Source organism: Saccopteryx bilineata, chromosome 4 (assembly GCF_036850765.1).
Source record: "Saccopteryx bilineata isolate mSacBil1 chromosome 4, mSacBil1_pri_phased_curated, whole genome shotgun sequence".
Classification (NCBI taxonomy): Eukaryota; Metazoa; Chordata; class Mammalia; order Chiroptera; family Emballonuridae; genus Saccopteryx; species Saccopteryx bilineata.
Window position 1 is genome coordinate 83,490,096 of NC_089493.1, and position 288,358 is coordinate 83,778,453.

At 38.6% G+C, this 288,358-nt stretch overlaps 1 protein-coding gene and 1 pseudogene across 2 annotated transcripts; one reads left to right on the forward strand and one right to left on the reverse strand.

Moving 5' to 3' along the window:
• Positions 1-38,930: 38,930 nt before the first annotated feature.
• SPRED1 (sprouty related EVH1 domain containing 1) lies at positions 38,931-165,600 on the reverse strand. Of its 2 annotated transcripts, XM_066277157.1 has the most exons (7): positions 165,468-165,600; positions 109,101-109,275; positions 79,332-79,500; positions 75,999-76,048; positions 63,152-63,304; positions 45,504-45,605; positions 38,931-41,353 (listed from the first exon to the last, which is right to left on the reverse strand). In XM_066277157.1, exons 1-7 carry the CDS (start codon positions 165,497-165,499, stop codon positions 40,703-40,705), a joined length of 1,332 nt encoding a protein of 443 aa, XP_066133254.1. In that variant the 5' UTR covers positions 165,500-165,600; the 3' UTR covers positions 38,931-40,702. The 2 variants fall into 2 exon arrangements, with proteins under 2 accessions (XP_066133254.1, XP_066133253.1); XM_066277156.1 differs by lacking the exon at positions 165,468-165,600 and having other exon boundaries at positions 109,101-109,313.
• Positions 136,550-136,866, forward strand: LOC136335063 (large ribosomal subunit protein eL42-like; annotated as a pseudogene).
• Positions 165,601-288,358: the final 122,758 nt, after the last annotated feature.

The following is a 288,358-nucleotide window of genomic DNA, read 5'->3' on the forward strand; positions in this document are numbered from 1 at the left end:
GCCATGGTGCCATCCTCAGCACCTGGGCCAACTTACTCCAATAAAGCCATGGCTGTGGTAGGGGAAGAAAAAGAGAAAGAAAGGAGGGGAGGTGGAGAAGCAGACAGTCGCTTCTCCTGTGTGCCCTGACCAAGAATCAAACTCAGAACATTCACACGCCGAGCCGATGCTCTACCACTGAGCCAACTGGCGAGGGCCTCATCTCTGTTTTTAAAGTTTCAATCTTCTTGGTGAGGTATTTGTTTTATTCATTAAATTGTTTTTTGAGCTCAAGTTGCCTATTAGTGTTTTCTTGCATCTTGTTGAGTATTTTCAGAACTTCAATTTTGAATTCCCTATCATTTAACTCCAAGGTTTCCATGTAATTTGAGTTTTTTTCTGAAGGTTTTTTATTTTCTTTCTAAACTACGTGTCTGTCTTGCACAGCCATGGTACTCGATTTCTGCTTCCTTGATGGCATTTGAGAGTGGTATTGTTACAAATCCTAACCAAAAAAACCCCCAAAACTAGAAAAACTAAAATTCAAAAAATACAATAAAAATATAGAAATTTAAAAAATGACAAGAACTAAAACCACAGAAAAAAAGATAGAAAATAAAAACACAAAAAACACAACACCCACAAAAAAGAGAATAAAAAGGCTCTGGCCGGTTGGCTCAGTGGTAAAACGTTGGCCTGGTGTGCAGGGGTCCTGGGTTTGATTCCTGGCCAGGGCACACAGGAGAAGCGCCCATCTGCTTCTCCACCCCTCCCTCTCTCCTTCCTCTCTGTCTCTCTCTTCCTCTACCGCAGCCAAGGCTCCATTGGAGGAAGGATGGCCTGGGCGCTGGGGATAGCTCCTTGGCCTCTGCCCCAGGTGCTAGAGTGGCTCTGGTCGCAGCAGAGCGACGTCCCGGAGGGGCAGAGCATCGCCCCCTGGTGGGCAGAGCATCGCCCCCTGGTGGGCATGCCGGGTGTATCCTGGTCGGGCGCATGCGGGAGTCTGTCTGACTGTCTCTCTCCATTTCCAGCTTCAGAAAGATAAAAAAAAAAGAGAGAGAATAAAAAATATAAAAATTAAATAAAATGAAATTCAAAAAAGAAAAAATAATAATAAAAAAGGGGAAAAAATAAAGAAAAAGAAATTTTGGTTTTGAGAGGTTTCTTCCAGTAGGTGTCACTGTACTATAAGTTTTAACTTTATGAAATTCCTGAACTGACCTCAGCTGAGACACTGCTGTCACAATGATATAGGGAGGGTTGCAGTCACTTTGGTGGGTGGAGTGTGTTGTGAGGGCTTTACAATTTTGGCTTTCTGGCTTTACATCTCTAGAAATGGCGATCTCAGGCTTCCAGGTACTCTTCCCTATGTCTCAACAGACCTTTAGTTCATTTGATGAGTGGATCTTTCAGGCATGCCTATGAGCCCAGCTGGGGGGGTTCCTTTGCTGCATTATAATTGTTCAATTTGTTGAAATTTTCAGGGGCGAGATCAGGAGTATCTTTCATGCTGCCATTACTCTGACATCATATCCCTCAAATATCTGATCTTAAATTCAGTTTTTATACTTGATTTTACTGAAAGCTATTCTTAGAAAAAATTTACAAATATATAGAAATCCAAATGAAAGAAGTGTATCATTAGTAAGTTTACTAAACTGTGGTGCTTACTATTTAAACCTCATAGACCAAATATACAAAAGAGTTTGTAGGGGAGCAGGGTTGTGAAGGGAAGAATCTGGTTAGTAAATTTCCATTTCTGTTGCTGTTGAGCAAACAATTGGAAGATGTTGCTTTCTGTTTTTTTATTCTTTTTTGCATTTTCAAAAAATGGCTTCAAGGCTCACTAAAAATTTTTAGCTAAAAAGGTTTAAGTAGCTGAGAAAATTCCTAATTTTTAACTAGGAATTAAAAATGATTTCTAGTTTTTAACTGCTGTGCAGATGAGAGATTTGATAAGTGCCAACCCGACAGCATTTGCAAAAACAAAATCTTGAAACAATGAAAATGTTTTTCAAGCATTTCTTTTACGAATTCTCCATGACACAAAATTTTTTTGAAAATCGGTTCATTGTTAACTGTTAAACATCACCTTTACCTTGCAGGACTAGATCAAGAATGTTCATTGTTCTCGTTTGTTTGTTTGTTTAAAAAAAGCCTTCTATGGAGCATACAACAATAACTACATGGCATCAGAGGAAATATCAGCAAATCTGGTATACTTTATTTTTCACAAAACAAACCTCATACTTCATCTTTCCCTTTCAGGGGGATTCTACTTCCAGCTTGGGTTGTTTCTAAATTACATTCTCATTTAAGCCTGACTAGGTGGTGGTGCAGTGGATAGAGCATCGACCTGGGACACTGAGGACCCAAGTTTGAAACCCTGAGGTCACCTGCTTGAGCACAGGCTCTTCAGGCTTGAGTGAGGTGTTGCCAGCTTGAGTGTGGGCTCATCGACATGATCCCATGGTTTCTGGCTTGAGTCTAAGGTTGCTAGCTTGAGCAAGGGGGTCAGTAGCTTGGCTGGACCTCCTCACCCCCATCAAAGCATTGTGAGAAGCAATCAATGAACAACTAAAGTGATGCAACTACGAGTTGATGTCTCTCGTCTCTTTCCCCTTTTATTCTCTCTCTTAAAACAAAAAAGAAAAAGAAAGTACATTCTCATGTAAGACAACTGGAAAAATTAAACAAAAAAATTAAAAGCTGTTTGAAGGTATTTGAGAGCTACTAAGGTGGTGAGGAATTATAGACAAGGATCCAAGACAGAGGTGAGCCCAGAGCAGTGAGCCCAGCATGGAGAGCGGCTTTTGCCTTTTGAGCAATTGACAGTCTAAAAAATGATGACTGAAAGGCCAAAACAAAGTTTCAACAGATTCATAAGACTAGGGGAAACAAAAATCAGAGGAGAAGCCCTGGTAAATATTTCAGGGGCTAAAGCTAGAAGTAAAGTAAACTAGAAGTAAATCATCTCTCTCAAGGTGAAGCCTAACTTCAAAGCATGTCAATTCTTGTTTGAATTAAGATGATCTGCAATTGCTAGTTTAAACAAAGGCAAATCTTTTTGGAGGAAGATAATCCAGAGCTTTAGAATATTTCTTCAAAGTCAAGATCTGAATAAACACAATACATACAAGAAAACAAAGCATAATTGAAAATTAAAAGAAAAATCATATGACAGATATAAATGCACAAGGGATTCAAATAATGAAATGACCAGATATCACCTTAAAACAAACATGATTACTATGTTCAGGTAATTAAAAGACAAGTCTGAGAATGTTGGTAGAGACAGAGCATGAAGAAATAAAAAGATAGACTAACTACTAGGTGGTGGAGCAGTGGATAGAGTGTCGACCTGGGACACTGAGGACCCAGGTTCAAAACCCCGACTTGCCAGCTAGAGCATGGGCTCACCAGCTTGAGCACAGGGTCAATAACTTAAGTGTGGGATCATAGACATGGTAACTGGCTTGAGTTCAAAAGTCAATAGCTTGAAGCCCTAGATCTCTAGCTTGAGCAAGGGGTCACTTGCTCTGCTGGAGCCCCCCAGTCAAGGCATATATGAGAAAGCAATCAATGAACAACTAAGGTGCCGCAATGAAAAATTTATGCTTCTCATCTCTCTCCCTTCCTGTTTGTTCCTATCTGTCCGTCTCTCTGTCTCTGTCACACACACAGAAAAAGAGAGAGATAATGACTGAGAATTTTCTATAACTGATGATAGACATTAAACTACAGATTTAAGTATGTTGACACAGGTAACAAGCAAATTTCTGCAAGGTACAAAAGATTTTTAAACAGTTTTGTTTGTATAAAATTAATCTCATTGACCTAGCCAGTAGCTCAGTTGGTTAGAATGTTGTCTCAATACGCCAAGGTTGCAGGTTCCATCCCAGGTCAGGTCACATACAGTTAACCTATGGTGGCGCAGTGGATAAAGCATCGACCTGAAATGCTGACCTGTGCTTGCCAGAAGTCCAAAATCAGAAGTCCAAATGAAACCTTGTGCTTGCCTGGGCAAGGCACATATGAGAATTGATGCTTCCTCTCCTCCCCCCACTTCTCTCTCTCTCTCTCTCTCTCTCTCTCTCTCTCTCTCTGTGTGTGTGCTCTTAAAAAAAAGAATAGAATCCAGGTCAGGGCACATACAAAACTCAATCATAGAATGGCATAAATAAGTGGAACTACAAATCAATTTCTCTCTCTTTCTCTCTTTCTCTCAAATGAATAAATAAAAATATTAACCTCATTAGTGATATCTTATAGCTTTTTTGTAAATTTCTGGCTTTATCCGTTTTTGGAGCAATAGCTTGCCTATGAATCCTGTGGTTGGAGAGTGAATTTCATATATAGTGTTATATTTGTAGTTGCAGAATCCTTTATTTGTTTATTCAGGTCAAGTCAGCCATTCGATTTAGTGTTTACAAGTATACAAACTTTCTATAGATACTGGTGTTTGTTAGCTTTAAAATGGCATTAATTATTAAATAAAAATGTGGCTTTTGTATTGAAACATTCTAAAAAGCACAATATACTTTGATATATTAGGTCCGCCTTATTTTTTTGTTTGACTCTGGTATCAGCAAACTTTTTCTCTAAAGGGCCAAATAGTAAATACCTATTTGGTGCCTGAGGGCCACTTAAAGTCTTTGTTATAGTTGCTCAACTCTGCCATTGAGGCATGGAAGTAAGTAGGCACAGACAATATATAAAGAAATGAGTGGGCCTATGTTCTAGTGACACTGTGTTTACAGAAACAAGCAAAGGCCCAGTTTGACAACGGGGCCACAATTTGCCTATTCCCTGACTTGACTGGATAGCAACCCTCCCATTCTACATGTTTTCTCATTTTTATGTCTTCATAGTATCGGCAATGCTTTCTGTCTTCCAACAGTATCTCCGGAATGTAGTGTATGTCTTTGCCATGTTGACTTATATGCCACTTTTAACAGCAAGGGTTGCCCAAAGACATTTTAAAAATATCTTCTACTAATAGTAAAGAAAATAGTCTTCTAAATATTTTTTATAGAGTTTAGAAAAACTGTATAGGTAGTAGATTGACTAATAACTGTAAACATTGCTGAAAGCTATAGAGATTTGTATTCATATTTGGAAACACAGTTTTTATCTTCCTAATCATGATGACTTTATACTATCATTCACTAATATCCTTTTTTCCCCCATTTTTTTCTAGTGGCAAAATGCACAAATAACATTGACCATCATGACCATTTTTAAGTTTACATTTCAGTGTTGGTAAATACAGTCATAAGGTTGTCAGCCATCATCCACCTCCATAACTCTTCTCATCTTGTAAAGCTGAAACTCTATAGCCATTAAACAGTAACTCCTTATTCCTTCCCTCTCCTCAGCCCCCAGCAACCACAATTCTACTTTCTGTCTCTATGATTTGGAGTACTCCAAGTTTCTCAGATAAGAGGAATCATACACGCATGAAGCCAGAGACTGGAGTGGAAGCCACAGAACATCCAGGAATGTCAACCACCAGAAGCTAAGAGGAGAGGAACAGATTCCCTCTCAGAGCCTCCAGAAGAACCAACCTTACTGACATACTGATTTTGGACTTCTGGACCCTAGAACTCTGGCAGCAGGAAATAGAAGAAAAACTCATCGAGGAAGAAATAGCACAAAGAGTAGAAAAATTGGTAGCAAAAAGGGGAGAGGAAGAATTGGTGAAAAGGAAAAATGAAATTGAGCAAGAAGTTCTCCAAAGGGTGGTGAGAGCCAAGTGTTTCATGGAAAAGCAGTTGCTCAAAGAACTCGAGAGACAGAGCCTGCAGCACAGAAAGCCAAAGAGGAGGCAGTACGTACAAACCTGAGGAGCTAGAGTGAGTACTGGAAGAGAGCAACTGGGAAGTTGCAGAAGTACAAGCCAGACTGGCTGAAGAACTGTTGAGAATTGTTGAAGAACAAGGAAAGATTCAAGAGGAAAGGATGAAACTAGAACAAGAGTGGCAATACTGGCCCTGGCTGGTTGGCTCAGCAGTAGAGCGTCGACCTGGCGTGCAGGGGACCCGGGTTCGATTCCTGGCTAGGGCACATAGAAGAAGCGCCCATTTGCTTCTCCACCCCCCCTCCTTCCTCTCTGTCTCTCTCTTCCCCTCCCGCAGCCAAGGCTCCATTGGAGCAAAGATGGCCCAGACGCTGGGGATGGCTCCTTGGCCTCTGCCCCAGGCACTAGAGTGGCTCTGGTTGCGGCAGAGCGACGCCCCGGAGGGGCAGAGCATCGCCCCTGGTGGGCCTGCCGGGTGGATCCCGGTCGGGCGCATGCTGGAGTCTGTCTGACTGTCTCTCCCCATTTCCAGCTTCAGAAAAATACAAAAAAAAAAAGTGGCAATACCAACAAAAAAGAACAAAAATTTATCTTGGGCAAGGGGAAGTCCAGGCCCAAACTGTCCTTCGCATTTTCGCATTACTAACCCAGCCTTTGTGGGACTGGCTATTTCACTTAGCGTAGTTTCTCAGGGTTAATTCATGTTATAACACATGTCAGGATTACTTCCCTTTATAAGGCTGAATAACATTCCATTGTGTATATAGACCACATTTTGCTTTTCCATTCATCTATCGATGGACACGAGTTGACTCCATGGGTTAACTATTGTGAATAAAGCTGCTATGAACTCTGGTATACACAGTATCTTAAATAACCATACAGGGAGAGGATCATTATTGAGGATAGTGGATAGAAATTCATACTTTAAAGGGCTTCTTGCCTGACCAGGCAGTGGCACAGCGGATAGAGCATTGGCCTGGGCTACTGAGGACCCAGGTCAAAACCCAGAGGTCACCGGTTTGATTGCTGGCTCACCAGCTTAAGTGCAGGGTTGCCGGCTTGAGCACAAGAACATAGACATAACCCCATTGTCGTCGCTGGCTTTAGCAAGGGATCACTTGCTCTGCTGTAGCCCCCTGGTCAAAGCACATATGAGAAAGCAATCAATGAACAACTAAGGTGCCGCAACAAAGAATTGATGCTTCTCATCTCTCTCCCTTCCTGTCTGTCTGTGCCTGTCTGTCCCTCTCTCTGTCTCTGTCTGTCACAAAAATAAAAATAAATAAAAATAATAAATAATAAATGTTTCCCTTATAGAAACCATTTACAGTAAGATGTCATCCTTTAAAATTTTGCATAAAGGTGACTATCAGGGGGCTTAGACAAGGCTAGCATTCAAGAGCAGGTATCACTGAGGACCTCTTCTCCAATTTGGAGAACTGCCATGGAGCCAGCAGGGGAAGCCAATTAAGAGTCTAGGAAAGTGAACAGCACTGTCACATTTTTCCAAGAAGCAGCCCAGCACAAGGGGACTCAGTTCACACAAAGTCGTGGCCACTAGGAGGTGCATTAGACTCACTGTAGTCTCGGTGGTAGGCGGGGATAAAAGGCATTTCTAGTTTTAGTAAGTGCTTTGGATAAGATTCAAGCATCCACCTTGCAATTATACTCAAGCCCGCCCATCCCTAAGGTGGGGATAGCCTCAGGAAACACGTGCTTACCTAACACATGCACGCATACCACCCTGTCCCAGAGCACTCATAAATTCTTGATACCCCCAGCATGCTGGCTAATATCTCACAGATGGCTATCTGCTGATTCCAGCCAGCTGTGTTAACCTGTATAGTCCCAGCCTAAATCCACATTTATTAGGTAACTAAACATTAGCAGCCTAGCTATCAATAGGTGCATTTCAAATTGATGATTGACTTTGCCTCAGGTTGCCATTATTTCAGATGTATTGAAATTGCAGGTGGTCAGTTGATTGCAAGTCAGCCTCATCAAGATGCAGCACACTCAGCATCATTCTCAAAGCCTCAACTTGCACTCAAACACAGCTGTATGGTCTCTCACACGTTCCCAGGCTGTGTGTGTACAGACAAGAGAAAATGTGGGTTCTCAGACTTGCTGCCTGGGGAGGCTGACTCTTCGGTTTCCTCCCTGGTGATTTCCCGACTTGGCTTCTGCAGGAAGCAGATCTGCTTTTCTCCCAGAGGAGGCCAAATGTCATAATAGAGGAAGAGGCTGCTAGCAACAAAGGGGCCCTGAATGAGAGAGCAGGGGAAAGGTTGGACCGAAGATCCTGAACAGATCCTTTTACCGGAATGGAGAGAGGAGAAAATAGAAGCTTTTTTTTTTTTAAAGCTGATTCATTTACTCCAGACAATTCTTGTCCCGATGTATTGCAGCAGAGCATTCCTTCCTGGAATATGTCCTCCGCCCCCATATATCCCCTTCATTGCTAGCTCTGGAAATCAGTGAGTGATCGGTTAGCATGGTGCTCATCCCATGGTGTCACCTAGCAACGTGGTGTTCATAAATAGCCACAATCGTCTCTCCAAAAATGGCTAAAACTTATTTTAAAGACATTGGGAAAAAAGCTTAGCCATTTCAGCACAAGTGTGAAATATTCTCATGTATCCTATTCCCAGGTCTCCTATTCCCAGCCTTCCTCTTACCCTTCTCAATTTGACCTCCCAGCATGTTTATTGTTTATACTCTGCCTTTTAAAAAAATGCACATTTCCTTCTACAGGGTCAAATAACAGCTGTCCATGTAAAGTTTCCCAGTAGTTTTGTGAACTTCATTCAGCTCAAAAATAACTCAAAGCTCAAAAACATTACTACTTCATTCTCATTCCTTGCACAGTAGAAGAACTCAAACTTCAAGTTGTAGACTACTAAGGCTGAGAAAAAATCACTGGGTAAGTTAAGAATGTACTAATCAGATAAAAGTCTTATACTGTTAAGAGTTCTAATAGGTGGTCCTGGCTGATTGGCTCAGTGGTAGAGCATCCACTCTTGTGTGTGGATGTCCTGGGTTCAATTCCCAGTCAGAGCACATAGGAGAAGTGACCATCTGCTTCTCCACCCTTCCTCCTCTCCCTTCTCTCTCTTTCTCCTCCCCTTCTGCAGCCAATGCTCCATAGGTTTAAGCAAGTTGGTTTTGGGTGCTGAAAATGGCACTAAAAAAAAATGGTTCAGTTGCTGAGCAATGGCCCTAGATGGGCAGAGCATCACCCCCTTTTGGGCTTGCTGGGTGGATCCTGGTTGGGGTGAATGCAGGAGTCTATATCTGTGCTTCCTCTCCTCTCACTAAAAAAAAGTATTTTAAAATGCAAGAACAACAAAAAAAGTGCTTTTAACTAGACCAATATTTAGCAAACCTTAATTAACTCAAATTCAACACATAAATTTTTGGCATCTATTATATTTAAAATACTGTGCTAGGGAATGATACAAAAATGAATAAGTTTATGCCACTGAAGAGTTCATAGTCTAGTGAGAAATGTTAGGAAAGTCTCATTGCAGGTGGACTAAACAGCATTCGGGAAAAACCTGTCTTCTAATTCTGTACTTGTTATATATTAGAGTCCCCGATGAATAACTTTTATGTAAAAAACATGAAGACTAAGCAATATGTCAATATTTTATAATAGAATCAAGCCTTACATTCTTGGCTTGAGCAAGGAGAATCATGCTGGTGTCATGCACTGTGATAGGAGGACTGGGAGGTTTAGGACAAACAAGAGACCTAGTTGGGCCATGTTAAAGCCACAGCACAGAATGGTGGTGACTGGCTCTAGGCCTAAAGGGGGAAGAGGAGGAAAGGTGGTTTTCCCAAAAGCCAGAGAGAAGAGCTGTGGCCAATGAGAAGGGCTGACAGCAGCAGAGGGGAACATCTAAGCCATGGCGAGCAGGCAAAGGGGAAGACAAGAAGACACACGACCTGACCTCGCTCTCCTCCCACCTTCTCATTGATGGCCAATGTGTCCAATTGGGCAAAGCCAACTGGAGGCCAGAGTGAAGACAGCTTGGTGATGGAGCATGTAATAGTCGGCCTCACAGGGCATAGAGCAAGGAGGAGACAGGAGGTGAGGGATCGGGGAGGAAAATGGAAACTATACAACACCACATCCAACTGGAGTTGTTAAGAAGGTTTTTTGGGGACCCTGGCAGGTTGGCTCAGTGGATCAGTGCATCGGGCTGGTGTGCAGACATCCTGGGTTTGATCCCCAGTCAGGCACACAGGAGAAGCGACCATCTAATCTCTTTCCATCCCTCTCCCCCTTCTCTCTCTCTTCCTCTCTTGCAGCCAGTGGCTCAACTGGTTCAAGCTTCATTCAGCTGGGACACTGAGGTTGGCTTCATTGGTCTGAGTGGCAGCCTCAGGCGCAAAGGATGGCTCAGTTGACTTGAGCATCAGCCCCAGATGGGGGAGGTGCTGTAGGTTGAATTCCAGTTGGTGCACATGTGGAAGTCTGTCTATCTCCCTTCCTCTCACTTTAAAAAAAAAAAAAAAGGATTTTGGTTGTGCAAGTCTGGGAGTCAAGGGGAGAGGTCAAAATCACAGAGATAAATTTGGGAGTTCTTTTGTTAATAGACTGTAATTAAAGCTATGTTTCCGGATGGGCTCACTGGGAGAAGATAAAAGGGCTGAGGCCTGGAGCACAATTAGCCTGTGAGCAAAGGAGGAGGAGCCAGCAAAGCGGCCTAAGAAGGAACTGCCCCAGAGCTAAAGGAAGAACAGTTCAAGAAAGGAGGAAGGGTTGGCCCAATGTCCTGAAAGAAGCTGATCAGTTGAGTAGGAGTGTCTTGCATTTAGACATACCGTGTAAGGAGAAGAAATGCCGCGCACAAATGAACATTAAATAAGCAGTACAACAAAACATCACGTGAATCCCTTTCTCACAACTGCCTTCATAATCCTGTCGAGTGGGTTAATTTTGCCTCACCCACGCAGATAAAATTTAGGCTAGGCCCATGACTTTTTTGATCACTCTCCAGTCTAATGACTTTAATTATTAATCGCTACCTGATTTTTTTCTTCCTTTTGGTTTTCAGGACTGGAGCTGTCCTTTGAGCTCAGGGACCAGTGGGTGGATACCTCTGTCCATGCAGGACCTCCAAGCAGACAAATCGACATGTAGCGTGGATCCTAGGTGCCAGGGCCAGCAGATGAGCCTTACCTGACTTCCAGCTCTTCTCCTCGCCCCACTCAGTGTTCCTGCTGCAGTCCGAGGTACCTGCAACATTAAGTATGTAACAATCAGAGTGCTCTTCAAGGAAACACATCTGACAACTTGGAATGTTCTGGTCCCAGGGTACCTGTGCCTCAAAAGAGGACCAGGGGACAAGGTTAATTCTTAACATTATTCATTTATTTAAAAAATAGTTATTGAGCTCTTTCTCTGCTAGATGCTAGGGACTCAAATGGACAAAAATAAACAGGGTCGCTGGTCTCACTGGAGAGGGTGGGTCCAGAGCCACTCTGGGTTTCTAGCTTGCAGGCTGGTCAGATGAGATGACAATCACTGACGCATGGAGCAAGGAAAAGACACAAGACCATCAATATGCAAATATACTTTTCTTTATACCATCTCTCTATAGGACCTGCTTTCAGCCACTTCTTGCCTCTTCAGGTCACCGTTACTACAGAACAATCACAGACTGGGATGCAGACAGCAAGCTACCAAGCACAGCATTTCAGTCTTCCATATGAGCAGGACTTCGCACAAAACACAGACCTTTTCATATCAGCCCTTCACAGAGCATGTTCACATCCAGCATTTTATTTTATCCTCACCAAAATTTCATCAGTTCCCTAGCTCATCCTTATTTACAGATGGGTGTGTTCGCAATCTTGATTGAATTGTGGTGTGTATTTCTGGGCACATCATCAAAAGCCTGCAGCTGCTAAATCCATTATGAAATCTTAGAATCTCTGAGGTTTAAGGGAACATTAGCTCTCACTTAAACTTCCAAATCATTCATTTTGCTGAGGCCCAGCAAGCTAGCTAGAGGCAGAGCCAGGATTATAGTCAAATAAAACGAGTACATATCCAATTAATACAGTCTCTGATAGTTACTATATTACTTTCACAGTGGGTCTTTAAAGAAATGCAGGAATAATTTAAGACTCGCCTAAGCATGTCCCCATCATGCTAACATGACAACCCAGTTCTGCTGACAAGCGGTCCTCATCAATCAGCAAATGGTGTGTGGCTCCATGCAATGAGCTGTGTGTACTAGAAGACAGAAAAGGCTCATCAGTGCCCTGGCCTCTGGCACTTCAGGATGGGGATGGAGCCACATTCGGCACTCAACTGCCCCCTCTCAGAACGCTGCATCTCAGACTTGGACAGAGACCCCTGAAAAGCTAGGCAGGGAATCTAAACAGTCTGCTCTGGCAGGGACCCAGGGCGGTTCTTTGAAGGTGTGCTAGGGTACTGTAAATTACACAATTGCCTTGAACTTATTGTTTAGGGAATTTGAGAACAAATTGCAAAAGGGAGAGAAGGAAATGATGGCTGGTGTGCTGATACTAAAATAAACTATCACAGCAAGCTTTATAAATATGAAATCAACCCCCAAAACTCCTAAGACCACAGTAGTCTTCTGGATGAATTTTTGTGGCTCCTTTACTCTTCAAACTTACCCTTAGTGTTTATTTGAATCAGACTTGTTCTACAGAAAAATGATGGAAGAAAGGAACAAGAGAATGCCAAACAGACTTGGCCTCAAATGTAAAACCTAGCCCTTGCCTCTGGACCCCCTCTGCCTTGGGTCACTGGTTCAACAATTCCTTGAATACTCATCAGTGTGAGGCTTTGTTCTAAGGCAGGGGTCGGGAACCTATGGCTCGCGAGCCAGATGTGGCTCTTTTGATGGTTGCATCTGGCTCACAGACAAATCTTTAATAAAAAAAAATAACGTTAAAAATACAAAACATTCTCATGTATTACAATCCATTCATTTCCTACCGCTCATGTTCATGGTTGCGGGTGGCTGGAGTCAATCACAGCTGTCCTCCAGGACAACACCAAATTTTTATTGGATAATGCGTAACATAAACGGGTCGTTGTATGGCTCTCATGGAATTACATTTTAAAATATGTGGCGTTCATGGCTCTCTCAGTCAAAAAGGTTCCCGATCCCTGCACTAAGGTCTGGGGACCTGACACTAACATGGAAGAGTCACTCTCCCTGTCTTCAACGGGGACCGCAGTCGAGCAGGGGGCTCAGACTAGTACACATGTATCATCACAGAAAGACAAGAGTTCGCTGGCAGGCAAACAAGTGCTGGTGAAAGTCCTAGGAGAGATTTGGGGGGGACTTCATAAAAGAGATAGTGTTTCAGTGAGTTTTGAGGAGTCCATATAATTTAATAGGCAGCCAATGGCAGAGGGTGCAAAGGGTACAGAAACATGGAACCACTGGGAAGCAATTGGGAGGCAGTGACAGGAGACTAGAGGGCAGATCACGAAGAGCTCCCAGGCCACGCTGAAGAAGTGAAGCCATCCACTGTATTTGTGTTCTTTTTACACACAATGTCCTGGCAGAGAGTAGACGCTCACTTTGCCACAGTTACGCCGAGGAACAAGTAACCAGAATCTCAGTGGTAGGCAACAACAAAAGGTATCTGTCATTCATGTTCCAGCTGAGGGTCAGCAGCTCTGTGCTTCTGAGGTTCTGTTTTAGGTTGCAGATGAATTGCTTGCCAGCCCCACGTCTTCCCATTAGGCTGACTGAGAAGCCCCTACTGGGGCCGCTTTCGTGCTACAATGGCAGAATAATTGTGAGTAGTCGTGACAGAGTCTGAATGACCCACAAAGCCTAAATCTTTTACTATCTGGGCCTTAAGAGAAAAGTTTTTCTGTACCCACTCTAAGGTACAACCGAGGTGGTTATGTAACTCCCCAGGTTAGCTCATAAAAGGTGATGCAGCTTCTGCCTTGTTGACAGTAATACCCAAGGTTAAAGCCCTCGGCCGCACATTAGCTGTCTCAGTGCTCTGGAGTCTCCATGTCGTAAGTGCACAGACCAGCCGACATGGAGAGTCCCTGAGGCTACCTGAGAGAATTACTTTAGTCCCAGCAACCCAAAACCTCCACTCCAAGTGCACTATAAATCCCCAAACCGGAGCTGCCCAGCTGAACTCTTCCTGAATTTTGCCCCACAGAAACCCTGAGCAAAGAATAAGATTGCTCTGAAGCCACTCCACTTGGGGGTGATCAGTTGTGCAGCAGGAGGTAAGAACACTGCCATTTCTTCTTCATCAAAACGACAGGATCTTCCTTGGATACCTCTCAGTCTTCTGGTAGCACGATGTGTTATTCTTAAGTAGTTGAAATCACAAGAATAATATTTCATGACAGTGAAGTTTCATTGTCCATAAATTAAGTGTTCTTGGAACAGAGTTACACTTAAAATGTAAAATCCATTCTTAGCTTGCATATTGTGTAAGAACTGACGTCGGGCCTGACAGTGGACCACAGGCTATAGTCTGCTGATCTGACTCCAATGGTAAGATTGCCAGTAGGGGATCTCTGCCGGCAATTGGAAATGGTGTACGCACAAACAGTATCTGGGCCAGAATACAGATTGGGTGTCTCCTACATATGGGCAGCAGCTGAAGTCCCCCAACCAATGAGATTTCTCAGAAAGTGTGCATTGAGCAGGAAGCAAAGATATCCTGGGATGGAAACTTTGGGACTCTTGCATTCAATGGGTGATTAGAGATGAGGAGCCCATGGAGAAAAGCCAGAGGACCACAGGCCAGCCCCTCCTCATCTCACCTTTTATTCAACTCTAAATTTCAATCTTCTCATCTCACCTTCCTTTCCTGTGCCCAACCAACCTCAACCTCCCATGCGAGGCACTATTTTCAAAGTTACGGGCAGAGAGCAAGGCAGATGACACTTGGAATTTGGAGGAGGCATTTTTCATGTCCCTTTCTTCCCCACTCATCTAATTCCTTTATTTATGAAACCATGTTATCTAAATACAAGGTGGCATTATTGCATGTTAAGGATTTTCTTAAAGAAAGCTGGCATAATATTTATAAATCATAATGATTTGTCAAATGGAGAAACAGACCCACAAATGTAACAGTATGAATTAGTATTTGAAAACATTATTATTTGCACCTTACAGAGAGGGAAAATAAATTTCTCTAGAGAAGGCATTAAATGGAAGCCTTCTGGTGAGAGAATGAAAGTTGTTTATATTTTCTCCACTTCTTTAGTCCTTCAAAAATGTGTTCTGAACTCCTTCACAGAAGGGACCTCAACATTGAATAAATAATTGAAGTATTGAATGTACTTTTTTATTCAGTGTTGAGGGTGGGGAATGATAGGCTTTAAATAACATGTAGCCAATCATCCGTGCATTCGGCAAGTATTTGGTGAACCCCTAAGTTGAGATACAAATCAAAATGAAGAGTACGCTGTAGGGCTGGAGGAGAAACAACATTTAAATAACATTCAGTTTCTGCCCAAGTGAAATTACACTTTGTTAGGGAAGATTTGTACATATAAGAGAGGTTTGCTCTGGACCGGGAATATAAAATTTTCTATTGACCTCTATCCAATGACTGAAATCAGTGGAGGTAGAAGCCCTGGCTAAGGAAACTGTAGTCTCAAAACCCTGCTTGTTCATGGTGCTGAGAGACAAGGACCAGGAGGTTGGCACCTTTAAGGAAACACCTTAATGAGTGTTTGTGTTATGCAAGTTGGTGCTGGAGCCAAGCAGGAGAACTCAAGTTTTCCACTCTAACAATGTAAGAGGCCATCTCCTTTATGGACAGCAGAAATCTTCCTGTAACTAACTGTCTGCTATTTTAGAGATTACTTTAGAATTTGTGCTGAAAATAATTACCAGTCTGCCTTCAAGTTGTAACATTTCACTTATAGTTGAAGAACCTTATAATTCCATGTCTCCCCTCTCAGCTTTTGTGCTATTGTCATAAAGCTAATTTCTACAACTACTTTAAACCACCTACCTCATTGCTTTCATTTTTGGTTAAACAGTCAATATCCTTTTAAAAATAACTGACTATAGTAAAGCATTGATTTAATCATGCAGTCACTACTTCTGGTGCTCTTCATTCCTTTATTCAGATCCAGATTTCCATCTGGTATCATTTTCATTCTGGTTGAAAGACTTCCTTTTACATTTATTGCAGTGTGCGTCTGCTAGTAATGAATTCTTCCAGCTTTCATATATCTCAACAAGTCTTTATTTCACTTTTGTTTCTGAAATATATTGTTGTTGGCTATAGAACTCCAGTCTTCTTTATTTGTCCATTGTTTACTTGATCCAATCTTGCCAGAAGTTTATTAATTTTGTTAGTTTTTTTCAAAACCAATTGTTGGCTCTGTCAATCTTCTATTTGTATGTTCTCTAGTTTATTAAATTTCAACCTTTTTTTACTTTATTCCTTTATAAATTTTCTTCAACTTTATTCTTCTAACTTTTCATATTGGCTCTTTAGTAGCTCATTAGTTTTACGACTTTTCTTTCCTAAGGTTAGAATTTAAAGCAATAAAACTTTCTCTAGGTACTGCTCTAGCTGTATCCTACATGTTTTTGATATTTGATATGTTATTTTTATTACTGTCCTGGTCTAAAGAATCTTAGATATTATTAAGTCCCTCTTTGAATGAGTTATTTAGCATTGTGAGTCTAATGTTTCTTATATATATTTTTTCTAATTATGTTTTTGTTTCTTAATTCTTTGAGATTAGAGATATGGCTATAACCAACCTTTGAAATGCATTAAAATTGTTTTATGGCCCAATATATAGTCAATTTTTCTAAAACTCCAAAGTGTGTTTGAAAATAAAATATATTATACAATTTTATGGTACAATATATGTTCATAGATCAAGCTTATTAATTATGTAATTAATAGTCTTATGAGTCCCACAAAATGAAAGCCTAAAGTCAAGGAAACTCATTTATATACCAATTTTACATCTTGAAATTAAACTTGGTTGCTACTCAAAATCATATTTATGTATTTAAGTCCCTATTTAACTTCTCCATTTGGATGTCTAATAGTCATCTCAAGTGTGATTGTCTTTCTTCACATCCCTACCAAGACTTGTTCCTTCCCCAAGCTTGCCCACATCAGTGTCTCTCCAGACTTAAGCCCAAAGCTTATTCTCTTTCATTGATTCCCTCCTCCTGTCCATCCCATTTCATCCATTAGGAAGTCCCCCCTCCTTTATTTAGCAGGAGAGAGAGAGAGAGAGAGAGAGAGAGAGAGAGAGAAAGAGAGAGGATGGAATGGAGAGAGATGAGAAGCATTAACTCACAGTTGTGACACCTTAGTTGTTCTTTTCTTTTTCATATGTGCTTTGACCTGGGGGAGAGAGTGGTCCAGCTGAGCCAGTGACCTTGGGGTCATTACTATGATCTTCCACTCAAGCTGGTAAGCCTGCACTCAAGCCGGATGAGCCTGCACTCAAGCTGGTGACCTCAGGGTCAAACCTGGGTCCTCAGCATCCCCAGGTCAACACTCTACCCACTGCACCATCACCTGGTCAGGCAGGAAGTCCTTTGATACCTCCTCCAAAACTTATGTAAAACCTGTCCACTGCTCTTCATCCTCATTACCGCCATTCTGATCTAAACAATAATTCACTAAGACTACTATGAAAGCTTCCTAACTAGCCTTCTTGATTTCCGTTTTGCCTCCTTCCTCCCTGTCCAGTTTTCCATATAGTTGCAAGAATCATCTTTTAGAATTATAAATTGCAAAATGTCATACTGCACTGAAAACCCTCCTATTATTTCCTCTCAGAATAAAATACAAACTCTTTACCTTTTTTACAAAGCCAGTATGGTCTGACTTCTGTCTCCCTGTGCTCTCTCCGCTCCAGTTCTGGTCTTCCAGCTCTCCCTGTGACCACAAAACATGTTTGTACCGAAGGACCTGCAAGATGTTGGGGAAGTACAGTCTTCCTATGTGCCAAGAAGCAGCAAATCCAATACAAGCACCAAAGGTCTACCACAGAACTGTCCCCTATTTCTGGAATCTACTCTCCTTTAATTTTCACATGGCTGGCTTCGTATTGAAACTTGGGTTTTATCACAAAAGTCATTTTCTTAGGCTGTCATTGGCCACTCAGGTACTCTGTACTACAACAACATACTAATTCTCTGTATATAACGTTCAACTCACTGATTTAGTTGTTTATTGAACACACCCTCCCCTATAAGACCCATGAGAGTAGGTAACTGTTCTGTCTTGATCACCTTGGAATCCCCAAAATATTTGTTCAATAATAAAATAATCACTGAACAATGCAAATCTGACTATGGCATCTTCCACACCCCTCCCCTCTTAATGAATCTTTATAATCTTCAGGATAAAGTTTAAACTCTCTGGTATGACAGGAGGAGAACTCAGGAACGTAGAGAAACACATGATGACTAGATAAGCAGTAAAATCTCTGCCTTAATCAGGCCATCAGTGATTCCTTTAGTCCTTTCTATCTGCACCAAGAACACAATCAATCCATTCCAAAGGGAGGCATCCTGAAGCACCAGCCTATTGCTGCACCCAGGGTAATGTCCTACATCTCCAATGATCTATGTATTTCTCTCAGACATGTTTGTTCTCTGTAGAACTGTGAGGCAAGAAGCAACTTATCTGTCCCTCTTTCAACCATCCAATATGCAGTGCTGAAGGAATAACAAGATAACTACAATAAAATCTATCATTTGAAACTAGGAGTAAAAAAGTAAATATAGAGCAATCAATAGTGCACAGCAATTCTCCCACTTGGGAGAAACTAGGGAGATCTCCTACCTTAAAAGTGGAAAACTTGGAGATGACGTAAGAGTAATGGCGGGGTAGGAAGCGATACTGATAAATCCCCCCCAAAACTCAACAAGATCTTCAACCAGAAACAGAAAAACCTATCCTTGGAGCCTCCAGATGTTTTGCAATACACCCGAAGGTATGGTCGAGCGAAAAATTGGCTAAATATATAACCAAACCCCGAAGGAATTAGGGAGTAAGAAATGCTCCGCCTTCCTCACTAACCTAAACAGGGTGGCTTTCTCTGGGATCTGTGAATATAGAAACTGAGGTGGGCAAAGGGGGTGAATAGATCCAGGCCGCGGCACAAATGGCCTAACCAGGCTGTGGCACGGAGATCCAAGCTGAGGAAAAACTGTTCCTGTGGCAACCCAGGCAATACAAGCTAACACTCGCGCCAAACCCAGACAAAGAAAGACAAGCGGGGCAGCCATTTTACCCGATCTCCTGGTCGGCGCGCGCAGATAGTGGGTTAGAGATTTCTTCCAAAGCCCCGGGAGTGGGTGCCCGTGTTACCCCACAGAAAGGCAGAGTCAGAGGCCTTTGTGTGGGCCGAAAGCAGAATCTCTGGGCAGCCCCAGCGCCTTGGGAAAGCCGCGCACAGAAGGGAGCGAGAACTAATTCCAACAGTGGAACTTTTCCGTGCTGGTGGGGGTTTCACTCAGAGGGAAACGCGGCCGGTCTGATATCCTGGTCTGCATGCGCTGATAGCGAGAGATTCCTCCAAGTGCCTCGGCAGTGCACGACCGTGTTATTGCACAGAGGGGCAGAGCCAGGGGCCTTTGGGTGGGTCAAAGCGGAATCTCGGGCCGCCCCAGCGCCTTGCAAAAGCCGCGCACGGGGACGGAGCGAGAGCCAATTCCAACGCTGGAACTTTTCCATGCGGTTGGGGGTTTCACTCAGAGCGTGAGACTGCCGGCTGGATATCCTGGTCTGCGCGCGCAGATAGTGAGCGAGAGTTTCTTCCAAGCGCCCCAGGAGTGGGCGCCCGCCTGTGTTACCGGACAGAGTGGCAGAGCCAGAGGTCTTTGAGTGGGCAGAAACCCCGCCTGATTATGCCAGCAGCTCTGACTGACTGAGCCTTACCCAGAGCCCTGTGCTGAGTGGGAATAGAGTGGGGAGTTGCCAGCTCTTTGAGCCTCTTACTATCCAGGCAGAGGCAGCAGCAACTCCATAGCTGGATTATCAGGCTACTAATTGAGGAAGGAAAGACTAGGAGAAAGGCTCCAGGAACACGAACTCTCTCACTGGCAGAGCCTATAAATGCTAATGAGCCTCGACTGCCAACGAGACTAAAGCACAATACATGACATTGCCATAGAGACTTATCAACTGCAAACCTCTACCTGAGCGTGCCAAAGGGGCAGAACCCGGGGTACAGAGTCACCGACCAGGAAGAGGGAGAGAAAAGAAAAAGCAAGAAGATAACCTCTCAAAATCAAGAATAATCTGCAGACTTTATAACCTATCACATTTTATTATATTTGTTCGTTTGTTTCTCTTATCTTTATTCTTGATATTTTTTTCCTCCTCCAATTTGGCCGATTAACTCTCTGCCGGTCTTACTCTCTCCTCTCCTTGAACTACACTACCCATAAGTGTTACATCTCCCATTATCTTTTCTTTCCTCTTCCTTTCTCTCTATGAGGGTTGCACTCCAAAACCCTTAACTCTCTCTCCTCTTTTTTTTTTCTTTTTTTAGTGGTTCCCTCTTTTTTTCTCTCTCTCTCTCTCTTTCTTTTCTCCCTCTATATTAGTTTCTTCCTTTCTCCTTTACATCTCCTCTCATTCAAACCTCAATAACAAACAAATTATCTTATCTGGGACTCAAACTTATGTTTGTGGCATTTTGGGGGGTTTTTACTTCACCTTTTTAACTCACTAGCAATGCTCCCATCCCTGGCTCTCCATTTTATCTAGTTCTTGTTCCACTAAATACAATAGTAATTTTTTAATTTGTCCCCCCATTTTTCTGTTTCCCTCTTATTCCTCTCATCATAACTCTTAGTCAACCAACACCTAAAAGCAAATCATTTTATTCTTGACGCAAAATTTTTCTTTATTTGCTTTTTGTGGGTCCATACCCCCTTCTTTTTTCTTTTTTCTTTTTCTTTTTTTTTTTTTGCCCCTTTATTACTTTTCCCCAATTCAGGCCCTCCATTACAGGCATTGTTTGTTATAATTCACAGTTCACCACAAGATTTTCTCAAGAAAGAGGGGAGAGGAGAGGAGAGGAAAAAAGGAGGGGGGAGGAAATTTCCTTTTTTTAAATTTTTATTTTATTTTATTTTTCTTTATTTCATTATTAAGTTTTTTTAAAAAACCAACTATTTTCGATTTTTATTTATCTTTTTATTCTTTATTAAATCTCATTAATACTATCAACAAAACCATCCTCAGATGCCATTAAGGAAGAGAAAATCAAATATCATGGATACAAAAGAAAGAGAGGTAACACAGCTAGATGAGGAAAAATCTATGGAGAAAAAATTTAATATATTGGAAACCTTGGAGCTAAATGACAGAGAATTCAAGATAGAAATCCTAAAAATCCTCCGAGATATACAAGAAAACACAGAAAGGCAATTTAGAGAGCTCAGAAAACAACTCAATGAACACAAAGAATATATGTCCAAGGAAATTGAAACTATAAAAACAAATCAAACAGAGATGAAAAACTCAATTCATGAGCTGAAAAACGAAGTAACAAGCTTAGTTAATAGAACAGGTCAGATAGAAGAGAGGATTAGTGATATAGAAGACAAGTAACTTGAGGCACAACAGAGAGAAGAAGAAAGAGACTCAAAAATTTAAAAAATGAGATAGGCCTACAAGAATTATCTGTATATCTTATGTTATCTGAATAACATAAGAATAATAGGTATATCAGAGGGAGAAGAGAGAGAAAATGGAATGGAGAACATACTCAAACAAATAATAGATGAGAACTTCCCAAGCCTGTGGAAAGAATTAAAGCCTCAAATTCAAGAAGCAAACAGAACTCCAAGTTTTCTGAACCCCAACAAACCTACTCCAGGCATATCATAATGAAATTGGCACAAACCAACGGCAAAGAAAAAATTCTCAAGGCAGCCAGGGAAAAGAAGAATACAACATATAAAGGAAGGCCCATTAGATTATCATCAGATTTCTCAGCAGAAACTCTACAAGCTAGAAGAGAGTGGACCCCAATATTTAAAGTCCTGAAAGAGAGGAACTTTCAGCCATGAATACTATACCCATCAAAGCTATCCTTCAAATATGAAGGAGAAATAAAAACATTCACGGATACAGAAAAGATGAGGGAATTTATCATCAGAAAACCCCCACTCCAGGAATTACTAAAGGGGGTTCTCCAATCAGATACAAAGAACAAAAAAAAAAAAATAAAGCCACAAGTAAAAGCTCCAAGAAGAATACAATAAAACCAAATTTAAACTGTGACAACAATAAAAAGAAAGGGGGGGGGGGGAGAAGATGGAGATTAACAGTAGCAAAGGAGGATGGAGTGCAAAAGTACTCACAAAATAGTTCGCTAGAATGAACAGGGTAGGAACCCTTTTCATTACTTAAAGGTAACCACTATTGAAAAAACCACCACAGAAGCACATGAAATAAAAAAGATAGCAACAGAGGAAAGATGTATGGAATACAACCAAATAAAAACAAAAGATAGAAAAACGAAAGAGAAGGATCAAACAAGACACAAAACTAACAGAAAGCAAGATAAAAAATGGCAATAGGGAACTCACAAGTGTCAATACTTACACTAAATGTAAACGGATTAAACTCACCAATAAAAAGGCACAGAGTAGCAGAATGGATTAAAAAAGAAAATCCAACTGTATGCTGCCTACAGGAAACTCATCTAAGTAACAAGGATAAAAACAAATTCAAAGTGAAAGGCTGGAAAACAGTACTCCAAGCAAATATCATCCAAAAAAAAAAGCAGGCATAGCAATACTCATATCTGATAATGCTGACTACAAGACAGCAAAAGTACTCAGAGACAAAAATGGCCATTTCATAATGGCTAAGGGGACACTGAATCAAGAAGACATAACAATTCTTAATATATATGTACCAAACCAAGGAGCACCAAAATATATAAGACAGCTACTTATTGACCTTAAAACAAAAACTGACAAAAATACAATCATACTTGGAGACCTCAATACACCGCTGACGGCTCTAGATCAGTCATCCAAACAGAGAATCAACAAAGACATAATGGCCTTAAACAAAACACTAGAGCACCTGTATATGATAAACATCTACAGGACATTTCATCCCAAAGTGACTGAGTATACATTTTCTCCAGTGTACATGGATCATTCTCAAGAATTGACCATATGTTGGGCCACAAAAACAACATTAGCAAATTCAGAAAAATCGAAGTTGTACCAAGCATATTTTCTGATCATAAAGCCTTGAAACTAGAATTCAACTGCAAAAAAGAGGAAAAAAATCCCACAAAAATGTGGAAACTAAACAACATACTTCTAAAAAATGAATGGGTCAAAGAAGAAATAAGTGCAGAGATCAAAAGATATATACAGACTAATGAAAATGACAATACGACATATCAGAATCTATGGGATGCAGCAAAAGTAGTGATAAGAGGGAAGTTCATATCACTTCAGGCCTATATGAACAAACAAGAGAGAGCCCAAGTGAACCACTTAACTTCACACCTTAAGGAACTAGAAAAAGAAGAACAAAAAAAACCCAAAACCAGCCGAAGAAAGGAGATAATAAAAATCAGAGCAGAAATAAATGAAATAGAGAACAGAAAAACTATAGAAAAAATTAATAGAACAAGGAGCTGGTTCTTTGAAAAGATCAACAAAATTGACAAACCCTTGGCAAGACTTACCAAGGAAAAAAGAGAAAGAACTCATATAAACAAAATCCAAAATGAAAGAGGAGAAATCACCACGGACACCGTAGATATACAAAGAATTATTGTAGAATACTATGAAAAACTTTATGCCACTAAATTCAACAACCTAGAAGAAATGGATAAATTCCTAGAACAATACAACCTTCCTAGACTGAGTCAAGAAGAAGCAGAAAGCCTAAACAGACCTATTAGTAGAGAAGAAATGGAAAAAACCATTAAAAACCTCCCCAAAAATAAAAGTCCAGGCCCTGACGGCTATACCAGCAAATTTTATCAAACATTGAAAGAAGACTTGGTTCCTCTTCTACTGAGAGTCTTCCAAAAAATTGAAGAAGAAGCTCCAAACACATTTTATGAGGCCAACATAACCCTCATACCAAAACCAGGCAAGGATGGCACAAAAAAAAGAAAACTACAGACCAATATCTCTAATGAATACAGATGCTAAAATACTAAACAAAATACTAGCAAATCGAATACAACAACATATTAAAAAAAATAATACATCATTATCAAGTGGGATTCATCCCAGAATCTCAAGGATGGTTCAACATACGTAAAACGGTTAACGTAATACACCATATCAACAAAACAAAGAACAAAAACCACATGATCTTATCAATAGATGTTGAAAAGGCTTTCGATAAAATACAACACAATTTTATGTTTAAGACTCTCAACAAAATGGCTATAGAAGGAAAATATCTCAACATGATAAAGGCCATATATGATAAACCATCAGCTAACATCATATTAAATGGCACTAAACTGAAGGCTTTTCCCCTTAAATCAGGAACAAGACAGGGTTGTCCACTCTCTCCACTCTTATTTAATGTGGTACTAGAGGTTCTAGCCAGAGCAATCAAACAAGACAAAGAAATAAAAGGCATCCATATCGGAAAAGAAGAAGTAAAGGTATCACTTTTTGCAGATGATATGATCCTATATATCGAAAACCCCAAAGAATCCACAAAAAGACTACTAGAAACAATAAGCCAATACAGTAAGGTCGCAGGATACAAAATTAACATACAAAAGTCCATAGCCTTTCTATATGCCAACAATGAAACAACTGAGAATGAACTTAAAAGAATAATCCCCTTCACGATTGCAACAAAAAAAATAAAATACTTAGGAATAAACATAACAAAGAATGTAAAGGACTTACATAATGAAAACTATAAACCATTGTTAAGGGAAATCGAAAAAGATATAATGAGATGGAAGAATATTCCTTGTTTTTGGTTAGGAAGAATAAATATAATCAAGATGGCTATATTACCCAAAGAAATATACAAATTTAATGCAATTCCCATCAAACTTCCAATGACATTTTTTAAAGAAATAGAGCAAAAAATCATCAGGTTTATATGGAACTATAAAAAACCCCGAATAGCCAAAGCAATCCTAAAGAAAAAGAACGAAGCTGGGGGCATTACAATACCTGACTTCAAACTCTATTATAGGGCCACGACAATCAAAACAGCATGGTATTGGCAGAAAAGTAGACACTCAGACCAATGGAACAGAATAGAAAATCCAGAAATAAAACCACATATATATAGTCAAATAATTTTTGATAAAGGGGCCAAGAACACACAATGGAGAAAAGAAAGCCTCTTCAATAAATGGTGCTGGGAAAACTGGAAAGCCACATGCAAAAGCATGAAACTGGACTACCGTTTGTCCCCCTGTACTAAAATGAACTCAAAATGGATCAAAGATCTAAACATAAGACCTGAAACAATTAAGTACATAGAAGAAGACATAGGTACTCAACTCATGGACCTGGGTTTTAAAGAGCATTTTATGAGTTTGACTCCACAGGCAAGAGAAGTGAAGGCAAAAATTAATGAATGGGACTACATCAGACTAAGAAGTTTTTGCTCAGCAAGAGAAACTGATAACAAAATAAACAGAAAGCCAACTAAATGGGAAATGATATTTTCAAACAACAGCTCAGATAAGGGCCTAATATCCAAAATATACAAAGAACTCATAAAACTCAACAACAAACAAACAATCCAATAAAAAAATGGGAAGAGGATATGAACAGACACTTCTCCCAGGAAGAAATACAAATGGCCAACAGATATATGAAAAGATGCTCATCTTCTTTAGCTATTAGAGAAATGCAAATCAAAACTGCAATGAGATACCACCTCACACCTGTTCGAATAGCTATTATTAGCAAGACAGGTAATAAATAGCATATGTTGGAGAGGCTGTGGAGAAAAAGGAACCCTCATCCACTGTTGGTGGGAATGTAAAGAAGTACAACCATTATGGAAGAAAGTATGGTGGTTCCTCAAAAAACTGAAAATAGAACTACCTTATGACCCAGCAATCCCTCTACTGGGTATATATCCCCAAAACTCAGAAACATTGATACGTAAAGACACATGCAGCCCCATGTTCATTGCAGCATTGTTCACAGTGACCAAGACATGGAAACAACCAAAAAGCCCGTCAATAGATAACTGGATAAAGAAGATGTGGCACATATACACTATGGAATACTACTCAGCCATAAGAAATGATGACATCGGATCATTTACAGCAAAATGGTGGGATCTTGATAACATGATACGAAGCGAAATAAGTAAATCAGAAAAAACCAGGAACTGCATTATTCCATACGTAGGTGGGACATAAAAGTGAATCTAAGAGACATTGATAAGAGTGTGGTGGTTACGGGGCAGGGGGAGGGGGGAAAAGGAGAGGGAAAGGGGGAGGGGGAGGGGCACAAAGAAAACTAGATAGAAGGTGACAGAGGACAATCTGACTTTGGGTGATGGGTATGCAACATAATTGAACGACAAGATAACCTGGACTTGTTATCTTTGAATATATGTATACTGATTTATTGATGTCGCCCCATTAAAAAAATAAAATTATATATATATAAAAAAGAAAAAACAAAACCAAAAGTGGAAAACTTTCATTAGCCTGATTTTGCTGAGAAAAATAATTTTTCTGCCACTGTCAACAAATTACCATAAGCTTGGCAGCTTATGACAACATAAATGTATTTCCTCAGTCTTGGAGGCCCAGAGTTTGTGATTAGAATCGCTGAGCTCTAATCAGGGGTGCAGGGCTGTGCTCCCTCTGGAGGTTCTAGGTAGGAGGGAATCTTATCCTTTCACTTGTTAGCTTCTGGTGGCCACTGGCATTCCTTGGCTTGGGTTACATTATTATAATCTTCAAATAGCTTCCTGCTCCTGGTCTTTTCCTGTGTCAATTTTCTTCCTCTTTTTTTCTTATAAAAGCACTGTAATTTTAGTTAGAGTCCACTTGCATAATCAAGGACAATGAACCTCAAGATCCTTAAAATAGTCATACCCAGAGACAGCATTTTAAAAAATATATAAAATAATATTTACAGGTTCCAGGAATTAGGATCTGTTATCTTTGGGGCTATTATTTCACCTAACACAAGAAGTTAATCTGTTTTTTATTGAACTCCATCTGATGTGGGACTTTGGAGGCTGCAGTTTTCTCAGCCCACTTCTTGTCAGTGAAAGTTCAGTGGTCCAAGGATTGTTTATTCATATCCACCACTCCTCTAGAGTTCTTATTATCTATTTATTTTTTTGTTTATCTTTTTAGTGGGAGGAGGGGAGATAGTGAGACAACTCCTGCATCTGCCTGGACTGGGATCCGGCAGCCCCTGTCTGGAGTTGATGCTAGAATTAACAGAGTTATCCTCTGTGCCCAGGGCGAATACTTGCACAAACTGAACCACTGGCTGCAAGAGGGGAAGAGAAAAAGGAGCAGAGGGAGGGGAAGAGAAGCAGATGGTTGCTTTTCATGTGTGCCTTGACCAGAGATCAAATGTGGGACATCTGCACCCTGGGCCAATGCTCTATCCCAGGGGTCGGGAACCTATGGTTCGCAAGCCAGATGTGGCTCTTTAGATGGCTGCATCTGGCTCGCAGATGAATCTTTAATAAAAAAAAATGTTAAAAATATAAAACATTCTCATGTATTACAATTCATTCATTTCCTACTGCTCATGTTCATGTTTGCGGGTGGCTGGAGCCAATCACAGCTGTCCTCCGGGACAACACCAAATTTTTATTGGGTAATGCATAATGTACACGGGTTATTGTATGACTCTCACGGAATTACATTTTAAAATATGTGGCGTTCATGGCTCTCTCAACCAAAAAGTTTCCCAACCCCTGCTCTATCCACTGAGCCAATTGCCAGGGCTCAGAGTTCATGTTCTTAACTCAGTTTTCTTTTATAATTTTATGAATCACATGACTTCTTCAGGAGCAAAGGGGAGTTAGCGAATTAGATACTAATAATTAATTTAATTCCAGTTAAAAAGCACTACTATCAGGCATTCTTATGTTTACCCATACTAAAAATTAAGTGAGCCTGACCAGGCAGTGGTACAGTGGAAAGAGTGTCAGACTGGGACGCAGAGGTTTAAAACCCCGAGGTCGCCGGGTTGAGCACGAGCTCACCAGCTTGAGTGTGGGGGCACTGGCTTCAGTGTGGGATCGTAGACATGACCACATGGTCACTGACTTGAGCCTAAAGTTCGCTGGCTTGAGCCCAAGGTCGCCGGCTTGAGCAAGGGGTCACTGCTATGCTGTAGCTCCTTGGTCAAAACACATATAAAAAAAGCAATCAATGAACAACAAAGCAGCCACAATGAAAGAAAGATTGATGCTTCTCATCTCTCTCCCTTCTTGCCTGTCTGTCCCTATCTGTCCTCTCTCCCTCTGTCACAAAAAAAAAAAAAAAAAAAAAAAAAAGACAACTATCATTAATTTTGAAGAAAATGTTTTTTTTAAATGCAGAAAAGGAGAATTTCTCTATTAAGATACAGACTAAACCTACATTGTTATCAGAAGTAGAGATTTTAATCTATTGAAGATCAAACTACAGAAAGTAATAGATGGGCACTAGCATTTACTAAGCACAATAGACTTAATGCTGTCTCATTACCAGGAAGCAAATAAAGGTCTCTTTGTCAGAATGCAAGACATTACAGAAACATGTTACTCACCTGACTAGGCGGTGCGCAGTGGATAGTGTCGGACTGGGATGCAGAAGACCCAGGTTCGAGACCCCAAGGTCGCCAGCTTGAGTGAGGGCTCATCTGCTTTGAGCAAAAGCTCACCAGCTTGAGCCCAGGGTCGCTGGCTCCAGCAAGGGGTTGCTTGATCTGCTGAAGGCCCGCAGTCAAGGCACATATGAGAAAGCAATCAATGAACAACTAAGGTGTTGCAACGCGCAATGAAAAACTAATGATTGATGCTTCTCATCTCTCTCCGTTCCTGTCTGTCTGTCCCTGTCTATCCCTCTCTCTGACTCTGTAAAAAAAAAAAAAAAAAAAAAAAAAAAAAGAAACATGTTACAAGGGCCTGATCATCCCATTAGTCATTTTCTTTGTAAGTCTTCAAACACAGACTTAACATATTTAAGTGATTTTGATATTGAAGGTAGTCATGAAGCTAATTCTACAGATTGCCCTTGGAAAACCATTATGTGTCATTGGTAGGTTAAGAATAGGTCAGTGATTACAAGAGAAAATGCAAAATAGAGACAAAATACAAAAGCAGGAATTTGAGGCAGGGAAAAGATTGTGCAAAAGCAATAAAACAGTAGAAAGCAGAGGACTGGCCAGAGATTTAAGGAGGACACAATGGAGGGAATCTCCACAAAGCTGGAATGGTAGCAGGAGAGAGTGGGAGTCAGAAAGAGCAGAGAACGTAGATAAATTTCTTAATTTCTGTGCTCCTTCAGTTTCCTCATCTGTGAAACAGAACTAACCACCCCACTTCACAAAGTCACTGAGCAATGAAGCGATGGATGTAAAATATGTTCAACGCAGTGCCTGGAAATGATAGGCATGTAAATAGTGAGCTCTCCTTTTTCATTACCTGTTCAGAAGTGTACGTGGGAAGGAAAGGAACAGAGTAAGATAAATAACTATAAAAAATGTGGTAACAATTCTGAAACTGTAATAACTGAAAAGACAGATATTCAATAAACACAAGGTAATCAATCAATTCTAAAAATATAAGACCTCAGAGGGGAAGCAGGAAGCTGTCAGCACAGTGCAGTACAAGATAATTGAGGCTTGGGTTGAGATGGTATGATGCACATGGTGAGAAGTGCTTAGATTTGCAATCAATATTAGAGTCTCTTGATGAGGAAAAAGTTAATTCTTCCAGCAATTTTGTAATTGTGATCATTCCTTAAAGAGACATGACGAGGTAGAACAGGTTTGGAGGGGGAAACTGAGTTCTGTTTGGCCTTATTACAATTGGAATGTGAGACTTCCAAGAGGAGGTTAAGTATAAATATATAGATCTAAATGAGGTTACTGCCAGTGTCTTTACGACAGGTAACTCCCCTAAGAGGGGAGTACTGCTAGAAAAGAGAATGGATTACTGTACCCCGAGGAAAGAGAAGGATTTAGCAGAGAGGAGAGACCAGTGAAATACGAGGAAACCAGGGAAGTGTAGTACCAAGGACGTAGAGAATGTGTCCAAAGCTGTTCAGGGACATATCTAAAAAACATCCACCAGATTTAGAAACATAAGGGAAGTGAGGGAGAGCATTTCAGTATAAGAGCCAGGACAGGCCCTGGCCGGTTGGCTCAGTGGTAGAGCGTCGGCCTGGCGTGCAGAAGTCCCGGGTTCGATTCCCGGCCAGGGCACACAGAAGAAGCGCCCATCTGCTTCTCCACCCCTCCCCCTCTCCTTCCTCTGTCTCTCTTCACCTCCCGCAGCCAAGGCTCCATTGGAGCAAAGATGGCCGGGGCACTGGGGATGGCTCCTTGGCCTCTGCCCCAGGCGCTAGAGTGGCTCTGGTTGCAACAGAGCGACGCCCAGATGGGCAGAGCCTCGCCCCTGGTGGTCGTGCCGGGTGGATCCGGTCGGGCGCATGGTCGGGCGCATGCGGGAGTCTGTCTGACTGTCTCTCCCGGTTTCCAGCTTCAGAAAAAAAAAAAAAAAAGAGTCAAGACAAAGCTTGAGGTAATACAATACCAGCCCCAACATCTAAAACCAGAATTGTAGTTCTCTATTAAAAAAAAAGGCCATGTAGCAACTAAAGCATGAAATGTCCCTGTTTAACCCTTTTGAGTAGTGAGTTTTTTTCATGCTCACTGACCCCTGGGAGTGTTTTTCGTTTTTTTTCTCCAAAAGATGAAATTAGTTCCAGTTCCAGTATTATTAACTTAAAATTGTATTTGTTTGATAACCAATTGATGAACACAAGAACATACATTTGTCTTTTTTTAATGTTGCCTTACACAACTTTAAAATAAAAATTCTTGTTACGATCGTACTCTAGATGGTCAGGAGGCACGAAGACATACATGAATGTTGGTACTACTCAAGGGGTTAAAACCTTTCAGTAGATTTCTATTGTTACCCTCAATAAAATTCGACCTCTGGCGACTAAGTCCCCACAAGACCTGACACTTGCTGTCTCTGTGACCTTTCAGGAGCTGCCTTACTCTACCTTCCAGTCACACTGGTCTTCTTGCTATTTCTTAAAACAAATGAGCTTCTTTTTATTCACAGTCTTTGCATTTTTTGTTCTTCCTTTAACCTGAATGATTCTTTTCCCACTTATGTGCATGGCTTTCCTTGACTACTGTTTCTAAAATAATGCCTGCCCAACATCTCTGAAGTATATATAGTCAGCCTTGCTTGGAGATGTGACCTTCAAAAGGGGAAATCTATACTAAGTAATCAATTTTTGATGTTGCTTTAGGGGAAAATGATTTGTAAAAGGAAAGAAAATCTCTTAAATATGGGTTCACCTGCTTATGGAGCTATAGATTGACTTAAAATGCTATCAGCAATTAGATTTCAAAGATTTCCAGTAAGGGACTCTTTCCTTTCACCCAAGCTGTCAGAAAACCACCACCACAAACAATAGACAATAAGCTTTTATCACGTAAAAAAGGGAATGGGTTTGAGGAAAGGTGTACATACAATATGAAATCTATCATTTCCGTAAGTTTGTATTTCATAGTTCAAGTAACTCTTTAAATCTCTAGGTGGTTGTAGGTGCCGAACTAGTCCTCAAAGTCACATCACTTGATTCCTCAATCTTACCACATATCATTTTTGTCTACTTTAGAAAAGCTCATCTGAAAGTCTCAACCTCTTTTGACAGAGACAGCGTCAGAGAGAGGGACAGATAGGGACAAACAGGAAGGGAGAGATGAGAAACATCAATTCTTCGTTGTAGTTCCTTAGTTGTTCAGTAATTGCTTTCTCGTAGGTGCCTTGACCGGGAGGCTACAGCAGAGTGAGTGACCTCTTGCTTATGCCAGCAACCTTTGGACTCAAGCCAGGTCATGTCTATGACCTCATGCTCAAGCCAGCGACCCCTCACTCAAGCTGGTGAGCTCGTGCTCAAGCCAGAGAGACCTCAGGGTTTTGAACCTGGGTTCTCTGTGTCCCAGTCCGATGCTCTATTCATGGCATCACCACCAGTTCAGGTTGAAAGTCTAAACTTTATTATTTTGCTGCAGTCTTAAGTTATTTCATCTTCCAATTGTTTAAAATATAAAATTTAGACCACCTACTTTAAATAAGTCCAAGTGATTCCACGCCAAATCCCCAATGTCAGTAGTGAGCGAATTTCTATCGGGATAGTGGCAATGAGGTGAGACAAGAGGAACATGGACAGATCTGAGGGACATTTAGGAAATAGAACTGTAGAAAATTGAGAATTGATAGTGAAAAGTGAGGGAAAATGAGAAATTAAGGATGATGATCAGGCTTCTGGCTTGAACTACTAGATGTGCAGTGGTGTCATGCATCAAGGCAGAAGGAAAAAATGGTTGAAAATAGGGACGATCTGGCCAGTTGGCTCAGTGGTAGTGTTAGCCTGGTGTGTGGATGTCCTGGGTTCAATTCCCAGCCAGGGCACACAGAAATATCCATTTGCTTCTCCACCCCTCTCACTCACGCTCCTCTCTTTTCCTCTCCTGCAGCCATAAGGATGGCTCCATGGCCTCTGCCTCAGGTGCTAAGAGCTTGTTTGCTGAGCAATGGAGCAACGCCCCAGATGGGCAGAGCATCACCCCCTAGTGGGCCTGCTAGGTGGATCCCAGTTGGGGGGCATGCAAGAGTCTGTCTATGCCTCACCCCTCTCATCAAATTTAAAAAAAAAATAGGGAAAATCAGTTTGGGGTAAACTGAATTTGAGATGCCTGAAAGAGATGCACTTTAGGTTCTTGGATGTATTGCTTTAAAGCGCAGGCTGTATTACTAAATGTGAATGACCTTGCACTAATATCTTAGCCTCCTTGGGCCTGTTTCTGCAGTTGAAAAATAAGTGTTGTACTTATGATTGCTATGGTGTTTCCCAGCCCTAAAACATCAATGAATTCAACCTTAGCAACAGCCTTAAGTAATCTGGGTTGCATTACTATTTCTTAAAATTTTGGAGTTTTCATGCTGTATATGCATTTTACTTTGACAGTTTAACAAGAACTATTAAACTATCTGGAAGCTAATAAATTCATAAAACTTTGTTTACTCTTAGGTTTAAAGATAGTAAAACACTGCCTTTTCCCACTGATGAAAGACAAATTTAAGCTTGCTGGCCTTTCTTGAGAATACAGTAATTTTTTCCCCTTAAGTTAGAAGCAGGGAGGCAGTCAGACTCTAGCATGTGCCCGACTGGAATCCATGCCGGCATGCCCACTAGGAGGCGATGCTCTGCCCATCTGGGCCATTGCTCCAATGCAACTGGAGTCATTCTAGCACCTGAGGCGGAGGCCATGGAGCCATCCTCAGCGCCTGGGCCAACTTTGCTCCAATGCAGCCTTGGCTGCAGGAGGGGAAGAGAGAGATAGAGAGAACAAGGAGAGGGGAAATGGTGAAGCAGATGGGCACTTCTCCTGTGTGCCCTGACTGGGGATAGAACCGGGGACTTCCACACGTCGGGTTGACACTCTACCACTGAGCCAACTGGCCAGGGCTGAGAATAATTTTTTTTTTGTTTGTATTTTTCGGAAGTTGGAAACGAGGAGGCAGTCAGGCAGACTCCTGCATGTGCCCGACCAGGATCCACATGGCACGCCTACCAGGGGGTGATGCTCTGCCCATCTAGGGCGTCACTCTGTTGCAACCAGAGCCATTCTAGTGCCTGAGGCAGATGCCACAGAGCCATCCTCAGCACCTGGGCCAACTTTGCTCCAATGGAGCCTTGGCTGCGGGAGGGGAAGAGAGAGACAGAGAGGAAGGAGAGGGGAAGAGGTGGAAAGATGAGCGCTTCTCCTGTGTGCCCTGGCCAGGAATCAAACCCAGGACTCCTGCATGCCAGGCCGATGCTCTACCACTGAGCCAACTGGCCAGGGCTTAAAAATAATTATAATAAATTGTTGAAACTTCTCCATGAATTCTTCCCTTTATAGTTTTGAAAAAGCTGGAGACATTATTCCTGTAACATGGGAAAGGAGGGTGGAAAATATAGAAAGCACAAAAAGGGGTTCATGTTTGACATGTAATATCTGTAAGGTCTTCTGTACCACATTTCAAAATGAAAAACCATTTAAGTAAAGTATCTTGCAATTTTGAAATGCAAAATTAAGCAGCAATGGAAACAAGTCACACAGATCTCCTTAAGCTTACTGTCCAAAATTTCTATATTAGAAATTCTGGAATTCTTTCTGTACAACTGCTTTCCTAATTGCACACAGTCTCTAGGTTATTACAAATTATTTCTGGGTTAAAATTAAGTATGAAGGAAGAAGGAACATTCTGACAAATGTGCAAGTAGCCCCAATACTAGGTACAAGTCTAGTTCAAGCAGGCTTTGTGGAGTAACTGACACATAAATGGCTGGCCATTTGAAAAGAGAGCAGAGAATATGGAAGAGCTCTGAGAGCACGGTTCTGTGCTGCCTCAAGAGGAAGTATCATTGCTTGGGTAAAAAAGAACCCCTCTGACTCAGTACCTTTAGGAAAATACCAATTGGGCAAAATAAACAATATCACACACAGACTGTATTTGTCTTTAGTGCTTGCTATTGATTGGCTCAACACACGCTGATACATATTGAAGTATTACCCCAGTTTTAAGGATCTCCATATGCTACAAGGTAGACAGTGCACCACCTTGTAAGAGATAAAAAGAGGGCCCAGAATTAAACAAATGTAGTGGAAATAAATTATTCCCTTATAAATTTATTCATTTTTAAAAATTGAATTTTAACAAAACAATGTTTATTAAGTACATCAGTAACCTTTAAAATAAAAGGCAAAAACTGCACTGTGACTAAAAACACAATCTTTGGAGTAAGCAGACTAGGGCTCAAATCCTAGTAGTACCTTTTATATGATCTTGGGAATATTTTTTAACGTCTTGAAGCCTAAACCTCCTCTTTAGTAAAAGGAGAGTAATATATTATAGATTCAGTTGAGGACTGAAAAGTGATCACTTAAAATACATTAATGAAAATAAAGACTGCTAGACAAAACACCATTTCAACCATAATTTTGCAGCTAGACTTTTATTATGAAGTGTGTTTTTGAGCATAATTTCAAGGACCTCAAACTGTAAATCTTAGAGCAATTTATTTTTACATATTTCTTTTTTTTTTTTTTTCCATTTTTCTGAAGCTGGAAACAGGGAGAGACAGTCTGACAGACTCCCGCATGCGCCCGACCGGGATCCACCCGGCACGCCCACCAGGGGGCGACGCTCTGCCCACCAGGGGGCGACGCTCTGCCCATCCTGGGCGTCGCCATGTTGCGACCAGAGCCACTCTAGCGCCTGAGGCAGAGGCCACAGAGCCATCCCCAGAGCCCGGGCCATCTTTGCTCCAATGGAGCCTTGGCTGCGGGAGGGGAAGAGAGAGACAGAGAGGAAAGCGCGGCGGAGGGGTGGAGAAGCAAATGGGCGCTTCTCCTGTGTGCCCTGGCCGGGAATCAAACCCGGGTCCTCCGCACGCTAGGCCGACGCTCTACCGCTGAGCCAATCGGCCAGGGCCTACATATTTCTTTAATTTGGATTTATTGGGGTGATACTGGTAGAGCAGTTAATTTTAAATGAGTTAACTCCAGCTCTCATAGTATTCACACTGCTTTTGTAAGGACCACTGTGTGCATGATCCCGAACTGATGACTGAGCAGGAACCCTTATCTCCATTTCTCTGATGTAACTGTCCTACTTACTTGTGCAAAGTATTAACTTGTTATGAAGAATATAAAGCAAATTTCTGAAAACCTGTAAATAAGCACGAGATGACATTTCACAATTTATGGTAAAGGTATAAACACTTAATCCTTAATTTTTCATACAAATGCAACTGTAATATAGTAACCCCAGGGTCATTCTAGTGTTCAAACAGTATGGTTTTGTATTATCCCAATAATTTTTCATTTAGATCATTGGCTTTCTTTGCTTATATTACAAGTTAGGCCACTCTGAAACTTATTAGGAGTCATAAAAAAAATTAATAGCAGTCTTGTGTTAAAAATTTCCCACATACCAGTTATGGTGGTTAATCTAAACTCAGCGTTAACATATTCCCAAACTGATAAATATAATTATTAGGTAACTAACTATAAACACAAACAAAACCCCACAAAACCTGGATACAGTCAAGGATAAATATGTAAGTCTTTAAGATGAACTACATACATGAACTTTCAATTAAAAGTATACCTTAAAAAATTATGATCAAAAGCTTCCATTTTTACTATTGCTTTCTCCTGTGGTAATTGTTATCTCTTATGTGATTGTCGTCCTCTAGAAGAGTAAGAAAAAGTCCTTTTATATTTCATGATAGGTTTAATCAGGTAATTAAAACAAATTATTTGATATCATCTGATGTCCAATTACATGGGTATGATGTAACAAAAACAGTTACAAACTTATATATGCATATTTACATTATATACCCAAAACTATCAAGCTAGTCAACTATATCTAAGGAGATACATTATGACATGAGTTAAACAATACTTCATTGCTCATTAGAAAGAATGCAGTCAAGCTTTTAATGGAAATAATATACAAGTGAGGCACTTTTGAGGTCAAGAATAGAAAGCAAGTAACACTACATACTGGCAATGTTCACAAAAATCTATGTGTATTTTTAATACAAAAGCTTTTCGACTAGGTTATTTTTTGAAAACTTATGCAATTTAAGCTTTCAGAAACAATGGCTAACATCAGTGAATCAAAGCATATGACAGTTTTATAACCACCTGGCCACTAGGCAAACAGTGCCTTAATACCCTAAAGCCCTTTTTTGGTTTATATAAATCACTTCAGTCTGTGATTTCTTTTTTATGTTGTGACTGCAAAACATCTTATGGTGTCATTATTATCGTGGTTTATAGATGGAAAAATTTTAAGTGTAACAAAATGGAAGTTTCTAGTGCTTTCCCTTGTACTTAGAAATGTGATTCTGGAGGTCAAATTAAGAATGAGACTATGTGGTGAACAATTTTTCAGATAACCAAGGTTTCTGAGTTTTGTGTAGAAAAATGTTACACTTTTGGCTAAAATTAAAAACCCAACTTTAAGCACATATTCTAAAGTGTAATCACAAGACTGAAAACAAATTTCAACATAAGAAAAACCCTAAGATTCTTTAAATCTGGAGGAATGTATGTTTGGTGTACTTTGGAGACTTATATGGGCAGAAAGAAACATCTGTGTGGTGTTCAATTAAATGGAGGTGAGAATTAGGGGGCGGGGAGAGAAAAATAAAAGAAAAAGCAAGACTTACCTAAGATATCGGATGGCACTATAACAAGAATTGAAAGTGCATTTGTATAACTTCAAAAGTTTGTATTAGGCACTGTTGAATAATCAATGAAATAGGTAGTTTCAAGTTTTCCCCTGTTTTAACCCCTGCCCCAGCATCCCAGAGACATCAACACATACTCCCTCTGAAGTTGTCTCCATGTAACACAGATGATGTTTATTTTTAAAAATTCTCCCTAACTAGCAATGGGAGAAAAAGTAAGGATACCATTTTGGTAATGGCTTTAGCAAGTCAAAAGAACTGGTTCAATAAATGCTTCGGCACATCCATTAATTGTTTGATAGCCAGTTCCAATTATCAGTAAATATTTTAATACAGGATATGTAAGAAAAAAGTGCTTTAAATCCTTCAGCAACCAACAAGACACATTAGGGAAAGGATTAGTTTGACATATTCTTTGATCTATCCCTTACTCCTGCTTTCTCCTTTTAGAGACGGTCACCACTTAAATAGCCCTTTACTGGTAATAGCAATGAACCCTGGCAGACCCCAAGTGCCACCACGCGTCTCTGGCCTCTAAATATTCCAGTAGGTGGTGACCAAGTTCCATACCTCATTATTTCCTCTAAAACCAAATACCCTCCCCCCCCAGTCCCCACCTTCAAGGCAGAAGAAAATCATTTATGAATTATTAGGCCCAAACACAAGCCATCAGACCCAAGTCTTGCCACACCATCTAGATCAGGGGTCTCAAACTCGCGGCCCATGGGCCGCATGCGGCCCGCGAGTTTGAGACCCCTGATCTAGATGATTTCATTTTCAGTATTTACTATGATTTAAGCAGTTTTGTTTAGCCATTTGCTTATACTACCCGATCAAAAACAGAGAAAGGTTTCAGAGGAAAAGCCAACTGGCAGTGCTGCATTTGTATGCAGACAAGAAATGTCCCTGAACATACTTATACATTTTTAAGAACAGGAAATTTAAAGCGCCCATTAATTTTCACGTAAGAATTCTAATTTGCTCAAGAGAAACTTTCTACATAGGGATTCAGATAGCATTATATTACTAGTTAGTCTGGAAACTGGGTGTGCTAACTATAAAGATCCAAGGTAAAATAAAAACCATTTTATCACCATAGTTTTTAATGAAGAAACTTGTTTAAAACTGTAAAGGAAAAAATGGGGATGGGATGGCAAAATCTTAGCAGCAAAGTGGTTAAAACAATTTGAAAATATTAATGCACAAACATTAAAATATTAAAGCATATATGTTGCATATAAAATACAGTACAGAACCAGGGGTTGCACTATACTGATTAGTGCTTAACAGAAGAAATGATTATATTTGTTCTTCCCAGAAGTATATACACAGTTCATTTCCACAGCATTTTCCTCTAGAGCCAGCAAGTTATTTTCTTCAGTTTATTCACACCTTGCTCAAACCTGAATTATAAACTCTGTATTTACGAATAGAAAAATTTATTCACAAGGAAAACCAGTATTTCCATTCCACCAATAAAAGGAATTTTGTAAGGTAACAGTCTATTCTAGGTAACCAAGTTTAGCTGAAAACCTCAGGGATGAAATTCATCTGGTGTAGCAGCATCCAAATATATAAACAGCAAAAATAAGACTTAAAACTGCTGCTACAAGTGTCAGGTTTGGATTTTGTTCATCCAATTGATTTTTAGTATAAAACTAGAAATAACCTCTTCTTCATAACATCTATAGTTATCAATATATTTTTCTTCTTTTCAATGTGAAATAATACTTCAAGATGATCTATATACACAATGTTGTCAGTTCAAGCTGTCATATAAATATAAATGCTTTCTTAAAAAAAGTATTTTACAGACAGATAGTGTTATATACATTGTTCAGTTTGATCTGGGGCAAAAGAAGATGGCTAACAGAAGCTTATGTGTGAATGTAAAAAAAATGACATTTAAAAACCTGCATAGAAAATGAGCTTCAAATGGTAGTGTGATTTTAATGTGTATCACTTATGAAACATCAAGCCATTAAAAAAAAAAAAGGCACTCTTCTCAACTTGATCCCTCTAAGGGAATGTTCTTAAAGAACCCCTTACTTGGCCAGAGTTTAAATATAACACTTAAAAAAAAAAAGATAATTTGATCCCAAAGTACTTTAAATAATTTCTTGGAACATTTTATCCAACTACTTTGCAAATAAAACATCCAGTAATACAATGCCTGCAAAAGAAATAAATTTATATGTACAGGATATTTCACTCACAATGTTGGATTAAATACTTTCCTGGGATAGTTCAGCACATACTTTTACATAAAATAATTTTGCTTTTGGCCAGTTTAAATAAAATGCAACTGAGAAAAGCCATTACTATTATGTGAATAGTAAGCACTGAGGATTAAGCTAAAACATTAGTACCACAGCTGAACAGATCCTGGTTTAGCAGAATGACAAACGAAGGTCTCAGGAAGAAACTTTTACATTAACGATCCAGTTACACTTTTTTGCCTTGTAGACTATTTGTAAATGCAATAGAAGTTTTTGAAGGAGGAAACTCTGAAAGAAAACAACTTGCTGGTTGAATACCACAAAAAAACAAAACAAAACCCCCCAAACCTCATTTTTTCTATGTTTACTCAGTCTTTTATATAAAAAATAAGTGTTACGTTCCCATCATAACATTAGACAATTACATCTGTGCTTTAAAAAAAAGTTGGTCACTCAAGGCTATTAGAATATTTTTAAGAATTTTAGATTACCAGAATGTACAGATAAAACTCAATATAAACCATAGCCAAAGGGAAATGAGGATGAAAATATCAAATCATTCACATGGAAAAAAAACACGTTATATCAACCAGGTGAGTAAAATATTCAAAATATAATGGAATGTGACAGTAGATATATGTACATCTACTTCAGAACTAGGAAGGGGAAGAAAAGTTTAATATGTTGTAATTCGTACCTTATATTTAGTTAAATATAAACATTTGTTATTTATACATAAAAACTGCTTTCAAAAAACAATAAATGATTTAGTTGCACTTGTTTAACTTCTTATAATTTCCAAGTGTTAACTTTTCTTAGATTGAAATCAGCTGTTTCCTAGTGCACTTTTAGTTTATATCCTAATGAATTCAAACCTTTAAAAGTCCCATCACCTAATGCATAAATATACAAAAATGCCAAAAATTAATCCCTTTTAGTTTTATGCACACTTTTTATAGCCAATAACCAGAAATGGTTTCCTTTCACAAATACTCTTTACAACCTGTAACAAAACACGCCATGCACTCAAGGGAAAAGTTAGGCATGGCTAGCATTTGTGAAATGCCAAGAACTGACGAGTTCTGCTTCCTCCACGTGTGGCCCCTATGACACCAGGCAAGATTTCATAGAGCTTGCCAAAAGCTTCCACAAATCCAAGTTAGCTAATTCCTGGAAACAAAGATTTTAAACTCATTTTGGCACTGGACCCTTTCATCCAGCAGCTTTATGTTTCCCACCACAACACCCACAAGCCTCACCACAACGATGGCACATTCTCAAAGGGACGTAGCAGCACATACAAGGTACAATGAAAGACAAAGCTACTAGGGCTAACCATCGTAGGCAGAACTTGTCATCGCTAGTGTCACATGAACAGGGATCAGAAAAATCTCCCTCTGAGTCTGACATACAATGATACAACATGCTCTCAGCACAGAGCATGCAACTAACTTGATATATGCATCTTTTAATAGGGTCCGGAGCATCCTGACATTTTCCTCTGCCATTTTCTTCATGATTAAACCTTTCCTGGCAGTATACACAGCGAGAACGTTCACCATCTTCTTTTCTTCGTTTTGTCTTCTTAAATTTTAATGAGGAAGGCTGTGACTTAAATACCACAGAGTCTTTGAGTGAACTTAACTTAGTCTCATCCCCACAAGAGTACAGATAGTCTGACTTTTTATTGTCTGGTTTAGAAAACTGAACACTGGAGTCAGTATCATCTCTCTCCAAGTCATTTTTCCACATGTCAGGATGCCTGTAGTCTGCATAGCGACGTATTAAGATATCTCGAGGGTTTATTCTGACAATCTCATCCTCATCTTGAAAGCTGACATGTCGGATTGATTTCAAAGGGACCTAAAAAAGGAAAGAGATGAAAACTGCAATAAGGATCGTAAATGCAAATCTTACTTGTGAACTTGGCTGGGCCACATGCCTAGATATTTGGTCAAACATTATTCTGAATGTTCATGTAAAACTGTTTCTTGAATGAGATTAATATTGAAACTAGTGAAGAACGGTGAGAGCAGATTATCCTCCATGATATACAGTAGGTGAACTTCATCCAATCAGCTAAAGGTCTTGACAGAACAGACTGAATACAATTTTTCCCTGCATCTCAATCCTGACAGCTTACCCTGCAGATTTTGGATACATACCTCTACTATCACAAAAGCCAATGACTTATAGAAATCTACATATACACACATCTTATTGGTTCTGTCTCTCTAGAGAACCGGGGCTCATATTTTGTATTGAGAAGCAGGATGCTGTAACAAATATCTCAAAATGTGGAACTGGCTTTAGAACTGGGTAATGGGTAAAAGCCGAAAGAGTTTTGACATGCATGTTAGAGATATAGATGCTAAGAGTGCTTCTGGGTGAGATCCCAAACGGAAAAGAGGAACATAATACTGGACAGCGGAGGAAAGGTGATCTTTGTTATAAAGTGGTGAAAAATGTGAACAAATTGTATTCTAGGGTTTTGTGTAAGGTAGAACTTGTAAGCAAGCATGTTCTGAAGAGACTACCAAAGGTGTAGCCAGACGGTCATAAGATAACGAGGTTACAGGTGTGACTCATGGATCCTATCAACCATCTCAGGTGAGATGCTGCCAGATTGGACCGAGGGGACAGAACTGAGAGGAAATGTCTCAAGGCTGTTGAAATTATTATAGTCGTTAGAGGATTGGCACATAGAGCTATCTGGCTGAGAATATAAATTATCTTCTAAGGAAAGAACTGAGAATGTTGGGGCTGACTCCTTAGTTTAATAGGATGGGGCCAATTCCTCAGATTTAGCGCGCCAAGAAGTCCAAGGGCATGGGGTCACCCCCCTGGAGGACAAAACATTAAGCCAAAGAGGATTATTTTCAAGCCTTACAATCTAATGAAATTTGCTCTGGACTTACTTGAGACACCCATGACTCCTTTCTTCTACCCAGTTTCTCCCTTTTGGAATGGGAATGTCTATTCTGTGTCTTTCCTGCCACTATATTCTGGAAGCAGGTAACTTCTCTGGTTTCACAGGTCCCCAGGCAGAGAAATATTTTGTCTCAGGATGAATCATATTTGAGTCTCACCCACTCTTAATTTAGATAAAATTTAGATGAAACTTGGGACTGTGTGTTGAAGCTGAAATGGAATAAATTTAGGGGCTGCTGTGATGGAGTAAATTTTTTGCATGTGAGAAGGGCATGAATTTAGGGGGAGGTAGAATGTTATGGGCCGAATTGTGTCTTCCCAAATACACAGGTTGAGACTCTAAATGCCTCTACTTCAAAGTGACTACATTTAGACATAGGACCTTTACAAAGGTGATTAAGTTCCAATAAGGCCCTTAGGTGAACCCTAATCCAATTTGACTGACGTAGTTTTTTCCCCCTCTCCAAAGTGAGAAGCTGGCGGGGGGGTGGGGTGGGGGGGAGGAGCAGCAGATTTCAATATGCATCCGACCAGGATCCACCTGGCATGCCCACCAGGGGGGATTGCTCTTCTGCAATCTGAGCCATTCTAGCTCCTGAGGAGGAGGCCATGGAGCCATCCTTAGCGCCCAGGCCAACTGTGCTCCAATGTAGCCTTGGCTGCAGGAGGGGAAGAGAGAGACAGAGAAAGAAGAGGGGAGGAGGGTGGAGAAGCAGATGGGCGCTTCTCCTGTGTGCCCTGGCTTGGAATTGAACCCAGGACTTCCACACGTTGGGCTGATGCTCTTCCACTCAGCCAACCTGCCAGGGCCTGACTGATGTACTTTCAAGAGAAAATTGGATACCAAGAGAGACACTGGGAAAGTCCATGGAAAAGCAAAGGCCATGTGAGGACACAAGAAGGTGGCCACTTGCAGGCGAGCCAGGAGGCCTCAGAAGAAAACAAATTGCTAATGCTTTTAACCTTGAAATTCCAGTTTCCAGAATCATAAGAAAATAAATTTTTGTTGTTCTAGGCACCTCGTCTATTGTGCTTTGTTATGACAGCGCCAGCAAACTAATATAAAGACAGATTTTTTTTTTTTTTGGTATTTCTCTGAAGCTGGAAATGGGGAGAGACAGTCAGATAGACTCCCGTATGCGCCCGACAGGGATCCACCCGGCACGCCCACCAGGGGGCGATGCTCTGCCCCTCCGGGGCGTCGCTCTGTTGCGACCAGAGCCACTCTAGCGCCTGGGGCAGAGGCCAAGGAGCCATCCCCAGCGCCCGGGCCATCTTTGCTCCAATGGAGCCTTGGCTGCAGGAGGGGAAGAGAGAGACAGAGAGGAAGGAGAGGGGGAGGGGGTGGAGAAGCAGAAGGGTGCTTCTCCTGTGTGCCCTGGCCGGGAATCGAACCCGGGACTTCTGCACGCCAGGCCGATGCTCTACCACTGAGCCACTGGCCAGGGCCAAGACAGATATTTTTAAAGCTTGGCTACATAGGTCTCCAATATGACTTAAAATGCACCATACCACATACACATACATATACATGAACACATACACACAACACCCTTCTCCCCACCTTCTGGGTAGACTGCGTTCTTGAGGCCAAGAAGCAAAGTAAGTCTTTGGAGATAAATCACATGGGGTCTAAACTGAAATGACCCTTGTATTTACCCATACAGATAGACCTAGAAGTCACATTTGCATCTCCTAGCCCCAGCCCCTGGACACAGTGACTCCTATACAAGTAAGCACCTGACCCAGGTTGGGGCAAACTTCTATTCTCCAGATATTCGGTATTGGAGCTAAAAAAAAAAAATACAATCCATTTAATAAGAGGTTAATATCCAAAACATATAAAGAACTCACAAAGTTCAGCAACAAACAAGCAAACAATCCAATTAAAAAATAGCAAGAAGACCTGAACAGACACTTCTCCCAAAAGGACATACAACAGATATCTGACCAACAGATATATGAAAAGATGTTCATTTTCACTAGCTATTCAAGAAATACAAATCAAAACTACAATGAGATACCACCTCACACCAGGTTAGATTAGCTATTATCAACAAGACAGGTAACAACAAGTGTTGGAGAGGCTGTGGAGAAAAAGGAATTCTCATTCATTGCTGGTGGGAATGCAAATTAGTACAACCACTATGAAAGAAAGTATAGTTGTTTCTCAAAATTTAAGAATAGAACTACCATATAACCCAGCAATCCCTCTACTGGGTATCTATCCCCAAAACTCAAAAACATTGGTAAAGACACATGCAGCCCCATGTTCATTGCAACATTATTCACAGTGGCCAAGACATGGAAACAACCAAAGTGTCCTTTGATAGAGGATTGGATAAAGAAGATGTGGTACATATATACAATGGAATATACTATTCAGCCACAAGAAATGACAACACAGTGACATTTATGACAACATGGATGGACTTTGAGAACATTATACTGAAATAAGTAAACCAGAAATGGTTAAGAACTGTATGATTTCACACATAGGTAGGATATAAAACTGAGACCCATGGACATAGATAAAAGTGAAGTGGTTACCAAGGGGAAAGGACTGTGAGGGAGAGAGATGGAGGAGAGAGTACAGGGGAAGGTGTAAAGAGGGACAAACAGAAGGTGACAGAAAATGATCTAACTTTGGGTGATGGGTATGCAATGTAATTAATAGTTCAAATAATCTGGAACTGTTTACCTGAAACCTATGTACTCTTATTGATCAATGTCAGAGTGTTAAAGTTAATTTTCTAAATAAAAATTAAAAATTATAAAGAAAAAAAATCTCAGATCTGGGCTAAAGAGGAAGTGATAAATGTACATTAAATTAACAACATATCATTCTTATTGGTTCAGCTGGTGATAAATATACTGTCAAAATCCCCCAGACTCACACCAGAAATTTAGATAGAATTTATGTACTATATTAGGTTTATATATGGGTAGCAAATTTATATACTAAATTTTTTTCTCTAGTACAATTCAACTATATAGAGAATGAGAAGCACTAGAAAATGTGTCTGTCACTTTATGTTCATTAGTTACAGTCCCCATCAGACAATGAACTGAGACTACTCACCTTGTTCTGGGACTTCAGGCTCCCACCTTCCTTGGACATTTGCCGCTGCATATATTCCATACTTCTCCCCTGAATGTCTAGACTTGGATGACTGAATGGTATCTAAAATACAAATAATTCCTACTTAAGTGACAAAAAATTCATTTATGTTTAATAATACTCTTAGAGTATATATTCCAGAATTTCATAACCTATTTATTAGTAGTGAAGATTTTCAAAGAGTGGAGTCATCCTATTTATTATATAAACTTAGGTCTTTCCTTATACATTTAAAATTTAATTTAAAAAGTAATTCAAAATTCTAGTTTCTGGTCCTGCATGTAAGGAGCTTGAGAGTTGCCACTCTGTCTTAACAAGTAAAACACTGAATGGGGGGGGGGGAATTCATAAACTCCTCTTGGGCCCATAAGAGACAGAAGGACACAGGACAAACCACTGCCTCCAGGATTGAAACGGCTGAACAGAGCAGACTTGCGAGCGAGAAACGCCATGGAAATTAGGACTGAAGCAGGAAAGGCAGAACTATAACTGGTGAATTGCTGGAGGCCCAGTGTACATAACACTGAGGATTAAATAGTTCAGGGAAATCCTGTCACAGTGTCACCCAACTTTTATATGTTCACCTACAAGAGCTCAACCTGGCTCCACAGTAAATATCAGAAAAATTCCAAATACTTCTATCAAGGGCAGGGAGAAAAGAAACATTTTGAAATTATAGAGAACTCTGTTTTTAACAAAGTCTGCCCTCAGGAGAAACTAGTTAACCAGAACCTGACCTGCTGGAGTACCATCAGAATCTATCTGACCTAGGGAGAGAGCAATACACAACTCCAGTCAACTCTAACCATCTCATCCACCTAAGCAGAGAAGAAAAACTGAGAAATACCTGTTAAATTTACAGCCCACAAACATGGCTCAGACTGAAAGACCTGAGCACAGCGCTGTAAGAATGCTTCCTCTCCCTACACACTATCTACTGCATTACTAAAGGCCTATTTACAAGAGCCTCTTTTACTCTGTACATCATGTGGAGCTATTAAAAAAACAAACAAAACCAAAACATACCAAAAGTCAAAAAACAATTTGAAGAGACAGAAAAAGCATTAGAATCAGACATGACCAGGATGCTGGAATTGGCAGACCAGGAATTTAAAAAAACTACCATTGGCCCTGGCCGGTTGGCTCAGCGGTAGAGCATCGGCCTGGCGTGCGGGGGACCCGGGTTCGATTCCCGGCCAGGGCACATAGGAGAAGCGCCCATTTGCTTCTCCAACCCCTCCCCCTCCTTCCTCTCTGTCTCTCTCTTCCCCTCCCGCAGCCAAGGCTCCATTGGAGCAAGGATGGCCCAGGCGCTGGGGATGGCTCCTTGGCCTCTGCCCCAGGCTCTAGAGTGGCTCTGGTCGTGGCAGAGCGACCCCCCCCCCAGGAGGGGCAGAGCATCGCCCCCTGGTGGGCAGAGCTTCGCCCCTGGTGGGCGTGCCGAGTGGATCCCGGTTGGGCGCATGCGGGAGTCTGTCTGACTGTCTCTCCCTGTTTCCAGCTTCAGAAAAATACAAAACACAAACAAACAAACAAAAAACTACCATTAATATGCTAAAGGCTCTAATGGATAAAGTCAACAGCATGTAAGAACAAATGAGCAATGAAAGCAGAGATGGAAATCCTAAGAAAGAACCTAAGAGAAATGCTACAGAGATCAAGAACACTAAGAGAAATAAAGCATACCTTTGGTGAGCTCGGCAGAGTGGACGTGACTGAGGAAAGAATCTCTGAGGTGGAGAATATATCAATACATACCTCCAAAACGGAAAGCAAAGAATCCAAAGATCCAAAGAAATGAGCAAGATATTCCAGAAACGTCAGACAACTACTATAAGAGGCATAACATATGTGAAACAGGAATACAAGAAGAAAGAAATAGAAGAAACATTTGAAATAATAATGCCTGAAAATTTACCCACGTTAATGTCAAGCACAGAGGAAGCTCAGAGAAGACCAAACAAGATAAATGCCTCAAAAGGTGAATCTAAGCATAATATTTTCAAACTATATTAAAAAGATAAAGAAAAAGAAAAATTCTGAAAGACGCTGAATGGAAAAAAATACTTATTTATAAAGATGAGAATTACATTTGACTTCTCAGAAACCATCAAAGGAAGATGACTGTGAAGTATAACATTTTTACAGTGTTGAAAGGAAAAGCCCACCAACCTACAATTCTGTACGCTGTGAAGTTTCATTCAAAAGTAAAGGAGATAGACAGAAAGAACGTCTCAGGTGATGAAAAATTGAGAAATCTGCTGTCAGTAGATCTGCCATAAAAGAATTGTTAACAGAAGTTCTAAATTTAAAGAGCAGGACAATAATAAAGATTAGAAACTTGAATCTATATAAGAACTGAACAGCATCATAGAAAAAAAAAACACTAGTGAAAATATAATTTTTAAATTTTAATTAATATAACAAAAGTGTTAAAGCAACAATTGTGTCTGGTAAGATATGTGTATATATGTGTATATGAATGTATACATATATATGTATGCATGCTGATATATATAGTAAAATGAATGGCAACAATCATACAAGGGAAAGGAGGGAGGAATTAGGGTTATTTTATTATAAGATCCTTGCACTAGCTGTAAAGTGGTTTAGTGTTACTTGAAAGTGAACTTGAATTAATTGTAAACTGTCCAGCAACCACTAACAAAAGTTTTAAAAATGTATAACTGACATGCAAAAAAGGAGAGAAAATGAAATAATATAAAATGTTTAATAAATCCACAAAAGGCTTTGAAAAACATGAAATACAAAAATAGTAACAAACAGAACACTGTAACAAATATAATCGAGATTAACCACTATTATCAATAATCACGTTGAACATTAATGGCCTAAACATACTATGAGAGAGCTTGCCAGTGTGAATAAAAATATAAGACCCAACTATATGTCCTCTGTAAGAAACACACCCCAGTTCACCACTGCTTTTCAATACCCTGGAAATGTGATACTATTGCTATAGGTTTTTATAAGAATTTTTTTTTTTTTTTTTTTACAGAGACAGAGAGAGTCAGAGAAAGGGATAGATAGGGACAGACAGGAATGGAGAGAGATGAGAAGCATCAATCATCAGTTTTTTGTTGAGACACCTTAAGTAGTTGTTCATTGACTGCTTTCTCATATATGCCTTGACCACGGGCCTTCAGCAGACTGAGTAACCCCTTGCTCAAGCTAGCGACCTTAGGTCCAAGCTGGTGAGCTTTTGCTCAAGCCAGATAAGCCCACGCTCAAGCTGGCGACCTCAGGGTCTCGAACCTGGGTCCTCCGCATCCCAATCTGACGCTCTATCCACTGCGCCACCGCCTGGTCAGGCGGTTTTTATAAGAATTTATTAGCTGAAAAAGCCATGGGAGATACTTTTCCAAAGTTGGTTACAAATGGGATTACATGTACAATGGTAACAACAAAATGGTATAAAGACTAAATCTTATAATATATAGTGTGTCCGTAAAGTCATGGTGTACTTTTGACTGGTCACAGGAAAGCAACAAAAGACATAGAAATGTGAAATCTGCACCAAATGAAAGGAAAACCCTCCCAGTTTCTGTAGGATGATGTGGCAGCATGTGTGCATGCGCAGATGATGACATAATACCGTGTATACAGCGGAGCAGCCCACGGCCATGCCAGTCGAGATGTGGTCGGTATAGAGGAAAGTTCAGTGTGTTCTGTGGTTTGCTAAATTCAAATCTGTGACCAAAGTGCAACGTGAATATCGGAGCGCTTATAACAAAGTGCCACCACATAGGAATAACATTACTCGGTGGGATAAGCTGTTGAAGGAAACTGGCAGTTTGGTGGAGAAACCCCGTTCTGGTAGGCCATCAGTCAGTGATGGGTCTGTAGAGGCTATACGGGATAGCTACCTAAGGAGCCCTAAAAAAATCTGTGCGTGAGCCCACATCAAACTGCACTGAATAGGTATGAAACTGGGAGAGTTTTCCTTTTATTTGGTGCAGATTTCACATTTCTATAGTCTTTTGTTGCTTTCCTGTGACTGGTCAAAAGTGCACCATGACTTTATGGACACACTGTATGTATATCTCTTATGAAGAAAATGCAAAGCTTTACTGAGAGCTATAGAAGCACTAAACAGAGGGATATGGTCATGATTAATAAGGCTACAGATTTCCTCAAACTAACAGAGATTCAGTGAAATTAAAATACAAACTACAAGTGAATTTTCCACCAAATCTGATAAGCTGACTCTAAATTTTTTTGCAAGAGTTGACAGCCAAAATTATTTTTGAAATCTAAAAGGAACAAGAACCAAGGGGCACTTATTCTATAGATATTAAGGCTTCTTATAGAGAGCTAAAGTAATTCTATAGTAAAGAAACCAATATGGCACCAATGGTAGAAAAAACAGACCAACAGAGCAGAGAAACCAGAAATGGATCTCAACAAATATGGAAACTTGGTATCTGACAGATATGGCACTCCCTATTAGTGGTGGGAAAACAACAATAAATGGTGCTAAAGCAATTAATTTATACACATGGTAAAAATAAAATTGGTTAACTGGGTATAGACAAAAACTAAAACTTTTAGTACAAAATAGGGAGAAAATCTTTGAAATTAGGAGGGAGGCATTTATAAAACACCACCAAGAAAAGAAGGATGAATTTAACTGCATTAAAATTTAGAATATCTGTCACCAAACCTACACAGAAAGAAAACAACCACAAACTAGGAGATATTGGCCACAAATAAAACTGAAAAAGGAGAAGTAACACAGAAATGTTTACTGCTCAGTAACCATATTATATAAGAACATGCAGGTAAAATTAATTTGTAAAGGAGCAACCATAGTTATTTCTATAATCTTTCAAATGCTCAATATGTATCGCTTTTACTCGTAGGAAATATGAATCATATAGACTAATTTATCCCAGAGCCTCAAAAGCCTATTCCTATTCTACCTAAAGAAATTATTGTGCATGAATAACTGGGGACAATAAAGTTTGTACTAGCAATAAATAACTGAAATATCCACTGGCAGAAGAAAAATAAAGTGGTAGAACTATCAAAAAAAGAAGAAGAAATCTAAGCAAACAAAATGCAAGGTCAAGATAACCTCTAGGATGAAAACAAGTGGATAGGAATGGGGTGTTCCTTTCTATAAGTTGGTGTTTTCTCAGGTGCTCATTACATGTATTGTTTTCTATATAGTAAACATGTCATAAATCTTTGATCTTAAGGTTACTGATGCATGTGGTCTTAATTCTCTATAATGAAATAAGACTTATTTCTCTATAACTCCAAGTTGAAAGTAAGCTAAATTGAGTAAAGGAGCCATAATGGCTTCTAGGACTATTAAACTTAACTAAAACATGAATGACAGTATTAGCATTTTGAAAGAATGTACCTATTCACCAAAAAGATTTAAATTGCCCATGAAATCATAGAAAATGAATCAAAAACAAACACTATGGGGAAAAACGTAAGCCAGTCTTAAGTGATAATTATCCATGGGTCTCAATTCTGCAGATCTAGTGAGTGGAGTCACCGTCTGCCTTTTTTTCAGACTGTCTTTTCAAAGGTGCATTTAGTGAAACCCTTGGAAGATACCGTGTCTCCCTTTGAAGCTAGTTTGTTGAGTACCCAGTATAACAAAAACAGTCTTCCACCATGGCAAAAGCCATGTAGGCTACTGCCCGTTAGAAAAAACTTGGGTCCCCTAAGCTCGAGTTCCCTGTGTGTGTGTAACATCCACCTGAGCAGCTCAGCACCATCTCCATAGGACTTGGGAGGCAAGCAGAACCAACACAACATGAAGCTCATGCTACTTTAGTATACTCTGAGTAATTAAGTCCTTTGTTCCTGATCGAATAGTCTTATGTCTTTTGACGGCATCCATACAACTGTCAAGTTAACCTGTTAGTTTTCAAGTAGTGTAAAATCTTAGACTCTTCATATTTCTTATCAGCAAGAAAGTAGTCTAGTCCTTCTGACAAGGGTCTATTGGGCCATCCCAGTTGAATGCAATAAAGCATTTCATTACTCTGTCTAGCATATACACACACAAAGTTACCTTTTGGCAGTGATGTAGTATCTCATGAAGATCTACCTTATGCAGACAACGTACCAACCAAGCTGCTACTAGTACTACAATCCACATAATTGCTTACATTTTACATTATGATTTTTTTACACATTATTTTCTTGAACTTGATTATTTTAGTATTTGAAAGATTGACAAAATAAGGTTTCCGATCTGCAAGCTGATGGTCAGATTCTGTACTGTAGAAAATTCACCCTGTGAGATCTTTTGGGTGACATCCAAATGGACAATGGTACACACCTTAACAGAACTGTGCTAGATGCAAACATGTACTATTCTTGTTAAAAAAACTTCTGCAATATTTATTAAATGTATAGCTAATATCTCTTGAAGCTTTAAAAGAGAAAATCTATTCCGTTCTAATTTCTAATAAACTAAGTTCAATGATTTCAACTCCAGCAAATATTTAAATATGTAGTTACACAATCTCATACAACTATAGTTTCCCTTTGTCACATCCATCTTGGAGATAATAAAAAGTATCACTAATAAAGAAACTGGAATTCAGATCCATATAGTCTGGATGGCTAAGAGCTATCTGCCTCACACTGTTCACTTATCACTCTGCAGTTATCTAGCATTATTTTGTATTTCTTTACAGGGTGACAACTCCAACCACCGCTATGCTGTCATCATTGCCATTTTGGGAGAAGAGGTAAGTTCTTTCCCCTCCCATCAATAATAAAATAAAATAAAATAAAATAAAATAAAATAGCCTGACCAGATGGTGGCGCAGTGGATAGAGCGTCGGACTGGGACGCAGAAGACCGAGGTTTAAAACCTCAAGGTTGCTGGCTTGAGCGTTGGATCATAGATATGATCCCATGGTAACTGGCTCTGCTGTAGTCCTCCTACCCCACCTTCCTGTCAAAGCACATACGAGAAAGCAATCAATGAACAACTAAGGAGACTAAGGAGCCACAACAAAGAATTGATGCTTTTCATCTCTCTCCCTTTCTGTCTGTCTGTCCCTCTGTTCTTCTGTCTGTCACCAAAAAATAATAATAATAAATAAATAAATAAAACAAAAAGCTGTAAGTTTATAGTTCCCTCAGCCAAAGGAGGTAGGCCAAGCAAATTCCCAGGATCTGGGAGATATTCACCAGGCTTTCTTTCCCTGCTCAACTATACAAATCAGTGACCTAGCCTGACCAGGCAGTGGTGCAATGGAGAACGTTGGCCTGGGATGCAGAGGATCCAGGTTAAAAACCCCGAGGCTGCTAGCTTCAGCACGGGGTCGTTTGCTGGCTTGAGCAAGGAGGGATCACTGGCTCGGCTGGAGCCCCCTGGTCAAGGCACATATGAGAAAGCTACCAATAAACTAAGATGCCACAATGAAGAACTGATGCTTCTCATTCCTCTGTCTGTGCACCAGCCTCAAAAAAAGAAATAAAAGAAAAAAATCAATCAGTGACCTAGTTCAGGATGTGCAATCTCCACTTGCTCCTCTCAAGAGATGAGTTTTACTGCCCATTACTCAATATGTTAAAAAATATTTTGTATTTAAAAGTGTTAAAGTGTGTACCTCTAGACTTAACTGCCTTATTTTCTAAGATATCTGGAAGTTTATGAGCAAATATGACTACACATAATGTTCTGATATCCCAAAATCCCTGAAAAGGATATGCAGATTACGTTTTACTTTTATTCTTGATATTATTTGGCTCAAAGCAAACTGGTTTAGAATTACTTTTTTCCTTCTGGTACCAATATTCTAATATAATTTTTCTTGTGTTTCTTATAAAATTTTATAATAAACATAGAAAAAAATGTATAAACTACAGACAATTTCTATTCCCAAAATATCATAGTGGTTGTTGTGAGGATTAAACTAAATTATATAAGCAAAGAGCTTTAAACAGTACCCAGCACATAGTAGTCACCAACTATGATAAAGATTAAAACACTCTAAATATCAGATTTAATTAAATATAAAGCTGCCTATTTGCCATAAGGGGAAACATTTTAATATGAACTAGAAGAAAAAGGATAAAGAGGAAAGAGGAAAAAGAAGAAATTTATCATTTCTAAATAACACAATTACAATAATTCAGCATTTACTAAGCTAGTGACTTTGTTCAGGTATTTAATGATTCTATACATGAATTTCTCCACTGATAAAAACTAAAGATATTGGCCTACTCAAATAAAATATTGGACTCCAAAAGCACTTAGTGAAACACCAAAGGACTATAAAATTTCATTCTTATTTTTAGCAGTCATCTCAATTTCCTAAGACCATTATTGAGGTGAAATAAATAAATTATTAAAGTGTTCTATGTGTTTTTATGTTTAACAGCTATACTTTATTTTCCCCAAAGTTAAAGTTGAATGATTATAAGAAATTTGAGTGTTGTTTTTAGTAATTAAAAAAAAATTTTCTGTAGAAATTAATGAAAAAACACCAGGCAGAAACATTAACAAGTTTCATTATGCAATTTCACATGCCATTTCTTCTATAACATATTACAGGGTAAAAATGTTAAGAAGATCAGTATAAATGGCAGTTCCAATGTACTGGGAAACAGAGATACTCACATGTTTGATACAATAACAAATAATACAATCAAACACTATCAAAGAAACAGGAGTTTGCTTTTGCTTTTGAGAAGAAAAAAATTTACTTAAGAATGGATGACAAAGCTAAGGTGTTTCAAAAATGGCCAGCATGAAAGTGATAATGGGCTACAAGTCTGATGTGAGTAGGAAAAGTAAAAATCCAGTTAAGTAAATAATTAAAAAATATCTGATGACAAGAAACAAAATTTTTAGGTAACAGGATCCATGTTATAACTGTGACTCTTGGTGGGACCAATTTTCACTGAGTGACCAAAGTTCCCAGAGGGTTAAAAATTTATTGGGAAAGAATGGTGGGGGATGTGGGGATCCTATAGCCAATCCCATATCCTACCTTCCTTTCCCACTGGGACCATAATCAGCCTTCAAGTTTGCTAGTATTTAACCTACGACTTACTGAGTCTTTAATCCAGTAAGATCATAAATAAAGCAAATGTTTAGATTTCTTAATTCACTCAGAAGCAGTGCTATATCTGGAATGAGAAGGTTTGTTTTTATGCCAGATCAACACATCAGCACACCAGTCATACCAATTACCATGCCCTTTCACCAAAACACACATGTTCATGAGCATGTACCATCTGAGAGTCATTCAACTACTGGTCCTAATCTGAGGCAAAGGCTGATACATCAAGTGTTCTGATCTAACCTGCTGGGTTCCTTTAGCTCTCTACTTGAGAAAAATTCACTATGTCATCCTTTTCAAGGAATCCTAAAGATGTAAGAGGTCAAATTCCACACCAATTTATAACTTCTTTTATATAAATAAATGGCAACAATTAAATGTATTCATTATTTGCTCTGTCCTACATATTTTACATTAAAAACAAGCAGCAGCAGCACAACAAAATTGGAAACAATATCTTAGATGTACATATTTCTTCAACTTATATTATCAGACTATTTCAAATCATAATGTTTAGAAAACCTTTTCTTTTCATTCTTCTTCACTTAAATTTATCTTATTTCTCTTACTGCTACTGCTCTGCTTTTTAATATTTTCAAAAAATTATTTTGTTTTTGATTTTAGAGAGACAGGAAGGGAAGAGAGAGAGAAAGGAGAGGAAAGAGAGAAAGAGAGACAGAGAGTGACAGGAACACTGATCTGATCCTGTATATATCCTGACCGTGGATCGAATCAGCAACATTTGTGCTTGGCCCACCATTCCATCAACTGCTTTTTTTTTTTTTTTTTTTTTTTTTTTGTACTTTTCTGAAGTTGCAAACAGGGAGGCAGTCAGATAGACTCCCGCATGTGCCCGACTGGGATCCACCTGGCATGCCCACCAGGGGGTGATGCTCTGCCCATCTGGGGCGTTGCTCTGTTGCAACCAGAGCCATTCTAGCACCTGAGGCAGAGGCCACAGAGCCATCCTCAGCGCCCGGGGCCAACTTTGCTCCAATGGAGCCTTGGCTGCGGGAGGGGAAGAGAGAGACAGAGAGGAAGGAGAGGGGGAGGGGTGGAGAAGCAGATGGGCGCTTCTCCTGTGTGCCCTGGCCAGGAATCGAACCCGGGACTCCTTGTATGCCAGGCTCTACCTGGCATGCTCTACCATTGAGCCAACCGGCCAGGGCCCCATCAATTGCCTTTTAAAGAACTGTTTTACTTACTGGCTCTGGCTTTAGCTCAGCTGGTTAGAGGAACATCCTGAAACACCAAGGTTGCGGGTTTGACACCTGGTCAGGACACATACGGGAAGGAACTAATGAACAGCTGAGTGCAACAACAATGCTTCCCTCTGTCTCTCTCCCTTCCTTTCTTTGTCTCTTTAAAATAAATAAATCAATAAAAACATTTTAAAAAATTGTTTACTATTTTCCTTTTTATGCTGGTTTTCTTTAAATTTTTAAAGTTTAATTTCGTAATCCACCCAAATTTAGGAATTTTGTCTTTATACTAATTCTGTTTTTATTTTTATTTAAAAATATTTTTTTGTCCTTCTTTTACAAGTGAGAGGAGGAGAGATAGACTCCTGTGTGCTTGACTGGGATCCACCTGGCAACCCCTGCCTGGGGCTGATGCTCTGCCCATCTGGGGCCATACTTGCAACTGAGCTATTTTTAGCACCTGAGGCAGAGGCTCAATGGAGCCACCCTCAGCACCCAGGGCCGATGCACTTGAATCAATTGAGCCATGACTGTAGGAGGGGAAGAGAGGTGATGAGGGAAGAGTAGGGGAAGAGGGAACAGATGGTCACATCTGTGTGCCTTAACTGGGAATTGAACCCGGGACATCCACACGCAAGGCCAATGCTCTAGCACTAAGACAACTGTCTAAGGCCTATCTATTCTCCATTAAGAAAGACTTATGATAGTTTTACCTTCAATTTCTGTTTCTGGTTCAAATATAGTTTTAAAATTTTAATTTTAATTATTTTTTTAAAGTATTGCTTTTGTTTACTTGTTCTTGACTTTACAAATTTTATGCCTCATTTATGCTGGCTGTCAGGACAAGTCATGTCTTTTACAGCCACTCAATAATCATGACATAATAATTCAGAATATAAGTGGCCACATGTTCTAAAATGTCTTTTCTCTAAGATACAACCCTTTACTATTAGGCAAATCACTTACTCAATTGCTCCGACAAGGGCGGGAAGTGGCAGCCGTGTTGTATTGGTGGTGACAGAGATAGTGTTCTCCATCTCAGGTAATAGCAATATCAGCCACTAAGCTCTTTAGACTTCAAACTCAGAAGTCATCATTGACTCCTCTTTCCTTCATATTCCACGTCTAATCTTTTACCAAGTGTTCTTTGGCTCTTCCTCCAGAATTTATCCCCAATCCAACTATTTCTCATCATCTCTACCTAATCCAAATTATCAATATCATTGTTTTGTTTAAAAAAATTTAGTTATTAATTTTAGAGAGAGGAAAGAGGGAGGGGGAGAGACAAAGGATCATTGATCTGTTCCTATATACCAATATCATTTACCAGGAAAAAAACAATAGCCTTCTAAATTGGCCTTAATTCTACTCATGACCATACACTGTGTCTATTCTCCACATAGCAGCTGTTTTTTAAAAGTGTAAATGAGACTTTTATTGAAAATTAAAGTCTTCCAATAGCTTCCTATTAAATCCAGAACAATCTAAAAAATAACTAAAAACAAGAGAAAAGAAAAAATAAAAATAAAACAAATACAAAACAAACAAAAAAGAAAAAAAATATTCAGAACATTCCAACTCCTTCCAATAATCTAGCTATACTATTTAAACAGTACCAGGTTCTCTAACTGTAATTTATATGTAGTATTACCACTTAATTCATTAAATTACAGCCACCTAGGCCTTTCTGTTCTCCTACTATTCTTTTTCCAGTTACTCTGTTTCATAGCAGTTATTACTACTGAAATATTATTAGTTATTAAAATGTTTTTTGTCTATCTCCCTCACTAGTGTTTTTACCCTTTATGAGGCTCATACCTGTCTTGTTCACAGTGATTCTCAGGGCTTAGAATAGATGCCTGTCACACAGGTGTTCTAACATTCATCACATGCATATGTATTACATACATATCAATGTATGTGTGAATATGAATGATCTTTTATTCCCCTAAAATTACACCGTGAAAGTTAAGTATTATTATAATTGCTACTTACATATGAGGGAACAGGAAAACCAGAGCATTAGTAGCTTACTGTAATTCAAAGTAAATTAAAAAGCCAGGAATTAAAGTTATATTTGTCTATGACTAAAGCCCAAGATCTTACTCATTGTTGCAAAAGTTTCTATCCAAGGAATATTGCAACTTCTTTAATGCTGAATGTAAGTCTAACAAGTAAACAGACCTTCAGGAAAAATGGCAGAATAACAAGTCTGCAGGAAATGTAAAACTCACAGGCCCAGCTTACACAAAGCAGCAAGAAGCATCTCCTTACTCAAAGGATGTGATGATTAGCCCAGTAACCCTCCCTTTAAAACAGCTATAACTATGATTAAACTAGAACCTGGCACTGGAAACAAAGGGGAGACATAGCTTATAAGACAGACTGGAACAAGAGCTCTGTCTAAAAGCAGCAATGTTGGATAAAATGAACATTTTATCTCCTCTGTGCCTAAAGCTATATATGCCAAAATAACCTGCCCTAAGCTGAGCCAATCAGCTTTCTTCTTGTAAGAATATGGCACAGGTTTAGAGAACAGTTAGGGATATAATAATACATCTGCAGAACCAGCTGAAAATGGTCCTATCCGGTTTAACAAGATCTAGAAACAATGTTTGAAGAAACAGTAGTATAGAGAAATTTCTAAATCTGTGCAAAGACACAAAGGCAAAGATTCAAGAAGCTCTGAAACTAAAATAAAATAAATAAAATAATACAGTACCTAGGTATAGCATAATAAACAGCTGACAGCCAAAGGTAAAGACAGTATTTCTAAACAGCAACAATGAAAAAACTGTAAGACAATGGTATGACATATTCTGAGGTGCTGAATAAAAATAAATAAATTAGAAGTGACAATCAGCAAAACAGCCTTCAAAATTGGAGGAATAAGTAAAAGATGTTTCTAGAAAAACAAAACCAGTGATTCACTGACAACAATAAATAGCAAAAAATCCTAGATGAAAGTATGGTAATAAACAAGGGATTAAAGAACATAAGAGTCATAAATGGTAAATAAATCTAAATAAACATTGTTTAAAATAATATTTTGTGAGGTTTTTTGGTGTAAATGTGTATATATACACACATATATGCATATAGAGACAGAGGAGAGCGACAAAGGGAATGAGAATAAATTAAAATTTGTGACGCCACCACAAAAAGGAAATAAGAGAGATAAATGGCATTAAGGTATTATAGAATCCCTGCACTTTGCAGGAAATGGTTAAAAAATCACTTTAGGATATATTCTAAGGAGTCAACAATACAGACTGTAATTCTAGAATAACTACTAAAATATTAAACAACTATTACTAATTAGGGGGAAAATATACTTGAATAAGCAAAGTGAAGGGAAGAGGAAATACAGAGATTGAATGGGACAAATAGAAAACAAATAAGATGGTAGATTTATACTTAAATATATCAGTAATTGTAGTAAATATAAATGAACAAAAATCTCAAAGGTATCCTGAGAAAAAACAAAAACCAACTTACTATGCTTTAAAAGAGACATCTTATATATAAGATATAGAAATGTTCCAAACAAAAGAGTGGGAAAATATATTCTGTGCTAACAAAACAACAACAACAAACAAACAAACCCCCAAACCCAAAACCCAAAAACAGAAAAAAAACCTGATATAGCCATACTGGTATCAGACAAAGTCGACTTTCAGGCAAGAAGTATTACTAGAGATAAAGAAGGATAGCTCAAATGACAAAATAATTAATTCAACAAAAAGGTATAACAATTGTAAAATTACATTCAATGTGTAACAGCTTCAAAATATACAGAGTTTATGGAATTAAAAGATGATTCCACAATCACAGTTGGAGATTTTCAAACATAACTTGCTTAGTTACTGTCAAACTAATTTTTAAAAAATGTGTAAGAACATGTAAGTTCAAATAGATGTTCAACAACAAACCTGATCTAATATTTTAGGACATTGCATCTAACAACTAAGAATATACATTCTTTTCAAGTGCACAGAGCAATGGGTCATGTTAAATCATTATCTCCCAGATCCCAGAATAATTATAAAGCTACAGTATTTAAAAAGTGTGGTATTGGTGTAAAAATAGACAAATAGGCAAAGAGAATAGGACAAAGATTAGAAACATTCACATACACAGTTACATGATAAAGCTAACACTGCAAGGCAGTAGTTTTGGAAAACATGGACTTTTCACAAGATGGTGCTGGATCAAACTGGCCACTCAGGTGGGGAAAAAAAAACCCCACCTTGACCTAATCTCACACAATGTATAAAAATCAAATGAAAGAAAAAAATAATAAAGCTCTTGAAATACATATAACATAAAATATCTTCAAGATTTGGTGAGTATGCTCAAAGATTTCTTAAACAAAACATAAAAACCACTACTCACAGGGAAAAAGATTACTAAATTGCTTTTATTATAAATAAGAATTGTTATTCAGCAAGAGAAATTATTAAAAGAATGAAAAGGCAAACTGCACGGTAAAAGAAGATATACCTACAATACATATATAAAACAAAAACACTTATTTCTAAAATAAATAAAATAGTGCCTATAAATAAGGAAAAGACAGACAATTCATTTTAAGATATGCAAAAATCTTGGACACTTTGCAAAACTTCTAAATGGTCAGGAGGCATATGAGGAAAGTTGCTCAACATCAGTAGTAATCAGAAAGTATAAATTAAAATCACAATAAAATATTACTTTACTTGCACCAAGTGACTAAATTAGGGGTGGTGGTGAAGGGGAATACCAAGTGTTCAGAAAAATTCTGACCACTAGTACACCGCTTGGCAATTTTTTGTCTTTGAGTAAAATTGACACAACATAAAAATGTACTATGTTTAACCTGTGCTTCCTTGTGTCTTCCGGCACATGACTGTGTACCCAGGTTTGTGAAGAAACAAACAAGATAAAGTCCAAGGTGTCTTGTAGAACATAAAAACACAACAATTGGGCCTTTGCCCTATCTGCTTCTCTTTTTTACCCTCTATGTCATTTTCCCCCTAGATCATGCATTCTTTTGTATATGGAGCTTCCTGTTATGAATTAAATGTCTATATCTTGCCAAAATTCACATGAAACCCTAACCCCCAAGGTTATGGTATTTGGAAATAAGATATTTGGGAAATAGTTAGGTCATAAAGGGTGTGGTTGTGGTCTGATGAGATTAGTGCCCTTATAGAAGAGACACCAGAGAGTTTGTTCACTTTAAGCTCCTTCTTTCTCTCAGCCAGGTGAGGATTCAGAGAGAAAGCAGGTCTGTAATCCAGTAAGAGTGCCCTCACTAGGAATCACCATGCTGGCACCCTAATCCTGGCCTTCCAGCTTTCAGAACTCTCAGATATTTCTATTATGACACCTAGTTTATGGTATTTTGTTATGGCAGAACACCTCACTTAATACACTTGCCCTGTCCAAAACATTATTGATCCCAATCATGTGTTCGTTTTCCCCAACCCGCAACACTAGACCCACCCTCTTTAATTGGTAATTGGTTCACTGTTCCCATCCCTGAAAAGTTTAGGCATGCCTAGGAAAAATTATTCATCTTCCACATTGAGTTCAATGCCTCTACCCTGTGCTCCCATAACATTTTGAGCATGTATCTATTACCTCACCAGAAACACACAGAACAGAAACCATTTTTTTTATCCTTCAACTCTAAAGCACCAGGTCTTACACACAGTATAGGACAATTAATTATAATAAATGCCTTATGTTGTTCATTTGATCTATCTCACTTTGTATAGTATATGTAAATTTCTTCCCTAATAAATTGCACATTTGCTGTCCTAGGGCAAATGAGAATCAGTCAGCAAGAATCAGCTAGGCTTTAGGCATAGCTTCTATGTCACTGGACACTAATATATCTTATCGATATCATCTCTCAAGAAGAACAGATTTTTTTAATTTTTTTTTTTTTTTAATTTTTCTGAAGTTGGAAACGGGGAGGCAGTCAGACTCCTGCATGTGCCTGACAGGGATCCACCTGGCACGCCCACCAGGGGGCGATGCTCTGCCCATCCGGGGCATCGCTCTGTTGGGACCAGAGCCACTCTAGCGTCTGAGGCAGAGGACATGGAGCCATCCCCAGAGCTGGGGCCATCCTTGCTCCAATGGAGCCTTGGCTGTGGGAGTGGAAGAGAGAGACAGAGAGGAAGGAGAGGGGGAGGGGTGGAGAAGCAGATGGGTGCCTCTCCTGTGTGCCCTGGCCGGGAATCAAACCTAGGACTTTCGCACGCCAGGCCGACGCTCTACCACTGAGCCAACCGGCCAGGGCCAAGAATAGATACCACTTTGACAGGTCTTTGATTCTGTGGACACAGTGGGTATAATTATACGAGTTCACATAATGTGTAAGAAATGTAACTAATATATTATATTTATTCTTCTCACCTTTGTCATTGAAACTTTTTGTTCTTTTTGTGACAGACAGAGAGAGAGAGAGAGAGAGAGACAGATAGGGATTGACAGGAGGGGAGAGAGTTAAGAAGCATCAATTTTTTTTTGTTGTGGCACCTTAGTTGTTCATTGATTGCCCTCTCATATGTGCCTTGACTGGGGGGCTACAGCAGATTGAGTGACCCCTTGCTCAAACCAGATGAGCCCATGCTCAAGTTGGCAAACTTGGGGTTTCAAACCTGGGTCCTCCACATGCCAGTCCGACGCTCTATCCACTGTGCTACCACCTGGTCAGGCTATTATTAAAACTTTTTTTTTTTTTGTATTTTTCTGAAGCTGGAAACGGGGAGAGACAGTCAGACAGACTCCCGCATGCGCCCGACCGGGATTCACCCGGCACGCCAACCAGGGGCGACGCTCTGCCCACCAGGGGGCGATGCTCTGCCCATCCTGGGCGTCGCCATATTGCGACCAGAGCCACTCTAGCGCCTGAGGCAGAGGCCACAGAGCCATCCCCAGCGCCCGGGCCATCTTTGCTCCAATGGAGCCTTGGCTGCGGGAGGGGAAGAGAGAGACAGAGAGGAAAGCGTGGCGGAGGGGTGGAGAAGCAAATGGGCGCTTCTCCTGTGTGCCCTGGCCGGGAATCAAACCCGGGTCCTCTGCACGCTAGGCCGACGCTCTACCGCTGAAACAACTGGCCAGGGCAAAACTTTTAAAGTCATATTTATGGCTCAATTATTATACCAGTAGAGGACTTGATGACTTATATATTTATTGTCTCATTCTGGGTTTGATTCATTAAATCATATTTTCTCGGGTTCCTATTGTTTATTTTGTCTGGTAAAGTGCAGATGGCTTTAATATCCTTGTCTAACATATCCAACTTCTATACATAAAAATAAAAAACTGGAAAATATCTTCTTACCTGGTTGGCTTGGCTTTGCAAGTAGACTCTTCTGGCACTCAGATCTTCAAAGGGAGAAGGTCTTGAGCTTCTGTAAGGCTCACTGGTAACAACTGTCTCTTGCTGGAAAAAATGATCTTTCACTAGAGAACTGGGTGTATTCTCTTCAGCTGCCTAATAAGAACAATCCCCAACTAATTAGTTGCCAGATATAAAAAATAACAATAAAAATTAGATACTTTCTAATACATATTTAAGCAAATAAGTAAGTATGTACCACTATCATCACTATGAATTACAATTCCCAAACCGCTAATGTACATCCATCAGGGCCACGTCAAATTAAAATTTAAAAAATTTTTATTCAAATTTATGAGCAAACTGGGCTCTCTTTCCATGCAATGTAAAAGAGATATCTAATTACAATGAAGCTTTTAATTGTAACTAAAAGTGGTGCTGTACACAGAAAATAAAAGTATTAGGAAGAAAATACAAATAAAATCAACAAAAGTGTTCTTTTGCAAGTTCAATGAAAGTTATGTACCAAGAACTATGCAACACAGAAAATCAAAAGATAGCAGTCATGACCTTGTTGCATAGTTGACTGAATTAAGTAGCCTGAGCTTGTGGATTATTTCAAAGGATTAAAAATCACATGAGACTTAGGTAAGGAATATGCTCCATCAGTAAGTCACTAAAAACAGGCTTTTAATTTTTATAAACAATATCTGTGAGATAAACGTTAAATAAGTGAAACTTAGCACACTACAAAATACAAGGTCCTAAAAGAGTTTTGACTGTTTCCTTTCTTAAGAAATGTAACTATATTTGCTATAACTTTTTCCATTACCAGATGATTATTTGGGAAGAAAGAGTGACAAGACAAGCGAAAATGACAAAAAAATATTTTCTGGCTCATTCTAAAATAATTTAGAATTAGGTGTTAACAATTTTAAAGGTATATATAACCCACGATAAGGTTTCTTTTTAGCTTTAAATTTTTATTTACTTGCTTTTTTTGTGTGTGACAGGTACAGATACAGACAGACAGGAAGGGAGAGAGATGAGAAGCATCAATTGTCTGTTGCAGCACCTTAGTTAGTTGTTCATTGATTGCTGTCTCATACGTGTCTTGCCCAGGGGGCTCCAGCAGAGCGAGTGACGCCTCACTCAAGCCTCACTCACTTAAAACTCTTGGGTTTTAAGCCAGTGAACATTACATTAACAGTTTTTTGCCTGACCAGGCGGTGGTGCAGTGGATAGAGCCTCGGTCTAGGACACTGAGGACCCAGATTCGAAACCTCAAGGTCATGGGCTTGACCACAGTTTACCAGCTTGAGCACAGGGTCACCAACTTGAGCGAGGGGTCACTGGCCTGAGTGTGGGCTCATAGACATGTCCCCATGGTCTCTGGCTTTTGCAAGGAGTCATTGGCTCATCTGGAGCCCCTCAGTCGGTGCACATATGAGAAAGCAATCAAGTCTATGGCCATACCATCCTGAATACACCCATTTCACCAGATCTTGGAAGCTAAGCAGGGTTGGGTCTGGTTAGGATTTGGATGAAAAAAACAACAACTAAAGTGCCACACTATAGTTGATACTTCTCATCTCTCTCTTTTTTGTCTGTTTTTCTCACTTAAAAAAATTAAGTGTTTGATGTTACTTCTAAAATTAAGCAATAAAATTTATAAAATGGCTAATATATATAAAATTTACAAATACAAGTTCTAGTCTTTATTCTAGAACAAAGTAGAATTGTGACATTTAATTTCTTTAGAACCCTGTTCTCTCAATTACCGATTATAATTTCTATACTGTTTTATGACATGGATTGTCATAAGAATTTAGATAATATATGTGAAAATGTTCTGAAAACTAAAAGCTGTTATTTTGTCAGGAAATAAGCAATTAAACTTAAAAAATAAATGAGAATCTACTGTTATTTAAAACTAAATATGCCAAATCCAATTAATTGCTATTTAGCTAATTTTCATAAGTTATCCAAATGTGTTATAATAGTTAATGACAAATTATTGGAAAGCAGTTGTCTAAATAATGATATCCAGCAAACATTTCAAAATGCATATTAGCTGAAAGAGTAAAAATATATTTACTTGTTTCAGACAGTTCACAAAACAAATAACTCAAGTAATTGTCCAAAATTAAGCAAACTGAATAGAAGAAAACACTGGGGTGTGTGGGGGGAGGGGAGAGGGTTGGGAGTAAAGCTTAGGTTGTCATCTTTTCTCATCCAATTAGGGTATGAAATTGAAGTAATTCACTTCTCTGAATCACAAATTCTTTTTATTATAAACTGGGTATAATATTTATACTAAAAATCTCAGGTTAGTTAAGATACTCAAAAGATTAAGCCTGAGCAGGCAGTGGCGCAGTGGATAGTGTTGGTCTGGAATGCTGAGGACCCAGGTTCAAAACCCCGAGGTAGCCAACTTGAGCGCAGGCTCATCTGGCTTGAGTGCAGGCTTTCCAGCTTGAACGTGGGATCACGGACACGACCCCACAGTCACTGGCTCTGCTGGAGCGCCCTGGTCAAGCCACGAATGAATAAACAATCAATAAACTAAAATGATTTTCAGAGATTTGGCATGGTGTTGGGGCCAATTTGGACTTGGTGAACATGTTAAGGACACTACTCTTTTATGGATTCTTGCTGTATTGGCCAAGAGTTTGCTTAAAGGCTTTAATCACTGTAAAAAAAAAAAGAAGACTGGATAAAGAAGATGTGGCACATATACACCATGGTATACTATTCAGCCATAAGAAATGATGACATCAGATCACTTACAACAAAATGGTGGGATCTTGATAACATTATACAGAGTGAAATAAGTAAATCAGAAAAAAAACAAGAACTGCAGGATTCCATACATTGGTGGGACATAAAAACGAGACCGAGACCAAGAGACAGGGACAAGAATGTGATGGTTACGGGGGGGGGGGGGGGGAGGGAGGGGGGACACAAAGAAAACTAGATAGAAGGTGATGGAGGACAATCTGACTTTGGGTGATGGGTATGCAACAGAATTGAACGACAAGATAACCTGGACAATTTTTTCTTTGAATATATGTACCCTGATTTATTGGTGTCACCCCATTAAAATAAAAATTTATTTATAAAATAAATAAATAAACTAAAATGCCACCACTATGAGTTGCTTCTCATCTGTATCTTTTCCTATCTGTCCCTCCCTGTCTCCTTCTCACTTAAAAAAAAAAAAAGATAAAAAACTTCAAAAAAAAAAAAAAAGGCCTGACCAGGCAATGGCACAGTGGATAGAGTGTTGGAATGGGACACAGAGGACCTAGGTTTGAAACCGCGAGGTCACTGGCTTGAGCACGGGGACGCTGGCTTGAGGAAGGGGTCATTTGCTCTGCTGTAGCGCCCCCCCCCAGTCATGGCACATATGAGAAAGCAATCAATGAACAACTAAGGTGCTGCAACAAAGAGTTGATGCTTTTCATTTCTCTCCTGTCCCTATCTGTCCTTCTGTCTCTGCCACTTAAAAAACAACAACCATGTGGCACATATACACTATGGAATACTACTCAACCATAAGAAATAATGACATCGGATCATTTACAGCAAAATGGTGGGATCTTGATAACATTATATGAAGTGAAATCAGTAAATCAGAAAAAACCAGCGTTATTCCATACGTAGGTGGGACATAAAAGTGAAACTAAGAGACATTGATAAGAGTGTGGTGGTTACGGGGGAAGGGGGAAAGGGAAAATGAAAGGGGGAGGGGGAGGGGCACAAAGAAAACTAGATAGAAGGTGACAAGAGGACAATCAGACTCTGGGTGATGGGTATGCAACAGAATTGAACGACAAGATAACCTGGACTTGTTATCTTTGAATATATGTATCCTGATTTATTGTTGTCCCATTAAAAAAATAAAATTATTTAATAATTAAAAAAAAACTACAAAAAGAAATGAGTTATAATACTTGTATCAAAGTAATTAAAAAGCAACTATGCTTTTAATGGTGACAACTATATATTTGGATCAGGTTATCTTGACTGAATTCTAATCTAATTTGAGTCAATTAAAAATTGTAAAATAAAATACAACTTATTTAAAACAAACAAAATGGTTATATGATTGTTTTACTGCAGTGATGTAATTCTACTTATATCCCATACAGGGGGTCCTCAGGTTAAGACAGTCTTGACATATGATGTTTCAAATTTATGACACTCATTCCCATAAAAACTTAAAGAAATTGAAACATGAGTGTTTCAGCTTATGTCATTAGCGTAGTACTTACGGGCCATGTGGGTGAACTAGTTTTATTGTGTACGGTAGGAGAATACGCAGTACCGTGTACAGTACATTATATTTATTCATTTTCCTTTTTCTGTGGCCTAGTTGTGTTTTTATATTCTAGATTATGATTTTATAACTGTGTTAGGATAAATGAGTGACTTAGACTATGGTGTATTTTAATTTACACCAAATTCAGGTTTTGTCACTGTCGTAGGAGGAAAACTGTGTCATAACCTGAGGACTCCTGTCCATGTTTATAATACATTTCATTTTCATTCAGACCAAAAACATTTATTTTTTAAAAAAGAAATATCCCAAAGTGTTAGTAGCCCTGGAAAGGTAGTTCAGTTGGTTAGAGCGTCTTTGTGACATGATGAGATTGCGGGCTGGATCCCTTGGTCAGGGCACATACAAAGAATCAACCAATGACAGCATGAAAAAGTGGAGCAACAAATCAATGTTTTTCCCTCTTTCTAAGAATCAATAAATTAAAAAAAAATTTTTTAACTTAAAAAAAGAGACATACTCCAAGCATTTGTTTCATTCTTAAACAAAAATATATGTATTTAGGTAACAAAAGATTTAGTTCCACTTAAAAAATTTTTTCCAGAACAGCTAAAATTTACCTATAAACTAAATTACTACACAGTGAATTCCACTACACATCTAAATGAGTCTCAGCTAATTAAATAACTAAAACATCTTTCAGGTATCTGATATGGTAAAAAAAAAAACAAAAACAAAAAAAACCCTTCACTGTTTAAAAATACAGTCTACAATTTATAATAAGGTACATATTATGCATAAATTATGAGAAACAAATTAACATTTGCAAAGAAACTAGACTTCAGTATTTTCCTAATACTTACCTATTTCATTACATTATAAATTTAGATGCATATTAAATTGACAAAGTTAAAAAAATTGGTGATATGGCCATTCTTGACTCTGGCTGATTGGCTTAGTGGAAGAGCATCTATCTGCCCAGCTTGTGGATGTCCTGGGTTCAATTGCCAGACAGGGCACACAGGAGAAGTGACCATTGTTTCTCCACTCCTCCCCTTCTTTTTATTTCTCTCTCTCTCTTTCTTTCTCTAACCCTCCTGTAGCCATGGCTCTATTGATTCAAGAAAGTTGGCCCTGGGTGCTAAGGATGGCTCCATGGCCTCACCTAAGTTGCTAAAGTTGCTAAAAGAGCTCCATTGCCAACCAACGGAGCAAAGACACCAGATGGACAGAGCACCTCCCAGCAGGGGGTTTGCCAGGTGGATCCCAGTTGGTTGGGGTATATGTAGGAGTCTGTCTCTCTGCCCCTGCCTCTCACTTAATAATAACAATAAATAATAATAATAATAATAAAGGATTATAGCCATTTTCCTTCATTGCTAATTCTATAGACAGGCACAAAATCTCCAACAACCATTTCTGAAAAACTATTTTGGTAACATATACAAAAAGTTTTTAAAACATTCACACAAATTGACCATTTGTTGAATTTAGTAAAGAAAAATAAGGTACTATATTTAAAAAAGATTTAAGCAAATATATTTTTTCTCACAATTTTTTTTTTTTTGTGTGTGTGACAGAAACAGAGACAAAGAGAGGGACTGATAGGGACAGACAGGAAGGGATACAGATGAGAAGCATCAATTCTTTGTTGTGGCACCTTAGTTGTTCATTGATTGTTTTCTCCTATGTGCCTTGACTGGGGGGCTACAGCAGACTGAGTGACCCCTTGGTCAAGCCAGCGACCCTCGGGGGTTTCAAATCTGGATCCTCTGTGTCACGGGCAAACAATCTACCCACTGCACCACTACCTAGTCAGGCACTCAGAATTATTTTTAATAGTTAGAATAAAGAAATAACCCTAATGTCCCAAAATAAGAGTTGGTAAAGTAAATTATTAGTATGCCTATTTAAGAGAATATTGAGTGGTCATTTAAAGTTAGATTAATGAATAGTAGCTATTATGCAATGAAATGTTTAGTGTTAAATAGTATCTAAAATTTAATTTTATCATAAGTATAAAAATATAAAAGATTGGTTTTTCTACTTAAAACCCTTCTACGGTTTCCAAATATAAAGCTGTTATCAGAAGACCTCACACATACTGAAGAAGAAAGACAATCAGTATTGTCTAGAAACACTTCTATAAAATATATTCAAGGTCTACAGACACAATTTTTCTCCTTCTGGAAAAATAATGAACAGGATATAAAGTCCAATTTTATTTCATAGGGAAAAATATACAATAAGTACATAAAAAAGCAGAATTTCATGCAATTAAAGACAAAAATATAATGCCAATTTTTTAAATACAGAATAGAAAGATGGAAAAGAGAAATAATATTCAACGTTGGCGAGAGTATGGAGAAATAGGAAAACTTTTGAACTGTTGGTAGAAGCGCAGTTCTATTTTTAAGTGAATATAGGAATACATATACAAATAATCATGGTAGCACTATTTTTAACTAAACAAACGGGGAGGGGGACCCTGGGGCTATATCAGATTAGTTTTAAAAAATTATAATATAAATATGATAAAGTTCTATGCAGACATTAAAATATCTGTATGCAGTACTCACAAGATATTGTTAAAAATACAAAAAAAAGCTAGGTATAGAACTGTCAATATGACATGATCCTATCTAATTGATAGGGATGGGTGAATAGATACTTTTAAATTTATCAATACCAGGAAGGATATACACCGAACCACTGAGATTTCTTCACCTAAATATCTCATATATAGGACTATATAGATAGGTAATAGTATAAAAATAATAAAATATGTGTATATTTGTCGTACAACTTAAGAGAACATAACCAATACAACAAATATGCCTATGTGTTTCTCCATATTAGAAACCCCCAACCTCTACCACTAAGACTGCCAACAGGTCAACATCTTGAAGTTGGTTTTATTTCATTTTCTTACTCTTCCTTATGCAAGTATTACCTTAAAGAATATTTACTTGTAGATGCTTTTGAATTTTATTTGACTGATATCATGCTATTTGGGACATTATGGGACTTGTTTTTTGCTCAACTTTTTTAGTTGAGCAAACTTGTTGGTTTTGACATGTAGCATATTTTTTGTAGCAATGAAAACAAATATTAAGTATTTTCTATGTATCAGATGATGTCCCAAGTACTTTAACTCACTTAAACCTTACAACACTTATAGATAGATAGTATTATTATGTCTCTGTTCTAGCTAAAGAAACTAAAGCTCAGAGATTAAGTAATATGCCTAAACTAAAAGTTACTTTTTTGCTATTTCAAACAATGTTGCTAAGAACACTCTTGTACACACCTCACAGTACATAACCACAAGAGTTTTATGGTAACATATCTAAGAGTGGAAATGCTGGGTTATAGAATGCATTATATTCCAGTTTACATAATAAAAATTATTTGCCAAGGTGGTTTTACACATATCCAAAAGCCACATTCCATCTTCTTAACCGAAACTAGACATTTTCACAACTTTCACTATTATATACTTATTTATTCATATACTATTTTAATTTCTACAATAAGGGATTAGTCTCACTAAAAATTACTGTTTTCTTGACACGAACAAGAAATTTTAAGAATGAACAGAAGAACTATGGTAATTGTTCACACAAATAAATGCTTTTTATCATGGCTCCTACTACTGTTTCCTCTTCACTTTTTGTCTCAGAAGCACAGATGCTCTTGCTTCTCTCCAGTGCCATCTGACATTTCACACTTCTGATCCGTACATGGCATTTCTTCTGCCCACACTATCTTCAACTTTCCACTAAAAAAATTCCTTTATAACTTCAGCCATGAACTCCTCAAAAAGTCTTTGTTAATCCACTCCAAAATTAATTACTTCCTCCTCTGGACTTTCTGAAAAATACTTGTATCTGTCATCCTATATTCTAAGTGTTCTTTTATTTATATTTCTCCGATGAGCCAGTAATTACTGGCTTATGTTTTATACCTACAGCTTAAACTATGACTGACACATAGTAAATACCCAATTATTAATCTGAGATGTGAAAAATCCTCAAGTTAGATCACATTATGTTAATATAGATCAGTGGTTCGCAACCTTTCTGATGCCGTGACCCGGCAATACAGTTCCTCATGTTGCGGTGACCCCAAACCAAAAAATAATTTTGGTGGCTACTTCATAACTGTAATTTTGCTACAGTTATGATTTGAATGTAAATACCTGATATGCATTATGTATTTTCTGATGGCTTTAGGCGACCCCACTGGGGTTGCGACCCACAGGTTGAGAACCGCTGATATAGATCCTTAAGAGCAAATTTGGTATAATAGAAAAAATACAGGAAAAAACCTCCTTAACAAAAATATCTTCACTCAAAGAATTTTAGTAACCATTAAAAGTTCAAATTACACAAAAATAAAGTCTTCCCATAATCCAATGTTCTTGGATAGCACCTATTTTTATCTGACATGTATCCTCTAAACCTCTTAATGTAGGTAATATGTTTATTCTTCATGTATAATTTGATTCCATTTATACAGTGCCTTTATTTTTTGCTTCTGATTTATCATGGACCTTTTCTCATGTCAATATACAAAGATGGGCCCTGGTCGGTTGGCTCAGTGGTAGAGCACTGGCCTGAGCCTGTGGAGGTCCCGGGTTTAATTCCTGTCAGGGCACACAGGAGAAGTGCCCATCTGCTTCTCTACCCTTCTCCCTCTCACTTCTCTTTCTCTCCTCCCCTCCTGCAGCCATGGCTCAACTGGAGCAAGCTGGCCCAGGATGCTGATGATGGCTCATGGCCTCTGTGCCTCACATGCTAAGAACTCAATTGCTGAGTAATGCCACAAATGGGCAGAACATCGCCCCCTAGTGGATTTGCTGGGTGTGCCCCAGTCAGGGCATATGCAGGAGTCTGTCTCTCTGCCTCTCCTCCTCTCAATAAAAAAAAATAAAAAAAATATATATATATGTGTGTGTAAAGATGTACAAGTGCTTTGAAATGGTTGCAAAGAAGTTCAGTTGTATATGTAATATATTCCATAGGTAATACTCTACATATAGGCATTAGATTGCTTCCAACATTTTGTTACATACCTAACAATGCACACCTTCTTACACGTAATGGTACACTGGTAACAGTATTTCTTTTTCTTTTTTCTTTTAGAAAGAGGAGTGAGAATGTGGGGTTGGGGGGGATAGCAGGAAGCATCAACTCCTAGTATATAGTTGAATCTCCTATGTGCCTTGACCAGGTTCTGAAACAGTGACCTTAGCATTCCAGATCAACAGTCTTATCTACTGAGCCAACACAGGTCAGGCAGTAATATTATTTCTTTAGGATTACTTCTTATAATAGAATTACCAAATAAAGGATATGCATATATTCCAAAGCCACCTAGCAAGCTTATGCATCATTTGAAAATCCAGCAATAGTATATAACAGAAAAGCCATTTCCTCACATCTCTGCCTACATTAGGCATTATCACTTACCAATCTTGCCAGTCTAATTAAGAAAAAGTCTTATTGTTATTTTTTAAAAAGAGTATCTGTACCATTTCCATAAGTAAACTTAAGAAGCAAAACATTTTCTTAGTTTGGATACAAACGAATAAAAAGTGTTCAATAGTCAAATTTAAATAATTTTTACTGGATTATAACCCTTTAAAAAAACAAATTCTATGAAAACTGGATATAATCTAAAGTTAGATGGTGGAAAATTCCAAAAATTTTCTCTTCCACAAGAGCAGAAAATTTAATGCATGATATGCATAAAAACTGTACATATACTGGCATGATCTTCAGCTTTTAAAAATTATATATGTTATATATACTCACATTCAATGTTTTATTAATACTGTGCTAGCATATGCTTATTTGTATTATCTAGAAAGTAACCCATGCCAATTTTAATGTACAATAGAAATCTGTTTAACTTTCAAAAGCTGGTATAATAATTATTCTCCTATGTTGGCTAAGAGACTGGTTAGCTTTTTCTTTTTCCAAGGCTCCTATAGTCATTTTGTGTGTAGAGGCTAAAGGATGCCGGGTAAAGAAATAAAATTCAAGCTGTTGCTCCCTACCGAACATAAGGCTAGATGACAGCTGTCAAGAAAAATAAAAAGAGAATTTGCTCCTCTCCTCCCTCTGTTCTTTCTTCCGGTATTAATTCTGAAGCAGAGAAAACTTGTTCTGTAAACGTTTATGAATGTATGTTTTCCAATTAAAAAATCAAGTGTGAAAGAGTAGTATCAAAGTCTACTTATTGCTCAAAAACTTCAGTCTTGCAGTTAGTTGTATATCACAAATGACAGGTTTCAAAACATGTGTCTGAGTCATATCCAACAACATAATTTTTTAATAATTATATTATTATTTTAGCATGATCAAAGAATTTAAAAATGTTCTTTGATAAAGAGATTTTATATTTTAGCACTACATATGCTGGAAATACTACCAAAGCTATTTTTGGCATTTAAAATTATATACTCAAGTTATACAAACATAATACAGAGAAGGAAAAAGAGAGAGAGAGAGAAAGACACTAACAATTCTCTGAACCTAGCAAAACCACTATTAACATCTTGGAGTAGCGTCCAGTAGCAATTCGTTTTAGATTTGACCATAATTGTCTCCTATTCATTCATTAGATTTGTTTAGTTACTTTTGATTAGTTTAAGATAAGAATAACCCTTGAGTTTTTAATTCTGCATTTGTCTATAAACTTTGTCTGAAAACATTAACATCGTATATAGTATTTTAAGCAATTTAAATACTATAGTCAATGATAAAATGATATGAAAGGAATATGAGAAATGTACCAAGATATAATAACGCCCAACAAAAACAGAAAAGGAAAACAAGTCCTCAACACTAGATTAATCAACAGAAAAACTAATTTAAGTTCCTAATGAAACTTCAGTTTAACTTAAAGTGGTATTAGATTTTCAGATTGTTTATTGTCTGTAAATCTGAATTAACAAGCAGTAGTTATAGACGTAGTCCCTCATAATTATAAATCATTATACAATCCTTTAACAGGCAAATTTACTACTAGAATTTTATTCTAGGTTCACACTAAAAAATAACAAAAATTAATGTAAAAGGCTGTGAAAAGAAATGTTGAATGAAATGTGAATTGTTAAATAATCTGCAGAACAATTATATGACAATTGCTAAATTCAATGACTGAGAAGACAAACCGTATGGGTTCAAATTTTACTATTCATGCTACTTAAATTCTAACCAACACTAACACTATCATCAGCAATACAAACACTAACATAAACACAATCAAAATGGGAGATTGATCCTGATGATGCTTTTAAAAAGAAATATGTATTTAAATAAAATACAACATGCAAGAAGAATAATCACCACCACCACCCTGGCAGAAGTACCTAAGATATTAATAGCAGTTTTGAACAATTACTGATTTCTTCTTTATTAATTTTCTAACTATCCAGATATTGTACATGAAAATGTATTAGTCTAAAAGTCAAGACTGACTGGTAGTAACACAGTTGATAAATCAGCAACCCAGTATGCTAGGGTCAGTGGTTCAAAACCCTTGGGTCAATGGCTCTGAGTGTGGGATCATCAGTGTGGGGTCGCTGGCTTGAGCAAGGGGTCACTCACTCTGCTGGAGCCCCCTGGTCAAGGCACATATGAGAAAGCAATCAATGAACAACTAAGGAGCTGCAACGAAGGATTGATGCTTCTCATCTCTCTCCCTTCCTGACTGTCAATCCCTATCTGTCCCTCTCTCTGTCATAAAAAGAAAAAAATAATAAAGAAAAAACTGAGGTTCCCCCAAAGAGGGAAGAAGTCTGCCTTAAGACAGCCTGTCTACTCAAGATTGAAATATCAACTGGTGCTAGAAATTCCGGCATTCCTGCCTACCTTGTAGATTTTGGACTTGGCAATCACATGAACCAATTCCTTCAAAAGAAAACAAAAATGAATACGTGCACATGTGCATGCGTAAACACACACACACACACACAGGAGCAAAAGTAGTTTTATAGTTGTGAGAACATAAAACAGCTTATCTTTGTATTATCTATTTTTAATCATTTTTTATTCTTCAATTCCAGTTGACATATGCTGTTTCTTTAATTTACTGATTTTTAGCAAGAGATAGGATGGGAGAGAAAGAAACATCAATTTGTTGTTCTACTTATTTATGCATTCATTGGTTGATTCCTGTATGTGCACTGACCAGCAATCCAACCCACACCCTTGGCATATTGGGATGACATTCTAACCAACTGTCATACTCATCCAGGGCAGAATTTATTAATCATTGTATTATTTTCCATATGACCAACTGTAAACCTACTTTTACCGTGTGTGTGTGTGTGTGTGTGTGTGTGTACAGATCTATAGCCAATCCAAAGCAAAACAATCTTCTCTCTATATATATGTACATACAATACATACTATTGGTCTGTTTCTCTATATTTACTAACAAATACACTGGCTTAGAAATTTTCTTAAAAATGTGTATGAGTTGCTTAATTATTAAGGCTCGTCATTTCCTCTGTATCCTTTATGTTTAAAAATTTCTTTCAAGCCTACTACTTACTTGTAAATCATCTTCTGATCCTTCAGTTTCATTTTTTAATACTGGGCACCCTAAGAAAACAGAAACAGGTAAACATTTAATTAAACACAGATTTTTTTTCTTAGATTTTAGTATTATTGACTAATTGATTTTATCACTACAATACTTCTGGGCTTCCTGGCAACCAGTCAGGTGCTGGCCCCTTTATTAGAATAGAGAATAAAGTGAGTATTTTTCCTTTTCTGTAAGTAAATTCCAAGTTATTTAGTAAAGAGATTCATTTTTTAATGTGAAAGTGTACTATTTCTAGAAAGTCCTACTCCTGTAATCTCCACAATACTCAAACTGTTAGGTAGAATATATACACCACGCTACTTTGGTGTTTAGGTGATACTCATGTATGATTTCTTCAATTCTTCTAAATACCCTGACCCAGAAAACATTATTTAGTACCAAGAAGCAGGATTTTAGTTGCTATACTAAGAAAAATAAATTAATCTTAAATCACTACTGATCATCAATGGTTAATTGTTACTATTGATCTTTGCTCATCAACGTCTCTGTATATATTTTCATTATGTTCAAGAGTACTTTTAGTTCCAACAAATTAATGAAGAAGGATTTATCCTATCAATGAATCCCAAGCTTACGCTACTCTTGAGAGACATAGGTAGCATGGAGAAGAGATATCTGTCCTTTGAAAAAGGCTGCAGTTTCTCCTTATTGTCACAAAAGGCTAAGTAAGAGAAATCTAATGGGATTTTCAAAAAGTCTATTACCATGATGGACAATAATGCTAACCAATATGTTTAAAATAATGTTTAAAAATAACAAGACATTGAATACAGCAGCAGTCTATTTTACCTGCCTAGATGTTTGTAAACTTCTTATAAACTGTCTTTTTAAACATTAAACTCAATCTATTTAATCCTAGTGAAAGAAATGTGCTTTTATGGAGATGTAAGTATAGGCTTAAAAGTAATTCAAAACTTATCACAAATCATATAAACTCTAACAGCCATGGAAAGTAATTTTCTTTAAAACATTGGTTCTTCAACACTAGCTAAATAGCAGAATCAAAAGGGAAACCTTAAAAAACAAAATCTCTATGAGTTGAGGCACCAGGTGCCATGCATCTTTATTTTTAAGTTTCTTGCAGGGATTTGAGAACTACAACCCATTAGAGAATCTAAGGATTTATTTTCTAAAATTGTAATATAATCATTTAAGTAGAATAACAATTCCTCATCACATTTAAAATGTCCAGGAACTTAAAAATATATATATTATATATAATATATAAATATTTTTATTTTAATAATTATATTTATAATTTATATATTATATATAATGTATAAATAATTAATATATAAAATATATATACACATACACACACATTTCTCCATGTATAAGACACTCCCACGTATAAGACACACCTTAATTTTGGGGCCCAAAATTTGAAAACAATGTATTACAAAAAGTTATTGAACTCAAGTTTTATTCATCACATAATTCATACAACTCATCACTGTCAAAACTCCGATCTATTAGCTTGTCCACCTCTGACTGATGACAAATTACTGTCTTCATATATTTCCACGTCCTCAGTTACATCTATGGCATTTGAAATGCCATAACCACTGTATAAGATGCACCCAGTTTTTAGATCCCAAATTTTTTGAAAAAAGGTGCATCTTATACACGAGGAAATACGGCATATATAAATAAAATATCTCAGCTCCAGTCCCCAAATACATTGATTCAAGTGATCTGTAAAGGGAACTAGTTATTCTCTTTCTCAAGTCTCCCTGGTCATTCAAAAATGCAAACAACATGGAGAACACAAACATAAAACAAATTTATGGGTTCTGGTAATAAAAATGACTACTACCATTTCACCGAACTTTTTTTGGAACTGGAAATCAAACATTATTTGTCTAGCAAACTCTAATCTTTTAAAGTACCTAAATAAATTATTTAACCACAGTTTCATGCACTATCAATAAAAATCTTACTAAGCATTTCCACGTTCTTGCCTATGGTGTGTCTCATTAGTTCATTTCTTTCCATTTTCCTTCTAAAGCAGCGGTTCTCAACCTGTGGGTTGCGACCCCGGCTGGGGTCGAAGGACCAAAACACAGGGGTCGCCTAAAGCCATCGGAACCGCTGTCCTAAAGTATCATTGTCAAAACACACAAATCACAATGTTGTCTAACACTGATTCAGTTACTTCACATAGAAGTTATTGCTATTCCTTCTTAATTAGGAATACAAATCAAGTTTAGACTTGTTTTAATATATTATTTATTTATTCATTTTAGAGAGGAGAGAGAGAGAGAGAGAAAAGAGCAGGAAGCATCAACTCCCATCTGTGCCTCGACCAGACAAGTGCAGGGTTTTGAACCGGTGACCTCAGTGTTTCAGGTCAATGCTTTATCCACTGTGCCACCACAGGTCAGGCAATTTTTTTAATGTGATTTCTTTTTGTTGAATTAAGCAGAGGCTAATCTTACATGTAAATACATTCTTCCTCTTTTTAAAACCTGCAAGCTCTAGAGTTGATAATCTTAAGAGGTTAAAAAGATATACAAAGGGATAGAGGGGGTTGTGGTATTGGCCAATGCTGAATAATAAAATCAGGTAAAAAGGAAAGGATTCTGCCATAGAATAACTGGAGTCTACCAACATTTGATTAATAGAAATTTCATCTCTATCAAACCAAAACAAGAATATGGCTGAATAACATACACACAAGGATTTTGACAGTTGTACCTGACTGCTTCTTTCTTCTTCAAGTTCTTTTTTGAAAAAAATGTGAGTTATCTGTAGGGTGCTGTTGATGGGCTCTTCAAGGTAATAACTGTAACTGCTATCTACTGTGATGTAACAAATATAAAACTTTTTTATATTTGTCATGATGAGGAGGCAAGTCCCTCCTCATCATGAAGTCCTTCCTCAGAATGAAGTGACTTACAGGGTACTAAAAGAGCCGGCACCCATTTTTATCTGTCATTTTACACTTTTTCCCATTTTGAGAGCCAGATGTTAAAGAAAAACAACATATATGAGGAAAATTAGAAAGTAACTATGCATACCCAGGGAAAGAAACAAACAAAAATCATGAGATGTTAACTTTATATCTCATCTGATCCTTGGCACAGAGACTGCTACTATTACTACTACTACTAATATGAAAAAAAAACACCCCAGCAAAATCTGGTGAAAGAAGACAGTATCTTCTTCACCTACAGTTAGCTTTCAAAGCCTGACCACATATCACAAAAGCTGACTTGCTTAAATTAACTCTACTATATATAACCGATGAACAAATTAATAATCAAGAAAAGGACTTACCTTGAGAAATATCCTCTATAGCTCTTCGTATTCCTCTATCAAAAGCCCTAGCATCAGCAGGACTTTGAAAGGTAAGGCCAAATTTCTTGTCATCAATCTTCCAATGGTGAAAGGTTGGAGTGACCTTGTTGTATATGAGATCCTTCTTAAGCATACATTCCAAAACCACCTGTCAAAAGTTAAATGCCAAAAATTACTATACATATGTCATCTAACATACAAACTAGGGTGAGAAAAGAGGTATTATATTTTAACGAGTATTTCATCCCTATATTAGTTAATCTACTTCACAAAGATCCACAATACAGAAATTAAGATGGAACTAAAGAGGATTCTGGGAAGATAGCAAAGAACCACTGGGAATCTGTCTTCCTGCCCAGACAACTGCACTGGCAGAATCTGTCTGATCTAACTATACTGGAAGTCTTAGAGTCTGCTGAAGGCTTGCAACGTCCAGGGGAAGACATGGACAGTAAAATGTGGTTAATTTCCATCAATTCCAACTGTGAGCACAGTTGTAGCAACTCATCTAGTTCACACAACTGGGAGTTGTGCACATATTCCTGTGCAGCACACATACCAATCATGGGAGTCAGGGTGGATAAAAAAGATCCTGTCCTCCAAATACCAGGTATCTGTGCTCTGATCACAGAGGTAAATACAAAGAAGAGGGCAGCTATTGCTATTATACCTTCCCCTTACTGTGGCAAGTCCCTCCTCATCATGAAGTCCTTCCTCAGAATGAAGTGACTTACAGGGTACTAAAAGAGCCGGCACCCATTTTTATCTGTCATTTTACACTTTTTCCCATTTTGAGAGCCAGATGTTAAAGAAAAACAACATATATGAGGAAAATTAGAAAGTAACTATACATACCCAGGGAAAGACTCAAACAAACAAAAATCATGAGATGTTAACTTTATATCTCATCTGATCCTTGGCACAGAGACTGCTACTATTACTACTACTACTAATATGAAAAAAAAAACCGCAGCAAAATCTGGTGAAAGAAGACAATATTATTTAGAGTTAGCACACTATTAGAGTCAACTGCCCAGTGTTCAACCAAAAAATCCCAAGGCATACAAAGACACAGTAAAAATAAAGCTGGCTAAAAGGGAAAAAAATAATCAACCATAACTGTTACTTAAAGATCTGATAGCAGATCAACTAGACAAAGGCATCTGAAAAACTGTCTTAAAAAGTACAAATTAATAGTTACAAAATAGTCACATGGATATAAAGTATAGCATAGGGAATATAGTCAATATTATAATAACTACGTATGGTTCCAGGCGGGTACTACACTTATCAGGGGATTCACTTTGTAAGTCATCTAAGCATTTAACCACAAAGCTGTGCACCTGAAACTGTAATATTAAATGTCAACTGTAATTTAAAAAGATTTTAAAAACTCTGAAAAATGTTCAAAAAACTAAATGAGGATATGGAGAAAATCAAGAATACAATATATGAAGAAAACAGAAATATCAATAAAGAGATAAAAAGCCCAAAAAGAAACCAAAAAAAAATTCTGGAGCTGAAAAGTACAATAACTAACAAAATATCAGATAAGCAGTAATAACTATAACAAAATATCAGATTAGCAGAAAGAAGAAAAACCAGTGAACTTTAAAATAAAACAATAGAAATTATTAGGTCTGAGGAACAGGGAAAAAAAAAAGCAGAGTCTAAGGGACGCATGAAATACCATCAACAGAAGCAACAAACATATTGTAGGACCTGAAAAAGGAGAAGAGAGAAAGGAACAGAAAGTATTTGTAGAAACAATGTTTGAAAACTTCCCAAATTTGATAGAAAGCATGAATATAAACATTCAAGAAGCTCAACAAACTCCAAATGAGATGAACTCAAAAGCATTCACAATAAGAATTTACATTTGGCCTGACCAGGCAGTGGCACAGTGGATAGAGCGTCAGACTGGGATGCAGAAGGACCCAGGTTCGAGACTCTGAGGTCACCAGCTTGAGTGTGGGCTCATCTGGTTTGAGCAAGGCTCTCACCTGCTTGAGCCCAAGGTCTCTGGGTTTGAGCCCAAGGTTGTCACTGGCTCAGCAGGAGCTCCCCAGTAAATGCACATATGAAAAAGCAATCAATGAACAACTAAGGTGCACCAACAAAAAACTGGTGTTTCTCATTTCTTTCCCTTCCTGTCTGTCTGTCCCTGTCTCTAAAAAAAAAAAAAAGAAGAAGAAGAACCACACATGATTCAACTACTGTATTTCCCTATGAATGTGATGTACTTTTTTTGAAAAGTTTGGGGTCTAAACTGGGTGCATCTTTTACAGTGGCTGTAGATTTTTTTTACTTGAATTTCCTGCCTTTTCAAACTTGTTTTTGTGCTCAGTGTTGAAGACTAATTCGTCATCAGACACAGATTGGGACAAGATGATGGATGGGAATTTTAACAGTGATGAGGAGTTTTATGAATTTTATGATGAATAAAACTTGAGTTCAATAACTATATGTAATACATTCTTTTTATTTCAAATCTTGGGCCCCAAAATTAAGGTGCATCTTGTACATGGCAGCATCTTACACATGGGGAAATACAGTATATGGTGCCAACAATGGATTCATCTTTGATCAGATGTGAGTAGGTTCAAAATGATAGATAGAAAAAGACATTCCATAACATAAAAGTTCATCAAAAGAGAGCACAGCTGGCTTTACTAATATCAGACAAAATATACTTCAAGTCACAGAGGTTACAAGAGACAAAGAAGGATATATTAATAAAAGGTTCAAGACAGCTACAGGATATGATATAACAAACACTGATGCATCCCACCCTACGCATAATAATCAGTAGACAACCATAGAGAAGTAAGGAAAGTGGGAACTTAGCACAATAAACCAGCTAAACCTAACAGACATACAAGAAACACTCAACCCAACATTTAAATATAAGGCTACATAGTCTGCTAAAGTGCACATGGGTCATTTTTCAGGAAAGACCATTATGTTAGGCCACAAATTAAATATCAATATATTTTAAAATAAAACTATTATATCCTGACCAGGCAGTGGTGCAGTGGATAGAGCGTCGGACTGGGATGCAGAAAGACCCAGTTTCAAGACCCCGAGGTCACCAGCTTGAGCATGGGCTCATCTGGTTTGAGCAAAGCTCACCAACTTGAGCCCAAGGTTGCTGACTCAAGCAAGAGGTTACTCAGTCTGCTTAAGGCCTGCGGGCAAGGCACATATGAGAAAGCAATCAATGAACAACTAAGGTGTCACCATGAAAAACTGATGATTGATGCTTCTCATCTCTCTCCGTTCCTGTCTGTCTGTCCCTATCTATCCCTCTCTCTGACTCGCTCTCTATCTCTGTTAAAAAAATTAAAAAAAAAATTAAAAATAAAACTATTATATAAAGTATCTCCTTTGGTCACAGTAGTAGAATTTAGAAATCAGTAACAAAGGGAACCTGGAAAACTCACAAGTGTACTGTTTAATTTTGCAAACTAAACCACATTTATTTATTTATTTATTTATTTATTTATTTATTTATTTTCTGAAGTTGGAAACGGGGAGGCAGTCAGACAGACTGCCGCATGCGCCCGACTGGGATCCACCCGGCACGCCCACCAGGGGGTGATGCTTTGCCCATCTGGGGCGTTGCTCTGTTATGACCAGAGCCATTTTAGCACCTGAGGCAGAGGCCATGGAGCCATCCTCAGCGCCCGAGCCAACTTTGCTCCAGTGGAGCCTCAGCTGCAGGAGGGGAAGAGAGAGACCGAGAGGAAGGAGAGGGGGAGGGGGTGGAGAAGCAGATGGGCGCTTCTCCTGTGTGCCTTGGCCGGGAATCGAACCCAGGACTCCTGCACGCCAGGCTAAACCACATACTTTTAAACCAACTGACTAAAGAAGAAATCACAAAGGAAATTAGAATAATCTAAAGAATGAAAAACAAACAAACCCTAGTATACCAAAACTTAGAAAATGAAGCAAAAGCTATGCTAAGAGAAAGATGTATAGCTATAAACACTTACTTTTAAATCTCAAATCAACAATGTAAACTAACAACTTACAAAACAGACCAAGTCAGAAATAAATTTTAAAATTTCAATAGACCTATAAATACTCAAGATTGACCAGTAATTAAAAGTCTCTCAATAAAAACTTTAAAACTAATGGCTTAATTGGTAAATTATACAAAACATTTAAAGAACTATCATCAATACTCTCAAACTTTTCTGAAAAATTGAAGAGGAGGGAACACTTCCTAAGTTATTCTGTGAGGCCAGCATTATCTTGATCCCAAAACTAGACAAAGACATTAAAAGAAAAGTGTAACCCACTATCCCTTATGAACACTGATGCAAAACTCCTCAACAAATATTAATACTAGCAAGCCAAATTCAGCAGCATATTAAAAGGGGTGATGTAAACTAAGACCAAACAGGACTTATTTCTTGAATGCAAAGATTGTACAACATATAAAAATTGATCAATGCAATATGCCACGTGAATAAGATAAATGAAGAAAACCACATGATCATCTCAACTAATGTAGAAAATGCATTTGACCAAATTCAACATCTTTTCATGATAAAAACATTCAACAAACTAGGACTAGAAAGAAAAGACCTCAGTGTTCAACAACAATGTCAAGACCAAAAGAATGGACTCTTACCTAAACCATGGAGAAAAATTAACTCAAATCGATGAAGTGCCTAAATGAGAACTAAAACAATAAAACTCTTAGAAAGAAAATAAGACAAAAGCTTCAGGACACTGGATTTGGCAATAATTTCTTGGCTATGATACCAAAGGCACACATTAACAAGAAAAATAATGGGATACTACTGGTCACTTCTTCCCAAATCCATATGCAATGAGGTCATATTGACTGAAATCAGCCACGGTGGGAGTATGTAAATGCTACAAATCACTGCCCTTTTCTCCCCGTGGAGAGCTAATTATTAGGCCTTAAACAGTTTATCACTAAATATAATGATTTTTTAAAATAGTAAGTCCAATTGATTCAAATAAACAAGAAGGTGACTAAATTCTGCATTGCATAATAAAACTGTTTAAAGAGTTTAGTTCCAATAGTTTCATGATTCTGCTTGTATAACAAAGTTATTGGGCCTGGCCAGTTCGCTCGGTGGTAGAGCGTTGGCCTGGCGTGCGGAAGTCCCGGGTTCGATTCCCGGCCAGGGCACACAGGAGAGGCGCCCATCTGCTTCTCCACCCCTCCCCCTCTCCTTCCTCTCTGTCTCTCTCTTCCCCTCCCGCAGCCGAGGCTCCATTGGAGCAAAAGATGGCCCAGGCGCTGGGGATGGCTCCTTGGCCTCTGCCCCAGGCGCTAGAGTGGCTCTGGTCGCAACAGAGCATCGCCCCCTGGTGGGCGTGCCGGGTGGATCCCGGTCAGGCGCATGCGGGAGTCTGTCTGCCTCCTCGTTTCCAGCTTCAGAAAAATACAAAAAAAACCCAAAACAAACAAACAAACAAAAAAGTTATTCACACATATCTAGGGCTGTTAAGTGTTAGCACTTTGTTTTAGCATTATGTAGAGATTTACTATTTGTCACAACAATCATTTTGTAATAAAAATAAAACATAACTAAATTAAGTTCTGGAATTGAAGAAGTTAAAATTGTTTATGGATTACTGAAACATTTTTACTTTATTCATAAAAAGCAAAATGTATTTTAGAAAAACAATGCTAAATTGAAAATTGTTAATAAAAGATGACATTAAAAAGTGAGTTTGGTCTTATAGTTTATAAATTTTAATACATAAAAATGTTAAATTAAACCTTCTTAAATTTTCCAAAGTTGCTTTCTTTCAGATTAACATGATACACACTCACTTCTAACACTTGTTTACAAATGGCACCTATTTTTCAGAGGCTTCCAAAAAACATGTAAAATGAGTTTTTAAAATACTCTGAGGAAGGATAAGGAACTACTAGCTCTTTAACACACACAAATATTTATGGCAAGGATACATTTCTCCAAAAAGTCATGTAAATACTGAAATTACATGCCATATCAACTGGTACAAAAACAATATGGCAACTAATTGTAAGATCTTAATTTGTATTATTGTTTATCTTTAAAATGATACTAGGAAATAAAAATATTTTACTGTTTATATTATATATTTAGGAAAAGGCTACTATGGTAGTAACCATTCAGAATTTAGGAAGAGGCAGTAAGATTAAAAAAAAGAAAGAAAACGTAATCTATTGGCACAATCACCCACAGTACTTAATTTTAAAAATATGCCTCCTAAAATATTCTGCATCACTCAACTTTTACATAGTCTCAAAGCTTCCATGTCCAAAATACAGTAATTTCTTATCCAAGTTACACAGTATACTAGAGAAAGTTGTTTTGCTTCTTACTTTAAGTAGCATTCAAAAATAAAGGTATTCTCATCACAAAAAGGTCAAGGCTAACTGTCCACTTCAAATTAAAAAAGAAATGAATGAAAATTAAAATTGTACTAAAAAAAAGTAGGTAGAAAAATGCCTCAAAAGACTTTTACCCACCATGTGATCAATACTAAATCTGCATTCTTGAAAAACAGTTTTAAGGACTGGAAGGATTATTAAAAATTAGTGAGTTCTGCTGCCTCCCTCCTTCCACTGCCTCTAAAGTCTAAACTATGTCAAAACAATGTGTTCTGACTTTAGTCTACTGCAGTTTTCACTATATTAATTATGTTTATTAAGATAACAGTAATAATAATAATAATAGGCACATTGAAAGCAGAATTCAATGTTTATCATCTTCATAACTGGTATATAATTAGCAAACAAACTGTAGAAAATGGCAATTACATTTTTGCAAGGCAATTACAATCAACCAGTACATTAGCAGGTGATTTATCTACTCTTTAGAAAAAATAAGTAATGGGATAAACTATTACTGGCTAATAGAAAGTTATACCTATTAATTACGAATGTAGTAAACTAAAAGGTATTCTCTAGACCGGAAGTGGTTACAACTCTTCCAGAATACATGACAACTTCCTTACACAGAGTTCCTTTATATATATCTAGTACAAAATAAAGATTAAAGGCAAATGCCACAGCCATTACAAATGTAATCTGAAAAATATTCTGTATACAGGTTTTGGTTTTTTTTTTGAGAGGAACAGATAGGGACAGACAGACAGGAACGGAGAGATATGAGAAGCATCAATTATCAGTTTTTTGATGGGACACCTTAGTTGTTCATTGATTGCTTTCTCATATGTGCCTTGACCGAGGGCCTTCAGCAGACTGAGTAACCCCTTGCTCGAGCCAGCGACCTTGGGTCCAAGCTGGTGAGCTTTCTGCTCAAGCCAGATGAGCCCACGCTCAAGCTGGCGACCTCGGGGTCTTGAACCTGGTTCCTTCCACATCCCAGTCCGACGCTCTATCCACTGTGCCACCACCTGGTCAGGCTGTATACAGTTGTTAAACTTAAAACATTATTGCTAGCCAATGCTAATTAACAGTTGAATATACCTCTTTCTAGGGTTAAAGAGTTCTGAAAATATGTAAATTTCATCAGCCCTTCATGGTTAACTATGACTAACATTTATAAATTATAGAGTAAAGATAAATTAAAAAGAGAATCAGTGGCCTTGGCAGATAGCTTGGTTGGTTAGAGCGTCTTCTAGAAGCCCAGAGGTTACCAATCTGAGTCCCAGATAGGCTACATATAGGAACAGATTAATGTTCCCCTCTCTCTTTCCATTCCTCTTTCACTAAAATCAATAAATTTTTAAAAAAGGGTGTATCAGAGGCCTTGCCCTCATTTCTACCTAAAGATAATTTACATTAAATTAATATAAAGATATCCAGTGTAAACAGCAATTGTGAAGTGAATGTTTAATTTAAAACTGATTCAACAAGACTAAGAAAGAATATGTTGCCAAGTAATCTGACACCAGTAACCTTTAAGATCATTAAGAATGTGCCTTGTTAGCAAATACGAACAAATCAAAGAGTTTTCAGAATCAGCACAGGACTAAAACTTTTTGAACTTTTGATCATCTACAAGTGATAGAATTAGAACTGAAGTATTATTTACTATGAACTAAAAAACTTCATGTATGACAAAAAATTTTAAAACTAAAAAAATGCAACAGATTCAAAAGCACTAAAATGTTTACATTGACTGCATCAAAAAAACAACAACCATGTTTTTTCAGACTTTGACAGAGCAACAGACATGACCAGGGTTAAGTAGAATATAATTGCTGCAAGTGTGACTATAATACTGAAGAAGGAAAAATACAACAAAGAAGTGGTATTTGGAAGAACAGCTTTGCGTTCAAATATAAATCTAAACAGATCTAGGTTGGTTAAGACACAGTGTCTAAATTCTTTCTAGCTACATACTTCTGGAACCATGAATATGTTTTTGGTTTTGTTTTGTTTTTTCATTTTTCCAAAGCTGGAAACGGGGAGGCAGTCAGACAGACTCCCGCATGCCTGACCGGGATCCACCCCGCATGCCCACCAGGGGGCGATGTTCTGCCCATCTGGGGTGTCGCTCTGTTGCATCCAGAGCCATTCTAGCGCCTGAGGCAGAGGCCACAGAGCCATCCCCAGGGCCTGGGCCATCTTTGCTCCAATGGAGCCTCGGCTGCGGGAGGAGAAGAGAAAGACAGAGGAAGGAGAGGGGGAGGGGTGAAGCAGATGGGCGCTTCTCCTGTGTGCCCTGGCCGGGAATCGAACCCGGGACTCCTGCATGCCAGGCCGATGCTCTACCACTGAGCAAACCGGCCAGGGCACGAATATGTTTTTAATGAGATCTTAAGTCTTTCAATCTAGTAGTAACAAAAAGAGCAATTTTTTCTTTCTTCTCTTAAAGTTAAATAAATGTTAATTATGAAAAAAAATACACATGAACAGGTGGAGTCTAAAATTACGAAAAGTGCAACTACTATTAGGATGAATATATACTTCTCACAGAAATTAGGGGATATTTAAAAATGACTGAGGTGATCAAAAAAAATTTTTTTTTATTAAACAAGAACATCAGAAAAGCAAACGAAAAGTCAAAGAAAGTTGTCTGATTATGCAAATAAGATGCAAAACAAACTTTATTTCATTGGTGAAAATGCACTAAACAAAAGGCTGAAAGTACTGGGATATCTGCACGTTCCCTGATCCCCTAATTTTTGTGAGCAATGTATTAAAATATGATACAGATGAAGGAAGAGAAGGAGAAATGGTTTCCCTCAAGTCCCAGGCGAGGAAATAAGAGAAAGGGGCGGAAGAAAGGTGGTTTCTTAAAAATGGATGTTTACATGAGTGAAAAATGTCCAAAATAAAATGATTTAAGGTATAACAGAAGGAGCAAGAACAGGGTACATACCCACCCCCCACAGAAATATTAGTACTGTGTAAGAGGAATTTGGAATAGTAATTAAGAAAGCTTGTGGACTTTGCAGATTTTAGCTGGGACCCATACAGTCTCCAACACTCATTTATCTGACTTTTGAGAATTAAATGAGGTAATACAGAGTATTCAAATGCTGCCTGACACAATAAAACTTCAATAAGTCTTAGTAGCAATGGTGAGGTTGGTCTCTAGGTGAAGTCACTAGCCCATAATAGAACAGTTGCTATGAGAGGCTGGGAGGTCATTATTTATGAGGGGAGACCCATTATTGAGAATGAGAGAGGCCTGACCTGTTGTGGTACAGTGGCTAAAGCAGTCAAAATGGAATGCTGAGGTCCTCTTTGAAACCCTGGGCTTGCCTGGTCAAAGTACTTACAGTAGGAAGCAACTATGAGTGAGTGCTTCCTACCTCTCTCTAAAATCAGTAAAAAAAATCTTAAAAAAACAAGCCAAAAATAGACAGAAAGAGAGAAAATGAGAGTTTGAATGATAAAAGTACTCAGGACCTTAAAGACTCCTGAGTAGATTCTGAGAAGCTTCAAGTTAATGGATTCTAAAAGCAGTGAAAACATTTCAACCTCCCAATGTTTTTCCTTCTTCTAAACCAGTGATAGTCAACCTGGTCCCTACTGCCCACTAGTGGGCGTTCCAGCTTTCATGGTGAGCAGTAGCAGAGCAATGAAAATATAAATAAAAAGATAGATTTAACTATAGTAAGTTGTTTTATAAAGATTTATTCTGCCAAACTTAGCGAAAATAAGACATAAAGTACTTGGTAAGTAATTATTATTATTTGCTTTAACATGCTGTATATAACTCTGCTTTATAAATTTTATAAAGTAAAGTTACTTCCCTACTTTATAAATCACCATTACTGTGGAACCGGTGGGCGGTTAGAAAATTTTACTACTAACAGAGATACAAAAGTGGGTGGTAGGTATAAAAAGGTTGACTACCCCTGTAATTCTAGCCCTGGCCAGATAGCTCCATTGTTTGGATGCTGAAAGGTTGTGGGTTCTATCCAGAAACAGATCGATGTTTCTGTCCCTGCTCTATCTCCCTTTCTCTCTCTCTAAAATCAACGAATAAAAATTACAGTAAATAAAAAAAGAAAAGAAATTCTAGGTTATTTCATAGAGGGAGCAAGGAAAGGGAAACACCAAGGGAACTAAGTAACTAAAAGTTCTGAAGATATATTCCAAGTTATTTTGGGAAATATAGTGCAAAATCCCATCATAAAATTACCAGACTTGTTTTCCATAAACATTTAAAATAGACCAAGCCAAAAATGGGTATAAGTGCATTTTTGTTTAACTAACAACAACTAATAATTTGGGAGAGCAGAGTAAAATTAAATATGTATTTTCAAGCTACTATGTACTTTATTATAGTTGCTACCTTACAAGTAGATAATTACATGTTTACAAATAGTATTATCTAAACAGTAGCATAGTTGGTAACCAGACCTAAAAAAATTTGACTGAAATACCTTTAACTCCTGTTGGGCAAACAAGTTTGTAACAAGTGTTTTTTAGGTTTGCTCCCTCGTATTGGGGTACCCCCACATGTGTCTAGTCTATGGAAGGCTTCTGGGTGCTTGCCCTCAGGACCGCAGATTGCAAATTGCAGATTGCCTGCCTCCATGGGGAGGGGCAATTGTTTGCTATTGTTTGTCAGAGAAGGGGTATTTCCACCCTGCCTATTTTGCTGGGGAGTGCTGAGGCTTGTGAGGGCTGTGAGTCAGGTGGGTGAGTCCGAGTTGTGGAACCAGAGATGATGGAACTGGAGACTGACAGTCGAGGCTTGGAAGCCCTGAGGAAAGGGAAGCCATTTTCCCGGTCTGTTTGCTCATCCACCTTTATGAGACTCTAATAAACAAAAAGGCCCACGATTTTTCTGGCTCCACAGTTCCTTTACCATCTGCCCAAATCCAACGTAAACCTGATTCTGCATGGCCACGACGGCAGCAGCCACTGGCCTTACAAATCCCAGAAAAAATCATTTAATTTTTGAAATAAAAATTCAAGTTCAAATAAAATTATTTAATAACCAAAATCAATAATTGGTATCTCAAATAGCTCCCTCATATTATGAATTTTAGGCTTCTGGAAGATATAAAAACTGTATCCTTGCCATGGCCGGTAGCTCAGTTGGTTAGGGTGTCATCCTAATATACCAAGGTTGTGGGTTCGATCCCCACTTGAAGGCATATCAGGAATCAACCAAAGAACGCATAAATAAGTGGAACAACAAACTGACGTTTCTCCCTTTCTCTCTCTCTAAAATCAATCAATAAATATATATAAAAAATTAAACTCTAGCATTTTATGAAGAACATCAAGTCATCCTATGAAATATGAAAGTATATTATGAAATATATATTTTTTCTAATCATTAATAAAAATTTATATTTAACACTGCTCTGAGCTGAGCAGGATTTCAGAAATGTTTAAAAAGTAACAAAAGAAATGATGGCATTTCTTGCATAACAGCAGTCCAGCTACTACAAAGAGGAGGAAGGAAGCCCGTATTTTAAAAATATGTCCGTCAGAAAAGAGTGAGGAACTGCTCTAGATTAAAGGAGCATAAAGACACATGACAGCTAAATGCTAAATGATTTTGTACTGATGGAGCAAAAATGTTGTAAGAACATTATACGGACAGCTGATAAAACTAGAATATAGGATCTACACTAAAGTACTGTATTTATATTAAATTTCCTAAATAAAATAATTATACTTTAATTATATAAAAATATATCCTTGCTCTTAGGAAAAATACACTAAAGTATTAAGGGGTAAAAGGCAGAATGTACAAAACCTACTTCAGACAGTTCAAAAACGTGTGTGTGTGTGTGTGTGTGTGTGTGTGTGTGTGTGTGTAAACACCCTGAAGGAGAGCATGAATAAAATCTATGCAGCAAAATGTAAAAAACTGATGAATGTGGTAACAGGTGTATATGAGTTCTTGCATTATTCTTGCTGAAAGTTGATTCTTTGCCAAGACTATGGAAATGGACAAAGGGAAGGCACAAAGTACAAATAAACAATATTAGACATGAAAAACAAAAGAACAAAACTAAAGGCAGAGCAAAACACTTAGAAAATAATAAATACAATGTAAGGTTTTATGACATCAAATTTTAAAAATTAAGTGAAATAATCAATTTCCTAGAAAAACTATACCTTACGAAAACTGATTGAAAAGAAAATAGGAAACCATTGGAGACCTGTACCCATTACAGAAAGTGAATCAGTAGAAAGTGAGACTAAAACGGGATGAGGGAATTGGAGGTGAGATACCAGGGGGATTCTATCAGCACCTCTGGGAAACTGGTTAACCATAAGGGCCACAAACAAGAAGGCCACGCCCTGTGGAGAAGTGAGGGGATTAATTATGTACTATCAGCAATAAGAGGAGGGAATTGTCACAATAATTAGGACACTGCTCTCACTCCTGGAAGCTGCACTAAAAAAGAATTTAAAATTTTTGGGCACATTGCCTGGCCTGTGGTGGTGCAGTAGATAAAGCATTGACCTGGAATGCTGAGGTTGCTGGTTCAAACACCTGGGGGCTTGCTGGGTCAAGCCACATATGGGAAGCAACGATGAGTTAATGCTTCCTGCTCATGCATTCCTTTTTCTTTCTCTCTACTCTCTAAAATGAATAAATAAAATCTTTAAAATTATTGGGCACAGGCAATATTCCTTGCTTCTTTACTTGCCTCTTTTCCAAGTCCCTATCATTGCCTGTTAGATCTCTGAATTGCCAGAATAAAACTAAATGAGCTTAAACAATTCTCTTCTCCCTCAACTGGGTCTACAGAATTTGGAAAAGGGTCCACATAACTCTGATGGAATCAATCTCAATGATCAAATGATTTATAACCATTATTAATTAATTTATAAAGCAGTATTTATATGCACAAAGACTATATAAAACTTAAGAATATACAAAGACGTACTTACTGATGGTTAGAGATTTTCAGTCCATGACTAAAGGAGAGCAAAAAGTAATATATAAGATTTAATTTAATGAAATTAAAAAAGGTTATGAATGTTAAAACTGAAGGTCTCAGATCAATAACTAAAGTTGCTACCTTAAGATATTAGAGGAAGAGCCAAAAATCCAAAGCAAACAGAAGGAAAGAACAAAAACCAAATATCAGTACAATTAAAAATAAAAAAGGAAAAAAATCAATGAAACAAAGAATGAGTTTAATGGACAAAACTGATGAATCTCTAGCAAGACTGACAAATTAAAAATAAAAACATGAATTACCAATTTCAGGAACAAAACGGGACATCCCTAAAGCTCTTGTAGTCTTTAAAAGAATAATTAAGATACTATAGAACTTATAAATTAGACTGAAGGTATTTTTATTTTTAAGTTTTATTTGATTGACTTTAGAGAAGGGGGAGACAGAGAGAGGGGAGAGATGGAGCTGGGAGACAGGGAGCGACATCAACTTATTGTTCCATTTATTTATGCATTCATTGGTTGATTCTTGTATGTGCTCTTACTAGGGATCGAACCTGCAAAGTTGGTGTACTGAGATGATGCTCTAACAACTGAACTACCAAGCAGAGTAAATTAGACATTTTTAGAACAAATGAATCAATTCTATGAAAATCACACATTATTAAAACTCCATCAATATAAAAATGTTGACTTGAATAGTCTTATAACCAACCATTAAAAAGATGAAAAAAATTTTAATTTAAAAGCTCTTAAAAAGAGAACTCTCTACAATGAGATTGATTCACTGGAGAATTCTACCAAATATTTAAAGAAGAACTAACACCAATTTTACATAATTTCTTCTAGAAAACAGAAGAGAAGCCCCAATTCATTTCATGAAACCAACACTTGACAAAAATAGTACCAAAAAAGAAAACTACAGACCATTATCTCATGACCTTAAACACAAAATTCTTCAAAAAAAATTGTAGCAAATCAAATCCAATTAATATGTAAAATGATTCTACACCATTACCAAGTGGGATATATTCCAGGTACATAAGGCTGGGTCAACATCACCCAAAACAATCAATGTAATCTATCATGTCATCAAACTAAAGATCATCTATCATCAACACAGAAAACGCATTTGACAAATTCAGGCACCCATTGATGATAAAAAAAAACCTGTCAAGTTAGGAATAGAGGGGAATTATACCAATTCTATAAAGGTTGCCTATTAAAAACCCTACCGCTAATACCATACTCAAAGGTGAAAGACTGAATGTGTTTCCACTAAGATCTGACAAAAGCAAAAATGTCTACAATTACCATTCTTGTTCAACATAGAACTGGAAGTTCTAGCCACTGCAATAAGAAAAGAAAAAATAAATAAAAGGCATATAGATTGAAAAGGAAGAAATAAAACTGTTCATACTTGTAGTTGATGTGTCTACTTTAAACAATGACAGGGAATCTAACAAAAAACCTCACAGTTCAGTGTGGTAACAGGCTAAACAAAATTTAACTGCATTCCCATACATATACAATTAGCATGCACTAAACAAAATTATAAACAAAATGCCATTTACAATTGTTCCAAGAAAAATAAAACACTGAGGCATACACCTAACTAAATGTATGTAGAATCTATATGCTGAAAAGCACAAAATGCTAATAAAGAATTCAAAGAGGAAAAAAAAAGAAAAGAATGCAAAGATGTAACTAGACACATATTGTATATGGCATATCACATTCATGGACTGGAAGATTCAGTAAAGATGTCAATTGTCCCTAAATTGGCCCATAGGTTTGACACAATTCCTATCAAAATACCAACCAAGAATTTCTGCAGACATGGACAAGATTATTCTAAGATTTATGTGAAAAGCACAGACTCTGGAATAGCTCAAATAATCTTTAGATGCCAGACCAGTGGTGGTGCAGTGGATAAAAGCACTGACCTAGAAAGCTGAGGTCGCTGGTTCAAAGCCTGAGCACAGGGTTGCAGGGGAATTGTCTACATAATCCCAAAGTTCACCAACTTAAGCCCAAAGGTCGCTGGCTTGAACAAAGAGACACTGGCTTGGCTCTGGTCAAGGCCTTACAAGAAGCAATCAGTAAACAACTAAAGTGAAAGCAACAAGTTGATGCTTCTCACTCTCTATTCCTTCCCCTTCCTCTTCCTCTCTCTCTCTCATAAAAGAAAAATCATAAATCATCTTGAGAAAATAAAATGGGAGACATCACTCTGCCTAATATTAGGTCTTACAATATAGCTATGATAAAAGTGTATAATACTTGTGGAGGATTAGACAGATAGAGCAAACAAAGTGGGGAACATACACAAAAATGCTCAACTGATTAAAACAAGAGTACAAAAGTCATTTAATGGAAACAGGACAACCTTTTCAACAAATGGTGCTGGAGAAACTGGACATTCATACACAAAAGAAATTAACCTTGAACTAAATATCACACTTTCTATAAAAGTTAACAATTACAAAATTTTTAGGAAAAAATGCCTGGTCTGTGGTGGTGCAGTGTATAGTGTTGACCTGGAATGCTGAGGTTACTGGTTCAAAACCCTGGGCTTGCCCATGATATGACAAGCAAGCAATGAATAACTAAAGTGAAGCGCCCTGACAGGTGGCTAAATGGATAGCGCACTGCCTGGCTAATGGATGTCCCGGGTTTGACTCCCAGTCAGGGCACACAGGAGAAGTGACCATCTGCTTCTCCACCCCTCCCCATTCTCTCCCTTGTGCATGGCCTGAGCACTGAGAATAGCTCAGCTGGTTGGAGTGCATCAGCCTCACGTGCTAAAAATAGCTCAGTACTGAAGCATTGGCCCTAGACAGGGTTGCCGGATGGATTCCAGTCAGGGCACATGCAGGAGTTTGCCTCACTATCTCCTTTCAATTAAAATTAATACAGTAATAATAATAATAAAAATAAACTAAAGCAACTGTGAGTTGATAGTTCTCACTCTCCCCACCTCTGTAAAATCAATAAGTAAAACCTTAAAATAAAACTTTCAGGAAATAAAACATAGGATAAATCTCTGGGATCTAGGGCAAGGCAAAGAGTTCTTAGACCTGACACCAAAATCATGATCCAGAATAGGAAAAATTGATAAACTGGACTTCATCAATCTTTTTTTTAAGCGAGCGAGAGAGACAGACAGACAGAAAGATATGAAGCATCAACTCGTAGTTGTGGCACTTTAGCTGTTCACTGATTGCTTTCTCATACATGCCTTGATGGGGGTGGGGGCTCCAGCCAAGCTAGTGGCCCCTTGCTCAAGTCAGCAACCATGTGGTCCTGTCTATGATCCCATGCTCAAGCCGGTGAACCAGCGCTCAAGCAGGCAACCTTGGGGTTTTGAACCTGTGTCGGGTCTTCAACATCCCAGGATGATGCTCTATCCACTGCGTCACTACCTGGTCAGGCTGGACTTAATAAAAATGAAAAACTTTGTTCTGTAAAAGACCCTGCGAAGGAGATAAAAAGAATAGGAGAAAATATTTGCAAACCATATATCCCAACAAAGAACTACTAGCTAGAATATATAAAGAACTCTCAAAACTCAACAGAAAAAAAAAAAAAGAAATCCAATGAGAAAAATGGCTTGTCATGACTTGACAGACATTTCATCAAAAAAGGTACTCATAGGCCCTGGCCGGTTGGCTCAGTGGTAGAGCGTCGGCCTGGCATGCAGAAGTCCCAGGTTCGATTCCCGGCCAGGGCACACAGGAAAAGCGCCCATCTGCTTCTCCATCCCTCCCCCTCTCCTTCCTCTCTGTCTCTCTCTTCCCATCCTGCAGTCAAGGCTCCACTGGAGCAAAGATGGCCCAGGCGCTGGGGATGGCTCCTTGGCCTCTGCTCCAGGCGCTAGAGTGGCTCTGGTCGCAACAGAGCGATGCCCCGGAGGGGCAGAACATTGCCCCCTGGTGGGCAGAGTGTCGCCCCCTGGTGGGCCTGCTGGGTGGATCTGAGAGTCTGTCTGACTGTCTCTCCCAGTTTCTAGCTTCAGAAAAATACCAAAAAAAAAAGGGTACTCATAAACACATGAAAAGAAATGCAACATCATTAGCCATTAGGGACATGCAAATTAAAATCACAATGAGCTATCACTACACATGTATCAGAATGACTAAAATAAAAACATAGTGACCACACAAAATGTTGGTTAGAAAGCATAGAAACTAGATTGCTCACACACTGCTGGCGGAAATATAACATGGTATAGCCACTCTGGGTTTGGCAGTTTGTTACAAAACTAAATATGCAACTACCACACAACCCAGCAATTACATTACGGTAATTTATACCAAAGAAATAAAACTTATGTTTACAGAAATACTTTATGAATGTTCATAGCAGCTGTATTTGCCATAACCCTAAACGATAAACAGCCTACATTTATTTCAGTGAGTCAATGGTTAAACTTTGGTACATAGTTGTCATAGAACACTAGGCAACAATAAAAAGCAACTAACTATTGTTACATTCAACAACCTGGATGAACAGGCATGGAACCAAACTGAATGAAAAAAAAAATCCTGAAGTTATATATGTATGAATCCAATTATATAACACTTTTGAAATGACAAAATTATAGAGATGTACAACAGGTGAGGGGTTTATAGGCCAAGAAGAAGGTATGTTAATAAAAGAGTAGTAACAGGGGAAAGGATTCTTATGGTTACTATTTTGTATCTTTGCTATGGCAGTGGATATATGTAAAAAAAATTATATAGACCTAAATACACACCCAATGAGTACAAAACTGAGAAAATTTGACTATGATGGATCATCTTGATGTGAACAAACATTTTGGTTGTGATACACTAGTTTTGCAAACTGTTACCATTGGGAAAACTGGGTAAAAGGAAAACAAGATCTCTTCACATTTTTCCTTACAAGAGCAACTCATAAACTATAATTATCTTAATAAAAAGATCAATTTAAAAAGACTACATAATATTTACAAAACCAGATTTCAGATAAATTATTATCAAATTCTGATAGGGAAAACCGAAGAAATATTCAAACAGGTAGAATAAAATGTTCCAAAAATTGCTCCATTGAGTTCAGCCCTACCAGAACTATGGCAGTTACCAATAGGTAGGTATAAACAATGGTCCATGACCTAACCCGATTCTTTTAAGTTTGTTTTTCAGATCGAAAGCCAAGCCACAAATCATAGAGACAAACTCAATAACTGGTTGGAAAAGTACTTTCCTGTATCCCATAAGTGCCATACAATCCCAGAATGTGCTTCACTGACATATACCCGGACATCATCAGTGTTCATATACCAGGTATGTGTGTTATGAAGGGGAAAAAGCCTGCTAATGTACAGTACTTTCTGTTTGGTTAATCGCAGCAACTTTTGTGTCCTCAAGCCATAAACTCTCTAAGCCTCCCATATTCAATGCACAGGACCTGGGACCCTATCTCAGTGTTCTCCCCCTCTGCAGAGCCTCAATAAATCTGCTTTTGTTTAGATAAGTGTCTCTGGTCTAAATTCTTTTGTATTAAGAGACATGAACACAATCTTGTTGGTAACAATCTCAAGGGCACTTCCTTATTGTGATATTAACATCTCAAAACAATAGCTAACGTCGTATTTCCCTATGCAACATTAGAAATCCTATTAAATTCACAAAAAAGCCAACATTATCACTAACATTATCTAATATTATTCTTGAAGTACTGGCTAGCACTATATAAAAAGAAGATGAGGCCTGACCTGTGGTGGTGCAGTGGATAAAGTGTTGACCTGGAAATGCTGAGGTCGCCAGTTCAAAACCCTGGGCTTGCCTGGTAAAGGCATATATGGGAGTTGATGCTTCCAGCTCCTCCCCCCTTCTCTCTCTCTCTCTCTCTCTCTCTCTCTCTGTCTCTCCCTCTCCTCTCTAAAATGAATAAATAAAAAATAAAAAGAAGATGAGTTGTTTGGGTTTTTTTTTCTGAAGTTGGAAACAGGGAGGCAGTCAGATTCCGCATGCACCCGACCGGGATCCACCCGGCACGCCCACCAGGGGGCGATGCTCTGCCCATCTGGGGTGTTGCTCTGTCACAACCAGAGTCATTCTAGTGCCTGAGGCAGAGGCCACAAAGCCATCCTCAGTGCCCAGGCCAACTTTGCTCCAATGGAGCCTCGGCTGCGGGAGGGGAAGAGAGAGACAGAGAGGAAGGAGAGGGGGGAGGAGTGGAGAAGCAGATGGGTGCTTCTCCTGTGTGCCCTGGCTGGGAATCGAACCTGGGACTCCTGCACGCCAGGCCGACGCTCTACCACTGAGCCAACTGGCCAGGACTGCATGAATGAGTTTTAAGAGACCAAAAATGAAACAGGACTGACAGCTGTCAGAGGCGATGGGGTGGGGAGACTGGGTGAAAAAGGTAAAGGGGTTAAACAAAGAAAAAATAATAATTTCGAGACAATACTGTGGGGATTGCAGGAGGGAAAAGGGTGAGGAAGGGAAGCAGGATAAAGGGGGGATAGAATGGAATGATGTTATTTTAAAGCAAGCCAAGTGAATAATAAAGAGGAAGTTTAAGTAAAAAGAATGCTAAAGAAACTTAAGAGTTAAGCTGAAGTTTTCTGAAAAAGGAAATAAAAGCAACTAGAAAGGTAATATGGAAAATATACTATATCTTAATTTTCAAGGAAACATCTATCACATGACACCAAAAGAAAGATAATAGATATGCTAACAGTAAGGGTTTTTTTTCCCACTTCAGGGAATCCTAGCAATATTAAAGAGTTAACTATTGAAAAACTGCCAATAGTTACAAAATCTATAGTTATATATAAAAAAATTGTTAACAGTACAATTTATCATCTTTTCAATGGATTGGCCTTAAAATGAGGAATTAATTTTAGACTAGATGAATGTTATCATAATAGCATTTGTTCCAGTTCCAATCCTTCAGAGCAAAACTGATTTGCCCAAGGTGCTTTTCTCAATTTTCCTAGTTTTCCGTCTGACTTATCTGTGACAATAAAAGGAAAACTGTTCCTGCCATTATTGTTTCCTAAGGACTAGCAATCTGTCTGTCTACATTCGCAACTCCACATAAACTTTTTTCCCTCCAAGTGAGAGGAGGGGAGATAAGAGAGACAGACTCCTGCATACTCCCCGACTGGGTCACCCCTGTCTGGGATCTATGCTCAAATCAACTGTGTGGCTGATGCTTGAACAAATGAAGCCACTGGTTGCGAGAAGATGAGAGAGAGAGAAGGGGGAGAGGAGGGGAATAGAAGAAGATGGTTGCTTGCTTCTCATGTGTGCCCTGACCAGGGATTGAACCCGGGACGTCTGCACACCAAGCCCACCCTTTACCCACTGAGCCAACTGGCCAGGGCCACGTGAACTCTTCATATGTTATCTATAGTTATTTAGTGAATGTAAAAGAGGGAAGGGCATTTTCGTAAGTTCAATGCTTGTTGTTGGTAAACAATAACCCAGTAAGGCAACATCATGGAAGTGACCGCCTTCGGGAGCAGGCAGACAAACTCAAGACAGAGGAAGTAAGGGCCAGATTATAAAAGTTCCTCCTCACAAGAAATTCCCTACACTTCTTTCCCTTGACTTGTTTTTCCCTGGTCACTTAAAAATGTTCAGCGTATTAATCACCCTATTTACTTATTGAAATATTTCTTGGTCTCTCACCAGAATGTCGTTTATCCTAAAAACCAGAATTTTGGTCATTGTTCAGATATTCCCGGTGCTGAGAACAGAGTCTACCACACAGTAGCTTTCATGCGACAAATATTTGTCACATGAAAGACTCACCCTTAAAAAGAGTCTTCTTTTTTAGTAATGTAGAATTGGATGAAGTTCCTTTAGTGCAAAGTAAGGTGAAAACTCAGCAACAGATTGTCTGAAATATAAAGAAGTGGTTTAAATAATTGATAAAAAATTAGATTGGATTTTAAAAGAAAATAATAAAAAAGATATTTAAGCCAGAGGAATCTTGTGAAATTTGGAGAAAATCGAAGTCACAAATAGAGTAAGCATGAAATTTTAGAGCAAGAGAAGGGGAATAAAAAAGAAATGACAGGAAATTTTAAAATTCCTCAAATGGAACAGTTCTGGATAACAACCAGATCCAGGAAAGCAGCTTGCTGAAATGAAGACCAAAAGGTCAAGACTGTGCAAAGCAAAGTGGCCAAGAATAATGATGAGGTTCAGATGTGGAAAAGTTGGCTATGGGAAGAAACAGCTAAGGTCAGTAGATAAAAATGAAAGCTATAGTATGGTGATCTGAATGGTACAGTGTTACCAAAGGGAATTATATATATACTATAGTTGATAGAGTAAAACTCTGTAAGGTGAATAAAGACAATGAAAATACTGACACCTTCTCTACACCCCCCCCCCAACTGTGATATTATACTGAATAAGAGAACCAGTATCTTTCAAGAGACGGAGCTGCTGAAGCCTAAAGGAAAAATTAGTTAAGGCAACTTGTTTTTAGTGGAAGACTGAGATTTCCCAATGCAATAATTCACAGTGGGAACTTAGCAGGAAATTGTTGTTCTGTACATTTATAAAATTTAACCCAAGACAGAAAGTTGTTTCCTTCATCTTTTCAAGGTTCCTCTGGTGGGAAGAGAGCAAGATTTAGGATTAATAAAGCTACTCCTATATTATAACTATTTTCTTCCTAGAAAACAAACACTGTAATTTTGTTCTAGGCTCTAATAACTGGAAAGAAACCCATTTTTACAATGTATCATTTTAAACAGTAAAACTATTATCTTTAGCCACAACCTAATATACTTAGTAAACTGAAAAACCTATCTGGCAGCTTTCTAAACTTGAAATGTTTCCTGTTTTCCCTTTCTTCATTTCATTTTTCCTTTATTATTTTTTACCTTTACCTGTGATGACCTTTGTCACTGTAAGTTTATGACAGCTATCTTATAACTCTGCTTTGACATAGCACTGTGCCTTTTTCTTATTTCCAGATAATACCTTAAGTAATTCAAATGTTGTTTAAGAGTCCTATTGTATCTTTTTCTATGGAGCCTATTCCATTTTTGTCATCTCTTAGCACATAACATGCTTTGAAAAGCATAATTTTTTTTTTTTTTGTATTTTTCTGAAGCTGGAAACGGGGAGAGACAGTCAGACTCCCGCATGCGCCGGACTGGGATCCACCCGGCACGCCCCTGGATCCCGGCACGCCCACCAGGGGCGAAGCTCTGCCCACCAGGGGGCGATGCTCTGCTCCTCCCGGGTGTCTCTCTGCCTCGACCAGAGCCACTCTAGCGCCTGGGGCAGAGGCCAAGGAGCCGTCCCCAGCGCCCGGGCCATCTTTACTCCAATGGAGCCTTGGCTGCGGGAGGGGAAGAGAGACACAGAGAGGAAGGAGGGGGTGGAGAAGCAAATGGGCACTTCTCCTATGTGCCCCGGCCGAGAATCGAACCCGGGTCCCCCACACGCCAGGCCGACGCTCTACCGCTGAGCCAACTGGCCAGGGCCGAAAAGCATAATTTTAAGTAAATTTCTAAACTTAGTCTTTTATTGCCTACTATATAAATATAAGAATATCTAATGTAGATCTCCATGTTAATTTAAAACTGTTTAGTAGTAAATAATAAAATTTTAATGTCATTATGGACAGTTTGTTCTGCTACTTACAAAGACCCTAAGGGTGTCCTGACCTGTGGTGGCATTGTGGATGGTGCATCGACCTGCAACGCTGAGGTTGCCAGTTCGAAAACCCTGGCCTTGTTTGGTCAAGGCACATATGGGAGTCGATGCTTCCTGCTCCTACCCCCCTTCTCTCTCTCTCTGCCCTCTCTGAAATGAATAAATAAACTCTTAAAAATAAATAAATAAAATTATTAAAAAAATAAAGACTCTAAGGGTGTATTATAGCACAGTATTTTAAATCTACTCATTACATAAAGATCAGCAGTCAAAATATATGACCTAGATATATGATAAAATGCCCATAAAACAGAAATGTCATACTCACTGAGTAGAGCCAATATAGCTAATGAAAAATGAATGCAAAAGAGAAATTTTCTGTTGCGGGGAATGTGAAGCTCAACAGTAAAAATTAGCTATACAAATTAACAGTTAATTTTTAGCTAGCTTTTAAGAAATATGTGATGCAGAATAACACTAATATATACTAAAAAAAATTAAAGGAAGAAATCAAGGCTACAAAGATTTAGAAGGAAATGGGGGATACAACTCATACAGATCAAGAAAAGCAGTTCTGAGAATCCATTCTGGTCAAAGACCATTCCATCCCCAGGGTCTGGGAGAAAGGCAGGACTCTGATTGTCTTAGAATACAACACCAAAGCCTGGTATTTCTCATGCTTTCCAATTGCTTCCTCAGGCTCACATAAAAAAATAACATTTATAATGCAACCAGGAAAGAGGAGGTTCTACTGGTTCAGAGGCTCCAGCCACTTGTATCCACGGCACACAGATTGGGAAGCTCTAACTTAAGAGTATGAAAAGGGTAACCTATAAAATAAACTCTACCTTTTTAAGCATCATAAACACAAGGAAGTTGTAAGTAAGCATCACATGAAATAGCTTCTGATTACTATGAATAAACAAAGCAATAAAAAAGTACTGCCTTCCCCAAAATATCCCAGTCAGCATACTCTTTATTTGTGCTTTCTCATTAAAAAAAGAAGGAAGTGAAATATAACCCTTTAGCAAATGTAAAAGACATATTTTTAGTACAAGTAATTGCAAATCAAAGGCAGGAAATTCTTCTACCGAAGTGCTTCTTTCACCCTTGAGAAAAGGCATTTCTCTTCTTTCCCACTGCAACTAGTATCCTGACCCTTTAACATAGTATTAATATTGCTTTATTAGTTCTACAAGTGACCATAGGCACACATCATTACTAATGATCTATTGTTTCTTAAAGAACTCAAATTTTTCTTGGGGCATGAAGGACAGCTGTCTCACTTCATTTTTAGAATTAATCTAAGGTAGAGGATTCCAAGGTGTCAATGACAGGCAAAACACGTACAGAACACAGTTCCCAGCTCTTATCTTTTATATGATTAAAATGCAGTTCAATCATTGCCAAGGATTTTAAAGAAAACTATCAACTTGGGAAAAGCTTTTTAAATTTATACACTCAAGAGTCACAGAGACTTTGTTCTTAGCTAAATCAAAAATAACTAGAACTTAGAAAATTAGATTAAAATAAAGCCAACCAATAAAAGCATCTATAAGAATGGACATTAAGAATCTGCAAGTGCAATTATAATGAAAAAAGAATATATACTTCAATTCTGTATTGCTCAGAAGTATTTGGTCAGCAGAGGGAGGCAATGAATGTGCTTATTTCAGTGTCACTCACTGTCCCATTTGTTTTGAGACTCCACAAGACTGCTGTTTTCAGTTTATAATGATGTATTATTGCCTCTGTTTTTAATAACCAAAACGCCTTACTATATAGCTAATTTCTACAAGAAATATAGCAACCCTCCAGCTGAATAATATTTCCTTCATGTAAACTCTGAATTATATTTATTATCTGTTACACAGACAACAAGCTTCCTCAAGGAGAAATGTTTAGTTGAAACAACAGGTGTTTTGATTCCTAGGTCAGTGCTTCATTTAGAAAAATGTTTTCTTGCTAGTTTATTATGACTCTACACCAGTGGTTTTCAAACTTTTTGAGGTTGGGGCGCATTTAAAATCCTACAAATAGCCTGACCTGTGGTGGCGCAGTGGATTAAAGCGTCAGCCTGGAGCACTGAGGTCGCTGGTTTGAAACCCTGGGCTTGCCTGGTCAAGGTGCATATGGGAGTTGATACTCCTGCTCCTCCCCCTTCTCTCTCTCCTCTCTAAGATGAATAAATAAAATCTAAAATAATAATAATAATTTTTAAAAATCCTACAAATAATTGTAGGCGCACTATATACAAATTTCTGAGAAATGTTATAATTAAGTCAAATATTTAAGAAAAATATAAAGTCCAAGCGTGCTTTTATGGTAAATGAAATAAATACAGCAAAATTAAATTTATTCTTACATTAAAAAACATTTTTATGTTATATTTTTTGAGTTATGCTTTTTAGAATTCGTAAAAGAGGGGTTAAAAAATTAAAAAATGACAAAAGTTATCTTTTTATGTATATATAGATACATTCTTAGTAAGATTTAGTAAATTCAGCAGGTCCCGGCATGAATATTTTAAGTTTTTCCATTCTTGTGTTTATGAGAAACATGAGCCTGATGTGTCCTAGTGATTCTTCAATGTTTGGGCAAATATTTGAAAAGCAAACTCTCATTTCCTCATCAATATATTGAAGAATTCCTCTCTTTTTACTCTTAATTGCTTTGAGGGTAGAAAATCCTAATTCACATAAATAGGATGTTGAAAATTGGAGTAAAATGTTCCAAGCTTTTTTAGATATTGCCACATATTCTTCTTTTATAGAAATCCAAAAGGCTTCAAGAGACAATTCCTTATGTTTAATCATTAATTCAAAACCCCCACCCTACATATCATCTTAACTTTACACCAAACAAAGGGTAGAAGAAACTTGCCTCCAGTCTTTCTGGGGAACATGGGGGTTGTGTAAACAATCCAGCACCACAGCTTAACAGCCTTTTGCAACCTAATCAGGCAAGTGAGATGGGGGGTTGGGCAGATTGTCAGCTTACAGCCAATTCCCCACACCTCTGTCCCCCCAAAATCTAAACTCCAAAAACCCTGTTGCTTTTTGGTTCCCAACAGGCACATATTTCTCTGGAATACCATAGGGCATACCTGGAAATCTTCTAGGGTGCACCAGTGCACCCTGGCGCATACTTTGAGAACCACTGCTTTACACCTAAGGGCTCATTTTAAGTTAAGTCCTGCCATAGGGAATACATTTGTGTTCTTTCTGAATCCCAGATTTATTCTCACTAGCTTTATGTCAAAGGCACAAATGAACAAGCACCTAATCCATTAGTTTAACCAGTGGTCGGCAAACTCATTAGTCAACAGAGCCAAATATCAACAGTACAACGATTGAAATTTCTTTTGAGAGCCAATTTTGTTGTTGTTTTCAATTTTCCGAAGCTGGAAATGGGGAGGCAGTCAGACAGACTCCTGCATGCGCCCGACTGAGATCCACCAGGCATGCCCACCAGGGGGCGATGCCCTGCCCCTCCGGGGCGTCGCTCTGTTGCATCCAGAGCCATTCTAGCACCTGAGGCAGAGGCCACAGAGCCATCCCCAGCGCCCGGGCCATCTTTGCTCCAATGGAGCCTCGGCTGCGGGAGGGGAAGAGAGAGACAGAGAGGAAGGAGAGGGGGAGGGGTGGAGAAGCAAATGGGCGTCACTCCTGTGTGCCCTGGCCGGGAATCAAACCCGGGACTCCTGCACGGCAGGCCGAAGCTCTACCGCTGAGCCAACCGGCCAGGGCCGAGAGCCAATTTTTTTAAACTTAAACTATATAGGTAGGCACATTCCTTATTGAGGTAGCTCCCGCACGTGGTATTTTGTGGAAGAGCCACACTTAAGGGGCCAAAGAGCCGCATGTGGCTTGTGAGCCATAGTCTGCCAATCAGGGGCTATCTTTGCTCAACCTCACACCTCATTATGCATATTATATACCTTATTAAATTATCCTAAACACCCATTTAGTCAATTTTTTTAGATTCACACTATTTTACTTAGTTTCTAAAATCTACAACTTCTCCAACAATATTTCTCAGTTATCATTAGCTCAGACAAGCAGCATTTTACTCGAGGACAAGTCACCGTAAACTCTTTCTTAGAAGTCTATAAAGCTTTATTTTAAATTAGCATTAGCATATGCCAGCTACCATCTTATCAAAAGCCAGAATCACCTTTAAATAATTAAACTTTTAGAGATGATATGTTAAATTTATTCTATATAATTCTAAATTCAACTGGGGTCCCTATAATCATAAAACGATATTCTGGTTCACTGAGATACACTGTCAGGAGTGAATCATAAACTCACAAAAACTAGAGTTGGAAGGCTTTCGAAATGATTTAGGGTAACTCTCCCTTTCACTAAAGCAGAAACTGGGCACAAGACAAGTTAGTTTAACAAAACAAGTTAAATTAACTAAATAATTCAATAGCAAAAATTATCCAGTAAGCAAGAACCAAAATTAAACTTATTAAAAATGTTCATGTATGAAAGAATTATTTGAAATTTAAAATACATTTTTAATATAAATAACATTGTAAATGCTAAATAAGCTCATAAAAAGTCCACAAATACATTATTTAAAGAAATTCTAGTTATTTTCAAGGGTCTTAAAATTTTTTGGCACTTTATTTTCATTATGCTTCTAAGTGTATGCTCCCCTTTTGATTGATGCAGGAATAACAAGCTTTTCAGATATGATTAGAGTTACTTTTTGGCTCACAAATAAAAGAAAGGAAAAAGAGTTTTCCACAATAATTAAAAAGTAAATAGCTAACATTATTAAAAATTGGAATCAAATTTTAAAATACATAGATGAGGCCCTGGCCAGTGACTCAGTGGACAGAGAATCAGCCCAGTGTATGGATGTCCCAGGTTTGATTCCTGGTCAGGGCACAAAGGAGAGGTGACCATCTGCTTCTCTCTCCTTCCCTCTCCCCTTTTCTCTCCCTCATCCCCTACTGCAGCCAGTGGTGGTTTGAGCATGACCCTGGGTGCTAAGGATGGCTTGGTTGGTCCGATCACATCAGCCTCAGACTCTAAGGATAGCTCAATACACAAGCATCAGCCTCAGATGGGCTGGCCACGTGGATCCCAGCTGGGGCATATGCAGGAGTTTGTCTCACTATCTGCCTTCTTCTCACTTAAAAAAAAAATATAGATGAAAGACAACACTCATCTGGGTGGAAAACAGCAGTGTTAAAAACCAGGCTGGCCATTAGGCAGTCTTATAAGCCTAGAATAATTAAATTAATAGAAAATGAAGAGAAGAGAAGGAACCTGAGAATACAAAAGTCTAGGTTGGGAAGTCAGCAAAATTTTTGTTTAAGGGACCAGATATTTATGGTTTCTGTTGCAACTACTCAAGTCTGCCACTGTGGTATGAAAGTATCCATAAATAAAATGTAAATTAATGAGCTTGGCTATGTTCCAATGAAACCTCATATATAGACACTGAAATTCCAATTTTATATTCTTTTCATGTGTCACAAAATTATTACTCTTCTTTAATTATTTTCAATTATTTAAAAATCCTAAAACCATTCTTAATTCATGGGCCAGACAAAAACAGGTGGCAGGTCTGTACTACATTTAACCTGTGGACTACAGCTTGCCAGCCTCCAGCTTAGGAGATAGTGGAGAGAAGTGGAGGCAGGGTGCAAGTGTTTTAATAACTAGGGAGAGACAGTCCATAAATATACTTCCATTAAACCTAACCAGAAAATCAGCTCTCCTCCAATACGTGCTTATTTAAAATTTTTATTTATGGCCTGACCTGTGGTGGCGCAGTGGGATAAAGCGTTGACCTGGAAGTGCTGAGGTCGCCGGTTCAAAACCCTGAGCTTGCCTGGTCAAGGCACATATGGGAGTTGATGCTTCCAGCTCCTCCCTCCCTTCTCTTTCTCTGTCTCTCCCTCTCCTCTCTAAAATGAATAAAAAAAAAAAAAAAAAAAAAAAATGATTTAAAAAAAAAAAAAATTTTTATTTATGAATTTATTGAGAGAGGAAGGGGGAAGGAAGGGCAAGAAGACAAGAGAAAGAGAGACAGGAACATCGATCTGTTCCTGTATGTGCCCTGACCAGGCACCGAACCAGCAACCACTGCACTTCCAGATGACGCTCTAACCCAGGGGTCCCCAAACTTTTTACACAGGGGGCCAGTTCATTGTCCCTCAGACTGTTGGAGGGCTGGACTATAAAAAAAATTATGAACAAATCCCTATGCACACTGCACATACTTTAAAGTAAGAAAAACAAAATGGGAACAAATATAATATTTAAAATAAAGAACAAGTAAATTTAAATCAACAAACTGACCAGTATATTTCAATGGGAACTATGGACCTGCTTTTGGCTAATGAGATAGTCAATGTGCTCTTCTCACTGACCACTAATGAAAGAGGTGCCCCTTCCGGAAGTGCGGCTGGGGCCGGATAAATGGCTTCAGGGGGCCGCATGCGGCCCGCGGGCCATAGTTTGGGGACCCCTGCTCTAACCACTTGAGCTATCAGGCCAGGGCCTAAAACATGTTTATTAATATCAGTTCCAGTTGCAAAAAAACAAACAAATCAAAACAAAATGAAACAAAAAAAAACGTAGTTCACTGTTTAATATTAAATAGCTCCAGAAACACAGTCACTAATCATGGGAAAATATAATTCTCATAAATTATGGCATACTAATTATAATTTTAAATAGATAATTCATTCTATGGAATCTTAAAATTATAGCAATAGATGCATTATTAATTACCATTTTGTCCCTGAGTCGCTCTCCACGGATAAAAAAGTCAGCACAGCCATTCTCTTCCTGGTGAGGGACTTTGAAGACAGTGACACAGCTCAGTCCACTCCCTCCAAGTGGTAACCATCCACCACTTGAGTCATCCCGGGTCATCACCACAGCTCGCACTCGTGCATAACTATTACTAAAATAGATGCAAAGAATATAAATTAGCTTTTCCATAAACAAAAACCAGCCAAGCTGTCATCCTGTTTGAGAAACCAAAGACCACATTAGTTAATGTGTAGTAACTAAAGTATTTATTACTTCCATGATAGTCCACAGTTAAGTAATCTACTTCAAAGAGATAAAAAACCACACACTGAATTAAGAAGTTAACCTTTATTTTGAAGACTAACCTCACAATAAAAGACTACTACAGAACTTGCCTGACCAGGCAGTGGTGCAGTGGATAGAGTGTCAACCTGGGATGTTGAGGACCCAGATTCAAAACATTGAGGTTAAACCTGGATGGCTTAAAGACTGGGCTCACCAGCTTCAGCATGGGATCACAGACATGACCCCAAGGTCACTGGCACGGCTGGAGCTCCTGGGTCAAGGCATGTATGAGAAAGCAATCAATGAAAGACTAAAGTGCCGCAACTACCAGTTGATGCTTCTCATCTCTCTCTTTCCCTCCCTGTCTGTCCCCCTCTCCCCCCTCTTTCTCTCTCTCTTGGGGGAAAAAAAAGACTACAGAACTCTTATTCCAGTTAATCATTTGAATAATTTACGCACATTCGATTGCCATGGAACAAGTTAAGTAAAAACCCAGAGACAACACTGTCAAATTACATAGGCCATCATCATCAAACTTGTGTCTATATATTTACCTGCTGCAATATAAACAGGACAAAATACTGCCCTATTTTGGTACATTTAATAGTGACAACCTCTAAGTTTCTAATATTCTTGGAATATATTATACATACAATGTTGAAACTTGGGACACATTTTTTATTTCTTCTAGCAACTGAGACTCTAAATTGTTCTATAGAAACTTTTCATGCTTTCTTTGTGGCAGACTCTATTCTTAAGAGATTATATTCCAAGAGTGTATTTTATCTAATAATGTCCTAAATAACTTACATCTAAGTATTTTATCTTTTTTTTTTTTTTATTAACTCAGTGAGAGGAAGGGAGGCAGAGACAGACTCCTGCATGTGCCCCAACCGGGATCCACCTGGAATGCCCACTAGGGGGCGATGCTCTGCCCATCTGGGGCCATTGCTCTGTTGCTCCAACTAAGCTTTTCTTAGTGCCTGAGGTGGAGGCCATGGAGCCCTGCTCAGCAACTGGGGCCAACTTGCTCCAAAGACCATGGCTGCAGGAAGGGTAGAGAGGTAGAGGTAGAGAGAGAGAGAAGCAAGAGGGGGAGGGATGGGGAAGCAGATGGGCACTTCTCCTGTGTGCCCTGACTAGAAATTGAAACCAGGACATCTACACACCAGGCCCATGCTCTACCACTGAGCAAACCAGCCAGGGCAGTCTGACATGTAAACATTTTAGTTCTAAAACTTCTAATATAATAATTATCGATGAAATGCTTTCTAAAAGTAGAATATCTTACTGACTTCTTAGAAAATTATACTAAATATAACTTAAATTTATCTTGGTTATTATGAATATCACTTGACGTTCTATCTAACAGTTCTATGCTACTTTGTGTGTCTGTATGTTGTGTTAAGTTGCCAGTTGTCATTTCGTGTCATACTCCTTCTCTGAAATCTCCCCGTTCTTTTTTTGTTTTACTTTACATATTTTGCTGAAGTATCCATTATACACAATATATATCGATGTTAAATATATAATTCAACACATTCTGACAAATGTATATGTCTGTATAACCAACATAATAATTATGATAAAAAAGATTTTCACAACTCCAGAAAATTCCCTTAAGCCTTTTCATCAAAGAGATAACGAAGGTTCTGATTTCTAACATATATTTTAGTTTTGCCTATTATGGGACTTCCTATAAATGAAATCAAACAGAATCTCCACTTGCCTTTATGTCTGATTTCTTTCACTGATTACATTGTTGTATTAGTAGTTTTTTGTTTTTTTTTACTGCTAGGTATTATGAATAAAGCTATTAAAAATATTCTAGTGTAAGTTTTGTAGAGACATACGCTTTCATTTCTCTTAATTATTTAAGAATGGAATTGATGGGTCATAGAGTAGTGTGTTTAACTATAAACTAAACTGTTTTCCAAAGTGGTTATGTACTATCATACATTTTCATCAACAAAGCACGTTAGTTTCAGTTGCTCCACATCCTTACCGACACTGAATTGTTTTCAGACTTTTTTTTAAATTCATTGTAGTGAGTATATAGTGGTAACCTATTATAGTTTTAATATCCATTTCCCTGATGACTAATGATGTTAAGCACCTTTTCATATGCTTACTGGCCATTTTTATGGCTTTTTTAGGTTTTTTGAACATTTTTTATTATGCTGTCTTTATTAAGTTTTTAAAGAAGTTCTTTATAAACTCTAGACATAAGTCTCTTGTCAGAGAACTGTACACTTTTAAAGTTCTACTGTGTTGTAGTTGAGTGGGATCCTGGCTCAGCAACTTACTATTTGCAGACCCACCTTTAATAAATGTAAACAATGCATGGCATGTAATAAACACTACAGAAGTACTAATTATTATTACAACAACAAAAAATTTTAAATTGATGTAGCTGTCATGCTGATAATTAAAAGGCTGGGAGGAAAAAACTAAAATTTACATGGTCAACCATAATTCTCTGTTACCGGAGTCAAAATAATTCTTTATAAAGAAGAGCTGAAAGTCTTTAGCTTTACAGGTGACCATGCATCGAAGCTTTTTATTATTCAGAGGCTCTTGTTTGGGCCCAATTCTTACCAATCTTCAACTCAGAGAACTGGTCAGTGGAGGCATGGATGCATCAAGTCTGAACTGATATAAATATCAAATTGGAATCTTACTCTTGGGATGGGCTCTAACAAATACCTTTACTGTAAACATAACATGCATCCCAAGAACCCGGGAAAGCTTATGGGGAATCAACTTGGAAGGATGCAATTAATAATAGACAAAGATCATTTCATTTATCAAGAATTTAAGCCTAAGAATACACCAAAATCAGAGCACATAACTTACACATACTAAGTTTAAGTGTTTGTGACCTACCCTGGCCAGATAGCTTGGTTGGTTAGAGTTTTGTCCTGAAGCATATAGAGGCTGCCTGTTTGATCCTATATAAGGGCACATATAGGAACGAATTGATGTTCTTGTCTCTCTCTCCCTTCCCCTCTCACTTAAATCAACAAAAAATATTTTTTTAAATTTAAAGTGTTTGTGACCTGAACTCATACATTTAGAAGTGAGTCAAGACCTAAATTCCAATTCCTAATAATCATTTAATGTCTATTTTACTATAGAATCCTGACTTTCCTTCTTGTCTAAATATGTAGTAAACCAATAAATTTAAAAATTTTATAATAGAGTCTTTAAGACGGAGTAAAATACCCAATTTAGAAGCTCAGGATGTATCTAACTTTAGAGTGTAAGAGTAATTATCCTCTTTAAGGCATAGATTCTTATTTTATCATCTTTGAATTTTACTCCTTAAAATTTATATAATGGTTCTCAGGCATATTTTACATTTTAGAAATACAGCCCTGGCTGGTTGGCTCAGCGGTAGAGCGTCGGCCTGGCGTGCAGGAGTCCTGGGTTCGATTTCCGGCCAGGGCACACAGGAGAAGCACCCATCTGTTTCTCCACCCCTCCCCCTCTCCTTCCTCTCTGTTTCTCTCTTCCCCTCCTGCAGCCAAGGCTCCATTGGAGCAAAGCTAGCCCGGGCACTGAGGATGGCTCCGTGGCCTCTGCCCCAGGCGCTAGAGTGGCTCTGGTCACAACAGAGCGATGCCCCAGATGGGCAGAGCATTGCCCCATGGTGGGCATGCCCGGTGGATCTCGATTGGGCGCATGCGGGAGTCTGACTGCCTCCGTTTCCAACTTCAGAAAAATAAAAAAAAATAAAAAAAGAAATATAAAAATGTATTAAGTTTATTTTAAAAACATTAAAAAACCCTAGTAGTTATTTTAAGGATGGTGCAAATTAGGTATTTTTCCTTCATTTGTGAGTTTCTTTAAGAATTACTTTAATTTTTATACTCTATAAGTAATTTAAATAAATTAAAACACATTTTAACTGTCTTTGGCTTTATGTAAGATATTCTAAACATTTTAGAATGCTATTTTAAACAGTGTACAAAATACGTTTTAAACAAAGGATCCCTAACAGAATTATTCTTAATACCCCCAATTTCTTTTTGTTTACTTCATAAAAAGTACCACCTAGAACAGATGTGATGTCCTTTCTAGGAAAATTAAATAAAACAAGATTACCTTACTGGTAGAGTAAAGTTGCCTAATTCATTATTCATCTTAACTCAGCAGAAGAGATTTTAAAGCTGGTCTGTTATTAAGATAAACTATTCTGAATCACGTTTCAAACCATACAAAATATAGAACTGCTTCTTTTATCTATTCAAGTTGTCTCTTTAAGCTTTACAGTATTCCAAAAGACTTTACAAATCCATATTTCCTGTACCATAGCCTTCATTAGTTTATAATTTGACAATTCAGCTTTTTAACTTCCAAGACCTAAGACTAGAATACTTATCATAAAATTCAAGTTGTTCAATATTGTGTGGATTGACAGACATTCATTCCTGACAATGTTAATGTTTTCACCTGTTTTTAATCTTATAACGTCCTTGTGCCTGACCTGTGGTGGCTCCGTGGATCAAACATTGATGGACCTGGAATGCTGAAGTCGCTGGTTCGAAACCCTGGGCTTGCCTGGTCAAGGCACATATGGGAGTTGATGCTTCCTGCTCCTCCCCTCTCTTCTCTCTCTTCTCTAAACTGAATAAAAAAATTTAAAAAAAGTCCTTGCCTTCAAATGTCCTCTTTTCCCAAATAAAAGCAGTAACTCTTTTGTCTAAAACATGTAACCACTCCCAAAGACTGATGGCAGCTCTTAAAAAATTGTCATACTCTTATTTTGTAGCATAATAAAATTTGCACTTGTCATTCTCTCCTTAGACAAAAGTGACTAAAGAACAAGAAACCAAATCATATTCTATTTAAAGTAATAAACTATTTTTCTCGATCATGTAAATAATAGAGCCCATTCTAATAAATATGAAAAAGGAAAATATTATTTGCCATCATGGAATTAAAATTCAAAAATTTGTTGGATTTCTACTCTCTGGGTATCCATCTGCTATCTATTAGTCTCCAACACAACAGCCATTAATAATGACAACATACTACTTGCCAAAAACTCAGAAATTTCACTTATGAACTTCTTTAAAATACTTAGGTGAAAGGCATTTGTTCTCAGTGATTTATCTAAAAAAGTCAAATCTACCTGACTGGTGGTGGCATAGTGGATGAAGTATCAATCTGGAATGCTAAGGTTGTGGGTTCAAAACCCTGACTTGCCTGATCAGGGTACAGAGAAGAAGCAACTGCTACCAGTTGATGCTTCCTGCTCCCTTCCTTCTGTATGTGTGTGTGTCCCTCTCTAAAATCAATAAAACCTTTAAAATAAATAAAAAGTCAAATATGACAAGAATTAGATCTTTAGTATTTTCAAAAATACTTCCAACTAAAACACAATTCTTCACTTTGACAATGAACTATATAACAAGCACTTTTTTAGCCTTAGTTTTCATTCTAATGTCAACTGTTCTTCTTGTCAGTCAACTGTTGTTTGGTTACCTTTATTTTTTTTCAAAATCTAAATTGTACCTCAACTGCTAATCTCTGATCTTATTTAAACAATTACATCAAATATGTCCCTACACCCACAGTAGAGTATTTAAACTACTAAGGTAGTAGAGGTCCACAAGACAGGCAATGTTGGATTGGATGAGGACACAGAGGAATGGACTAATGTGGGTCACTACGGAGAAAGAGCCAAAAGAATTTGATGAGGTTATAACTAAACAATAAATGTTCCAAAGAATCTCAAATTCTTAATCGTAACCATGAACTTTATTTTCTAGAATTTACAACTGGTATTTCAATAAAGTTAAGGCAAAAAGAGGACCAAACACAAAGATAAACGGCCTCTTTTTTAGTTTCTTTTCTCTCTTCCTGCTCTGTTATTACCAAACCTATTATATATCCACTCATCTGCCTTCTTGCTCTTTTCATTCTTTCTATATTACTCTTAATTTTCAACTGGGTTGTTTGTCTTTATTTTATTAATCTGTATAATTTACTGATACTAATTCTTTGCCAGTTACGTGAATTGTAAATACCTCCTTCCAATTTGTGGCTTCTTTTATTTTTTAATGTTGTCTTTTAATTTAAAGAATAAAACTTTTATTTTACCATGATCAAATGTATTTCTTTTCCTTTATGATCTGTGCTGTTGATTTTTTGTAAGATTCATACATATCTATTTTAAACCTTTTACATTCTATTAAGATATAAACCTTTTTTTCTTTTGAAGTCATTTTAGCAAACAAAATACTCTATTTTTCTGCGAAGATAAGAAAGTCCCTTAAATCACTTATGTCAGGCAGAGCATATATACATGTATTTACTGAATTATAAGACACACTAGTCCCTACCCAATACCCAGAAGTTAAATCCACTTTGATATCTGTTTCTCAGCTATGTATGATTCTCTGTTCTCCTGGGCATGGAAACCAGGTCTTCATAGCTGTTGAATAATGTTTCTGAATTAAAACCTATCTCCATTAATTTCTTTTCATATCTAAGGCCCATTCTGGTCTAGCATTGATCAGTAGCAGAAAATTTCCCCATCTGGTTTCTAAGCTTAACCTAATTTCTAAACCTTTCTATCCTTCCATGTGTTAAACTTTCAGTAGTTTTTTTTTTAAGCTTCATTGATATATTTAACATTACTTCAAATAATGCTCAATTGAATCTGCACCAAAAAATTGGCAAATCACTACAACAATATTGCCAACATACATCAATTATGTCCTTACTTAATAAGTTTCCTACCAGAAGAGGGTGTATAATAAAGATTTATACAGCTTGAAAGTACAAAAAAAATTTTATAACAAAGGGAGACTATAGACAGAGATATTTCTAAGGAAGTTGTTATAACAAATTTTACATGACATCTTAGTAACTATAGATGTTTATACAGACATATTGTCACAATACTAAACCTATCTGTAAAGGAAGCAAGAAAATAGTTTGTATTTCCAGGCCACGGTGTACCCATCTAAAAATTGGGAACTAAAGAAAATGAGAAAAGATATAAGCAGGCTCTCTGACAAAAAGGTAAAGGGAAGATAATTACAAGTAAAACTTAACATCTTAGAATCAAACTGCTCTCAGCATGAAGTCTGGAGGTGGAGTAGGATGAGGCAGTGAGAGAGAAAGAGAGAGAGGGGGAGAGAGAGAGAAACAGAGAGAAAACAAAAGTGTTTTAGAAATATTGTTTTTAAAAGAGTTATATTATAAATGATCAAGTGGTCAACTGGCAATTAGAGATGTTCACAAATTAGGAAACATCTAAAAAAAGGTAAATGGTAAATGTGTGCTACTCTGAAAAATATACATATATTGCTAAAAACTCATATTTGAGTACTATTTTAGGGACTCATAATCCATTCCAAGAGGTTCACAAATCTGATATTAAGAATATTTGGTCTTAAGGGCAATGTTGCTCTACGATAGATTTTTAGGTCCTGTAATTTACAGATTTATCAAGATGATATTTTCTAGCAAATGAGTTACCTGAATGCTGGTTAAATAAATAAAGTTGCATAATCCTCTTAAATGAAAACTATAAAATCATTACACTTCCAGGAAAACAAAATCTGTTAAATAATATTCAGAAAATGAAAATGAAACCAATATAATGTCAATTAAAGTAGAAAAGGCAGGCAGAGGAGAAGGTCAGAATCAGAGAGATGCTACACTGCTGTGAACCCAGATAAGGATCAGACATCAAAGAATGCATGTCTCTCAGATGCTGAAAATGTTAAGAAAACGGATTCTTCCCTGGCTTGCCCATCCAGAAGGAATGCAGCCCTATCAATACCTTGATTTCAACCCATAAGATTATTTGGACTTCTGACATTCAGGCTGCAATAGTACCAAAACAAAACAGCCCCCCAAAAAAGATAGTTTAGAATCCCTTAACAGTTGTTCAGGACAGTAAGAATTTATAACATTTTCCACAGATATTTACAGTAACAAACATTCTGTTCTCTACAATATATTTTAAGTAAACATTACCATTCAAATATTAAATATTATTACTGAGACTGGGTATAAAAGAAAAAGGAAGCATTTAATAGAAATAGTTTACAGTTTGTAGTTTTCCCCTGACATACAGACTTGTTCAAATATAGCCTGGCATCCCAGCCTTCTCCATGTACTTCTATAGAATATCTCACAAATCACATCATATGCCACTTATTTCTTCTAAAGATATGTTGGCTCATTTTAGTAAAGTGGTTGTTCTGTGAAAAGGAGATAGCACATAAGGTCCTACTTGAAGAAAACTGGTTATTCCCACATTGGATATACAAAACTGAGCACATTCTAAGAGAGAAGACATAAACTCAGAAGGTAGACAGGCAGAAAAGGGAATTCCAAAGTCCTCTTGCACCTTAGAGGGATATTTCGAGAAAGAATGATATCCTTGAGAGGGGTTTCTGGTGGTAGAAGAACATTATTTCCTCCCTTTGAAAGCAGGCATAGGTTTGACAAAGAGGTATTTTTATAGACTTCAAGGTGAATATAGACAAGTCTAAATTGTAATACATTATCTAGTTATATTTCTTATTCTCCAAAAAGTCTTCCCTGATGCCTATCATTGAGCTAGGCATCTTCTGTGAACGCTTCCATCACAGAAGGTATGAGCAGGAGACTCAAATAATTGATACTTGATGGTGAGCTCTGGTTAATAATTCTGATTTAAAGCAGAAAGTCGATACTGTTCCATTTTTCTGATTTAAATTAAGTACATGATATCTTGTGTGTACCACTACATGGTTATGTGAGAAGTTCTTTTCCATCAGGTAGGAAGAAGGCACAGTAGCAGTCTATTACTCTTGTTTCTTAGTGTCTTTCATAAACTTATATTGTTTGATCTTACCTGTGCTAACAAAAAAAATTAATGAAAAAATATGGACTTATGATTAAGATGAAATAATACTCCTCTGACTTCTTCAGGGCAATGGCAAGAAAATCAGATGAGAGATCAGTGCTCTTTCTGGTTAGAGAACAGACTCAAAGAGATTTAGTTGACACTCAGGATGTAATTCTTCGTTGTCTACATTATAGGACGACTTTCGCCCTGGCCGGTTGGCTCAGCGGTAGAGCGTCGGCCTAGCGTGCGGAGGACCCGGGTTCGATTCCCGGCCAGGGCACATGGGAGAAGCGCCCATTTGCTTCTCCACCCCTCCGCCATGCCTTCCTCTCTGTCTCTCTCTTCCCCTCCCGCAGCCAAGGCTCCATTGGAGCAAAGATGGCCCGGGCGCTGGGGATGGCTCTGTGGCCTCTGCCCCAGGCGCTAGAGTGGCTCTGGTCGCAACATGGCGACACCCAGGAGGGTTGCAACATGGCGACGCCCAGGATGGGCAGAGCATCACCCCCTGGTGGGCAGAGCATCGCCCCCTGGTGGGCGTGCCGGGTGGATCCCAGTCGGGCGCATGCGGGAGTCTGTCTGTCTCTCCCTGTTTCCAGCTTCAGAAAAATGCAAAAAAAAAAAAAAAAAAAAAAAAAAAAAAGACGATTTTCGCTACAGAAACCAGTGATATCCTTATATTTGTACCTACAACTTTTTAATATGTTGCCTACCCACTTTTTAAAATGTACCTGTAATCAAGTATTTACAGTACAACTTACCTATGCTGAGAATGCATATAACCACTAACATAAAATCATAGAATTTAATGGCAATGAACAGAGAGGAATAAAAAGGTTAAGTGGCAACTCTGCATATCTAGGATGCCAGTTCTTCAAGGATCAGGCAAAAAAGCAAAGATACTAAAAAGACAGGGAGTCAAGAGGCAGAGACCCAAATTAATCTGCAGAACAATCTCCTGAGGAAAAAAAAGTATCTATACACATAAGTATGACAAATTACTAACATCTGAGAGACCTGGACATTGTCAATGCTTGAAAAAAAGTCCTATTTCTGTAAACTAGGCATTCAATAGATATATGTATAGTTGAATCCAGAAATAAAGAAAATCATATGAAGAATGCTCAGCTTTTCTTATGAATACCTATCAACAGCGCTTTTGAAGTGAAGTGGATAGCACAAAGTGACTTAAACAATAAATCAATGAGAATCTAGTCAAAATTTAGGAGACTTCAGTGAGACAGATACATAATTATACATACAATGTTAACACTGCACCCTATAGAAAGACATTTAGAGTTTTTCTAAAAAAGCCATACTAGTGTGGAAATAAAAAGTATAAGGGCAAACAGCTAATCTCTTTGTGCACAACTGTGAGACCTTAAACATTTTTCCTTCCAAATGTAACATAATAGATTCCATATTCACTGAAAACTTACTATCCTACAGTACTGCTGTCCAATAGAACTAAAATGCAAGCCATATACGTAATCTTCAATTTTCTAGTAGTTCTATTTAAAAAGTAAAAAAAGGAAGATGGCAGTGAAAGCAGCTCCAAGGGCCCATCCTTTTTTTTTTTTTAATTTATTCATTTTAGAGAGGAGAGGGAGGGAGAGAGAGAGAGAGAAAGAGAGAGAGAGAGAGAGAAGGGAGGAGGAGCTGGACCAGGCAAGCCCAGGGTTTCGAACCGGCGACCTCAGCATTTCCAGGTCGACGCTTTATCCACTGCGCCACCACAGGTCAAGCAGGGCCCATCCTTCAACAGAAATATTAAAAAACAGAGCAAAACTTGTCAGAATCTTCTTAGAACTCTAGAAAATAGTCAAAGGTTTACAAAGACTGAACAAATGCTTTATCAAAAGGCAACTTAAAAATGATAGGAAAGTTTTGTGGAACTTTCACCTGTCATAGGCCTAAACCTACTCTCCACTCCCACATCTCAGCACTTGTCTTAAAACCCTCCTCTCCACTCCTACACCTCAGCAGTCGTCTTAAAAATGGCAATCTGTTCTCAGCATGAGCTCCTGGTCCCTGGTTCCAGATAGAGCAGAATACACCACAGTCTCAAAGAACTGTGTCTGGAGCTATGTGAAGGATCAACACAAGGCATTTGTGTTTCTCAAATGTAAACACAAATGCAAACAACCAGCTGCTGCCAAGGACAAAATCACAGAGGCTAACAACAGATGCACCAAAAGCCTGGAAGAAAAAGCTGAGAAGACAATTGCATTAGAAAATTAGAGCAATCATAACTGATCTCAGGCCTTAGTCAGGTTGTTCAGCTGGTTTGTTGCATATCAGTAAGCCAAGGTTGCGATCCCTGGCCAGGGCACAAACAAGTATCAATCAATGCATGCATAAATAAGTAGAACAAACTAATGTCTCTCTTAAATCAATTAAAAAAATGTTTTTAACTGATCTCATATACTGGGGAATTCAGAAAGCCACATGCACACATGACACAACACGTGTTCAGTAAGATCTGAGAAGACCCTAGGTTTTTATCTTGGGCTGATCTTTAGGTCACAAGCAGGAAGTAAAGAGTAAGGCAAAGTTGTAAAGCGCTTGGCTAAGGACTGAAGGAGTGCATTGGTACAGAGATCATCTGTAAGGACTGGGCTTGTTTTTATTTATTTCTTTTCTTTTTTTAGTTTCTGGTGTTCAAGGAAATCTGTCAAAGGACCAGAAAACCACAAGCTAAAGGAACAGAAACTTCAGATCCCACACATAGCAAAGAATAAAGACTAAAAAATAGTTTAGAAATATAACTAAACAAACTATTACATCCCATAGCAACAAAAAGAAACCCTGAATTATCTAATTTCCAGAGTTATGTATGACATTATAATATTCAAAATTTTCAGTTTTCAAAAATTCATGAAGCATGAAAAGAAACATGAAAGTTTGGTTTATTCATAGATGAAATTAACAGAAACTTTCCCTGAGGAAGCACATACATTAAACTTCCTAGACCAGTGGTCGGCAAACTCAGTAGTCAACAGAGCCAAATATCAAACAGTACAACGATTGAAATTTCTTTTGAGAGCCAAAATTTTTAAACTTAAACTATATAATAGGTACATTCCTTATCGAGGTAGCGCCTGCATGTGGTATTTTGTGGAAGAGCCACATTCAAGGGGTCAAAGAGCCACATGTGGTTCGCAAGCCGTGGTTTGCCGACCAGGGACCTGGACAAACACTTTAAATCAACTATCTTAAGTATACTAAGTTAAAAAAACAAACAAACTAGGAAAATAATGTATAAAAAATAAAGAAACAAATTATAAAAAGTACCTAAATAAAAATTCTGATGTCAGTTAATAAGTAAAATGAAAAATTTATTGGAAAGTTTCACTAGTAGATTTGAGCAGAGAGAAGAATTAGTGAGCTTAAAGACAGGTAAACTGAAATCTTCAATCCAGTCTGAGGTACAGAAAGAAAAATGAAGAAAAAGGAACAAAGCCTCAGAAACCTGTGGGACACTACAAAACGTACCAATATACATACAATGGACAGTCTCAGAACAAGAAAAGAGAATGAGGAAGAAAAAATATTTGAAGAAAAAAAGGGCCAGAAAACTTTCCAAATTTGATAGAAGACATAAATCTACACATCCAAAATGTTAAACTCCAAAAAGGATAAAGAGTTAGAAACTAAGACACATAAAATGATCAAGTTGTTGAAAGACAAAAATTCTTGAAGATGTGAGAGAAACTCATTTATATACAAGGGATTAAGATTCATTTTCTCACAGGAAACAAACAATGCAAGAGGCAGTGAGATGACATATTTAAAGAGGTGGGGAGGCTCTGGGCTCAGCAGACAGAGCATCAGCCTAGTTTATGGATGTCTCGGGTTCAATTCTTAGTGAGGGCACACAAGAAAAGAGGTTATCTGCTTCTCTCCTTTCCCTCTCCCTCTCCCAGAGCCAGTGGCTAGACTGTTTCAACTGTGGCCCTGAGTGCTGAGGATGGTTCAGCTGGTTTCAATGCATCAGCCTCAGGCACTAAAAATAGTTCATACTCGAGCACTGGCCCAAGATGGGTTGTCAGACTTTTCCCAGCAAGGGTGCATGTGGATGAAGTCTGTCTCACTATCTGCTATCCTCTCACCTAAAAAATAAAATAAAAAATAAAATAATAAATAGCTGGGGTAAACATTGTCAACCAAGAGCTATACACAGAAAAACCATTTCTTCAAAAGTGAAGGAGAAATTAAAACCTTGTCAGAAAACTAAAAAGCTAAGGGAGTTTGATACAAGTAGATCAGCTCTACAAAAACTGCTAAATGAGTTCTTCAGTTTAACATAAAAGGACACTAGAGAAAGCAATATGAAAATAATAAAGAACTCTGGGTAAGAATTATGACATGGGTAAATATACAAATCCATTATTAAGGTATCTTCGGTTTGTAACTTCTTTTTGTTCCCAATAACTATAAATCTAGATTAATAGTCACATTAATGTATAAAATGTAATGTGACAGTTACAACATAAAAGGGAGTAGAGAGCTGTACAGAAACAGAGTTTTTATATCCTATTAAGGCTAAGCTAGTAACAATTTAAAGTTGTTAAAAATTTAGGATGTTAATTGTAATCCCCACAGTAACTACTAAAATATACCTTAAAAATATAGAGAAAGCTAAGCAATTAGAAGGGTAAAAATACTACAAAAAATCAAATGCACAAAACAGGAAAAAATGGAGAAAATAAAGAACAAAAAAGGTATAAAATATACAAAAAACAAACATCAAAATGGCAAAAAGTACTTTACTATCAGTAATGATTTTACATGAAAGTAGATTAAACTCTCCAATCAAAAGGCAGACTGTCAGAAAGGATTATAAAAAAAATATAATCCAACTATATAGTATCTACAAGAAATTCACTTTATATCGCAAACCACAAACAAATTAAAAATGAGAGAATGGGAAAAGTTACCCCATGAAACGATAACCAAAACAAAGTTGGAGAAGGTATATTAATACCACCACAGTCTTAAAGTAAAAATTGTTGTATTGATAAAGGTCATTATACATCAAGAAGATTTCAGTACCACACTTCCAATGATTAATACAGCATCATCTATAAAAAATGAAGTACTGGTATGCTACAATGTGGAACCTCACAAATATAATGCTAAATATAAGAAACTATACACACATGGTCACATATTACATGATTCTATTTATATGAAATATCCAGAATAAGTACATCTATAGACAAAATAATATAGATTGGTGATTGTCAGTGAATTCAGGATGGGAAAGTAACTACTTAATGGATATGGTTTTGGGGGCAAGGGGTTAGTTAGGGTGATTAAAATGTTTTGGAACTAGATACAGATGTTGGTTGCACAATATCATGAATGTACTAAATGCCAGTAAGTTGTATACTTTAAAATGATTATACGTGTTAAATGGTTAAATTTGGCCCTGGCCGGTTGGCTCAGCGGTAGAGCGTCGGCCTGGCGTGCCGGGGACCCGGGTTCGATTCCTGGCCGGGGCACATAGGAGAGGTGCCCATTTGCTTCTCTACCCCCACCCCCCTCCTTCCTCTCTGTCTCTCTCTTCCCCTCCCGCAGCCAGGGCTCCATTGGAGCAAGGATGGCTCGGGCGCTGGGGATGGCTCCTTCGCCTCTGCCCCAGGTGCTGGAGTGGCTCTGGTCGCGGCAGAGCAATGCCTCGGAGGGGCAGAGCATCGCCCCCTGGTGGGCAGAGCGTCGCCCCTGGTGGGCGTGCCTGATGGATCCCGGTCGGGCGCATGCGGGAGTCTGTCTGACTGTCTCTCCCCATTTCCAGCTTCAGAAAAATACAAAAAAAAAAAAAAAAGTTAAAATTGTGAATTCCACTTAAATTAAAAAAAAATAAAAACAGACAAAATTAATATTAAATTTTACTTAATCCTATATCCAACATAATTTTAATAGAAAATCAATATAAGTAACTAATGAGATATTTTACATTTTCTTAACCACGTCTTCAAAATTTGGTACACATTTTACATATATAGCACATGCCAATTCTAACTAGTGCTTGATAATTACTTATTGTTAACAGCTACCATATTGGACACAGATTCTTACAAAAAGATTATAAAAATAAGTTGACAGGTAAACTTATATTTCAAGAAAACATTCTAGCATACAACACTTATAGCTAATCCCCAATGCTTTCTCTTTTCTATAAATTAAAGAACCCACCTAAAAAGTAAATATACGGAATTATTATCCTTGATTGCATTTTCTTCCTTGGAATGCTCTCTACTCCTATGTAAAAACCCTATTTAATTCTCGTCTTGGCTTCTAGAGGTTGTAAACGTTTCTCCCTCTGATGAATCCAACGTTATTTATCATCTATACTCTTCTTAGGCAGTTACTACTCTCGTGATATCTGTAACATTATCTTCTCCTATTTAACTTCAAATTTCTCCCATTTACATCTTTAACTGCCCTGCAGTACTCATAGTACCTCCTATATATCAAGAACTTAACATTAGACATTCATCTGTTCTATCACAACTCTTTCTACCGCAACTAATAAACTGTATTTCACATGCAGGTGATAACACCAAAAGGGTATCTGCAACATTCACTCCTTTTTTTTTTTTAATTTTTTATTTATTCATTTTTTAGAGAGGAGAGGGAGAGACAGAGAGAGAGAGAGAGAGAGAGAGAGAGAGAGAGAGAGAGAGAAGGGGGGAGGAGCTGGAAGCATCAACTCCCATATGTGCCTTGACCAGGCAAGCCGAGTTTTGAACCAGCGACCTCAGCATTTCCAGGTTGATGCTTTATCCACTGCGCCACCACAGGTCAGGCCTCCACTCCTTTTTTTGTGTGACAGAGACAGAAAGAGAGAGAGACAGACACAGACAAAGACAGGTAGATAGGGACAGACAGGAAGGGAGAGAGATGAGAAGCATCAATTCTTCGTGTGGCACCTTAGTTGTTCATTGATTGCTTTCTCAAATGTGCCTTGACCGGGGGGCTGCAGCAGAGCAAATGACCCCTTGCTCAAGACAGCGACCACGGGGTCATGTTTATGATCCCACACTCAAGCCAACAACCCCTCACTGAAGCCGGCGATCTTAGGGCTTCAAGCCTGGATCCTCCATGTCCCAGTCTGACGCTCTATCCACTGCGCCACTGCCTGGTCAGGCTGCAACATCCACTCTTAATGAATGGTATTCAGCTGAACTAAATGACCTGAGTCCACACAACCTGAATTAGGCTACTTGGCACCCTTAACTAAAAAAAAAGAAAAAAAGCAGGGCAACTTCAAGACTTCTCTTCAGCAGGAGTCTTCATAGTAGTTTAGGGGCTATTCTTTAGCTCCTTAACTGACAGGTCAGCTATGAAGGAATAAAATCTGATGGATAAAAATCATTCCTGTCTTAAAAGCCGCACTTTCCATACAGGGACTAAAATATCTCATAACGGTCCCATGGACATGTTTAAGTCCTTACAAGGGATATGTCCAGGTAAAAGAATACACTAAACTCAGGGTAGACCAAAGGTCTGGCTTTCCACCAGGTATATACAGTAACCTCCCTTTTTATGTAGTTTTGATTTGAGGTTTTGGTTACCTGCAGTCAACAGTGGTCTTACAATATTAAATGGAAAAGTCTGGGAAAAAAACCTCATAAATATTAAATTGTGTGCTGTTGTAATGTGATGCAATATCATGCCACTTCACTTCATCCTACCCACAGATGTGAAGCATACCTTTGCCCAGTGTATCTATACTGTGTATGCTACCGTTCCTTTAGTCACTTAGTGCGGTCTCTGTTATCAGATTACACAATTGTGGTATCAGTGCTAATAATGTTCAAGTAACCCTTACTGTATTTATTGTCACTATTGTTCTAGGTTACTATTAGTCATTGTTATAATTGCTTACTGTACCTAACTTATAAATTAAACTTTATCATGGCTATATATGCATAAAGAAAAAATAGTAGCTATAGGTGGCACTACTGTAGTTCATTCACAATCCTTCAGGTCCAGGTGCTATCTACCAATCCACAATGTCACGTAATACAGTTGACATTGTATCTTCATCAGGATTCCAGAGAACCAAAGTTTAAAATGTTAACCCAATATCATTCTTCCATAAAGGAGAATGAACTTGGTTAAGTCTTTATTACTATGTAAAACTGCTAAATAACTGCTAAATTGATGGGAATATATTTATATACATATCTAATTTAAAGTGTGCTTTCTCGTAATTCACTTTATTAATATCAGCTAAATACTGATTAGATGTACTTTATTCATTATAATATTCTAACTGTATACAAGTAAAAATCAGTAAGTGATATAATTTTTAAGTAATCTGAGTTGCATATATGAAAAACTGCTGCTTTTAACAAATAAGATCCTCCAACAACACATCACCTAATATGTCACTGACAGAGGTAGAAAAACTTATGATAGCATTTTACTTAAAAAGTAGACTGTGATAAAACATTTTCAAACATCATCAAGTATGTATCTGGAGTAGGGAAAAGGAGGTGAGAGAGTTTACAAGACCTGCCAGTCAGTTTGTGCTGGCACAGAATAGATGTATTTCAAAGTAGAGAGGCAGGACATATGCTCCTCTGAGTCAAGTCTCCTGAGAAGAAAGTCTTGGCAGATGCTAGTTAACCAAAAGAACAGGAATCCCTTTGGAGATCAAAACAGACACCCTCTCTTGATACAGTTAAGACCAAAATAACTAAGATTTAGTTTCGGAATCAGTTTTCCTTAGTGAGATCCCCTTAAACCTCTCCATTTTCCCATACTGAATTACAAAGATAGTAAGTGATAAAGCAAGGAATCAAATGAAGGTCTGAGTACAAAGCCTCGGCTTTTTACCATCATTACAACCAAGTAAGTGGATGGTTGATGTAAGTCACTGATAAAAAAAACAGTATTTACATTTTTATGGACTCACCTACTCAAAAAGAAATTATTTCATCTCATTCTTCAGGGTTCCAAGAAGCTGCTGGATTCCTGTACAGTAAGTTAAAAAGCAATCTTTCTGGCACGTGTGCACACAGACACATACACCTGCTGTGTGTGGCATAGTATTCAACTGCCAATATAGGAAATTTAGCAGGATACCTGTTTACTGAGTTGTTTGAAGTGTACTGACCATGCTTCAAAGCAAAAGGGTTTCATTTTAAATAAAACTGACTTCATTTTTTTTATGGTAATTAAATGAAATAAATACGACAAAATTAAATTTATTTTGACATTAAAAAACATTTTTATGTTACATTTTTTGAGTTATGCTTTTTAGAATTCATAAAAAAGAGGGGTTAAAAAATAAAAAAATGACAAAATAGTTATCTTTTTATATATATAGATACATTCTTAAGATTTAGTAAATTCAGCAGGTCCTGGCACGAATGTGTTAAGTTTTTTGGCATTCTTTTTTTTTTTTTTTTAATATATAAATAAATTTTTATTTTAATAGGGTGACATCAATAAATCAGGGTACATACATTCAAAGAAAACATTTCCAGGTTATCTTGTCATTTTTAAGTTGATTCTGGTTAACTTTATTTATCTCCTCACCCCATAAGCTCTAGGCATACAAAATTCTTATAATCACAGTGTTTCTTCTCGGGGTTCACAAGTCCTGAAATTGAGTTTCATTGTCTCTGATTTGTGTGGTTTGGGTTACTGGATAATCCTTGAACCCATCATCCCACAGAGGATAAACCCACCCAAATCAAAAGGTCTGACAGTAAAGAAGGAATGATTCCCCCAAAGAAAAGTAGGGCACTTTTAACAGAAGAAGCCTCGAGATACTCTTGGCATATTAAAACATTAGATGGTCGCCTGACCGGGCAGGTGGTAGGTACAGTGGACAGAGTGTCAACCTGAGATGCTGAGGACCCAGGTTCGAAACCCCAAGGTCGCCAGCTTGAGCAAGGGGTCACTGGCTCAGCTGGAGCTTCCTGGTCAAGGCACATATATGAGAAAGCAATTAATGGACAACTAAGGTGCTGCAACAACAAGTTGTGCTTCTCATCTCTCTCCCTTCCTGTCTGTCCCTGACTGTCCCCCTTCCTGTTTAAAAAAAAAAAAAAAAAGATAGTCATTGCAGTATCAAAAGAGGAAACATGGAAGTAGATTTAAGATAAGGTAAAAAAATAATCATTTAAAGTGAATGGCACATTATGAAAGTAGAGTAAGCAAAATATATGCAGTTAGTGCTCGACTTATGACCATGATTGGTTCTGACAGACCGGTCGTAATATGATTTGGTAGTAAGTTGAGTGGGCTATATGTACAGTACTGTGAAATGATGTTATAAAAATCTTTAAGTCATATTTTATCATAATTTTCTTTCATTATTGCTATATAATCATAATTTTCTTTGTTTATTTTATGCCATTTGTATCATTTCTACACCATGTTGTTTCTTATTTTACATTTGTCAGGTTTAAGTAAAACAATGCATTACCAGTACAACTGGTTTAATATTTGCAAAGACAATTTCCTCTTGGTAGACATCTTGGGAAGGGTTTGATGAAAAATATCCAAGAGCCTGACCTGTGGTAGCACAGTGGATAAAGCATCGACCTGGAAATGCTGAGGTCGCTGGTCTGAAACCCTGGGCTTGCCTGGTCAAGGCACATATGGGAGTTGATGCTTCCAGCTCCTCTCTCTCTGTCTCTCTCTGTCCCTCTCTGTCTCCTCTCTAAAATGAATAAATAAAATAAAAAATTAAAAAAAAAAATATCCAAGACACAAAACACAAATTGCTGTACCGAGTCTGGGATAACAGTTGAAATGGTACATGCGGAGATGGGAGTGCTGCCGGAAGCTGGTCCGCACTGTTGTACACCCAGCTGGGCAACGCTTGCGCTGCCAGACATGGAACAGTCGTGGCTAGTGATTGTGGTCGTAAAGTCAAATGGTCGTAAGTTGCATAGGTCGTAAGTCAATCAATATTTGTATGTTATTCTTGCTTGAACTGGAAGACTACTGAAGGTAACAAACATGATTTAGATTAAATAGAAATCTACTGGTGAAGGCATTGTGTATTTAAAAGGAAATTATTCCAGGCTTCTGCGCAGGGGGAATATCATTAAACTGGTATCTAAAAATAATTATATTGAAAAATATTATAGGATCAAGAAAGCTTGGAACAATCAGGAGCAGAGACAGAAAGGTAGCTAGGAAGATGTTATCTGAATCCAAATGCTATTTTAATAATGAAGCCTGGGAATAGGGCAGTGTCTTTATAGAAAAAGTAGCAGGCAAAATCCTAGATCTATTATTCTCAACCAAACTCAGACAGAACAAGTACTATGAAAGTAAGAAAAGGGGGTAAACTAAAAATAAAGGAGTCAAAGATAAATTCCAAGACGGTGCACTATATAGTGTAAAAGATGTAGAAAAGAAGTTGTCAATATAGAACAAGAGTTCATTTGTCAAGTGTGGTAAGAACACGCAAAGGAAATAACTCAAAAACCAAGGAGAGCGTAAATAATTCAACAGTCCCCAGCACATAATAGATGTTAGATGAATGGATTGGATGTCTTTTTCAAGTCTAGTACTAATAATGTATTCAACAGAAAGTATCCAAAGATAAATAAAACACAACCCCTGTCCTCAGAGAATTCACTATACAACTAACAAATAAATAATAAAGGCAGTAATTTTGTTTTACTGCCACCTGAGTTCAGAGGAACAAGTGATGGATTCTGGTAATGAAGTTTCAAGAGTGAATCAGAAGCTAGTGTAAAAGAAAAGTAGACTATACTACTGAAAATGAGGTGTGTTTTTTTGCGGGTTTTTTCTGAAGCTAGAAACGGGGAGAGACAGTCAGACAGACTCCCACATGTGCCCGACCGGGATCCACCCAGCACGCCCACCAGGGGCTATGCTCTGCCCACCAGGGGGCGATGCTCTGCCCCTCCGGGGCATCACTCTGTTGCGACCAGAGCCACTCTAGCGCCTGGGGCAGAGGCCAAGGAGCCATCCCCAGCGCCCGGGCCATCTTTGCTCCAATGGAGCCTTGGCTGCGGGAGGGGAAGAGAGAGACAGAGAGGAAGGAGAGGGGAAGGGATGGAGAAGCAGATGGGCGCTTCTCCTGTATGCCCTGGCCGGGAATCAAACCCGGGACTTCTGCACGCCAGGCCAACGCTCTACCACTGGGCCAACCGGCCAGGGCCTGAAAATGAGTTTTAAGAGAATTCTTTTAAGAAAGTAGTCAGTGATGGGGGTCAAAATACTTAAGATAGATAAGACAATCTGAGGAATAGTGTAATAAAAGCCAAAACAATAGTTTTGTCTTAAAATACAAAAGAGAACCCCAGCTTACTGGAAGTGTGATCTGAATGCAAAAGTACTCATCAACTGACACCAATAAATGTGGAATACTCATTTCTTCTGTAATAGAGAATAAATAATAATTCATACTTATTAATATCAATTTGTTAAGCCAAATCATTTTAAGTAGGATAGCTTGCCTTTTAGAAAGGAATAGCTATAAATACATGTTTGAATTTTTTATCTCTCTTCATTTCATAGAAGATTCAGATTCAGCCTATAATGATACCTAAAATACTACCTTAGGTCTTTTTTTTTAATTTTTAGAGAGAAACATTGATTTACTGTCCCATCTATTTTGTATTCACAAAGTGCCTGCAATTCTGGCATACTGGGACAACACTAACCAAAAGACCTGCCAGGCCAGGGCTTACCTTAGATCTTAAAGCAGAGGTCAAAACAAACATAAATGAGCAAAGATGACTGTTTTCAGTGCTTATGACACTTGTAGTGGTGGGAATTGTGGCCGTGTAAAGGGAACACTAAATACGCTCCTGCAGCTGCCTTATAAGAATGCAGCCTCAGTATTATAAGAATGTTTTGATCTTTTTAGAGAAGCTAGAAATCCTGCCTATAGAAATCTCACAGTTTCTTAAATACTGCCTCTTAAATATATGTGGACTGGTTTCACCCACAACTATCATCGTTCAACAGAAATAAAAATCAGTTTTATCCCTTAACACTGCATTTACCTATTTTTAACTAGAAAACTAAGTGATCATAACATATTTTAGGATTTCCCAAATAATGCAAGCAACAAGAGCAGCTAATTAGTACCTTATCCTCAATTCCTTAAATTAAATGTCACTTTAATACATTTTTCATTTCAGAGTGCTATACACATTTTGCTTCCAAATAGAAAATAGAAAATCTGTAAAATCTCAGCAAATTCACTTAATAGTGACCACCAAGGGTCTGGACAGTTGGCTCAGTGGTAGAACGTCAACCTGACTTGTAGAAGTCCAGGGTTTGATTCACAGTCAGGACACACAGGAGAAGTGACCATCTGCTTCTCCTTTGATACCCCTCCTCTCTCTGTTCTCCTCCTGCAGCCATGACTCAATTGATTAGAGCACACAGGCCCTGGGTGGGTGCTGAGGATGGCTCCACGGCACTTCTGCCTCAGGTGTTAAAAATAGCTTGGTTGCAAGCACCAGCCCCAGACGGGGGTTACCAGGTGGATTCTGGTACAGGTGCACGTGGTAGTCTCTCTCATTATCTTCCCTCCTCTCCCCTTAAAAAAAGCAAAAGCAAAAACAAAGCAAACAAACAAAAAACGACCAGGAATCATGGCCCAACTTTTTCTAGATAAAAATTCCACTGGCTCAAAGATTTCTAAATTCGCATTTAAGGACCAGCTCCCGAGAATGTTTTAGAAACACAGATTCCCAAAGTCCCCTCCCTGATTCCTAAAGGATGAGACTGAGCAGACCTGCATTTTAAATTTCTGAAGTAGCTCTGATGTGTAGCAGTATTTGGGAACATTAGCGAACTATAAGACTAATCTTAAATTATTCAGTAAAGTGGTCATTATAAAATTCTACTAAGGATAATTTCTACCACTTCAAGCAATATAGCTAGCTACTCTAGTTTTAGGTTTAAGACAATCTTAAAAAATTAAGTTCCAAATGAAAGCCATAATACAAGAAACTCCATAATCAAAGCAAATATACTGATTAAAGATAGTCTGGTGATCTCAAGATTTTTAATAGCTCCTTACCATGAACTTATAACACTAATCATCTCTGACTCTTTCCTAACTCACTCATAGTTTCTCCAAACACAGTAGCATTCTTTCTGCCTGACGGGTTGGTGGCACAGTGAATAGAGCATCAACCTGGGACACTCAGGTTTCCGATTCGAAACCCTAGGCTTAAAAAAAAAAAAAAAGAAACCCTAGGCTTGAGAACAGGATCGCTGACATGATCCCAAGGTTGCTGGCTCAGCTTTAGTCCCCAGGTCAAGCCACATAAGAGAAGCAATCAATGAACAACTAAAGTGAAGCAATTAAGAGTTGATGCCTTTCATCTCTCTTCTCTCACTCTTTCCCTTCCTGTCTCTCTCTCTCTCTCAAATCAATTTTTAAAATGCTGTGTTGAAAAAAAAAAAAAAAGACTCGTTAAAAAAGCCCCCAGCATTCTTTCTATTCCTTAAACAGTTTCATCCAACCCTGGGCCTCTGTTCTTCTTGTTCCCTTTACTTGGATGCTCCCTTGAGATATTCCATTGGCTGCCTCCTTAAAATGTCAGCTAACATAAATCCATCTCAGTGTGGATTCACCCAATCTAAACAAGTTCCAACACCCAGTTTCCCCCCATCCCAATCCATTACACTATTTCTTTCCCTAGTTTTACTTTCCTCCTAATGCTTCTGACTATCTGAAATTATCTTATTTACTTATTTCTTTTGGATATTCATTGTCTGTCTGAGAATAGAAATTATGTTCTATGTGAGCAAGGACCTTTTTATCTTTGCTCATTATTAGACTAAGAATAGAATCTTATGTGAAATTTAGTATGTGCTCAATACATTATTGTTGAGTAAATGAACAGAAAAGCATACAAACTTAATCTTAGTCTCAATTTATTAATGTGCCACATAGGTGAATCTCCATAGACAATAAAACGTTTTATAAAATTTTAGTCTTAAACAAGACTAAACTAGAAAAATGTCAGTTTCCTAGCTTCTTCTACAATCCTCCTCTCAGCTCCCTTCCTCATTCCCCTGTACCACTGTGGTCAGGTAATTTATTATTATTATTATTATTATTATTGATTGATTTTAGAGAAAGAAAGGGGGACAGAGAGAGAGCAAGAGAGAAAAAAATCAATGTGTTCCTGTCTGTGCCCTGTCTGGGGATAGATCACACAACCTTTACATATCAAGATAATGCTCTAACCAACCAAATTATCTAGCCAGGGCTATTATGGTCAGGTAATTTTTACTTGAGTTAGGTAAACATAAATGAATCCAGAAGCCACTATAATGACATGGAAAGGTGAAGTATACACAGTACATTCTTACAATTCAAGCAAAAACCAAGAGATACAGAACTTTGTCAGTTATATGTGTCATTCAGAGAAGACCACCTCAGATCTCAAGAGTAATTTGGCTTTCTAGGAACCAGGTGCACTCTGAATCCTAAGAGAGCAAAAAATGAGTAGAGGTAAATCAGAGAAAAGGGCAAACAGGAAGGAAGGGGAAGAATGATTTTCCTGATAGAAGATTATTTTATGCAAAGGGCTCCTATTTCTTCAAGTTCACCATTGAAATAGCATTACTAAATAGCATTACAGACAATACAATTAGCAACAAAACAACGTGCAGTGTGAATAAAAATACATAGACGTCCTGGCTGGTTGGCTCACTGGTAGAGCGTCAGCCCAGCATGTGGAAGTCCCGGGTTTGATACCCAGTCAGGGCACACAGGAGAAGTGCCCATCTGCTTTTCCACCCTTCCCCCTTTCCTTCTTCTCTGTCTCTCTCTTCCCCTCCGGCAGCCAAGGCTCCATTGGAGCAAAGTTGGCCCGGGCACTGAGGATAGCTCCATGGCCTCCTCCTCAGTGCTAGAATGGCTCTGGCCGCAATGGAGCAACAACCCAGATAGGCAGAGCATTGCCCCATGGTGGGCATGCCCTGTAGATCCCAGTCAGGCACATGCTGGAGTCTGACTGCCTCCCTGCTTCTAACTTCGGAAAAATACAAAATAAAATAAAATAAAATACACAGAAACAGAGAGGAGATAAACTTAATAAAGTGTGACCATATTACTTTTACATAGTTTGTACCAAAGCTGAAAAGAGAACTAAACTGGGAACCAAGAGCCACTATTTCAGAAAAACTTTAGTACAACACTAAAATATTTTTTAAATTAACATTAATTCTTAAAAATATTCTTGGTAAAGAAATATTAGAAAGATACTCCTTAATATGGTAAAAGCAGTTTAGAACACAATAAGTAATACCATACTTCAAAATAAAATACCTGAGGCATTTCTATTATAGCCAGATATAGGATACTGCTTTAAAAAATTAAAATTAGCCTGACCAGGAAGTGGTGCAGCGGATAGAGCATCGGACTGGGATGCAGAGGATCCAGGTTTGAAACCTGAGGTGGTTGGCTTGAGCATGGAGTTGCTGGCTTGAGCAAGGGGTCACTCGCCCTTCTGTAGCCCTCCCACCCCCCATCAAGGCACATATGAAAAAGCAAATCAATGAACAACTAAGGAGACTAAGAAGCCACAACAAAGAATTGATGGTTCTCATCCCTCTCCTTTCTTGTCTGTCTGTCCTTGTCCCTCTCTCTGTTTCTGTCACACACACAAAAAAAATTAAAACTACAGTAATGATTAAATGAGGAAAAGAAAGAGAAACAAAGTATATATGTTGATTTAAAAACTACCTATTGGCCTGACCAGGCAGTGGTGCAGTAGATAGAGCATCAGCCTGGGACACTGAGGACCCAGGTTCAAAATCCCAAGGTCTCGGGTTAAGCGCAGGCTCACCAGCTTGAGCGTGGGATCCTAGACATGACCCCATAGTCACTGGCTTGAGCAAGGATTCACTGGCTCAGCTGGAGCCTCCTCACCATAACCAACCCCCGTGAAGACACATATGAAAAAGTAATCAATGAATAACTAAGGTATTGCAACCAGGAGTTGATGCTTCTCATCTCTCTCCCTTCCTGTCTATCTGTCCCTCTCTCTCTCTCTCTTTAAAATTACCTTATTTGCAGATTATATAACTGTTTACCAGAAGAAAAAAAAAGCAAAGTTATTATTAGAAAAATAAGAATTTTCGGTTTCCACTCCAGTGTCTAAGAAGCCGGGAAGCCACCAATTTGTGCTAACAAGTAAAAAGCTGAACTGCTGCCCCCCAAAATTGGAGATACAGGCAAATAAATACAGAGAATCACAATCTACTGGAGCACAAACCCAGCAGCAGAGAGCAAAGTCCTCTGCAGGAAACAGTGCCACAGTAGGGAAACTTGAGGTACATGGACCAACTGCTAGAGGCTCAGTGGGGCAATTAAGATAAAAACTCCAGGTAGACCCAGTCACTGAAGTGCCCCACATTTTCGTGAGTTTTACCTCTTGGAGTTCTACCAGTTCTTACAGTGAATAGCAGAGAAACACCCCTCCATGCTTCCAGAAAAGAAGAAAAAAGGAAGCATTTTGAAATACAGTATAGCAGAGCATTCTGTTAACAGTTTGCCCTTGGCAGAAATTACTTAACCAGAGCCTAACCTCCTGGAGGTTTTATCTGCACCTAACTGGTCTAGAGGAAAAGAAATCCCCCCTCCAGCCATCCTGCCCTACCTAAGAGGGGTGAAGGGTATAAAATAGACTTAAAAAATTCACAATCCAGAGACACATGATCACATAAAGACTAAGACTTAAGTAAGTTCTGGAGATCAAATGTACAGCAATGTAATTATAATTAACAATACTAAATTATATACTCGAAACAGACACCATAAGAGGGTACATCTTAAGTGTTCTTACAACACACACATACACTCACATACACACACACACACAAAAGGAAAGAAAGGAACAAAGAAAAATAAAGAAAAAATAGTAACTACATGCTGTGGTGGATATGGTAATTAGAATGATTATAGCGACTACTTCACAATGTATACATATACTAAAACATCAAGTTATACACTTAAGTATAAACAATTTCTGTAGATCATACCTCAATGAAGCTGAGGAAGGGGAAAAAGATTTAATAATAGGACTATGAAGGATTTCCCACACCCCCACACTACCACTACACATTATTAAAGGCCTATTTGTAGCAGTTCCTTTTAACCAGTACATCAAGTCTGGGCATCAAGAAAAGATTACAAATTTCCGGCTAGGTGAGAGCAGAGCGAGGTGAGAGCAGAGCGAGGTGAGGTATGTGAATGCAGTGTTTCCTGAGTTTCCTTTGTGTAGATAGTTCTACTGCAAAGATGGTCAATGTGCCTAAAACCTGAAGGGCTTTATGTAAGAAGTGTGGAAAGCATCAGCCTCACAAAGTGATCCAGTATAATAAGGGAAAGAATTGCCAGTCACCCTGGGAAAGGAGCGCTATGATCAGAAGCAGAGTGGCTACAGTGGGCAGACCAAGCTGATTTTCCAGAAGAAGGCTAAAACAACAAAGAAGATAATGCTGACGCTTCAATGTGTTGAGCCAACTGCAGATCCAAGAGGATGTTGGCCATCAAGAGATGCAAGCATTTTGAAACTGGGAGGAGATAGGAGAGAGGGCCAAGTGATCCAGTTCTAACTTTTGGGATTTTTGTTTTCTTTTTGAGAGAAAAATGTTGCAGTGATAGAAAATTACTTGTATGAAAATAAATGCAGTGAAAAGGGAGGGAGGAAAAAAGGAAGGAAGGAAGGAAGGAAAGGAAGGAAGGAAGGAAAAAATTCTAAGGCATAGTAAACTGCAAAAACAAAGAACCCACACACAATTTAAGGGACAGCATCAGATATGACAGAAATGTAGAAAGGAAGAATTTAAAACAACTATGATTAATATACTAAGAACTCTAATGGATAAAGTAAACAGCATGCAAGAACAGATGAGCAATGAAAGTAGAGATGGGAATCCTGAGAAAGAACCCAAAAGAAATTCTATTGAGATCAAAAACACTGAAACCTAAATGGAAAATGTCTTTGATGGGCTCATTAACAGACAATACAGCTAAGGAACTATTTCTAACTTATGGATAGCTCAATGGAGACCTCTAAGACGAAAAAGCAAAGAGAAAAAAGGCTTCAAAAACAAAAACCCAAAACAGACTATCTAAGAACCGTGGGACTACTAAAAAAATGTGTAGCATACATGTAATGGAAATACACTAGAAGAAGAGAGAGAGAAGAAATATTTGAAACATTAAGAACTAAGAATTTACCCAAATTAATGTCAGATACCAAGCCACAGATCCAGGAAGCTCAGAAAAAACCAAGCAAGATAAACACACACACACAAAAAAGTATATCTAAGCATAATATTTTCAAACTATACAGGAAAAAAAATAAAATAAAGGAAAAACCCTGAAAAAAGCCAGAGGGGGAAAAACACCTTATATGTAAAGGAGCAAAGATAAGAACTACATTTGACTTCTCCTTGTAAAACATGCAAGCAAGAAGAGATTAGAGTAAAATATTTAAAGGGCTGACAGAAAAAATATCCACCAAACTGGAATTTCATATCCCACAAAAGTATCCTTCCAAAGTGAAGGAGTATAAAGATTTTCTTAAGCAAATAAAAATTGGGGGAATGTGTTGCCAGTACACCTGTCTCACAAGAAATGCTAATATATATAAGTAAGTTCTTTAGACAAGAAAAATCATACAGGTCAAGATCCTGGATCTACATAAAGAAAGAAAGAAAGTACAAGAGGTAATAGTGAAGATAAAATAAAACCTTTTACTTTCCTCATTCTTAACTGAGCTAACAAACAATAGTTTGTTAAAAAATAGCCTGACCAGGCGATGGCACAGTGGATAGAGCGTCGGACTGGGATGCAGAGGACCCAGGTTCGAGACCCCAAGGTCACCAGCTTGAGCGCGTGCTCATCTGGTTTGAGCAAAAGCCCACCAGCTTGAACACAAGGTCGCTGGCTCCAGCAAGGGGTTACTCGGTCTGCTGAAGGCCTGTGGTCAAGGCACGTATGAGAAAGCAATCAATAAACAACTAAGGTGTTGCAACATGCAATGAAAAACTAATGATTGATGCTTCTCATTTCTCTCCATTCCTGTCTGTCTGTCCCTGTCTATCCCTCTCTGACTCACTCTCTGTCTCTGTAAAAAATAAATAAATAAATAAATAAATAAAATTTTTAAAAAAGTAAAAAAAAATAATAATAACAATATATCCCAATATGTATGTTTATGTAAACATGTATGTGTGTGTACATATATGAAACATCATTAGAACAGAAATCAATGAAACTGAATACAGAATACAAAAAAACAGAGAAAAATCAACACCACCAAAAGCTGGTTCTTTGCAAAGTTCAATAAAGTCTACCAATGCTAACTAGGAAAAAAATGGAGAAAATACAAATTACTTATTTCAGAAATAAAAATGGAGACATTACTACAGATCTCAAAGATGTTAAAGAAATAATAAAATACTATGAAAAATGCAATGTTGACAAATTTGATAAACTACATGGAATATATCAATTCCTTGAAAGAAAACAAAACTCACAAAAAAAGAAACAGACAATCTGAAGAGGACTATATATTTATTTTAAAATTTTATTCAATAATTACAATAACCTTCCAAAGCAGAAAGCCCCAGGTTCACTTGGGTTCACTGATGAATTCTCCCAAACATTTAAAGAAGAAATTATACCAATTTTCTACAATCTCTTTCAGAAAACAGAAACAGAAGAAATACTTAACTCATTCAGTGAGACTAGTACTAGCCTAATATAAAAACCAGATGAAACATTGCAAGAACATGTCAAAAGGGAAAAAAACTTCAGATGAATATCTTTCATGAAGATAGATGCAAAAATTTTCAACAAGATATGTTAACTGTAACTAAACATAACAATGTGTAAAAAAAAATATCACAAATCAGGTGGGATTTATCCCAGGTATGCAAATCTGGTTCACCATTAATAAATAATCAATTAATGTAACCTATCACCATCAACGAGTTAAAACAAAACATTTTGTCAACAGGTGCAAACAAAGCGTTAGACAAAATCCAACACCCATTCACAATGAAACTGTCAGTAAAGTAGGTAGGTAATATCTTGAAAAAGAGTATGAAAAAAACCACCTATGGCTAACATGTTTAATGTGAGAAATTAGAAACTTTACCACTAAGATCAGGAACAAGGCAAGGGAGTTCCCTCTTACCAGTTTTTCAACAACATATTGGAGATGCTAACCAATGCAATAAAACAAAACAAAACATAAAAGTAGATATATTTCCCAACACTGGATTTAAATTTCTAGTTAATGCAAATAAATAAATAAAGTATATAAATTGAGAAGAAATAAAACTGCCTTGTTCCCAGATATAAGATCACTAATTTAGAAAATCTGAAAGAGCTTATGTTAAAAACTCCTGGAACTAGTAAGCTATTACAGCATGGTTGCAGGTTACAAGGTTAATATATGAAAGCCAATCACTTTTCTATATTCTTGTAATTAACAACTGGAATTTAAAATGAAAAACAATGTTATTTGCATTAGTACCCCCCAAATGAAATATATAAGTAGAAATCTAACAAAATATGTATAAGATCTATAAAAACTATAAATCTCTAATAACAGAAATCAAAGGACTAAATAAATGAAGAGATACTTAATATTCATGGATAAAAGACTCAATATCGTCAAGATGTCAGCTCTTCTCAACTTGGTCTATAAATTCAATGAAATCCCAAGAAAATTACAGCAAATTATTTAGTGTATATCTACAAACTGATTCTAATGTTTATATACAAAGCAAATGACCAGAATAGTCGACACAGTATTGATAGAGAACAAGTTGGAAGACTTATACTACCTGGTTTCAAGACTTAGTTTAAATTTACAGTTATCAAGACAGTGTGGTATTGGAAGACTAGACAAATATATTGCTCAATGGAGCAATATAGAGAGTCCTATACAAAAAACACTCATAGTCAACTGATCTGTCCTTTGAAAAAGGAAAAAAGGCAATACAATATAGCAAAGATACTCATTTTAACAAATGGTGCTGGAACAACTGTACAGCCACATACCAAAAAAATGAATGTAGATATAGACCATATAACCTTCACAAAAATTAACTCAAAATGAATCAACCTCAAATGTAAAACACAAAACTATAAAACTCCTAGAGGATAAGAGGAGAAAAATCTATATATAGGGCCTTGGGTTCAGCAATGACTTTTACATATAACACTAAAGGCATGATACATGAAATAAAGAATTTATGAGCTAGACTTCATTAAAATTAAAATATTATGCTCTGCAAAAGATACTGTCAAGAGAATGGAAAGACAGGCCATAGTTTGGGGGAAAATATTTGCAAAAGATATATGATAAAGAATTATTATCTAAAATATACACAAAATTCTTAAAGCTCAACAATAAGGAAACAATATGATTGAAAATGGAACCGCCCTGGCCGGTTGGCTCAGCGGTAGAGCGTCGGCCTAGCGTGCGGAGGACCCGGGTTCGATTCCCGGCCAGGGCACACAGGAGAAGCGCCCATTTGCTTCTCCACCCCTCCGCCGCACTTTCCTCTCTGTCTCTCTCTTCCCCTCCCGCAGCCAAGGCTCCATTGGAGCAAAGATGGCCCGGGCGCTGGGGATGGCTCTGTGGCCTCTGCCTCAGGCGCTAGAGTGGCTCTGGTCGCAACATGGCGACGCCCAGGATGGGCAGAGCATCGCCCCCTGGTGGGCAGAGCGTCGCCCCTGGTGGGCGTGCCGGGTGGATCCCGGTCGGGCGCATGCGGGAGTCTGTCTGACTGTCTCTCCCCGTTTCCAGCTTCAGAAAAATGAAAAATTAAAAAAAAAAAAAAAAAAGAAAATGGAGCCAAAGACTTTAATACCAAAGATGATACACAGTTGGCAAATAAACATGTCAAGATTTTCCATATCACATGCCATCTCAAAACAAGGAGATTCCTCTAAACACCTAATAGAATGGCAAATCTAAAGAACATTGGTAACATCAAATGCTGGTAAGGATGTGAAGCAGCAGCAACTCTCTTTCATTGCTTGTGATAATGCAAAATGGTACAGCCACTCTGAATGACAGCTTATTGGTTTCTTACAAAATTAAACACACTCTTACCATATAAGACATAAATAGCATTCCTTGGTATTCACCCAAAGGAGCAGAAAACTTATGTTTACATAAAAATCTGCACACAGATGTTAATGGCTGCTTTATTCATATTTGCCAAAACTTGGAAGCAAACAAGATGTCTTTCTGTAAATAAATGGATAAACTGTGGTACACTAAGACATAGGAATATTATCACTAAAAAGAACTGAGTTATCAAGCTATGAAAAAACAAGGAGGAATCTTAAATGTATACTGCTAATTGAATGAAGCCAGTTTGAAAGGCTACACACTATATAATTAATTCCAACTAAATGACATTTTGGAAAAGACACAAACAGTAAAAAGATCAGCAACTGCTAGGGGTTTGGTCAGGCAGGGATGAGTAACAGCACAGAGGATTTCTAAGGCAGTGAAACTACTCTATACAATACTATAATGGTGGATACATAGCATTGTTCATTTGTCCAAACCCAAAGAATACACAACGCCAAGAGTAAACCCAAATGTAAACTACAGACCCTGGGTGATACTGATGTAGGTTAATCAATTGTAACAAATGTACTACTCTAAAGGGAGATGATGGCAATAGTAGGAGCTGGTCAAGTCACAGGACTCTTGCTCAAAACCCTGTTTAAGAGCTACATATTTAACTCACGGTAAGAGGCCAAATCCCAAAGACTCAGTTTTGGAAAAATAAAAAGATAAAATTATATTATTATGCCTTTAAATAAAAGCTGGAAATATTTACAACATGATGGCATCATGGCTATCCCCTAGCCTTTAAAGGTTACCTTTATTTTCCCCTTTTATAATCACAAACAATAAAACTATCTAAAACGAAATGAAGCAATCCAAATTCTAATAATAAGCATTTAATAGTAAATATTTATCTAGCTCTTACTACTCTGGGTACTTGGTTTTAAGTTATAATACTGTAAAATGGTGTTACTGATATTACAGATGGGGAAACTAATGTTTCAAGAAGTTAAAAGTGACTTGCATCACTTGTAAGTAACTGAGCAAGGATTTAAAACCCAAGTTGTTCTAGGTTCTGCTCTGCAATTTAACTAGCTTAACAAGAAAGGGAAAAAAAGTTGCTCTCTACCTCCAACTTCATTTATGCAAAAGAATATTCTCTAATGTTGTAAGTGTAAAATGTAAGCTCATAGCATCTACTGAACAAACAAGATTCCATAATTATGACACCCCCTTCCTCAGAGAAACACTCTAAAAGCCTAAACAAAAATATATAACAGAAACAGTACTTCACATAGTAGGTAGTATAAAAACTGGATTTAAATACCCCTTATGACATTTATTAAGCCTTATGATCTTAGGCACGTTACTTAAATCTCTTTGCTCATCTGATTTATGAGCAAAGAAACTTATAAAATCCACCCAAGAAGCTATTGTGGCCCTGGCCAGATAGCTTGCACATCATCCGAAGCACAGAGGTTGCCAGTTTGATTCCCAGTCAGGGCACACACAGGAACAGATCTATGTTCCTGTCTTTCTTTCTCCCTCCCTTTCTCTATCACTAAATTCAATAATTAAAATTAAAATATATAGAAAAAAGGCCAAGTCCTAATCTTTGTCATGATCTAATTTACACAGTTCATGCTCTGACACTTCCTACCATGTGTCTTTCTCCTCTACATCCACCAAAAAAAAGAAAAAAGGCTATTGTGAAAATAAAAGCAAAAGTATTAAGTGGTTAAGTGTGTTTACTAAACATGTATTATTTAATGGTTATATAATATTACTGAAATTATGAAATAACTGTACTTAAGAAGCACATGAATATGTGTAATTCTAAATACCACATACATTTATGTAATATATATTAAAATATGTAAATCTCTAACCTTCTTGAATTCATGGATACTGAATTAATTTACAATAGCCGTACCACCTACCCCTACCGCTTAACTATGTAGAGGGGAAAAGAAGAGACAGTAAACAAAAAACATTATCAGCATAATGCCCCCCAAATACATATGCATATATATTCACATTCCACCAATGTCTAGTATACTACATTACCCATAGCATGTATATAATAAATGTTTTTGGAATTGCATTGACTTTTCTGCTTTGAAATAGCTATACCTGTTATTAGCAAATAATCATCTTGAGTGTTAGAATTACATTATGTCCTTTCCTTGCCAGATAAGATAAATAACAAAATTGATTTAAAAGGGCAAGTGTAAGGAAAAAATACTATGGAGAATAAGTAGAAAACCTGAACTTTGGACTGAGAAGGTTTATATGTATGTACCAACTCTATTGCTTTTATCTGGGTGTTATAAGAAAAATCTTTAAACCTTCAGTTTAGTTTTCTTCATATATAAAATAAGGTTAGTACCACCAGTATTACCCTAATGCCAATGAGCACACCTAACAATTTGAATAATAGTTTCTAAATATAATTTCTAATAAATGGAAACAGAATTACTTGGATAAATGGGGTGACTAAAGCTGGGGCAGGGTAAATCTGAGATGAGCCTTGAACATCATGTGAAACCAAAATGGAAGAGCTCCAAAAATGAAAGAACATGTCAAAAGGATACAGAAGTCAATTTGATGGGCTCTCAATAGCCTAATCTGGAACAACAGAGTATCAAAATGACAACAGCAAAAGATTATAATGCATTCCAACAGATAATACTTAAATAAATAAATGTGGGAGAAGAGAAAGCTTGTCTATAGAATTACAATTAATAAAAGTGGAAGGAATGATAAAGGCAGAAAATCACCATTTGGCAAATACCACAACTGTTGCAGGCAACAATCACCAACAAATGTTAAAACTAGAGGGCAAGTATATAATAGGAAATGAGATGTTTACATAGTCTCAAAGTATCTCTACTCAGAAGGTACTTATTACAAAGAAAATTTAACAGTTGAGAAACCATCTTATCCAAATGATGAAAGTTCCTATCACCATTATGAGATATATCAACAGCATGGACCTCCTGATTTGATGGCTAAGGACACCATCGCTCTCTAGTTTTGTTGCTAAAAATGCTTAACTTGAATTTAATCAAGAGTGAGCATCAGACAAACCCAAACTGAGAAACATTCTTCAAAATACCTAGCCATCTTCAAGTTTTCAGGGTTATGAAAGAAAAACTGAAGAGCTGTTTTACATTAAAGAATATTAAGGATACACAAATACTTAATACAATATGTAATACTGAACTACAGAAAGGACATTAGTGGAACTGATGAAACTTGAATAAGTTCAGTAGATAATATTATATCAATGTTAATTTCCTGAATTAGCTATGTTATTAAGAGGTGAACATTTTGGAAAGCTGGATGAAGAATATATGGGTACTCTGTACATTTTTCCTACTTTTATACAGATCTAAAATTATTTCAAAGTGAAAATGAATATATATATATACATATATACATATATACATACATATACATATGAATTTTCTCAATCAACACAACAATATGAGAAAGACTAGCTTACACTTATTTAACCAATAACTGCCACATATCTTTGAATGACAGCTCTTTAGTATATAATAGTGAAAAAATTCTCAGGACTACCGAGGCTGGTAAGAAGCAATGACAGACCAGCATGTTCATATAATCTCTTCACTGTACCTACTCTGACCTCTTACCCATAAAAATCTACAAATTGTAGCACAAATAATTGAGGAAAGAGAAAAATTATAGTTTATTAAGTTTATGATCATTAATTTGTGGTGTTTGGAACCACAGCATGTCCTTCACCTAAAATGCTCCTTGGTTTTCCAATCAGAAATCTATGCTGTTTGGGCTGTTTATGTGACTTGGAAAGACACATCCCATACCCTTATACTACAGCCTATTTTAACTGGGCTAACTAGCTATGAATTACTCATTTTAAAGCTTTTACTTAGTGGAAAAAATAATCTAAAAAAAAGATTAAAGTCATACACATCCCATAAATAATATTCATATGTAAAATTTTATTTACAATACATAAGGGCTAAAAGTTACTTGGTTCACAATATTCACCTGATCCTTAGCTCTACGTTGTTGACACTAAACCTTTCACCTTTCTTACAGAATCTACTTTGCCATAGAAACTTCAAAGTACCGTATTACGCTCCCATGTATAAGACGTACCTTAAATTTGGGGCCCAAAATTTTGGGGGAAAATGTATTACATGAAGTTACTGAACTTAAGTTTTATTCATCATAAAATTCATACAACTCCTCATCACTGTCAAAACTCCCATCCATTAGCTTGTCCTCATCTGTGTCTGATGACAAATCATTATCTTCATTTATTGCTTTGTCCTCAGTTCCATCTATGGCTCTTGAAATGCTACAACTACTGTATAAGATACACTCAGTTTTTAGACCCCAAATGTTTTGGAAAAGGGTGTGTCTTATACATGGAGAAAAACGGCAAATCCAAGACAGTTAAGAATATATCTACTTTATCAGATCATTACACTGCTAAACTATAAGTGAAGTCAAGTATAACTCAGAAAGTTGCCTCTTCAAAATATAGTCATTTTTACTTTCAATAGTTTCTCTCTTCTGAAAAAAACTGTCTTTTCCCCTAGTGGAAAATCAATGTTTCCAAGTCCTTCATTACCAAAGAACCTATCATTTGATTCTAATATCAAACTGAGAACTCCTTTAGGGTAAAGATGCAAAGATTCATCTAAATCCCCAAAGCCTACCCTCTGAACACCTGAAACATAGTAAACCTCAAAAATGTTCCAATCCTTTCTCTGGCATATAATAAATGCTCAATACATGTCTGTTGTAGCTATTTCATTCAGTATCAACATTAATGACTGCCAAACCTAAGAGCAATGTAAAACCAAGGAAACAGACTCAATTTGACTAATAAGAAATACTGGAACATCCTAATCTCTATCTGTTTGGTTACTGTAACAGCTAACCATTTCAGCACACAGTGGGATTGATCCTTTTGTGCCCAGTGTACTGAAACATTTAACTACTACTAAACTATGCAGCATACACATAATGGATATGAATCAGAAGACTTTTGTCTAAGGAAAAGGCCTAAACACTATATTTTTAAAGAACCTCAACATTTTAATATTAGTTCATATCAATACTCTACTTTGGCAAGAAATACGGATAATTAGATGTTTATTACTGGGTCTAGCACTGTCATTCCATGATATTAAGCAAATAAAATCTCATTTACACTAGAATTACATTAAAGTAGTATTTTACCTTTAAAAACTCAGTACCTAAAAGGTAAAACAAAAAACATTTATTGAGCATCTAGCAGTTGATAAAGACGACTGGCTTAATAATGAACTATTTCAAGGACACTGCCTATAAATGTTAAAGGAAAAAATTTCATTCAGTTTATGATATATGTACAAAAGCTTATGTGGAGATCAGTATAAATTAAAATCCACTCCAAAAATTTTTAACTACTTAATACATTTAAAATAGTCTATTTTTAAAAAAAAAATTAAATTCAAATGTAATTATACAAATAAAGCATACAAAACTATTTCAAATTTTAATGCTAAAAAAAAGAGAAAACACAAATAACAGATTATTCTGAAAATAACTGTCTAGGAGAGTAGGTCAATTACAAAATACTAGAACCTAAACTGCTAGAAATCATCTTGAGCCATTAGATTCATTCCAGCAATGAGAAAACTACGGTTTTATAAGAGATTGCTTTTTAAAGAAAGACCACCCAATGGACAATACTAACACATAATAATATAAGAATGGAATAACCAACACTAAGCATGACAAGCACAAAAAGGCCAAGAAATTGGTGAGGGATAAAAAGAATATGAGTGGACATACAAGCATTAATATAACATTAATAAAGAGGCTATATTCTGCGGCCTAAGTATGAATCCTAATTCTCTTATTTACTAGCTTAACCTTACAGCCTCAATTTCTTCATCTATAAATGGATGTAACAGTATCTACCCTAAAGGGATGATGTGGCATTAAAAGAATTTATTAATTCATGTAAAGTATTGAGAACAGTATCTAGAACAAAGTAAACACTCAAAAAAATTTTGGCAAAAGCCACTATCTCATAGAAAACACAAATCAAAACCGCCATAAAGTACAATTTTATACCCATTCTCTTACATTACTAGTAGGAGTACAAATTGCAATTATGTTGGGACACATTTGGCATTATCTTATAAACTTGAAAATTCACAATGTCTTGCAATCCAACTATTTTACTCCCAAATATATATTCAAGAGAACATTTAGCACATATGTATCAGAAGCATATTATAAAAATGTTCACAGAAATAATGTTCATAATAGCAAATACCTAGAAATAATTCAAATACCCTTAAACAAGAGAGTGGTAACTTCACACAATGGAACAGCATATGGTAGTGCAAATGGATAAAAAAAGTATACCAAATAAAGGAATACACCTTTGTAATTAACGTATTGAGAAAAAAAAAATCAAGTTCCAGGAGTTGACATACGTATAAGTAAATATATTTCTTTTATAGAGTTCAAATATATTTAAACATTCAGACAACTGTTTAGGCATACATGTATGTGATAAAACGTTTTATTTTTAATAGAAAGGGAATGGTAACCACACAACTCAGAGTACGTAACCTCTAAGAAGTCAAGGGAATGAGAAATGCACATTAAGTAGATGTTAGTTATCACTAAGGTCCTGATTCTTGGACTGTACTGTGACTGGGTATCTGTTAAGTAAATAAAATACTAAAACAGACTTCAGAGGTCCATATAGACCAATGATGACAGCATGAACTAAGATGAAGATTAATCCAGTTCTGCGCACCATAGGATATTTTTAATTTATAGCTGACATAAAATATATTAGTTTTAGGTGTACAAAACACACTGACTTAACATTTATATACTTTTTTTTTCCTTTGTATTTTTCTGAGGTTGGAAACGGGGAGGCAGTCAGGCAGACTCCCACATGCGCCCAACCGGGATCCACCTGGCATACCCACCAGGGGGCGATGCTCTGCCCATCTGGGGCGTGCTCTGCCACAATCAGAGCCATTCTACCGCCTGAGGTAGAGGCCACAGAGCCATCCTCAGTGCCCGGGCCAACTTTGCTCCAATGGAGCCTTGGCTGCAGGAAGGGAAGAGAGAGAGAGGAAGGAGAGGGGGAGGGATGGAGAAGCAGATGGGTGCTTCTCTTGTGTGCTCTGGCCGGAATCGAACCCGGGATTCCTGCACGCCAGGTCAATGCTCTACCACTGAGCCAACCGGCCAGGGCCAACATTTATATACTTATAAAGTGATTATAATAACCCTACCACCATATATAGTTATTATGATATTACTGACTATATTCCCATGTTGTACAACTGTGACTTATTTTATAACTGGTGCACTAGAGGTTTCTTTAAAAAAAAAGATTAAAAGATTGAGGTTAAGTACAATCTGTTTTGAAGTGAAGGATTAAATAAAATAATTCATATATAACATAAGCAAAATGCTTAATACATGTTAGCTACCATCCAAAATGCTATGATCTAGCAGAAGTTATTACAGAATAAAACATATCTGAAGGTTTAAAATTGCTTCTCACTCTAAACCAACTTCCTTTCCCTTTTTGTCAAAGCAGAAACCTCACATAAACAGTCCTCTTTAGCAAACTAGTGGCTCAGCAGGGCTCCTGATTCAAATTCTCTTCCTACTAGATAGGTATGTCACCAACTTGTTTTTGTTTTGACCTTCACTACCTTCCTCTATATTCTGCCTTACTATGTGTAGCATATATATTCTCAAAAAAAAGGAGAAATTTTAATCACTACAGTCAACTTAAAAAACAAAACTATCACAAGCCATAAACAACATAGTAATCAAAGATTTTTAATATGGTAAAAATCAGACAGAAAGTATTGGCTTTTCTATCAGAGGCTGAGATGACTATTACTCCTTTCTTTTTTTTTTTTTTTTTTTTTTTTTTCATTTTTCTGAAGCTGGAAACAGGGAGAGACAGTCAGACAGACTCCCGCATGCGCCCAACCGGGATCCACCCGGCACGCCCACCAGGGGCGACGCTCTGCCCACCAGGGGGCGATGCTCTGCCCATCCTGGGCGTCGCCATGTTGCGACCAGAGCCACTCTAGCGTCTGGGGCAGAGGCCAAGGAGCCATCCCCAGCGCCCGGGCCATCTTTGCTCCAATGGAGCCTTGGCTGCGGGAGGGGAAGAGAGAGACAGAGAGGGAAAGCGCGGCGGAGGGGTGGAGAAGCAAATGGGCGCTTCTCCTGTGTGCCCTGGCCGGGAATCGAACCCGGGTCCTCCGCACGCTAGGCCGACGCTCTACCGCTGAGCCAACCGGCCAGGGCTATTACTCCTTTCTCACTAAATACACATACACAAACATCTTAAAATGCACAAAGTACCAAGAAAGAAACACTTGTCAGTTAAATTTATTGCCATGTCTGTGATAAAAATAAAATTATCTTACATACCTGGGCAAGTTCCACACTTTGAAAAAAGATACACTACTTCAAGCTAATTCCCTATTTTAAAAAGTTTGAACTTTCTTCAAAAATTGGCTAAGACTGAATAGAAAATATGTCATTGTTTTCAAAAATTTGCTGGGATTCAAGAATTAGAAACACTCAGAATTTGTGCTATCTACAGAAACCACTAGCTTGCTGCATGTGACTATTTAAATTAAATAAAGGTTAAAATTTAGTTTTTCAGCCAGGCCTGTGGTGGCGCAGTAGATAAACCATCCACCTGGAACACTGAGATTGCTGGCTTAAAACTTCAGATTTGCCCAGTCAAGGCACAGAGGAGAAGCAACTAGGAATTGATGCTTCCCATTCCTCTTCCCCCACCCCCTTCCTCTCTTCTCTCTAAAATCAATAAATAAAATCTTTAAAAATAATTTTTTTAATTAGTTCAGTCCTTGACGCTACATTTCAAGTACTTATTGGACAAAGTCATATATTAGCTACCATATTGGATAGAACAGAACATTTCCATCATCACAGAAAGTTCTAATGGAAGTACTGATTTACTTATCTATTTATTTATCTATTTATTTATTTATTTATTGGTTTTAGAGAAAAAGGGATAGGGAAACATCAATGCCTTTCCACCCATTCATGCATTCATTGGTTAACTCCTGCATGCACCCTGACCATGGATCAAACCCACAACCCAGGCACATTGGGACTACATGCCAAATAACTGAGCAACCTACTTAAATTATCAAGGAATTCTAATAAGACTTTAAATTATCAAGGAATTCTACTTTAAATTATCAAGGAATTCTAATAAGACCCAAATGGTAGCAAATGGAAACAAGAAAAATTTTAACAGGAAAAAAATGTCTTTTAGTAAATAAAAATATTTTGAATGACCTGTGAGAGAATGAATTACAGTAAAAGCTAGTAGTAAAAATATAGTTTCTTGTTCTACAATCCCTTTATAATTTGATGATTTCAAAAGCTGTAAATACAAAATAATGTTAAGAGACTGAGACCATACCTGAATGCATTTTGCCAAATATATAGTGCTCATTGTATACCAAACAGTTTCAACATAAGTCTATGAAAATTCTTATAATTACCTTACCTTCATTAACAAAATAATGAAAGCATGCCCAAAAAAAGGAAATATCAGTAATATGTAGCATTTAAATATAAAGGGTTTTATATAATGAATTCTCATTTTCAATTCCCTGATCACTTAAAATGCTCAGGGTCTCCCTGCCCCCTTCAGGATCTCAACATCCTTATGAATTTCTTGTTTTGTTGCAAACAATTTTTTAAAGGGCATTTTCCAGTTCATCTGATATAGCACCCAAATTTTTGGACTGATTTCCTATGTAGGTATTTTATGTAACGTCCTCACATGCAGGTTATATAACCTTTAATTTAGCTAATACTCCTTACACAGATCTCATTTATCTCCCAAAACATGCCTAGACATTTCAACCTAAGGCCTAGGTTCATTTTCCTCAGCTTACCTTCTTTCCCTAAGGTTTTGCTAAAACCTTTTCTTTACCTGTCTGCCTTTTTTATCTCAATCCTCAAAACTCCCTTTTCCCTTTACATAAATTAAAACTCATATAGACAAATCCATTTATATTTAATTTCATGCAAAAGAAATTTACAAATGAGAAAAGATTCCTGTCTTCATTAGCAGAAATGCTCACAAATGAAAAGATCTGCTCTAAGTCACAAAAGTAAATGGTAAAACTGAGATGAGAATCTGAGTATTCTTTACCACACAGCATTGCAGGTATCTTCGAGTGGGAATTAGCATAACAGTACTTATTCCAACACAGGTAATTCACTGTCCTATATATTCTGATTTACCTGAAGTTTTTGTAGAAGCAAAAACTTTTAAATTTAAGATCCCTTATATAAATATATTTGCCTTTTTAATACTTTTAATTAAAAATAAGCACACAACAGAAAATTCCTTCTATAGGTATTTCCCATCATCTTTCAAATTTCCTAGTGTGGTTACATTGTTTTTATATTTCAAAAAGGTTATATTAATCTTTAGTGAATCCATATACTCCCACTTTCTGTTTGAAAATGGTAGGCACTATAATTACAGTATACAATGACACCCTGGTCTCAGGAACATTATGCCCTGGATGCTGAACAAATGCTGCCTCTCTCAAGAGAGTCCAAGTTCATCCCAGGAATGTGCCACATGGGCTATGGACACATAAAGCTTCAGGATATAAATGTGCAAAGATTTTGTGATTAAAGAGCCCTCCAATTTTTCCTAATATAAATAAGTAAAAGCATTTCAAAATGGAAATACAACTCCTATTAATTAGAATGCAATATCCACATTAATCTTTGATAGTTTACTAGATTTCAAAATAATTCTATATTTTTTACCTTTTTTTTCCCCCTGTATTTTTCTGAAGCCGGAAACGGGGAGAGACAGTCAGACAGACTCCCGCATGCGCCGGACAGGGACCCACCCGGCACGCCCACCAGGGGCGAGGCTCTGCCCCTCCGGGGCGTCACTCTGCTGTGACCAGAGCCACTCTAGCGCCTGGGGCAGAGGCCAAGGAGCCATCCCCAGCGCCCGGGCCATCTTTGCTCCAGTGGAGCCTTGGCTGTCGGAGGGGAAGAGAGAGACAGAGAAGAAGGAGAGGGGAAGGGGTGGAGAAGCAGATGGGTGCTTCTCCTGTGTGCCCTGGCCAGAAATCAAACCGGGGACTTCTGCACGCCAGACCGACGCTCTACCACTGAGCCAACCGGCCAGGGCCATAATTCTATATTTTTTAAAGGCTGCTTTTGAGATGCATTCCCTTATTGTCGGGAGCACTTCAGTGAAGAAATCTGAGAAGCAATGCTGTAATAACATTTATCTATATAGTCTAGTTTAAGCAACTCAAATCTTAAGGCCCCTGCAATTCCTCACAAGTTGATCTTGAATTGCACTCCTGAGGATCCTGTAACTTCCAATATTCTCTTATTTCATGAAATAATAAACTGAACACAAATGTAATCTTCAGAACCAATAAGGAAGTACATCCTCAGAAGACAACATCCCATATACTGCAATCTTAGAATAGGAGATTAACTGCAAGAGTCTTGACCAGTATTATGTTTTTATAGAGGACAGAATAGGCATATAAAAGTCAGCCTATGTCACCCTGGCCAGATAGCTCAGTTTGTTGGAGCATGGACCTGATATGCAAAGGTTGTGGGTTCAATCCCCAGTCAGGAACAGATTGATGTTTCTGTCTCTCTAGAATATAAAAAAAATAACATTAAAAAAAAAAAAAGTTAGCCTATGTCATCACACAGTAAGTCTAAGTTATTTTATGAAAGTTTTGTGTGTGTGTATACACACAGTATCAAAAGATATGATGTATTTGTTATTGTCACAGTCAAAATAAACAATAGATATGTATCTCTTACAGTTCTGGAGACTGGAAGTCCAATACCAAGATGTCAGCATGGTTAGATTAAGGACTTCTTCCCAGTTCATAGCCAAGGCCTTTTGCTGTGTCCCTCACCTGCTAGAAGGAGCTAGGGATCTATCTGGAGCCTTTTTGTAAAACTGTAATCCTATTCAAGGGGGCTCCACCTCCATGAATTAAACACCTCCCAAAAGCCCCAGCTCCTAACACTCCCTCTTGGGGGGTTAGGTTAGGATTTCAACATAAGACTTTGGGGTGGGGCTGGGGGCACAAACATTCAGAACATCACAGTCAGCTAAAACTATTTAGCTCAGTTTCCGTTTTCTTCCCACCACCTAGCTAAATCTATCTGAGACAAGGTAAAATATTCAATACAACAAATGACGTGACTAGAAGTGAGCCAATAATTTTAAGTCAAACTAGTCTTTTGATGTATGCTGAGGCCTAGTACTCCTTATAAAAGTTCAGACTCATCTGCAATAGGGTCTATGTAATATCAGATACATTCTCTTTCTTTTTGGCTCACTTAGAAGCTAAGTTTGCTCTCTCTGAAGTATCAACACTAGGAAAAATTGCTAACAAAAACTAAGGTGGATGGATAGAAGCTAGCTTGTCTCAGTCATTCATCTATCTCTCCCCTTCCTTTAAAAATGATCATACTAGTCTGGCCTGTGGTGGCGCAGTGGATAAAGCGGTGACCTGGAAAGCTGAGGTTGCAGGTTCAAAACCCTGGGCTTGCCTGGTCAAGGCACATATGGGAGTTGGTGCTTCCTGCTTCTCCCCCTCCCCCATCTTTCTCTCTTTCTTCTCTAAAATGAATAAATAAAATCTTAAAAAAAAAAGATCATACTAACTAATATAGAGTTAAAGAGGATCTTAATTTGATATACTTATTAAAACTTATTTTCTTCTATGTTAATTTTTACTGAATTAAGTTCTTCTTGGCTTGAATAACCCTCAAGAAAAAAGTATATACAATTTTTAACCATATTTTTAGTTCCTGATTTATGTTCATTTAAAATCTTGATTGAAGGTTACCTTCAAATTCATTCCCAACTCAAGTTTCAGTAATTATGTATGTAAGGTAGTTATTTTTGAATTAAAAAATTATAGTTTTAGAATAAGGAGGCATACAACTAAATTAAAATATAAACAAGTTTTTGCTTTAGTTGTTGATGACTGTAAAATGAACTAAAACATAAGCTTACGGACCTTTAGCTGTCCAAATTAAAATTAATATACAATCAAGAGCAACGAACTTCTGCTTGACTAGGCAGTGGCACAGTGGATAGTACATCAATCAGCCTGGGACACTGAGAACCCAGGTTCGAAATCCCGATGTCCCCGGCTTCAGGGCAGGCTCATTAACTTGACTTCATGGTCACTGGCTTGAGCAAGGGATCACTGGCTCAGCAGGAGCCCCTTGGTCAAGGCACATATGAGAAAGCAGTCAATGAACAACTAAAGTGCCACAATAATGAGTTGATGCTCTCATCTCTTTCCCTTCCAGTTTCTCTTACTCGCTAAAAAAAAAGACAATGAACTTCTAACTAGCAGGTCTAGCCTATCTCACTTATCATTAATATCCTTATTGATAGGTCCAGTCTATTAACAGGGATTCTAGTTTGATTACAGTTGCAAAAATTATCTGACTCTTTAATAAACTGAAAAAAATTTTAATCTTCCCTTCTCTCCCATGAAAGTAGATTTTTGCTTCTCCATACAATATTTGAAAGCTCCTACATTCATCAAATGAGAAAGATGGCTTTTTCCACTGAAAATGATGGGGAGACGTCAAATCTACTTCTATCCCCAAAATGTGCTCAGGTATTAAAACTGCTTTCATTAACAAGCTCTAAAAATATATTCCTTTTATAACCAAATAATTGTATTAGATACTGAACAAACAAAAAGACTGGCTACAGCAAGTTCTTTGCCCAACACTTAAAGTACTCTTTACTCAATCGTTGCTGAGAAAATGGAAGAAAATGTTCACAATATAGATTTATATTATTTTATACTTACTAGCATTTTCAAAATTTAAGTTTTTCTGAAAAGTTGCTTTTTAACATTTAGGCTGAAATATAAGTTTCCCAGCAGGTTAAATCCTTTTTAAAAAATAACTCTACATTAAAAAAAACAAAACAAAAAACAAAAAAAAAATCCTACCTCAGGCTAAGTGAAAGTAAGCACCCATTATTTCATGAACATAGTACCTTCCTCAAGAACTACAAGTTCTTTTTAAAATTCTCTTATCTCTAGTCAAAAAAATGTTATCGAGGGAGGGGGGCTACATTTACGTTAACATCCTGTCTGAAGTACGGACACATTATCCTGGTTTTCCAGATGGAGAATCAAGCACAAAGAAAGGTTACAGGATTTGTCAAAGTCTTTTATGCAACAGTCAGCAGTAACCACATTATGATGTTAACTGTGAACACCAAGTTGTAGAAATTTAATCAGTGAATTTTGTTTTGAAAAGGCCTTTCTAAGGAGTACTCAAAGAATATAAAACCTTTTGTCAAAGACAATATAATTTATGTGAATAATGTTAACATCTTGGTTAGTCTTTTAGAAACCTTAAAGTTCTTAATAAAATCCAAATTCGGATAGTTTATTTACACGTCTGTCCTCTCTTCTACTTTCTAATTCCCAACATCTCTCATTCATGATAGGGCCATTATTACATGATATCCCATCGTTTCCAAAATTCTCAACTCCTCCCAAGTAAGCCCTTCCCTTCTCTTATCGTCCTCCCTGACACCCTGCTTCTTAACCTCCAATTCCAAAATCCTTATTTCTATCTCTTTAAATTGTAGAGGCATATGTCAGCATTCATACTCCTACTGTAAGTTGCTCATCCCACACACACATTAAATACACTGGCTCAGGATTCTTTCCCACCTCAACTCCTAATACCAACCCAGCAACTTGACCAGCCACATTGTTGACCTTTTAAAATATTCTACCAGAGCCTGGCTCCTCTACTCCAACAACCTGTTTTTACTTTAATCTTTCTTCATATACTGTATCATCACTCTGAAGCCTGTGTTCTCTGATCAAAATCTTTCTTTCAATGTTTCCCACTTCCACTCTGTGTGCCCTTTAACTTGACCAACACTTCCAGTCCCTCAAAACAACTGCCAATTCTATGTGTCTACCTAACACTCCACCGTAATTCTTTACTTAAAATTCAGTCTGGACATTAAGTGTTTGAGGTACACTGTGGTATAAATACTGTGCAATATGAATCTCAATTCTACCACTTACTCCCTCTCTTTAAGTTACTAAACCTCTCTTTAAGTCTCAGTTATCTGTATCTGTAAACTATGAATAATACTTAGCTCACATGGTCCTTGGAAGGATTAAATCTAGCACCGTGTCTGACGAACTGTAAAAGTTTGATCGACTCCTCTTTCCTGGGCCTTGCTCTACAAATTACTCATCTTTCCTTAAATTTTTCTTTTCCTCTCCATTCCAGAGGCGACATCACCTCGTTCAACAATTAATCACAACTCCCAGCTTCCCTCTACATATCATCTTTTTGCTATCTCCATTTCATCACTTCCCATTTTGTTTTTAACACTTTCTGAATTCTCCTTCCTCTCAAGACTCTTCTGTCTTTTGATGTCTTACTTTTCCTTAAAAATGCTGCCACTTCTAACTATTCAACTTTCCATTTCTACCTAATATTCTCCTTGGGATATTTTCCGCTAGCTTCAACTATTACATATGCTATGTCATCTCTAACTCTCTCCTCTTAATCTTCTTTGGGCACCTATCATTAAACCAATAATTAAAACACCTTATGGTACATTTTCTACCTTGATACCTAGTAGACACTAACAAATTAAAAAGATCAAAATTGAGGTATTTCCCCTTAAAAACTTTCTCTTCCTCTTCCCAATTCATTTAAAAGCATCATAGAAGCCCAAATTTAAAATGTTGAAGTCATCCCACACTCTTCCTACTTCCTTCACATCTAGTCACATAATCATACTTACTGGAGATCTGAACTGCCTTACAAATTCATTCTCAACAGTTCCTAATGAACTATTTCTGGCTATTCCTTACCTGCATCATTATTATATCTTCCTCCTCACTGGAGTTCATTTTCTTTTCCTTTCTATTCCCTCTAATTACTTGTCCAAACAAGCCCTAGTATTCAGCTTTCTACATAAATCTGACCTCACCTCCTCACTTGAAATTATGGTTCCCATCCCTGGATAGTTGGCTCAGCAATAGAATGTCAGCCTGGTGTATGGAAGTCCTGGGTTTGATTCCCGGTCAGGGCACAAAGAAGAAGCTTCTCCTCACTCTCTGCTTTATCTCTCTCTTCCCCTCCCCTCCTGCAGCCATGGCTCAAATGGTAGAGGATGGCTACATGGCCTCTGCCTCAGAAACTAAAATAGCTTGGTTGCAGACCAACAAAGCAGTGGCCAGACGGGCAGAATATTGCCTGGTAGGGGGCTTGCTGGGTGGATCCTGGTCAGGGCGCATGTGGGAGTCTGTCTCTGCCTCCTGTCTCACTTTCACAAAAAAAAAAACAAAAACATATATATATATAGGCCCTGGCCGGTTGGCTCAGCGGTAGAGCGTTGGCCTGGCGTGCGGGGGACCCGGGTTCGATTCCCGGCCAGGGCACATAGGAAAAGCGCCCATTTGCTTCTCCACCCCCCCTTCCTCTCTGTCTCTCTCTTCCCCTCCCGCAGCCAAGGCTCCATTGTAGCAAAGATGGCCCGGGTGCTGGGGATGGCTCTTTGGCCTCTGCCCCAGGCACTAGAGTGGCTCTGGTCGCGGCAGAGCGAGGCCCCTGGTGGGCATGCCAGGTGGATCCCGGTCGGGCGCATGTGGGAGTCTGTCTGACTGTCTCTCCCCATTTCCAGCTTCAGAAAAATACAAATATATATATATATATGGTATATATGGTATATATGGTTCCCCACTGTATACATGGTAAAGACTTAAGCTAGCACTTTTCATTATTATCCCTCTGACATAAGAGTTGTGAAGGAGTGTAGTTCAAAGAACAAGTTCTCTTTGAGTGCTTGGTGCTTATCTGAAAAATTTATGGGAATTCTGTTCAAAATTAATGTTACTACTGAACAGTTAAATAAATTTCTCTCAACTTTTCAAAATAAGTTTTGAAAAAGTTTCCAGGAGCTTCTGTCATATTTATCTTGTAGACTTTGCCCCAAGATTGCTGATAACATAGTTAAGCACAAATCTAGATGATTTACAGACTGGCCCCCTCCCACCACTATTCCCAAACTCATTTATCAAAAAGCTGTTGTTTTCCTTCAAGCTTTCTGTATTTTTGTTTTATTTCCCCCCTCTTTTCTTGGAATACCTTTTCCCCTTTCCATCTCATTTCTGGCTGACTCCTAAAATGCCACCTCTTTTCTGAAGTCTTCCTTCATACATTACTTGCATCCCGCCATCCACCCTAGATAGAATCACTTTCACCCACAGCCTTGAATAACTTCATAAGCAGAGCACTCATCACATTTCAGAGGGATCTAGTTCCCTTGTTGGATAGTGAAAGCAGTTATCAGGTTTTACTTATCTTTGCATATTCAAGGCTAAGGAAAAGTCAGGTGCCTTGTAGGCACTTAAATATCACTGAACTGAAATTCTTGAAGAAAAGGTTACTTATTTACTCATGGTATCAGTCCTGAAAAACTGTTAAGGAAGCTATATACATAATTCAACTAAAATTCTAAAATGCTTTCACATACTGTTAAGGGGGCAAACCCAGAATTGATTCCTAATTCCAACCTCAAAATATCAATGTAATTAACAATAAAATAATTTTAAAAATGTTTGATTGACTTTATGCCAAAGTTACTGAAACACTCTGATGTGGTTAAAGTTAGGTAACTTTGAAAAAGTAGCATCAGAAAAGTCATGATCCACTAAATTTCTTCTAAATTTCTGATAATCCTATCACAGAACACTAATACAGAGAAGCCATTAACAAATATCAAATACCAGGTATTTATGAAAGTAATCTCTAAATGTGAATAAACAAATGAAATGTATTTAATCAATAAATACTACCAGCAAAACAATTACATTCTACATTCCAAATAGGGGCCTTTATCTATATTACAATCCATTATACAAATTTTAGAAATAAAATTATAAAATAGATCAGATTAAATGTTATTTTCAATCACTGCTGACTTTACTAAAGTTCATTCTTTGCACTCTGAATGTCCAAAGAAAATGTCTTCCAAGATAATTCAAAAATTTCAGATGCAAGGAAATCTTCACCAGTCAATTTTATATTTATGAGTAACAGCAATACTATATTAAAAGTGGTTCAGAAACACACACAAAAAAAATCACTTAGGATTCTAGAATTCTTGAACTGAAAGAAATGCTCAAATTGATCAAATCCAACATTCTAATTTTCAATCAGAAAAAATTAAGTCTAAAATTCTAGAGAGCAAAAATAAAATAAATCTGTATTTATGAACACTTATATTACAAAACTGTAAATTATGACCATTTACTTCGATAGATGGAATGACAATATTGCATTTCTGGCACTTATTAAGACTGTATCATTTCTCTCCTTTAATCTTTGAATATGATAAAACTACACAGGTTGATCTGCTCTTGTAATCTCAAGACACACCAGTTTGACTGTGAGTCTTTGTTTTGTGTTTAGTAAACTGAATTGGGCTTAATTTGCTATATATTGAAAATTCTCAGCCATTATCTCTGAATATTTCCTCTCTCCCATTATCTCTTCTTTTGGAACTGTTAACTGTATGTTGAACTTGTTCATCTTATCCTTCATGTTTCTTAATCTCCCCATTTATATCCATATCTTAGGGTTCAGCCTTCTCCAACAGGAAATCTTAACCTTCTGTGCCATGGGTCTCTGTCAGACTGATGAAGCCTAGGGCCCCATTCTCACAACAATATTAAAGGTTTAAAACAATATACATAAGATTTTAAGCCTGGCCTGTGGTGGCACAATGGATAGGGCATCGACCTGGAATGCTAAGGTTGCCAGGTCTAAACCCTGCGCTTGCCCAGTCAAGGCATATATGACAGGCAACTAATGAACAATTCAAGTGAAGCAACCATGAGTTGATACTTCTTGCTTCCCATTCCTTTCTCTTTTTTCTCTGTAAAGTCAGTAACTAAAAAACTTTAAAAAAAATCGATTACATTGAGATAATTATCAAAATATTTTAAATTGTGAAATAGTAATACAAAATGTTTCTTTATTAACATATTAAAATATAGGATCTAGTAATAGTTTAGTAACTACAATAAGTGATATTTCAAGATGCATATTAACCCCTGAATAGCAATTGCACTGTTAAAAAATAATCTGATTTCTATTTCTGTTATGGGTGAATTATAGCCTTCTAAAAATAAATAATGTTGAAGTCCATACCCCTAGTATCTCAGAAAGTAACCTTGTTTGGAAATAAGGTTGTTTATGTACCGGTAATTAGTTAAGAGGAAGTCATATTAGAGTAGGGTGGGCTCCTAATCCAATATGACTAGCATCCTTATAAACTGGCCGTGTGAAGATACAAGATACAAAGAGAGAATGTCACAATGATGATGAAAGCAGATATGGAATTAGGCATTTTGCAAGCCAATGAAACCCAAAGTGGCGATCAACCATCAGCTAGGAAGAGGCAAGGAAGGATTACCCCATTGATTTCAGAGGGAGCATGGACCTGCCAACACCTTGATTTTGAACTTCTAACCATCACTGAGACAAGAAATTTCTGTTGCTTTAAGCCACTTAGTTTGTGGTACATTATTATGTCAATCCTAAGGAACTAATGCAACTGCTATCACAAGCACTTCTAATTCTACCATGGTTTCTTGGTATATTTTTCAATTATGAAGGTAAACAAGGTTTAGTTAGAGATTAGTAGTCTGAATTCAAAGAACTATATATCTCAAGCAATTTAAAACCCTAGTCTAAGATCCATTACTAATGAACTACATTTAAAGAGGACTACATCAAGACTGACTGTGCGGTGGCACAGTGGATACAGCGTCAATCTGGGACACTGAGGACCCAGGTTCAAAACCCTGAGGTCACTGGCTTGAACCCAAGGTCATTGGCTTGAGCAAGGGGTCACTGGCTTGACTGAATTCCCCCATCCCCATCACGGCACTTACGAAAAGCAATCAATAAACAACTAAAGTGCTGCAACTACGGGTTGACGCTTCTCATTTCTCTCCTTTCCGGTCCATCTGCCTGTCTCTGTCTCTTGCTAAAAAATATATGTAGTATATATTCTAGAAAGTAATGACATAGGAAAATATTCACAACATATTAAGCTATAATAGTATCTACTATGCAATTCCATTCTGTTGAAAATATACAGTCCCTGGACAGTGGCTCGAGTCTGACAGGGCGCTAAGGATAGCTCAGTTGGTCTGAGGGCATCAGGCTCAGGTGCTAAAAATAGCTTGGTTGATTCGAGCATCAGCCCCAGATGGGGTTACTGGGTGGATCCCAGCTGGGGCACATGCGGGAATCTGTCTCACTATCTCCTCTCCTCTCACTTAAAAAAAATATATGTGTGTGTGTCTGTATAAATTACATAATACATGGGTAAAAGCATTTATTACAGTGCCTGGCACACAGTAAAAAAAATCCAATAAATGAGTATGATTCATCAACATCATAGGAAAGGTTTGCTTATCTATCAAAAGTTAAGACGTTATTAGTAAAAATGCAAATATATTATTATTCACTTTAAAGACCATTTTGTACATTATCTGAAATAAACTATTACTCCTGCATAAAAATAATTTTTTTAACTGTACTTTTAATTCAGTTCCAGTTCCTACTAAAGGTTAGAGAAGAAAGCAGAATTTTACCAAACCTTTTCCAAGTCTGGTATTGCATAAAACAAAGTGTTACACATAATAATTCCTTAAATAATTCTTGATGAAATATATACACACAATCAACCCCTGGGAGCTACCTATCTCTCTAAACAGAACTCTTATTTCAAATAATAGGGCATGTAATAAAGGATTTAAAAGTGAGGCCTCTAATGGCCTCATTGGATTGCGCCACATGGCTAGAAAAGGTTCCAGTTTCTCAAGATATTGGTAATTTTCACTTTTATTTTCCTAAAGGTTAAAATCAGGTGATAAAAACATTCGTGTGTTAAGAACAGTCTCTACTATAATTAAATTCCTATTATGGCGTTTAAAAGTGAGAAAAGAGCCTGATTAGGCGGTGGCACATGGACAGAGTGTCAGACTGGGATACAGAGAACTCAGGTTCAAAACCCAGAGGTTGCAGCTTTGAGCACAGGCTCATCCAGCTTGAGCATGGGATCATAGACATGACCCATGGTGGCTGGCTTGAGACCAAGGTCTCTGGCTTGAGCAAGAGGTCACTCGCTCTGCTGTAGCCCTCACACCCCTATCAAGGCACATATGAGAAAGCAATCAATGAACAACCAAGGTGCTTCAACGATTGATGCTTCTCATCTCTCTCCCTTCCTGTCTGTCTGTCCCTATATGTCCCTCTCTCTCTCGCTAAAAATAAAGAGAAAAAAAAAAAGGAAAAAAACAAACACGAGGATTTTGTAAGTAAAATACACATTAGATTTTATAAGTAAAATACACATTACAGGGCAGTTTTAAACTAAGCTAAGGCTTCAAGGGTGACTGCTATAATATATTTCTTTAAAATATGTGGTTATAAATCATAAATTGCCCTTTCAAAACATTACTTTATATATTAAAGATGATATACAAATTACCAGAATAAAAGCTACATTCCAAAGAAGTTCACTGTGGTTTAGCTAATGCACAATGTGGGCCCTAATAAAACTGATTGCCAGATGAACACATCACTTTCTAATACAAAAAAAAAAAAAAAAATTAATAAAACCCCGAGTTTTTCCCTATGAAGAGTTAACATCTAACAGCAAAAAATTATATGCTAAAACATTATTTTTGTCCTACAGAAATTAGCATAACAAAGCTCCTAGGGAATAGCTTATTAATAAAGCTGAATAAATTTGTGAAAATAGAATTCTGAAAGTCTGGGTGAGTCAGGTTATTTCCAAGTGGTCTCACTCTAAGTACATTTATAAAACAACAACAACAAAGGAGCAGCGGCAATCCCCTCATTAAAAATTGCCATTTGGTGTTTCAAATATTAATATCTTTGGTATTAAATCACTGGGAATATTTACTCATTTTTCATGTAGCATCAATATCATCCACTGACATCACTACACCAAAAACTTGCACTCTGAACTTGTTCATGGCAAGTATTACAAAACAGCCCATTTAGAAACTATATTTTACAAGTGTCAATTCACATTTCCTCATATGCTTTTCTATTAGCTGCATCCAACACAGAGGTATTCAATTTTACTTTAATAATTAGTCTGTTCCTATCTCTAAAATTAACTTGACATTTTGATCCAAGCTTTCTTAAAAGATACTAATAAAACTTATCGTCATTCTGTTCAAATTTTTAGCAGTTTTTCCCCTTAACTAAGCGTTATCTGAGATCCAGTACTTCTTGATCTCTCTCTCAAAGTAGGTCTAATCTGCGGAAGGCAGTGAGACAGTGAACTCCACTGTGAATGGCCAGCCAGGTATTTTATGAATGGAGGCGATCACGTGATCCCAGCACCTCCCCGAACTGATATTTCCCACATAACTGTGTCAACATTCTGAGAACAGGGGTAGTTGTTTGTGTGTGCGTTGTTTTTGAATTAAAACAACGAATTCGAATTCTCCTTACTTTCCGAACTCCAAAATCTGCATGAAGGCACTTAAGCTTTTAATTTTTTTTTCTTGGGAAATCCTTTCAAGATGTCCAAGGTGATGGATGTTTAATTATTTTTTTATGAATGAAGAGTGTGCTATGCAAATGAGGGCGATTCACAAAAAGAGAGAGAGAGAGAGAGAGAACATGGCGGCCACTTCTGCTTCTAGACTGCACTGACACTGCTGCAGTCTACCTTCTCCCACACCCGCTCATCACAAGAGTGTGCTGGGGGGAGGGAGAGGAAGGAGAAACGCTGCTTGGCATTTCTCGAGTTATTTTATGTTAAACAGGCCTAGGCTCTGGACTTTAAAGTTCTCTCAAAAAGGTCTGACTCCAGGAATGCACTTTATTTAAAGGCATGCATCCTAGGACTAGCCCTAACTCACTTAACTCTTTCCAACCCTCAAAAGATAAACAAAAACTTGAATTACTAGAAAACGGATGCTAATACCCTGCATGAAATTAAATCTGTCTCAATAGAAAACTGTCATCGCACCCTTATTTCTCCAAACAGCTGTTACGTTAAAGCAAAAGGCGTGAAAGCAAAGTATTTCTTTTGGAAAACATAAGGACAGCCCAAATAAACAAAAACTTTAACTGGGATTCTCTAGAAGTTAATCAATTAAGTCATCAACATGTTTAGCAATGTAAATATTATTAGGTCCACGTAAATGGTGTATTTTAATATAGTTGAAGGACAAAAATCAGCATTCAAAATTATTCTATGCACCTGATAAAGATATGTCCAATGTTCGCAAAGGTAACATATAATAGTTCAACATCTCCCACACTCCTGATGTCCTTAAACCTATTAAATTCTAAAAATGTTCCCCCAGCCCCATTTTTTACAAGAATCTTTCGGGTCGTAAGTTTAAAAAAGGAGAGGAGGGGGTGGAGGCTTAATCGGTATTTAAGAGTCACTGACTCATCGAGTTAAGATTCAAAAGCAGTTTGCTGCAGGAGGTGCTCCCACACATTAGTTTCCAAGTGAAATAGCTGTAAAGGCAGCAGGATGGATATTCAGGGTGTGTTGACTGGCATGCTTAAATGAAACAGGACAGGCCAAAGGTCTCCCAGGAGAAGGGATCATTTCTACCCTGCCTCCCTCCATCCCTTCACATGACTCCGTCTCCTGGACGAACAACTGCCATCTAACCCCAACCCTCAATACCCTTCCCCAGAAGAAAGCCAGTAAATGGGGAGTGGGGAGGGGGGGTGCTGCCATGAAATGAGATAGCTAAGGATATCAAACGGTATCTGCAGAACAAGATCCACCAAACTCTCCGGTGCTGCAAGCTTTCCGGCACCCAAGTCTCCGAGGGGTGGGTCTGGGGGACGGCAGGGGAAGGACTGGGGGTGGGGGGCTGTAATCACGATCAATGAGGCGCTTACTCGTTGTCAGAAGTCGCCGTCTCCTCGCTCATCTTTCCCTCACCGTGATCCGATCTGGAGATGGAGCAACAGCAGGCGAAGGAGCAGCAGCAGCAGCAGCAGCACCGAGGGGCAGGAGGCAGCGGCGGCTGGGGGGGCGCGGGGGCAGCGGCTCAGGGGCCTCACCATGGTGGACGCCTCAGCCGGAACGGTGCCCCCCCAGCCGGGAACCCCGGCCACCCCCGCACCGGGGCGGCGGCAACAGCCTCCACCGTGGCGACCCCAGCCTCTTCCCTCGCCTCCGCGCCCAGTCGAGAGATCCGAGGAGGCCGGGGACGGTGCGCGGACAGGAAAATAGGAAGGGGGGCTGCACAGACGGGCTAGAGAGCTGCTCCTCCCGCCACTGGGGTGGAGTGCGGAGGGGTCCGGCCAGGAAGGAGCGGGCAGCGGGCGGAGAAGCCGGAGCAGAGGCGGCGCCTCCCTCAGGGATGCGGCGAGGAGGAAGCAGAGCTCCGCTCGGTGGGGGCTGGCGGGGGGTGCCGAGCCCAGGCTCCGGCGACGGCGGCGCAGTGCCACCGGAGCCCACCCCGCTGTCGCCCGCCTCGCTGCCGGCTGCCCGCTCAGCCCCCGGCGGCGAGCGGGCCGGTCCTCAGGAGCGAGCACCGGGAGAAGGGCCTCGCGGCGGCGGATTCCTCCAGACACGCTCCAGCCGGGACGACTCAAGAGGGGAAAAGGGGGCGGCGGGGAGTGCGAGAGGCGGAGGCAGGCGAGCCGATCGCCCCCACCCGGGACGCAGAAGAGGAGGCGCTCCCTGGGGGGCAGGGTCCCGAGAAGTGGCTGGAGAGCAAGGAGAGCGGCCGCAGGTCCCCCGCCAGCCGGTGCCCACCAGCAGCTCCGCGGGCCAGCTCCTCACCTCCTCACACCCGCGGGAGGGGAGCGGCGAGGGGGGCGGCGGAAGCGCTCACGCCGCCCGCTCCTTCCGCCGCCGCCGCTATCCGAACCGGGGGCGCCCGCAGGAGGAGGCGGCGAAGTAGTCCCTGGCGACTTCTCCCGGCCTCAGGCTTCCCACGGGGTCCAAAGTGATCACGGGGTGGGGTTGCCGAGCAGGGTGCCCGGGCTGTGAGGATGTGTGGGCAAAAGGACCAAAAGCTGCGGCCTCCGGGCGAATCACTGCAACTTGAAGTCGTGTGCAGCATAGCAAGTTTCAGGAAAGTAGTTCCCTCCTCCCTTCATTTCCCAAATCGTTGTCGAGCCACTGAGCGGGGAAAGGGAGGAGGGAGGCGGAGGGATACGCCAGGCTCTGTGCTCGGTGTGCGTGCGCGCGCTCCAAACTCTTGGCACGCTGAGAAAGGGGGCGGGGGTGTGAGCTGCACGGGGGGCTGCTTGGGAGGTTGCATTGTTGCGGCGCGGTCCTCGCTTGCTCGCTATGGAGTATCCGGGTTGTTTGAACGAAGAGGCTGGAATGACAGTGTGGTCTAGGAGAACATGGGCGGCTTCTCTCTTCTGCTGTGTGTGTGTGTGTGTGTGTGTGTGTGTGTTTCCCTTGTAGAGCAAAGAATGGAACTGGCATGAATTCATCTTTAGTTGGTGGGGGGGTTAGATGAGGGACTGTACAGAGCTCCGCCTGCTGTCCTCAGCTTGCATTGCTGCAGTCTCCTAGCTGCAGGTACCCCGGGTGTGTGTATGTGTGCGTGTGTTAGAGAATGAGTTAGTTTTATTATCTTGGATTCTTACTGCGCAAGGGGTATGCAGTGCAGCACATTCATCTCCGAAAGCTAGAGTGCTTGTTAATGGAGAACGACTTCCATTGAAGCCCAGGGTAGGCGTGTTACATGAATCTGGCGCAGCCAGAAGCACAGGAAATAACTCCCGCTGTGAGTGAGGTTGCATAACTATAGCGCAGAGGATACCTCTGTGGCTTGAACTGCTCTGAACGGAGGTGGAAAAGGAATTGAATAGGCAGCTGTCACGTTTGCATTGTTAGAGGAGCATGTACATTCATCTCAAAAGGTTTTGCGCAGAAACCTGCTGGGGTTTTGGGCTGGAGCATAGCATAGGGTCTTCCGCACCAGAGGACTCTGAGCCTTGACTTGCGAGCCCTGACTCTTGCGCAAATTCTATTATCTCTTCCCTACCTAGAAAGCAAGCCTAGATATGATCCCGCCTGGGGACTGAATCCCAAGCGCTCCAGATTTTCTGACGCATCTCCCTAGATAATCCGTCTAGATTCCGTGCGCAATGTTTTTCTTTTCATTCTCAGGTTTGTGCGACCTGGGAATGAAGAAGGTTGCTGCTCCCGCTACCTTGAGTGGTAGAACAGTTTCTGAGTAAGAAGAAAGTGGGAGAAACTCCCACACAAGCCAGCATTCGTCTTCTGCCATCCGTCGCCAGGAAGTTTCAGGATTGCTGTTCTTAGGAGTATGTACACTAGTCTGTTAACAGTGTTTTGAACACTGTAGGTACTTAATAAATGTGTGACAAATGAATAATCGAGCTAACCCAGTGAGCCTAGGAAAAGCATTCCGTTATTTCTGAGGTTTCTTGCATCCTGCTTCAGCAGCAGCGTTGCCCTTACTCAAAGTGAAGAAGGGGTAATGTTGGTGACAGGAAGAAGTGAGAGTCTGTGGGATAATTAGACGTTACCTCTATTATCTGTGAACCCGAGTGGTTTGGTTTTGTTTCTGTATTTTGTATTTTTATCTTGTTCCTGCTAAGAACCTGTAACTGGGAATGTTGGTACTGGCCTGCTTTCCTTCAAGTACTACTGCTGATTTCTTCAGCTGCTCAGATTTGAATCAAGTCTTATCAGTTATAATTTGTGCTCTGGACAAGTTACTTAACTCATAGAGTTGCTGTCCTGATTAATGAGGTATAGATATACATAAAGCATTTAGATTAGATTAAGAGCTCAATAAATCCTAGCTCCTAGCTCTTACTATGATTTTGTAAAATGGAGATAATACACTCTATGACAAGGCAGTGGCAGTTGCTCTGAAGGTTTAATGTAAAGCATTTAGTAGCCTGGTTATTCATTCAATAAACAACTTGGATTTTTTTTTCTGTGTACCACTCTTGCTAGACACATACCGTGGCCCTTAACAAGTCATCAATAAATAATAGTTCTCAGAGTTATGATTAAGTAAGTATAAGGAAAGTTGGGTCACTTGCAAAGCCTTATTTTCTTTTGAAGAAATTTGTATCTGTTTGAGGTTCACATGCTTCAGGGAAATGATCAATTATGGGCTTTGGGAGAAGAAATGAAAACCATCTTGGCTGTCATTTGCAAGACACTCTGTTGGCCACTTTCACACAGTGCTTACCCAAAAGGGCCAGATACAGTCAACAGGCTGAAGGAATACTTTTTAGATTATTCCCAACCCCATAGCCAAGGTGTAGTCACCAAACAGTTCTTTTTTAAAGTACTTGAAGTCCTCTCTTAACGTTGATAGGTTCTGTGAATTCTAAGGGAAACGAGGTATAACAAAACCAATTTTACTATAAGATAATTGATAAAAACAGGAATTAATTGTCTATGTTATAACAAAACGACATTGAATAAAATGTTATTCAAGAACCTGCTGACTCTGCAAGTACTGCTTTAATGCAGACTCCCTAGTTCCCACTCCGGAGATTATGATCACAGACCTGTAATGGGACTATAGCAAATCTGTTTTTGTTATTTTCAGAAATATGCCAGGTCCTTCTTAGCCCTTCACAGACTACTCCCCCTTTCCTTACAAATACTTCTGTCATTACATGTCTAAACACACCTTTAATTTAAGCCTCTGTTCCAACAAAACCCCAAAAAGGGTGGCCCAAGGTATATCTTAGGCTAAGGCAGATACTGGTCAAGGCCAGAGAACTGGTTCAGCTAATGAAGACAGATTCAACAAACCTTGCAAAGTTGTGTGAGAAGATAAATATAGGACATGGCCTGACCAGGTGGTGGCACAGTGGATAGAGCTTCAACCTGGGATGTTGAGGACCCAGGTTTGAAACCCTGAGGTTGCCGGCTTGAGCACAGGTTCATCCAGCTTGAGCATGGGATCATAGACATTATCCTGTGGTCTCTGCCTTGAGCCCAAGGTCGCTGGTTTGAGTAAGGGGTCACCAGCTTGGCTGGAGCCCCCTGGTCAAGGCACATAAGAGAAAGCTTATCAATGAACAACTAAGGTGCTGAAACTATGACTTGATGCTTCTCTTCTCATTGATGCTTCTCATCTCCCTTCCTGTCTTTCTCACTCTCTCTAAAAATAAATAAGTCTAGGTCACAGTTTCACCTTAAATGCCAGCCCCATCCAGTTGGTTGAGCACTAGTCAAGAAGGACTGTATTGCCATATCAGGGTCAGGAGGGCAAGAGGCCTTTGTATATGGTCACATTGTATTTTTCAGGAGGGTTTATGGGAAGGAGGCTGGTCACAATAGCTGGTGCTTACAGGTGGCTCTCAGTACTGTTATTCTGAGCTTAAGAATTAGACACAGCCACTTAACCTGCTTTAGATTATTAACAAAAGCATCCATGGGCCAACAGCACAATTGCCAAGTAATTGTCACTATGGGAAACTATCAAAATTAAGAAGATAAAAATGGGTTTTGAGTTCCAGGTAGGTATCAGACCAGAGTTCACAAGGACAGCCAAGGGGCCGGTCCTCATGGAGGCACTGGAAGATGTCACAGAACACTCCAAGGCTTTCTCCCTTTTTCTAGACCACTTGGTCCATAGTGATCATCTCTCTTATGAACTCAGAATTTGCCTTTTCAAATTCTCTTATTTTTGCCTCTACTGTTTTAAATAGTTATCAATAATTCTTTCTCTCCCTCTTTTTCTTTCTTTTCTTTTCTTTCTTTTTTTTTTTTTTTTTGGTGCTAATTAACTTTTCATGAGTTTATATTTGTTTTCCCAGTTACATTTTAAGTGGCTGGAAGGGAGAGGCAGAATTTCATATATTTTAGTGTTCTGACAAGCATTGGTTTTAAGTAATGGAAGCTTTTCAAGTGAAATATGACGCCAAAGCTTTGTGCATATATAAAACTGAAGCTGTATTGACTGACACTGATGGAAATCAGGAGTCCCCTCTGGTCTCCTATTGTGACTTGAATACTGTTGCAATTCAGCATTTCACACACACCATGCCTTGTACTAATAAGTGCTCAGCAGATATTTGTCTACTTGAAAAAGCCAAAAGAGGATACAGCCATGGCAGCATTTGAGGTTCTAATAGAATATAAAATACGTGTACACAGTTCCATCTCTAAATCTACTCTTAACATTACCCCTTAGCAGATGTTATTAAAATTTTATATTTTAAAACTAGTTAATATGTGCCTAGATCAAAGGGACACTATTTTCATGCTGTACTTTGTTTAATGAATGAATTTTTTTTTCTTTGTGAAACCAGTCTCTTGGCTAATGAGCTGTGCCTCCCAGTGGAATTACTAAATGGTAACCATGTTTCTAAATAGTTTCCTTGCCTCTGGCATGAGTCTGTTTCTCCATCACTAGGGTTTCCATGTTCTTCCAAACTAATACAAAGTATAAAGGAGAAGAATGCTATTTTATTTTTTTCCCAAAGGACTGTAATTGTTGGTCTTGTAGTATCCGGTGAGTGTGAAATCAGTTTACTTTTAATGCTATAACTGCCTTTTACAGGAAGTTTCCACAAGATTACAGCAAGTACAAGGGAAATGAGCAGTCTGCAATTTCCTTTATTTTCAGTATAATCTTAGCTGGGAATATGCTTACTAGGCCCCACAGTACTAAATAAAGCACTCCTCCCTACTGTTGGTCTCCCAAATAGCTTTGGCATGTCGTTCTTTGGAGGTGATAATCCCATTACAACACTTCCAAGACCATGTGCGTGCAGCACAAATTCAGTACACAACAAAAGGGTCCAGGCAGTTCCTCTAATTTTGTTTTAAGTACAGCATTTGACTTCTATTTTGGTGAGTGATATAAATTAACCACTGTATAGGACTGGAAAATATATGCACCCAAGGAACTTAACTTTCTAATGTTCATCCCTGCTAGGTATCTATCAACTCCATTTGAGAATTAGGAACTGAAGATCAAAGAGATAGGTGCCTTACCAGAGGTCACACATTCGTAAGGATGTGGCTAGAGCACGGGTAGTCAACCTTTTTATACCTATCGCCACTTTTGTATCTCTGTTATTAGTAAAATTTTCTAACTGCCCACCGGTTCCACAGTAATGGTGATTTGTAAAGTAGGGAAGTAACTTTACTTTATAAAATTTATAAAGCAGAGTTACAGCAAGTTAAAGCATATAATAATAATTACTTACCAAGTACTTTATGTCGGATTTTTGCTAAGTTTGGCAGAATAAATCTTTATAAAACAACTTACTATAGTTAAATCTATCTTTTTATTTATACTTTGGTTGCTCCACTACCGCCCACCATGAAAGCTGGAACGCCCACTAGTGGGCGGTAGGGACCAGGTTGACTACCACTGGGCTAGAGCTCCAACGCAAATTTTCTCCTTCAAAAGCCTGTGTGTGTATGGTGATATTATATGTAAAGTTATATATAAAGATGGGATCCTTGGTGGAATATTGTAATGCTGGTGGCCAAGGACAGACAGGTTCACATTGGATTTGGGCAGACAGTAGAAAAACTCCGGAGCTGGAAAGGCTTGGGCCATTCCATTTAATAAAGTTTCACAATGCCAGACACAACAGGGGAAACCACCTCTCCAGCAAACAAACAGTCAAATGGCCCCTCACAGTGGCGGGCAGGCAATCCATGCATCCGCAATCCCCGAGTGCAGCCACCCATAGCCTTATATAGGCCAAGCACACGTGGCGCTGCTATGTGCTCACTCACTAATCAGGCAGAGTGCTTACTCCTGGTACCCCGCAAGCAAGCCTAACACAGCTGCCCCACATTCCACCCCTTTAGGGTTGCTCACTTTATAATCTATAGGAAAGGAAACAGACTACAGCAACAGCAAAAATTACACAATAATTACAAAGGTGCCCTTCACAATGTCTCCCTGAGCACTTTGCCCAGGGTGTCACCTGGAGGCCCACCTCTAACTCCCTACCCCACGGTAGGTGGGAGGGCCTATATAGTCCAGGGATGTGTCCATGGAAACGTAGAATGTCCTTGGTGCCTCTCTACAGCTGGATGAGAACCAGTGCAGGTGGGTCTCCACAGGTGCTGTGTCCAGCCCCATCAGGATCTCTCATAGTACTGTCCACGAGCAACATGTGTATCCATCGAGGGAGCCAGTGCCCCCCCCCACCTCTGGTCACATTCCAAGAGTCAGTCCACAATAGACAGCCCAGCTGTCTGTGCAAATCACCAAGGTAAAGGTCCATTACAGGCAACTAGGCATACAGCTCTGTATTAACGGACCTCAGCACCTTTCCACAGTGTGCTGTCTGTTGCCACAAGCCCCATCCAAACCCCTCAACAAGCTCACAGGGCCTGGTGGGGTCAAATACATTCAAGGCCTGTGTTGCCTTAACAAGTTCTCTTAGCTGCTGCTGTGAAAAAAAAAAAAAGCACCTATTACCTTCTTATGCCAACACCTGCTGCACATTAGAAGGGGACCAGTGGATGGCCAATTTCACATGGGGCCTCTGGCCCTTGCCCATCCACCTATTCAAACTGGGACAGTAGGTTTTGGGGATCCTGTAACTTGAACACCAGCCATTTTCCTGGCAGATGCTGGGACCACCCAGCATTCCTCCACTTTTTCACCAGCTGAAACCTCTATTCTGACTCATGCTGCCACCAAATCTCCAACAAGATTTTATTAGGCTTATCATCTAATTTCTATCTGCCCCAGCCACAATCAAATCTACCCACATCTATGTTCAGGTAACTTTCACAGGCCTGTTTCTCTTGTTAGTCATGGAGGCCAACACAGGCAGCAGCCCTCACAGCCTTATGGTCCATCTCTGTTCTGGAGAGCATAATGCCATCCACCCCTATGTCCAGCAGCTGCACTAAGCAGGCTGCCAGGGGCTCTGTGAGTTTCTGCCTGAATTTCACCCCCAACTCCATCAGCTCTTTCTGGGTGTAGGGCCAGACCACAGAGTGCTCCACTACCTGGGGAGGGGGCTGTGGCTGCCCCTGGGGACTCTTGGCTGCTGGGTCTTTGCCTTCTTGGCAACCACTGGCCGGGCTCTGAGTATGCAGATGGCAGTTGCAGCCCAAGCATCCCCCTCAGAAGAGTTAGAAACGCCTTCTCCCACTGACTCAGAGCCGCTCTGCTGGCAGGATTGTGGCTCTGTCTTTCACACCCACTCTGGCTCCTGTGGCTGCCAGCTCTTGACCTGAAGCAGACTCTTGAGCTCCTGAACCCATAATTGTTTCTCCAACAGCTGTCACTGCCAATTTTCAGCTTCCAGAGCAAACCCATAACTCTTTGTCCAGAGACTGCTCCAGTTCCAGGTGCTGTTGGCACTCAGCCTGCACCTCACACTGCAACTCTCGGACCCGGTCGGCCTTTTCCAGTGCTTACTCCAGTTTACATTGTTATTGGCGCTCAGTATGCAGCTCATCCTGGAGCTTTCTACCTCGCTCAACTTCTCACACAGAGCTCTTGGTTTCTTCTCTCAGGGTTGTAAAAAAACCACTCAGCCCACGATCCCCACCAGGAGAGCCAGTGGAAACAGCCACTCCTCTATTCCACCCCTCAAGGGTGGCTGCAGCTCCATACCAATCTGCTCCAAACCCAGCCCACTACATCAGATGTAATGCCGGTGGCCAAGGCCAGGCAAGTTCACGTTGGATTCAGGCAGACTGTAGAAAAGCTGCGGAGCCAGAAAGGGTTGGGCCATTCCATTAGTAAAGTCTCACAATGTCGGACAAGCTTACAAGCAGGGGAAACCACCTCTTAGTTAAACAAACAGCAAAAGGGCCCCTCACAGTGGCAGGCAGGCAATTCGCCATCTGCAATCCCCCTGAGCACAAGCACCCATAGCCTTATATAGGCCATACACACGTGGTGTTGCCACGTGCTCACGCACTAACACAGCTGCCCCACAGATATTCTTTTCATTTCAAGTCATTACTACTGTAAAGGATGACTTGGCAGAAGAGCCATACTTTAAATAAAGAGAAGATTAACTCGTTGGCTATTATCAGCTGCCTTCCGTGGGCCTCAGGTAAACTTCTTTATATGATCAGAGGGCGATGCGAAAAAACTCTGTATCTCTTGTGAATTGGTAGCTAATTCTAGAGCCTTGATAGAAAGACTACTTCCATCAGGGAGCAAAAAACATCTGGTTGTCTTTTGGAATACTAGGAGCTTTGATGATCATAATCATCACTAGCCAGCATCTGTGGCTATTTAAATTTAAATAAATTAAATAAGTGTAATGCCAGTGGCCGAGGCCAGGCAGGTCCACATTGGATTTGGGCAGACAGAGAAACTGTGGAGCCAGAAAACGTTAGGGCCATTCTGTTTGATAAAGTCTCACAACGGCAAACAAGCACACAGGGAGGGAGAACCTCTTCTCCAGCACAAACAGCAAGCATAGCCCCTCACAGTGGTGGCCAGGCAATCTGCCATCCACAATCCCCCATCTCCTCGAGCACAGCACCCATAGCCTTATATAGGCCACATACACGTGACACAGTCACGCACTCACATACCAATCAGGCAAAGTGCTTGCAGCTGGTAACCCCGTGAGCAAGCCTAACACAGCTGCCCCACAATAAGATTAAGAATTTACTCCTCAGTTGTACTAGCTGCATTTTAAGTGCTCAATAGTCACAGATGGTTAGTAGCTACCATATTGAACAGTTCAGATATAAAACATTTTTATTATTACAGAATATTGTGTTGGGCACTTTAATGTGAAGATGTGTTGCTGTACATAACACAGGTAGCTATCTTGTTATGAATCTAGACAACTAAAAATGATTATGCTTTCAAATATGTAATTGTCAGTTTGAACTGGGACACTGTATTCCCTCTTTTGACCTCAGATTATGTATGTGTTCATTGCCATCAACTAAGGGTAAAAAGGAGGGAAATTTCATAATTAAAGTCTGCGATAAACCTACAGAAGATACTTTTGGGGAAGCACTAATACATTTATTTATTTAGTTAGTTAGTTAGTTAGTTAGTTATAAAAATACTTTAAAAAGTTTTTAAGTGAGAGGAGGGGAGCTAGTGAGACAGACTCCCACAAACACCCCAACCAGGATCCAGCTGGCAACTGTCTGGGGCCAATGCTTGAATCAGCCAAGCTATTTTTATCACCTGAGTGTCATGCTGGTGGTTGAGGCCACACAGGTTTCTCTGAATTTGGGCAGATGGTGGAGGAACTGTGAAGCTGGGAAGCGTCGGGCCACACTCGTTTTTTAGAGGTTCACAAAGACAAGTGAGCAAATATAGAAAGGAAAATCTGCTTTCACAATAAGGTCAAGGGAGCAGAGAAAACTGCACCTCACGGTGGGAGAGCAATCTGGGAGAATCACCACCCAGGGAAAGCACTAGCAGCCTTACATAGACCAGAAATATATGACGCTACCACGCACCCACGTACTAATCAGACAAAGTGCTTGCAGCCAGTAAACGTGCGAGCAAACCTAACACAGCTGTTTTCCCCACATTGAGGCTGACCAACCGAACTACTCTGAGCACTTGGAACCAACACTCCACTGGCTGCAGGAGGGGAAGAGGGAGAGAAGCAGATGGTCGCTTCTCTTGTGTGCCCTGACTGGGAATCAAACCCCAGACATCCAGAGGCCGGATCTACACTCTACCTACTGAGCAGACTGGTCAGGGCCTATAAAAATACTTTAAATGCTCATGTTTAATGCTGTAAATCCTTGCTATTGAAAGCAGCAAGGCTTCACCTGGGACCTAGTTAGAAATGCAGACTCTTAGGCTCCACCCCAGTCCTACTCAATTATAATCTGTATTTTAACCAAATCCCTATGTGGTTCATCTACACATTAAAGTTTAAGAAGCCCTGCTGTGAATAATCTTCCTAGCCTTGACTAGGTATACTTCCTTTAGGTTTGTCCAGCCTCCAAGTGTAGAAATGTAAAATAGACCCACTATCATTTCCAGCCTCCCACAAGGAGATTTTTGTTCCGATTGGCTTTTAGTTCTTTTCTGGTCTATGATTTAGACCACTGAGCCGCACTGTGGCTCTGCTCATTTCTGGAGGGCAGCCCCTTTCCTTCTCCCCACTTTTCAATCAAATCTCCCTATTTGCCTATAAAAACCTTGCTTCTTTTTTTTTTCTACCTCTCTCCTTCTGACTTATTGAAGGATCCCTCCTTTTCCCATACTGCAACATCATACTTTAATAGGACTTTATCACACTTTATATGTGAAAAAATCTGGTAGTTCTATATAACTGACTCCGGGGGGGGGGGTGTCTTAAAACTTTGCACTTTGTTGTAACGTCTGTATGTTCTACTATATTTTAAAAACAAAACAAAATTTAAGACCTGCCATTTTCATATGACATTGACCCTTCCAGACATCTACCTGTGTGGCAATGTGTGCGTGCTTGTGTATACATACTATATAGCTGAACAGTTATAAATGAAAGAATACAGACATTTAGGTGATAGAGGTAGGAGGAGCATTATAAAGTAAATGTCAGTATTAGAGGACAATGAGAGCAGTTATTTTTATTATCTGTGTTGTATAACACTTTGTGTTATCTAAATGTTTCCTTTTGGTTTTCCATGTCTTTCTAGATGTAAGATTTTGGAGGCCAGTGAAAAAGCACTTGCAGTGGTGGTCTATGTAAGAGAACAGTTTGGGCCCTGGTCAGGTGCTGGACAGAAGAGGATGGATACAAATATATATATGTGGGTGCCAGAATCTTCAAGACTGCCTTAGCTGCTGGGAGGCCTGCTTTCCGGAAACTTGCAGTCTAGCTGGGAAAACATGGCAAACCAAAAGGAAACAATTAGAAAATACAAGATGTTATGTGAATACATGCCATGGCAAGTAATAAAAATAACTGCTGTTATTTCCTCTAATAATTCTAATCTTATTAACATTCCCAAATGTGTCCATTTTGGAATCCTTTTGATGATGGCTTTAATATCTTTGTATTATAAAATCTAATATATATATACACCACATTGAAAATTTCTGTGTTTAAAGTTAACTTTAAACTTCAGTTCCAGTGACATCTGGCCAGTCCTTACCTCACCAAAAAGAGATATTTTCATTCTCCATAAAATTTAAAAACCGAAGCAGACACTGACTTTCCTTTATATGGGAGAATGCCACCCTCACCTCTATAAAGTTCTTTATCAGGAAGCCGTAAAACACTTCACACCCTTATTGTCTTTTGGGTTTTAGCCAATCTTTGTTTATTTCAAGTTTCCTTCCTTTGTTGGATCATGCCAGTCTTCCTTCTGGGTCCCCTGCCAAGCTGTGCCAAGTACTTTGAACAGTCTCTCTTAACTTGCCTTATTGTCTTTGCTTATTTTAAGTACATTTCCTGGTATCTTCCATAAAGCATTTTAGAATTGATTTGGGGGGGAAATTGCTTTCTGCAGTTCTACAGCATTTGATCTAGTCTACATCTTAGAAATAAGAGTTACTGATATATTCCACCATACTATTCTGAACTATGTATTTGCCTAATGTCTATTGTTTTCAGGTGTTTATAAAATCCAACTATTCATATGTATCAAATTATTTTTGTACAGTAACTTATAAAATTAGATGTCTGATAGGTGCTTATCAAACTTTATTTTACATGATTATAGTAATGTATTACTCCAAAAGGACAGCTTTTAATTTCTATTTTCAATTTATATCTCTGGAGCTCATATCTATTCAAATGTATGAATGACATAAGAGATTTTGCCAAGCTTTCATTCAAATTCATAAATTCTATTTATGTGTAATTCCAATTAAAATTTTTTTATATCTACAATTTCAACTTTCCTTGGAAATCACTTAAAATATATCTCATTTAATTCTAACAATAATTATTTTATTTTTTATCACTTTCACTTCTGATATTGATCTTTTATAAAACCAAAAGTACTCAGTAAAGAATAGAAAAAACCTTCAGAAACTATCATTAGAATCATTAGAGAGTGGTTTAGGATCAGTTCTCAAACGATCCATCATCAACAAACTTACAGAAGATATCCATATCAGAAATATTAATTAATTGATTGTTTAACTTTATATGCCAGGCTCAATAATAGAGATAAAATTAAAGCAGTCTTTGACTTCAAGAAACTTCTGTCTAGTGACATACTATAGTAAGTGGGATACAGTTACAAATAAATGCTATGGGAGCAATTGATTTTGCTTCACATAAAATAGAGGATTAACAGATAAGTTACCATTAAACATTATTGTGAAACATAAACTTGAACAATGAAATGAAAAGCCACCCTTGAAAATGGCTTCACCCATGTGTTCAAGGAGATTGTAAATAGGAAAAAAAAAAAGGCTAATAGTTGTATAACTTCAAGCTCCAAAGAGAATTGGAGCTAAGATAGATCTGATAAATGTTTGGTTCTTTTTTTTTTTTTTTTGCATGCTTTTACATAACAACAAGGCCAAAATGCTGAAGATGAAATCCCATGAGGATAAAGCTCTCACAGCTACTTCTCAACCTTCAGCCTATTTAGATGTTACCTTTTTCACCAACACCTGTCTTCATTTTCCCTAGGAGAATATTTGTCTGTTAACATACAGTGAACTGATGGATGTAGCAGGCTTATTTGTTTTTGATTATGTTTCTGGTACCTATTTATGGTACTAGCCCTTTTGGTATATTTGAGTAACTTCCTAATTAGTACCTATACACTCTGAGAAAATAATATATGTAATGCACCTTGTTTCAATTTTCAGCTCAAGAATTCTCTGTGGCTGCTTTCTGTGTATTAAATGCTTGTCATCTCACCCATTTCAATGTAGTTTTTGCTGGGCCTTCCATTTCTCTTGTCTTTTCTGAACACATGTAAAAATTCTATACTGGACATATTTTTGTTGTTTATTTGATTCCAAAACCGTGTTCTTAGGTTCCAAGTGTATGTTCTGAATTTCCAGTTAACAAAAACAGGGGCCCTGGTTTCTGAAATTTCTTTTCTCTTCCCCAAATGTATACTGTTGTACCCTCAACAATGTTGACAGAAGTTATATGTTGCTTCCTTAGCATTTGAGGGAAGTTCATGTGAACCTGGGTCATCATGTGCACCTAAAACTATATATTTTTTTTAAATGAAGAGGAGGGGAGACAGAGAGACAGACTCCTGCATACGCCCTGACCAGGATCCACTTGGATAGCCCTCTACTTGCATGCTCTGCTCATCTAGGGCTGTTGCTTGGCAACTGAGTAATTTTTAGCACCTGAGGCAGAGGTGCCAAGAGCCATCCTCAGGGCCCAGGGCCAACTCGCTCAAACCAATTGAGCCATGGTTGCAGGAGAGGAAAAGAGAGAAACACAGAGATAGAGAGAGAGAAGTGGAGAAGCAGATGATCACTTCTCCTGTGTGCCCTCACCAGGAATTGAACCCAGGACTTCCACACCCCAGGCTGACACTCTATCACTGAGTCAATCAGCCAGGGCCAAAACAATAATTTTAAAAGGAACAATATAATTAATATCAAGATGAAGAAATCTCAAGATTTAATCAGTTACCTCAAATCATATAGATTCCAATTGAAAATTTACATGAACTTTTCATTTGCCACCCCAGTAATCTATAAGAGCAAAGGCAAAAATATTAAATAGCTTTTAAAATTTTTTTAAATTGAAACTAATAATATTCCTTGTAAACTTAGAACTCTATACAAAAGTAATACAGAAAAAAGGTGAGAACTCCAGTTTAGCTTGCCTGAAAAGTGACCACTACTAAAACTTTAAAATATATAATTTTAGATTATTTTCTACATATTTATACATACACAGTAAACTCTAGTTTTAATTATTATTATTTTCAACATGCCATGTACATTTTCAATATGAGTATTTATTCTTTTGAATCTTGTTATATGGTATTTTATAATGTAGGCATGCTATAATTTATTTATCCTTTTCCCTCTGTAAATAGACATCAATCATTGATTGTTTCCAGATTTGGATTAATTCTATTAGAAACAATGCTTCAGTGAACATCTTTGCACATTCATCTTTGGGCTTAAAGGTGAAGATTCCTCTCAGAAATATTTATGTAAGCGAAATTGCAAAGTCATAGAGAATGAATATTTTAAATAATAGAAGGTAAGTCTTTTAAAAACATTGCTCCAGTTTTTTTTTGTTGTTGTTTTGTTTTATTTTTTGTATTTTTCTGAAGTGAGAAGCAGGGAGGCAGAGAGACAGACTCCCACATGTGCCAGACTGGGATCCACCTGGCATGCCCACTAGGGGGTGGTGCTCTGCCCATCTGGGGCATTGCTCCATTGCAACTGGAGCCATTCTAACACCTGAGGTGGAGGCCATGGAGCCATCCTCAGTGCCCTGGCCAGCTTTGCTCTGATGGAGCCATGGCTGTGAGAAGGGAAGAGAGAGATAAAGAGAAAGGAGAGGGGTAGAGTGGAGAAGCAGATGGGTGCTTCTCCTATGTGCCCTGGCTGGGAATCAAATCGAAGACTTCCACATGCCAGGCCAACACTCTATCACAGAGCCAACCAGCCAGGGCCACATTTCTCCATTTTTAACCAGTTATTTTCTCACTAGTAGTATTGGAGAGTACTCTTTTCTCTATACCTACAACAATCTGGATATAAACAATCACTTTTTTAAAAAATTTTATTTATTTATTTATTTTACAGAGACAGAGAGAGAGTCAGAGAGAGGGATAGACAGGGACAGGCAGACAGGAACGGAGAGAGATGAGAAGCATCAATTATCAGTTTTTCGCCGCGCGTTGCAACACCTTAGTTGTTCATTGATTGCCCTCTCATATGTGCCTTGACCGCGGGCCCTCAGCAGACCAAGTAACCCCTTGCTGGAGCCAGCGACCTTGGGTCCAAGCTGGCGAGCCTTTGCTCAAACCAGATGATCCCGCGCTGAAGCTGGTGACCTTGGGGTCTCGAACCTGGGTCCTTCTGCATCCCAGTCCGACACTCCATCCACTGCGCCAACGCCTGGTCAGGCTAAACAATCACTTTTAATTTTGCCAATGTAGTATCCTTCCCTGATATGGGAATTAATTTTGTTTTGTTTTCCATTTCCCTAATTACTTAGTTTAATTCTTTTTTTTTTCCTTTTCTTTTTTTTAAGTGAGAAGGGCAGTGATAGTGAAACAGACTCCCACATGTGCCCTGACTGGGCCCACCCAGCCACCCCTGTCTGGGGTGATGCTCAAATCAACTGAGCTATCCTCAGCACCTGGGGCCAATGCTCAAACAGCCAAGACACTGGCTGTGAGAGAGGAAGAGGTGGGGGGCAAGGGAGGGGAAGAATTTTGTAATGCATTTGTTTCTTATTAATTTCTCTTTGCCTCAATTTCCTTAGCTGTACCCTTAGCTAAATATTATCGTGAAGTACATAACTGTTACGAAAATACTAATATATTAAATATTATTATCTGTGGATCACTGTCTTTTCTACAAAAAATAATGGATAATACTAAAAGTATTATTTTATTATTATTATTATTATTACTATTTTGTATTTTTCCGAAGCTGGAAATGGGGAGGCAGTCAAACAGACTCCCGCATGCGGTCAACCGGCATCCACCCGGCATGCCCACCAGGGGGCGATGCTCCGCCCATCTGGGGCATGGCTCTGTTGCAACCAGAGCCATTCTAGCACCTGAGGCAGAGGCCATGGAGCCATCCTCAGCACCCGGGCCAACTTTGCTCCAATGGAGCCTTGGCTGCGGGAGGGGAAGAGAGAAACAGAGAGGAAAGAGAGGGGGAGGGGTGAAGAATCAGATGGGCGCTTCTCCTGTGTGCCCTGGCCGGGAATTGAACCCGGGACTCCTGCATGCCAGGCCGATGCTCTACCACTAAGCCAACCAGCCAGGGCCAAAAGTATTATTTTAAAAGGCTGTTCAAAATGATCTTTTCCTACTGCCTCAGATGACGACATCAACGATCCGCAGCCAAGCACCAGCGGCCAATAAAATGTTTTGTACATGTTTATACATATAATTTGATGTTTTGCAATTGGGAAAATGTTTCCTATGGTATTTTTTACACCTGTATTTTGTATTTTTGTATGCACCTGTATTTTGTAATTTTGTATGTTTTGCAAATATTAAACCAGTTGTACGATTAAAAAAACAAACAAAAACAAAACAAAACAAAAACAAAAACAAAAAAACCAAAATGATCTTTTCGGTATTTGATATTCTATTTTAATTTATGTAATTTAAAATTTGCTTTTTCTCCAGTCACACAAGAACACTGTATATGTTGTATTCAGACTAGCAATAATAATGCATCAGGGAGACATTTAATGGAACAACTTAAGTTCTATTACTATAAAATATGTATTTTTCCATAGTTTTCCCTAGCACAGCTTCCCCAACACAAGAGTGTTAGCTAAAACCAGCATTATTCCTAAAAGTGTTATGAGACAGATACCTAACTTTCTCCTCTCCTAGACCAGTAATAACGAGTAATCCACTCCTGAAATACAAATGGGCAATTGTTGCAGGGCTCTTTTATGTAAAAATGTGGTACATGTCCTTCCATAGTAGAGGACATGAAGATAATCAAAATAGCTAACAATTATGGTTGCTTATTGCATGCCAGGCACTGTTCCTCACCATGAAATAGGTCTTATTAGTATTGTCTCCATTTTAGTGGTGAGGTCATGAAAGCACACAGGGTTGAATAACTTGCTTGTGTAGGTTTCACAGCAGGAAAAGTAGCAGAGCCCTGATTCAAACTCAGGCCATCTAGTTCCAGAGTCCCACTCACAGTCAGTGCTAAACTTTCATGACCAGTGTTTGACTAAAATTGTAATCGAAGAGAAAGAAACTGTAAGAAGGACATGGACAAGGAGAGGGGAAAAAGTGGGAGATAAGAGGAGAAAAAAGAAAAATAAAGATGAAAAAATAAAGGAAAGAGATAAGAAAGAAAGAAATGGGGAAATTACCTTCTGACTTTCTTGTGCCACTAACCCAGTGGCCAACTTAATGGAGTTGTTCGTATCAGCACCTGAAATACACTGCACTGTGGGTCTGGTATTCTTCATGCTCCCTAAGCCCTTGGCCCAACCACCCCTTCACACCCACATTCAGGCATACTTCTTCCAACTGGGGACATTATCCTAGCATCTTTCTTGCTGTACTTTTTCTTTCTTTTCTTTTCTTTTTTTAGTGCTAGAGAGAGGGAGAGAGATGAGTAGCATCAACTTGAAGTTGCATCACTTTTTTTAGTTGTTCATTGATTGCTTCTCATATGTATGTTGCTGGGGGAGGGATGTCAAGCCAAGCCAGAGACCCCTTGCTTAAGCCAGCAACCTTGGGCTCAAGCCAGTGACCTTGGGCTTCAAGCCAACTACCTTTGGGCTTAAGCCAGCAACAATGGGATCATTTTTTGATGATTCCCATGCTCAGGTTGGTGACCTCACACTCAAGTTGGCGAGCCTGCGCTCAAGCTGGTGATCTCAGGGTTTTAGTGCTGGGACTTCAGTGTCCCAGGATGATGCTCTATCCACTGTGCCACCACTGGTCAGGCCTTTGCTTTACTTCTAAGGTTCACAAAAACTGTAGAAGTGCGGACTCTTTACAAAGAGAGATGCGATTGATTCTACGCTCATCACCTGATTTGAGCCTTTAATATAAGCCAGAGGCCAAATGTTTACAAAGTGTGTCCTTAAAATATTCTAGAAAAGCCTGACCTGTGGTGGTGCAGTGGATAGAATGTCGACCTGGAACACTGAGGTCACCGGTTTGAAACCCCACACTTGCCTGTTAAAGGCACATACGAGAAGCAACTGCTACAAGTTGATGCTTCCCACTCCCCCCCATGCAATAAATAAACTTTTTTTAAAAACATGTTCTAGATGAAACTATAAAATTTGGATTTGGATTTCATGCTCTACTTAATTTATTAGACTCACTTTGTTTTCAACAAAGTAGAAAAGATCATGGGGAATCGTTACATGACAGTGGTACTCAATAGAGGGTGATGTTGCATCCCCCACTCTTGGACATTTGGTGATATCTGGAGATATCTTTAGGTATCACCATTGAGTCAGGGAAAAGGAGAATACCACTGGTATCTAGTAAGTAGAGGCCAGGGATGCTACTAAGCATAGCTCCTCACAACAAAGAACTCTCAGGGGTCTCAAACTCGTGGCCCGCTGAACAATTTTGTGCAGCCTGCAGACTAACCCACGAAGTTCAAAATATTTTGGATAAAATTAAGTAAGCCCATGGATTAGTCTGCGGGCTGCACAAAATTGTTCAGCGGGCCACGAGTTTGAGACCCCTGTCAGAGTTATGGTTGAGAAAGCCCTTTTCTGTAAGACAATGCTACCCAGGCTCGGGTTAAAGCTCCCCTCCAGTGGCAAGGAATTTATTCTCTAAGAAAAATACAAGGACAATCAGGATTTTTTTTTCCGGCCAAATTCCACTTTTTCATTCCAATTCCTTCCTGTCTGGCCAGCCCATTCATGAAATTTCAAAAAAGATGCAAAATAAATGTAGTATAAAGGTCCAAGCCAAAATATTTGGGTATAATTTCTTGTCAGAGTTTTCTACCTCTGCTCATGTATGAATGATATTATTTGGGTGTTTCTTTGTAAAGCCAAGAGTTGAAATGAAACTGAGCAGGCGTTGTGGAGATAATAATAGAAGACAGGAAAGGATAACCTTTATTCTGCTGTAACTGCCTGAGGAATAATTATTACCCAATAATTAGACTAGGATACTTTGATGAATCTTTCTTAAGAAAACTTACTTTACAGATTTGAGTAGTACCTTTTTATATTTATTAATGATAACATGTCATATATTTAGAGATTCTGAGAAAAATCAAAGTGTTTAATAATATATTTGAGATATATATATACTGTTATACTTATATATACATATATATATATACACTGTTTTTTATTTTAGAGAGGAAGAAGGGAAGGGAAAGAGAGAGAGAGGGGAGCATCAACTCATTCCACTTAGTATGCCATTTATTGCTACTCATATGTGCCCTGACCGAGGCTCGAACGGGCAACCTCAGAGGTGAGCCGGCATCCTCTGTTTGAGCCAGCAACCCTAAGATCCACCTGGTGACTTCAGTTCTCCAGGAGGAGGGGTTATCTATTCTGCCACCAGCCAGGGCAATATATATCTATATCTATCTATCTATCTATCTATCTATACACACACACACATATATAAGTGTATATATACACACACACATATACATAAGTATATATACATACATATATATATACATACATACACACACATATATATGTATATATACTATTTTAAATTTTATGTACTAGGGGGCCCTGGCCGGTTGGCTCAGCGGTAGAGCGTCGGCCTGGCGTGCGGGGCACCCGGGTTCGAATCCCTGCCAGGGCACATAGGAGAAACGCCCATTTGCTTCTCCACCCTCACCCCCTCCTTCCTCTCTGTCTCTCTCTTCCCTTCCCGCAGCCAAGGCTCCATTGGAGCAAAGATGGCCCAGGCGCTGGGGATGGCTCCTTGGCCTCTGCCCCAGGCGCTAGAGTGGCTCTGGTCTTGGCAGAGCGACACCCCGGAGGGGCAGAGCATCGCCCCCTGGTGGGCAGAGCGTGGCCCCTGGTGGGCGTGCCGGGTGGATCCCGGTCGGGCGCATGCGGGAGTCTGACTGTCTCTCCCCGTTTCCAGCTTCAGAAAAATACAAAAAAAAAAAAAAAAAAAAAAAAAATTATGTACTAGGTACTCTGTTTAGTCCTATGTACATTATCTTATATAAGCCTGCTATAGCAATTTAGCAGATGTGGAAATTAAAGCTTCAAAATTGTGAAGGTATTTGCTCAAACATAAACTAGTAAGAAGCAGATCAGGATTTGAATTCATGTTCTCTGACTCTGACCAAGCCCTGCATTATTTGAATAACAATTCTGTTCATCTTATCTCTGTTCCCAAGATCATTTAAAGGATAGAATATATCCCTACTGGCAATTTAAAAAATATACTCCCTTAAAATCAATGTATAAATTATATTATATATATATACAAATTATAATCATTATTAAAAATTCTTAAATAAAAATTTAAAAATGAATGAGATAAACAAGTAAAAATAAAGCTTCTTATGCTTTATTCCTATACCTCAGTAGATCATCATCTTGTGGACTTCCTGGGATTCTCCCCACCCCTTTAGAAGCCACAGGAGGAATGGGGTCCATTCCTTGCTATATATGTCAAATAGGAGACCTGGCCTATTAGTGCCTCTTTAGTGACTTCATTAGAAATGGCTGGCCTGGCCAAGTAGCTCAGTTGGTTTGAGTGTTGTCATGATGTACCAAGGTGGCAGATTCAATCTCTGCCATGCAAGAGTCAACTAATAAATGCATGGGTGGGTGGAACAATGAATTGATGTTTCTCTCTTTCTAAAATCAATCAACAATTTTTTAAAAAGGAAGGAAATGGCTATTGTAAGATCAGTATTAGATACCAATCCCAGTTCAAATCCACTCTTAAACTGAATACACAACAGTAATAGGAGAATACAACCTTCATCTATGAGAATAGTGCATGAAAAATATGGGAGCAGGGGCATCTACCTCTTATCCTCATCAGGGTAATATACATGGCCACAAGGAAGATCCACAGCACAAGATGGAAAGTTTCACAGCATTTCATTACAAAGGCTTTTATCTCAGAGTCACAAGGAATTATGCTTATCATTCCTCTCCAGTACTTCTATAGGAACCACTCAGCAAAATACATACTGGGTTACTGAGTGAAAATATAAAACTATTATACTACAGAGTGAGACATGAATTATATGCAGGAAGGCAAAATCGAAGCATACTATTTACTTTATTTAATTTGACTTAAGATGTCAGTAAAGCTTCTAGAATCTCTTGTTTCACTTCATACCAGTACCCGTGCCTCCTCCCTTTGTGCAGATGGAACTCTGTCCATGACGTGGCGCTAAGACGAGGTGGACAAAATATAAACAATTTCAATAATAGCAGAAGACTCTGTCTCTTAGCTTTCCTGAGACTAGAAATAATATCTGCCCTGTCTTGTTTCTCCATCACTTACCTTCATATTTAGACATGACAGTAATACTTTCTTTAACTCCCTCATGTCCTGAGTGAAAATATTTCTTTGATTTCCACTCCAGGAAATTTCCCATCTGCAAAACATCTTCTGTTTTCAAGTCTGCTCCAGTTAAATTGCTTTCTGTCAAAGGATAATATTCCTTTCTGGCCACCCTGTAACCTTTATAATTCTTAAAATCTTCAACTTTTAGAAATGAAAAAGATATTTGAATATTTTGGCTATAACTAATTTTATCTCAATTAATAGATAATTTAATGGTTTAGTTCTTTTAATTTAATGCGAGAATGCTAAGGCATCTAATTACATAAAGGACAGGAATGCATTGTACCTCTGCTTCAACTAGGATCGTGGATTTACAGTTGTTTCTATCTCTGTCTGACTTCTGTGTCTGTTTTTTTTTCTTTTATTTATTGGATACTTCTACCACTCAGATCAAAGTGGGGACTGTGGCCACCAACCAGTTGTGGGTTTGTATTTTCTAAGGTTCAGCCACCAGAGAAAGGCTGATATTAATCTTTTGGCTCCAATTGTGAAGTTATTTGGAAAATATTCATATTGGCACAGCTTTGGAGTGCCTATGCCTCCCAACATTAGCCATGGGCAGGGTTAGATTTGACCAATTTGGGAATTAGTAGTGTGGCCCCATTATAATCATATAGACAATGGAGTTGAAGGGGAGCAGGCTCCGACTAAGTAGGAATTTGGCAGAAAAAAATACCTGTATCTTCCATAGAAGTAATTTAGTCCATGCCTTTCGTGTAGTGGATGATGAAAATGAGGCTCCAACAAGTGGGTTGACCAGGGCTAGTGCGAAATCTCAGGTCTTCTGAGTGCCCAACTCATGTTCTTTTATTCAACAGCATTTACTTTGTGCCAGACCTTGTTTCAGTTGCTCAGGTTAGTTACAACAGTAAACAACAACCACAGGAGTTTTCCTTGTCCTCACCATACTGCCTCTTAGATCTAACGGATTCTCTTTTGCTCTCCTGTCTTTTAAACAGCTTCTTTTTTTTTTAATGACTGCCCCTATTCTTCCTTATAGAAAACTCCAAAATCCATTCTCTCTACCTCTTCATTGCTTTCCCACACGTCAGTTGATTATAAAGAGTGATTGATTGCTCTGATTGACACCCAGTCACAAGGTACACATTTATATACACAAGGTTTTTGGAGAAAAAAAAGGAATGTTTTCACCATACTGGAGGCACACTGTAAGTGAAGAGGAAAAACTAAACACCTTTATTTAGTAGTTATGATGCCCCATTTACTGCTTTGCCTAAAGGGAGGAACATTTTTATGTAATGATTGCAAATTTTTTGAAAAAGTTTTGGGAACACCAAAAGGGAAAGAAAAAAAGAATGGACACTAAATTGGGTATTGATGTATAGACAGACATCGGTCACACTTTTTATGTGCTAACTATGTGTCCTTCAGAAGTTTACTTAACTTCTCCATGCCTTAGTTTTCTAATTAATAAAAATGCAGACTAAACAATCTCTATTAAAATTATTTATAATTTCCATACTTGAACTATGTTCTTAAAAGGATTGGAGGAGCCAATGAAATATAAAATCCATTCTAATTTCAAAGTTTTCATGATAGCAAGTAGTTTTACTCTGCTTTATGCACAGCTGACTAGCCTTGCATTTCACTATTTGTGCACAGATCCTAAGTGATCTAATTATGTTCATTAAATCAACCAGATTTTTTTGAAAACAAGATGACTTTGTTTCCCAGTGCTAGCATTTAAGTGAGTTGCTGCCGTGATTTTTAAAATATCTATTTTGGTAGCAAAACAAACAAACAAACAAACAAACCAAAACATCACACTGGTCTTACATGGAAAAATGTCACACATCCAAACAATTCCTTTTTCCCTATATTAGTAGGCTAAGATATAGTATGTATATATAATCCATATTATCTAGAAGTCTCTATGCATTTTGTTCCATGAAAATCTAAGAGAAATGGGAAGGAAAGGCATTTCATTCTTATTTACTGGATGACTCCAGTGTGCCTGCCTGATTACTATTTTTAAACATTTTTTAATTATTTATTTTAATGAGAGAGAAAGGGAGAGAGAGAGAGAGAGAGAGAGAGGAACATGAATCTGTGCCTGTATGTGCCCTGACCAGGGATTGGACCTGGCAACCTCTGTGCTTCGGGAAGGTGCTCTAACCAACCGAGCTATCCAGTCAGGGTAGTGATTACTATTTTCAATTTTGCTTTAATTTCTTAACTACCTGGGTGCACAAGTATGTGCATCTTTTTTTTTTTTTTTTTGTCTGATACCAGAATATTTTCAACTGAATTCTATAAGAAGTGATCTTAGATCCAGCGTTTCCACACTGCCCTTTGTTCCCTTGACTACCGGAGACAGCTGACTATGCCTTGAAGGGCCCTAGGAGGGACAGCATGTGAAATGTGCCAGTTCCCAGAAACAGTCTCTGTGGTTGGATTCTGGATAGGCATTCCTGGAAGCAACCACTCAGGAGTGCTACTTTTAGCAACAATAGCCGCTAAGATATGATGCTCTGAGTCAGGACATCATACTGTATCTTTCCTAAGTCTATTGAATGAGACACTGTTTGTGGGTGCTTACTGAGCTCATAGCTGAATGCTAGTCTTCATGTAACGTAGCTATCAGTTTTCCCACTCAAAAATGGCCACAGAACAAACTTTCTGGGGTAACATCTTGGTAATGGACATCAAAAAACCTTAAAAAACACAAAACTTACCTTACTAATTCTACCTCTTAAGAATTTGTCTAAGGAAATAAATGTGTAGTATAGTGGCCAGCACATTGGAAAACATGCGGTGAATGTTAGCTGTTGTTATAGAGATGGTCATCACAATGTGATCTATAATGATGAAAACTTAGATTAAACCTAAATGTCCAAGAAAATGAGATTGATTAAATAAATAGTATCATATCCTTATAATGTACCACAGGGCAACCATTAAAAACTATGTCAGTGGTTTCCAAATTTTGGTATGAATCAGAACTGCCTGAGAAATCTATTAAAAATGAAATTTCCCAGATATTCTAAAAATAACTGGAAAATTCTATAGGTAAAAGAGAAGTTAGGATTTATCTGTAAATTCAATATATATTATAGCAGGAATATTAATTTTACTTAAAGAATTTTTATTTATGCCAAAGATTTGGTGGCTGTTCTTAACCAGTCTATCTCACAAACAATCCATCTGTCTTAAAATGATCCATTTAAATCCTTTGGGTCATTGAAAACAGGTCTGACTCAAAGCTCTATGTTGTTCAATGAAGTTTTCTTTAAATGGGCATTACTACAAAATGTCTTTCCCCCAATCCTCCAAATTATGTAATTCTCTTTCGTGTAGGTAGATAGATAGGTATTTCTTTAATAAACAAAAATAATAATAACACTTTCCATGAAGACAAAGAGTCCATTTGGGGAAATATTTCACATTTGGGGCTATCTTTCAATCTGCCTGCTCTGTGTGTGTTTTTAGAACATCTGTATTGGAATGAAGGGTAGTTGGAAGGCTGTGGCTGAGCATAGCGAAAGCACTGAACAATCAGCTAGGAAGGTTGTTCCAGCCCGAGATAAATAACTTTATCTGTAGTTCCTATTTTGCTCAAAGAAATATACATACTAAGAAAATAGCCAACAGTGTTTAATTGAACAAGGAATCCATTAGACTGAGACGGCTTCAATGCCTTGGTAGCCTAGCCTACATAAGCAAACCAAAACCCAAGCCTACCATACCTGAAGGTGAAGAAGCCTACAAACAGGCAATCACAGACAGCCAGCTAGATTTTTCCAAATAAGGCAAATGCTTAAGTGATAGCCAATCAAGTGATTCCTTTGATCGTCTTGTGCCTCTTGTGTATTAAAAATAAGGCTTTTCACTAGCAAGGTGTTTTTGGTGAACGCTCCTAATCACTTCTGGTTCGTCTCTGTCCTATTTGAATTATTTTTATTTTTTGCCCAAATAGAATAAAAATTTAATATGCCTCAGTTAATCATTTAACAACAGAGTTTGTTTTTTTCCAAATGAACCATTACTTCAAAGATCAATATAGATTTTATTGATACTGGAAAGTCTAAGGTATTCCTACCTTCTGGGTATTCCTATCTTCTGGGTATTCCTATCTTCCGGGTATTCCTATCTTCTGGGTATTCCTTACTGCTTATCATTGTCCCACATCAAGGAGCTGATCCAGCGGCGGCAGAGTGACTCAGTGAGTACTGATATCTCTTATTTTAAAAAGAGAGTTCAAGTCCTAATTTCTTATTCCTTCCCAGGTAACAACTTTTCTAGTGGCAGCATTTTGTAATTATGTAGCGCTCCTCTGCCAGGCACTGCTCTAATCACTTCACCTAGGTTTGCATTTACATATTTAGCTCTCACCCTGGAAGGTCATTCGTTCCCATTTTACAGATGAGGAAATCTCACCAGGAAGGTTAAGATTGCACAGTTACACACAGATGATCTGTAAAGGTTCGAACCCAAGTAAGCTGAGAGTCTTTCATGTAAACCTTTTCTATACCTCAATTTTAGGCATACTTTTGTTTCGACTACTGGAGAAGGTATGTGTGGAAGAGAGAATGCCAATAAGTGACTGGCAGGACGAAGTGTCTCAGGACAACAAAGAGGAGAGTTCTGAAGGTTGCAGAAGGGAACAGGAAGAGAAGGCCCCGTCATAAACCCTGCTCTTCTCTGCCTCTGACAGGCTAAGGCCCTTGGAAAAAGAATTTCATTTTTCTGAACCTCAGTTTCTTATTTTGTAAAAGCTAATAATAATAGCACTTTCATCATATTCTCATAGTGAAATAAGATAATATATGCACAATAGGCACAGGGAAACCTTAGCTGTCACCTACCCCTACCTCCAATCAAAGGCAAAGAAAGAAACTTGAGATCTTTGAATTTACTAAATTGAAAAGACAGATTTCTGAGTAAACTTTGCTAAGGACCAGAAAACAAAACAAAGCAACAATGCAAAAACAAATAAAACAAAAGGGCAGGCATTTGTGAACATTAATTTTCTTAATTTCAAATGTTCTTTTACTGCCTTCTTCTTTTTTTTCTTTTTTACCTTCTCCCCTCCTCCCTTTTTTCTTCCTCTGCCTTGTTTATTTCCCCCTTCATTTCTTAATAGAATCCTTTTTGAAAACCTCCAGCTTTGAGTTTGCTGAGAAGGAAGGAGGATACATTTCTACCGAGGCCAAAAATATATGGAAAGCAGACTGCCCTGGGGGACACCCAGCTGCAAAACAAAAATACAAAAAAGCTGGCTGATCTGGGAGATGACTATTCTGGAGAGAGGAAGTGTGGGGATGACTAAAAATTGCAGATTCTTTCCGCCCTGGGATCGACTTTCCCAGGTTCTGCTTTGCTTATATAAAGTTGATTTACTTTACTGGAAAGTGACCCTTTGCCTGCACCATCTTATATTTTCTTTTGCATTCCCTTATAATCATCTAAATTCATTCAGGCACACGTGTCTCATTTGCTATTCAAATCGCTGGTTGGGATAAAAAAAAATGCATCTTCTCTTGGTTCTACCACTGTGTGTGAACAGGAAAGAACTGGGTTTTGGGGTCAAAGAGCTATGGGTTGAACTTACTAATTAGACAGGTGACCTTGAGCACAGTACTTAACCTCTGTCCTTCCTTTGTAAAGTGAGCGTAAGAACAGTAATAGCCACATAGGTTTGTTTGATTGAGATAATATATGTAAAGCACTAGCATAGAAATGGAACCTACAAAGTCCTTACTCCTTACATGGTAGCTACAATGATTGTATTTTTCTCTATTTTTCTATTTCACAAATGCCAAACTATGCACTCAGTTAATAAGGTTTGTCAGGTGAACTACATACATGAAACAAAGATATACTATCAGTACAGGGCAAAAGATATATTAGAGAAAAACGCTTGTTTTTTTCCCAGGGGGTTGAAGAATTTTAAGGTTCTAGGTTATATTTTGAAAGGAAACCAGAAAGGGAAACATGGAAACTTAAAAATAAATATAGGTGATATTCTGCACAGATGTCACCTAATTATTAGGTTAGGACATCTAATAATTTTTTATTGTCTTAACTACATTAGTAGAATACCATATTATCTGAAAAGTTAAGTCAGGGTTTGGTTTCCATCAAACTAAAAAAATAATTTAAAACTGATAATTCAGTTTAGTTCTAAAGACTGAAGGAGTATTTAGATTCCTACCACCCACACCTTAATTAGCAGCTTTTTGGGTGGATGAGGCTAAAAAGCAGGTACCTTTCTGCTTCTATATGACTTGTTATTTTCATTTCACTTCTGTTAAATAAATATTTTATCTGCGTGTACCATGTACTAGGCAACTGGGGTTCAAAAATGAGCAAGTCACAACTGTAATCCTGGAAAATAAAAATAAGACTGCAAATGTATCAAGTATATGGAAATTGTGCTTTTGAGGAATGTGGTTGTGCTCCTGTATACTTATTTCAAAGCTGGAGTGTGATTAATCTGAACATTGCTACTGTGTCCTGGGTATAGAACTCTGTGTTCATAAGTATTTTCCTAGGTTAAGCAGATATTTATTTTTCATCTTGTGAATGACAGTTAAAATTTATGCTCCAGAGTCAGAAACTTGGGTGAGCCCTTTGCTAGGGCCCTGAAAACCACCTTTCTCTGTCATACAAGCACTTGTTGTAATCAAATTGGCTCCATGCCTAGAGCAGGCTGTGTGACTCAGTGACAGTTGCAGTCAGAGCATGGAGTTGGAGACAAAGAACTCATAGATCAGGAAATCATAGGGATGATGGTCAAAAGATTGGATGGTTTCATATGAGTGGAGTGTTTTTTAAAGAAAACCTTTTAGAAATATAATTTATCGAGGACACATTTAATTCTGTTACTTTTACATGAGATTAAAATTTTCATCCTAGTTACACTACAAATGATTCTTTACAAAGAAAGAGCTCCAAAAGTTCTAACAATGTAACATTTCTAGTGTTTTTAGATCCATGTTAGGTAAGGGCATATATGCCTCTCATTTGAATTAGTTTTATTTTTTGAAGTCACTTTGATTTTAACATCAACCCTAAGTTAGATTCAATTCATTCTAATGAAAATAATGAAATTAATTTTGAAGAGAAATCTTAAATCGGAAGTCTTGAAATGTCTTGAAATCCTCAACATGTATATTTTGTTAAAAAATGATCAAGCACTGCCTGGCCAGGCAGTGGTGCAGTGGATAGAGCATCAGACTAAGATGTGGAGGACCCAGGTATGAAACCCCAAGGTCGTTGACTTGAGCGTGGGCTCATGAGACTTGAGTGCAGGCTCAGCAGCTTGAGCGTGGGGTCATTGACTTGAGTGTGGGATCGTAGACATGACCCGTGGTTGTTGGCTTGAGCCCAAAGGTCACTGGCTTGAAGCCCAAAGTTGCTGGCATAAGCCCAAGGTCGCTGGCTTGAGCAAGGGGTCACTCGCACTGTGGTAGCCCCCTGGTCAAAGCACATATGAGAAAGCAGTGAACCACTAAGGTGCCACAACGAAGAATTGAAGTGTCTCATCTCTCTCTCTTCCTGCCTGTCTGTCTCTGTGTCACACACACACACATGCACACGCACACACACACACAATCAAGCACTTAACTTTCATATTTATCTATTTAGTTGTTAAGTTATAAGTGTACATGGCAAATGATAATAAATATGTACATTTGTAACTATTGGTCAACTTTAAGGGGAAGGAGTCTGTAAAAATATTAGAGAAGGATGAATAAGGGTGTGAAGTTGTGGTGGTTATAATACAGTTTACTTTTTCTTTTTACAATGTCAGCTAAATGGTCAAACAAGGTAGAAATACTTTAGCAATACCAGAGACACCATCCTTAATTGTGGTTGGGTAGAACTGCTACACTACGGGGTAAAGATGAATATAAACTGGAGACAGGCTCTGGATTCTGAAATAATATCCTTGCATGAAATTAAAATATTGGGCATAAGGGAGCAACTCTTTCACACTGTATTTGCTGTATATTTGGTGTGAAATGCTCTTGTAGCACTTTAATGCTATAAGAATTAATACAGAATATTAAGGAGCTGTATGAGGCAGATTTTTTTAAAAGCCATTGAAAAAGTCCTGGAGAATTGTGCTGCAAGTTGAGACAGATAATCAATGTATTTTTCTTTCTTCTTCCTTCCCAAAGGAATTTTGTTTTTGTAGCTGTCCATTGTTTGAAGATGAAAAGTTTGTATTTTATTAGGAACATACCTGTCTGCATTGAACAATGGCTCTTCTTTGTAATTATTGTTATCATCAATATCATCTACAGAAGCATCATTTAACAACTATTTATTGAGAGCTTATTATGTTTTATTTCATTATTTTTAATGTTTATTTATTGACTCTATTGAGAGAGGAAGAGAGAGAGACAGAGAGACAGGAACATTAATCTCTTTCCACAAGTGCCCTGACCGGGTATCGAACCAACAACTTCTGCGCTTTGAGATGATGCTCTAACCAACTGAGCTATGCAGCCAAGAGTCTTGGGATACAATGCTGAACAAAAACGGGAAAATGCCTGCCCTATTGGAATATGCATTTTAGAGTGAGGTGATTGACAATATATACTATATCTAATAAATTAATGAAATAGTATGGAAAAATAAAACCGTATGGCAGCGTAAAGAGAATCAGAAGTGTGAGGGATGAGTGTTGCCATTTTAAGTAGAGTGATTGGTAACATATGAGCAAAAACTTAAAAGAAGTGAGAGAGTTAGTCATGTGGCTATGTATTGATAGAGCATTTATTTCTAGCAATAGGGAAGAGTTAGTGCAAAAGTCCTAAAGATCATTGGTTTCACATAGCTCACTGTTTTCTTTATTCAAAAAGTATAGCATTTACTCATAGGGAGGTTATTGTATTACACATCCTGGGTTTGGGAGACAGCGATACCTTTTCCCAACTTTCTATCCAGGGTTACTAACCCTTAATGCCTCAAACATCTGTGATTTTTAGCTCAGAGAGTGACTGTGGCCAGTGTTGGCCATATTTTATGAATCTTGCCTGCCTCCTTGAACATGCATACAATAAGAAATCAACTTGATTATGGAGTATTAATTTTGTTCTATGAGACTAAACATTTAGAAAGGAGCAAATTGTTGCTCATTTATCTATATGAGATGATATACTGTAAGCATAATTGTTGCCTTCCCAAAATGTAATCGATTAACTTGACAGCATCATAACTACATAGTAAATGAATAATATGGGACCCCTCACATTTTGTTTTCTATATGACATTTTCTCCAAAATTTATTCTTTAGTAAACTTCAAAGTACATGTATTATATTGATACTAAGTATTTAATCTTAATTTCAGATGCATAAATGCTATTTTATACTATATGGTGAACTCTAAAATAAAACATTCCTGTGGCATTGTGGCATCATTAATATAAATGAATAATGATAAGTTGTTACCCTGTATATATTATTTTATATACACACTTATAGGTGTATGTGTGTGCACATATGTAAGGGGAAAAAGGACTCTAGAGAATGTAAATAAAAATAATAATAAAAGCACACATATGCCTTGTCCAGACTGAGCAAATTTTATTAGGCAAAGTATAGAAATCATTAGAAAAATTTTATTGGGCACCCTCTGGTCATGGCTACTGTGGCAAGGGCACCTGTTCCATTGAGGAACTTGAGTTAATTCTGCATCTGGAGGAGGAAGCACATTATATAAACAACAGTAAAAACCATAACTACCACCATGCACTGAGTGCTCATTGCTTGCTAAGGAATGCACTAAATGGTATTATTATGGTATTATCGCAACATTGCATCATTTAACCCTGTGCAGTAAATACTGTTACTATAGACAGATGAGAAGATAAAAGCTTAAAGAAGCTGAAAAACTTGTGTAAAACCTTAGAGCTAGTAAATTCTGGATCAAGGTTTGAAACCCAGTTATTTTGTCTCTAGGATCCATAGGCTTAACCACTGCAGTGTTTGGTTCTTTCTTTTTTTCTTTCTTTCTTTATTTCTTTCTTTTTTATTATTATTATTTTAGTGAGAGAAAGAAAGAGAGGGAAATAGGGACAAACAGACAGGAAGGGAGAGAGATGAGATGCATCATTTCTTTGTTGCAGCACCTTAGTTGTTCATTCATTGATTGCTTTCTCATATGTGCCTATGTGCATTCATGAGGAGGCTGCTAGTGACCCTTTGCTCAAGCCAGCGACCTTGGGTTCAAGCCAGCGACCATGGGGTCATGTCTATGATCCCACACTCAAGCTGGTGAGCCTGTGCTCAAGATGCTAACCTCTGGGTTTTGAACCTGGGCCCTCAGTGTCCCAAGCCAATGCTCTATCCACTGTGCCACCTCCTGGTCAAGCATGGTTTTTTGTTGTTGTTGTTTTTTTTGCTTTTTAATTTTTTAAATTGATTTTAGAGAGATAGGAAGAGAGAGAAAGAAAAATTGACTTGTTGTTCCATCTATTAACACATTCATTGGTTGATTCTTGGATGTACCCTGACCAGAGATAGAACCTGCAACTTTGGCGCACCCAGATAATGCTCAACCAAGTGAGCCACCTGGGCCAGGGCTACAGTGTCTTTCTTGAGAAGGATCTCAGAAGTTGTGTGAGAACTGGAATCAAATGAGATTCAGGTTTTAATCTTACTTCTATCTCTCTGTGACCATAGACAAGTTACTTAATCTTTGAAACTCAAAGGTTAATAGTATAGATACTATTATCTAATGAATAGTATCTATAGTACATAGTATCTATAAATACTAATACCTATAGTACTAGTTTCTAATAGTATAGATCAGTAATTTTCAACCTTATTCATCTCATGGCATACATAAACTAATTACTAAAATTCTGGGGCACACCAAAAAATGTACTATATTTTTTGCAAATCTTTCAAAAAAAATTGGTATAATTTGATTCATTCACACCAGATGGCTATTATTGTGTTGACTGGTGTCATTTTTAAATTTGACAATCTAAGGCAAAAGAGGCCAGTGCCTCTAACTACATAATCAGATATTGCTTGTTTAAAAAGTTCTTGTGTGGACGTCACGAAAATGGCGCCGTGAGCAGCGCGTCCGACAGCTCTCCCCTAAATCACAACAAATTTATCAACTAGAAACAGAAAAATTTATCCTTGGAGCATTCCGGAGTTCCACACAAACTGATAGCAAAAGGACTGTTATCACTTGAATCTGAGAGACGAGGGTGTGGAGGATTCTGCCACAGGGACGTTCTTTCAAACCGCGAGGAAGTGCGCCTGTGGTGAGTCAGCCCATATTTGGGAACCGCGAGCCACCGCGAGCCGCCACCAGCCGCCGCAAGCCGCTGCCGAGCGCGCCCGGTCCGGTTGAGCACCACTGACGTTCCCAGCGGCCCGCACACTGCGAGTGGGGGTCGCCGGCCACCGGTGCCTGGAGCGCCCCATTCGCGTGCGTGCCTTGGGCATTCCATGCGCCCAGGGCACCCTGCTGGCCCGCACACCCAGAGTGCTCCATTATCCTGCGCCTGGTGCGGTCCAGCCGCCAGCGGCGGCGCGAGCGGGAGAGGCTTGGGAGATTCTCTCCGTGGGCGGGGCACCTCACCCAGCCATTCAAGCTAACAATCAAGCGTTGGGGGAGGGGCGTGCGCAGGCAGCCTAAAATACCCACAGCTGCGACCCAATCACTGAAATTAGCTTAACCCATGAAATCTGCGCACCCTCGGTTCTAATTGATAAGATCTCTCTCAGTTCAGCGATCCAAGACAAGAGGCGTGATATTTTTTAGTGCCTCTCGCTAAAGGGGCAGGGGCAACTTCTGATTGATAGAGCCTCCATATTCAGGGATAAACGCTAACAAGAAGGACTTGGCAGATAATAAGGTCTATACTACACTAGTCGCAAGCAGAGACTAGTGCCTCTTCTTCCCTGCAAAAACAGGCTACAAAGTGTGGAAAGCCTGGGTTGAGAGGTCCAACTAAATGATAGGCGCTGAACAGTCACCTTGACAACAATTGACTCCCACCCCCGCATGATTACACTGGAGGCCCTGACTGTCAGAGCCTTTCCCAAAGCCTTGCACTGAGTGGGGATAGAGTGGGGATTTCCCAGCTCTTTGAGCCTCTTACTCCCCAGGCAGAAGCAGTTGCAGCCTTATAGCTGGATCACCAGGCTGCTAATTCAGAAAGGGGGGACTAGGAGAGAGAATCCAGGAAAGCAAACTCTCTCATCGTTGGACCCTGCAAACGCCAACAAGCCTTGACTTCCAGCAAGACTAAAGCCAATTATATGACATTGCCATAGAATCCCATCAACTGCAAATCCCTACCTAAGTGTGACATAGGGGCAGAGCCTGGGGTACAGAGTCACCGACCAGGAAGAGGGAGAGAAAAGAAAAAGGAAGAAGTTAACCTCTCAAAATCAAGAAAAATCCACAGACTTTACAACTTGATCCACTAATTTTTTTTTTGTTGTTGTTTGTTTCTTCTATCTTACTGCCTTTATTTCCTCCACCTCGGTCCTTCTATTCTCTGCCCATCTTATGCTTCCCCTTTCTTGAACTACACTACCCATGAGTGTTGCATTTTATTTCTCTTCTTCATCCTCACCCTCTTTAAGGTTATACTCCAAAACACTTAACTCTCACTCTCTCCTCTTTTGTTTTTTTTTGTCTTGCTTTATTTTGTTTTTTTCTCTTCCTATTTTATTTCTGTCTTCGTTTTTCTCTTTTTCTTATTTTTTCCTTTCTATTCGTTTTTTCTTTTCTCATTTTACTTTCCTCCCATATAACCCTCAATCACGAACAAATTAGTTAATTTGGGACTCAAGGCTTTTTTTTGGCTTTATTTCTCTTTTTTGCTTTTGTTTTTATTTTTTTTTTCTTGTATGTTTATTTTTGTGGCATTTTGGGTCCTCCCAACCCAAGGTCTCCATTGTATTTAGTCTTCGCTCCACTTAATACAACAGATTTTTACTTATTATTTTTATTTTTTCTTCTTTATTATTCTTTTTTGGTCCTTTTTTCTGGTTCCCTCTTATCCCTCTCATTATATCTCTTAGTTGACCATCACTTACAAGCAAATCATCTTATGCTTGTCTAAGATTTTCTTTTCTTTTCTTTTTTTTTTGCATTTAGTAGGTCCCTACTCCCTTTTTTTTGCCCCTTGAACTCTTCACCCCAAATCAGGCCCTCCATTATAGGCACGATATTTCCCTGAGGAGGGGAGAGGAGGGAAAGAGAAGAGAGAAAAAAGGGGGAAATAATAAATTATTACTGTTTTTTTTTTGTGGGGTGTTTTACCTTTTTTGTTGTTGTTGTTTTTTTTGTGGGTTTTTTTTTTTTTACTTTTTACTCTTTATTAATTCTAATTAGTGCTATCAACAAGACCACCCTCAGATGCCAATAAGAAAGAGGAAATCGAATATTATGGATACAAAAGAAAGAGAGGTAACACAAATAGATGTGGAAAAATCTATGGAGAAAAGACTTAACATATTGGAAGCCTTGGAGCTAAATGACAGAGAATTTAAACTAGAAATCTTAAAAATACTCAGAGATATACAAGAAAACACAGAAAGGCAATATAGGGAGATCAGAAAACAACTCAATGAACACAAAGAATATATTACCAAGGAAATTGAAACTATAAAAACAAATCAAACAGAAATGAAAAACTCAATTCACGAGCTGAAAAACGAGGTAACAAGCTTAGCTAACAGAACAGCCCAGATTGAAGATAGGATTAGTGAAATAGAAGACAAACAACTTGAGGCACAACAGAGAGAAGAAGAAAGAGACTCAAAAATAATAAAAAACGAGAAAGCCCTACAGGAATTGTCTGACTCCATCAGAAAGAATAACATAAGAATAATAGGTATATCAGAGGGAGAAGAGAAAGAAAATGGAATGGAGAATATACTCAAACAAATAATAGACGAGAACTTCCCAAGCCTGTGGAAGGAACTAAAGCCTCAAATTCAAGAAGCAAACAGAACATCAAGTTTTCTTAACCCCAACAAACCCACTCCAAGGCACATCATAATAAAGATGACACAAACCAATGACAAAGAAAAAATTCTCAAGGCAGCCAGGGAAAAGAGGAGTACAACATATAAAGGAAGGCCTATTAGATTATCATCAGATTTCTCAGCAGAAACTCTACAAGCTAGAAGAGAGTGGACCCCAATATTTAAAGCCCTGAAAGAGAGGAACTTTCAGCCAAGAATACTATACCCATCAAAGCTATCCTTCAAGTATGAAGGAGATATAAAAACATTCACAAATACAGAAAAGATGAGAGAATTTATCAACAGAAAGCCCCCACTCCAGGAAATACTAAAGGGGGTTTTCCAACCAGATTCAAAGAACAAAAGAAAACAACACCACAAGTAACAGCTCCACCAAGAACACAATAAAACCAAACTTAAACTGTGACAACAAAGGAAAAAAAGGGGGGAGAGGATGGAGATTAACAGTAGCAAAGGATGATGAAGTGCAGAAATACTTATAAGATAGGGTACTACAATGAATATAGTAGGTACCCTTTTCATTACTTAATGGTAACCACCCTTAAAAAAACCACCACAAAAACACTCGACTTAAAAAAGGTAGCAACAGAGGAAAGAATTATGGAACACAAACAAACAAAAACAAATGATAGAAAAACAAAACAAAAGAGAAGAATCAAACTAGATACAAAACTAACAGAAAGCAATTTATAAAATGGCAGTAGGGAACCCACAAGTGTCAATAATTACACTAAATGTAAATGGATTAAACTTACCAATAAAAAGACACAGAGTAGCAGAATGGATTAAAAAAGAAAATCCAACTATATGCTGCCGACAAGAAACACATCTAAGCAACAAGGATAAAAACAAATTCAAAGTGAAAGGCTGGAAAACAATACTCCAAGCAAACAACACCCAAAAAAAAGCAGGTGTAGCAATACTCATATCTAATAATGCTGACTACAAGACAGAAAAAGTACTCAGAGACAAAAATGGTCATTTCATAATGATTAAGGGGAAGTTGAATCAAGAAGACATAACAATCCTTCATATATATGCACCAAACCAAGGAGCACCAAAATATATAAGACAGCTACTTATTGACCTTAAAACAAAAACTAACAAAAATACAATCATACTTGGAGACCTCAATACACCGCTGACGGCTCTAGATCGGTCATCCAAACAGAGAATCAATAAAGATATAGTGGCCTTAAACGAAATACTAGAACACTTGGATATGATAGACATCTACAGGACACTTCATCCCAAAGCGACAGAGTATACATTTTTCTCTAGTGTACATGGAACATTCTCAAGAATTGACCATATGTTGGGCCACAAAGACAATATCAGCAAATTTAGAAAAATTGAAATTGTACCAAGCATATTTTCTGATCATAAAGCCTTGAAACTAGAATTCAACTGCAAAAAAGAGGGGGGAAAACCCACAAAAATGTGGAAACTAAACAACATACTTCTAAAAAATGAATGGGTCAAAGAAGAAATAAGCACAGAAATCAAAAGATATATACAGACAAATGAAAATGAAAATACGACATATCTGAATCTCTGGGATGCATCAAAAGCAGTAATAAGAGGAAAGTTCATATCACTTCAGGCCTATATGAACAAACAAGAGAGAGCCGAAGTAAACCACTTAACTTCACACCTTAAGGAACTAGAAAAAGAAGAACAAAGACAACCCAAAACCAGCCGAAGAAAGGAGATAATAAAAATCAGAGCAGAAATAAATGAAATAGAGAACAGAAAAACTATAGAAAAAATCAATAAAACAAGGAGCTGGTTCTTTGAAAAGATCAACAAAATTGACAAACCCTTGGCAAGACTCACCAAGGAAAAAAGACACAGGACTCAAATAAATAAAATCCAAAATGAAAGAGGAGAGATCACCACAGACATCATAGATATACAAAGAATTATTGTAGAATACTATGAAAAATTATATGCCACCAAATACAACAATCTAGAAGAAATGGATAAATTCCTAGAACAATACAACCTTCCTAGACTGAGTCATGAAGAAGCAGAAAGCCTAAACAGACCAATCAGCAGGGAGGAAATAGAAAAAACTATTAAAAACCTCCCCAAAAATAAAAGTCCAGGCCCAGACGGTTATACTAGTGAATTCTATCAAACATTCAAAGAAGACTTGGTTCCTATTCTACTCAAAGTCTTCCAAAAAATTGAGGAAGAAGCAATACTTCCAAACACATTTTATGAGGCCAACATAACCCTCATACCAAAACCTGGCAAGGATGGCACAAAGAAAGAAAACTACAGACCAATATCTCTAATGAATACAGATGCTAAAATACTAAACAAAATACTGGCAAACCGAATACAACAACATATTAAAAAAATAATATATCATGATCAAGTGGGATTCATCCCAGAATCTCAAGGATGGTTCAACATACGCAAAACGGTTAACGTAATACACCATATCAACAAAACAAAGAACAAAAACCACATGATCTTATCAATAGATGCAGAAAAGGCTTTTGATAAAATACAACACAATTTTATGTTTAAGACTCTCAACAAAATGGGTATAGAAGGAAAATATCTCAACATGATAAAGGCCATATATGATAAACCATCAGCCAACATCCTATTAAACGGCATAAAACTGACTTTCTACCTTAAATCAGGAACAAGATAGGGTTGTCCACTCTCTCCACTTTTATTTAACATGGTGCTAGAAGTTCTGGCCAGAGCAATCAGACAAGACAAAGAAATAAAAGGCATCCATATCGGAAAAGAAGAAGTAAAGGTATCACTTTTTGCTGATGATATGATCCTATACATCGAAAACCCGAAGGACTCCACAAAAAGATTATTAGAAACTATAAACCAATACAGTAAGGTCGCAGGATACAAAATTAACATACAAAAGTCCATAGCCTTTCTATATGCCAACAATGAAATATTAGAAAACGAACTCAAAAAAATAATCCCCTTCACAATTGCAACAAAAAAAATAAAATACCTAGGAATAAACATAACAAAGAATGTAAAGGACCTATATAATGAAAATTACAAAGCATTGTTAAGGGAAATCGAAAAAGATACAATGAGATGGAAAAATATTCCTTGTTCTTGGATAGGAAGAATAAATATAATCAAAATGGCCATATTACCCAAAGCAATATACAAATTTAATGCAATTCCCATCAAAATCCCTATGAGATTTTTTAAAGAAATGGAACAAAAAATCATCAGATTTATATGGAACTATAAAAAACCCCGAATAGCCAAAACAATCCTAAGGAAAAAGAATGAAGCTGGGGGCATTACAATACCTGACTTTAAACTATATTATGGGGCCACGATAATCAAAACAGCATGGTATTGGCAGAAAAATAGACACTCAGACCAATGGAACAGAATAGAAAGCCCAGAAATAAAACCACATATATATGGTCAAATAATCTTTGATAAAGGGGCCAACAACACACAATGGAGAAAAGAAAGCCTCTTCAACAAATGGTGTTGGGAAAACTGGAAAGCCACATGCAAAAGAATGAAACTCGACTACAGCCTGTCCCCGTGTACTAAAATTAATTCAAAATGGATCAAAGACCTAAATATAAGACCTGAAACAATAAAGTACATAGAAGAAGACATAGGTACTAAAATCATGGACCTGGGTTTTAAAGAACATTTTATGAACTTGACTCCAATGGCAAGAGAAGTGAAGGCAAAGATAAATGAATGGGACTACATCAGAATTAAAAGTTTTTGCTCAGCAAGAGAAACTGATATCAAAATAAACAGACAGCCAACTATATGGGAACTGATATTTTCAAACGACAGCTCAGATAAGGGCCTAATATCCAAAATTTACAAAGAACTCATAAAACTCAACAACAAACAAACAAACAATCCAATTAAAAAATGGGAAGAGGACATGAACAGACACTTCTCCCAGGAAGAGATACAAATGGCCAACAGATATATGAAAAGATGCTCAGCTTCATTAGTTATTAGAGAAATGCAAATCAAAACTACAATGAGATACCACCTCACTCCTGTTAGATTAGCTATTATCAACAAGACGGGTAATAGCAAATGTTGGAGAGGCTGTGGAGAAAAAGAAACCCTCATTCACTGTTGGTGGGACTGTAAAGTAGTACAACCATTATGGAGGAAAGTATGGTGGTTCCTCAAAAAACTGCAAATAGAACTACCTTATGACCCAGCAATCCCTCTACTGGGTATATACCCCAAAACCTCAGAAACATTGATACATGAAGACACATGTAGCCCCATGTTCATTGCAGCACTGTTCACAGTGGCCAAGACATGGAAACAACCAAAAAGCCCTTCAATAGAAGACTGGATAAAGAAGATGTGGCACATATACACTATGGAATACTACTCAGCCATAAGAAATGATGACATCAGATCATTTACAGCAAAATGGTGGGATCTTGATAACATTATAAGGAGTGAAATAAGTAAATCAGAAAAAAACAAGAACTACATGATTCCATATATTGGTGGAACATAAAAATGAGACTAAGAGACATGGACAAGAGTGTGGTGGTTACCAAGAGTGGGGGGGAGGGAGGACATGGGAGGGAGGGAGGGAGAGAGTTAGGGGGAGGGGGAGGGGCACAGAGAACTAGATAGAGGGTGGCGGAGGACAATCTGACTTTGGGCGAGGGGTTTGCAACATAATTTAATGACAAAATAACCTAGACATGTTTTCTTTGAATATATGTACCCTGATTTATTAATGTCATCCCATTACCATTAATAAAAATTTATTATAAAAAAAAAAAAAGATTAAAAAAAAAATAAATAAATAAATAAAAAGTTCTTGTGGCCTGACCAGGCAGTGGCACAGTGGATGGAGTGTCGGACTGGGACGCAGAGGACCCAGGTTTGAGACCCTGAAGTCTCCAGCTTGAGCGTGGGCTCATCTGCTTTGAACAAGGCTCACCAGCTTGAGCCTGAGGTCACTGGCTCAAGCAAGGGGTCACTTGGTCTGCTGTAGCCCCCGGGTCAGGGCACATGTGAGAAGGCAGTCAATGAACAACTAAGGTGCTGCAACAAAGAACTGATGTTTCTCATCTCTCTCCCTTCCTGTCAGTCTGTTCCTCTCTCTGTCTCTGTCAAAAAAAAAAAAAAAAAAAGGAAAGAAAAAAGTTCTTGTGGCACCCCGGTGTGCTGCAGCATACTGGTTGAAAATCGCTGTTATAGATAATATGTACTTTGCCAAATTGTCATAAGATTAGAGATAATGTATATGCCCGCTACAGGATTACTACTCAATAAGTGATCGTTGTGATTTAACTGTCATCTCTGAGTCTAAACAGAGTCATAGAAGAAAAAAGCTATGCCAAACTCAGAGTGCACTGAAACTTCTCCTTTTCTCATTAACCAGGGTGCCTGGTAGCTACTTGATAACCTGTTCCTAGAATCAAGTGTAACTTTTGCCAAAAGAAAGAAGACCAAGAAGTGCATACTCCTTCTGCATTTTGCATAACTTGGAAAATGAAGCTCACTTATTTAATTTACACCAGAGCTTTGGCACTGTGTAAAATCATCCTCTGGAAGAAACAGACAACAAACTAATGTTCTGGAAGGAGAAACAATTAGCAAATTAATAAGTTAAGGTTGCAGTTACAGGATACTCCTTTAGCCAAAGATAGTGATCTGTTAGATTAACACCAAACCAAGATTACCAATGCTGCTAGAGAAAGTGCTGCTTTCAGATAGGTCAAGCCATAAATTATAAGACTGAAATTCAAAGATGTTTGAGATGCTTAGTGATATTAGGATTTACATAAAGGATTTTGCAATAAAGATAGAAAATCAAGCCTAAAACGCTGTATTATCTTGAACAATAGAGGTATAAACAGGATCCTAATTAATGAGTATTCTAATAATTTTTAAGGAGATAATATGATGTCAGAGCTGGAAGGGATTTTAGAGCTCATTCATTAACACTCTTTTTTTTTTTTTTTTTTTTTTTTTTTTAAGATGTGGAAACTGAAAACTGGAGAAAGGAAATGTGGCCAGTCCCATACAATACAGTAAAATGTTTCTCATCTTGATTTTCTTCAGGATGAGGTGATGGGGTGTATAAGAAGCATAGTTTGTTTATAGGGGTTCTTAAAGTCAGGGGCCTTGCTAAATTTAGATTTGGTTCCTGCTTATGTAATTTTCCTTGTGTTTTCAATTATTTATATAAATATATTATTTATATATGTCTGGAACTTGTGCTTTTAGCACTCAATAAACAAGAATAATTTATAGGATTCTGGAGTGCTTCCTGTCCTTACCTTTCAGAGTATGTTCTTTTGCATTGTTAATTAGTTGTATTTCAGCCTTGTACAATTTCCTTTCCCAGCAGTCTTGTAGCAGCACTTAACTAGCCAGAAAGAACTGTGTTAGGATCTATCCTCATCTTCATGCACAGATTCCAAATTCCAGGTTAGTGATCCCATTAGCCATTTCCCTAGCATAACCACCAGTGGGGGCTCAGTGGCATAACCCAGCAGATCACTTTCCTTAGGTAGAGCGAGACTACACTGAAAGAGGAAGCAGGCTCTCAATTCTAAATAGAAATTGCCTCTGCTTCAGGTTTCTTCTTTGTCTCTGCTCTTTTAAAACAATTGAGTTCTTGATGTACTCTTTCCTCTGCCCCTTCTTCATCACATTTTTCTTGCTGCTACATTGCATTGATTTCACTCATCTATGTCATCCTGACTCATAGCCATGGATCTGGATTTTTTTTTTATTTTTTAATTTTTTTAAATTTTTCTGAAGCTGGAAACGGGGAGAGACAGTCAGACAGACTCCCGCATGCGCCCAACAGGGATCCACCCGGCACGCCCACCAGGGGCGATGCTCTGCCCCTCGGGGGCGTCGCTCTGCCCTGACCAGAGCCACTCTAGCGCCTGGGGCAGAGGCCAAGGAGCCATCTCCAGTGCCAGGGCCATCTTTGCTCCAATGGAGCCTTGGCTGTGGGAGGGGAAGAGAGAGACAGAGAGGAAGGAGGGGATGGGGGTGGAGAAGCAAATGGGCGCTTCTCCTATGTGCCCTGGCCGGGAATCGAACCCGGGTCCCCCGCACGCCAGGCCGATGCTCTACCGCTGAGCCAACTGGCCAGGGCCTGGATCTGGATTTTACTGCCAGAAATTCAGACTCATGTGTTCCCGATGTCTGACCCTCCTCTTCCTTGGTTTTCACCTTGTTTTAAATTTCTGAAAAAAATTTTTTCTATTGATTTGACAGAGAGAGAGAGAGGAAGGGAAAGAGAGATAAAGAGAAAGGGAGAAAAGAGAGAGAGAGAGAGAGAATGAATCAACTCTTTCCACTTAGTTGTTCCATTTTTAGTGGTGCATTCATGGATTGCTTTTTGTGTGCATCCTTACAGGGGATCCAACCCATGACCTTGGTGCTCAGGGCAATGCTCTATCCCCTGAGCCTCCCAGCCAGGACCTTGCTTCTTTTTTTTTTAGTTGTCTTTATTGGGGTGACATTGGTTAATAAAATCATATAGGATCCTCACCTTAGTGGCACAGTGGATAAGGCATTGACCTGGAATGCTGAGGTCATGGGTTCAAAAATACAAGTTTACCCGGTCAAAGCACAAATGAGAAACAACTACAAGCTGATGCTTCCCACTCCTGTTCCCCCTTTCCCTCTCTCTCCTTTTTATAAAAATCAATTAATAAAACCTTTTTTAAAAATCATATAGGTTTCAGCTGTACAACTCCATAACATGTCATCTATACACTGCACTGTGTGTTTACCACCCCAAGTTAAGTCGCCTTCCATCACCATCTACTCCTCCTTTGCTCTCGTCCATCTTCCCCACCCCTTTTCCCTCCTGCAATCCTCACACAGTTGTCTGTGCTTGTAAAATTTTTCTTTTTCTTTGCTTAAGCCCTTCACCTTTTCCACCCAGCCCCCCAGCCCTTATCCCCTCTGACAGCTATCAGTCTGTTCTTTGTATTTATGAGTCTGTCTCTATTTTGTTTGTTAGTCTGTTTTGCCCTGGAGCCTTTGGAATGAATGATAGTTGCAGAGAAGAGCTAACACAGCAGGTACCTGTAGTGGTACAAGGGCCTGGGCAGGGCCCAGGGCCGGGGATGGACAAGCAGCTCAGCCTCTGCCTCTTCTGCCCCTTTCTTCACAGCCTTCTGGTATTCCCCAGTGCAAACAGAAGGAGGGACTTGATTGCTTCTCCCTGAGCCTGGAGGATCGGGCTCTCTAATCAGTTTCCAGAAGAGTAAATATGGTAAGATACATAAACTTTCCCTGTTGGAAACGAAGGACAAAGATTTGCAAACCAAGATGGGCTGTCTTTTTTGCTTCTATCATTCAAAGGCATGAGGTCCTTGGCTGTGGCTTGAGCCTTGAAGCAAGTCTTCCTGGACTCCATATATCACTTTGTTGGAGCCACCAGGTGAGTAGCCCATTCTCAGACCATTCAATCTGAAGGCAAGAAACCATCTTGCTACAGTCATGAGTGTTCATGAGAATGTAGACCAAATACATCATTGACTTAACATGGAAGGATTACTGTGATATAAACAAAATAATTCTTTTTCAGTGTGATAGAGAGAGGGGCAGACAGGGACAGACAGAAAGGGAGAGAGAGATGAGAAGCATCAATTCTTATCAGTTCTTCATTGAAGTACCTTAGTTGTTCACTGATGGCTTTCTCATACTTGCCTTGACCCAGGGGCTCTCCAGCTGAGACCAGTGACCCCTTGCTCAAGCCAGTGATCTTTGGGCTTAAACCAGCAACCATGGGGTCATGTCTATGATCCCACACTCAAACTGGCGATATCATACTCAAGCTGGTGAGCCTGTGCTCAAGCCGGATGAGGCTAGTACTCAAGCCAGCAACCTTGGGGTTATGAACCTGGGTCCTCAGCATCCCAGGTCAATGCTCTATTCACTGCACCACCACCTGGTCAGGCTAAACAAAGTAATTCTTAGGAAAAGAAGCCATTGAGGGAAATTTCTCCTTTCTTTTATCAGCATTTCAGCTATTTATTAAAGATTTTTAATTGATTTTACAGAGAGAGGAGAGAAGTGGGGAGAGCAAGAGGTATCAACTCGTAGTTGCTTCACTTTAGTTGTTCATTGTTTGCTGGTTGCTTGTCATATGTGCCTTGACCAGGCAAGCCCAGGTTTTCAAGCCATTGACCTCAGCATTTTAGGTCAACGCTCTATCCACTGAGCCACCACAGGCCAGGCTCAGCAATTTATTTTTTACATAGAAGTTAATCATAACATTAGGTTTCAGGAAGGATCAATGAGTGGATGAATGAGCATCTCAGCTAAGAATGTGGACTCTCTAGACGTGAGCTTGTTCACATCCTTGTGACATTTTATATATGTGTCAGCATCTTTAAAAGTTTAAGGAATGCACCTGGTGATATACCTAGTTTCATAAGACTGACTGACCACAGCAGTAGCTGTCAGGAGCTTCCCTCTCAGGGCTATTTGTTCTTTAGCACACTTAGATGGATAAATGCCAAGAGGTTCTGGTGCACTTGACTATGGGGCCAACTAGGTAGCAGGGAACTCCACCCAATTCTAGCTGAATTGGCCAAGTAAGCAGTAGTTAACTGTGTTAAAGGTAAAGGAGAAGATTCTGAGAAAGATACTCTAAATGTCCCTTGCAAAGAGTTTTCATAAATTCATCTGGCTACAAAGTGTGCATCAACTTCATATTTAAAACATCTTATAGCCCTGGCTCAGGTAGTTCAGTGGATAGATCATTGTCCCTGTGCACCAAGGTCATGGGTTTGATCCGCAGTCAGGGCAACCAATGAGTGTACAACTAAGTGGAACAGCTAAGTGGAATGACGAGTCGATGCTACACTCTCTCTCTCTCTTCCTTCAACTCCCTTTCTCTCAAATCAATGGAAAAAATTATTTTAAATCTTAAATTTATTTGAGTGATTTATGTTTATGCAAAAGATGCAAAAAGTATGGATGAATGAATGTAAAGTCTTCCACCTGGGTGACACCCTGTCCCCTCACCTTGAGAAAGCACAGCTAAGAGCTTGTTTATCTTTTCAGGAATATTTAACGCATGTACCACGGGTATGGGGGTGAAATCAGAAAAGTAGTTTATTCTTTCCCTAACCCAAGTCCTTCAGACTCCTAGATCTCCCTGCACAGCCCTGGACAGGATCTTGGGCAGATCCTGCAGCTTTTCCAAACACATCTAGATGTTCAAAAAATTTTTTTATTTCAAATGTATTTAAAAGGGCAATCTGATCAAAAATCAAAAGTTCTTTCTTATATCTAGTTTAAATTTTTTTTGCCCTCCCCCAGGCTTATGCCTGATCCTGGGTCAGAAACCTGCAGGTAGAAAGAGGACTATTGGATGTGGCGTTTCATTCACCTCCTCCTTGCTCTTCTGTTCTTCTGGATCCCACATTGAACCCAGCTGCCTCAGCTCCTCTAGGACTGGGCTGCATAGTGGATGGAAGTTTCAAAGGACAAGGCTTTGCTTAATGGGTGTTATGTTATCCAATATCTATGCCCTCTGGGTGGTGGATACCTAATGCTGACTTTGTCTTACTTGGGATGGTTCAGAGACTCTATCTTCCCAGTCAAGACTCTGCACTCTGGTCTCTGAATTGTTTTTTGTGGTGGGGGATGCTCTCTCTCAGCCTCTCATGACTCTCCCTCAAGCATAGTCTTATGATTCCTCTCCTCTTCTCCAAATATTTCTGCAGGGGTTATCTTGCCCCAGCAGGCAGGGCTCTGGGGTAAGACCTTTTCAAAATGACATTAGCCTGGCTACCTTCCAGGGTGATCGCTTAGCTCATGAGAAAACTTGGCAACCTCTGGCCTTTTAGCCTTTTCTAGGCAAGAGGCAGTCACCTCATTCCATGCCCCGAAGTTCTAAGGAAGACAGATTAAGTTTACTCAAGAACTCCCTCACCACATTCTGTTGTAAGAGGACAATGGAGGGAGACTTCTGAATTTTTGCAGATTGTCAGCAAGGAGGTGGGGGTGAGATGCTTTTTCTCCCTCTGGCAGGCCCCGCCATTCCTTCTTTTCTTCTCCTTTGGGACTTCCTTTGGGCCCCCTTCATGGGGAAGGGAACCCATGGAACTACATACAATACTATTGGGCCAACAACACTTATCCAAGTTCTCTTTTTCTTTCTTGCTCTGATCATCCTCTAACATCCTCTTTGACAGAGATTGAAGATAGGTGATGAGCTAAGGATCCTAATTTTGGGTGTTGTTTACCTTTTAGTAAGTCCCCAAAGGATAATATAGTACTTCTATTTAGAATATGGGAAACATATCACTCACCATTATTAATATTGAAACCTCAGCCCAGATTCTGATAAATCATGATGTAGATTTAAGCAAAACACACATATGTACACACACACACACTCACACTACACATGTCTAAATATAGATCCTGCCCTGGCTGGACAGCTTGGTTGGTTGGAGTGATCTCCCAAAGCACAGAGGTTGCCTGTTTGATCCCCAGTCAGGGCACATACAGGAACAGATTGATGTTCTTGTCTCTCTCTTTCCCTTTCTCTCTCATTAAATCAATTAAAAATATGTTTAAATATTATAGATTCTTGTTTTTGCCTCATGTGGGAGTATGCGATGTTTACTGTTCTAGAACCTTGTTTTCTTAGGAACATGTCTGAGACAATTTGTATTGTTTGTACATATGGATCAGTAGAAGATTACATTATATGTTTGTTTCCAGATTTCTGTTATGACAAATAACGCTAAAGAAAAGAGTCTTTCTACATTTTGGAGAGAATATCTGCAGAATAAATTCCTAGAAGGAGAATCACTTCCAAATCACAAGTAATATTTTATTATATGTTGTCAACTTGCCAATTTATAATCAGTTTTCACTCTAACCATTAGAATGTGGAATGCCAATCTTTATGTATCTTTGATTTATTTATTTCCTGTAAAGACTTTTCACAATGCAGTAAATCTATCAGTTCTCTCTTTGTGCCATTCAGATTTTATGACATCCTGAGAAAAGCTCTGAGATTCAAAAAAATATTCACCCTTATTTTTCTAGTGTTTTTATGGCATCTTTTAAAAAATATTTATTTAAATGATTGATCCATATGAAATATATTTTAGGGTAAAGTGTGAGCCTTTTTGCATCAAACATTAAATGTAAACTTGTTATTTCCTTGGCTTCTTTAACTTCTCTTTCTCACTGAATGAAAATCTAACTTAAACTTGGAGTCCCTCTTTAAATCCATAGCTTCTCATGTAGTTACACACAAAGCCAAATTAAAAAAAAAGGCAAAACATTTTTTTTGTTTTTGTTTTAAACTATGCTCACTGCCCATTTTCCAGGATTCTCACCCTGACTGTTGTGGGCATTGGTCTCTCTAAGCAGTGCTTGTTTTCATGGCGGTTACTCCGCACTTTCAGATCCAGTGGTGAGAGAGAATGTTTGTTCCTCCTGGTTTTTACAGTGGGTGAGGGGGAAGTAATAGACCCAAGGTCACAGAGCAATTGAGGGTGTTGAAATCAGGGTTCTGTGCCATCTAGCCTGTTGCAGTAATCATCAGACATCGTGTACAAAGCACAGGTAGAAGCATTCTTCTTCTGATTGCATCACTCGCTAAATTACATAATCCACAACAAAAACAGCTAGAGGGCAGTGGACAGGGTAAAGCTTAGCCCATTGAAATGTGCAGATGTTTCAGTGAATTGGGAAAATGGCCTGCTCATAGAGATCATATATAATATTTGACAGTGTGAGTCAGACTTGGGTATCATTCAAGATTAATCTTATCCCCTTACTGAAATAGCTGATTGTTTTGACTTGTTCCTCTCTGCCTGTTCCAAGTTGTCTGACAGTGTGTTATAGAGACAGTTTTGCTGGTCTGAAGCTTTATTCTCAAATGCTGAATTATGGAGTCCATTAAGAAGTTCAAAAGATCTGTTTGGAGAGGCAGGAATCCAGTAAAGCTTCTAATTTTTCCATGATGACTGATGGATTTGGAGCACTCTTAAGGGGTGGCTGTATAATGCTAAGTGTTTAGTGTGTGCCAGCTTTGTCACCTTACATGAACCCTGTAACTACCTTTTATTCCAACCTCATCTTCACAGACTGCCTCTGAGGGAAGGAGACTTTCTGACTTTGGAAGTTGGGAGTGACTGAAGGGAGGGTGGGCACAGGAAGAGGGAGGCACCAAAGAAAACCTGCCTGTGTCTTAATTACCTGGTAGATTCCCTGCTGTAGTTTCATAGGTCATTGGATTTCTTCCAGAACTGTTGTTTTGCAAAGGGTGTGTGGAGTAGTGTAGGCCCTCTGGTGAACAGGATACTCCTTCCTAGCAACAGGATATGGGAGAGTTCAGCACCAGGAAGATCCCTGTGTACAAAATGGTGGGGGAGAGGTCGGAAATGGCCTCTGTCTGACCAGCTGCTATTTTCTCTAAACTCAAGTGGCTCTGCGGGTTGGCCCCAGCATCTCATAATACTGGGAGACTGTGTTTAATACTAGGTGCCTGAAGTTCTTCAGTTAGTCTGTGGTTTGTGCGGTCAGTGCTGACAGCACCAGTTAAGTTGGAGTTATAGGCAGTGATTGTGCTGGTCGCAGAAAGGGTTCATTCCTTGATGTGCTTTCAAGTGCTGTGTCCTGTGAATCCTGTTGGCAAGAAAACCGTCCTCCACCCTAGCACTTAGTTAATAAATACAGCTTGAAAAGCAGCCAAAAATGCATATGTTTGCTCGCTGTTAGATTTCTTTTTGAAAGAGAAAAGGCTCTTCTGGTTGTGATGCACAAAAGATTCTAATAATTAGGAGAATTTATAATGTCTCCCTATAGAATAAAGAAAAATAATAGCTTACATTGCTACTCCACTGCTTCCTCTGTTGGACAAAGTTTATTGCTCTTGCTCTTAGAACAGAAATCGCCAGTCTGAACCCTCAGTTGTGTCTCTTATCCCTGTACTGTGCACACACAACTATTCATTAATGTCAACAAGACTTATGAGTGCATATCCGGTGGGGTGGAGTCAAGGTGACTGGATCCCAAAGTCAACATCTTCGCAATAGATTCCAAGTTGAAAATGATCAAAGGCCCATTACCCTAAGTGACTAACAGAAAAATAGTAGAGCAGTTAGAATACAGGTTAGAGACGAGGCAGAAGATTTTAATTTTCCCCCCTGAATCATGTTCCTATAGCCCAGGCTGTAAAACACTTCAGCTCAAACTTGTCCCTAGGTATAGTAGGATAGGGTCATTGGAGCTCATCTGGAAATAAAATTTCTAGAAAGAAATTTAAGTTTTTAGAAAGCTGAAGGAGAAGAAAGTAAGTAGCCTACCAGGCAGAAACCAGGTGCTAAAGGTCTGTAAAAACACGAGCGAGTATAATCAGAGGAGGAGATGTGTGTTGAATGAAGGAGCTGGGGGTGGGTGGTGGGTGGGTGTTTGTGCCCTCAGGGGAGATAGAAGTTTTTTCTGAGCTCCTTTCTGCCTGATGAATATGTAGTTAGACTGAGGAGGGCCACAAAGACACCTGATCTCAATTCTGAGAGCAATGCCCTCAGACCTCCCAGCTTATTCTGAGGGACAGCACACTCCTACGATCCTTTGTTGCACTGTATGTTCTATGAGCCCCCAAAGATTGACACCCCACTCTTCTCCATTCTGAGCCTCATATATATGGACTGAATCAACTGGGCTCCCTTGCCTCTGGCTTCTGTTTGGGTTTGACTGATGGGAGGGACAAGCAATAAGTCAGAAGGCAGCAAGAAAGAAAGATGAATCTCCTGTTCCCCTCCCCCCAGTCCTTCCTACCAGGTCTCAAGTTATTAGGGCTCTATGTTTTTCTAGAAGAGGTCAAAGCTCCTGTCAGGACTCTTTTCTTTTTTTTTTTTTTTTCATTTTTCTGAAGCTGGAAACAGGGAGAGACAGTCAGACAGACTCCCGCATGCGCCCGACCGGGATCCACCCGGCACGCCCACCAGGGGCGGTGCTCTGCCCCCCAGGGGGCGATGCTCTGCCCATCCTGGGCGTCGCCATATTGCGACCAGAGCCACTCTAGCGCCTGAGGCAGAGGCCACAGAGCCATGCCCAGCGCCCGGGCCATCTTTGCTCCAATGGAGCCTTGGCTGCGGGAGGGGAAGAGAGAGACAGAGAGGAAAGCGCGGCGGAGGGGTGGAGAAGCAAACGGGCGCTTCTCCTATGTGCCCTGGCCGGGAATCGAACCCGGGTCCTCCGCACGCTAGGCCGACGCTCTACCGCTGAGCCAACCGGCCAGGGCCTCAGGACTCTTTTCTATAGGGCAGGTGTCACTGGGATCCAACAACTCTCTGCCCTTGCCATTCAGACCTAGGATTACTGGTGCTGTCTCTCTCTTGCTGGTCCAGGGACTACAAACCATCCTTTGTTGACATTCCTTAACCATAATTACTCTGGCTTTCACACTCATCTGTTTTCTGCTAGAACAGTGACATGTACATCTTTCCACATCACCAAAGCTCAGAACGCATAGCAAGAAACCAGCTCCTGACCTGAGTGCAACAGTCATACTTTATAGAATTGTGGTTCCTGATAGTTGTTCTATCTTTAGAGATTTTGTCCCTAGGTCTCCATTTTGAATATTCACTTTATGCTGTGCTCTGCCTCTGTCCTCTGGCCCTGTTAGCTATTAAGGGACAACCTTGACCTATTTGCTCTTTCTTACTTTGGATAATTTAAGTACATGCTTCCTAGGAAGCAGATACTAATCTTCACAATAAGTAGTTACTGTCTTTATCCTCATTGCACAAATGAGAAAACTGAAGCCCAGAAAAAGCTGCTGAAGGTTCCACAGCTAGAAGAGCAGATATTCAGATCCTGTTCTGCTTGAAACCACTGAGCTGTGCACTTGCTGATTCTCTGGCTTGGTTCTCAGAGCTCACTATAATTGCATGCCACATTTCTATAGACACTGCTGCCTCCCTTGTGTTTCCTAAACCATGGGATAGTCTAGCTATTCAAATTGCTTACTGGGGCTTCTGAGCCTGGCCCATCTCCTACTTCTCCCATTCTGAAACTTGATCTCTATCTCAGTCTGCTAGGGCTGCCATAACAAAATTTAACAGACTGGGTGGCTTAAACAACAGAGATTATTCCAAAATCAAGCTGCTGGCAAGGTAAGTTTCATTCTGAGGCCTCCTCTCTCTTGGCTAGTTGGTGGCCACCATTCCCTGTGTGCTCACATGACCTCTTCTTTATGTGCACACAGAGAGAGTGAGATTTCTGTTGTGTTCTTCTTCTTCTTATGAGGACACCAATTCTATAGGATTAGGGCCTCACTCTATGACCTCACTTAACCTTTATTACCTCCCATAAGGCCGTGTCTACTAACACAGTCACTTTTGGGGTTGGGGCTTCAACTTAAAAATTTTGGAAGGGATGCAACTCAGATAACAGTCTCTCTCCTTAGAAACCTGAACTTAGCATTGAATCCTGCTTGATCATGTCAAAAACAAAAATCAGACCTTCTATTCTCTTATACCTACAAGGTAATTGATTTTTCCAAATTCTTATAAATGCGTGTAAGAATTAAAAAAAATATGTCAGGAATTGGAAATATCACTTAATCAAACTCAGTTTAAATGACACACAGATGAGGACCTTGACAGAATATTTATAGCTAGAGCAACCTATCCTCACTTCAGGTGGAGCAACATTACATCATCCTAATAAGATGTGGTTGATGTCACACTTAATCCTTCTATGTTGAATTTATATATTTCTAAAGTGGCCAGATTTGCTTCTACAATGTGAGAAGGGAGTGAATGTGAGAGCTAACAGTCATGGATAAAAATTGATTGAAGGTGCATAATTAAGGAAAGAAAAGAAAGAGAAGCCATGATGGTAGAGTGAAGGGGTAGATGAAACATTTTGTCCTTTGACCTATTTTTTTTATTTTATAAATCATAGAATGAAAAAAATGGGCATGTAAACAGTTTACCTCCTTTTCCTACACCACCTTCTTCTCCATCCCCTCAAATCTGATCAGCAGGTCTTTGTTTGTTTCTTTGTTTCTGCTCAATTCTATCTGTATAGAAGAAGATAGATTGGTACATCTACAGTGGATCAAGTTGGCATTAGCTAGTTCTTGAATTCAAGTTAGCATTTTTTGATGAAGAATTTTTAAATTTTAGGTTGTCTCAACTTTTAAATAACTGGATAATCAGGTAGAAATATCATAGCTCTACACAAGAGCAATTTGTTCCTTTCTTTGGAAAAAGAAAATATATGTTTTTACACATAGAGAAAAAACTTACAGAACAGTATTTAGAATGATTTTCCATTTATACATAGTTTTAAGTTGGCATGTGTAGGTGTATAGTGTGTGTCAACACAGATGAGTCTTTGTGTTTGTTTAGTATTGTGTACACTTTAGAAAGGAAATCTAACACTAGTGACGCTGGCTATTGGGGCAGGGGTACACCTCAGAGCAGGCAATCCAAATCATTTGTGTTTCCCCAAAGTCCTGGGTATGTTTTGAACTGAGAGAATAGTAGAAAGAAAGAAAGAGTGTAGGTCCTCTGGACAGTGACGGGACTGGGGCAACCAGCTTCTGCGATATAGGAAGGAAAAATCCGTGCTGAGGCACACTGGTAAGATATTTAATACACCAGTGTGTCCTAATGTTACTGATGTGGAAAACTCTGGTCTGTTATGACTGATCTTTTTAGGAAGCAGAACCCACAGTCTCTCAGACACCCCTTCTAGTTGGTAGTTCACTCAGGATCACATAGATCTGTATAACGTCAGTCACTTATGCTAAGTCTAAGCTCATTGCCTCTTGTTCTATCTACAATGAAACTAAAATTCAATTAGTCTGCATAATGATTCTTGCTACTCAAAACTTTCTATTCCTTTTGTTAAATATGCTGTCCTTCTTTGGTTTATAAAAAGACAAAACAACAACAACAACCACAAATGGGTATGGATTAGATTGATTGTTCAGAAAGTTCTTTATACCTTCTGATTTCTGACATTTTCCTCTTGTTTATCCTCTTGAGTGACAGGGACATATGGACAGAGAACCATTTTTTCCTTTATGAGCATAAGGGAGGGGTTTTATGAATTTAAAAGTTAGATATAATGCCATGAGGAAATTATGACTTGATATCTCAAATGCAGTTAGATTGGTAACATAGCTTCTATTTCTTCTCATAAGCACAGAAGTATCACAGGGAAGCTACTTATGTGAGAAATCCCTTTTTTCCTTTTCTTTTTTAATGAGAATGTAGGGGGAGAGTTTCAGATCTTAGATGTTGGCTTTCATAACTTCCTTATTGAAATTGGGAAGTTTGAAAGTTAGTGTCTCCCTTAGGGAATTTCCTTGACAATGTTAATAGTTCTTACCTTATTCTTTTAAGGTGGGAAACTTTCAAGGGGGGAGGGCTCTCACCATACCTCTTCCTGGAATATGTCACCACCACACCCCGGAATGTAGGACCTATGTACGGGGCTCGCGGCAGGTGGGAATCCTGGAAAACACAAAGCCTGGTTGTGCTTCTTCTAAAACTGCTTTCTGTTCTGAACTGTCTTGACTGAGCTGTTGCCCCATAACAGAAATGCCATCAGAACCTTTGGGAGTTGATTCACTTGAGAGTAGACCCCAACGATCTTGGGATTAGTCAGCTCTCCACAAATCATACATTCATTCACTCATTCATTCACCTGTACCAATAGGTGTTTGTGATAGTTAAGTTCGTATGTCAACTTAGCTGGGCTATGATAGCCAGAAATTTTCTCACATATTATCTAGATGTTTCTGTGAAGTTAATGTTTTTTAGATGAGATCAACATTTAAGTGAGTAGATGTTGAGTAAAGCAGCTTATCATCTATAAGCCTATAGGTGAGTGGGCCTCATTCAATCAGTCAAGTCTTTAAAAGAAAAAGAAAAACTGACCTCCCTCAAACAAGAGGAAATTTGGCCAGCACATTGCCTTTGGACTGGAATGGCCACTTTGCCCTGGGTCTCCAACACACACACACACACACACACACACACACACACACACACACTCTCTCTCTCTCTCTCTCTCTCTCTCTCTCTCTTCCTCTCTCTCTCTCTCTCTCTGCTGGAGAATCCTGACTAATATGGCATTGAATATATCTTAAAATTGGTTATTAAAACTTGATTAGAAGCCTACTTGTGAAGATAGTTATTTGTATTATACCTTGTTAAATTGACAATACTTCCTTTTTTCAGGCTAGGTTTCCTCCATATGAGGCCAATATGAAATCGGTAGTCATGGCAAAAACTCAGGTTAGGGATGTGTTCTCTAAACCTTTGCTTTAAAAAACTATTATGTTATTCCTGTTTAAAAGTTTTGCCCTGGCTGATTGGCTTAGTGGAAGATCATCAGACTGATGTGCGGATGTCCTGGGTTTAATTCCCTGTCAGGGCACACAGGAGAAGCAACAGTCTGCTTCTCCAGTCCCATCTCCCTTTTCTCTCTTTCTTTACTGTTTCTGCAGCCATGGCTTGCTTGGTTCAAGTGCATCAGCCCAGGGCACTGAGGATAGCTTTGTGTAGCCTCTGCCTCAGGCACTAAAAATAGCTCCATTGCCAGGCTCCACATGGGCAGAACATCTACCCCAGACCAGGTTGCCAGGTGGATCCCAGTTGGAGCACATGTGGGAGTTTGTCTCTCTATCTCCCCTCCTCTCATATGTGTGTGTGTGTGTGTGTGTGTGTGTGTGTGTGTGTATATATATATATATATATTACTACATATAAGAAAAAGTTAAAATGATTAACGTGGCCTATGAGAAGTGTGAGCATATAATTATTCAAACGGGGAATACTTTTGGGAGTTCAAGTTAAGTGCTATAAACAGGATTGTTGTATCTGTAAAACTTTGTTTTGAACCCTACCTAGCCTCCTCTAGCTCCACAGTCCCCTCCACTCACCTGGTTGGGCACCATGCTTCTTCCTGCTGCAAGGCCTGTGTCCATGCTGATCTTCCTGCCTGGAATACCCCTTTCCCGAGTACTCCAATTCTGCCTCCCGAACACTCCCTCACCCTTCAGATTCGGCTCAACCATTACTCACCCGGTTCCCTGGATGAGGCTCATATGCTTCTGTATGTGTGTTTTTCCTTTGTGACACTTACCATTTCACAAATCTAACTTTATACTTGTATTTGGGTCATTATTGGATTTTATTTTGTCTCCCTGACTGACTGTGGGCTTCACCAGGGCAGGGATTGTATCTGTGGTACTCTTGCTTATGTGATTGGCACATAGTTAATACCCCCCAAATATTTACTGAATATAAATAAGTGAGTGAATCCTAACCACTTGGATCCCTTAAAAGGAAATGTTCTTTTCACTGGTTAGTAATTGGAAAGACCAGGGCTCATATAACATGCCCTTGGTCACACAGTGGTAAAACTTATACTCACTGCTAGGTCTGTTGACTCAGAGCTCTGCATGTTCCTCTACACCAGACTGCCTTTCCCTGCAGCCTGTGGAAATCAAAGGCAAGATGATTGAAAAAACAACAACACTCCAATCTGTGGACTTCCCTTATCGCTTTATCTCTAAAAACACACCCCAGTTCTTTTTTAAGAAAGATTTTATTTATTGATTTTACAGAGAGGAAAGAGAGAAAGAGAAAGAGAGAGACAGAGAAAGGGCAGGAGAGCGGTAAGGATCAACTCGTAGTAGCTGCTTCTCATATGATCCTTGACTTGGACAAACCCAGGGTTTTGAACCAGGAACCTCAGTGTTCCAGGTCGACGTGTTGTCCACTGTGCCATCACAGATCAAGCTAAAACACACCCCAGTTCTTGACACTACCAAGAGGAATGAGTAATCTGTGTCTTTCACATTAGAACCAAATTTAGTGGTACCACTTGCCTCTGAATAATCAAGCATCAGAGTGAAACTTATTACTTGAAGGTGAGCATTAGCATGTGAAGAAGCGTGAGGGAGAGAATCCGGCAAAATGTGTAACATTTTCCCCTTTCATAAAAAGGGAGATAGAATCTCACATCTGTAGTTTTCATACAACTCAACCGTATTTCTGATATACTTCTAAAGAATCAAAGCAATTGATTTTTAATTGATTCCTAAATAGCAATATTAAATCTTGTCCTGGTTATGAGGTAGATAATTCCATTTCAGTTTAGAAACACAACAGCTTAAGAATTGTACAACCTTTCTTGCCTATCATGCAATGAGCAGACAGCTCAGGCAGGGAAACTTGCAAAATTCTAATTACAATGGCCTTAGAAAGCTGTCTCCTGAATTTCAGACCCACAGGCAGTTTCGCAGCCAAGTCTGAAAGACTTGAAACAACAGGGTTAGATTGGAAGTGCTGACACAGCCTAGCAGAGAGAATGGCCTCACTATATTGCTGTAACAATCTGAGAAAAAAATGAATAATTTTTTTTTGTCTGCATTAATCTTCAAACTGCTTCTATGTGACTTGAGACTTTGCCACCGAAACCAACATAACTTGGCCACGTAACTTGTGTGTACATTCCTGGTGAATAGGACCCTTGATCACATTCCTACCAATTATGCTGTTCTCAGAAAGTTCTGAACTAAGTCCTAACATGTTAAGAATGCTCAGGGGTAGAAAAACAACGGTGGAGAATTTTACTTCTCTGTTATAAAAATAGAAGAAGGAGGGGTTTATGGCAACAGCAAGTTCAGACTTTTTCAAGCCACTTCTACTGAGGTGAAGTAGACTGATAAAGTTATTATTATGGTGAGTTGAGGGTTCACTTGATGACAAAGAACTTCACGTACTTTAGAAATCTCATTTTGGTAATAATGCCTATGCTTCCATGGGACTTGGTTTTCCTCTCATGACATTTACTGTATCTTACCCTGGTCTGAATAACAGACATTTGTGTTTTTGCTTTATTTTTTATATCTTCACTCCCACCGCCAGCCCCTTAGGTTTGAGTCACTGGAGGACAGGAAATATATTTTATTACTCTTTTAATCTCAGACAGTAGTCAGTTAACTGCAGCGAGCAAAGCAAATACAAAATACACATTCATTGACTTCAGTTAGTAACTGGCGATGTTGAATAGCATGAGATAGGAGCTGAGGAGATAGATTCTGGCAGATAAAATTATGAGAACTCTTGAAGTTTCTAGAGCTACCTGGGCCTCAGAGTCTTTGTGTGTTTTATCATTAGCCTCTTGAACACTAGTGCTCTTCTTAGCCTGGGCCAGGTCACCTGTCAAACCAAACTGGCAGCATTGTTCTTCCTTTAAAAGAGCACTTAGAACCACAGTTAGCAAAGCCATCGTCATCACACAGGCTCTGCACTTCGGGGAAATTTAGATTTGAATCCCAGGTTTGCCAATTCCTGGCTATATGTCCTTGGGCAAATTTCTTAATTTCTTTAAGGGAAATGGGCTACGAATTCCAGAGGTAAGTGCCTATGGCTGGTGGGTGCCGCACGTGCTCTCAGCATGTGTTTGTGTGGGTGAGCTGGGCTCATGTAAAGGCACCAGGAAGGACTCATTGAAAGTCTGAGCACAGCGGGGAATTATGAGAAGAGTGGGACTGGGATTTTGGTCTATAACTTTGGCGTTATCTGTTACTCTAATATTATCTGGGCAAGTAGGATAGAGGCTAACAATCACCCACAGTGTTTGGATTAAGAATCACTTCTTGTAACCTGGACTGCTTATGGCCAGCCGGCACATGCTCCAGACATAATCCTCAGAGTCCACTACTGAGGTTACTGCTGGGAATCGCAGTATTATGTCTACACCCTTGAACTGTAAAAGAACTGTGGAAACCCCCAGACGTTCCTTCCTCCATGTTGACCCATGATAGGAAATTACCATGCTTCATAGCCTTTTAGGCTTTTTAGGATTGGGGAAATGGAATTAACTGACATTTCTGAGAAGTCCATGTGAATCACTGTAAGAATCTGAGGTTTTTCGCATCTTATGCTCTCCTCTATGCAGTTTAGCTTTCTGTATACATATATGCTGATGACAAAGTGTCACCAGTGGCACACAGAGGTGATGGCTGCTCCCCGGAAGATCTTATCCTCATTTTATAGACAGTTGAAAGGGAGACCATGGAGTGAAGCTTCTTGCCCAAGGCCATGTAATGGGAATGTACTGAGGCTGAAGTCTCAGGATGTTAGGTCCACTTGGTTTGATGTCCCCAAAGAGTTTTTGTGAGACTAGAAAGTGAGGAAGCTGCAATGTGGCAGGGCCTTTCCTTGTTGACTCTTTTGAAATGGGTCACATCATCTGACTCTCTGAAAGTAACTTTACTTAAAAAAATTAATGGGGATTTTTATTACAAACGGTGCAGCATTTTATCAACACTGCATGATGTGGTGAGTCATTTCAGCGGTTACTTACATAACAGGGATTTCCCTCAGGCCATACCAGTCATGGGGTAGAGCTGGGATGTCCTACTATAGCAAATTGATGTTTCTGCTCCCCTTGTCCCAGCCCTGTGGGAACTTCCAACTCAATCCAATCCTTCCGTCTGCTCAAACAAGGGAGGAGAATCCCTGAGGGATGAGTATTTTAGGAACTACAGTTTTTTTCTATACACTTTCTCTCTGTGTCTGGCAATGCCAATGTTTCCCGACCCAGCCACAGGCCACAGAACCATGTATCAGTCTTGTCTGTCCCAGTTCAGATGCCTAAACTTCCCACATGCCAGTGCAGAATGCCTTTCTTTTCATTGCAGTGGGTGTGGCCATTATCTGTATTACTGAAGGCAAGAAGGATGATGCACTCAATGTGCAAAGAGCTTTCTTGGGATTCTTTTTGTGTCAGCCAGCCCCATCTAGCTCCACTCTTGAGGAGTGAGGTCCCTAAGAACCATGTTGTTCTCCCTTCAGGACAGTTTCAGGGTCTCTTACTCCAGCTATTTCTTCCCATCTCCTTTAGTAGACTTCTTTCAAAATATACTGCTCACAAAAGTAGAGGGAAACCTGGGGGAGGGGGGGATGTATTTGGTGGGACACTTAAATCTATGTAAACACAATAAATTTAAATCAATAAAAAAAAGTGAAGGAAAAAAAAGAAAGTTAGGGGGTTTCAAAACGAATATGAAGTGATAAAAAAAGAAGTATTTGATTTTCTTTATTAAACAAGAACATCAGAAAAGCAAACAAGTCAAAGAAAGTTGTTTGATTATGCAAATGAGACACAAATTCAATTATCATGATTGAGTAGCAAGTGACATGTCAAACTGGACAACAAATATCCCCTAATTTTTTTTTTTTTTTTTTCTTAGAGCTCAAGGAGCTCTTTTTTTTTTTTTTTTCTTTCTGAAGCTGGAAACAGGGAGAGACAGTCAGACAGACTCCCGCATGTGCCCGACTGGGATCCACCCGGCACGCCCACCAGGAGCGATGCTCTGCCCACCAGGGGGCGGTGCTCTGCCCATCCTGGGCGTCGCCATGTTGCGACCAGAGCCACTCTAGCGCCTGGGGCAGAGGCCACAGAGCCATCCCCCAGCGCCCGGGCCATCTTTGCTCCAATGGAGCCTTGGCTGCGGGAGGGGAAGAGAGAGACAGAGAGGAAGGCGCGGCGGAGGGGTGGAGAAGCAAATGGGCGCTTCTCCTGTGTGCCCTGGCCGGGAATCGAACCCGGGTCCTCCGCACGCTAGGCCGACGCTCTACCGCTGAGCCAACCGGCCAGGGCTTCCCCTAATTTTTGTGAGCAGTATAGAACCAGCAGCCTGACTGTGGTGCAGAGGATAGAGCATCTACCTAGAACACTGAAGTCCTAAGTTCAAACAACAAGGTTATCAGCTTGGGATCATCAACATGACCCCCCCACTCCCTGGTCAGGGCACATATGAGAAGCAATCAATGTTTCCTGTTTCTCCACCCTTCTCTCTCTCTCAAAAAAAATAAAAAAAATAAAAAAGGAAATAAGAACCAGCAGATTTTGGGGGGTGGGGTGGGAATAGGGGCAAGTAGTTTGTGTTATACCTACTTAAAAGGGCAGGAATCCAGGATATCAAAATATAAAATAAGGATATTATTCAGATGTATTTGTCTCCTTAACTCTGGTTCTTTAAGAAGTTTTTATTTTGTTTTTAATTAATAGACTCTATTTTTTTAGAATAGTTTTAAGTTTATAGAAAATTGAGTAGATAGTACAGAGAGTTCCAATATACCCCCTGTGCCCACTCTATTAGGGTTTTTCCTTTTCTATAATTATTGATTGATTTTAAAGAGGCAGACAGAGAAAGGGGAGGGGAACTCCTTCATTTGTTGTTCCATTTAGTTGTGCATTCTTTGTTCACTTCGTGTATGTGCCCTGACCCGGGATAATACCTGCAACCTTGGTATTTGGGGACGACGCTCTGACTGAGCTAAACTGCCAAGGCTAAACTATGAAGTTTTGAGTGCTCAGTTTTGAAACTCTTGAACTGCTGAAGAATAAGTGCAATCGTGCAAGTAAGTACAACTTTTCTAACCTGCTGAACCCTGAGAGATATGCAGGGAAATGCATAAAATCAGCATTTTAAGTAGATCACTTATTAGCTTGGCCCATGGGTTATTTATATAGAAGCAAATTACTAAATGTACTAATTGTAGAACATTTTAAATTATGCAGATAAGAAGCACATATATTGAAAAATATTTATTTTATAGTTCGACCTCTCTTTTTAAAAAGTTTTGGTTAAAAGAGGTCTAATATAACCAAGTAGTATTCTCTCAGTAACTATAATTTTCTAATTGCTTATCTTCTTTTTTCAGTTGCTTCTGTTCTGGGTTCCCATTCTACTCCAGGCCATTTGTCCAGAACCACAAATTGACTCTTAAAAGCTACCTGCAGTTGAAGCATGGGAGCAGAGTGGGAGCTCTATTAACAGTATGGTTTCATCTTTCTGCAGCTAAATGCCTAAAGCCTTTAAGGGGCCAGTGAGTTTGAAGTCTTCTTTAATGACCTAGTAATGGTTGAAAAAGCTTGTTGAAAAGGTTGTAAATATTTGTTGATTGATTGTCAATAGAGAAAAAGCCTTTTACTATTCTATAGTAGCACAGAGGAGAGAGAGGGAGGAAGCTTTTACACACCCATTTGAATTCCGTTTTTTTATTTCTCATGCTTTGAGGCCTAGACAAACAGTTCAAGAATAGACCTATCCTTTCCCCTTCACAAAAGAATAATTAGAATAAGTCACTTTCCTTAATTTTTCTATATAACATAGGGAAATATACAAATAGTCAGTTGCCAAGTTGGACGAGGCTAAGCACAGCTCTTCATGAATAAGAATGAACTTTTAGTTTCAATCTACTGAAGGAAGATGGAGTAGGTGGAGTAGGAAGCTGCTGATGTCGTGAGATGTGAATGTTACCAAAAGACTTGCCTGCATAAAAATATCTTTCCCCTGGGTTTATCCTAGATAAAAAGGCAGCCTGCTATAGAAACTGCTCTTCTGATCAAAGACATGTCTTCTTTAGGTGCCATTAAAATATAGATCTATTCCTTTGGAAAAGAAAATGTTAACACAGTAGGAAAGATTAAAGTGTGTGTGTAAAAATTTTTTATTTTAACATCATTGTAGCCTGACCAGGCAGTGGTGTAGTGGATAGAGCGTAGGCCTGGGACACTGAGGACGTAGGTTCGAAACCCCGAAGTCATCAGCTTGAGTATGAGTTCATCTAGCTTGAGCGCAGGCTCACCAGCTTGAGCCTGGGGTCATAGACATGACCCCATGGTCACTGGCTTAAAGCCCAAAGTTGCTGGAGCCCCCCAGTAAAGGCAGAAAGCAGTCAATGAACAACAGATGTGCTACAACTATGAGTGCATCTCATCTCTCTCCCTTTTTGTCTGTCTGTCCCTCTCTCTCTTTCCTTTGCTTAAAAAAAAGATAATTGTAGATTCACATGCATTTGGAAGAAATTCTACAGAGAGATCCCATATCCCCTTTACCCAAGTTTCCACATCCTTGTATAATTATAATACAATAGCAAACCAGGAAATTGACATTGATACAACCCACAGACCTTTTCAGATTTTTCCAGTTTCACATACACTTTTCTGTGTGTTTAATTCTGTGGAATGGTGTCACACATATAGGTTGTTGTAGCTACCAATCATGGTCAAGACACAGAAGATACAGGATCCATCACAAGGTCCATTGGGAGCCCTAGAGCAAAAGTTTTCCATTAAAGAATTCTTACATTGGGCAGGAATGGCCTAGTGGTAGCTGTGCTTTCATGCTCATTCACTGGTTTGTGGTCTCAGTATAAACACTGCAGTAGACTCAGAGATGTGGCAGCCGGAGGCTATAAGCAAAGTACATTCCTAGCAGTAGGTTCTTTCTTAATAGAAGATCTGACACGCTCACTGCTATGACTGCCATGACTATCTTCTTTTGTCTCTTATGGTATTGACATTTTTGAAGAAGTCTTCCCTCTCTTTTGTTTTTAATAGAACACTCTTAATTTTGGTTTTGTCTGATGTTTAACCCAGTATTTTTGAAACATTTTTTTCTGTAGACTCTTACTAATAGTGCCTATTAGCATCCCTTTGAACTGATACTCTACAGAACAAATTTTGGGAAACTTCATGTGTTGATGTTGCTATGGGACATGATTTTTTGTCTAGTAATCTTCTTCTGCCTTTAAAACTGACACTCTCCAGTGTTTTAGATGGTCATAATCTCTTCCCACAATATGCTGTCCATCACTTTACAATTGTGTGAGTCAGACAGGCTGTTATCTATTGACTTGTCCAGCTCCTTTTAAGCTTGTGTAGAAGATCTTCAACAAATGATAGTATGGAGGAATGCACTATTTCCAAAGGCCAACATTTCTAGAAATCCTAATCATATGACCTAAATTTTGTTTATATAGAACCAAAATACTAAGGGTAAATAATTTGGCCAATTCTCAAGAAAATTTAGCATATACTCTTACATTCTGATAACAAGTTTTATTAACAGGAATTTTTAAGGAGTTTTTATAGTAGGCTACTTGTGGTTATAAATATAGTTCTATGAAGATGCTTATTTGGAGGCAGAAGCTCCAGTACTGGGATTGTTGATGAAAGTTTGAGCCCCAAGAGATGATGTGCTGGATTCAGAGTTAGAATGAAGCATGTGAGTTCCAGGGTAGGCTAAAATTTTGGCACCCCAACGAATCAACTTACTTTAAATATTTTAGTAGAACCTGACCTGTGGTAGTGCAGTGAATAGAGTTTTGAACTGGAATGCTGAAATCGCTGATTCAAAATCCCAGCTTGCCTGGTCAAGGCATATATGAGAAGTAACTATGAATTACTTCGGCTCCTCTTCTCCCCCTTTCTCTCTCTCTCTCTAAAAATCAATAAAGAAAATATTTTAAAAAATATATTTAAATAAAGGAGAGATGGAGTATTGCAGGGCAACAGTGTAGAATAAAGACCACAGAAAGGTGTCCTCAAATTTATGCACACCATTTAGCAAATCAGAAACACTGAAGTTAACTTGACCTACCTCTTTAGAAAATGGGGCTTTAACCATGCCCCTTGGGAGGTCTCATAGCCCATTCCAGTAATGCCTTTTCCAGGTACTTGTCTAAGCTACATATTTCACTCTTCCTGAGAAACTTTTTGGTAAATACAATGTTCTCCAGCTCATTACATTATCAACAAAGGTCGATTGCTCCCTGGTACGTTGACTCCCCATAAAATAGCCTGGCTGGCTCTCCCTTAATCTAACTCTGATTGAATTCAGGGAATGAAGGGACATTATCTTGGCACCAAAATTTCTACTCCTTGTTTATCTTTTGTTTTAGGTACAGATATTGACCTCCATTTTTCTTTTAAGATAATTACCTATAATAATGCATGCATTGAGCTATAAGATTTGTACCCTTGTAATACTTTGGTGATATAATTACTTACATCTCTTACAAATTAGACTATCCATGTACAAAATGGATTGCTGATTATGGGATAAAATTTGAGGAAAATTAAAAACTCTGGTTAAAATATATTTTCTACTGACTTATCACTAATTTTTAGCTTAATTAAAAAAGAATACAAGTAATACTCATAATTGGGTAAAAATAGAGGATTCAAATAAACAAAAGTGATAAAAATGAAAATAATCCTCTAACATCTGTCATAGGTTTTTTTTTTTTTTTTTTTTTTTTTTTTTACAGAGACAGAGAGTGAGTCAGAGAGAGGGATAGATAGGGACAGATAGACAGAAACAGAGAGAGATGAGAAGCATCAATCATCAGTTTTTTGTTGCAACACCTTAGTTGTTGTTCATTGATTGCTTTCTCTTATGTGCCTTGACCACGGACCTTCAGCAGACTAAGTAACCCCTTGCTCAAGCCAGCAACCTTGGGTCCCAAGCTGGTGAGCTTTTGCTCAAATCAAATGAGCCTGTGCTCAAGCTGGCAAGCTCGGGGTCTTGAACCTGGGTCCTCTGTATCCCAGTTCGATGCTCTATCCACTACACCACCACCTGGTCAGGCTGCCATAGGTTTTATAACACAGTATTTCAGTATATTTTCTTCCAGGATTTGCCTGGAAGGATATGCACATGAAAAAATATGTACATATGAAAAATATATTTATAAGACCAGATGGTTCTTTATATTGTGCTATGTAACCTACTTTTTATATTTCATAATGTTATCAAAGAATTTCCATGCTTATAAATATATTTAATTTATTATTTAAAAATTTGCATATTATCACATTATGTAAATTCCTAGTCATTATTTAATGAGTTTAATATCATCTACTGTATTTAAGTATTCTCCTGTTTTTGGATATTCTGATTATTTCCACATTTTTCACTTATTTATTCATTATGATAAATAACATGGTGGAAAATGTGGAAATAAATGTAATATAGATGATAAATAAACATCTATATTACACATATCTTTGGGTTCAATTATTTGCCAGAAGTCTAATTGGTGGGCCTAAAAGATTTTTACTTTGTAAAAGCTTTTGCTAATTATTAATGGTTCTTGCTACTGGTTTTTGAAAGGTCAAGGATCTAATTTCCTAGAACAGTGATTTTCAACCTTTTTTGAACCGTGGCACATTTTTTACATTTACAAAATCCTGGGGCACACCACCTACCAAAATGACACAAAATGACACTCTAACACAGTACATATTATACATATAGTTAATAATATATTATAGTTTCTAAATGTATTTATACTCACTTAGTGTGAAACCTGGGCCTGTTTCGATGAACACAAAAGGGATATCCTGGCAGGAATGGTAGAAAGACACACACGAAGCTCTTCCTCAACAGTTCTCAGTCTCTCTCTGTTTTTAGTTTTTATCTCAGTCAAGCTTGAGAAGCTCAGCTTACATAGATATGTGGTTGAAAACGGGAGCAATGTCAAAATAGCTTTGTTGGCCAGAATGGGGAACTCCTTGGCAACAGATAACCAAAAATTGTCCAAAGGAAGATCAGCAAACTTTAGCTTTAAAGTTAGATAGCATTGTGATGCATTGTATATCACCCTCTGCAGGGGCCTCTTTTAAAAAGAAAAAGGTCAAATACCTATATACACCATCAGGATAGACATAACCAGCTGAGGCTGAGGCTTCATCTAGTGGTGGCAACATTTACCTCCAGTCCTGACCAGGATTAGAAATCGGGACCATAGGGAGGAGTAGCAGCTTCAACTACTCACCGCAGCCACACAATGACAAGTGCGGGCAGCCCGAGCAGGGACCTTCCTGGGTGTGGATGAGAGGCGGCCTATTATTGGTTCATCGCTAATGGTCGGATGAATCCTAGAAGGTGATTGGTCAGTGAGCATTCCTTGTGCCTCCACTCTTCCTGTCGCTGATAGCTGGAGGGATTGTGAGGGGAATGTTTATGTTCGGATGGAGGCAGCTGGCGGTGGGCCAGATAAATAGCCTCCGTGGTCCGTATCCAGCATGCAGGCCATAGTTTGGGGACCCATGTTTAATTTCCCCACGGCACACCTGACCATGTCTCACGGCACACTGGTTGAAAAACACTGTCCTAGAAGACTCTAATAACAAATAGTTTTCCTGGAAAGACTAATTAATTAATCAACTAACCAGGACCAGTAGAACAGATTGGCTTTAGGACTCTGAGAAGCTGGTTGAACAGCCTAGAAAAATCACCATATATATATGAAGAAAGAGAGAGAGAGAGAGAGAGAGAGAGAGAGAGACCTCAAAAGTTTTTCTTAGCAGACCAGAGGCCTGGGTGATTATTTCATGATAGCCAGTGCTGTTAAGTGTGGACAGAGCAGGAAGGAGCATTACAAGGAAGTGTGTGTATGTGTGTAAATGCATGGGGAGAAAGAGTGGAATGCAGATAGACTTCACTATCTCACAGTTATGCCTCCTGTATGTCTTGGAAAGAAACAAGTATTCTGTATTAAACTGACCATGTAGAACTTTTACTGTGAACCTTTCTTGGAGAAATCTGCTTTACAGTTTTAGTAATACATGCCTGCAGATGATTTTTTTCATACTCTTGGTCTGTAATACCTTTATTTGCCACCTTATCCACATTTGTTTATTTCTTGGTGGTTAGGTATGGGGAAGTATTAATAAGAGGGAGTTCTGAAGCTTTCACAGGAAAAAACATATAAACTTGAAATACAGTCTTCTACTTTCCCTTGGCCATGCAATCATCAGTAAGCTGTTGAGCATGACAGCATCCTGGATGAATTGTTATTTGAGCTATGGAGGGAGTCAATTCTCAGTCATAGAGATTAACCAGGTACCAACTTTGTAGTATCAAGGACAAGGCACATTTGGGGGAGGAAAAGAAGCTCCAGCCAAATGCTAAATATGAGATTGATGACTTCGCTAATTAGTAACCGATGGTTCTGTTGCTTTGAATATCCAGTTGACCATTCACTGAAGAGAAGTGTTTGGACCCATGCTCACTAAGCCCTTATTTTCCATGCCCCCCTCTCTCAATTTGTACAACAAATGACCTCTAGATTTCACATAATCTATTTAGAGACCCCTTAAATTTAAAACAGCCCCTTAAATTTAAAATATACAAAACACTTGGGATTATTTCATCAAAACAACAAAGGCTTGTGTCAGATTATATTTTCTAAAAATGGCCACAGCAGTATTTCCACTGCCATATGTTCCTTCAGAACCAGGCTACTTTGCCATCAAGAGATGAAGTTTATTTCCTCTCCCTTGAACACGGGCTTCTCCCTCTGACCAGTAGAATACAACAGAAGTGATGCTGTGTGACTTCTGCTTCTAAGTCATATAAAGGACAGCTTCTGCTTGGCTCTCTTTATTGCAGCCACAATTTGTGGAAGAAGCCCTGGTTAGCATGAGAGGCCATGTGTCTATGTTCTAGTCAACAGCTTGCGTTATGCTCCTAGCTGAGCCTTCAAATGATTTCAGCTTCCAGCCTTCAAGTCTTTCAGTATCAGACAGCTAGGAGCAGATACAAACCATTCCCATTGTGCCCTGCCCAAATTCCTGACATATAGAATCCATGAGCATAATAAATGGTTGTTTTCCTCCATGAAGTTTTCTGGAAGTTTTTAAAGTAAGCAGAGTAACTGAAACAAAGCTAGTGGCCAAATTCAATACTGTAATTGGCTGAATACTCAACAGACAGGTATTGTGAACCTGCTCTGATCAAAGTACTCTGCTAGACTTGTGGAGTTTGTAAAACAAAACAAAACAAAACACATATATTTTTGTCCTTGAAGAGTCCAGTAATCTAATACAGGAATCCAAATATAATAGTGCAAAAACATACTAACAATCTGTGGTAAGTGCCAAATGAGATAATGAACACATGCTGTGCAGGAGTTGGAGGGAGGGACAGACCACAGTGGCTAGAGCAGAGACTAGACTTCATGTTGTAGCACCTCAGCCTCACAGAGCAGCAAATTATATAGGACTTTCATTTGACCAGAGAAGATGACAAGTTAGGGATTGAAAAAAGAGTGTCAAATACTTGGAGAGGAAAGATAAAGGTATTTTAAGCAGATTGAAGAAGAAAGTATAGAGTTTGGAGTATTGAAGTTTGGATAATAACAGTAACAATATTGAGCCCTTATGTGCATGACACTCTGTATTTTACAAAGCAGTTTTGCAGACCTTATCACATTTAATCTTTAAATAACCCTGTGAAGTAGAATATCTCAATATATATATTTTTAATGTTTATTTATTGACTTTAGTGAGAGAGGAAGGATGTGCCCTGATCAGAGATCGAATCAGCAACCTCTGTGGTTTGGATGATGCTCTAACCAACTGAGCTATCCAGCCAGGGCTCCATATTATGGATAAGAAAATTTAGGCCCAATGCTCTAAAAACCACTTTGATTTTATTAGAACTTTCTGGTAGGGATAATGGTGAATGAAAAGAAAATAAAGTGAACTAACATGTAATAAGCATCTACCAAACGTCAGCCATTATACTTGGTTATTTTCATAATTTATGTAACAACCTGAAATCTAATTTAAAAAGTTTTTAAAAAAATTGTTTCCCATTGATTTGAGAGAGAATAAGGAAGGGAGCGTGAGAGAGAAAGTATTACTCCAATTAGTTTTTCTATTTAATTGTGTACTCAAAGACTGCTTCGCATTTGTGCCCTGTTCTGGGATCAAACTCATGACCTTAGCATGCTGAGGCAACACTTTATCCACTGAGCCCCTGGCCAGAGCTGAAGTCTAATGTTATAACAAACTTGGAAGTGATTGTTATTATCCTGGTTAGGTAGATGAGGAAATTGAGGCTCAAAGATATCAAGTAACTTTCTTAAGGTCATACAAGTGGTAAGTTAGAATTTTGGGATAGACTTGCAAATGTGATGGCAATTTCAATAAGCTTCCTATATTCCTGTGGGATAGTTTCTCTGTTCCCCTCTCTGCAGTTTCAAACAACCCTCCTTTTCACACTTGCACAGGAACATTATGTTGCTCGTCTAAAGCACTCAAGGCATTAACCCTTTGAGTAGTACGAACATTCATGTACATCCTCACTGAAAGGGTTAACAAAAACGACTCTAAGGGTTAATATGGGAATGACCCATGGGTTTACCACCTTTCAAAAAAACAAAACAAACAAGCAACCTAGTTTTTAACATCAAAGAGTTTCCAGTTGGTAGAATGTAAAAAGGAAATCTTTCTCTCTTTCTCTAATAAGCTGGAGCACTGATGATATACTTAGTAGGTCAGCAATGAACTAAACATAAGTCTTCTGTGTTGGAGTTTCCTGACCTGTAAAATGAAAGAGTTGCTGCATGATCTTTGGAGCCTCTTCTAGATGGAATGTTTTATGATTCTTTAAATACAGAACTAAGATATAAAATGGGGAATAAAGATTTTTAAAATTGTTACATCATTCAACCTTTTGCCTTTCTTCACCTTTGTAGAGTGAGCCTTTCACTCATTGAGAGCAAAGAATCATTACTGAGAAGAGTGGGTCTTAGTGTAGTCAGGTTCTGAAGCGCCAATATAGCAGATCCTCTCTGTAGGGTAGTGCTTTTATAATTACCACCAGTAATTGGTAGATCATTTTAAGCCTATGATTTCGAAGGTATTTATATAAAACTGCTTTATGTACAGACTTGATTTCCCATACCATGCTATCCTAGGTTTTACTTTGTTAAGTACATGCCCATTTTTCAGTGGATGCTTTTAAGATGTTTCTACTTAAAGAGACTGCTCTAAGAATAAGTCCTAACAATTTGTTCTCATAAAATGGCAGAGGTTCTCATTGTATAAAACTAACCACTGAAAAAGTCTGCTGCTAATTGGACTTGATAAAGTAACAGAAATTATGATGTTAATTGCTCTCTGCTATTTTTTCTCTGTGTTAATTGCCACTGATAATTGTCACTTCCCAGGGAATCATAGAATATGGAGATGTTAGGTAGGTTGCCCACCCTGTCTATATAAAACCCTCTGTAACAACAAATGAATATGTAGGATATGGTATGCAAAAAAACTTATGGCCTTAATTTTATTGCTTGGATTGAGTTATGTGTTCCAAATCTATTCTTTAATTGCTATGTCCTTGTCTATTTTTGAAAGCCCGGGCAGTTATAAGTTGTTACATAAGATCTAATGATAGTTATACCTCCTATCTCCAGAAGTTGATTTATTTATATTCTCTTGTATTTATATCTAGGAAATGTCAAACAATTCAACATCCATACATTTCTTGGTAATTTTCAATTGCGTATGAAACAGCAAATTAGCACAGAGCTTCAAATAAGCCACAATCAAGCAAATGATTGATAGATGCTTCATAAAGCTTATAAAGCTTAATTTCATTTTTGCCTTCTACTTAGTGGCTCAGTCCTTTAGGAAGATGAAAAAATGCTGTATTTCCTTTACGGCTCATTTCACATTGATAGCCCTTGAATGATAGTCTTTTGCTCCAAGTGCAAAATAATTTACTTTTAAGTACAATCATTTCAGAATGATTCTTTGAATAACATGAATATTAATTGTTGACCCTCAAAGGATAAAGGGTTGACCTGAACCTACCTATCCCACTACATTTCCAAATACTCTAAAGGTCAACTTCTGGTTCTCCCACTTCACTATGTTTGTCTCAAACCCCTTTGCCTCCAATAACCACAGGCTAATTGTAAAAACATTCAAAGCTGTTGAGATTATGATTAATAAAACCGTCATTATTTAATGATGCTGAAACCTGTTCCAAAGCATGTTGTCTATCGTGGTGTTGAGCATCTGACCTCTATCAGCACTTAATTAAATAAAATAAATTTTAAGGATGAAAAGAATTATGCTAAAATGACTGAAGCTGGCAGTTGGGTTCATCTTAAGCTCACTTCAGCTCCAGAAGCATACTGCAAACTACAAACAATAGGGCTAGTGGATATGTTTTAACATTTTTGGAGAATGGAACAATTTCATAGGCCATTGCTGACTAGAAATGGTGACATTTCGTAAGTTCCTTAAATTTGGGGTGGTAGAGCTCCTTCAGGATAGAGCGTCCTCTCAAACTTGCTTCTTTTAATTAACAACGTTACTGTTTTTCTTATTATGGTCATTTCCAGCAGTTCAAATAGAAAGATGGTACACATTTCTAGGAGAGGAGCCTTACACAGACCTCCATACAAGCATAGAAAGCAGGATTTGGGCTACTCAGATGTTTCCAAGCCCTTGGCGCTGAACAGGACCACAGTTTTCTCTATCCAGGTTCCATATCATATTGCCTGGAAAACTTAGAAAACATTATGGATTTCCAGGTGTTGCTCTGGATATTCTCATTTAGTAGTTCCAAGGTGGGATCAAAGCTTCTACAGTTCAAAAAAATGCCATGGATGGATCTTCTGCACAGTGATCATGAGGTCGTAGGTGTAGTAAACTATAATCAAGAATCTTAATTTATTGTCTATTAAAATCTTTGTAAAAGGCAATACCTACAAGTTAAACTTTAAAAAAAGATAAACCTGGTCCACAGTCCAGGCTCTACCACTTACTGTGTGGACTTGAGAAAATCACTTTCCTTCTCTAAATTTCATGGTTTGCATCTGAAAAAGTGGGGATAATAGTTTCCCAATAAAATGTTATAAAAATCAAATGAGATAATATATGTTCGTTGTCTCCTACAGTGCCTGGCACTTAGTAAATATGTAATATAGTATATCTGTGATTTGATTTCTCTTTAGGTAGGTAATCTGAAGGAACCTGTACCTGAGTGATCAAAGTATACCATCAAATCATGAAGGGATATTTTATTTACTTATAACAGAAGGACTGGAGGACCTTGAAGAACTAAATATTGTGAAACCTGTCAGTTGCTGTCAAAGCACTTGAAAATCAAAGGTTAGTCACTTGTCTGATGGAGAAAAATGGGAAAACAGGATCAGTCTTCACTGTTTTTGAGGGGAAATGACTAAGGAAAATAGTTCTCTGAAAAACAAGATGTAATAATGGCTATTGGTTCTTGGCCAATGTACAGTGGAGAAAGAGTTGATCTCTTCCTACTCCCAGCTCCCACCTTAGGGCAATAAGGCAGGTCTCTTCCCTATTCTCTTTTTTTCTACCATGGCTATCCTTACTTCATTGCCTGGGCTTAGTCCTTTTCCCTTTTCCAACATCAACACTTAAGCCCCCCATCCTCTTATTTCTTTCCACCTACCCAGCCTTCAGTGAAGCTTTTCCCTCATCTCTCTCTCTCTCTCTCTTTCTCTCTCTCTCTCTCTCTTTGAGGGAGGCAGGGAGAAGCTGCTCTTGTAAGTGCCATGACCAGGGAATTGAACCTGCGAGACCTACATTCTCTGGGTGATGCTCCAACCAGATCTGGGGCTTAATTTATATATATATAAATTATATATATATATATATATATATATATATATATATATATATATATATATGGAGAGAGAGAGAGAGAGAGAGAGAGAGAGGTGGGGGGCGCATTCATTTGTTTTTCCACCCGATCGCTGTGCACTCATTGCTTGCTTCCCATGTATGTCCTGAGTGGGGATCAAACCCCCAACTTTATTGTTTTGGGATGATGCTTTTAACCAACTGAGCTAACCAGCCAAGGCTTTATCCCTATCACTTAAACTTCTATTGTCTCAGTTAATATCTTAAGCCAGTGGTCCCCAACCTTTTTTTGGGCCACGTACCGGTTTAATGTCAGAAAATATTTTCACAGACTGGCCTTTAGGTGGGACGAATAAATGTATCACGTGACTGAGACAAGCATCAAGAGTGAGACTTAAACGGATGTAACAGAGGGAATCTGGTCATTTAAAAAAAAATAAAACATTGTTCAGACTTAAATATAAATAAAACGGAAATAATGTAAGTTATTTAATCTTTCTCGGAGGACCAGTACCAAATGGCCCATGGACCAGTACTGGTCCGTGGCCCGGGGGTTGGGGATCACTGCCTTAAGCTGTATCATTTTATTACTTTATAGATGTTGGTTCTGTCTTTCTAAGAAAACTTCAAATTTTCTGAGTTGAAAGATATTCTTAACCTGCATTTATATCTGTTTCCTCAGCCATGAAAATATAACCCTAGGCGTAAAGAATTGCCTCATAAAAATGGATTGAGTGCCAAAGAGGGTCATGTATACTGCTCACAAAAATTAGGGCATATTTCAAAATGAATATGAAGCAGTAAAAAAAAGGAAGCATTTAATTTTTTTTATTAAACAAGAACATCAGAAAAGCAAATGACAAGTCAAAGCAAGTTGTTTGATTATGCAAATGAGATGCAAAATCAACTTTTATTTCATTGGTGAAAATGCACTAACAATACAAAAGGCTGAAAGTAGTGGAGTATCTGCATGTTTCCAGATTCCCTAATTTTTGTGAGCAGTGTATTTGTGAAATAGAGAGCAGCAAGGCCATCTTTACTGGTTGGTGTGCTAGCAACTTAGGGTTCAATTGTAGCTGCTGTTCTTTGCTTTCCCAGAAAGAGATGCTGTTCATTGGCTTTCCATATTGATCAGATCAGACTTCATTTTTTTTCCTCTTTTAAATAGCGATTTTCAAAATTGTTTACATGTTAGAATCATCTGGGGAACTTTAGAAAATCTTCCTGTCCATACTACACCCCAGAACAATTACATTAGAATTTCTAGGAGTGTGGCCAAGCCGTTAGTATTTAAAAAACAACAAAAATTCTCTGCAGGAGATTCCAATGTACAGCCAAGACTGAGAACCACTGTTTCAGATTAAACTGTGCAAAATCTGATTATTAGAAAACCCCAGATTGGAAACAGATAATAATATCTAGGAATGGGATTTCTTAATGGACCCTCATAATAATATCTAGGAATGAGATTTCTTAATGGACCCTCACCTGTCCTGTGGACTCCCTTCTGATTCTACTGTTCTTTTCCAAAGCTGCTTTAAGGCTCATTGCTCAATGGAGCTGAAACTGTAGTTAGAGGACAAGTGTATGAAAGTAGTGAAACTCCTTGTTGCCATGGGGTTTGTATATCCACTATTAATAGCTCCTGGATTGCCCTTCCTGCAAAGTAGTACCCATTATTCAAACCTCAAACTGAATGCCATTTCTTGACAGAAGCCTTCTCTGACCACTTCCATACTCCATCAATATTTGAAGCATTAGTTATACTCTCTCAAACACACTATTTACCTTTATAGCAACCATGATATATAGAAATTGAAGTGATCATTTGCTTAATATATATATATATATATATATATATATATATATATATATATATATCCCCCTTGTCTAACCATGGGGTTTTAAGCTTAGTGATGAAAGAGACTGCACCCATAACAATGCATGTGGTAGGAGCTTAGTAAAAACTTGAGGAAGGAATGACAAAGTACCACTATTGTGATGGGCATTTATTGGGGTGGAAGAATGGTAGAATCCTGTGCCTCTCTGTGGAACATTCTATCAACAGCGAGATAATGTGAAATGGTGGGCACTAGTGATTCTCAAATATGACCAGCTGATGAGAGCCCCTTGGATGTTTTATTGAAAACACAAGTACCTATGCTTCATCTTCAAGACATTTGGCTTCAAGAGTGTAATGTCAGAACAAGCAGTAAGTTTGCCAGCTGATTCCGGTGCTCTGGGCCACAGTCCAGTGTTTAGAAATTACTGTGTTAGACATTGCGCTAAAATGACTTTCAGAATCACTGTCAAATTTGGAGCCTATTGCCTTTGTAGCTCAGTTGTCTTTTTTGCTCTGTGATGGAATTGTGACCGTGAGATTGAATGTTATCTCTAGAGAAGACACACATTGCTTTATACATCTGCTTTGGGGAGCTAATTCCCCAAATACCATCCACTCTGTTTAGTAATGTGGCTGGCCAAACCTATGGTTTTTAAGAAATCAATGTAGTAAAATCTGATGATAATATTAGAAATACAGCAAGGTAGCACTTTTCCCAGATACTTGGGAAACTTACCCATGTTGGTCATATTTTTATATGCCTATGTCTATCTTCAGAGGCAATCAACATGGGAAATATTATACCAAGTAAAGTATTCATGGCATTTGCATTTGTGCTAGGAAAAAATACATAGTTTATTCCACTTCAGTTAGTCAAAGGTTGTTCATCTAGCAAACTCAGCTAGCCAGATAGAGCAAAGAAGGTAAAAATAAGCGAAAAAAGGGCATTATATAAACCAGATAATGAAAAGTAAAATTTTTTCCTATAGGAAAATTTACTTACTCAGAATATAGTTACTGTGATTTAAAACATATTCTAACTGCTTCAGGGAATCATGATTTGTATAAAATAAATGCAAAAACATTCAAAATCATACCTGAACAACACTTGTACTAAAATGGTCCTTCATTTTAGTATCTTTTATAGTCAATAGTTTATTGGTAACATTTATGTTATGTTTATGTTTATGTTACATAATTTAATATTTACCATAATCAATGAGAAATCCAGGGAAGATATCATTCCCTTTGTACAGATACAGCAATTGTGTGTCAGGAAGGTTGAAGAACTTGATGAAGTCACTGATTACTAATCTAATAATCTTTCTATTGTACTAGGTTGCCTTATAAAATGTAGACAAATCTTTAATACTCAAAAAGATAATCTGGAATCATCAAGCAAAGTTTAAAATTTAGCAGACTTAGTTAAAAAAATCTCTAGTAGTTTTAAAAAATATCCATTAACAGTGATTAAAGTAGCAATGTGTGAGTACATAGAGGAGGACATTTTTGTTACATGAAAAAGTCATTGGCCTGACCTGTGGTGGCGCAGTGGATAAAGCATCGACCTGGAAATACTGAGGTCACCGGTTCAAAACCCTGGGCTTGCCTGGTCAAGGCACATATGGAAGTTGATGTTTCCAGCTCCTCCCCCCTTCTCTCTCTCTATCTCTCCCTTTCTGTCTCTCTCCTCTCTAAAAATGAATTAAAAAAAAAAAAAAGAAAAAGTCATTTAGGTGAAATGTTCATTTAGTAAAAATTTATCAATAGATGAAAAAGGAATACACTCTGGCACATGTTTACACACATATATTCTATTGAATAAATTAAACTTTTCATCTGCTATGAATCACTACCATTTCTATGTGCACATATTTCTTATGTGATATCAGCTATTTATTATTTAGTTGATGTACAAACCATTCTTCTGTGCTCAAAATAGCCCAGAAAAGTGAAGGAAGAGTACAGCAGCAGTCAATTAAAACTAGACAGATATTTAGCAGCCAGCCAGCCAAACTAGAAGACAGGGAAGACACCAAGACTAACTACTCCACAAAAAGTGGGTTAGGGACCTTGGCTTGTGCTAAAGTACTAGTTGGCAATATATCTGGTAGTAATATTACAATAGATTATATAATTTATGCCTTTTCAGATTCTAACCTTGTACTTTATCCACTAAATTCTCCACTGTTAGGATCAGATATAATATTTGGCTGATACAAATAGGCAGAGAAAGTAATTTTAGGCACTCCCTGCCAGCAATCTCAACGATGTGTGGATAGACTGAAGAAGATATTCTTTTTCAGATTTTTACTGGGATATTGAAATCCCTGCAAGGATGGAAGGTGCTATTATTTTGCAACTATTTTATTCAATACCTTATCCACTGATGAGATATATATTTTTTAATGTATATAGATATAAATATATTTTATACTTACTTCTACCCATATATATATATGTATGTATGTATGTATGTATGTATCTATCTATCTATCTGCAGAGCTGTGCTGGCTGTTGGCCTTGAATTTCTAGGACATGGTATTATTCTCTCCCCCCAGGATATTCTCTAACAGAGAAGCATTTATGAACAATACACTTCTACATATATGTTGATATTAAAGTAAAGAAGACATTTTTTCATATATTAATCCCCTCTTTGATTCTTTATTATATTGCTCTTAAACTACTGTAGAGTTATTGTTCCTTCTTTATTCTATAACTAGGACAATTGATTTTGAGTCATTACATCACATTCATCCTGATCCTCTTACATATTAATTTGTACACGGCTATGTGTTGGTTTTAAAATATGTCCACAAAGCTTTTTTTGGACACAATTCCTTGCAAAGGTGGGGAGTCTAATTCTCTGCCACCTAACTGTGGGCCAGGGCCCTGGTGGGTGGCTCAGTGGTAGAGTGTCAGCCTGGAGTGTGGATGTCCTGAGTTCGATTCCTAGTCAAGGCACACAGGAGAAGCGACCATCTGCTTCTTTAGCCCTCCCTTCATCTCTCTCTCTCTCTCTCTCTCTCTCTCTCTTCCATTCCCACAGCCATGGCTCAGTTGATTAAATAGTGTTGGCCCCAGGTGCTGAGGATGGTTCTTGGAGCCTCTGCCTCAAGTACTAAAAATAGCTCAGGTGGGAGCATGGCCCCAGATGGGCAGAGCTTCAGCCCCAGATGAGGCTCCCTGGGTGAATCCCAGTTGGGGTACATGCGGGAGTCTGTTTCTCTCCCCTCCTCTCACTTAAATTAAAAAAAAATTAAAAGTAAATTTGGGCCAGGTGGATGGACTTCCTTTTAATAAACAAAATGTGGCAGAAGTTATGATTTTTGACTTTTGAGACTAGATCATAAAAAAAGCATTACCAGGCCCTGGCCGGTTGGCTCAGTGGTAGAGTGTCGGCCTGGCATGCAGGAGTCCCGGGTTCAATTCCCGGCCAGAGCACACAGGAGAAGTGTCCATCTGCTTCTCCACTCCTCCTCCTCTCCTTCCTCTCTGTCTCTCTCTCCCCTCCCACAGCCGAGGCTCCATTGGAGCAAAGTTTGCCCGGGCGCTGAGGATGGCTTGTGGCCTCTGCCTTAGGCGCTAGAGTGGCCCCGGATGGGGAGAGCATCGCTCCCTGGTGGGCGTGCCGGATGGATCCCGGTCGGGCACATGCGGGAGTCTGTCTGACTTCCTCCCCATTTCTGGCTTCGGAAAAATACAAAAAAAGAAAAAGAAAAGAAAAGAAAAGAAAAAAACATTACCATTTCCTTTTGATCTCTCTGGGATTGCCCACTATGGGGTGGGGGTGGGGGGAAGGCTAGCCATCATGTTGTGAGACTGTATAAATAGCCTTTAATGATGCTCCTGTGGGGACCAGCTGAGACCACCTGTCAACATTCAGCACAAATTTGCCAGCCATGTGAAAGATCCACCATGCCGTGCATCACCCAGCTTCAGTGAGCCTTCAGAGAGCTGGTGCCCTGGCTGATGTCTTGACTGGAATCTCATGAGTGACCCCCACACACACTTCTACCAGACCATTCAGCTAAGCTGCACCCAAATTCCTGATTCATAGTCACTCTGAGAGATAATATATGATTATTATTGCTTTCAAGGCACTAAGTTTTGGGACAATTTGTTATGTAGCGATAATATAGTTTTCTTGCCAAGACAAGATAACCTGCTTTTATTTCTATAACAAATATTTACTGAGCATATAATGTACGTCAAGCAGTCTTCTAGGTGCCAGGTATATTGACGTGCGTAGGAGAGACGTAGTTCCTCCCTTTAAAGAACTATAATCATGTGATGGCTACAAATATTAAATAAGTAATTATACAATTATTTAATTACAGTAAGTGTAAGATGGGTTATCAGTGCTTAAGTTTTCTAACCTGGCCTGACCAGGCAGTAGTGCCGTGCATAGATTGTTGGCCTGGGACACTGACAACCCAGGTTCAAAACCCTGAAGTTGCTGGCTTGAGCTCGGGCTCACCAGCTTGAGTGTGTGAGGTTGCTGGCTTGAGCATGGGATCATAGACCTGACCCCATGATTGCTGGCTCAAGCATAAAGGTTACTGGCTTGGAGCCCAAGGTCACTGGCTTGAGCCCAAGGTCACTGGCTTGAGCAAAGGGTCACTGGCTAGGCTGGAGCCCCCAGTCAAGGCCCATATGAGAAAGCAGTCAATGAACAACTAAGGTGCCACAATTTTGAGTTGATGCTTCTTATCTCTCTCCCTTCCTGTCTGTTTATCCCTGTATCTATCTGTCTGTCTCTCTCGCTAAAGAAAAAAGAAGATTCTTAACTTGAAGATCAAGAAACGTTTCCCTGAGGAACTGACATTGAAGCTTATGCAAGAATGTATCATGTGGAGAATGAGAAAGAACTTTTCAAGTAGAGGTACAATATACGTGAAGGCCCTTGTTCAATGGTCCTAACTAAGAAATTTCTGTGCTAGAAACTCCTGAGAGTTGGCTTTTTCATTTATTCAAATTTCTTTTAAAAAATATTATCTGAGGGCTGACTATGTGTCAGGCACTGTTCTAAATACTGGTGATATTATAGTGAACAAATCAGTCAGAAATTCCTGCCTTTATAGAACTCACATTCTAGTGGGCAAAATGGATAATAAAGAAAAATGAATACAAATATATACTGTGGACTTCCAGTTTCTGGCCCAACAAATGGAGAGTTTGGATGTTGTATCTTCCACACAACAAGACAAAGAACTAAACAAACTGAACACTAACAACTCTTTCTAGATCCATCAGAGACTGAGGTCATAGAGCAAACTGTTGCTCACAAAATCCCAGGGACATGCAGGCAGATACTGAGACTCAGAAGCCCAGGAGCAGAAACCTCCTCCAATCGTTGCCAGGGTAGAACACCTAATGTGTAATTGATGAATTGCTAGAGGCTCAGTGTGGACAAATCTGAGAGATAAAAACTCCAGAGGGGCTCAGCCTTAGAGGAGGCCCCAACACTTTTGTATGTTTTACTTCTGGGAGCCTGATCAGGTTCTCACAGCAAAGATGCCCATGGGAGGAGAGTAGCTATTCTGAAATATGTATAGACCCTGGTCGGCAAACTGTGGCTCATGAGCCACATTGTGGCTCTTTGCCCCTTGAGTGTGGCTCTTCCACAAAATACCACGTGCGGGCGCTACCTTGATAAGGACTGTACCTACCTATATAGTTTAAATTTAAAAAATTTGGCTCTCAAAAGAAATTTCAATCATTGTACTGTTGGTATTTGGCTCTGCTGACTACTGAGTTTGCCGACCACTGGTAGGGGATTCTGTTCTGCTTAACCAGATCTATCCTCAAGAGAAACTGTTTTACTAGAGCCCAGTCTGCTGGAGTCTTACTAACTAACATAGAGGAAGTGAAATACCCTACTCAAGCACCCTTTAGGTTTCCTGTCTGTCCTAAGAAGGGAAAAAAACAAAACAAAATTGAGAAGCACTTGTGAAGGTAACAGCCCAGGGTCACAATCCAGGGGCAAAGGCTCAATAAAAAACTGAGACCTAATCACAGGGACTATAGACGATGTCTCCTTCTCCCACACCTTCCCACCACATCAATAGGACTTTTTTTTTTTTTTATAATAACAGCTGAAACTACCGTGCATCTCAGACAGTAATTAAGAACTCTTTAGGGAAACCTATAAAAAAAACAAGGGAGGCAAAAACAAGGACACCAGAGGAAAATTTAACCTCTGACACCTACAACTACAGCAAACAGTAAACACAGCCTAACCCCTAGCCAGATAAACAAAAACATATAATATGGTGGTTGATGTGCTGAGAAGAAAAATAAAGCAGATAAAAGTGATAGGGTATGTTGGCGGAGAGGGCGGGTTGCAGTTTTAAATAGGATGGTCAGGAAATGCCTCACTGAACAGGTGACATTTGTGTGAAGATCTGAAGGAGGAGGCAGGAGAGTGAGTCATGGAGATAGCTGGGGAAGAACAGAGAGAGCGAACATCAATGAGAGGTCTTTAGGAGGGAGTGTGCCCGGTGTGTTGGATAAACCCCAGGAAAATCAGTGTGACGGGAGCAAAGTGAGTGAGCTCAGAAAGGTGAGATTGTGCATGATCTTGTAGGGCATTGTGATGATTTAGGTCTCTCTGGCTTGTATGAAAATAGGCCATAAGGGAGGGAGCAAGGGAACCCAGTCAGGAGGTTTTGGAACTAATTCAGGAGAGAGCTAATAATGACTTGGGTAAGAGAGGAAGCAGTAGAAATGGTGAGCAATCACCAGATTCTGGACATTTTGTAGGCAGTGCTGATAGGCCATCATGTAAAATTCTTTGGTCTAAGGAATCAAAGTTGACTCCTTGGTCTAAGCAAAAAGAGGAGACTTAATGAGGAGCAAGACTTTTATGAGGAAGATCAAGTGTTGAGTTAGAAATGCCCATTAGACTTCCAAGTGAAGATGTGGAGCTGGACACCCACGTCTGGTGGTGGGGGGGGGGGAGAGGTCTGAGCTGGAGATATCAACTTAGGAGCAGTTGGTGTATAGATAGAATTTTAAGCTATGAGAACAACTGCAATTACTAAAGGAGTGTTCATATAAAAAAGAAAAGAGGGACAGGACTGAATCCTAGGACACCCAATGTTAAGGGGTTGATAAAATAAGAAAAAACAAAAAAAGAAAACTGGGAAGTAGGAAGAAAACTAAGAGAGTGTGATGTCCTAGAAGACAAGTCAATAGAATATTTCCAAAAGGAGAGAGTGAACCATAGTATTAAACATTACCAAGGAGTCAAATAAAGAAATTGACCACTGGATTAGCAATGTGACACTATGGGTGAAGAGTAGTTTTGGTTCTTGGAAGGGACAAGAGCTCTGTTAAAGGGGGTTTTACAGAGAATGGGAGAATAAGGGTTTGGAGATATGAGTATAGACTACTATTTAAAGGAACTGCTGTAAAGAAGAATGAAAACATGAACTCATAGCTGGAGGGCAAAATAGATGAGAGAAATAACATCATGTATATTAAAGGAATGATCCAGTCAAGAGGAAAAATGATGTAGGAGAATGAAAAAGAAGGAATATCTGGAGCAATGTTCTTGAATATTTATTTATTTATTTATAGATTTTATTTTTTTATTTTTTTATTTTGGAGAGAGTGGGGGGGGGGATGCAGGGAGAAGCAGGAACTGTCAACTCATAGTAGCTTCCTGTATGTGCCTTGACCCGGTAAACCCAGAGTTTTGAACTGAACTGGCAACCTTAGCGTTCCAGGTCAATGCTTTATCTACTGTACCACCATGGGTCAGGCTGTTCTTGAATATTTAAATGGACTAGGATCTGCCTGACCAGGTGGTGGCTCAGTGGATAGAGTGTTGGACTGGGATGCTGAGGACTCAGGTTCAAGACCCTGAAGTCGCCAGCTTGAGCACAGGCTCATCTGGTTTAAGCAAAGCTCACCAGCTTGGACCCAAGGTTGCTGGCTCGAGCAAGGGGTTACTCGGTCTGCTGTAGTCCCACGGTCAAGGCACATATGAGAGAGCAATCAATGAACAACGAAAAACTGATGATTGATGCTTCTCATCTCTCTCCGTTCCCTATCTGTCCCTCTCTCTGACTCTATCTCTGTCTCTGTAAAAAAAAAAAAAAAATAAATAAATAAGTGGACTAGGATCTAGTGAACAGGTGGAGAGTTTAGTGTTAGGAAGATGGACATTTCATCCCTGGTAACAGCAGAGAGGCAGCATATAGGGCCCAGATGCTGGTGGGCGAGTGGAGGTGTTGGTGGGGGAACTTGTGGAAGTTCTCTTATGATTGTTTCTATTTTCTCAGTGAAACAGCAATCAAGGTCAAGAGCTGAGAGTGAAGATGGGGGAGGAGGTGCTGGAAGTTTGAGGAGGTTGGAAAAAACATGGAATAATAGTCCTAGGACTATAAATGAACTAGGGAAATGCTCTATGATTGCTGAGCAGCATGAAGGGCACATGTGAAATTAATTGTTGTGAATGTCATGAATTTTTAGAGAGACTGGTCAGTGTGGATGATTGTCTTCTTCTAGCTCCTTCAGCTCCATGGGTTCTGTTGAGAGTAACATTTCTGCAAAGGAGGATGGTGCTGGTTCACCTTTACCAACCAAGTATTAAAATAATTAAGGAATGATAAATTTGTGCAAATTCTGCTTCATTTAGCACTCTGAGAATGGGTGGTGGTGGTCTCTGGTTAATTGAATATTTTAGATAATTAGGTCCATTATATCATAGATGAACTAATTTTTATAAAATTAGAAGATGAAAACTCCCTACTTGACCATAACATAAGAGTTTTGGCATAGCAATAATTGTCTAACTATCTAACAGCACTTTGTGTCATTATAAAAAAAATTAACTGAATATACCAGGGAAAAATCTGGTTATCTGAGTTTTCTGGCAGTTTGGGATCTAGATACATTATATTAAGTTTTGGGATCTAGATACATTATATTAAGAATTGTATAAAAGATATAAAAATGAAAAGGGATGTCACTAAATGTAATAAGAACATCTTCATAGAAACATCTCCATTGTATCTTGGTTTTACCGATGATAGCGTTAGAGTAGCACTTTTTTCTTTCTCTTAATTGCCTTTTCTTTTCTTTCTGGTGGGGGGAGGGAGGAGAGAGGGTGAGAAACAGCAACTTGTAGTTGCTTCACTTTAGTTGTTCATTGATTGCTTCTCGTATGTGCCTTGAGTGGGGAGCTCCAGCCAAGCTAGTGACCCCTTGCTCAAGCCAGCGACTTTGGGCTTCAAGCCAGTGACCTTTGGACTCAAATAAGTGACCTTGGGATCATGTTAATGATCCCACACTCAAGCCAGTGACCCTGTGCTTAAGCCTGTGACCTCAGGGTTTCCAAAGGGGAACCTCAGTGTCCCAGATTGATATTGTATCCACTGCACTACCACTAGTCAGGCTTGATTGCGTTTTTCTTGAGTAGTAAAGAGACAAGTTAGTATAATTAGATTCCGAATCTTTGCCAATGGCAATGTCCATGAGGGTGTGATTATCTAGGCTTGCTTCATCTTTGATTGCTGCAAAACAATCTTATTTCTCTCTCAGCTACTTGTGTTTTCTAGTAGCTCAAATTCTTTTTTTTTTTTGTATTTTTCTGAAGCTGGAAACGGGGAGGCAGTCAGGCAGACTCCCACATGCGCCCGACTGGGGTCCACCCGGCATGCCCACCAGGGGGCGATGCTCTGCTCATCTGGGGCGTTGCTCTGTTACAACCAGAGCCATTCTAGCACCTGAGGCAGAGGCCATGGAGCCATCCTCAGCGACCAGGCCAACTTTGCTCCAATGGAGCCTTGGCTGTGGGAGGGGAAGAGAGAGACAGAGAGGAAGGAGAGAGGGAGGGGTGGAGAAGCAGATGGGCGCTTCTCCTGTGTGCCCTGGCCGGGAATCGAACCCAGGACTCCTGCACGCCAGGTCGATGCTCTACCACTGAACCAACTGGCCAGGGCCTATTTATGAATCTTCTTTATATTATTCACTTATTTTAAAAACTGTCTGATTATATAAGCAATACATATTTACTGAATATAATTTGGCAAATATTAAAAGAGAAGAAAATAAAAGTTATTATCTCACCACTCAGAGATTAACACAATTAACATATTGATGAATTTCAATCTAATATTTTAATTCATACATGTTTCTTTATAAAATATATACCAAACTATCATTTTGTATCCTTTTTATATTAATAAAAATGTTAATATTTAATATAATATTAAGTTATATTTTGTTGTAAGCTTCTCCCATGCCATTGCATAGTCATTGAAAATTGAATTTTTATATGGTCATCTATTATATGAATGTCCTATGATTTATTTAACAGTTCTCCTATTGTATATTTAGGGTGTTTTTAAATTTTAGATAATACTAGGTGAACATCCTTGAACATAAATCCAATTATTAAGGAAGATTTCTAGATATGGAATTATAAGGTCAAAAGGTACAAACATTTTAAAAGTTATATGCAGATATCACAGCTGCTCCTGGAAGATCATGCTTTAGTAGTCCCCCGGATGTGAACAAGGAGGCCCATTCCCCTGTTCCCTTGAGAATCTGATCCGTCTTTATAGTACCTGTTTGTATACCTTACCTGTGATTACTTCACAGCAGGTTAGTTCTCAAACGAGCTATTCATAAGGCTCCCAAGGGCTCTCCCTGACTGCTCATTCCCACTACCTACATGTTATTCATGCTGCCGTCAGAGGTGTCTTCCCACATCACTGACCTTGTCACTTCTCTGATAAAAACCTTGGATCTTCCCCAGTCCCAGGAGGTTATATGGTGACACACAAGGCCCTTCCTTTTTCAGCCTCAGACCACTCCTAAGTGCTTTGATAAAGCCATATAGAATGTTTTTATTTAAAGAAAACGTTCAATGCTCATTCATGCCTCCTAGCCTTTAGACATTACCACTCTGTCATATTTCCTCCCTGAAACTCCAATTCATCTTTCAGGACACCAAGCAAAGGTCCCCTTCGGCGATACTTCCCTGGCTTCCCAGGGGGAGGCTGCTGTGCATGGCGCTGAGCTGCAGGCTTGCAGCACGGTCCCCACTACAGCACTGAACACTTTGCCTAAAAATTATTTGCTTATGGCAAGAGAAGTGAAGGCAAAAATTAATGAATGGGACTACATCAGACTAAGAAGTTTTTGCTCAGCAAGAGAAACTGATAACAAAATAAACAGAAAGCCAACTAAATGGGAAATGATATTTTCAAACAACAGCTCAGATAAGGGCTTAATATCCAAAATATACAAAGAACTCATAAAACTCAACAACAAACAAACAAACAATCCAATAAAAAAATGGGAAGAGGATATGAATAGACACTTCTCCCAGGAAGAAATACAAATGGCCAACAGATATATGAAAAGATGCTCATCTTCTTTAGCTATTAGAGAAATGCAAATCAAAATGGCAATGAGATACCACCTCACACCTGTTCGATTAGCTGTTATTAGCAAGTCAGGTAATAGCAAATGTTGGAGAGGCTGTGGAGAAAAAGGAACCCTCATCCACTGTTGGTGGGAATGTAAAGTAGTACAACCATTATGGAAGAAAGTATGGTGGTTCCTCAAAAAACTGAAAATAGAACTACCTTATGACCCAGCAATTCCTCTACTGGGTATATATCCCCAAAACTCAGAAACATTGATACGTAAAGACACATGCAGCCCCATGTTTATTGCAGCATTGTTCACAGTGGCCAGGACATGGAAACAACCAAAAAGCCCATCAATAGATGACTGGATAAAGAAGATGTGGCACATATACACTATGGAATACTACTCAGCCATAAGAAATGATGACATCGGAACATTTACAGCAAAATGGTGGGATCTTGATAACATGATACGAAGCGAAATAAGTAAATCAGAAAAAACCAGGAACTGTATTATTCCATACGTAGGTGGGACATAATAGTGAAACTAAGAGACATTGATAAGAGTGTGGTGGTTACGGGGGGGAGGGGGGAATGGGGGAGGGAAAGGGGGAGGGGGAGGGGCACAGAGAGAACAAGATAGAGGGTGACGGAGGACAATCTGACTTTGGGTGGTGGGTATGCAACATAATTGAACGACAAGATAACCTGGACTTGTTATCTTTGAATATATGTATCCTGATTTATTGATGTCACCCCATTAAAAAAATAAAATTATATAAAAAAAAAAAAAATAATACAATAACTAACAAATAATAATGTAAAAAAAAATTATTTGCTTACCTTGACTTCCCCATGGAGTACCTCAAGAACCTTGTTTATTTTTATTCTTAGTTCTTACCCTATTACATATGATGATCAATAAGTATTTTTTTGACTCAATGGCTAAAAGCACAGAATTGGTTTGTGTATTCTGTCATTACTTAGTTTGGAAGAGTTGGATTTCATGGGTAGACTATGCTATTGCTAACTAGTCTGTGGTGGTCTTTTTTTTTTTTTTTTAAAGTGAGAGGAGGGGAGGTAAAGAGACAGACTCCCACATGCACCCTGACTGGGATCCACCTGGCAACCCCTGTTTAGTGTCTATGCTCGAATCAACTGAGCTGTTCTTAGCGCCTGAGGCCAAAGGTTGGACCATTCGAGTCACAGGCTGTGAGAAGGGAAGAGAAAGAGAAGGGGGAGAACATGTTGGGGGGCAGAGAGAAGTAGATGGTTGCTTCTCCTCTGTGCCCTGACCGGGATTGAACCTGGGATGTCTGCATGCCAGGCTAACACTCTATCCACTGAGCAAACTGGCCAGGGCCTGCAGTGGTCTCTTAAGCACACTTAAGAGACCTTAGCTAGAATCTAAGCATATGGTCTGTATCATAGAGTCTTTGATCACAGCTTCTGTTTATTCTTCAATTTCTTTCTATTATTTGCCTCAATTGGATTCTGCATTCCACTCTTCCCAATTACTTCAGTCTATCCATCCTATTTTGATTTCACTTATTTGACAAAGCTCAGCATCATAGTGTCCCCATTGTTCTTGCACCATTCACAGAACACTCCAACTATCAACATTCCCTGACCTAAGTGGCCGAGTGCTGGCTGGAGAAACACAGAATTGTGTTGCCGAGAGCATTCTGCTTGATTTTATTCTATTCTAACGTTTATATATTTTCTCTGCTTCTGATTTATTTTTTATTTTACTGTTCTTGTGTATGCCCTGTAAACAGCCTCTGTCCTTTGTCAAGCAAAGCACAATGTAAATACACACATAAATCAGTGCATAAATGCATAAACACATGTTTATTTCCATTATTGCAGACTCCACATTCTCGAAAGGCCACTGGGTGGTCCTTGTTGCTCACCTATCTACACACTGATTTCTCTTTTCATACAACACCCCAGGAATGCTGTTCCAAACCTCTTCTGTTCTCTCTTTCCTGTGAGTTGGCCCCAGAGTTTAGTTAGAAAATAGAAACTACTTGAGATTTTCCTTAACTTCTATCTCTACTACCTTGGCCTCTCTTTCAGGGCAGTTCCCTTGGACACTGCCCATATCTAGGTGTCGTGCACGGTGTTTCTGGCCTTGTACTTTGCTGTCCTTGAGGCCCCTGCTCCTCTGCCCACAAACCTCCTCCAGTGGAGCTGGAGCCACAAACTCGGCTGACAATCTACCTCTCCATCCGTTTTCTGTAATGCAACTTAATTTCTGACTCAAAGCCATGTTCTGCTGGGTTAAAATATAACTTCTTTCTATCTTTCTTTCCTTTTTTCTTTTTTTAAGTGAGAGGAGGGGAGGTAGAGAGACAGACTCACACAGGCACCCTGACCTGGACCCATCCAGCAACCCATGTCTGGGGCCGATTCTTGAATCAACCAAGCTATCCTCAGTGCCTGGGGCCAATGCTTGAACCAATCAAGCCATTAGCTATGAGAGGAGAAGAGAGAGAGAAGGGGGAGAAGGAGGGGAAGAGAAGCAGATGGTGGCTTCTTATGTGTGCCCTGACCAGGGACTGAACCCGGGACATTTGCACACTAGCAGAGCCTCTTTCTTTCTTTTTCTTTAATCATATATATAAATTTTTTTTACATTCAACTTCTTTCTTTTTTAGATTTTACTGTTTCCCCCCAATGGAACTTCTGCTGTAGGAAGACTTGAGAATACGGGGAGAATGAAGAAGGCAGCAGTTGTTCCCTTGGTCATTGGTTTGCTGGGTTGCCATTGAAAAGTCCATGTGCCAAGGAATTTTCACACTTCTTGGCATGTCGGCATCTTTACTGAGCCTGCCTGGGGTCCTGTATCCCTAGACAGACCACACAGCCCTTGCCTCTCAGCCTCTTTCTGTGAGGCTGCTGGAAGGTAGGGCCCCTATCCTTGCTCTGAGGAGCCACAGCTTTCTCTCTGTTTTCTCATTCTGCCCTGGCTGTGGGGAATATGTTTTCCTTCAAGACACTGGTTCTAGAACAAGTGTCCTAATTTCTCCTATGGGCTTAAGACTTAACAAAAGAAACTGAGAAGGCTTTTGAGTAAGGAGAGAGCTGACTGAATGCTTTAAATATTAGATGGAAAACGCAAAATAATATCTTAAATGGTATTCCAATCACAGTAAAAGAAAAGCAAGCAAACAAAAACCAGATTTTTCTTCACTCATCCCCATTTTCTTCACCATCAGCATATCTGAAAAAGCAATCTGTATCCATTGTCTTTATTCTGCTGTTAGTTACACCTATAAACCACTTGTATGTCTTTTACTTTTACCATTCTATTGAAAACACTCTTCTAATCACCAAACGAGCTGTTTTTCATTTCTTCTTCCTTCTTTTCTCTTTTTATCTCCTTCTAACCTCCCTCTCTGCTTCTGTATTAAGTAGTCTTTCCTTACCACCAGGGAATACATTCCAAGACCTCAAATGGATGTCCAAAACTATGAGTAGTACTGAACTCTATATACAAGGGGTCCTTGGGTTACGACACAGTTGCATTCCTGACAGTGACGTAACCTGAATTTTGGTGTAACCTGAAACACACCCTATAGAACATTTGTGCTTTTAACAGTCTAAAATGGCATAGGTAAGCATACTGGGGGACACTGACTTCCTCACTCATATGGCGTGTTATATGTATTTTTCTGCCCTGTGCAACCAGACTAGTTTGCTCACATAGTCTGAGGTACGTTGCTGACGGCATAAGCTGAAACACTCTTGTCTCAATTTAAAAATTTTTTTATGGGAGTGAGCATTGTAAATTTGAAACATTGATGTCAAGACTGTTGTAACCTGAGGACCCCCTGTATACTATGTTTTTTCCCTATACATACACATCTATGATAAAGTTTAATATAAATTAGGCACAGTAGGAGATTAAGAACAATAACTAGTAATAAAATAGAACAATTGTAACAACATACTGTAATAAAAGTGACATGAATATGACATTATTAAGTAAAATAAGGGTTACTTGAGCACAAGCACTGTGATACAGTGACAGTCTAAGATAACCAAGACAAATACTAAGTGACTAATGGGAAGGGAACATAACAGCATGGATATATTGGACAGAGGTATGGCCCATGTCCCAGGCAGAAGGGAGAGGGATGGCACAGGATTTCATCAAGGTACTCAGAATGGCATTAAATTTTAACTTTATGAATTGTTTATTTCTGTAAGTTTTTGTTTAATATTTTCAGACTCTGGGTAACTGAAACCTTGAAAAAACAAAACTGCAGATAAGGAGGGAATGCTGAATTTGACTGTTCAGTGGCAGACACTGAGCTATGCATTGGAAACACAAGAATGAATTAGACACTTCTTGTGTTTAAGAAATTTAGGATCAGGTGAGGTATATTGGTAATAAATGAGTATATTGCACAAAAATCTGTTTCTTCTGTTTTTGATGCCAGAGAGGCCCTGGCCCCTTCCTGCCGATGTTTATATTTCTAACTCTTCCTCCTTAAAATTCTTCTCTTTTTTTCACTGCCTCCTCTTAAATTTTCCACTCATCAAACTCCTTCCAAGAGTTTGCCCTGGGTTTCTTCTCCCCAGGCTTGCTCCTTCAGAGAAGTGAATTGATCCTAAATTAGCAGCAACTTGGGTTGGCTGAACAACTTCACTTAGATATCCTCTTAACCCCTCTTCTTCTTCTTCTGTTAATGACATTACCACTCTTTCTCAGCAAAGCTGAATGAAGACTGTCATCACCTTTTCTCTAATCTTAGCATCTAGCCAATTGGGTCTTTCTCTCCAGGGTTTCTCTTATTCAGCCTTTCTTTTTATTGTTTGCCCTAGTGTTTAATTGAAACCATTATGGCACTGAGAACTATCTGCTTTGTTCTTCAGGCCTGGAACAGAGACCTCTCCCCTAAACAATTATAGTATCCTGGAAACTTAGTCTCCTACTACCAAACTTTTTATATATCAGAATAAACTTTCAAAAGTACTACATCTACAATATAATCATTTCTCAATATATACCTATATCAAATCATTATGTTGTACACCTTAAACGAATATGATGTCACATGAAAATGTTAGGGTCTTACTACCAATTCCAATGTGGAGGAGGAGTGGTTCACTATACCATCAAGTTATTCTCTAACACCAGCTGGGTCTCTTATTATTCAACTCAATTCTGACACTATCCTCCTGGAGATAGCATCAGATCCCACATATTAAAAGCTCAGTCCTACAAGATTGTCTTCCTCACCACTTCAGATGCCAGTTCAAGTCAGGTTGTCATCTAGGCTTTTGACTGACTGGCTATCGATTGGAGGAGGTTCCAATGACTCTCTCCCTCAGGTTTGATTAATTTGCTAGAGACACACACAGAACTCAGAGAAACATTTTATTTACTAGATTATTGGCTTCTTATAGAAGGCTATAGCTCAGGAACAACCAGATGGAAGAGATGCACAGGGCAAGGTGTAGAGAAAGGGCATGGTGCTTCCAAGACATGGAGCTTTCATGCCTTCTCTGGGTAGGCCACTGTCCCTGGATCTCCATGTGTTCACCAACTCTGATGCTCTTCAAGCCCCATCTTTTTGGGGTTTTATGAAGGCTTCATTACGTAGGTATGGTTGATTACATTGTGAGTCAATGGTGAATGTTAGCCAATGGGTGATTGAACTCAGTCTCCAACCCTTCTTCCAGGATGTTGGGAGTGGGGAGACAGGGGAAGTCTGGGACTGAAAGTGCCAATTCTCTAATCACATGGTTGGTTTCCCTGGCAACCAGCCTCTATCCTTAGGTGTAATCCTAAAGTCACCCTATTAACATAACAAAAGACATTGTTGGTACTTTCTCCTTTTTTTGTGTGACAGAGACAGTGAGAGGGACAGATAGGAACAGACAGACAGGAAGGGAGAAAGATGAGAGGCATCAGTTCATTGTTGCGGCATCTTAGTTGTTCATTGATTGCTCTCTCATATATGCCTTGACTGGAGGGCTACAGCAGAGTGAATGACCCCTTGCTCAAGCCAGTGACCTTAGGCTCAAGCCAGTGACCTTGGGCTTCAAGCCAGTGACCTTTGGGCTCAAGTCAGTGACCATGTGGTCATGTCTATGATCCCATGCTCAAGCCAATGACCCAATGCTTAAGCTGGTGAGCTCATGCTCAAGCCAGATGAGCCTGTGCTCAAGCTGGCGACCTTTGGGTTTTGAACCTGGGTCCTCTATGTCCCAGTCTGATGCTCTACCCATTGCATCACTGCCTGGTCAGGCAGTACTTTTTCCTTAATCACAATAATTTTAGGAACTCTCTGCCAGAAACAGGGATGAAGACTAAATATACATATCTTATATTTTTAAATTCTTTTATTTATTTATTTATTTAGAGAGGAGAAGGAGAGAGAGAGAGAGAGGTGGTGGGGAGGAACAGAAAGCATCAACTCCCATATGTGACTGGGCAAGCCCTGGGTTTCGAATCAGTGACCCCAGCATTCCAGATCGATACTTATCCACTGCACCACCACAGGTCAGGCTTACATATCTTATAAATTATAATATCCTGCAATTATATCTCAATAAAATGGGGTAAAGGGAGTATCACATCTATCTTGTCATTCTCTTACCACAAATCCTTTATTGTCTTTTCTTTGTCAATTGAAGTTTAAATATTTTGCCCAGCATTCAGTGCCCCTATGACATAGTCCAAATTTATGTTTCTAGCTTTATCTCCAAGTACTGTAGATCCTTATGACTCTCTGATTCTGTAGCATCTATTTTTGTTCCTCAGATACCAGATATATTGCCTAATTGCTTTGTTGGTCCTTTTACTGCTAGGATATACTGCTGCCCATTGCTACTTGTGAGAATTTTAGCAATTTAAAAAACGTCAAAAATTTTGGTCTATGAATTATTTCAGGTCTCCCTAACAGATGTCTTTTCTACCTTGGGTTTCCCAGAGCACTTTTTTGGACCTCTTGCATGGTTGTTAGCTTACTCTTCCCTGTATTGTGTGTTTTTTTAAAATTTTTATTTATTTATTTTTTACTTTTCCTATCTTCTTGTTAAACTTCAGTCTCCTCAGAGATGGTGCTTTTTCTTACCAATAGTGTGAATTTAACAGTGGTTATCATTGTGTGCTCTATATAGAGGGACCCCACATCTATTCTGCTTCATCCCGAGTAACAGAACTTCTATTTTTCTTTTTTTTCAGGGTGATAATGTGCCCAGCTAAAAATACTCTCCAAATTCTCTTGCAGTCAGGTGGCTAAATGAGTCAGTTCTATACAAGGAAATGAAAGCTGAGAGTTTCTGGTTTTCTGGATATAGGCACCACACTCCTTTCTGCTTTGTTCTTCATGCCTGAACATGACTCTAAAGGCCATTAGGCTAGTGTTATGGTCATTAGGTAATAAACTTCAGGGGGAAGAATAATACATTGATTCTTTCATTCAACAAACAGTTACTAAACACCTATTATGGTGTCAGGCACTATTATAGATGCTTCAAAAATGGCAGAGCAGGAAGATAGAGACTGGATCCCAGATGGCATCACTGAACATTGTGACAGCTTTAACTGCTCACCTCTGCTCTTTATGAATCCTGTATGCTGCCCCGGCCAGATGGTGTGGTTAGTCGAAGCATTATCTGGAAGTACAGGGGTTGCCAGTTCGATCCCTGGGCAGGGTACATACAGAAACAGATCAATATTCCTGTATCTTTCTCTCTCCTTTTCTCTCTAAAATCAACAAAATAAACATAAAAAAAGGCCCCTTTGCTTTAAGATACTTTTACTCAGTTTTATTATTTTCTGTTATTTTTAGCTAAATACATTTCTTATTCACACAGGGCTATTTTCTTTTGTTTTTTTTTTTAAAGTCTAGACTTTTAAGTGAGACTCTCTTGTTTATTTTTTTAGTAAAATAATCATATGGATTTTCTCCTTTATTCTGTTGATATTACTCATTTGAAATATTTACCAACCTCGCATTCTTGTAAGAAGCCCTACTTGTTTGAGGTGTAATTATCCATATTCTATATCCATGGGTTCAATTTGCTAGCGTTTTGTTTGGAACTTTTGCATTATGTCTGAGAAACACTGGCTTGTCATTTTCCTTCCTTGTAATGTTAGTGTCAAATTTGGTATCAAGGTTATGCTGCCCTTATAAAATGAGTCAAGAAAGTAGTCTTTTTTTGTGTAAGATTGTCCTTATTTCCTTAAACACTGGGAAGAATTTACTGGTGAAGCATCTAGACTTGGAGTTTTCATTGTTTTCAGTATGGATTCAATTTCTCTGATACCCACAGAACTACTAAGATGTTCTATGTATTATTAAGTCTTTTTTGGTAAATTGTGTTTTTTGAGAAATGTGTCCATTTCATTTAAACTCAAATTTATTTATTATCTGTTTATTATCTTTTTAATGTCTGTGGAATCTGTAGTGAAGTTTCCCTTTTTATATATACATATAAGCAAGTTGTATTTTCTTTCTGTTTTTTTCTTGAATCATCTTTCTTGGGGTTTATCAATTTTAAACTTTGTTTTCAACGAGCCATCTTTTGCCATTGTTAATTTTCTCTAGTATATGTTTACTTTCTGTTTTATTGATTTCTGCTCTTATTTCTTTTGGGTTTAATATGCTGGGTTTTTTTTTTCTTTCAGCCTAGTTTCTTGAGATGGAAGTTTATATCCTTAGTATTTAGTCTTTCTTTCTCTCTAATAGATACATTTAAAGTTATGTATTTCCTTTCAGCAGTACTTTAGCTGTGTTCCACAGTATTAATATGTGAAGTCTTCATTTTCACTAGTTAAAAATAGTTTCTAATTTTCCTTGTGATTTCCGGGATATTTTGGTTACTTTTCTGTTACTGATTTCTAGGTTAATTCCACTGTGATCCAAGAATTTACTCTGTGTGATTGCATCCTCAGATATTTGTTGAGACTTTCCTTATAGCCTGATACCAGATCTACCTTACTGAATCTTCCATGTGCAAATGTAAAGAATGTATATTACAAAGTTGTTAGTTTTACGTAGATAGTGTTATATATATTATGATATCAACTTTTTAATCATTATATTAACATCTCATATATTCAGAAAATTAATTATTCTGATAATATAAGAAAATCAATTTCTTATCTGCCTAGTATATTACTTCCTGAAAGAAATACGTTAAAATGATCAGTTATGAATATGACTATACATTTTGAAACTGTTCTCAAATGCATAGAAATTATGATTTTTGTTGAATTGACACGTCTATGAATATAAAACATTCCTCTTTATTCCCAGTCATACTTCCTGCCTCAGAGTCATAGTCATCATATTATTGTACTATACCAATTGTCTTTTGGGTAAAGTTGGCATGATATATTTTTTCTATCCTTTTAACTTTTCTGTGTCTTTATATTTAAGGCATGTCTGTCAATAGAGTACATTTTGAATCCCAGTTCTTCCCCTTATTAGCTAAAGCTCAATTTCCTGAATATAAAATGTAAAAAATACGTACTAAAATAGTTACTATCACTACTAACTGTTGTATTTAATGCATATACAACCTATCTTTTTTAAATACATTTCCTCATTTTTATTCCAAATAAATGCTATTACAATTTAGTTCTTATGATATGATAATATTTTATGTTAAAATGAAAGGAAAACATTACATCTTTGTTTTTGGTCCTTCATTATGAAACTAAACCTGGGGAAAATACGCATGCAATCATATACTTTTTTCTTTGTAACAACACTGCTTTAGAAAGGAAAAATGAGAAAGTCCTACTATGTGACTTCCATTGAGTCAGTAGGAATTATTTTAAAGATTTTCTCAGTATGAAGACCAAAACAAACAAACAAACAAAAATACCCCAATATTGATAACAAAAAAACTCTACCCAATTATAAGCTATTATAAACAGAAAAATAGTGATTCACTAAAGGTTGTTACTTGCTTTAGTTTAAGGGTCTATTTATACTCCAAGCATCCATTCATCCATTCCTCCATCCCTCTATGTAGTCATTAATTCACATAACATATATTAAAATGTTCTCCTGTACCAGGGGTTGTGCTAAGAAATTGGGTATAAAAATGGGTATGACAAAGTTTTTCCTTCCGGAAGAGAAATAGGGAATTCTAAAGGAGGAAAGATTAGTATTTGGGAAGTCTTATAGTCTTTGATATATACAATGGTACTAATATGTACAGGTGCTATGAAAGTATTAGGAGAAAATGTAAACTTCCATTTAGAATACCCTCTTGCTGTTTTTGCTTATCTTGTGGATGACACAGATTTCTTAGATGAAGTGGCATTTGAATTAGGACCTATAGAATGACTTGACATTAGAGAGTGGACCAAACAAGCTTTTGTATAGGAAAAAGAAGGTACATTCTGTATTTTAAGCAGAAAGAGATTAATTGTAGGGATTTATATGCTGATGAAATTTTTGGAAGAGCTAGAAAAATGAGCTCTAACCTGAGTCTCCAGTAATAAATGATTCACAGAAAGCCACCTATTATGGGAGCTACTATTTTGTCACGTTCAGGAGGTGGGAATCTAAATGTCTACAGGATCAATTGATTTAAAAAACTTGATGCTGTGGTTGAAATGCATAAATCAGGAAGCTACTGCTGCCAACACCACTGAAGAAACTGGAGACTATGGACTGAGAACACAGCAATGTCTGTATCTGTACAACTGTCCCTGCCCATAGAAGACAACCAGAGCTGGAATATGGCTTCTCCTTCTTTTTTACCTTCTGATCTTTGAGTGATTGCATCTGACAAAGCTTCTTTCACACCCAGAATCTGAGAAATGTGATTTTTAGCTTTTCATGCTTTGCTATATAAAGGAAGGTATATTTGGAAGAAATGAGAATTGGATACAAAATGTATTTCAATCCTCAAACATACCAGGTGAAGATGAGATGGGAGTAGGAAAGTTGGAAGAGAATAGTGCATGAAAAGGAGGTATAATAATAGAGATTTCAGGGAAATGATTGGATAGGTGAAACAACTAAACATAAATCTGTAGGGGAGTATCATCCAGATGATAAGAATAAACTAAGAGAAGGTGGCAGAGGGGAGGAATATTAAACACAGACAGATCAACCAAGAGGTTATTGCATTAATCAAGGTGAATGACAATGGTGACCTGAATTAAAGGTTATAGTAATAGAAATGGAGAGAAATGACAATTTGGGGAGCTAGTTAAGATATCATGATCATTTTTATCACATACTTTTTTTGTTTTAAGTGGTAATTTTTCTCCCTGGAATGCCTGCTTTGTTCTAGATTTTTTTTTGCTTGTTTGAATACATGGCTTATTGAATACATTATTCTAACCCCTGGTGATTCTCCATTTACTAAGTAGTACTTGTCATTAATGTTGTTTCTATCCTCATGCAGTTTCATATGTTGGTTGCCTTCCCAGTTAGAAAGGAAGCTTTTTAAAGAGTGAAGGTCATGTTTTATAGTTACTTGATGTAATAGGATATAATGTTTGAAAATTTTGACTAAGGTACATAGAGTTAATAGATACATTTCCTGGAGAGGTTCCAGATAAAAATAGAAAGTTTCAATCTCAAAACCAATTACGTGACTAAAAACTCTTACTGCACTGAGGGTCTAAAAGAATAGGATTGAAGAAGGTTTTTTAAAGAGTATTTCTTTGGATAGAACTGGGCTGGAATAGAACAAGGAGGACTTACCTTAAAAAGGCCAGTGCAAGTGACTTAGGAGCAGTCACTGAACTTAATATCAAATTAGGATACAAAGAATACGAGAGTTTTCCTCCTACCTGAGAAATCTAAAAGGCATCAGACAGGCTAGTTTGCTTTAGATGGATAAATTGGAGAAGTGTGCATGAGTCATATCGAGGGAATCTCAGATGAGATGGCCTCAGTGATAGGGCTCTTTCTAAGAATCCACAAAATAGCTCATAAGAGTCAGTGTTGTTTACCAGAGAGTGCAGAACCATTTTACCATTGTACTAATTAGTTGAGAATTTTCCTGCCTATACCAATTTCTCCTCTCTCCTCCCAACACCCTTTGGCCTTGGAAGAAAGGATTGTAACCTGATTATAAAAATAACAAAAGGAAGGTACAAGGAATTCCCCTTATTCTGTTCAACCATTTTCATTACTTCTCACACAGCCAAAATCTTATAAGAGGAAGAGAGAAAGGATTTTTAATTCCAAATCTGGTTTGCAGTTATGATTATTGCATGTAACTGAATACCCTTAATTATGAACCTGAGATCATGTTTGCAACATGAAAGGACAATTGGATTTTTTATTACCTGGGTAATCAGAAGGATCATGGGACTTTGGAGTTTTCATCTGGTTCAGGAGAAGACTGTTTACCATCAGTTAACCTTAATGGGGGAGTGTGAGACAATATAAAGTTGATGGGAGATTATACCTAATAAATTCTGTCTGGTAATCTACTAATTACACTTGGTCATTCCCAGAGAACCTTCTAGTACAATTCTGAGTAGTAAGTGGAAAAGGAAACATTATGTGGTCCAAAAGGCTTCTGCTATATTTTAGTGATGTGACCTGCGAAACACACCTAATTCTTACAAATCATGGTTTTCTAGTCTGAAAAATAAAATGAATACATAATATCAGTATTTTTTACTTCACAGTATTTTGGGAAGATCAAATAAGTTTATGCAATTGAAAATTCTCTAAATTCCAATAAGTACTCTAAACCAATTAAAGACTTGATGAACAGAGCAGCTTGACTAGATGGTATGTACTTTGAAAGCTCCTAACATTTGTTACTCTTGCTCATGGACTAAGATATCCTAAACCTATGGCCAAATAAAAACAACTAAGGAAGAAGGAGAAAACTCCAAAGAAGCCTAGTCCACAGATTCCCCAGCAGCCACTTCTGTTCCTCACACTGCCAGGATCATCTGTTCTGTCTGTGTATTCTTAATGTTTTGTCCTCACTTAAAAAAGCCATTGACAACTTAGCTCTAATGAAAGTTTTCTTCCTCATTAGTTTTTCTGCACCTTTCTCCAACTCTAGTGTTGAATCACTGGCCATTTACCTGGAAACTAAAGTGAGCCCAAGAGAGTCAGTGAATTACTAAGAAAATCATTTCAAGAGGGAGGTTATGTTGATGCAGAAGGTTGACTGAAAAAGTGTCTTGATTCGTTTCATAGAAGGACTGAGAGAGTTGAAGTGAGGATGAGGAAGAGGCTGAGGGACACCTTTACTTGTCAGCAACAAGGAAAGGGGTATGAGCATTTCACAGACTATGCAATATTTGTCTGTGGTTATGGCATGGCGTCTTCTCAACAAAGGCGCTAGGAAACTGGCTGACACTAATTGAAAAGGGTTCCTTCCCCAAAAGCATGAATGTGGGAATGCTCTGCTGTCTTGTATAGAGTAACAAAAATAGTGGCATTTGTGAAGGACAATGGACCGTGATCTCTAGGAAATGCTTGAGTTTCTGCAGGAATCTATTCCTTTCTTTCCTCTCCCCAGAGTGTTTCAAATTTATATGCTCGTGAAACCAGTGATGAGGTTTCTAGCCCCTGTACCACCACACTATATCTGCCTGCTTCTTCCCCTGGAAGTGGTGCCATTGAAAAGAATACAAACTACCGCTCTCATCGCTCCTTAGGAGCTTATGCTCTAAAATAAACTTTGCATTCATAGAACAGTAGAGAATAAATGCTCTGTGTAACAGAGTGGATTAAAGAGTGGAAATGACAGATAAAAAGCCTATTCATTATCATGTGTTCAAATGTTAAAAGTGGGGGAGGGTTGGAGGACAGTGCAAGGGGGCTATTTTAGTGGGTGGGGAGAAGAGATGTTACCTAAAGTCAAAAGAAAAGAATATTCTTTAATCATAATATGTAAAGTTCTAACAGTAATGAAAAAAAAAAGGACTAAAAATAAGTTAACTATCCAAATTCTGAAGGGGGGGAAGATGTAGAATTGAATTATATTTTATGGTGGGCAGTCAAAAGATACTAACATGACAGGTCAAGAAACAGAAGTGTAAGATTTTTTTTCCACTTAATAATTTTATTATTTTTTTAATCAGGTGACATCAGTAAATCAGGATACATATATTCAAAGATAACATGTCCAGGTTATCTTGTCATTCAATTATGTTGCATACCCATCACCCAAAGTCAGATTGTCCTCTGTCACCTTCTATCTAGTTTTCTTTGTTCCCCTCCCCCTCCCCCCTCCCCCCGTAACCACCACACTCTTATCAATGTCTCTTCATCTCACTTTTATGTCCCACCTACATATGGAATAATGCAGTCCCTGGTTTTTTCTGATTTACTTATTTCACTCCGTATAATGTTATCAAGATCCCACCATTTTGCTGTAAATGATCCAATGTCATCATTTCTTATGGCTGAGTAGTATCCCATTGTGTATATGTGTCACATCTTCTTTATCCAGTAAAAAAATGGGAAGAGAACATGAACAGACACTTCTCCCAGGAAGAAATACAAATGGCCAACAGATAAATGGAAAGATGTTCATCTTCATTAGTTATTAGAGAAATGCAAATCAAAACTGCAATGAGATACCACCTCACACCTGTTAGATTAGCTATTATTAACAAGACAGGTAATAGCAAATGTTGGAGAGGCTGTGGAGAAAAAGGAACCCTCATACTCTGTTGGTGGGAATGTGAAGTAGTACAACCATTATGGAAGAAAGTATGGTGGTTCCTCAAAACACTGAAAATAGAACTACCTTATGACCCAGCAATCCCTCTACTGGGTATATACCCCCAAAACTCAGAAACATTGATACGTAAAGACACATGCAGCCCCATGTTCATTGCAGCATTGTTCACAGTGGCCAAGACATGGAAACAACCAAAAAGCCTGTCAATAGATGACTGGATAACATTTTTTTATAGTAGTGAAAGTGACTACCATTAGTTATTAACACAGGAGCAGTGGCTTCCCCAGCGGGGTGAAGCAGGGCTTCAGGGGGCACCAGGGAGCAAAATGTACAGAGGAGTATGCTCTGCTTCCCCTTCACTGCCAACCCCACACCAGGTCAATGAGAACAACTCTGCTTTTTATTTCTTTTACATCTTGGATTACAGTGAACTATTTTTGCTGGGGGAAAAATTTCTATCCTTTTAAAAGTTTTGAAAAATATCATCCAGAAAACAAGATGCATCTGTTAAAAGATTTGGATTAAAAAATTCAAATTCTGTTAGGGCCGAAGAAATGATAAAGGTAAGGGGTTTTTATAATATAATGCATATCTTTTGAAAATGAATCCTCTTCCACCTACAAGTTGCCCGGGGGTGGGGAATTCATAGATTATTGAACGAGAATGAAAAACTCACTAAAGTTTGGCTGTTTTATATTTGGGTTCTTAGGTCCTAGACCAGAGATAGTCAACCTTTTTATAGCTACCGCCCACTTTTGTACCTCTGTTAGTAGTAAAATTTTCTAACCGCCCACCGGTTCCACAGTAATGGTGATTTATAAAGTAGTGAAGTAACTTTACTTTATAAAACATATAAAGCAGAGTTACAGCAAGTTAAAGCATATAATAATAATTACTTACCAAGTACTTTATGTCAGATTTCTGCTAAAATTTTGGCAGAGTAAATCTTTATAAAACAACTTACTATAGTTAAATCTATCTTATTTATACTTTGGTTGCTCCGCTACCGCCCACCATGAAAGCTGGAACACCCACTAGTGGGTGGTAGGGACCATGTTGACTACCACTGTCATAGACCCTGAGATTTGAACTGAGTTGGGATATACTTGGGAGCTGTGGTGTGGCTGTCTTTGCCATTTACAGGGAAACACCAAAGAAGTAGAAAGAGCAAAGAGAAAGTGAGGAGGAATTAAAGATTTTGCCTCCTTGGCATTTCATAGTCTCCCATCCCTGAAGAAACCACTGGATTCCACTATCCTAGATCCTTCCAATGAAACCTTCATTCTGTTTGTTAAGTGTGTATGGGATTCTTTTCCTTGGAACTAAAAAGAAGAGGAAAGAAGAAAGGCTTTGACTAAGACAAAGAAGAAAACACATTGGGGAGAAAAGATGGAGCTGCCTGAAAGAGCCAGTTCAGGAATATGTTGATGTGTAAATACTATGGGAAGCACTTCATTTCTAAGTCTTAGTAGGAAGAGATTATCTATATCTTTCAAAAAAGTTTTCCTCAGTATTGATGACATTAAGAGTCACTCAACCTGACTTCTCCCTGAAGTGCTACAAGTGATATTAGGAGTAAGCAGTAGCAAATAGTCTATTCAAAGCAGACTCCAGAACTTATAGCCACTGGACTACAACTGTACCTCAAATAATACATTAAGCACAAAATTTCAAGACATAAAAACAGTTTGATATGTTGACAAAAATTCTTAACTCTTGACTCGTGCTCCATTTCCTTTGCTTCTCTCAGAAGTCTGAGAAGACAAGTCCATGGCACCTCTTTCAGCTCCTTGACATGCTTTCCTTCGTGCCTTTAAGTTTTCCTGTCTTTGAAATGCCTTCTTTTTATTCCTTCCCCACCTGGTGCACTCATTTCATTGTGCAACTCTCACCAACAGCCCTTCCTTTAAATGGAATTAATTGATTGTTTTTACATTCTTATACCTCATCTTGAACCTATTTTAATGTCAGTGCTTATCAAATTACATTACAGCTGGTTGTTTTTATAACTGTGATCTCTGCTAGCTTAATCCAACAAACATTTAATAAGTAACCATGTGTGCCAGGCCTTGGGTTAAGCAACACAAAAACAAATGTGCCTTCCTGTCCTTTAGGAGCTCATACTGTAATGGGAAAGATAAACAAATCATTACAATATCCCTGAATAGATGCTATAAAATACAGATATGCAATGCTACAGGAAATTTGAAGTGCTTAGGGCTGTTCTTTAAGATGAGAATACTTAATTTCTGGATGTTGAAATCATTCTGAATTGTTAAGGGAAGTTGGATCATTTGGGTAAACAGCTAACCTTTGTCAAAATGCTCTTTCAGAAAGTCTTAGTATATCAATATAGTTGGAGACAATCTGTATCTAGGATTAACTATTGGTCACCTACAGGAAGGTTATTGTTATGATGTTATGAGCTGGGTAGAACCTTATATTTTGTGCTACATCTAAAAGTTTAGACACATTCCTATGATTTCCAATTAAAAATCCCCAGGTGTAGGAGAAAAAAAATATACTGGGATTTGACTTCATTAGATGTGGCTTTGAACCTACGCTCCATTATTTATTAAGTTGCTACATTACCTGCTTTCTCTGAGGATGAATTTCTCTGTAAAATGAGGATTAAAAATAAATACCACATGTGACTGTGTGGATGATTATGGAAGATAATGCATATAAAACACTTAGTGCAGTGCCCGACACATAAGAAAAAGTCAGTAAATGTTGGTTTCCCTGTATCTACTTCCAAAAATCAAAAAAAGAGAACAGGTTGGTCCAGAGCCAGAGGGAAAATGCCAGGGAACTTTTGGAGCCAATATCAGCTATTTGCTTTTCTTTTGCTCTGGTGAGTAGTATCATTCCACAGCCTACCTAACTTGTCCAGCAACTGAAGAGTTAATTTTCAACCCCAGTTCCATCTCCTAGTTTAGACTCAGGCCACTTGGGTTCAGAGTTTCCTGAGTCCAGCCTGAGTGGACAGACTTCATGGCCCTCCTCCCCTGGGCTGACCTCGCTAGGCAGGCTGCTGGGGCAGTGCTTACTAAGTGCCTTTCCCTCGTAGGCACCACGCAAGGCCCCTGCAGAAGAGAAAGAAAGTTGTTTCTTGGGCAGCTCAGTAAATGTCTCATCGCTGGGCAGATACAAGGACTTGTAAAACAAAAGGGGAAGGGTTTTCTGACTCGTGTCTGGCTTCCCCAAACACTGAGCAATCTGTTCTTGTTTAAAACAAAAAGCAAAACACGTTTCCTCAAACTGGTTTAAGAGGTAGTGATGACTAAGGCAGCATATTTATTTTATCTGTCACAGGAGTCATGGATTCTTAGGTTAAAGAAAAAGGTCTCCTGTATTTTTGAAAACACTGTGGTTCCCTTCCTAGGAACTCTTGCAAAGAAATTCTTTTTTGGACATTAAGCTATCAGGGGAGAGATTCTCAATTCTGAAAACTTTCCTTTTCAAAAGGATTAGAGGTCCTGGCCAGGTGGCTCCATAGGTAAAAAGCGTTGTACTGGCCAGCTGAAGTCATGGGTTCGATTCCCTTTCAGAGCACCAGTGAGAAGCAATCAATAAGTACATAACTAAATGGAACAATGAAGTGAAACAGCAAGTTGATGCTTCTCTCTTCCTTCCCCCGCTTCTCTCAAATCAAATCAATGAAAAAAAAAAAAAGATGAGAAAAGTCTGTTGAGAAGAGCATAGATCTATATAGAGAGTTGAACAAGACTAAAAATATTAAAGTGACAAATGGAAATTACATTCATTTAATCAATAAACAATCATTAAGCACATATTGTGTGCCACACAGACTGCAGATACAATTCTGGGTTGAAAAAGCTGAATAAGATGCTCCTAACTCCTCCTGTTCCTTAACCTAGGGGGTTGCAGATAAGTCCTCTCATTGTTACAATGCAGTGTGATAAAGGCTCTACAGTAGAACATGGCAGTATAGAAGAAGACTCAGAGACCCAAAGGATGGGCAAAATTTAGTCAGGTGAAGAGAGCTGTGGATAAAGTGTTCTGGGCAGAAGGTTCAGCATATCTTAAGGCTTAGAAATAAGAAAGAGTGGAGTGGGTTTGAGGAATGAAACTCATTTCAGTGTATTTGGATCCCAAACGTAGCAGGAGGAACTAGCTGGAGATGAGGTTGGCAGACACCCATTCTCTTCCTCTCAGAAGCTTGCTGCTGGCAAGGTGTGGATTTAGGATTAAGAGGAAGGTTAAACTCCCTAGAAATGTTGGGCCCAACCCATGTGTTCCAGCCAAATCTTGCCAAGAGAGATTTGTAACAGCCCCCCCCCCCTTTTGCTGTTGTTTCATGTGTGAAGAGTTTTCATGGAAACTCAGGGGATGCTTGATGGAACTAGAGTTAGGTACTCATAGGCCATTTGCTAAGTATCAGAATCTCAACTCCAGTCTCAACTGCTGGGATGTGGGCATCCTTAGCAGATGGAACCCACTGTCTAATGTGTCAACTAATCAATGAAAGATGAGGGGACCATGATGGGAATAGGTCCTAGATACAAGGGCTTTCTGAGCACTTAGCTGGTGTTGGATAACAATCAGTTCTCTTTGACTTGTCTGTTTGGATTGAGGTATGAGGAAACAAGAAAATACTGGAAGAATAGATCTATGAATGATGATGTAACTCAAATGCTGATTAGAACCACTGGGCATGTGGCCATGTTAATACTTGTTACCTAAAAAATGTAACCATGGCTTGTTTCCATTAAAATTACAGTTCTGTATTCTCTTAGAGCACTCATGAAGAGTCATCTTAGAAATAGTCATGAAATCAGAGAACTTTAAAAAGTCAGAGATTAGTTGGCTCAATGCCTTAATTTTGGAGATGGAGATTCTCTGTTCCAGACAAGTGAAGTGGTGCCTCCTGTCTGACTCCTGCCTCAGGACTTTTACAGTTGCTATTCTCTCAGTCTTTTTGTTACTCAGAACTCTGCTAAGTATTTACTGAATTCCCTAATAAAAATAGTTCCAGCCAATTTTTCTGAATACCATTTGTTTTATTGCACATATTTTTCTGAAATATTTTATTTTCTTGTTTATTGACTGTCTTTTTCACTAGACTTGAAGTATTTGTCTTAATCATTGCTGTGTCCTCAACATTTAAGAAGAGTGCCAGGAACATAATAGGACTCAAAACATAAGTTTTTAAAAATTTATGAATGAATGAAAAGTAGAGGTTGGGTTGGCTAGGTCACTGACCTATCTATTACTTTAGCACTTATCAGATTTTAATGTGTATACAAATCACCCACAGATCTTGTTAAAAATGCAACTTTGATTGAGGATGTCTCGAATTCTGAGAGTACACATTTCAATGCCAACGACTGAGGTTCATGGACCACATTCCAAGTACTATACTGCAGTTGGGCTCCTGACCCAAATATTAACTCATAATTGCCAGACACAATTGATAGTCTACTTCAACACATATGGTTGGGTCTCAAATTGCTTTTCTAAACAAGGAGTAGGGAATTAAGCTGCATCTCATTAAGACTTTACTAAAAGATTTTCAAGCTTAAAGAAAAGTAGAAAGATATTTACAGTGACCCCACCACCTAGAACCCACCATTAACATTGTACTACCCTTTTTTTTTCACATTTTGATCCAATTATTGTCTTTCTAGCCAACCTCAATTTCTACTGTATTTTGATACATTTCAAAGTGAGTTGTAAACAGCAGTGTATTTTTCCCCCCAAATATTCTTAGGCTGCATTTAAAAATGTGACTCTTCCTGGTTGGTACCGTACTGTGAAGGCTATTCAGAAGGCCTATTCAGCCGACCCCATCTGTCACTTTTTCTGCCTACATTCTTGTTCCTGGCCTTTTCCTGCCAGAGGACACTGAAGTTAGTGCTCCTGGAAATTTTAGACACACCCTATGTCTTTGGAAGGCATCCCATTATGATTTTAAGCCCAAACCAAGTTTGCCTATGGGAATGATTTAAATTATTCTGCAAAGGATTGAATAGAAGAAAATAATAATTTATATTTGTATCCTGGCATTTTTGATAAAACTGAATAAAGGCTGTGAAGTTGAGATTTTCCTTTTGGACTAACAGTTTCATGAGGGCATGAACTATTTCTTAGTCATCATTGTATCCCTAGTGCCCAGGACAGTCTCTAGCACATAATAAATGCTGTTTTTGCTGAAAGGTGATTGAATAAATGAATGAACATTTATAGTATAATAGCAATCCCTACTTGATCTTTGATTGTAACTGTCAGTCCCTGCCAGACCCATTCCTAGCCAAAGTGAAAATTTTCACCCTCCATACTATGGATATTTGGGGCCAGACCATTCTTCATTGTGGGGAGCTGTTCTGTACATTGTAGAATGTTCAGCACCATTCCAGGCCTCTATTAACTAGATGGCAGCAGAAATCTTTCCAGTCATGCCAATCAAAAGTCTCTTGAAACATTGTCAAATGTCACTTAGGGCACAAAATTGCCTATGTTTGAAAACCACTCACTTACAGAAATTGAAATCTCACAACTTGAGGCTAGATCTGCTTAACCTCTGAGCTGATAAAAACCAAGCTTGAATCTGTATTGAGTCAGAAAAGGCTTTTATTCCCTAGGATTCATGTTAGAATTGAGAAATGGTCTGTGGCCTATATGCTTAAAATGCCTTAGATGGACCCTGAGTGCCTTCCCTAGTTCAGTCTTTTCTCCCAGGCCCCATTGTGTGAACCTGGTCTTTATGTCTGGCTTCTTTCTTGCTCTGTGACCTGCATGCTTGTCTATGCTGGCATTCAAGCTGAGTCCTAATCCCTGATTTCTTGATCGAGGAGCTAATTCCTTGTCAGTTTCTTTGGGTTGGATCTTGCTCAATCCAAGTTATTGTTGCCTGAGTTGCTATTTAAATACAGAGTTTCTCATCATCTTGGGGCTCTAACTGTGCAACTGCTTTGACTGTGTGTTTCTGCTGTCTTATGACTCTTATTGGGGTTCCCTACCCTCAAACAGGTCCATGGATATTGGCACTACCTCAGCTCTGACCCCTTGAGATAAGATAATTGGTACCACTGGCTGCTTCCTTTGGAGCTAGCCCTACTTTTGGCTTAGTTTCTCTTGCCCCAGGATGATCAATTCTAGCCTCAAACACTTTCTTTGCCAATTCACTGAAAGTTCTAATCGTCAGTCTTAACAGCTAATTTCCCCCCACACTAGTCTCTCGCCTTATCATGGACTAATTCAACAACTTCAGGGTGGGTTTTCAGCCAGGTGGACCTTTCTGGTCTTGTTACCAGATTCTTCCACCCTCAGAGGCACTTCTTTTGTCTAATGCCCCTACCTACAGGGAGCTGCTAAAGAAAGACTCATAATGAAACCCGGGTGGCCCATAAAAATCCTTGCTCATTGTACATCAGCTCTGTTGTTTGTTCTTTCACTACTACCTGCCTAAGTCCATCCTTTAATGGTTGTTTCAAATACATTTCTTTCTCCCCCAAGCTTTAGTTCTTTACCACTGCAGAAATTCTGACAATTTTGCCTTTCTTCAGCAAGATTAAGGCTATTTCTCATCTTTATCTTAACATATCCATGTTTCTTTATCTACATGTGATTCTTCCTTCTAGACTCAGCTAAGAAGTGTCCTTTCTCTTCTCTTGCTTGCAATTTGTTCCTTCTGGGGTTTCATAATCAGGTTGAAGATCTGCATTTGTTTGATTTAGAATTATTCCTTTATATATTTGTGGGCAAAGTCCAATTACATCCTGTTTTGCCTCACCAGGAGTTGACAAAATGATATCTCTTTCTCATCTACAAGCTTTTCTTTTCATTTTTCTGTGAAGGAGGAAAGAAAAGACAATGTATTGTATTTATTAACTCAGCTGCCAATAATATTTTGGCCTTTTATTCCATGATACCCTGGGCATATAGCACAAATTTAAATACTAAAATTACTCCTCAATTGATAGATTAAAATAGTGCATGACTTTTGTACAGCTCTACTTACCTCTTCCTTTCAAGAAATAACCATATTCTTAAAATAGTTCATTTGTCTGGCTAATTATCCCCATGCCTAATTTACCTTAAAACTTTTTTTTTCTTTAATCAGTCATCAGTTTTCTTTGGCACTTATGATTAAAAACTCTTTAGCTCACAAAAGAGCTCTTTATTAAATCAGTTTTTCACCAATTAGCTCTTATAATACAGTTCTTAAGAAATTGGTAGAAACTTTATTTCTGTAGCCGCCCATAGAACATCAGTTTTGGTTTACTTATACAGTGAGTAGATATTCAGCTGCTCAACCTAATATGCCTTTTAATTCATAATGTTTCCAGTAATTTTTCTTTTGGTGAATCACTATTGTTTGGCTGCTTAGGCAGGACTCAGTGTTGGAGAGCCAGTTTATCCATTCTTCTGGGTGAGCCAGTTAACGCTTTGTTATTGTAATGGTGTTCCATAGATACCTACTGCCCCCCCCCCCCATAGTCCACCGTTGGATTAGGAAACGAGCTGAGCCTGGATTTTGATGTGATAACTAAGATGTTTTTTCTTTAGGTGAGAGGAGGGGAGATAGTGAGGCAGACTCCCGCATGCAACTGGACCAAGATCTACCCAGCAACTCTGCATGGGGCCAATGCTGAATACTGAGCTACTTTTATCACCTGAGGCTGATGTGCTAGGACCAACTGAGTCACCTTTAGTGCCCAATAAAAGCATTGGCTGTGGGAGGGAAGACAGAGCAAAGGAGTAGGGGAGGGGAGAAGGAGATGGTTGCATCTCCTTTGTGCCCTGACTGGGAATTGAGCCCAGGATGTTCATATGTCAGGCTGAGGCTCTATCCACTGAACCACCAGCCAGGGCTAACTAAGATATTTCTAATGTTTTAAGAAGTTTGTGGAATAGCATTAAGCACACTCTGTTGAAATTCACGACATCTTGTGTTTAGTTCTGAATCTGACAATAGCTTGAAATAAAATTATACTTAATCTCAACTTAATCTCTCCTGTGTCTCAACTTTATCTCCTGAAAAATGAGGTTTCTTTCAGATTAAACATTTTGTGGTTCCTATGTTTCCAACACTACTGTGAAAGGAATATTTTATGGACTTTCTTTTAAAATCCCCATTGCTTCATAATTTCACTATGATGGAACTTGCTATGAATCTTTGTAAAGTCATTTATTAGGCATCTATAGGCCCTATGGGTTTGGAGACACATGTCTTAGTTTTTTTTTATATCTATTATCTGAGCCTCAGAACTTTAAAAATGCTTACCCAAAGTCTTATACTCCGGAAATATATGGAGGTTAGATTTAGAGAATCTAGTTTGTACAGAAGATAAGATTAAAGGCGGTTTTGGAAGGGCAGTTATTTGGAAGAAAATTGCCTGAAAATTTTCCTGAATTGAAGAGATGTGAATCCTGTTGATGGAAAGTGCATTTCAACTTTCATGTAGTTTAAATAAATCAAACTCTAAATGAAAATGCAGAATATTCAGGTTAAAGAGAAAATCTCAAAGACAGCCAAGAAAGATCACTAAGAGAGTGAGATTGCTAGTAGACTTCTCATCTATGTATAATCATAGATTTCAGAGGACAATGAAGTCCCAAGGGAAATTTCCTCAAAGTCCTGAAAGAAAGTAATTGATTACCTACCATCCTGTTCCCATAAATGGTAAGTGTAGACCAAAGACAATTTCAGACATGCCACCCACATAACCTCCTAAAGAGCAACTATATCATAAAGGCAAGAATATTCAGAGGGGACAGGAGAAATGTAATAAACAACAGTGAGCACTGAAGTTTAAAGATGTTGGTAAATTTGCCTAACCAGGTGGTGACATAGTGCATAGAACGTCAGCCCGGGATGTAGAAGACCCGGGTTTGAAATCCTGAGGCCTCCAGCTTGAGTGCAGCTCATCCAGCTTGAGCATGGGTCTCTGACTTGAGCATGGGTTGCTGGCTTGAAGCCCAAGATTGCTGGCTTGAGCAAAGGGTTACTGGGCTACAACCCCCCCCCCCCCAGGTCAAGACACATATGACAAAGCATTCAATAAACAAATAAGGTGTTGCAATAAAAAATTAATGTTTCTTATCTCTCTCCCTGTCTGTCCTTGTCTCGCTTAAACAAAGAAACAAACAGAAAGATGTTGGTAAATTGAAAAAGAACAACTGAGATGTTTGACTGAAACTTATGTACCTTTTATTTATTGATTTTAATTTGTTGTGTTTACATAGTTACAAGTGTACCCTCCAATATATCTCCCTCCCTCCCCCGCCCATGTTCTCCTTGATAACCCCATTGCTCCCTCCCCCCAACCTTCCCGTCTTCCCTCCATGATTTACTATCCTGCCCTCTATCTCTCTGTGTTATGTGTATATACTTTCACTAATGTCTTTCCTTTCTTTGATTCCCTCCTCTTATCTCCTTTCCTTCTGACTATTTTCCCTCTGGACTCTTTGACTCCTTCTCTGCCTCTCTTCCACTCCTCAGTTCACATTGTTCATTGGATTCCTCATATGAGTGAGGTCATATGATATTTTTCTTTCTCTGCCTGGCTTATTTCACTTAGCATAATAATCTCTAGGTCCATCCATGCTGTCAGAAAAGGTTAGATTTCCTTCTTTTTCACAGCTGTGTGGTATTTCATTGTGTATATGTACCACTGCTTTTTAATTCACTAGTTCACTGATGTACACTTGGGCTCTTTCCAGATCTTGTCTATTATAAACAATGCTGCCATAAACATGGGGGTGCATTTCTTCTTTTGAATCAGTGATTTGTTATTCTTAGGATATATTCCTAAAAGTGGGATAGCTGGATCAAAAGGCAGTTCCATTTTTAATTTTTTGAGGAATCTCCATACTGTTTTCCATAGTGGCTGCACCAGTCTGCATTCCCACCAGCAGTGCAGGAGGGTTCCAATTTCTCCACATCTTCACCAGCACTTGTTATATATTGTTTTGTTAATAAGCGCCACTGTGACAGGTGTGAGGTGGTATCTCATTGTGGTTTTAATTGGCATTTCTCTAATGATTAGTGATGTTGAACATTTTTTTATATGCTTATTGGCCATCTGTATGTCCTCTTTGGAGATGTGTCTATTCAGTTCTTTTGCCCATTTTTTTTTTTTTTTGTATTTTTCTGAAGTTGGAAACGGGGAGGCAGTCAGACAGACTCCCGCATGCGCCTGACCTGGATCCATCCAGCATGCCCACCAGGGGCGATGCTCCGCCCATCTGGGCCATTGCTCTGTTGCATCCAGAGCCATTCTAGCACCTGAGGCAGAGGCCACAGAGCCATCCTCAGCACCCAGGCCAACTTTGCTCCAATGGAGCCTTGGCTGCAGAAGGGGAAGAGAGAGGCAGAGAGGAAGGAGAGGGGGAGGAGTGGAGAAGCAGATGGGCGCTTCTCCTGTGTGCCCTGGCCAGGAATCGAACCCGGGACTCCTGCATGCCAGGCTGACGCTCTACCACTGAGCCAACCGGCCAGGGCCTCTTTTGCCCAATTTTTGATTGGATTGTTTACTTTCCTGGTGTTGAGTTTTACAAGTTCTTTATAGATTTTTTTTTATTAACCCCTTATTGGATGTGTTGGTGAATATGTTCTCCCATTGTGTGGGTTGTCTTTTTATTTTGTTCATGGTGTCTTTTGCTGTGCAGAAGCTTTTAGTTTGATATAGTCCCATTTGTTCACCTGTCCTTTATTTCCCTTGCCCGGGGAGATAAATCAGCAAATATATTGCTGCGAGAGATGTCAGAGAGTTTACTGCCTATATTTTCTTCCAAGATGATCATGGTTTTACAACTTACATTCAAGTATTTTATCCATTTTGAGTTTATTTTTGTGAATGATGTAAGTTGATGGTCTAGTTTCATTTTTTTTTTTTTTTTGCATGTACTTGTCCTATTTTCCCAGCATCATTTGTTAAAGAGACTGTCTTTACTCCATTGTATGCTCTTACCTCTTTGTCAAATATCAATTGGCCATAAAGGTGTGGGTTTATTTCTGGGTTCTCTGTTTTGTTTCATTGATCTGTATGCCTGTTTTTATGCCAATATCAGGCTGTTTTGAGTACAATGGTCTTAACTTGATATCAGGAAGTGTGATACCCCCCGCTTTTCCTTTTTCAAGATTGCTGAGGCTATTTGTGTTCTTTTTTGGTTACATATAAGTTTTTGGAATATTTGTTCTATATCTTTGAAGTATTCCATTGGTATTTTAATATGAATTGCATTGAATTTATAGATTGCTTTGGGTAGTATAAACATTTAATGATGTGTATTCTTCCTGTCCATGAACACAATATATGCTTCCACTTGTTTGTATCTTTCTTGATTTCTTTTTTCAATGTTTTATAATTTTCCGAGTACAAGTCTTTAACCTCCTTGGTTAAATTTACTCTAGGGCAATTTATTTCTTTTGTTGCTATAGTGAAGAGGATTGTTACCTTAATTTCTCTTTCTGAAAGTTTATTGTTGGTGTATATAAATGCTACTGATTTCTGAATATTGATTTTATATCTTGCCACCTTGCTGAATTCATTTATCAGTTCTGGTAGTATTTTGACTGAGACTTTAGGGTTTTCTATGTGCAGTATCAAGACATCAGCAAATAATGATAATTTTATTTCTTCTTTTTCAATTTGGATACCTTTTATTTCTCCTTCTTGTCTAATTGCTATAGCTAGGACTTCCAGAACTATGTTGAATAAGAGTGGTGAAAGGGGGCACCCCTGCCTTTTTCCTGTTCTTAAAAGAATTGTTTTTCATTTTTGCCCATTGAGTATGATGTTGGCTGTGTGTTAGTCACAGATGACCTTTATCATGTTGAGCTATGTTCCCTGTATTCCCACTTTGCTGAGAGTTTTGATCATAAATGGGTGCTGGATTTTATCAAATGCTTTTTCTGCATCTATTGATATTATCATGTGGTTTTTATCCTTCCTTTTGTTTATGCGATAAATCACCTTGATTGATTTGCTAATATTGTACCAGCCTTGCCTACCCAGAATAAATCCACTTGATCATGATGTATGATTTTGTTTCATGTATTGTTGGATTCAGTTTGCTAATAATTTGTTGAGAATTTTAGCATCTATGTTCATCGGGGATATTGGTCTATAGTTTTCTTTGTTTGTGTAGTCTTTGCCTGGTTTTGGAATGAAGATTATGTTCCCTTCATAAAAGGAGTTTGGAAGTTTTCCTTCCTCTTGAATTTTCTGAAATAGCTTGAGAAGGATAGAAGTTAGTTCCTCTTTGAATATTTGGTAAAATTCGCCTGTGAAGTCATTGGGCCCAGGACTTTTGTTTGTTGGGAGTTTATTTTTGATAACTGTTTCGATCTCATTTGTTGTAATCAGTCTGTTTAAATTTTCTGATTCTTCCAGATTGATTTTTGAATGATTATATGTTTCAAGGAATTTATCCATTTCAGCTAGGTTGTCCAATTTTTTTGGCATACAGTTCTTCATAGTATTTTCTTACAATCCTTTGGATTTCTGCTGTGTCAGTTGTTACTTTTCCCCCTCTCATTTCTAATTTTATTTATTTGAGCTTTCTCTCTTTTTTTCTTGGTGAGTCTGGTCAAAGTTTGATCAATTTTTTTTTTCTTTTCATTTTTCCGAACCTGGAAACGGGGAGGCAGACAGATTCCCTCATGTGCCCGACCGGGATCCACCCGGCATGCCTACCAGGGGGCGATACTCTGCCCCTCTGGGGCGTCGCTCTGTTGCATCCAGAGCCATTCTAGCACCTGAGGCAGAGGCAGAGGGGAGGGGTGGAGAAGCAGATGGGCACCTCTCCTGTGTGTCCTGGCTGGGAATTGAACCTGGGACTCCTGCATGCCAGGCCGACGCTCCTCCACTGAGCCAACCAGCCAGGGCTGATCAATTTTTTTTACCTTTTCAAAGAACCAGTTCTTGGATTCATTGATCTTCTGTATTGTTTTCTTTGCCTCTGTCATTTATTTCTACTCTGATCTTTATTATTTCCTTCCTTCTACTTCCTCTTGGCTTTACTTGCTGTTCTTTTTCTAGTTCTTTTAAGTGTAGGGTTAATTTGTTAATTTGAGCTTTTTCTAGCTTCTTAAGGTATGCTTATAATGCTATGAACTTCCTTCTCAGGACTGCTTTTGCTGTGTCCCATAAATTTGAGTTGTTGTATGTTTGCTTTCATTTGTTTCAAGGAAGTTTTTGATTACTTCCCTGATCTCATTGTTAACTAATTCATTATTTAATAGCATGCTATTTAGTTTCCAAGTGTTTGAATGTTTTTCAGTTTTCTATTGTAGTTGATTTCTAGTTTCATGCTATTGTGATCAGAAAAGATGCTTGATATGATTTCAATCTTCTTAAATTTACTGAGACTTATTTTGTGTCCTAACATGAGGTCTATCCTAGAGAATGTACCATGAGCACTTGAAAAAAAATGTATATTCTGTTGCTTTGGGGTGAAAAGTTCTGAAGATATCTATTAAATCCAGTTGATCTAGTGTGTTATTTAAGGCTGCTGTGTCTTTGTTAATTTTCTGTCTGGAGGGTCTATCTATTGATGTTAGTGGGATATTAAAATTCCCTACTATTTAGTATTGCTGTTGATCTCTCCCTTTTTGTCCATCAAAATCTGTTTTATATATTTAGGTGCTTCTATATTAGGTGCATATATATTTAGAGTAGTTATATCTTCCTGCTGCAATGCTCTTTTTATTATTATGCAGTGACCTTATCTCTTAGTATAGCCTTTGTTTTAAAGTTTATTTTGTCAAATATTAGTATTGCTACCCCAGCTTTTTTTTTGTTTCCATTTGAGTGAAATATTTATTTCTATCCCTTTACTCTCAGTCTATGTGTATCTTTTGTTTTGAGGTGGGTCTCTTGTAGACAGCATATATATGGGTTCTGTTTTCTTATTCATGCAGCTACCCTATGTATTTTGATTGGAGCATTTACATTTACATTTAAGGATTTTATTGCTATGTAGTTGTTTATTCCCATTTTAGTCTTTAAATCTATAATCCTCTTTAAAAATTTTTTTTCCTTTACTCTTTTTATAGCAAGCCCCTTAACATTTCTTGTAGTACTGGTTTAGTTGTAATGAATTCGTTGAGTTGTTTTTTTGTTTTTTGGTCTGGGAAGCTTTTTATTTCTTCTTCAATTTTAAAGAAAAATCTTGCTGGATAAAGAGGTGTTGGTTGTAGGATCTTGTTTTGCATTACTTTGAATATTTCTTCCCATTCCCTTCTGGCCTCAAGTGTTTCTGTCAAAAAGTAGGATGTCATCCTTATGGGAGCTCCTCTATAAGTAATTGACTTCTTTTCTCTTTCAGCTTTTAGTATTTTTTCTTTATCTTTTAACTTTGCTATTTTAATTATGATGTGTCTTGATGTAGGCCTCATTGGGTTCCCCTTTGCCAGGACTCTCTGTGCTTCTTGAACTTGTATGACTTTTTCCTTCATCAATTTAGAACATTTTTCAGCTATAATTTCTTCAAACAGGTTGTCTATCCCTTGATCTTTCTTTTCTCCTTCAGGAACCCGTATGATACAGATGTTATTTCTCTTCATATTGTCACAGTTTTCTTATAGTTTTCTCAGATTTTTTGAGCCTCTTTTCTTTTTGCTGCTCTGTTTCTGTGTTTTCATTTATCTTGTCCTTTAAGTTGCTGATTTGATCCTCTGCTTCATCCAGCCTGCTGTTGATTCCTTCTAGTGTAGTCTTCGTTTCTGATATTGTAATTGTCATTTCTGATTGATTCTTTTTTATGATTTCAATGTCCTTTTTGATGATTGCTATTTCTTTATTTAGGTGCTCATTATGTCTGTCTATTGTAGCTCTAAGATTGTTAAGCATCCTAACAATCATTATTTTAAACTCTGTATCTGGTAATTTGGTTACTTTCATCTCATTCAGTTCTTTTTCTGGGGATTTCTCTTGTTGATTCATCTGGATTGCATTTCTCTGTCTTCTCATTTTTCTGTGTGTGGTTTGCAAGCTTGTTGGGTTAGGGCAGTTGAGGTTGGTATGGGAAAGTCAGCCCCATCTCCATGGCTTATTTCCTTAGACTCTGCTGGTTGCTTGGATTTTAATTCTCCCTAATAATGTGAGCCACCTAAAAGTCTTAATTTCTCTTTTGTTTGTTTGCTAAGCCCAGCAGGAAACTTCTGTGATTAGGACAGGGGTAGTGGGTGTATCTTCCTCTTTGGCCCCAGTTGAAACTCTGTCCAGGTCTTTTTTTTTTTTTTTTTGTATGGTAAGTCCACAGGAATGCGATGGGTATGACCTCTGCAACCCAGAAGGTGTGGCCTGCCCAAGTACTCTCTGGGAGTGGGGCATGTTCCCCATATCAGAAAGGGGAGGTGTAGCTCAGGTTTCCCTAGAAACCTGAGTCATTGCCCCCCCTTTACTTCCTCCTTTCTGAATGGCCTTTCACGCTGATTAGAGCTGGAGAGCTTTCTGGAGGTGGGTCAATTGGCTCTACGTTTGGCTTGTGCAGGATGAAGGGAATGTCCCTCCTTCTGCCTATGGCCACCTTAGTATTGGAGAATGACTCAGCATAGGTATTCTTCTTGCCGTCATCTTTTGTGTCCTTGCGCCTCAGTCCTCCCACTCTCCTCGCACAAGACCAGTTCTCTCATCTCTCCTCATCCCTGGAGCCCCAGGTAAGTAGCTATGAGTGAGATTTTCTGTGCTGGCCCTTTAAGGCAGCTGCAACTTCTTCACAAGCTGTTTCCATAGATAAGAATCCTGCTCTTTCCCCCCACTCAATGCTTTCAGGTTGTCTCTTCTAGTTCCTGGGTCTTTAGGCTGGGGCTCCGGTACTGGGACTGAGGACCCCTGCCTCTCAGGGTCTTTCACCCTGCAGTGAGAATCCCTCTAGACCCTCAGTTACCCCTTGCTCCTGGGGAGCCCCCACCATGTCCCCACACTTTCTACCAGTCTCAGTGTGGTTTCTTCTGCACTCTTTGGTTTTTAAGTCCTGTTCTTTTAGTCCAAAGTTGATTTTTCACAATAATTATCCTTAAATTAATTTGTAATCCAGTTTGGTCCTGGGAGAAGGCAGTTTGTATGTCTATCTACTCCGCTGCCATCTTGGAATCTCAAAACCTATGTACTCTTATTGATCAATGTCACCCCATTAAATTTAATTTAAAAAGAGAACAATTGGAACATTAAAAATAATAATACTATCTTATGTTAAAAGTAAGAGACCAAAGCTAGATAACTTCATGGGTGTGGACAATCTAGGGTCATTGTCTTGTTTGGAGGAGAGATACACTAAAAGTTTAGCCTTTGTTCAAAAAACATAGCAAAGTACATATATTTAGAATAACCATGAGAAGAATAGAAGTAATACCTATAACTTCCCCAGCAGCATAGAAAAACCATATATTCTAACTAAAGACAAGAAAAGAGGGGGAAAACAAGACCACTAGACACAAAAGACAAACAAAAAAAGATGGCTAAAATAAGTCTAAATGTACAAAGACTAATGATTGCTGAACATATATTAAATTGTAATCATTGGTCCTATGGAATTTTGGATTACTATAGATTACTTGTGTGTGGGGGTAAGTGAGAGGAGATGGCAAGGGTGTGGAAATCCTCTCAAATACATTCATCCCTCATCATATCATAGTTCACTTTTCATGGTCTCACTGTATTACTGATTTGTAAATTGTATATATTTAATTTTGTATTGCAGATTTTTTGCTATATCACAGGATTTTGCAGTATATAGGAAGTTTTATATATTTATTTTAATTTTTGTGGTAAAATAAGCAAGATAAGTGTGGGAAAGATTAATAACAGTGTGGGAAAGGTTTATAAGAGTGTGGGGAGGGTTTATAAAGCCTTAAAGTATATATAAATAATAAAATAAATATAAGGTAGCTACTTTGTGGATTTTTGCCTATTGTGGGGGGTTCTGGAATCTAGCCCCTGCAATAGATAAGGGACTACTGTACCAGGATTATCAGAACAGTTTATTCTCATATTCAATTGTCAGTTCAAAGTTGAAAATTTTCTTCCTTTCATATTATTTACAACATAATCTTAGACAAATGACCAGGTTTTCTGTATATAAGTTAGAAAATAGCTTATATGAAAATCATTTTCATTTAGAACTAAAAAAGGAGCACTAAAATACCTCTGCACTGCCTCTCAAACACCTGGAATCTGGTGTTTGATTCCACTTTTCTGATGGCGTCTTTTAATGTAGCTCTTTAAAGAGCCCATAGGTTAGGAACACCAAATAGTATGTTGCAATTTTAGAGATTGTCGTCTATATAACTATAATTATAGAGGCATTTAAAACTTTTGCATTTTGCCATTGGGAGAGGAAAAATGAAAGGATCGGAGTAATCAGTTGTTATGAACACTTCTTGAAGTTAAACTGAAGCTATGTTTAGTTTGCCTGTAGCAAAGTCTGACTTCAAAAAGAGTTTAGGTTTTTGAAAGTTAGATATTTGCAAATATTCTAAATTTAGCTGCTTAAGTTCCTCAATCAGCCACTGACCTTCAAAAATCAGGAAATGAATACATTATGTTTTATATTTATGATGAGGCTTAAATTCTTATTTTAATTACCTAAATTATTCACTTAATTAGCAGCTGTTCTCTTCTTCAGGAATTATTAGTATATCAAACAAGCTTTTGTTTTTTCCCTTAGGCTTAGGATGATTGAATTTAAGCTTACTTTTTTATTCTCATGTCAAATTGTAGATCTCTGGGTTATGAGTATTAGTCCACTCAGGAAACCCCTAGTTCAAACTTTCATTACATAGAAGATGACACTAAGAGTCAGAAAGGAAATGTAACTTTCCCAAATGGGCAGGACTCATTAGTGACAGAGATTTGACCTAAAATGTGTGGGTTGTCTCTTCATAACATGTTGAAAGGAGGGTGACCCTCTCACCATTTAGGCGAAATAGTTTTCTTTTATTTTAACATTTAATAAACACTACTTTACTCAATGATACATCCTAATGTTGAACAAAAATGGTATCAGTAGAAACTTGATGAAGTAGTTTATTGATTGATCAATTTTTGTGAAATGTTGATGCTGCTGTTCACCCTGGCTAATTCATAAGAGAAAAATCACTTAGAAAATTCCTGGATCCAGCCAATTCTAACTGATAATGTATAAAATAGTAATTTGTTACTATTTTTAAATTACAAAATATTTCATGCATATACAAACATTAGACAAAAATCATGTTTTTACCACCAGATTTAATAAATGTTTAATTTAAATTTATGGCTTTTAGTTTTATCCATGTTAATAGTTAATATACATGTTAATTATGACCTAAAATAATTATAAGGTAGTATTCAATTGTATAATTTATTTTTCTATTCCCCAAAGATAATACATAGTTTTTTTCCCCCAATTTACTTTTGCTCTCAGAATTAGTTATCCTTCATAGAGTACATAGGGGAATAAAAATTTTTTTCTTCAGTTTTATCAGATATTGCTCAATTGTACCAATTTTCCCTCCCACTAGCACACATGAGAGCTCCTGCTTTCGCCATTCTTATATATCCTCGGAATTATCAAACTTAAACATGTTTACCAGTTTTATGAGGGGAAATGGTATCTCACAGTTTTAATTTTCATCTCTTTTGCTACTGCTGTAGTTAATATTTTTACATGTTTTATTACATTTGGCTTTTCTCCTGTATAAATCACCTAGTCATATGCTTGTTCAATTTTCTACTGAGATTTTTTTTTTAAATGATGTGTCAACATTGTTTATATATTCTGGGCACCTGTTCTTTATTTGTTATATATGGTACAAGTACTTTTTTCCAGTGTGTTGTTTGTCTTTTTTTTTTGTTTGTTTATGATATCTTCTTAAATATAAAAATTAAAAAAACTTTTTTTTTTAGCCTGACCAGGCAGTGGATAGAGTGTTGGCCTGGGATGTGGAGGACCCAGATTCAAAACCCCAAGTTTGCTGGCTTTAGTGCAGGCTCATCAACTTAGCGCAGGGTAGCTGGTTTGAGCATGGGATCATAAATATGACCCAATGGTCACTGGCTTGAGCCCAAAGGTTGTTGGCTTGAAGTCCAAGGTTGCTGGCTTGAGCAAGGGGTCACTCACTCTGCTGTACCCCTTGGTCAAGGCACACATGAGAAAGCAATCAATGAATAAACAATCGACAAACAACTAAGATGCCACAACGAAGAATTGGTGCTTCTCATCTCTCTTCCTTCCTGTCTGTCTGTCCTCTCTATGACTCTCTCTCTGTCTGTTTCTCTGTCAAAATTTAAGAAAAAAAAAATTTAAATTGAGTTTATTTGGGTGACATTGCTTAATAAAATTATATATAGTTTCAGCCTAACCTATTGTGGTGTAGTGGATAGAGAGTTGACCAGGAAAGCTGAGGTAGCTGGTTCGAAGCTCTGGGCTTGCCCTGTCAAGGCACATGTGACAGCAATCAATGAACAACTAAAAAAGAAGCAACTATGAGTTGATACTTCTTATTTTGTGCCCCCTGCCCATAAAATCAATACATAAAGTCTTTTTGTATATTTATTGTTTCAGGTGTACAGCTCTATAATATATTATTGGTATATTGTATTGTGTGTTCACCAAACCATATCAAGTCTCTTTCCATCACCATTTATCCCCCCTTTACCTTCATCTACCTCCCTCCAACCCCCCTTCTCCCTTGTAATCCCCATACTGTTGTCTGTGTCTGTGAGTTTTTTTTAAATTTACTTAATTCTGTCACCTTTTTCACCCAGCTCTCCAACCCCCATCTCCTCTCCATGTCTGAGTTAGTTTCTGTTTTGTTTGTGAGCTTATTTTGTTCATTAGATTCCACATATAAGTAAAATCAGATGATACTTGTCTCTCTCTGACTGGCTTACTTCACTTAGCATAATGCTCTCCAGGTCCATCCATGCTGTCATAAAAGGTAAGATTTCCTTCCATTTTATGGCTGAGTAGTAGAAATTTAAAATTTTAATGAAGTTCAATGAATTAATCTTTTTAAAAGGCTTATCTTTTTTCTTATCTTATTTGTAAAAACTGCTATGTTCTCTAATATTTCTTCTAAAAGAGTTAAAACTTTGATATTCTTATTTAGGTCTTTAATCCATCAGGAATATAATTTTTTTTTTCTTTTCATTTTTCTGAAGCTGGAAACAGGGAGAGACAGTCAGACAGACTCCCGCATGCGCCTGACCGGGATCCACCCGGCACGCCCACCAGGGCGACGCTCTGCCCACCAGGGGGGATGCTCTGCCCATCCTGGGCGTTGCCATGTTGCGACCAGAGCCACTCTAGCGCCTGGGGCAGAAGCCACAGAGCCATCCCCAGCGCCCGGGCCATCTTTGCTCCAATGGAGCCTTGGCTGCGGGAGGGGAAGAGAGAGACAGAGAGGGAAAGCGCGGCGGAGGGGTGGAGAAGCAAATGGGCGCTTCTCCTGTGTGCCCTGGCCGGGAATCGAACCCGGATCCTCCGCACGCTAGGCCGACGCTCTACTGCTGAGCCAACCGGCCAGGGCACATTTCCTCATATATGTGGATATTTTCCTTGGCTCTCTAT

Coding starts and splice junctions, on each gene's coding strand:
- SPRED1 (XM_066277156.1), bottom strand. CDS start 109,313: ATGGAAAAGCTAATTTATATTCTTTGCATCTATTTTAGTAATAGTTAT. Junction 76,049..79,331: donor TATAGAGGATATTTCTCAAG/GTAAGTCCTTTT, acceptor CTGTTTTCTTAG/GGTGCCCAGTATTAAAAAAT. Junction 45,606..63,151: donor TGCAAAGCCAAGCCAACCAG/GTAAGAAGATAT, acceptor TTTGTATTTTAG/ATACCATTCAGTCATCCAAG.